Source organism: Sus scrofa, chromosome 8, assembly GCF_000003025.6.
Source record: "Sus scrofa isolate TJ Tabasco breed Duroc chromosome 8, Sscrofa11.1, whole genome shotgun sequence".
Classification (NCBI taxonomy): Eukaryota; Metazoa; Chordata; class Mammalia; order Artiodactyla; family Suidae; genus Sus; species Sus scrofa.
The window spans coordinates 4181489-4405395 of NC_010450.4; the positions used below are offsets into that span (position 1 = coordinate 4181489).

General features: G+C 55.0%; 2 protein-coding genes across 6 annotated transcripts; one reads left to right on the forward strand and one right to left on the reverse strand.

The window, feature by feature from the left end:
• Positions 36740–170555, forward strand: PPP2R2C (protein phosphatase 2 regulatory subunit Bgamma). Of its 5 annotated transcripts, XR_002346552.1 has the most exons (10): positions 37340–37527; positions 119113–119210; positions 120665–120830; positions 123545–123657; positions 127706–127883; positions 145826–145990; positions 152585–152754; positions 159435–159526; positions 167813–168545; positions 168638–170555. XR_002346552.1 is itself a non-coding variant. In XM_021100973.1 (9 exons), the coding sequence occupies exons 5-9, from the start codon at positions 127724–127726 to the stop codon at positions 168102–168104; spliced, it is 879 nt and encodes a 292-aa protein (XP_020956632.1). In that variant the 5' UTR covers positions 36740–36757; positions 119113–119210; positions 120665–120830; positions 123545–123657; positions 127706–127723; the 3' UTR covers positions 168105–170555. The 5 variants fall into 5 exon arrangements, 4 of the variants coding, with proteins under 4 accessions (XP_020956632.1, XP_020956628.1, XP_020956629.1 ...); XM_021100973.1 differs by lacking the exon at positions 37340–37527 and adding an exon at positions 36740–36757 and having other exon boundaries at positions 167813–170555; XM_021100969.1 differs by having other exon boundaries at positions 37309–37527; positions 167813–170555.
• On the reverse strand, positions 181190–223697 carry WFS1 (wolframin ER transmembrane glycoprotein). Its single transcript, XM_021100808.1, is given in 13 exon segments — positions 181190–183806; positions 188697–188842; positions 191581–191661; positions 192332–192502; positions 194290–194388; positions 194391–194433; positions 194810–194892; positions 203546–203785; positions 204684–204769; positions 210854–211137; positions 211235–211345; positions 223488–223547; positions 223614–223697. Coding segments are annotated over 13 exon segments (3297 nt in total). The 3' UTR covers positions 181190–181997.

Sequence of the window (223907 nt, forward strand, 5' to 3'; positions counted from 1 at the left end):
AGGGAGTGGCAGGGCTGGTGGTTGCATAAGGCCAAGCCGAGAGCCCACACCGGACTTCTACCCTGTCCCAGGCACACCTGCCCAGGCCATCAGAGATGAGAGCAAACCACAGAGCAGATGGAACAGAGAACATCATTTATTAGAATCCTTAATAAGAGAGGTGTAGCTTCCACTCCCAGGTATGTGCCCAAAGAATTGAAAATATTCATCAAGCAGAAACTAGTCAGTGCAAGTTAAAGGCAGCTTTAGTCACAGTCACCAAAAGTTGGACCTAACTCGAGTGTCCCAGCCATGGTACCTGGAAATACAGTACTTGCCATATACATGCAGTGTAATGTTATGCAGCCAAGAAAAGGAACAAGGGCCCTTGCAAACATTAAACTCAGCGAAGGAAGGCAAACACAAGCAATCCATACGGTGCAATTCTGCCTGTATGGTGGCCCAGACATTCTAGTACGTTTTAGGCCCTAGGGGACCCACCTCCCATTTCTTTGGGACCTCACCCCCCCACCATAGTGTAAGGTAACTACTGTACTGAATTTCGTATCAACATTGCCCTGGCTTTGCTTTATTGGCAGGGTTCCTACACAATAAAAGTTTCGTAATGATAAAGCATAACAATTCAAATTAGAATGGTCTGGAGGTTTCACCCCACCTGGAGAGAGATCCGTCAGTCAACGAAGAATATATGAATAAGTTTACCCCGGCTGCTGAAACAGAGCACCACAAACTGAGTGCCTTAAGCCACTGAAAACTGCAAAATCCAAGAGTTAACACAGCTGGTTCCCTCTGAGTCTGTGTGGGAGAATCTGCTCCTGGCCTCCACCCTAGATTCTGGGCATTTGTGTTTCTGAAAACAAAACAAAACAAAACAAAACAAAAAACCCACAAAGATGTGGCCCCAGATATTACCTACAGTCCCTGAGGAGGAAAAAAGTCCTTGATTTTGTTTTATGGTTAAACTGTTAACTATTTTTTCTTTCTTGACTGCTTTCCTTTGTTTCTGTGCTTTCTCGTTTCTCTGATTAAACGTGCTCCTTGGAACCCAGGGAAGACCTCGGAGGCCAAAGCTTTTCGGCCTACACGAGGAGAGGCACACGGAGGGTGGAAGGTCTCTTCCTGAGGAGTCTCCATCCACAGTTCCACGCGAGGCTTCAATTCCCCGTTTTCTTTGACACGCCTCCGTCCTGAGAGGAACAGGGACGATGCTACTCTGACTACTTCTTGCTGAAGTGGGACGAACCCAATTGTTTTCAGGATGAAAGGACTTTCCTGTTAAGGAATTCTCGAGTCCCAGGCTTACCGCCAATATTTTATATTATAAAACGTTTGCCTCTCTCTTTGCTTGTCACAGGGCATGGACAACGGTTTCAAAGTTAGTAGGCATGCTGTAATGAGGATAATGAGTGCAATGCACCCCTACGGTACTCTCTGGAAGAGGCCTTTTTATTCCAGATGGCAGCCAGGAGAATAAGTTTTGGAGGGGTTCTCTTTATGTACAATCTGTAACCAAGGAGCCTTTTGAATTAATCCATTCACATAAGCTTCACGTTCTCCAGGGGTATTAATATACATATAACAGGGCCTATTAGCCACTACACATGTGTCTCCATTTTTTTAGACAAAAAATACAATTTAAAGCCATTTTGGGGACTTGGCTTGTGGCGCAGTGATTAAGGATCCGGCGCTGTCATTACAGTGGCTTGGGCCCCTGCTTAACGTGGGTCTGATCCCTGGTCTGGGAACTTCTGCAGGCTATGCACGGCCCTTCCTCCCCGCAAAAGCAATTTTGTTGCCTAGTTGAAGAATTGAGTGCCTTCTTCTGGGAGGCTAAGGCTGGAGCTGTTTCTTTTGTCACTACTATTCCTAAAAAGGCAGTTTACAAAAGGACACATTGTGACCGTGAGGCTGCAGTTGGCAGCTGTTAGCAGATGTTGTTTTGAGAACGGTTAATGGTGTCTTTGAGTCTGATGCAGTTCAGAAAATTCAAGTTTTCAGTAACACGGGAACGTGGCTGAAACCACCTTCGTATTGGATCCCCAGCTCCATTTTGGATGCTGGAACCACAGTTACTCCATTTTGATTTTTTTAACACAGTCTTTTCTTTAACGATTAAAGCAGGTGTACAGTGCATGTTTAATAGGCCTTATATAGACTGTTTTGGTTAACCTAAAATTCAGGTTAAATGGTGGATAAGTTGGCATGGCTTTGCTACACCACGAGACCTGATTGTTTCCTCCATCATTTCCCCCTTTTGTTTACAAATCTGTCAAAAGTAAGCGTTAATGATCAAAATATTTTTCCTTGATGCGAGGGTGCTTGCTACCTGCCCTGGGCCTTTCGTGTTCCTCAGTGATAGACCTATTTTTGTTTATATGTACAGTGTCCTAGTTATTCACATGGGGAGCAACGTGAATCAGACGTTGTGTGTAAGCCTGTTTCTCTTTCACACACCCCCTATCATCAGAAACAGACACACAGACAGAACCACAACCCAGTGCTCGGTGATTGCTTGGGATCACAGTTCCCTGGGGTGAGAACGGTTTTCTACAAGCTGTTCATGACGGTCACACACTGACGTCCTGGGTCAAAGAGCGAATGTTGCAATTACTGCTCAGGTGGTTCTGGAGGGCTGGGATTTCGTGACCCAGAGGGGAGAACTCAATTAAATTCGTGCTGCTCTCAAAACCAAATGACCAAGTCCTATGCCTTCCCAACGCCCCTAAAAGGAAAAATTCCAATCAAGGAGAACCCAGTAAGAAAGAATACCCTGGTGTCATCACGTGTAAGCTTACACCGCTTACCAGAGATGTCTTACAGCTGAGGACCAGAACCTCACTTCCTTCACCACAGAATCAAAAGTGCTATGGCTACTGGGAACACCCATTAGCAGCAAGGGTTCAAGCCCGTTCTTGGGACACATGCCCTCAGGCAGGTGGGTTCCATGATCTGCCACTAGCCCAGAGCCAGTGTGTTGTGGGCAAGATGCCACTTGCTGTAGGAGCCCCATCTGTGTCAATATCTACTATAGGGTTTTTTGTTTGTTTGTTTGTTTTTGCTTTTTTAGGGCAGCACCCACGGCATATGGACGTTCCCAGATTAGGGGTCAAATCGCAGCTACAGCTCCCGGCCTCCACCACAGCCACAGCAATGCAGGATCCGAGCCATGTCTTTGACCTATACCACAGCTCACAGCAAAGCCGGATCCTTAACCCAGTGATCAAGGCCAGGGATCAAACCCACGTCCTCATGGATACTAGTTGGGTTCGTTAATCACGGAGCCATGAAGGGAACTCCTGTGATGGGTTTTGGGATTGTGGTTGTCACAAGGCTCATGTATGGGACCTGTATTTCACTATGTTTCATGTTTTCGATGTCATGTTTTACATCTGTTTTATTTCGTGTGTTCCTTAATTACTTTTGCAGGTATAGTTGATTGTATTCCTTTTGTCTGTTGACTTTCATACTCGCTTTTTATGTGCTGATCCACTGTCTTTACCAGTGGGATTTTTTTTCTTTCATGTATTTTCTTATTTCTAGTTTTGTTTTTTCTTTTCTGCTTAAAGAAGACTCTTCAATATCTCCTATAAAGTCAGTCTAGTTGTGATAAACTCTTAGGTTTTCCTTGTCTGGGAAATTTTTTTCTCTCCTTCAGGTCTGAATAACCTTGCTGGGTAGAGTATTCCAGTTTGTAAGTTTTTCCTTTCAGCATCTTAATGATATCTTTCTACTCCCTTCTGGCCTATGAAGTATCTGCCGAAAACTTAGTGGTCATGTGGGGTTTCCTTTACCCATCATGAGCTCTTTTCTCTTGCTGCATTTAAAACTCTTTCTTTATCATTGACATTCATCATCTTACGTATAATATGTCTTGGCGTGACTCTTTCAGTTTCACTTGGATTTCCTATACTTCCTGAACCTGTATGTCTGTTTCCATTCACAGCTTAGGAAAGTTTTCAACCATTATTTATTCACATAAATTTTCTGTCCCTTTCTCTCTCTCCTCCTGTATCCCTGAAATGGAAATGTTGAGATTCTTGGTGCTATCCCGGAGGTTCCTTAAAATACCCTCATTAAATTTTTTTCCTCCTTCGTCTGTTCTGATGGGGGAATTCCCACAATTCTATTTACCCAAATGATTGCCTGTTCTTTGGAGAGCTTAACTTCATCTGCTAGTGACCCCTCGAGTAGTCTTCATTGAAGTATTGTATTATTCCACGCTGATGGTTTCTTTCTTATATTTTAAAGTATTTGCTGAAATTCCCACTGAGTTCACCTCTTCTTCTCCCAAGTTGGGTAGCATCTTCCTGACCACTGATGTAAGTCTTTTTTTTAAATCAGGCATATTACTTATGTCCATTTCATTAGCGTTTTTCTCCTGGGGTATGACCCTATTCTTTCATTTGGAACCTATTCCTCTGTCACCTCAATTTGTTTGACTTTCCATTGTTTCTATGAATTAGATGAAGCCATTCTCTCTCCCATTCTTGAAGGAATGGACCTGGGTGGGAGAATTCCCCTCTGCAGACCATGCACGCCCGTGGTTTAGGCAGGCCAGCTGGAGCTGGAGTGGGCACGATCCAGGGAGAGTCCCAGGGCACTTCCTAGCAGTGCGGTTTTCGAGGATGACTGGAGCTGTGGCTAGAGCCGGCTCAGGCCACAGGCAGTACCTGAGTAATTCAAACAATGGTGCCCACTGGTGTCTCTGATGTGAAGAGAGTTCTGGCCACCCCCTGCCCATGGAGCAGATGCTCTTTGGTTAAGTACTTGAATTTCCTTCCCATGTAGTCTAGGTGTCCTCCAAAGTACCACCTTTTTGCTGTGTCCAGCTTACACAAGTCTGCACCTAAGCGCCTCAGTGGTACCCCTTTCTACTGGGGGCACCATGTCAGGGGGGGTTCCTGGGGATACTCTCTCTCCACCTTTCCTACCCTTGCTATGTGCTCCCTGTGCGTGCAGACATGGCTAAATCAGCCTGCCAGCCTCCTCCAGGAGGAACTGCTCTACATGCAGGTATCGATTATATGTGTCCCCCGGAGGCAGTAGGTTCAGGACCTTCCTAGGGCACAACCTGGGATTCCTGTACAAATTTTTACCATCTTGATGGCACAGTGGGTCCTGTTAAGAAAGGAAATCAGGGGAGTTACTGTCGTGGCTCAGCAGTAACGAACCCAGCTAGGATCCATGAGGGTGTGGGTTCAATCCCCGGCCTTATTCAGTGGCTTAAGGATCCGGCATTGCTGTGAGCTGCAGTATAGGTCACAGACATGGCTCAGATCCTGCGTTGCTGTGGCTGTGGTGTAGGTCGGCAACTACAGCTCCTGTTGGACCCCTAGCCTGGGAACCTCCATATACCACAAGTGTGGCCCTAAAAATAAATAAATAAATAAATTAATTAAGGAAGCAGGATACAGGGAGCCTGGGGCCGGATGGAAAAAAGCCTTGGGAAAGAGACTAATGATTTCAGGCGTGTGATCTTAGGCAAGGACATCACGTCCCAGCCCTCAGACCCAAGAGCACAGGCAGTGCCCCCAGCCGTCTCTTTTCCAGACCGCATTCCCCTGGCTCCTCATGCAGCCACTCAACAAATGATTCCTAAGCACCTTCCATGTGCCAGCCCTGTGCTTGGCCCCCAGGCCAAAAAGACAAAGAAGCCCCAGTCGCACACTTTCCAGAACTGGCCACAGGGAGAGCCGGGAGCATATGCCCCACGTCCACTCCGAGGGCCAGTGTCCAAGGTATTGGGACCGACCCAGGGGCCAACGGGGCAGGGTGGGGGCAATTCTGCGGCTCCCTGCATCCCCAAGCCTCAGTTTCCTCATCGGTGAAATGAGCCAACAGCCTCACAAAGGCCAGGACGGTGTATTTTATGCCCCCATGGATTATGTCACTACCAGCAAGCCCAGTGCCATGGGGGACCCAGCTACGGAATGAATGAATCACGACACAGGGGACGCGGTGATAACACAGGCGAGGCCGTGTAGTGCTCTCAGTTCTCACATGATCCTCCGTGGGGGGTGTGAGGAGGACAGTCGCACCCCAGCACACTCCCTGGCCAGTCCTGGGAGTTGGTCTTGTTGACCTGCGGGGCCAGGATTCTTCTGGACAGGCGGGGCCCAGACCCCAGCCCCAGGCTTGCAGGTCAAGGCCCAGTGGGGACGGCTTCCTCTCTTCCCAGACCCAGCCAATTCTATTTATAGTTGCAGCCGGCTGATTGTGTGGGGCTCAGAGAATTGCATCCTGGGCTCGGAGCGAGGGACAGCAGCGTCTGGGCTGAGATCTGTCAGAAAAAGCATCCCAAATCACGAAATGATTTGTAGTTAATTATTATTAATTTTTATTAATTATATTATTAATAATTATTTAATGACTTTTAATTATTATTCAGCTTATTGGGTCAGGCCAATCGCATCCCCAGAGGTGTAGAGGCCCCAGTGCTCCATGCTGGCGTCTCAGTCCCGCTTCGCCGTGGCGGGCAGGCAGGCGGTGTTGGATGGCTTGGTGGCAGGCGCGGCTAATGTGACCCTTGTTCTCGTGTCAGCTTTTATTTCCCTTCAAAGGGACTCCTGCATCCCTGCAGGATTCCAGATGATCCTTGAATGACAGCAATTTGTCACCACAGGGCTGCTGGGCCCGGGGATGCCCTGAGGGTGTGCATCGAGGGACCTGCATCTAGTAGTCCCTGGGGGTGGGGCCCCTGCACCCCAGATTCAGTTCCCCCTCCCTCCTAGTCACACAGAAACTTGAGACCAGGCTCTGGGGTCCTTCTGGGGACAACCGGGGCCAGGGTGAGGGGCCGAGTGGCAGAGGCTCCCCTGGGTGCACAGGCAGCCTTCCAAGTGACAGCTGGTCCCAGGCCCCAGACCTGGGTGGGCGGGGTCGGCTGGGGCCGGGCATCCCCCCTCTTCCTAGCATCCCTCCTCTGCTGAAGGAAGTCATAGCGTCTCTTCCCCACGGCACCTGAGAGTCACTCACTGAATGCAGATCTACGCCACAGCTCACGGCAACACTGGATCCTTAACCCACTGAGCAAGGCCAGGGATCGAACCCGCAACCTCATGGTTCCTAGTCGGAGTCGCCAACCACTGAGCCACGATGGGAACTCCGGTCTTCCCTTTTTTTTTTTTTTTTGTCTTTTTTTGCTATTTCTTTGGGCAGCTCTGGCGGCATATGAAGGTCCCCAGGCTAGGGGTCCAATCGGAGCTGTAGCCACCGGCCTACGCCAGAGCCACAGCAACGCGGGATCCGAGCCACGTCTGTAACCTACACCACAGCTCACGGCAACGCCGGATCGTTAACCCACTGAGCAAGGGCAGGGACCGAACCCGGCAACCTCATGGTTCCTAGTCGGATTCGTTAACCACTGCGCCACGACGGGAACTCCTGGTCTTCCCTTTTTAAGCAGCTGCTTTTTGTTAGCTATTGAGTTGTATGAGTTGTTTATATTGTTTGGTATTAACCCTTTATCAGATACATATTTTGCAAATATTTTCTCCCGTTTGGAAGTTTTCCTTTTATTTGGTTGAGGTGTCCCTTGTTGTGAGAAAACTCTAGTTTGATGTAGTCTCACCTGTGTCTTACTGCTTCTGCTGACCTTATGTGGGGTGCAAAATCCAAAAAATCCTCAGCAAGATGCAACCCAGACTCCCACACCCTCCTTGTCTCTCGCCTCTTGTTTATAGAAAAGCTTTAGCATCCTAGATCTGCCTCAAGTTCCAAAGAGCAAATTTAATCTGAATAAATGAGAAAATGAAGCAGCAAAGGAAAGCAGTATGCAAGCTAAAATAATAAGAGTTTGGCCATAAAACAAAGTCAAGGGCCCTTACTTGGATATTGGATAAATATCAAGAGCTGTACACTTAAGTTATTTTACAGATACAAAAAAAAAAGAAAGAAAGAAACTCATCAAGTGGCAGTCGTTGTCTGCATGCCCACCCAGTACATAGACCCCTAATCAATGGGAGCCAGGAAATTGATTGTTGAGATTCTTAGAATACCGCCAACCAGTCGAAAGGAATCTATGAGCCGATCAGGGCACCCTGCAACTTCACCCATAATGTTGCCTTTCAGAAGTCTTTCCTGAAAGCCATGTGGGAGTTTGAGTCTATTGAGCATGAACTGCCCACTCTCCTTGCTCAGGGCACTGCAAATAAACACTGCTTTCTCTTCCACCACAACTTGGTGTCCGTAGATCAGCTTTGCTGAGCGTAGCACGAGAGGATCCCAACTTGGCTCAGTAACGAGGACTCACGACAAGGTGTCTTCAGGTGCTTTGGTACAGGTGGGGAAAGATGTGTTCCTTGCTGGGCTCCCGCAGCTCCCAAGGGGGAAAACCATACCTTTCAGAGAGGGGAGGCTGTTGGAAGTGAGAGAGGGCGGCTTTGAGGAGGCTTGGGGGGGCCGAGGCAGCTGGAGCCAGGCCTGAGGCCTTGAAGGGCAGCAGGGAATGAGTGGGTCAGACGAGGGGCAGTTGCTCCCTGGGAGCCCACTTGTGCAGAGGCCTGAGGTGGGACGCCTCGGGGTGCACAGACCACCCCGGGGCAGGTGTGCTAGAGGGGGGCCTTTTTTCTTTCACACATGACAAATGTGTGGATGAAATTCATGCTAGATGCTCGTTTCCACTGGCGATTTGCTTTGCGGTTACCTCGAGGTTTTGATAGAGGGTCTCTATGTGGGGTTGTTTTAAACTGCTGGTCTCCTAATTGCAAATGCGCCTCCAGCATCCTGCACCTGTACCTCCTTTTCTCGCGATTGCTGGTTTCCGTGTCATCTTTGGGGTTGATTTCCTATGTTTGCCTGTACCGGGGAGCCTTCTCCTCTGTAATCTCCTTGCTTCTGCTTTCGGGGCCTTTTCTTTTCCACCTGGAGAATGTCCTTTAGTATTTGTCGTAAAGCTGGTTCAGCAGTCCCGAATTCTCTTAGCTTTCGCGGCTCTTGGCTGAGCCACTGCCTGGCCGCCCAGTGAAGAGTGAGCACAGACTGGTTCTGAAATCAGTTCAGCTCAGAGCCGCCTTGCCTCCCGCTGTGTGACGAAGGGCAAGTCGCTTGTCTTCCCTGGGCCTCAGAGCTCTCCCGGGAGAGGAGCCACCTCCCCCGGAGCTGTGCATGTCCCCTGGGGCCATGCAGCCAGAGCCGGGCTGGGCCCCCCGTCAGCCTCAATCTATTAGCTCTTTCTCCTTCCACAGGGGCCCGCGTGGGGGTGTGTCCCCTCCCTGCTTGGCCTTCCTTGAGTTTCTGTAACCTTTCATCCCTGTTGTCTGATTCTTGGTGTTCCCACTGTGGTTCAGGGGGTTAAGAACTCAACTAGTATCCATGAGGATGTGGGTTCTATCCCTGGCCTCACTCAGTGAGTTAAGGACATGGAAGTGCCTTGAGCTGTGGTGTAGTCACGGATGCAGCTCAGATCTGGCGTTGCTGTGGTGTAGGCAGGCAGCTGCAGCTCCGATTCTATCCCTGGCCTTGGAACTTCCATATGCTGTGGGTGTGGCCCTAGAAAGAAAAAGTAGATACCTGTTGGCTGATTCTCATTGACTTTGTCTGGAGCTCCTGAAAGTCCAAGCCCGTGGGCCCAGGACATCGGGCTGCAGCAGAGCAAAGGGCATGGGCCGTGTGGCCACGTGCCAGCCCAGAGACTGGCTTTTTCTATCCGGCAGCCACCGGCGAGGACCCTACCTCAGGCTGGACTTGCACACATACCTTTTCACTCCCTGCAGCAGTTGTGCAGGGGTGTCTTGTGGGTTCCTTTACAGATGAGGAAACGGAGTCCCCAGCTCATAGGGTCAGGGAGCGGTGGATTCGGATTTGAATCCCTGTTCACTAGTCACAAAAGTCAGAGCCCCTCCCCCTTGTTACCAGTGCTGCCCTGAGCTGTGGCTGTGTCCGTGTGGAAGGCTGGCTAGGGTGACCCCAGACCAGGTGGCCTACCCAGGCCACTGCTCCCACTGCCAGCCTGCCAATGTTTGTGGCCGCAGAATTACTACCCATGGCTCAGTCAGCCTTCATCCAGGACAGAGGAAGCAGGCTTGTGCTGCTATCAGAGCAGGAGCACAGCATCTCCAGCCAAAGGAGGTGGAGGTAGGTGGAGGCCCAGTCTGGTCACCCACCGGCATCCCAGGGGCCAGGCAGGGCTGTCAGACAGGTCTTCCCTCCAGGTCACGCTCCATCACAGGCTGAGATCCACCAACAATAGGCCCTAGAGCACAACCTCACACGCAACACAACCCAGTTGTCCACCTGGTGCTCTGGCTCCTGCTGGGGTCCCAGACCTCAGCCCTGGGATCCCGTAGTCCTGATCAGAGAGCTGAGAGGTCAGAGGGCATCCTGCAGTGCATGTGTCATCACTGCCCCAGAGTGAGCTGACCAGCAGAGATGGAGATGGGCCTGTGCCCTGGGCCACTTTGGGGCAGGAAAGGTATCTGTCTGCACAGCCTGGTCACCAAAGCGCCTCCCTCTAAGTTCCCTTCCAGCCCCGCATTTCCCAGAAAGCCTTTCTTTTGCTCACTCCTCACCCTCCTGCCCATCTGGGCGGGCCTCTCTGGGCTCACCCGGCCTCTGTGTCGCCCCTACCCTGGCCCAGCTCTGCTCCCCAACTCCTGGAAAGCAAAAACATCCCATCCCATCCCAGAGCCTGTCTGTCCCACTGAATTGAAAAACAAGGCCTCCAGTAACACAGCTTATTCATCCATGTCTGAGGTCCTCAAACGGAACATGTTTTTGAGTGGACGTTTAGTGAATGCTTGTGACTGAATGAATGAGTTAGTGGGCAAGTGAGTGAATGAGTCGGGTGTTTCCTTTGGAAGACTTTCTAGCCCTAAGATGTAATTAAAGTATATTAACTGCAGCAAGTCTTTAAAACCCTCTTATTGAGAGTAAATTTAATTATATTACTTTAAAAATTCCCCAAGATGCAGTAAAGTGCAGTGAAGTCCTCTCTACAATCCTCACACGATGAGTTACCGCTGTTCAGAGTTTTATAAGCGTGGTTTTATTGGATCTGATTTCACTGGATTTTATCATAAAATGATAATTTGTTTTGAACTGAAAGGAATGAAACTGAAACCTATTGTTCGTAGGCATTTACCACTCGCCGCCGAACACCAGGCTGAGCACCTCTACGTACATTCAGTAGTTGTACGAAACGCTGGGCCCAGGTGGTGCTTCCTTCTCAGCGTTTTTCTCATCAAACTTCGCCATCCCCATCAACACCGTCCTCCTCCTCAGCAGCATCCCCATCGTCACTCCCATCACCATCATCCCCTCCCGTCATCCCCATCCCCTCCGCCTCCACTCCCGTCATCCCCTCCACCCCCACTCCCGTCATCCCTCCGCCACCATTCCCGTCATCCCCTCCGCCCCCACTCCCGTCATCCCCACCGCCCCACTCCCGTCATCCCCATCCCCTCCGCCTCCACTCCCGTCATCCCCTCCGCCCCCGCTCCCGTCATCCCCTCCGCCCCCACTCCCGTCATCCCCTCCACCACCATTCCCGTCATCCCCTCCGCCCCCACTCCCGTCATCCCCTCCGCCCCCACTCCCGTCATCCCCTCCACCACCATTCCCGTCATCCCCTCCGCCCCACTCCCGTCATCCCCTCCGCCCCCACTCCCGTCATCCCCTCCGCCACCATTCCCGTCATCCCCTCCGCCCCCACTCCCGTCATCCCCTCCGCCACCACTCCCGTCATCCCCACCCCCTCCGCCACTATCTCCACATCATCACCATCCCCTCCGCCATCACCACCACCACCACCACTGCCATCACTGCCATCACTGCCATCATCACTATTGCCATCATCAACCGAACAACTAACATTTTTGAGCATGTACTCCACGTCAGGCACGTGTCTGAAAATTTAATATGCTTTTTTTCAGGGACCTCTCACATAAACCACAGAAAACAAGACACAATTTTTTTTTTTTTTTTTTTTTTTTTTTTGTCTTTTGTTGTTGTTGTTGTTATTTCTTGGGCCGCTCCCGCGGCATATGGAGATTCCCAGGCTAGGGGTCGAATCGGAGCTGTAGCCGCCGGCCTACGCCAGAGGCACAGCAACGCAGGATCCGAGCCTCGTCTGCGACCTACATCACAGCTCACGGCAACGCCGGATCATTAACCCACTGAGCAAGGGCAGGGACCGAACCCGCAACCTCATGGTTCCTAGTCGGATTCGTTAACCACTGCGCCACGACGGGAACTCCAAGACACAATTTTTATCGCAATTTTTATAGATGAGGCAACTAAGATTAGGATAACCTCAGATTTTCTCACATACAAACTAATGAGTGTAAAAGCTGAAAATTAAATCAGACGCTTAGTTTTATTCATTCATTCAGCAAATATTTTCCGCAAGGGTCTCCTAGTATCAGGCACTAATCCAGGGGCTGAGGGTACAGAACTGACAAGACACAGGCAGGAGATGTATATCCCACGGTGGGTGTGCAGATGCATACAGGTGCAGGTGCACACCTGCAAAACCAGCATGTGTATATATGTGTCGGTGGGGCAGAGACCTAGACAATGAAAAAGTACAGTAGGAGTTCCTGTCGTGGCTCAGCACAAATGAATCCAACTAGGAACCTTGAGGTTGTGGGTTTGATCCCTGGCCTCACTCAGTGGGTTAAGGATCTGGCGTTGCCGTGAGCCGTGGTGTAGGTCGCAGAGGGGGCTCGGATCTGCTGTGGCTATGGCTGTGCTGTAGGCTGGCAGCTGAAGCTCTGATTCAACCCCTAGCCTGGGAACCTCCATATGCTGTGGGTGTGGCCCTAAAAAGACCTCCCCCCAAAAAAAAGGAAAAAGGAAGAGTTAACAAGTAAATGAACAGAGACAATTTCAGAGAGATACAAATGCTGCGATGATAGCAGAGCAGAGTGAGGGGACAGAGATGATGGGGCAGGGCTACTTGAGATTGGCCATTCAGGGTATATCTAAGTTGGTGATATTTGAAAGGAGACTGAAAGAGCAAGAAGGGGTTAACCTGTTGGGGGAGTTCCAGGGAGAGGGGACTCATGCCAAAGGCCCATACCAGCCACCATCCAGCTATGTTAGCAGCAAAAAGAGGCTGGTGAGTCCCCAGAGTCCTGAGCAGGAGAAAGAGTTGGGGGAGGGTGAAGTCTGAAGGAGGGGCAGGGCCAGGCCTTGTGCGTGTGGACTGGAGTTTGGGTTTATTCTCTGTGCAATGGGAAGGGTTTGAAGTCACGATCTTTTTTTTTTTTTTTTTTTTTTTGCTTTATTTTAGGACCATACCTGCGGCATATGGAGGGTCCCAGACTAGAGGTCCAATGGGAACTGTAGCCGTGGGCCTACACCAGAGCCACAGGAATGCCAGATCCAAGCCGTGTCTGTGACCTACACCACAGCTCATGGCAACGCCGGATCCATAACCCACCGATTGAGACCAGGGATCGAACCTGTGACCTCATGGTTCCTAGTCGGATTCGTTTCCACTGCGCCATGATGGGAACTCCTGTCACGCTCTTTCTTGGGTGTGAAAAGGCCGTTCAGGCTGCTGCATAGACTGGATTGAAGGGGAGCAGGGATGGAGACGAGAAGACCAGGCTGAGGGTGCCTGTGGTCCCCCAGGTGAGATGGCCGTGGAAGTGAGGGCAGTTAGAAGCACTCGGGATCCACTGGGGAAACGGACTCAGCAAGAACTGGTCAGTTAGACATATGGTGTGCAGGAAAGGGAAGCTAAGGACCCTGAGGACAGCAAGCCCTTATCCCTTCCAGGCATGGTGTTGGCATAGAAGAGAAGGGAAGGAAGGCCCTGCTGTTGGCACCAAGGAAACCACAGGAGGAAGTGATGTGCAGAGAGCTAAGGCCGTACAGATGGAAGGCAGTGGAGCCAGATTCAAGAGCAGGTGGGAAAGCGAGTCCAGGGTGGCATTGCTCGCACCTGTGCAGGTGTGAGCTCCCTGCAAGGGTGGCTTCATCAGATCAGAGGTGGTCAGGTCCCTTGAAGGTCATCGGAGTGAGAGTGGATTTGTGTGGTTGGATTTCTGGGCAGATGTATTGACAGCACTGTTTCCTCCGGGGTAAATGTTTACTCCTCCTTCACCTCCTTATTTGCGCAGAGTCTGAACTGATTTTTTTCCATCGCCCTTACTGATTCCGAAATGACATTGCGACTTTCCCTCTTGAGTGTTTCTTGTGTTTTCAGGTTACAAACCTAGTGCAGGGTACTATCTGTGTTGTTAGGAGACACACTGAAACACAGACCAAATCGGCACCTCTCGAGAAGGGCACCTCTTTTCAAAGTTTGAGTGTTTGTAGCTCTCAGCTGTCCTTTCTCAACTACGGGAAACAGCTAGAGGAAGAGCCTGGAGCAGAGACCCCAAAGTCCACCCCAGAGGCCAGTGTCCAGTGTTCAGGGGGCGATGGCGGCAGAGCAACGGGCAGGGTAGGGGGGACTGCAGACCCCCTGCCACCCTCAGCCTCAGCTTCCTCATCTGTGAAATGAGGCAGCGAGGTCCAGGGCCATGTACTTTTCTCTCTCCGCCATGCAGTCTTTCTCTCAGGCAAACCCAGGGCCAGTGGGCCAGGGGAGAGCTATCTTTTTTTTTTTTTTTTTTTTTTTTTAGGGCTGTGAGTGCGGCATAAGGAGGTTCCCAGGCTAGGGCTTGAATCGGAGCTACGGCTGCCAGCCTACACCACAGCCACAGCAATGCAGGATCCTAGCCACATCTTCAACCTACACCACAGCTCAAGGCAACGCCGGATCCATAACCCACTGAGTGAGGCCAGGGATCGAACCTGCAACCTCACAGTTCCTAGTCAAGTTTGTTTCTGCTGCGCCAGGATGGGAACTCTGAGGACTACCTAATGGATGATTGACTGAGAGTGTCACAGGGTCAGTGGACGCAGCAAACGGAACCTATGTTTTCCTGTAGGCGCTCACGTGATTCTTCTCAGGGAGCCTTGGGGAAGACCGTCAGACCCCATCACACTCCCCAGCCAATCCCAAGAGCCAGTCTTATTGACCTGCGACGGTCAGGATGTGGGGGACGGGAGGGGCCCAGACTCCAGTCTCAGGCCAGTGGTTCAAGGCCCAGTGGGGACGGCTTCCTCTCTTCCCAGACCCAGCCAATTCTATTTATAGTTGCAGCCGGCTGATTGTGTGGGGCTCAGAGAATTGCATCCTGGGCTCGGAGCGAGGGACAGCAGCGTCTGGGCTGAGATCTGTCAGAAAAAGCATCCCAAATCGCAAAATGATTTGTAGTTAATTATTCAGCCTAATATTATTAATTATTATTAATTTGTAATTATTATTCAGCCTATTGGGTCGGGCGATCACGTGTCCCCAGGGGCGTACAGGCCCCAGTGCTCCATGCTGGCGTCTCAGTCCCGCTTCGCTGTGGCGGGCAGGCAGGCGGTGTTGGATGGCTTGGTGGCAGGCGCGGCTAATGTGACCCTTGTTCTCGTGTCAGCTTTTATTTCCCTTCAAAGGGACTCCTGCATCCCTGCAGGATTCCAGATGATCCTTGAATGACAGCAATTTGTCACCACAGGGCTGCTGGGCCCTTCGCCCGGGGATGTCCAGAGGGTGTGCATCCGAGGGACCTGCATCTAGTAGTCCCTGGGGGTGGGGCCCCAGCTCCCCAGATTCAGTTCCCCTCCCTCCTGGTCACACAGAAACTTGAGACCAGGCTCTGGGGTCTGTTGGATTTACCCTCTGTCCTCCCACGGCTCCTGGCGCAGCCCGGGAGCCCCTTGGGCTCAACAGGTGTCTGCGGCACAAGAGGGCGTATCCTTCCGCTCCGACGGCGAGGCTGCTGCCCTGCTTTCTGGGCTGGCACAGTCCTCGGCTTCTCCCCCTGGGAACGCACCCTGGGGCATCACCTCTCCCAGTCCCCTGTGCCAACTTCCACCCCTCTCCATATCCCACAGCACCTCCAGCGAATCATCTTCGCCTCTCTTCTTTTTTAAATCTTTGGTACTCTTAAGTTTCTGTGCTTACATTTTTTAAAGTTATGAATTATTTGATGCATACAAAAAGATATCCCCGGTGTGTGTGTGAAAATTATAGGGCCGAGTAAATAAATAAAAACGGCCGTGAACTCTACACGAAGCCTAGAACAAACTACTTTACCCGCTCCTGTCTGCCCAAACCCTCCCTCTCGCCTTCCCCCGAAGTAACCACTGTCCTGAGCGGTGTCTCTGTCGTCACTTGGTTTCTTTATAGTTCCCCACACAGCTGAGCCCTAAACCACCATATGCTGAACTGAACATGGCTTTAGAACTTTCTATAACGAGAACGTTCTCTGTGTGTCCTCCAAGGAGTTTCCCTTTTCACTCAAGGTTCTGTAACGGGGCGCAGAGCGTTCTGCCTTCCCTTTTACAGCTGGGCACCATGCCCGCATATGAACGTGCCAGGACTTATCCATCCCCTTGTGAGTGGACATTTGGGGTGTTGCCCACCCTTTGTACTTAAGATGATGCCCTGTGGCTCTTACTGTACGCATTTCCCAGGATGTGGGTGGTAGGAGTTTCTCTAGGGAGTTTGCTACAGAGAGATTTGCGGGGTCTGGGGTGTTACGTCATCAGCTTTACTGATGGGGCGCCAATAGTGTTCTGAATCCACCATTCCAACAGCGGAAGCCCTCACCCAACTCTCCACGGCCTCAGACTTTCTAGATTTTGCCAGTACGGTGGGTGTTAATGGTCTTGCACATGAATTTAGATTTCCCTGGAAATCTTTTCCTCTGTGTTCAGACTTCTTACGAGCTCTTTCAGGACATGCCTGCTCCCGGTTTGGGCAAACTTTTTTTTTTTTTTTTAGGGCCACACCTGAAGCATATGGAGGTTCCCAGACTAGGGGTCGAATTGGAGCTACAGCTGCCAGTCTACACCACAGCCACAGCAATGCATGATCTGAGCCACATCTCTGATCTACACCACAGCTCACGGCAATGGCAGATCCTCAACCCACTGATCGAGGCCAGGGATTGAACCCGCAACCTCATGGTTCCTAGTTGGATTTATTTCTGCTGTGCCATGATGGGGACTCCTGGGCAAAGTTTTTATTGAGTTCTTTGCCTTCTTGTTGATGTTTAGAAGTTCTTTGTGTATTTTCTGTATTTAATCACTTGTTAATCCCATAGGTGGCAGATTCATTCTCCCTCCCTGCATGTAGCTTATCTTTCTTTATGATGTCTTCTGTTCTTTTTCTTTTTCTTCTTTTTTTTTTTTTTTTTTTTTTTTTTTTTTTTTTTTGGTCTTTTTGCTATTTCTTGGGCCGCTCCCACGGCATATGGAGATTCCCATAGGGGTCCAATCGGAGCTGTAGCCACCGGCCTACGCCAGAGCCACAGCAACGCGGGATCCGAGCCACGTCTGCAACCTACACCACAGCTCACAGCAACGCCGGATCGTTAACCCACTGAGCAAGGGCAGGGACCGAACCCGGCAACCTCATGGTTCCTGGTTGGATTCGTTAACCACTGTGCCACGATGGGAACTCCAGTCTTCTGTTCTTGATTTAGCAAAATGGCTTGTCTTCCTCTTCTGACTTAAGAAATCCCATCCTACCCTGGGGTCATAAGATACTCTCCTATCACGTATTATACAAGTTTCAAGTGCGAAATTCTTTTTGCCTTTAAACTAGGAATTCCTGTCGTGGCTCAGTGGAAACGAATCTAACTAGCACCCATGAGGATGCAGTTTCCATCCTTGGCCCCACTCAGTGGGTTAAGGATCTGGCCATGAGCTGTGGTGTAGGTTGCAGACGCGGCTGGGATCTGGTGTTGCTATGGCTGTGTTACAGCTGGCGGTTATAGCTCTGATTCGAGCGCTAGCCTGGGACCCTCCAGATGTTGCAGGTGCAGCCCTAAAAAGACCAAAAAAAAAAAAAATCATTTAAATTAACATGCAGATAATTGATTTCTGTGTGGGATGTGAGGTAGGGATCTAGATGAATTTTTTTTCCAAAGGGAGAACAACTCTTCCAGCACCAGCCGGTATCCGTAAGGCTTCTCCATAATCATCTAATCCCCTTACCTGTGTTTTCTGGGTTCTATTCTGTTCCGTTTTGTCTGCCCCTACTCCAATATCACACTGCCTGACGGACTGTAGCTTCATAGTGAGTTTTGCTACCTGATAGGGCAGGTTCTCCTCCTCCGGAGTCCATTCCTCTTCTACAGTTAAGTACCTCGCTACCCGACGCCTGTCCCTGTGCTCGTGAACACACCCCGGTGTCTGTGCCGTTTCTCCGAGGCTTCCCGCTCCCTTTCCTCCCGAGATCAGGCATTGCTGCCTTCGGGGCTTCTGGAACCATCCCGCAAGAAGAGCTAGGGAGCTGTGCTTTTTGTCTAACTCTCCTCCCGCACAGTGTGGTACTAGCTTGCTTCTCTCTACCGCCTCACCCCCTCCCCTCGCCCCGATGGACTTCATCTTCAGACGCCTGGCGGGAGAGAGCTAGGAAAGCGGGCCTAGAACCTTCCGTCCCTCCTGGACAGCAGCGCTGTTTCAAAACCCTCTGACACCCTCGCCTGGAGCAGTGGTTCACGGGGGCCCTGGGAGAAAGGCTCAGGGACCCAGCACCTCCCCTTTCCCGTCTCCCCTGACACCCACCTCCCCTTCCAAATCATAGCTGGAGCCTTCGATGAGCCCCCATGGGACCTTGAGCCTGTCCTCTTGCTGGGACTTCACTCAGCCCCCGAAGGTTCAGTTACCTCTCAGCACCTGGCCCTCTGTCCCCACAGCGTGCCAGCATCAAACCAAGCTTTTCTTTTGGGTCCCGGCAAATGGTTCTCCCATGCAGCCTGTCCACTGTCTGGGCCATCCCTGCCACAGTGTCCCGGGGCCCAGCTGGCACCCAGGCTCCTCCCTGGCTGGCGTGGCATTCCCTGCCCTGACACAGACTTGCTGTCACTTGGGTGGGCTCCGAGGTGGCAGACGTGCCAAATGTAGAGGGGTCAGGCCGTGTGGTGGCCCATCCGTAGCCTCCAGAGAGCTGCTGGCTCACCAACACTGTGGCCCCAACTTGAGGGCTTTCTTCCTGGCTGTGGAGGCCACTCTGCAGGTGGTGGAACAGCTGGAGGGTTAGGGTCCTCGGCCAGTGGGGAGTTGCTGGGTCCACCTGGCGCCTCTGTCCCTTTTCGCACTCCCCTCCGTGTACAGCGTCCCATCCTCCCTCCCTCTCCTCAGCCCCTGCACCTGTCCAGTCCCCCTTCTGGGACTCTCAGTGTCTCCCCTCCTCCCCCCTGCAGTGTGTCCCCAGGCCAGGCCACCCCCACCCTGGCCCCTGCCGTTGCAACAGCCCCAGTAGCAACCTGCCCCCTTCGTCACCCCCATGGCAGGGGCAGCTCACAGCAGCCAGAGAGGCCTCTCAATCACACATTTGTGCCCCATCTCCTCCCTCCACCGGCTGGAGTCCGAATTGCAAGATGGGCCCCTGATTCTCCAGCCACCCTGGATGGTGGGCGGCTAGGAGGGGCCAGCTGCGACGTGCTCCCCTTTGCCCGTGACTGGAGCCCCGGATGACACCTTTCCACTCCCTCAAGTTCAGTGCAGTCAGCTCCGCCTCCGGCAAGTCCTCCCTGGCCTGGCCTGCGCTGTCACGTGGCTGTCTCCAACTTGCCCTGGGCACCCATGAACTTCTTTGCACCGTGCTGCTCACCGTGCTGCACGCTCCGTGGGTGCAAAAGCATCTGAAGTTCAGGACTGGGTTCGTCTTGTCTCCTCTTATAGCCCGAGGGTCTGCACCAAGCCTGGCCTGAGCCTGGGGGATGGTGTTTCTCCTGCATGGTTGGATTTTGGTCAGCTCCTCCCAAGTGCAATGTGATATACTTGAAGGCAAGGCCCAGGTCTTATTCTTCTCTGCCTGTAGGGACCTAGCATGAAGGAACTGCAGTGGAACTGTTTGTTGAATGACTGAATGATTGAACAAGTGAATGCAAGATGGGCTCCAATGTGAGGGCATCCAGGGGAAAAGCTTCACATCCATATTGACACACCTGTGCTAATACATGAAAGGGCTATTTGGGGACCTGCAATGAAGACTGAGGTCCCGTGTGTCCAGACACTCTGCAGGACTAATCCAAGCCCCTCGCTGCAGGGCTGACATGGAGGCATGCAGGCTGGATGGACAGGCTTGGTGCTGTTCCTGGGCACCGGCCAGAGTTTGCTGAAAGCACAGAAGATTCCTCCTGCAAAATCAGACCAGCCATGAGATGGTATGAAAATGTAGAAACTCAGGTGCTCTAGGAAGCCAGTGCTGGAAAGATGGGTGCGGAAGGGGCATGGGGGCAAATGAACATGTTGTGTTTAAAAAAAAAGAAAAAAACCTGAAGTATCTAACAGCCAGAGAGGTTTGCTCCAACATTCCAGCATGTTCTGTTGATGTATGGCTGTTGCTAGGTAACAGAGTACACTGAAGCTCCGTGTGATTTTAAAGCCTCGGCTCCTGACCAAAGAGAAAACCATTAATGGGGCTGGGGGGCAGGAGGAGGGTATAAGTGCAGCCCAGAGGGTGGGGAACCGTTAGCAGCAATTAGAGCAGAGCCAAGGGGACCCACCCTCCGTGTCTGCAGTCCTTCCCGGGCGCGTCCAGCTGCCAGGGTGGAGAGCCAGCTGCTCACAGGGCTGCTTCTTCAGAAAGCCACCAGCGTGCATTTATCTTTTATTTTGCTGTCAATCGATTTAGCACGTGTCCGATTTCTAACACCACTCGGCTGGGGTATGAAACGTCCGAAGGGGGTCATTCTGACGGTCAGGATTAATTGTCTTCATTTGCGTTGCGAGTGGCGCCAGCTTCTTGACAGCACCGCTCCCTTGCTGAGCTGCATGCCGTGTGCCCTGCTGGGGTTCAGGGGCAAAGGGGCCAGAAGTGCCCCCTTCATGAAACTGACCTTTGGAGTGGGGGGAGAGGGGCCGATGCTGAATAACAGTCATGCTGAACCAGGAAAGGATATTTATGTTACAAAGAAAAGAGAACAAGGCCAGCTCCAGGAGTAAGGCTGAGTGTTGGGGGGCCGGTTGCAATTGTAACTAGGGGGCCCTGGTTGGACCTGTTGAGAAAATGACATTTGAGCAAAGTCTTGAAGGAAGTTAAGGGCTAAGCCTTGGAGATAAGGGACCAACAATCCAGACGGAAGGATGAGCCAGCAGGTACAAAGGCCCTGAGGCTGGTTGGAGAAACGAGAGGCCAGGGTGGCTAGGATGGAGTGGGGGTGGGGAGGACAGGGGAGAGGGAGGCAGATCGTGTGGGGTGCTCAGGCCACTGGAAGGACATCGTGGCAGGAAGAGGGGAAATCGAAGTTCACTGGGTCCTTCTGGGCCAGGCCCTGCGCTGGGGGTTTGCGCCCCAGAAAGGATAACAGTCACTTCTCTCGTTCATGGACAAGCCGGCTGAGAGCCCTGGGGAAGGGCTAGCCGGAGCTCCCACTGCTGCTGAGTGGCCGAGCCTGGATTCAGGCTTTTACCTGCCACAGCCGTATCTGCCTTTTGCTCCCATAAACTCTGACTCACTCTTCATTCTTCTTCAAGGCCCAGCTCTGATGCTCTCTCCCGAAGCTTTTGCTGACCCATCTGTACTCCCTGGGTCTCGTGCCCCACACCCCCTGAAGCACCCCCGCTTGTGTTAGGGCTTCAGGTCCTGCTTCTGGACCACGTGCCCTTCGGGGCCTGTGCCCAGGCTGATTTACACCGAGGTCCTAGAACTCTCTTGGCTACTGAACAAATGAATGGGAAAGGGAGAGGGAGTGAGTTGGCGGTGGGGCGGGGCGGGCGTGTGCAGAGCAGCCTGAGTGCGTGCGTGTGTGTGTGTGTGTGTGTGTGTGTGTGTGACAGAGAGAGAGAGGGAGGTGATGTGGGGGTCAGAGGGCGATGAGCCGGGACCAACGGCCCACTGCAGGTTGCAGGTCTTCTCAAGCTCTTTGCAAACCCATGTGTGTCCTGGGAGTTCCCACTGCAGCTCTGTGGGTTATGAACCCGATTGGTATCCATGAGGATGCGTGTTTGATCCCTGGCTCCACTCCGTGGGTTAAGGATCCGGCACTGCCGCAAGCTGCACAGTATTCGGATTCCAAGTTGCTGTGGCTGCGGCTGTGGCTGTGGGGTAGGCTGGCAGCTGCAGCTCCGATTCGACCCCCAGCCTGGGAACCTCCGTATCTTCCACACGTGGGAGAATGAGGCCACCGCTTGGGAGGAACAGAGAAGGGTGAGACAGGATCTGATGAAGTTCACGCCCCGGGACCCACCTGCACCCTAGGCTGGGTCCACTTTCTCTTATTTATTTATTTTTATTTTTTGAAGTTTATAGTGATTTTTATTTTTTCCATTATAGCTGATTTACAGCATTCTGTCAATTTTCTACTGCACAGCAAGGTGACCCAGTCACACATACCTGTATACACTCTCTTTTCTCCCATTATCAGGCTCCGTCACAAGTGACCAGACATAGTTCCCAGTGCTACACAGCAGGATCCCATTGCTAATCCATTCCAAATACAATAGTTTGCATCTATTAACCCCAAATTCCCCAAATTCCCACTCCCTCCCCCTCCCCCTTGGCAACCACAAGTCTATTCTCCAAGTCCATGATTTTCTTTTCTGTGGAAAGGTTCATTTGTACCATATATTAGATTCTAGATATAAGAGATATCATATGGTATTTGTCTTTCTCTTTCTGACTCACTTCACTTAGTACAAGAGTCTCTAGTTCCATCCATGTTGCTGCAAATGGCACTATTTTGTTGTTTTTTTATGGCTGAGTAGTATTCCATCGTGTATAGATGCCACATCTTCTTAATCCGTTCATCTGTCAATGGACATTTAGGTTGTTTCCATGTCTTGGCTGTTGTGAATAGTGCTGCAGTGTGGGTCCACTTTCTGAGACTTGGCTTTGTGTCACTTTTTGCTAAGCCAGTTTGGACTGGCTTTCTGGCCCTTGCGACCTAAGGGTGCTGATCAACACTCGCCATCATCCTTGGCACCAGTGAGGCCTCAAGGACCCCAGTTCTCCAGCCCTGCGACAAGGCCAGCAGGTCGAGCTCGGCCAGAGCGGTGGCTCCCCCACTTCCCCACTCCAACTCTGCCCTGTGATGGGCCCAGCAGCCTTCCTGTAGGAACCAGTCGTCTGTTCCTTGGCTGACCAAGGCCTTCTGGGTTCCAGCAGCCCCGTTGAACTTGGGTCTCTGGCTCCCTGAGGGGTGATTGGGGTGGGAGGTCCTGCTGCTCAGCATGGCCCCTGGCTTAACCCCAAGACACTCACCTGAGCCAACCCTGCACCACCTCCCCCTGGCAGAAACTCTGAGGGCAGCCTGCCCTGCTCCCTGGGAGTCACTGTGGTGTGAGGGAAGGAGAGGGGCTGCCCACCTGGGGTGCTGGTAGGCTTCCCCAGTCATGCATCCCTGCATTAATTCATCCAACTAGTCCTAAATGAACTTCTTTTTTTTTTTTTTTAATTTTTTTTTGGTCTTTTTGCCTTTTCTAGGGCCGCTTCCCACAGCATATGGAGGTTCCCAGGCTAGGGGTCTAATCGGAGCTGTAGCCACCGGCCTAGGCCAGAGCCACAGCAACGCAGGATCTGAGCCGCGTCTGTGACCCACACCACAGCTCACAGTAACGTCAGATCCTTAACCCACTGAGCAAGCCAGGGATCGAACCCACAACCTCATGGTTCCTAGTCGGATTCGTTAACCATTGCGCCACAACGGGAACTCATAAATGAGCTTCTAATGCCTGCCAGGCACTGGGGGACGGGCATACAGCAGTGAACACACAAGCAGAAGTCCCTGCTCTTGTGGCGCTGATGCCCTAGTGGGGTACACTCATCACCAAGATAAGTTGGAAACACATGTGCTATCTTCATGATAGTTACTAAAGGGAAAGAAGTGAAGCAGGCCAGTGGGTATGAAATAATAGGACGAAGGCTGTGACTGTGGGCGGGGTGGTGCCCCCTTCTCAACGCGGGGAGAGGTTTGGAACCCAGTGCTAGAGCCAGGCTGCTTGGCTCAACATCCATTACTCCTTACGATCCAACAGAGATGGCTTCACAGCGTTAAGCTTCGGTTTTCCGTTGGTGAAATGGAGACGCTCACCATGCCTACCCGCTGGGGTTTTGGCGGTGGACTGAGGTGATGCATTTGGAGCATTTGCAGCTCGTGGTGTGGGTGGGGTCCCCCAACCTTAGCTTCTTTCTGTGCCTGATGCTCCTTGCCGGTCCTGAGCTGTGTGGAGTCCATCTCACTCTGCGCCCTGACGTGTCCTCTCTCCCGGGAGTGCCACTTGCGGGAGCGAGGAGAGCAGTCCTCATTTTTGAGGTTCAGGTGGTCTATGATGGCCTGGAAGGCTCCCCATCCATCGGTGCCTCAGGTGTCCTTGAGACCTGGAAGGCGGGAATGTGTGTTATTCATTGGTTTCTATTCTGATGTCCATTGCGGGCCTGGTCCTTAAGGGGGATGGATAATTTCTAATTGAAATTAAGGGCTGGGGAATGAATGCACTGAGGACTCCGTGATGACTTCAAGCGCTGAAGTAATCCAGGAAGACTTCATGGAAGAAGCGTCATGGGAAGATGGCTTGAATCTTCCACTGGAAAAGCAGACTGCCCTTTTGTTGCCAAAGGCTGGGGAAATTCCACTCGCTGCTGTCTCTCCTTTAAAGATGAGGGTGCGTCCCCAGAGAAGGGTGTGGCTCTGCGCTGCTGCACCTGAGCTCCCTCTGGAAGCCTGCCCTGGGGAGACCTGGAGTCTTCTTTCCCTGACGCCACCAGGCCCAGGTGGGACACGGGGATGAGCATGGGGTCTTCAGGGCTTTCTTGCAAGGGCTGGGCCCGCTGGTTGGAGAGGGGGCCGTGTGGGGGCTGCACACTCGGCCAGCAGGGCTGGGAGTTACTGCTCACCAGAGAGTAACTAGGCAAGGTCATTCCCTCCCAGGCCTTGCTGCTCCATCACGCTTCACTGCCTGCTTTCCACATTTCCCTGGGGCTGGCCCGGGGTTGGGGATTAGCTCTGTGCCCAGATGTGTTGCTTGAATCCAGTCCATGGGGTAGAATGGGATCTGTTCATTTCTCTTTGGTATTAAGTTTGAAAACCATGGGTGGGATTAATTCAAGGGCTAAGGGCTGGGGGGGGGCTCGGGGGGGGCCCTTGTCTTACCTGGTACTGCAAAGAGGTGCCGCTCTGAGCACTTGCCTCCCCTCAAGGCTTGACTTACTTGTTTTGAGTGGTGGTCGGGCAGAATCTGAGAAATGAGGAGTGATCCGTAGGCTCTGTGTGTCATCTCCTCAATTCTCACCGAGACATCCAAATAAAAGAAAGATACTGCGCCAACGTAGGGAACCAGATGAAGAAACAGATTTTCAAAGAAAATTGTCAAGAGCTGGTTGCAAGGATCCTTCCACTCTTTCCTGACAGCACAGGGTGGTGGGTGATAAGGGAGGTTGCAGGGAGGACTGGTTGCTCTGGAAGGGCTGGTGCTGGGGCTCCGATTCCTGCCAAGTGGGAAGAAGAGGAGGTACCTGCCCCCTCTCTGCAGCCACGTGTGGATGGATGACTCAAAGCTTAAAATGGAGCTGATGGGCTTCCAGCCAAGATAGACTATCAGGGACCAGATTTACCTTCCCATCTGAGACAACTGAAAGACAAGACAAAACACACGAAACATTGGTTTTCAAGAGATGGGACAATAGGCAGCGATCACGGAGAAGTGAAATCACCCGAGGAGAGCCCGCAGTTGCCCCAGCTTTGGCCTTGAGAGTTTCCTGGCCATGTTGCAGGAAGAAGTGGTCCAAGCGGAGTCTGGTGGAATCCTTAAGATGAGGAAACAGAGCGGAGCCTGGGAAAACCAAGGAAGCTGGGGTTCGGGGGCAGAACATAGAGAGGAGAGAGCTGCAAAGACAGAATGATCCCCAGAGCTGTGGAGAGGTTCCGCCTGAGCACTCAGCTCGGAACTGATCAGCCCACACGTGGCAGGAAATTGCCCATCAGGAAAGGAAGCAGCCAAAGGAACCAAGGGAGCCGTGCCTTGTGCCCACACAGAGTTGAGAACAGTTCCTGCTGGGAAAACTCACATTTCCTGCGGCATTGGGCAGCCTGCTCAGGGAAGCCTTGCCTCAGCAGTGGAGAATAATTCATCCTAGATTGAAAACTGGTCCAAGCATGCTTAGCAAGTCACCAAAGTAAAAGTTGAGAGGCTCAGACTGTTTCTGAGTCAGCAATGACCCGGAACAAAGTTCAAGAATAGTTATAGAATTACAAACACACTGAGCACCACACTAAGTAAAAGCCACAAAGTCTGATCTATCTCTCTCCATTGCTATGTTAACATTATTCTTTGTTATGCTAATATATATAACGATTTGTTATGCTAATGTATAATGGATATATTCTAATATTATTGTTATGCTAATATTTTATTTGAGTTTTTACATCTATGTATAGAAGTTAGATTTGCTAATATATAATAGATGCATGCTAATATTATTACTATGCTAATATTTTTATTTGAGCTTTTGCATCTATGTTTAGAAGTTAGATTGGCTAATAGTTTTCTTGTAGTCTTCTAATGAGTTTATGCCAGCATCATAAAATGAATTGAAGAACTTTCCCTGTTCTTGTGTTTTTCCAAATGGTTTATGTATGATATGGATCGTGTTCTAAACCGTTTCCTACGGGACTGTACCATTTTACATTCTCGTCGACGGGGTGTGAGAGTTCCAGTTCCTCCACAGCTTCACCAAAATTTGCTGTAATCGAATTTTATAATGTTAGCTGCTGTAATAGGTGTGTAGTGGTCTCTCGTTTTGTTTTTTTGTTTTTTTTTTTTTTTAAATTTTCACTGCTTCAGTGGCCAGTGATGTTGATCATTTTTTCATGTGCTTATTTGCCATCAGTACCTCGTATCTGGTGATGTGTCTTTTCAGACATGTTCCCCATTTATTATTTAGGTTTTTTGCTTATTATTGAATTTTGAGAAGTCTTTGTGTATTCTAGATGGCAGCTATTTATCAGAAATATGTTCTACAAAGATTTTCTCCCAGTCTAGGGCTTGTCATTTATTCTTTTCTTAGTGTCCGAAAAGAAGAAGCTAATAAAGAAGAGACATTTTTAATTTTGATGAAAAAATTTATCAGTTTTTTCTTCTATGGCGTCTGCTTTGGTGTCATATCTAAGAAACCTTTGATTAACACAAGGTCAATTATATATAATATCTTTATATTTATGAGATATATAAATATCTTATGACCATGTCAGGTTCACCCTGGGAATGCAAGAATGGTTTAAAGATAAACTACTAATTTAACTCACTCGATTATAACTGAGACACCTTGCTGTACGGCAGCAATTAACACAACATTGTAAGTCACTATACGTCAAAAAACAGATTTTTAAAAAAAGAATGAATATCAAAACTTGTCTAATTGCTCTGTTTTGCTATATCTATCGATATGATCATTTGGCCTTTTGCTTTTAATCTTTTAATAGTATTGTTAGGAAGAAAATTACAACACTTGATTGAAAAGCATAAAGGAATATCTGAATAAATACAGACCACGCCTATTAGATGGAATAATTTAGCATTAGAAAAATATCATTTTCCCCTCCCCTGGTTAAATTTATAAAATCTTTCCAGTTGACAACAGAATTTTTAAGGCCAGTCCTGTTTTCTTTTTTCTTTTTTTGGCTGTGACCTTGGCAGGGACAACAGAATTTTTAATGGGATCTAATCAACTAAAAATTTATATAGAAAAGCAAAAGTTTAAGAACAGTCAAGAAATCAAGATGATTTTGAAGAAAAGAATGTACCATTTGAGCTTCTTGAGATTGACTTATAAAATTATAATATCTAAGGCACACGGGCCAGATAAAAAGACCAGCAGAACAGAAGAGGGTCCAGATAGACTCACACATGAGCGGGAACTTGGTGTAGAAGAGAGTAGATCAGTGGCAGGATGAATTAGTCAATAAATGAGTAGGGTACTAGTTTCTTCACGTGGAAAACATATGTAATTAACTCGTTACCTCACCCCAAACAGAATATTATGCTTTAGATGGGCTAAATATTAACATAAACAAAAGACAATTTATAGCTCACCCTCATAACTCAGGATGTAGAGAAGCATTTACTGAACAGGAAGGCAAAATACTTGAAAGAAAATATTGATAAATTTCACTATATTAAAATTAGCAACTTCTGAAGGAAAAGCATGCCATAAACAAAGGAGAAAACAACACATTAGAAAAGAATGTTTGCAACACACATGAACAGACAGAGGATAGATCGTAAAACTGTGTAAGAAGCTCTGGGAAATCGGTGAGGAAAAAAAAAAAAAGCCAAATGGGGCAAAGGAAGGAACAAGCCGCTCTTGGAAGAGGAAATAGAGAGAGAGCTTCTCAGCTTCACAGGTAATCAGGAAATGCAAATTAAACCGTCGTCATCCATCAGCTCACCCACCAATTTGAGGTGCATTTAAGTGAGTTCAAGCACTACACAGAATTGGATACACTGCTGTAAGGAATACAAATTGTTTCTTGATGTGGCAACATGTAAGAAGTTAAACAGGTACATACAACACAACCCTGCCTCCAGGTGAACCCTTATACTCAGTTTAAAATGATGTCACTGCATTATGGTTTGAAATTCCAAGTGGGTGGAGAGGATGAGAGAAATAATACATTAACTGTAGTCACTGGTATGCTTGTAAATGTTTAATAACCTATTATGTAGGGAAAAGCCTGACTCTGTAGCATTTGCTGATTTCTGGGCTATAAATACCCCCACTATGGTTGATTTCTAGCTGCCACGGTGACATCACTCAAGAGTCCAGAAGAGAAGCATACAATCAGCTCCTGAGACAAGGTTCTTGTGGCAGGTGCGGGCACAGCATTGATTGTTTTCTTCCAGCCTTTGAGATCAATGAGGAAACTAGGTAGAGCTGAAAAAAATGAGGCTTAGGAAAAAAGCAATTTGCCATATGGTGCAATCAATATGATAATGTTTGTGTAAATTCTGAAATTACATGAAATGATATGATGCATGTACATGTATTAAAGAATAGAACATTGGAGTTCCCGTCATGGCGCAGTGGTTAACGAGTCTGACTAGGAACCTTGAGGTTGCGAGTTTGATTCCTGGCCTTGCTCAGTGGGTTAAGGATCTGGCGTTGCTGCGAGCTGTGGTGTAGGTTGCAGACGCGGATCAGATCCTGTGTTGCTGTGGCTGTGGTGTAGGCCAGCGGCTACAGCTCCGATTAGACCCCTAGCCTGGGAACCTCCATATGCCACAGGAGCGGCCCTAGAAAAGGGCAAAGAAAACATAAATTTGGGGCTAGTGTTTGCCTTTGGAAAGAGAAGAGGAGGATTAGGAGTTGGAAGAACCGCTGCACCTGCAGCATATGGAGGTTCCCAGGCTATGGGGTTGAAGCAGAGCTGCCGCTGCCAGCCTACACCACAGCCACAGCCACTCCAGATCCAAGCTGCATCTGTGACCTACACCACACAGCTTGTAGCAGCAACCAGATCCTTAACCCACTGAGCAAGGCCAGGGATCGAACCTGCATCTTCACGGATACTAGTCTGGGCTCTTAACCCACTGAGCTACAATGGGAATTCCTATCTCTGTATTTCTTGAAAGATCTGAAGCTACTATCGCAGAATCCCTTTTTTTTTTTTTTTTTTTTTGGTCTTTTTGCCATTGCTTGGACTGCTCCCGTGGCATATGGAGGTTCCCAGGCTAAGGGTCCAATTGGAGCTGTAGCCATTGGCCTATGCCACAGCCACAGCAATGCTGGATCCAAGCCGCGTCTGCGACCTACACTACAGCTCACGGCAACGCTGGATCCTTAACCCACTGAGCGAGGCCAGGGATCAAACCTGCAACCTCATGGTTCCTAGTCGGATTCGTTAACCACTGAGCCACAACGGGAACTCCTACCTCAGAATCTTAACATCAATTCCTTCGGAATCAATATTCAAAATGTGGGGGCTTAACACAGTCAATGGTAGACCCACTCTAGTCTCTTTTATATGAAACACCTCGTTAAAATAAATACAATGCCCCAAAATACATCATGACTGTGTCACATAAAACTCTACCTTGAAAAACCTTGGAAGGAGAAACTCCAAAAGTTTTTGGGGAATTATGTCTGGATTCAGGACTACAGCTTTTTTACTTCTTTATTTCCGCATTTTCTCTCATGAATAAGTGTTACTTTTGCAGTAGCTGAAAATCACCGAACTTGTGTGCATGGGACAGGTGACATCCCTGGTCCTTCTCCACTGACGCTGCTATTTGACGGATCTTAGCACATCAGCCTTCTTAGACATCCTCCATCCAGAGGCACTGTGACCTTGACTGGGAGTGGGCGGGTGCGTGGGTTTGTGTCTAGCGTTTCACTGGAGAAATCTCCATCCGGGCACTGCTTCCGGCATCTCTCCAGGTAAAACAGATGGTTCACCTTGAAGCTCCCTGGGGGACCTGGGTGATCACAGAGGGGAAAGGTGGCAGGGAGAGGGTTGTGTTAGCACCAGCTGCTATGGGTGGACTGTACAAACTCTGGGTTCACACGGACCTGGGTCAGTTACTAGTTTACTAACTGGTTATTAGCTGGGTGACTTGGGAAGTGACTTAGTGCCTGTTTCCATTTACAGAATGAATAGTAGATTGTGTGGCAGTGCGAAACACTTGTGGCCCCTCCCGGGGGAAGATTGTACGTATATTGTGCCATTGAGGTCATGTGGTTGTGTGACCTCTCGTGTCCCTCCCTGCCCTTTTGCCACATCCAGCGCTACAGGGAAGTGGGGGATCCTGGAAGAGGGACAGCGCGGTATAACAGAACACACAAGACTCCTACATTTAGAAACTGGGGCACCAGGAGGCACTCTTCCGTGGAACAAAGGCGCCTAGGCTTTAGCCCACCTGATTTTTATTAAGGAAGGTGATGAGATTATTTTTGAGGGCATTAAGGGAGGTGACAAGATTAGCGGGCAGGGACAGGCACAGGCAATAATCATTATCATTTGAGTGATACCAAAGGGGGTCTCCTTAGGACAAAGTGCAGCTGTTTACAGAATAACATAGTTAATGCATGAGTCCTTTATCTTGTCTTTGAAGGAGACTCTGTACTTTAGAGCCCTGAGTCCTTAGAGATTTGCCTTCTGCAGAGTTCTGCTGTTCTGTGGTCTCCAACACCCTTTCAACTCATGAGAGGTACTCCTGTGACTTTCTTGGGCCAAGGAAGCTGTAAGGGTGAGCTCATGGCTCCTCTCTCTTTCGCCTCTGCTGTGAGCCCAGCAACACTAAATGTAGGACAGCTCTGCCAGCCTGGCTCCCAGAGGAAAGATGAGATGGATCAGAGATGCTGCCAACTTGTGACGGGCATGTGGCATGAGTGAGACAGACCCTCTGAGCCACTGCATTTTGAAGGGTCATCCACAGCCTAGTCCATCCTGACTGAGTCCTCACATTTGAGGGCAGAACGAGATAACACCTGTGAAGTGTTTGGCCACCACCGCTGGCATATAGGGATGTAGCAGTCAGGATAGGTGAAGTTATGCTGCAGTAACAAACAACCCACAAATCTCAGTGACCAAACACAGCACATGTTTATTTCTTGTTCTCAATACATATTTAATGGGGTCCTTGTTCTTTGTAATTATTCAGGGACCCTGGCTAATAGAGGCTTTATTATTATTATTATTATTTAATTTTGTCTTTTTAGGGCTGCACCCATGGCACATGGAGGTTCCCAGGCTAAGGGTCGAATCAGAGCTATAGCTGCTGGCTACACCACAGCCATGGCAACACCAGATCCTTAACCCACTGAGTGAGGCCAGGGATCAAACCTGCAGCCTCATGGTTCCTAGTCAGATTTGTTTCCCCTGTGCCGTGATGGGAACTCCAATAGAGGCTTTATCTTGACAGGTGTGTTTTCAAGACTGAAGTCAGAGGGAAAAGAAAAAGAATCTGGCAAACCACACTCAGGCTCTTAAAGACCTAAATCAGACACGGGTCACTTCCTTCACATTTTACTGCCCCAAGCAAGTCTCATGACTATGACTAATTTTTAAAAGGACAGGAAGTGCAAATCTATTCCGTGCACAGAAGGAGAGAGCAGGATGTGTAAGGTCGTGACTTCGATGTCCCTGCGGCCATTCAGTGAACGGTAGCTGCTGCCAGTGCTACTGTCCCTCATGGCGTTTAGACTGCCTCCAGCTGGAGACCACTGGATGCGGGGATGGCATGATCAGCAAGGGACAAGCACATGCAAATGCACAGTCTTGAAGGGGCCTGCCTTGCTCAGAGAATTGCAGAGGTCCAGGGAAGAACCGGTGGGAGATACAGGGAATTGGCTAAAGATGCAATTTGTGGCCATATTGCAAAGACTTTAGATTACAGCGTGTGAAGGCTGGGAACGTTGAAACAATTTAAGCAGGAAAGGAAATGGTCAGCTTTCAGTTCACATGAGGGAGGGGTGAGCCCCTGGCACCCCTGGCACGAAGAGGGGGAGAGGTTGAGGGCTCTGAGAGGAAGTCAGCAGGATTGGAAGATGGACAGGCTGCCAAGGCTTGAGGGTGCATGGGTGAGGACGACGCCTGCTCATCCAGAGCGGGAAGGAGGACGGGGACCAATCTCGGTTTCGGGAGAGGATGCCCAGTGCAGTGTTGGAGGTGGTGAGTGGCTAAAATCACAAAAGACAGCAATACCTTGTTTGATGAGATGGCGGAGCAACAGGAGCTCTCTTGTATTCTCTCTTTGGTAAACTCTTTGATAGCAGTTACTAAAGCTCCTGTACACAGACCCCAACACCTGGTAATTCCCTGGCGAGTACATCTGCCCAGATCAGTACAGCTGAGACAGACCTTTATTCATAATAACCTCCAACTGAAAACAGGCTAAGTGCCCATTACCAGGAGGATACACTGCAGTGTATTTTACACTGGAGTACTATACAGCAGTGAAAAATGAATAAACCACAGCTGCATGTATATAATAATAAGTGAATCTCAGAACCATAATGTTTATTAAAAGAAATGAGAAATTAAAAAACATTCATACACTATGATTCTGTTTACATAAACCACCTGCAAGAAAAATCAGTGTTAGAAATCAAGCAGGCATTCTCTTTGGGACGGATAGAGTGGGTCATAAGGAGGCCTAGAGAGATGGTAGTGGCCTCTTAATGTGCCTGGTTGTTATACAAGGGTTCATTCCGTGAGAGTTCATTGAGCTGAACATCCAACTTTGGTGTACTTTTTTTGGTTTTGCTTTGTTTTGTTTTGCTTTTTAGGGCTGCACCCGTGGCATGTGGAAGTTCCCAGGCTAGGTGCTGAATCAGAGCTATAGCTGCTGGCTTATGCCACAGCCACAGCAACTCGGGATCCGAGCTGCGTCTGTAGCACATAACTCACGGCAATGCGGGATCCCCGACCCAATAACAGAGGCCAGGGATTGAAACTGAGTCCTCACGGACACTAGTCAGATTCATTTCCGATGTGCCACAAGGGGAACTCCTAACTTTAGTGCACTTTAATGTACACGTACCATACATCAATGGAAACACATTGTGGGGAAACAGAAGCCGACAAACATACCATTTCAGGGACCGCAACTTGTAAAGCGGCTGAGAAGCAGCAGCAAAAAGTGGAAGGAACAGTGCGAGAAGGTGGGGTCACTGACATGGAGGGAAGGAGGATGGGGTGACCCAGAGGGAGGGGGCTGTCCAGAGGCCAGCCAGGGGAGGGGGCCAGTGACTCAGCCCCTAGGAACAGGCACAGGAGAGTCACTATCAAGCCCCGTGAGACCACCAGACCAGAGTGTCTTTGGGGAGGAAAGAGAGGCTGGTGGTAAGAAGCCCGGTTGGTGGAGGGCTCTAGCAGTGAGTGGGGGATGGGGAAGAGGAGATGGCCCGTGTGGACATGTTTCCTGGCACCCCAGTTGTGATGGGGAGATAAGCAATAGGCTTGTAGCTGGAAGGGGACGGGAAGGGGACAGAGTCAGGACTGTTTTTAACATGGCAAAGACGCAAGGATGCTGACCAATCCCACCTTCTCAGGGAGCTCCTCTCCCTTACCCTTTATGAAATAGACCCCTCTTGGCACGCATCGAGGCCTCCACGTTAAATGTTCATGTTGTCTTGTTGACCTCGCCCCACTAAGAGGTCAACCCCATGGAAGCGGAGAGTTCAGTCTGTTCTCTTCTCGTTACTCTCATGCTGGAAAGGTCAGGAGTGAAAGAATGGGGAGGGGGGGGATTGTACAGAGAGAGAGGGTGGGGTCAGGAGGACAGAGGGGCGGGGTCGCAATGCAGATACAGAAGAGGAAGCCGCGAATGGCACCAGGTTGAATGGGGTGGGGGTGGGAGCAAGCTGGGGGTTGAGAGAGGAGCTTGTTTCCCATGGGGGGGTGCTTCAGGAGATGGAGGAGACAGTGTGAAGGAGCCCCCAGGGAGTCAGAGGAGACCACGTGGGCCTGGAGCCAAGCCTCGGGCCCCAGCGAGGTTGAAGACCCACCAGCTCCTGGGTCCCCAGCCTGGCTTAGAGGCCGACAAAGGGGCTGGCTCCTTTACCCTGGGGTCTGAGGCACCCTGGAGGATGGGGGGCGGGTGTTTCAGCAGGACTGACCGATGGGGAGGCTGGAGGGAGGACGTCTCCCCAAGATCAGAGAGGTAAGAAACAGCTGAAAAAAAATGCACATCGCGAGAGCTGTGAGTTGAACGTTATTTGCGGCAAAACGAGGACCACAGCCCGGGAGGCTGCGTATCAGGGCGCTGGGAGCAGTCACTGCGGCGCGGCAGCAGGGAGGTCGGCGTGGGCGCGGTTTGGGTGAAGGGGCGGCCCGGGCGACCAAGGGCACGTTTTGCAGGAGGCTACTGCCAGTCAGGAGGAGCAGATGCCACCAGGAAGGATTTTAGGGCTTGTCTAGACATAAGGAGAGCCAAGAATTGGGCTCATAGAATCCTCTCCTGAAAATACCTGACTCTCTGAAGACCTGCTCTGCCAGTTTCCAAGAGCGCAGAGCCCTCACCCCGATCTGCACCCTGAATTCTTTCGGGGGGTATTGGGGGTTGGCAGCTGCAGTGGCTCATGGTCAGTCCGTGTGGGGGCAGATGGCAGTGCCTGGCTCTGGCTCCCACGAGGCTCAGCATGCTGCCAGTAATGTCTAAGAGGCCAGGGCACCGATGAGGCCAGGCCCCTGCTAAGCGTGAATTGGGCATATTGGTCCTATGATCGTGTCCATTTAACGGATGAGGTTGTCTTTGCTTGGGGCTCCTTTGCTGTTAGGACTTGAACCCAGCCAGCCCATCTTCCAGTGTCTGAAGCTGCAGCCACCTGGCTATGCCGAGCTGGGGAGGTGAGGGGGGAATGGCCAGAGAGTGGGGTGCTGGGGTCTGGGGTGAGGTGCAGGGCTGGGGGGTGAGAGAGGATGCGGATGTCAGCTGTCTTCATCCCAAGGGTCTTCCCATTTACCTGTCTCTGCGCTGGATCTGCACACCTGTGCTGCGAGGTGGATGCTGGGAGGAAGCTGGGCCAAGCCCAGGTGAAGGAATGGTCTGGGCTCACTCAGCAGCTGGGGGGTGGGGGTGGGGGTGGGGTGCAGGCAGAGCCCAGGGCCCCTCCTGGGTCCCGCCCTTTCCATTACACCTGCAGGGTCCTGGGGGGGGGCTTTCACCTCCTTATAGATTCATTCCAGGTATTTCTATGGAATAAAGGCCCAGCTCTACCTTCAGGAATCTCCTCCCACCCCAAAATCCCCTGCAAGAAACCCCAGGTGGTTTCTGCCTTCCCCAGTCTTTCCCAGGACCCCATCCTTCTGCCCCAGCCCCTTCTCGACTCTCCTGCCCCCCTGCTGCAGTTTGGGGAGCTACTTGGAGTTCCCAAAATAAACGGATGATTGAAGAGCATTGCAGAACTGCAGGAGCGGGAGAGACTAGCTCCACCTCCCACCCGGGGCATGAAGCCACCCCCTCTGTCTCAAGCCAAGGGCCCCTTCAGCCTTGGTGACCCCTCCTGAGGCAGTCTAAATCTTTCCTACTCTCCCTTTCCAAACAGGTTTGGGAGAGCACCTAGGAAAGTCTGCTGGTGTGTGTGTGTGTGTGTGTGTGTGTGTGTGTGTGTGTGTGTTCATCCATACTCACTCCCAACACCTCTGAAGCCTCCCCCCCCCCCCAGGCAGGGTGCTCCACTCTTCAGGCCAGGGGTCCACTTGGAGGAGGTGGGGGCTTGGCAAAAGAGGGGATGAATAGTTTTTGAAGGCCGGCTCTGTGTGAAGCGCTCTGTAGGTTTGTGGGGGGTGGGGGGAGTCCCCTAACGACTAAGATAAAGGAGGCGCTAGGGTCCTGCCTGGCAGGGGTGGGGGTGAGACCCGCGATTTCCAGCCTGTGTTTGGAGGGTGCCCAGCACTGTTTCTACACTTTATCTGGCCAGTGAGTAGAGAGGTGAGCGTGACGAGAGATCACGGTGCTCTGCCTGGAGGAGGCCAACTACCTCTGGCCATCTTCTCCCAAGCTTTGCCTTGTTCCTAGAGTGCTGATTCTCCCTGCCCCCCACACCGCCCCCCAGCTTCTTCCCACGGGTCCGGTTTGCGCTCCAGAGGGTCCTGGGAACGCATCTGACCCACCCTTTTCTACCAACGAAGGGTGCTTGTGTCCTCCCCCCTCCACTCCCCCACCAAACGCAGGGCGAAATCTCCCATCCTCCAGATGCCTCACCTTCAGCTGCCGCGCCCGCCCTCCCCCCGCTGTTCTTCTGGTCGCTGCCCTCTGCCTGGTGAGGCCGCCTGCCTGTCCTCCCACTTCTAAGGTTCCTACCTTTGAGCGTATTCAGGTAATCGGAGTACCTGGGCACGCAAGGTGCCTCCCCAAAGCTCAGCTGACCAGTGTCCCCCCTCAAGCCGGCCATCTCCTTCCTCCCTCCCTCGCTGGCGCATCCAGGGACCTAGGGTGCCCACCCGCGAGTCTTGGAGCTCCGAGGTCCCGCCTGTGCCCGGGCGCGGCTCCACCTGCAGGGTGCTGGGCGGCAGGCGAGCGGCGGGCGGTGCCGGCCGCGGGGGCGGAGGAGCGGGCGGCGCGAGGGAGGGGCCTGCGACCGCGGCGGCGGCGGCGGCCCCAGCCCGCGCAGCCCGGCTCGGCCCCGGCTAGGTCGGCGCAGCGCCGCGCGCGTCCCCTCCCGCCGCCGCTGCCGCCGCAACCAGGCGCACCGGCACCAGGCCGCCGCCGCCGCCGCCGCCGCCGCCGGGCGCACGGACGCAGCGCGCACCGCCGGCAGGGATGCGCGCCCGGGCCCCGGCCCGCCCCCACCCGCGGCCGCCGCCCGCCAGCCGCGCGCTCGTCTGACCGCGGCGCCCGCCCCGGCCGCCCCTGCCCGTCCCCGGCCGCCCCCGGCCGCGATGCCCGCCCCCCGGGGCCCCGGCGGCCCGCGCCCCTGCTAGGCTGCGGCGGCATGGCCCGCGCGCCCGGCGCGACCTCTGCGGATTGCATCGGTGTGCGGCGGCGGGGCATGCCCAGGGCACCGGGCACGGCCTTCAATGGGCGAGGACACGGACACGCGGAAAATTAACCACAGCTTCCTGCGGGACCACAGCTATGTGACTGAAGGTAACGTACGTGTTGTCTGAGGCCCCCTCCGGCCGGCCGCGGCGTGGGGATGCCGTCGCACCGAATGCCCTCCGAAGGTTTGGACCGCGCGTTGTGTGTCGTGTCCCCCCGCCCCACCCTACCCCACCCCGCCCCGGGCCCCGGAGGGAGGGACCCCGAGGGCGCCGGCCTCTGCTGCCCGGCAGCGCAGCGGGAGAGGGTAGCGCCCTCCTCCGCGCCGCCCTCCGGCCGGCAGCTTTCCACCCCTAGGCCTGGTGGCATCCTGAATCGTCCTTGGCCCTCATTTTTAAAAAGGCCACCTCTGAGGCGAATCCGGTGAAGACATCTCCGGGCAAGGCAGCGGCTTGGAAGCCTGGCTTTGCCGTTTCAGCCCTGCCCAAAGCCCGCAGAATTTTCTAGGCTGCCCACTCCCCGGGAGGCGAAGAGGGACCCAGGGGGGAGAAAAAATTCCACTGCCAGCTTCCCCCAGAGGCTGGCTGTCTTCGGTCCTTCCCTGTGCCTCCAGAGGCAGGGTCCCCGTGTGGGTGGGAGAAGGCAACTGGCTTGGGGTTCCTCTTTTTTATTTCGGGGGAGTTAAACTGGGACAAGAGCAGCTGGCCCCAAACTGTCAGAATTGTCCCCAAACCGGGACCTTCCACCCCCAAAAGGCCCTGTATTTGACATCCCCTAAATCGGCCCTACAGCCCAAGCCCACCCCCCACCCGGAGCCTGGTGGGCTCTAAGAGGGTCAGCGGCCCTCTCTTATAAGCCAGTAACTTCCAAGGTGTCCCTCTGCTTGCCCAAGGAACGGTGGGGACAGCTCCCGGGCCGCAGCCAGGGGCCCGCGGAGTGGAGCCTCTGCTGAGGATGGGGAGAGCTAGCCGCGGGGTGTCCGCATGCAGCGGTGGGGGCGCTTGCGCTGGAGACCTTCCCGGGTTAAGGGGCTGTCTGCATCTTCCCTGGGGGCTGCTGAACTGGCGGCAGGAGCGATTGTGGGGCTTTAGCAAGAGGTCCCCTGGTGGGTGCCTCGGTGGGAGGGGCCCTGGGCACTGCGTGCCGCGGGGCTGGTGCGCGTGGGTGCCGGTGTCAGGGAACCTGTGCGGGCTCGGCGGCAGTGACTCAACTCGCGGGTGCTGTCCGCCGAGCTGATGCCTGGCTCCGCCGGAAATGAGGCCGAGCCGGTGGCCGAGGCCTCGCGGAGGCCCGAGGGGGCTCTGGGCCGGCGGCGGGGTGGGCTCCCAGGTGTCCTGACCGGGAAGAGCAGAGGCTGGGTGTGTAACCCGGGCGGACGGATGCCGAGGAGGGGCGCTCCCCGCTCCCGGGAGGAGAACCGCTGAGTCATGCTTTGCTGATGGGCGCGTGTGGGAGAGGGGGCAGGGCTGCCCGGGCTGGGGTGAGGGCTCTGCCCCGAGCTAGGGGTTTCTGGGTGCCCAGGGAGCTGAAAGCGGCCCATTGTCGCCTGCCTTGGAGAGGCTGAGGAAGGATCAGCGTGTGTCCTGGGTGTTCTTTCTGCTGGCAGCCTGCTGAGAGGCAGAGGTGAAAGGCTGCCGGGTGGCTGGCAGGTGCCCCAGCGGTCTGGCTGTAGCCAGGAGAGGGAAGGGATCTTGGCAGGTCTTTCTGGAGGACGCCTCTCTTTTCCCATCTCCACATGCAGGGTAATGGGACAGGGCGCTGGGCTCTCTGCGATTAGGAGTGAAAAAGCACCATGCCAGACCCATAGCGCACATCTGCAAACCCTAATTCCTTCTTTATCTTATCTCCCTGCATGTCTTTTATAAATTCACCTGCTCTTCGAAGGGGAAAACAAGGGAGAGGTGCAGAGTTATCCGAGTAAAAAGGGATGACTTTTAATTCTTCATGAACGCAACACATATTTCCGAAGCACCTACTATGTGCCAGGCATTGTTTCAGCCCTGGGGACTGGACCCAGGCCCTGCCCCTGTGTTCTAGCAGCCTGTATTCTGGAAGGGAGCCCATGATGTGGACGGATGTCTCTTTCCCATCTGTGAAATGGGAGCGCATAATACCATCCTGCCAAGGGGTCAGGGGGTTGGGGGAGGGTCAGGTGAGATGGTGGAGGAAGGACCCCCCCCACCCCAGAACGACAAGCTGCAGCGCCTTGAGAACCCATTATGTGCTGGGGCCTCTCACGAGTTCCATGTACCCTGCACCCCCATTTTGTAGATGAAGAAACTGAGGCTTGGCCTTTGTCCATGGCCCAGACTGATGCCAGTGTGTGCAGGGCCTAAAACTCAGGTCCTAGGGACACAGAGAGGAACAGGTTCCGAAGTTGCCGCCCTCAGGGAGGTCAGGGTCTAGTCGAGCAGTAATAACAATAATTAATAGGGTCGTGGGAGATTTGGGGCCTCTCTGCATGAAACAGATTTTCACTGTTACATCTTGCGATTTTGTGCCCAGAGCACGGAGTAGTCATAGATGAAGATGTCAGACAAACTTGTGTTTAAATCCTCCTTCTGACTCTTCATGTGCTGTGCAACCTTGGACAAGTGACTAAACCTCTCTGAGCGTTATTTTCTCCCTTTACAGGGAGAGTGAGTAGGGACTTATCTCACAGGGTTGTTGGGATGATGGGCGGTTATGCTCATTGAGAAAGCACCTGGCAGGGTGTTTGGCCTGTTGGAAGCATTTAATAAATGTCTCTGTTATCGTTTAAAAGCCTTGTTCCTGGAAGAGCTTCACAAGCAAATAGTGGATGCTGGGGGTTTGCAAAAGAGCCAGGTGTACAGATTCCTGTTCCACCTGATCATGTGGCCACAAACACTTGCAGTCCCCCAGTGGCTCTGATCTAGTTCCTGTTCCTTAAGCCAGTGGGGGTCTTGCTTGAGTTCCTGAGTTTCTCCTTGTAAAATCCCACAGAGCTTAGAATTTAGGTTTTGTTAGTTATTCACACCTTGATGTGAATTAGTTCCAGAACAGCTTTTTCCCCTCTAACTCGAGCTCAGCTTAGCTGGTTGACGGCTGTTGTGATCATAGCCATGGGTGCTGCTCACCAGGGGACACAGAGGACTTTGCAGGGATGGGTGGGTGGGTGGGGGGAGCGCAGTACATTTGAAGTTCTTAGGACAGTGGAAGATCTGGGACCTAGAGAAAGGGGGCCCAGGGGTAGGAGAATGGCAGGGGGTCTCTGCTTAGACTTTCCTTAAGAGCCAGATATGGCTCCGGGGAGGAATCTTCCTGGCTGTGTTCGCTTGCTGTAGCCCCAGGACTCAGCTTTAGGGTGTGTTAAACAGACATTTCCGGGCTAGGTTGGATCTAAAAAATACATTGATCCTCCTTTGTGCCGTAGTAGCATTTACCAAGCGCACCCTCTTGTGGGTCTAGCCCTGGGCAGGCAGCGCTGGACCGGGTACACCCCCTCCCCTGCAGTGACTGGTTCCAGAATAGACGTGGGCGTCCTTTCTGAAGTTGGGTGGAGAGGAGAGAGAGCGCTGCAGGAAACGGGTCCCTGTCCTGTGATGGAGCATGGAAGCACCCATTGCTGCCAGCAGCCACCTTGAGGGCCTGGAGGGAGCAAGTCTCAAGCCAGCAACACTGTTGCTCATTGAGCAGACAGTGAGGGAGAGCTAGGGATGCTGGTGACAGCTGTGACTCCTGGGCTATCCAGGCCTTATGTTCACCTTCCCCTCTGCACTTCCCGTTCCCTGAGCTGCTACATTTACTTCTGTCTTTAAGCCAAGTCTCTGTTCCTTTTCCCAGCAGCGCCCCCACTCACACAGCCTCTACTGATTGTCCGGAAAACAAGAAGGCTGCCTTGTCCCCTACAACCACGATTCCAGATGCATAAACCCCAGAGGGATGCTGACCTGTTTGCTGTCTGATTTAGATCTCTCTTTGGTCACTTTTACGCACTCGAGTCAAAGTTGCAGGGTTCTGGTTTCCCCTCCGAGGCCTTCCTGAGGAGGTGTTTCCAGCCAGAGGAGGTATCCCAAGGTCTGCTGTCAGGAGACTTGCATTCCTCGTGGGGGCTTGAGACCTGCCTTCCTGGTGGGGCTGGAAACCTGCCTTCCTGGTGGGGTTTGGAGACCTGCCTTCCTGGTGGGGGGCTGGAGACTTGTGTTCCTGGTGGGGTCTGCTCTGGGTCTGTCATTTTGGGCGGGTCTTTCTGAGACTTAGTTTCTTCTCCGGGTTGTTGCTTCGATCACGTGAAACGGGGGACGTGCAGTGGTTTGATGCTGTAGCGTCTGCTCTGCGGACTCCCCACCACACTTGGTGAATGGGACGCGCTTAGTGAACTCTTGGCACTAACTGGTTCTGTGTGTGTGATCATGGCCAGCCCAGGGCCTGGGGCGCAGTCAGTACTTAGTAGCCGTTGTCCATAAATAACAGTGTCCATTCGTTGGGTGCTAGAGTTAGACTAGTCCTTAGAAGTGTCATCAGACGGGATACTCTCACTCCATCTCCACCCCAGGGGCACTGGGCTGAGACGGGTGGTTAGGTATGGCAGTGACCCGAGCCAGCCCAGAGGGAGCGCAGGAGAGCCAGCCTCTGATTTTTGAAATCTTTGTTCCTTTTGCGTCCACCAAGGACTGTCCTTTCCAGAAGCTTTCCTGGCGTTTCATGAGCTCGTTCTGTCTCCATTCCAGGCATGGGGGCAGGGAAGGAGGCTGCAGTGGGACACATGGGTTTCCTCTGTTAAGTCACATCACCTCTCTGAGCTTCACTTTCCCTGGGTTGCTTCCTGCCCCGGGTGGTCCCAGGGCTCTAGGAGCAAAGGCCCATCCCTGAGCAGCGGTTTTTGCTGTTAACAGTTTCCCCAAACTGTCACGGAGGCCAGCCCTGCATGCCGCTGGGCTCGGTCCCCTGGTAAAGGTTGGTGCAGTCGTGAGAGAGGGTTTTCCCAATTTCCTTCTGCAAGATGGGAATCCAATGCTGATAAAAAGTTTCCGTGTCATCTCCTCCTTGTTTTCACATGCTACAGCTTTTGGGTTTTATCCTCAAGCCAGCGGAGCTAAGGGCTGTTTCCGTCAGAGGTGGTTTAGGTCTGGAGACCTGGACGCGTGCACGCGTGAAGTGCTGGGGCTTCATGGGGAGGATTACAAGGTAACAGTGCAGGTGAAGAGGAAAAAGAACAGTCTCTAGATTCCCTTGGTGGCTTAGCGATTAATGAACCCAACTAATATCCATGAGGATGCGGGTTCAATCCCTGGCCTCGCTCAATAGATGAAGAATCCGGTGGTGCCGTGAGCTGTGGTGTAGGTTGCAGATGTGGCTCAGATCCCACGTTGCTGTGGCTCTGGTATAGGCCAGTGGCTGCAGCTCTGATTAGACCCCTAGCCTGGGAATCTCCATATGCCGAGGGAGAGGCCCTAGAAAAGCCCAAATAAATAACTAAATAAATGCTCATGTCTGTTTCTGATAAAAGCTTTAATCTCTCTATTTAAACCATTTTGAAGGTTACTTTTCTCCTTAACGTGAGGTTATAGGGGAGTTCCCTGGTGGCTCAGTAGTTAGAGATCTGCCATTGTCACTGCCATGGTGTGGGTTCGATCCCTGGTCTGGGAATTTCTGCATGCCATGGTGCAGCCAAAACAAAAAACAAACCAACCAAACAAAAAACAAACGCATGAGGTTATAGGAATTTTCCAGTGCTTCACCATAGGGCTGGTTTCCTGGGTGGGCAACCCTTGCTTGGCAGGACCCCTTGCTGGTATAATGCTCTGCTTCTCCCATTTTGATATTTTTTAATAATTTTATCTTTGAACCTGTGTTTTGTAAGTGACATCTGGTGGGACCGTGGGGCATACGCGTGAACAGAAGTGACACATGCAACAAGCGATGCCGCTGTTCCTCGTGTGGCTTCCGTACCACGCTTCCCTTGCGTCACTTTGAGTGTCACCAAGCGCCCACACTGTGCCCTCGGGCCCCCAGAGTTTGGTGCATAGGCATCCATCAGCATGTCTGTGGTTGCGTGAGCAGAGGCACTGACAGCCCAGAGAGGCCCACCCTTTCCATTTGAGCCAGATCTTGTTTTGAAGGCAGAAAGGAAGGCGGTGACATCCTGAGACACACAAGGGCCGCGGAACCCTATCATAGCCTTTCCTAGTTACGTGACATCCCTGAGCTAGCTCATCGCTGACTCTGAAAATGATGGCCTCAAAGGAAAGGGACGGATGGACAGACCCAGTTCCTGTTCCCTCCAGCCCTTCTCCATTCCTGAGGGCGGAGGCATGTGCCTAGAGTGTGTGAGCATCGAAAGGTGAGTCTAAAAGTATTTCAAAATAAAATATTTACTTAAAAAAAGCAACCTGCAACAGATGGGTTGGTTTCAGGCATTGTTCCCACTGCTCTGGTCAGTCAGGGTACAGAGATGCATGTAGGAGCCACCAGATATGAGTTGCATAATTCAGTGATTCTATATTCCAGTTCAGTGCTCTTCTATTTGCATTTAAAGCTGGAATTGCACGATAGAATGAGCGAGAAAATACATGCTAATAATTTTAACTTCTTATCCTTTTTTTTTTAGTTCAGATTAAATAGCACATAAATAAGCCAGGTCATGGGAAAAAATGAGAAAGCTTTATTTATATTTTTGCTCCTTTAATGACGTTTCCGGCTTTTTTCCTCTGCATTTTCACTTGGCACTGGGCCACACAAGTGCTATCTATAGAAGGCCCTATTTTTCTGTGGGGGGAAGGCTGGGAATTCCTGGGATGGTGGAATCCTTGGCCCCGCCTCCCACCCCCTTGGCTTTTGTGATTGGTGGAACTGGTGAGAACCTGTCACCCATTGGACAATTTTCCCTGTTGGGCGGGGCTACGGTATTATAGGTCCTTGCTCCACTCCGGAGCCATGAGTTCCTCACCCACCAGCTGTTCCAAGAAGAGGCCCAGGGTTCCCTCATTTTGAAGTCCAGCCTTTAGGCCTATCTCTCCACACAGGCCAAGAGGAGGGACAGTGGAGTAGGGGTCCCTAGCTCATTTCCCTCCATGCCTTTACCATTAAGAAAGAAGGTTTTGGAGTTCCCACTGTGGCTAATGGGTTAAGAACCTGACTAGTCTCCATCACGATGCAGGTTCAATCCCTGGCCCCACTCAGTGGGTTAAGAATTTGGTGTTGCCGTGAGCTATGGTGTAGGTCACGGTCTCGGCTGGGATCCAGGGTTGCTGTGGCTGTAGCATAGGGCATCAACCCCTAGCCTGGGAACTTCCATATGCCATGGGTGTGGCCCTAGAAAAAAAAAAGATTTTTTTTTTTTTTTTATTTCTCTCTTGTTCAGTCCTGCCAGGGAGGAGGAGTGTGAAACTGGTTACGTCGGTGCCACCCCCAGATCCCATCATTTTATTGGCTGCACACTTCCCGTGAGAGACGTCATAGTTCAACTCGTCACCCCACTTGTTGGATAATTGGGTCGCTTTTTTTCTTTTGCACCCGGCACTTAAGGAACGCTCTGCGTGTAGGAAGAAAGCTACTCCATCCCTCCCCCAACCCTGGCATCATTTGGTTCAGAGAGTCCTCCGCATATGCAATTTTATGGGAAAACTATCAACGTGTTTAATGTTCTTGACACACACAGTGCCAAATAGTTCTCCAGAAAGTTTCTCTCTTACCTCATGCTGATCAACATTAAGTATTCTAATTTGTTTGACCTTTGCAAATATCATAGATGAAGAAAATATTTGCTTTAATTCATGTCTGAATACCAGTGAGGTTGAACATTTTTCAACAGACATTTATGGATTCGCCTTATATGCCCAGGGGGATGCTAGATGCTGACGTCCCACATTGAAGAACAAGGTCTTTCGCTCTGTCATTCATTCAACAAACGTTTCTGGAGTGTCCGCTGTGTGCCAGGCACAGATGATGCCCGTGTGTCTGGGTGGGGAGAGTGAGGTGGGGGAGTGGGAGGAAGGCAGCTGGGGCCAGATCCCCGAGGTTCACCAACACCTAAGGGACAGAGAAAGGGAATTCTCGGAGCCCACCCAGGTAGGAGGAAAAACAGGGGGCTCTGGAATCACAGACCCAAGAGCATCCTGGGAAGGAAGTGGGGGCAGAAAGAAGGGTGGGTCACCCAGCCTTAAATGCCACCACGCAATCAGGACAACCTTGGGAAGCAGCATGCAGGCTCTTCCTCTTGGGGCACCCACACCCGCTGGGCACCTGGTCCCTTTGGGGTCTTTGGGATGCAGTCTTTCCGTGAGCCTTCACCGTCAACGCCCTGGTTTCCCTGTTGCCGTGTGGAATAGGTGCTCTCTGTTGCTCCCGGATGTCTAGGATGCTTTTCCCCCGCCTGACACCATCCCCACCCCGCCCCCAGTCTTACCGCTCAGAGACCCAGAAGGCGTCGTATCTAGAGCGCCACACTCCTAGTTGTGTGTTGTGGACACAGGCCAGGCTGTGTCCTTCTTGAACTCTGGGCCTGTCTCTCCCAGGATCTTGCATGCCAGCGTGAGAGTGGGCTGCCGCGGGACTGAGTCTGGAGCTGCTGGAGGAATCTGCAAGCCCCCCAGTGCCCCGGAGAGTCCTCTGAGTTAAACCAGGTCACCTTGCCAGCCAGCCCTCATGCCAAATGACCACTTGGTCTTTAGCATCAGATAATTAGAGTCAGCGTTATTATGATGAGCCACTGATTGAGCACGTACTGTGTGCCAGATGTGACGCTAAGTGGATCATTTTAACGGATCCTCACAAAACCCCAGTGTGTGTTATCCCCATTTTACGAAGGGGAAAACTGAGGCTTGGACACTTACCCAGCATCACATGGGGCAGAGCTGGGGTTTTGAAGGGGCATCTGCTTCGGAAACCCACCATCCTGCTCTCCACGTTGCCTGGTCTGACCCACAGGGCAGGGACAGGTGGCCCATTCAGTTCTGGTTCTGCTCCCAACTTCTGAGGGTCTCAGGATATGAGTCCAGGACTGCCTGGCCTGGTGCTCACGCTGGTCGCGCCTCCCTGCATCTGTCACAGCCACGTGTGGGTGAAGAAGGCCCCCCTCCCGACTCCCCCTGCTTCCCTGGGTGAGGGGGATGGTCAGATGTCTACAGCAGACAGGAGCTTTGGCACCAAAAGGAGCGGCATTCCCCTGCTCAGGGGTAAGGGCGCGTTCTAGTGCCTTCCGGCCAGGAGGAACAGCGCGTGCAAAGTGACCTGAGCTTGTCCCCTGACAGCATCTGGGGTCCTCTGCCAGAGCCTAGGATGCAGTTGCCAGCCTGCCCCGGGGACCAGGACCCACCTGGGACTGCTGTACTGCCCAGGACGGGCACTGCCTTCTTGCACAGTGGCTCTCATTGTCCCCCAGAACCCTGGGCTGAATGACGCATTGAGGCAGAACAAAGGCCACTCAGAGGCTCTGGCTGCCCCAAGCAGGGATCAGATCTCCAACTGCAGCCCCAGGGCCTCCTCTGGGCCCGCCTGGCCTCCGGCCTCCTCCCGCGCACCCCCACCCCTGCCCTGCAGAGGTTGGAGCCCTGACCCCTGACCCCTGGGGCTGCCAGGCCTGAGCTCTGGCCCTGGCACAGCTGTGAAGCTTTGGCAGGTACTTCAGCCTCTGAACCAGTTTTCCCAGTTTCCCCATCTGTAAAGCTGAGAGAGGACCACTCACCAACCAGGCTTTTTGTATTAAGCGAAATAAAGTGCAGGCTATGCTTACATCCCAATAAAAGGGAGCCACTTGTATTGTCATCGTCAGCTTTTGATTGTTTTTATCGTTTCAGTAAAGTTTTAGCAAAAACTTCCAAATGTGTGCAAAAGTAGAGAAAGTAGTCTATTGAATTTCTCCTCATCCACCCCCTTGCTTTTCAGCTGCCCTCAAGGTTTTGCTGTATTTTCTTAATTTACTTTCCCATCCTTTTGGCTTAAGAATTTTTAAGCAAATTCGGGGCGCCTGTCACGTCACCCCTACATCAGCAGGTGTCTCTGAAAGGCGAGGGCATTTCTTATATAACCACATACCACTATCCCACCTAACAGAATGAGCATGAAATTCTTCCCAAGCTAGGGAGTTCCCATCATGGTTCAGCAGAAATGAATCTGAGTAGCATCCATGAAGACGCAGGTTCGATCCCTGGCCTTGCTCAGTGGGTTAAGGATCTGGCATTGCTATGAGGTGTGGCGTAGGTTGCCGATGTGGCTCAGATCCCAAGTCACTGTGGCTCCAATTAGACCCCTAGCCTGGTAATCTCCATTTGCCATGGGTGGGGCCCTAAAAAGCAAAAAATATAAAAAAATAAAAATAAGTACTTCCAAGCTAAATTCTGGTCCATCTTAGTAGATCAGCTATGCTTCCACAAAACAAAAAACAAAAACCCCCCAAACAGCATATTGATTGATTTTGGTTCATCTTAGCACTATCTCCACTTGTCTCAAAAATGTCTTTTTATAATTGGTTGGTTTGACCTAGGATTCGAAGTTCTGCCTCTGTGTGTGGTTCGTCTCTTAAGTCTTGTCTGGTCAAGACCAGTCCTCCATCCGTTCTCAGACCACTGACTTGCTGAAGATGTTTTTCGCTGTTGCATGTACATCTTCACCCCCACTCTCCCTCATCCCTGTCTGGATCCCAGGTGCCCGATGGGACTGGAGGCTGACCGGTGGCTGTCCTCTTTTAAGACCCCTGCTCACTACCCGTCAGCCCAGAGATCCTGGGTTGTTGTCCAGCAGTGCACACCATCTCTGTCAAGAGCTCCTCAGATTGCATGAGCAATTTCATGCAATTTGACTCATGAGCAAAATCAAGCGTTTCTCTTTGAAGGCTTGAGTATTGAGGTGACGTGTCACACAGCAATAGGTCACTGGAATAGTCCTAGATCCTTGGAATGCAATTCTGGTCCTGCCCGGCTCCCGTTTCAGCCGAGGCACTGACCAGCTGCTGTGTTCCTTCCTAGATTCTGTGGCTCCCTTAGGACATTCCGGTAACTTTCTTCTTGCCTGTGTCAGCCTGTGTCAATTTCTGTTCCTTTTAACTAAAGAGCCCTCATTCCGAGTCCCAGCCAGCAGGGGTGACTCTGCTCAGATCCCAAGACAGGACTGGAACCTGGCCTTTCTGAAACATAGGACCTGAGTCCTGTCCCAGGCATCATCAGCAGATAAACACCTCAGAGATGCCTGCATCCTCTGTACATGGCTCAGCCCCTGGTAACCCACTTGCTGCCCACTGGGTGCTGGATAAATGTCTATTTGAGTGTCTACACAAATGGCATATCTTCCAAGCTGACCCCAAGCAGTCCATCCCCCCCCCCAAATTGCATACCCTCCCCTGACCAAGTTCCCCGAGTATAGGCAGCCTTCACTTTGTTCAGGCCCAGTAGGCACGGATTTCTGTCACCGCAGTTTGGTTCAGTAATGTCCGCCCTCCAGGGGCACAGTCCAGACATCAGCTACCAGGAGAAGATAACTGTGAGTAATTTGCATGAACTACAAGCTTTGCGACTCCCTCTTCAGTCCACAGTTCACGACGTGAAAAACACAGAAGAGCATCGTGATCCGTGACCAAGGTTCTGCCTTCAGTCTCTGTCGCTGTTTGGTCCCCGTGCACCAGTTAATTCACACCTAGACAGCAAAGCGTGGAGTGATGTTGCCTCCTTGTTTCCTGGTGATAAACCCACAAGCTATTTTACAAAAATGGATATAGCCCAAAGAGGGAATTGGCCCGCAAAGATGATGTTCAGAACAGCAACGACGACAAGGACGATGGTGACAAAATAGAAGCAGCAGCAATGAAGCTGGAAGAGGAATTTGGATTGACTGTAAATGGAGGTAGAGACGAAATCACAGATCGGGGGAGAATTGAAGCTGCAGCCCTTCAAGACTCTGATATGCAGGCAGGGAAGCTAAGCGAAGGTGAAATTTTTGACATAAATGAGGAAAGCGCCTGTGACGAAAAGGATGACGCTGTCCCAGGGGAGGTGACGCCGGCAACACACTTCATGATAAAGGAACTCTTGAAGCTATTTCACTGTTGAAAGAACAGAGGATGGCATCTTGGAAGCTGATCTAAACTTAGAAAGGCGGTTCTCCAAGGCGCAGAAAAAATGCTTGCCCAGCGTTGTAAGTTACGCAACAAGCAGAAGGCAGCGCTGGTGAAACTAATCTTGCTGCATTTTTTTTTTTTTCTCCAAAGAAATCAAACGCTTGAATCCTTGTGTCTAGTCTTTTACATGACTCTGCACTAAATAAAATATTAGTCTCACTATTTTATTTCCCCCTGCATTCATAGCCATCCAAAAGAGATTTGTTAATATCTTTCTGAAGTTTTTTTTCCCAAGGTCATGGAACTATCGTTATGGCCACATGGATTATTAAGATCGCTTTGAGGGGTTTCAGCTTGCATGGTTGTTTTTAGGGTTCCACGCACCTGGGCCAAGTGGGAACTCCCTGAACTCGTGCCTCATGGGCAGCATCTATCCCATGTGGTCCTTCCGCGTGTCATGGGCGTGACGATGCTAAGCCATGGCTGGAGGACTGGCGTCAGCAGCCTCCTTATTGAAAGCGGCAACTTAGTATTAAATAACTCACATTCCTCACTGCAGAAATGGCCAGGCAGCCGATGGATCCCTGGGAGAGGGGCACTGGCCTTCCCTGCGCTGTGTTCACCAGGCAGACCTCCAGGCAGCCTGGCTGCTTCGGGAACAATCCATCATGGAGTGAACTGGCGGAAGGAGTCAGGGGCTGAACGATAGTGGTTCCTACACCGGCTCTTAATGTGCAAGGTGATAAAAAACAACCCTGACTATTTTCCCCAAGGGGAGGCAAGGCTCTTTATTGAAGCTGTGAAAATATAATCCATCACCATAATGTGTCCCATTTTTGTCATACGCTGGGACTAAGGTGCATGCATGTTAAGATGCTCCTTGCAAGATTTTCATTTTATTTCTCCCTTTTATCTCATTGCAGAAACATTGGAAAATGCAGAAAGGAGAATAAAGAGGGGAAACATAACATCCTTAATTCCATTGCCCCAGAAACGTTGTTCCAGTTTTATTCTATTTCCTTCTTATGGCCCTCCCAAAGATTGTAATATAAATACAGATTTGGTTCTTTTTTTTTTTTTTTAGGGCCACCCCTGAGGCATATGGAGGGTCCCAGGCCAGGGGTCTAATAGGAGCTTTATCTGCTGGCCTACACCACAGCCACAGCAAGGCCAGATCCTTAACCCACTGAGCGAGGCCAGGGATCAAACCCGCAACCTCATGGTTCCTAGTTGGATTCATTTCTGCTGCGCCATAATGGGAACTCCCAGATTTGTTTCTCTAAAAATATTTAACACACTGAAACATTCCCCTGTATTATCACATACGCCGAGTAAACAATTTTTAATGGCTGTGTAATAGTCCACCAGGGAGATATAATTACTTATTCAGTAACTACATATGGATTCATGCATCAGATGGGGTTGATGGGCTGAAGAGGGTGTATGGGTAGAAAAAGGGAAGGCAAGAAACAGGCACAAGAGGGACTAGTCTGTCCCTTGAGAACCTCTGGCACCAAGGAGACGCAAACAGTGATCATGAAACCGTGTGATGGGCCCTGGGATGAGGTGGGATCCTATAGCAGCCTGGGAGCAGATGGGCGGAGAGGCAGAGTCTGGAGCAAAGGAGCAGCCAGTCCAGCAGGGCAGTAGAGGAGGAGGCGGTAGGAAAGCATGGACAGAAGCCTGGGGGTGAGAAACAGCATGGCCCGAGGGGTGCTGGAGGGTTAACCAGTGGGTCTCGGAGCCCCTGGGTAGCTGTGGTGGATTAACAGACAGAGCAGGCTGCTGGGCGTAAGGGGCCTTGGTGACCTGTCCAGGCAGAGAAGGAAGAGGGAACCGAGAGTGACCAGCCGTCTCTGGGAGTTTGGAGAAGTGAGTGGGGGGTTACGTTCAGAGGAGGATGTGAGCACTTCCCGGAGAGGAGAAAGCCCCAGTGAGGCTCCCAGAGCCAGGAGTGGAGGGGGCCAAGGGGAAGGAGAGGGAAGGAGAGGTTGTCCAGGCAGGCTTGGGTGGCATGCAGGTGACAGTGAGCAGAGGGCGGAGAGACCTTCCACGCTTGGACCCCCGTATCCCCACTTTGCGAGCTGTAGATGAAGGTGTTCAACCTTGGGGTTGAACACTTTCCTGTGCTTCGCGTCATTCCTCTGACCTGTCTGGGGCTCTGGCTACCTGGGAACGCAGTTTCTTGGGGGCAAAGGTAGGAGTGTTTTTAAAGGGCTTGAATACAGATTTGTGCGTCATGGCTACTGTAAATATAAAAAATAACGTTTAGCAAAATTTCTCATTCAGGTGACCTTTAGAAGAGTAAGTCCACATATATAAGGCTGGACTTATCTATGTGTAATCTGTAGATTACAGCAAACGCATCAGTCTCTCTTGCTCTAAAAAAAAAATGACCACTTTCAGCTCCAGCATCTGATGACTTAGGGTTGAGTTCATTGTCTCATGACGTGTCTGATGGGTGAGGGGGCCTTGGCCCTGCAGGAGAGGGATCAGAATCGTGCTGTGAACATTTTCCCACGCGCATGGGTGTCTTGTCTTCGTGGTAAGATGATAAGGGCAATGGTGACGAAGAGGGAAACTGCTTATTTCTTGACTTCTACAGTGTCACCAGACGTAGATTTATGACCTCATTGGAACTCCGTACCCATCTGGGAGGTGATAGGAAGGACCTCATTTTATGTACTGGGAAACCGAGCCCAGAGAGGTCAGGCCGCATACCCAAAGTCACACAGCAGTGTCAGCAGTGTCATGGTTACTATTCCTACGTAACATACCACTCTAAATCATAGTGGCTTAAGACAGCGGCTGTTTTGTGACGTCCCTGGATTCCGTGGGGTCAGGAATTTGGGCAGATCTGTCCCACATGGCCACTGCTGCATCTCCCTTCTGAGCTGGTGGGTGGGGTGGGCTGGTCTGGAGGGCCCAAGAGGGTTTTGCTCACGTGTGTTGTGCGTGGTGGGGCTGGCTGGGGGGCCGGGCTCCCCTGGAACCATCAACGTGGCCTCTCCAGCATAGCGGTCTCAGGACGCTGGGTTGCTGTGTGCAGCAGCTGGCTTTCCCAAACCAAGTGTCCCAGGAACGAGGGAGGAGACCTGATGGCTGACCTCGTCGGAGTCTCACATCGCCCGTTGTGTGACTTTGGTTTGTCAGGTCACAGGCTGGCCCCGGTTGAAGGGGGGTGAGATTCTACCTTTGGATTTGGGCAGGGCCAGGTCACCCCGTGGAGAGCCGATGGGATGGGAGGCAGTGCCGTGACCCCCTTCGAGAAGCATAGTTGGCTGCAGACGGCCGGCTGAGCCACGAGCCACACTTGGCTTTGTCTGACCTCGGAGCTGCTGCACTTCCCGTGTCACCCTGAGCAGGCAGAGGAAGCAGAGGCCTTGTCTTCTGTGCCATTTCTCTGTTCAAAAATATGAAAAAGCATCCTCTCTTTTGCCTGTTAAAATACAGAGTTTGCAGCAATGTGACCCTGGCGGGCATTATGTCAAGTGGAGCCAGACCTTAAGATCTTGTTCTATGTGGCGTCTAAAATGGCCAAACTGGGAGTTCCCGTCGTGGCGCAGTGGTTAATGAATCCGACTAGGAACCACGAGGTTGCAGGTTGGATCTCTGGCCTCGCTCAGTGGGTTAAGGATCCGGCGTTGCCGTGAGCTGTGGTGTAGATCGCAGCCACGGCTTGGATCTGGTGTTGCTGTGGCTGTGGTGTAGGCCAGCAGCTACAGCTCTGATTGGACCCCTAGCCTGGGAACCTCCATATGCCGCGGGTGTGGCCCTAAAAAGACAAAAAGGCAAAATAAAATAAAATGGCCAAACTCTTTAAAAAATGAATAAAACAGCCAAACTCGGAGATACAGGGGCTAGGATGGTTGCGAGGGGCTGGCAGTGGAGGAACCAGGGAGATGTTGGCCAAAGGGTCCAGTTATAAGATGAAGTTCTGGGGATCTAATGGGTGATCTGTATCCATTCTATGTTATCATATAGTCTATAATATAGAGTATCATCTATAGCATGGTGACTACAGTTGAAAGTTGCTAAGAAAAAAGATCTTAAATATTCTCAGCACAAAAAAGCAAGGGTAGGAGTTCCCATCATGGCGCAGTGGTTAATGAATCCGACTAGAAGCCATGAGGTTGCAGGTTTGATCCCTGGCCCTGCTCGGTGGGTTAAGGATCCAATGTTGCCGTGAGCTGTGGTGTAGGTTGCAGACGCTTTGGGATCCCGTGTTGCTGTGGCTCTGGTGTAGGCCGGCGGCTGCAGCTCCAATTGGACCCCTAGCCTGGGAACCTCCATATGCCGTGGGAGTGGCCCTAGAAAAGGCAAAAAGGCAAAAAGACAAAAAAAAAAAAAAAAAAAAAAAAAAAAAAAAAAGCGAGGGTAATAGTGTGATGGGATGGAGGTGGCGGTCACCAAGGCCCTGGTGTTAATTACCTTGCAACATACGAATGTATCAAATCGATACATTGTATACCTTACACATGTGCATGGCTATATGTCTATTATGTCTCAGTAAAGCTGGAACAAATAAAAATCAGAAAACAAGAGCCGAGGAAAAGCTTCTTTCAGGAAGTAGACTAGATTTCCCGCAGACCTGCCTCCCTGTGCGTGCACCAGATAGAAGTTATTAATATAAACGGGGTTCAGGTCGGGGTATAGCCCATCAGTGCTCCCCTGCTGGCCTTCCTATGCTGCAGGTGTGCTGTGCAGTGCCCACATCTGGGATGATGGCCTTGGATGGAGCTGTGCTTGCTTTTTGGCAGCCCCCTGCTGTTGGGGGAGGGCTGCAGTCGGGAACAGGTGAGCTGCCTGGTTTTTCTGCTCAGCTGGACTCTAAGGACATGGCGACCTCCCGGATCATCTGATTTGCTCAGCCTCAAGGGAGCAGTTTTATTGGAAACCATTACAGCCTGGTGGCCTGGCCCCAGACACAGCCCACCTGGCATCCACCCACTGGGTGGTCCCTGTCATCTGGGCGCATGGGATGGAAGGGACGGAAGTCGCCCTGCCACTTGGTGAGAGTGCACGTGTGCCTGTCCTGGGCTGGGCAGGCAGCGTCCGGGCATTGTCCCTGGGGCAGACACTGTCATGGTCCCCATCAACAGATGGGGAGCCAGGAGCTTAGGGAGAAGGGACATACTGAGTCCAAGGCTCTCTTCTGGTCTTGTTCTGAGTGACAGGTGGGCTGGCACCATCTGAAAATCATTGTTGTGAGTCCCGGGCAATGCCCTCTCCCCTCCAGGCTGTTCTGCTCTGGGATGGGGGACACTGGGCCACATTAGCCGTCCCCCCCCAGGCTCCCAGCCTCAGAGTAAGTATGTGTGCGGGGGTCCCTTTCCCCTGGGCATCAGCAAAGCTATTGAAAAGAGCCTCTGTCAACCAGGGTGCAGGTCACAGGACAGGCGGGCACCTTGGCTTGGCTACCATGGATGGGCTCAGCCTGCCCCCTTGGACCCTGGCCAACCAGGGGCCCCAGCAGCCAGAATTCACACCTTTATTTTTTTAATGGCTTTATTAAGATATAATTCACATACCCTGCAGTCCATCCATGTAAAGTGTACAGCTCAGTGGGTTTTTTGTATCTTATTCATTTTTTTAAATTGTGGTAAAATATACATATGTAGAATTTGCCATTCTAATCATTTTCAGTATACAGCTCCGTGGCATTAGTTCCATCCATAATGTCACACAACCATCGCCCCTGTCTCCAAAATGCTTTTATTATTCAAACAGAAGCTCTGTCCCCATTAAACTGTAAACCCCTCCCTCCACCCCTGGTGACCTCTAAGCCGTCCTCTGTTTTTATGAATTGGCCTCTTCTAGGACCCGTATGACCGCATCCCTACACCGTTTATCCCTTGTGTCTAGCTTGTTTCACGGAGCAGAATGTCTTCCAGATTCGTCCATGCTGTGCAGTTGGCAAGAAAGGTAGATCTTTGAGAGCCTGAGGTTCCTGGGGCGGAAACTCAGTCACAAAGAGGGTTTGTTCTGTAGGAGGGGGAAGTGGGGAGGGGCCCCGCCCTGCACGCTGCCCTGCGCAGCCTCCTCACACACAGCATCCTCCTAAGTGGGCCCTTCTCTGCCGCAGCCAGAGGCACAGGGCAGATTCACCACCCACCCCTGCCAGCCATCGCCTCATCTGTTTTGCACCTCGTCTCACTGAGTCGCGAACAGCCCTAGAGGTGGGGTGGTTGTCTCCCCTTTATAGAAGAGGAAACAGGAGGTGGCAGAGCTGGGGTGCCCTGGGGGGGGTTCCTGATGCTCGGGCATTACCTGTGACTTCTAACTCCATTCCTTCTCTCTGGGGGCCCCTCCCCCATGCTGGGTCCCTGGTGCTTTTACAGCTGCAGAGGGGAAGGGCATTGGGAGGGGCTCAGGTCAGCCTGGGCCAGCCTTTCTCTGCATCCACTGCCCGTGTGCAGTGGACCTGCCTCAGCCCCTCTCATGCCTCCTTACCTTCAGGTCTAGATCAGGCCAGAAGATTCTTGCGATCTCTTCAAGGGCAGACTGAGATAACACCTTAGGTGCACTGAATACTCAGAAAGGTCCCATCAGATGTTGGTCTCTGCTGAGCAGTGGGATGCTGGACGGAGGGAGCCACACCCAACAGGTCCATGCCTGTCAGCATCCCAGGGAAGGATGCTCCAGGGCCACACTCGTCGGCATCCTGGGAAAAGATGCTCCAGGGCTCAGATCTGACAGACACCCACCCCAATCCCTGCCCCACACCTTTAACCAGCCGAGGGCGTCCTGCAGTGCAGCCACGAGGACCTGGAGCTGGGCATGGGGGGGCGGCAAGCTTGCCGGGATGGCAGTGTGGCCAGCTCTGCACCATGGTCTCCTGCAGTCCCGTGGTGTTCCAGGAGGGTCCTGATCTGTGCTGGGCCAGAGGGGGAATTGTATTTCCAGGAAAGGGTTGGGCCATGACATCCAGCAGAATAGCAGGTCCCCAGGGACCCACAGGGCCTTGTGCCAAGGACTCAGTTGATAATTTTGCTTCCAGGTGACTCCCGAGCCCCAGGCTTGGGTGAGTTTGTTGGAGCTGGGAGCCCCCATGGTCAACCCTGTGAACCCCAGGCATGCCTTGTTCTGGCACCTTCCCTATGAGTGACCCAGTTTTCATAACTCCAAACTGGGACACTTTTCTGGCTACATACGCATGTCCATATGGGGACAGTGGGGCGGCAGGTGATAAATTGGGGCAGTGGCTGTATCCTTGGGAGGGGCTGTGAGGCTTGGTGACAGGTGACGATGCTGGGCCTGGAGACCCCTGCAGGCTGTGCTGGTGAGCAGCCATGTGACCCTGGGGAAGCCGCACGGCATCCCCGGGCCTCACTTTCCTTCTTTGTGGAATGACTCCTGCTTTGAGGGCACAGATACCAGTGTGTTCTCGGAAGCAGAGGCATGTGCAGAAGGAAGTGGCACGTGGGTCTGAGGCCCTCACCTGGGAGCAGGGGCCCACAAAGACCCCGGGAAACAGTCCAGGGAGACTTGGATGGGACGAGGGTGAAACGGGCTGCACTGCAGGAACTGGGCAGTGAGGCAAGCCGGCTGCACCTGAGAGTTCAGCTCCCATGGTCACACATCGGGGATCTGATCCAAGGACATGCAAGTCATATTGAAGGGACAGATGGCCCCAGGCCAGCGGGAGGTGGCTGGATCCAATCATACATCTAAGGAAGGCACGGGTGTGTTTTTTCAACCATGCCGGGCAAGCGCAGTAGGACGCGGTCCCTCCCATCTCCTATCCAGGCTGTTTGGGGCCCGACCCCCCAGCCCTCATTCTGGGGGAGGGCTCCTCCTGACCTTCTGACCTTCTCTACCCTCACTCCGCTACTGCGGGGAGCGGGGGACACAGGTGTACCCTGATTTGTGGGTTTGGGACAGATTGTGACATCGAGGACCGGGTTGGGTCAGTGCGCCTGCGCCATGCGGAGGGGGTGGGCGGGGCCACTTCCAGGTTCTGGGGGAGCAGGTCCCCTGGTGTCAGAAGCACAGTCCACCCTCCCCCGGGCCTTGCTCTGGAGCGGGGCTTCCGCTGAGCCTGACTGCATACCTGACGCTCCTCTCCCTTTGGGGGGCTTCAGGCTTTTACATGAACAGGGGTGCCGTTCGCTGAGTCCCCAAAGCAACTCAACCAAGTCCCTCAAAGGACTGGGGCCAGAGCGGGAGGTGGGGGGTGAAGGGACTTAGTACAAAGCGGGGGTGCAAAGGAGAGAACTTTCTTTCTTCTCCCTCCGCCCGGCCACCCCAAATGTGGCTGCATGGGACAGCTGGCACTGCGGGGAGGTGGCCGAGAATTAATTATGCTCGGGCTTTGTAAACAGGCAGCTATAAAAACCTATCGGCAGTTCAGCACCTTCTCCATAAAACAGGCTCGGCTGGATTTATAACCCGGGGCCCCTTCTCCAAGGCTGCTCACCGAGAAGGACAAAGAGGCCCCCCCTCCCCCTGCACCCCAGCTGGCCTGCCCCCTCCCAGCCTCCCCCCCACTCCCCGTTCAGCGATCCAATGCCGTCCACTGCAGACCACACGGAAAATCCAGGAAGTGGAAGAGGACACATGCGGAATTAATGTGTTAGATGAAATTTGTCAAAATAAGCAGTTGGATTTAGCTGGAGAGCGTGGGATGTTTAGGAGAGGAACCATCCGGCAGAGGACAACGTAGCCTTGCTGAGAAGCCTGGTCAGAGAGGAAGGCGTCTCTAGACGGCTTCTAGAGAATTCGCACAAGCTGTGCAGCAATCTTTGTGCATTGGTTCATCCAGACAGCCCAGTTTATTGAGCAAATACTTTGTGTCAGGTGCTTTGCTGGGAGTGGGATGTATGGCCGTGGATAAGAGCTGGGAAGGTGGCAGGGAGGAGCCAAAGGGCTGGGCTGCCCAGAGTGGGGCTGGGATGGCGGGCAGTCAGGGAAGGCTTCCTGGAAGAAGTAGATTCATTCATTGCGAATTTATCAGTGCCTGCTTTGTGCCAGCATTGAGATTGGTGTGGGGGATATGGGAGAGACAGAGCCCCCTGCAAGTTCTAGGATCTAAGGGGGTTGAGGGAGCAGGGAAGAGGGGTCCTGACGGCGGGCAGGGATCCGTCCGTGTGAGGCAGGAGGCAGCAGCGGCCCCTTTCAAGACCCCCATGGGGTGTGGAATTCTTGTCTCGAATTCAAGGACAAGGAAGTGGAGGTGGCGGTTTCTCAGCTCCTAAGTGAGTGGCTGAGATTTAAACCCAGACCTGCAGATGCCAGATCAGCCCTCGCCCAGGTCTGCACGGACTTCCTCACACCTGGGCTCCGGGATGGGTGCCACGTGCAGGAGTGGCAAGGCTTGGCTGGCCAGCTCTGCTGTCAGCCTTCCATCATGATTGGCTGGGCTGCTGCAGGGCCGGAATCCCCCATGCTGGCCCACTGTGCGCATCATCTGGCATTTTCCTTTAGCACTGGCAGGCTTTGGGAGTGCAGTGGAACCATCGCTCGGCCTTTCTCTGACCCAGATGAAGGGCTGGGTAGCCATTGGCCTGTGCTTTGTTCGGGTTGAAAATGAGGGGGTTGGCACAGGGGAGGGAGAAGCCGGTGTGTGTGAAATAGATTCTGGATACCGGCCAGAGGCACTCCCGTGCCTATCTCGACAGCCATGTGTAGTCAGTGCTGGTACCGCCCACCCCCATCCTGTAGATAAGAAAACTGAGGCTCAGAGAGGTCAGGCGCCTTGCCCAGGGTTGCACAGCTAGCAGGGTGGTAGAATTAGGATTCCACCCCAGCCTTGCCTCACTCCAAAGCGAATGCTATTTCCGTCACACTCTGCATCTCCAAGGGCTAATTTTGATGCTGCAGGAACCACCCCCCCACCCCCCCCCCCCGCCCCCGGGACCGCCCCGCCCCAGAGTGATCTAGGATAGGCAACACGATGAAAGAAAATCAAGGGGGCTCCCTCAGAAACGTGGCTCGGAAGCTCCCGTGGCCGCCTCTGTGGGCAGCTTGGCATCAGCCTCTTTCCAGTCCTTAGTGGCTCTGGGAGCGCCCTTCCCATGCCCAGGACTGGCCGTTTCTCTGGAAATCACAGCCCATCAGCATTTGGCATTTGGTGAAAGAAGAGAAGATTCTGGCTTCTCAGACTGGGGCCTGTGTGGAATGTCACCCGTTTTCCAGAGCTCGAAGGCGAGGGCTCCATGGAGGCAGCCCACGCGTGCTGCCCAGTGACCTGGCGTCCAGAGTATTTGCTTCCCGGCTGAACATATTGCTCCCCTGCCTCTTCTGTGCACCTCATCTGCCATGCGTGGGGGAGGGATGGGGGGAGGGTGGGTCCTGACACTGGAGCCCCTGCCCACTTGGTCCTGGGGGAGCCAGCTGAGAGGCAGGGGGCCTTGTGAGCGCGGGGGGGGGGCTTCAAGGTCCTGGGGCCTCCCCTCTGCATTTCATTTCTCGCAAACACATATTAAGTGGAATTTTATTAACAATTGCTTTTGCAGTTCCCGTCATGGCTCAGCAGTTCCCGTCATGGCTCAGCAGTAATGAACCCAACTAGTATCCATGAGGACCCAGGTTCGATCCCTGGCTGCACTCAGTGGGTTAAGGATCTGGCATTGCCGTGAGCTGTGGTGTAGGGTGGCAGCTGTAGCTCCAATTCTACCCCTAGCCTGGGAACCTCCATATGCTGCAGGTGCGGCCCTAAAATCAAACAAAAAATAAACCTCATTTTGTTCTTAAAAATCAAAGTCATCTATTCATATGCTAAGAGACAGGACAGCAGTGTCATGAGGCGATACACTTCTTTCTGAATTGGCACATGGAACCCTGCCCCGTTCTCTTTCACAGCCGCAGAGGTTTCATTGTGGGCATGGGGCACAATGGACCCAACAGTCACCTATAGAGAGGCTTTAGGGTGTGTCAGTCTTTCCCCCCCATTTCTCATGCTGCTGCAACCTAACACCTGTGCTATTTATCTTAGGATTAATTCCCGCAGTGGATATTGGAGGGCCAACGCGCCGGTGTGTTTTAATTCGGATTCATGTAGCCCTGTTTGTGGTGCTGTCTGCCAGTCCCCACCTGCACCGGGCTGTCTGGCTTTCTACCCTGCACAACGCCTTTCTTTCTGAAGCAGCCGGGGGGCCTCTGTGCTCCTGGCTGGCCACGTGGAAGATGCTGAGCAGAGCGTGGTGCCCTGTCCGTGCCCTGTCCCTGCCCTCGGGTGCCCTGTCTCTGCCCCTGGGTGCCCTGTCCCTGCCACCAGGTGCCCTGGGTCATGAGAGCTGGCCAGGGTTTTGCGGGGACACCACTTCGGGATGGAGCTTGGCTGGATGGTTCCTGAGGCCAAGTCTGGGGAGACGGGTTGAGGGGCTCTCTGCTGGAAGGGGCCTCACTGGGGACATTTCTGCTGTCTGCCGGGATCAGCACCCCCTGCTCCCACTGCCCCAGATTAGCTAGAACCTTCCAGGTTAACCAGTGAAGGGTCTTTCTTTGTTTCACGCAGGCACTTGATACTACAGTCCTTTGGGGTCTCAGATGCCATTGCCTGTGGCTCCTTTGCTTGTCTGGAGGCGGGGCCCACCAGGCGCAGATGCTAGTTCTGGGCCTTGGCCCTGCACCAGGAGTTCTGCCCGAAGGCCCTGGGAAGGGTCCCTTGGCTTCCAGGCCCCAGCTTGCCCTTGCAGAGAGGAGTGGGCCCTGGGACAAGGAGGAGCAATGGGGTGATTCAGACTCCAGAGGCCAAGGCCACGGAGGAGCAGGCTGAGTGTCCTCTGGGGACCTGAGCCTGAGCATTCAGCTCCATGGCCTGGAGCTTGGTGGGGTGTGCCGACCTGGGCAGGGCAGGGAGGCCCTGGAGCAGCTATTGAGATGGCTGCCTGCAAGGTCGGAGACCTGGGCCTGCGTGGGTCCTGGCCGGCCACCCCTCTCCCGGTGGCCTTGGGGCCTCGGCGTTTCCGTCAGCAAAGCAGGGATAGCAGGTGTCAGGTCAGAGGGTGGCTGAGACAACTACGTGGGAAATGGGTGGAAAGGGCTTTGAATGCGTCCTGCGCTGAATGGCCAACAAGTGTCTGCAGGCGTGGCTCTGCTCAGAAGCCTTGGGTTTTGGAGACCTGTTGAGCTACACTTGCCTGTCTCCTCTGACAGTACGTGATGGACTGCCGAGTCCCGGCGGGGAGCCCGCCACTCTTCTGCCCCTGGGGTGGGGGCGCAACAGATACTTGCTGCCTGAACTGGAGAACTTTGCCATGAGGGTTTAGAAGTACCAGGCAGATGCCACCCATCCCACTGGGGCAGGGGGCCAGTGGTGCCCGAGCTTCGGGGTGTGCAGTGCTGGGGTACCCTCTGCTCTGACCCAAGGCATTTGAGAAAAGAGGCTTCAAAGTTCAGGAGTTTGTCCAGCTGCTGGATTTTTTTTTTTTTTTTTTGGCTTCCCTGAGGCCTATGGAGTTCCCAGGCTAGGGATCAGATCCGAGCAGCAGTCATGACCTGAGCCGCAGCTGCGCAGTTGCAGCAATGCCAGAACCTTAACCCACTGTGTGGGGCCGGGGATTGAACCTGCGTCGCAGCACTCCCAAGATGCTGCTGATCCTGATGCACCACAGCGGGAACTCCCACACTGCTGGATTTGACCCCAGGCCGAGTCCCTGCAAACCTGGGCCTTCCCGGGCTGATCTAGGGCCTTCTCAAAGGGAGACAGAGGGGTATTGTTTTAGGTGCGATTGTCAATGTCCTCCTGGTCCTCCAATTGCCAAGGAAATGGCCTTGGTGCCCCCCAGAGAGGGGGGAGTGAAGGTCAAGCCCAGCGCTGAGCCCTGGTCACCTCCAATGCTGGTGAGGGCGGGTGGGGGGTGCCGGGCTGGGCCTTGAAATGTGAATGGTACCCTGGGTGCCTGTGAGTGCCTGCCCCTCTCCAGCACATTTATCCCGAGCTCTTCCTCTGCAGAGATGAACAACAGCCGTTAAGGGGTTATTTCAAGGGGGTTCCCATGGAAACGGAGAGTGGGAGGTTCCTCTGAGCACTTGGGCAGTAGGAGTTGCCGGGGCCGCCTTGTCCCCCCACCGGAGGGGTTGGGGGCCTCTGCCAGGACCTGTTCTGCACCTCCTGGGTCTCGGGCAGGGGGGCACCTCCCCACCCGCTGCCAGCCAGGGTAACCCCGGTACTGCCCACCCAGGCCCCCAGGGCTCCCTCATATGAGACCCAGCTGTCTCTGGGGAGCGGTCCTTGCGTGCAGCCCCCTTTTCTCCAGCAGGACCCGAGTGGCAGCCAGAGTGCTCTTGGCAGCGCCTCTGTGCCTTGAGCCCGTTAACCAGCCATTGCCTGGATGAGTCTGTGCACCCTTAGTTTCCTCCTGCAGCCCTCAGGCTTTCATCAAGCCACTCCTTTATCTGGCAGGTGTTTTTTCACCCACAGAGCCCATTGCTCAATGAAAGAGTGTGGACGTGGATTCCATCACCTCTCGGAGCCTCACTTTTCTCATCTGATTAATGGGAACACGGGCACTTGCCCTGCTTGCTTGATGGCTGGTGAGGGGTGGTGGGAAGGCGGGGAGGGCTGTGCAGGTGCCATCAATATTTTGGTGGCCACAGGGCTCATGGCTGACGGATAAGCTCCTGAAGGCGGGGAGACCCCTGGAACTGCCTCCTCTGAGGCTCAGACACCTGCCTAAGAGTCCTCAGGATGCTGAGACTCACCCCTCCCACAAGCCCCTGCATGGGCACCGTGGTTTTCTGTAACCCTTCCTCCAGTCCCGTGGCGGTGGGGAGGGGGGCGGCGCTAATTTCCCTTTTACCGATGAGAAAACTGAGGCTCAGCAAGGCAGCACTATCTCTGCTCACGCCTGAGAAGAGACGGAGCTGAGACTCAAGCCCAGGTTGAAGTCCAACTCTGGTGCCCTTTGCAAGGGTCCAGCTGCCCCCTCGTGGCCTGGTGGCCAGGCTGGCAGCTAGGGGTGGGGATGGGTTAAAACCCACGCTGGGGAGGAAATGAGTCTCAAAGCAAGGTGGGGGGGGTGATCCAGGGAGGTGGAAGGTGCGGTGACGACGCCTTGGGGTCGTAGCTGACATTTTCTGCACACTTCCTAGGGGTCAAGTACTGTTCTAAGCACTTTAACCTGCCCTGGTGGTGCAGGTATGATGACGTCTCAGCCTCAGGTTCCAGGACACGTGGGGCGGGGGTGGGGTGGGGGTGGGGGTCGGGGGCGAGAGCGAGGGTCCCAGTGGCCCTGGGAGCATCATGTCAGCGTGAGAACGTCCGGATCAAGCAGGGCCCTGCTCCTCAGAAAAGCCCCTTAAGCTACTGGGACGAGTGACAGGCGTACGTTTAGAACCCTGCTTTTCTGAGACCTTACCACCTCCCCAGCCTGTATATGAAGCTCTGCTTTTGGGGGAGACGAAGGCAGTCGCTTGGCTTGTTCTTTGCCCCTTTGCTTAACAGGTGAACAGGCTGAACTTCTTCTGACCGTCTGTCCTTTTGCAAAACTGAATTAAATCCCCTTAAATGGGTTCCAATCAGATGCATAAAGTGCACGATTGGCGGGGCAGAGGCACATGACCGCAGCGTGCCCCGTCTTCCCTGGGCAGCAAACCCAAGATTCTGGACTCTTCTTAGGGGTTGCGGAGAAGAGTCAGGAGTCGCCCCACCCCCAGCCCCGGGGGAGGTTTTCTGACGCTGCTGGGCAATGGGCGGGAAGGCGCCGCGCAGAAATGGTCGTGGCAGCCTGCTCACCGGCCCAGTGGACGTCCTCTGACCTGTGCCGCATCCTCCTCTGGATCACAGTAGGAACTGCTGAGTGCAAAGCCACCTGCCCAGCTGGTCGCTCGGGAACATGGAGACTTTTTGCCCCGTGATTCGCCTTCCACGTGCAGCCTCCCTGTACCCAGAGAAATTAAGAAACTAACCCCCCTGGTGCATCCCTCCTCCCCTGTTAGTAGCCTCCGAATTGCTGATCATTTTCTTTCCTGATCAGGTGTTTGGGTCCCCTAGGCTGTCATTGGCCAAGGGCTGCAAGCAGTTCAGATTTGTGACGGGGGCTGGTAGCTTGCGCTGCTGTTGGGTTGGGCGACTCGGTACCCAGCATGGCCTCATCCCGCTGCCTCCAAGCCTGCGTGGGCCGAGCCGGGCTGCCGGGTAGGACGCACCCGGGAGCCATCTGTTTGCAGCCCTGGGACCAGATGGTCTGCAAGGACTCCTGGGGGGCGGAGTGGGGAGGGAATACATTTATGAGCACCCAGCATTCTCCGGAGCCTCTTTATAGCCCTACAAGCTGGGCATTGCCATGCTGTTTACACAGACCAGCGTGGCTGAGTCACTGGTGAAGGTCACGCAGCCAGCAAGGGGCAGGGTGGGGTTTGAACTCACGGTTCCTGACCCCTTAGCTTGTGTTCCTTCCACTAGGCTGCTGAGGTTCTCAATCACTGCTCCAGCTAAGTGCGTGGCGGTGGCCCGTGAGAAGTATCCATAAATAGGGGGTGACTGGCGCAGGAACGAGGTTGCTCCTCTCACGACGATGCCTGATGAGCCCCAGGTCCCGGGGTGTCTTTGGGCTTTTGCATGGCAGTTCGGACTGCCTCCTGCAGCAGTATTGGTCCACCAGAAAGGAAGGTTGGATCCGGAGGGCCCCCTGTGTGTGTCATCAGATTTTTGCATGTAAAAACCTCGTAATAAAATCAGTGGAAGATGGAGATGCCATCTCCCATCTTTGAGAGATGGCACTGGTCCTGTTCAGGCTGATCAGGCTGGAGCATGTGCGGAATTAGTCCTGCAGGTGGCTTCCCGGGGCGGTGGGGGGGGTCCTCAGGAGAGCAGGGCCCAGGAGGGGAGAGGGAGGGGCCTCATCTGTCCTGGAGGTTTAAAAAGTCGGGGCTATCGCAGGGCATTGTTCTCCAGGATGCCTGGTGGGGAGCAAGGATTCCCATGATAGGCGGAAACAGATGGTGGTTGGTGGTAACCAGGCGGGGAGGCTGTCAAGCACAGGGATTCTGGACATGGCCTCAGAGCACTCGGACTCAAGGCCAAGTCCTCCTCTGCCCTGGGCGATTTGTGCATATTCTCTGAGCCATGGTCTTCTTGCCGTGATAGAATCAATGCAGGTGCTTCCCTTAGGCGAATTCTGGGAACTCAGCATGTATTATGGAGAGCACCGCGCCCAGCCACATAACCAGCAGGTGCTCCATGCTAGGGCAGCAGATTGGAGCCAGGCAGACTGCCTGGCATTTAAAGTCCCACCCTCATATTATAGCTGTGTGACCTGGGGTGAGTTGCTTGATCTCTCTGTGCTTTGTTTACTCATCTGTAAAATGGAGATTATAAAACTACTCAAACTCTAGGGTTTTGGGAAGCTTAAATCAGTTAATTCGTGTAATTGCTTAGTGAGGGCTTGGGACCCAGCACGCGCTCAGTGTAGCTTGGCGGCTCTGATGGTTGCCATGCTCATTGTCAGCCTCACCTTGACTGCCCCCCAAGCCCACCAGGGCCGTGCTGTTTGTGGTGCATAGTGGGGCCTGATCCACCTGAAGTAAACTAAAGCGAATGGTCAGCAGAGCGTCATGGTCATGGATTGGTGGCCGCAGGGGCTGAAGCAGGTGGCCAAGGGCAGTCTTGGCTTCCTGGTGTGGGCGCCAGAGGGTCCAAGTGGGTTGGTCCTGAGCTCGAGCCTCCCCACTCGCCCGCCTTCCTGCCAAGAGCAGGCGGGAGACTCATCTGCAGTGCGAGGCTCAGAGGGAGACATGGGCCTTCTGCTGGCGGGGGCGGACGGCCAGGTGCCGGGAACCAGCGAGGAAGACGGCGTGGTAGACAGTCTGGTGGCCTCCTTGCCCTGGGTCCGCCCAAGCCGCTGGCAGTTTCACTGCTTGCCAAGGCGCCGCACATCCCAGCCTTCTGAGTCAAATCAGAATGTGACAGCCTTAGCTCAGCAGCTCAAGGAACCGGATGAATCTGAGAGCGAGATGGGCATCTTGGCCAGCTGGCTTCTCCCACCCACGGTCCATGTTTGGCTCGGTTGGGCCATGTGCTGGCTTGGACCAGGTGGTCAGGTGGCCTATGCCACAGCCTGTGAGATGTGTAGGGGTGGTGGCGGGGGGCGGGGAGGAACCGCATTTGGCTGAGAGCTGCAGCAAGCATTTCTTTCTGACCAGGGAGAGGGTCCGTGGCCTGAGCTGTAGATGAAGATGCTGAGATGAAGCAGCTGGGTCCCTGCGCAAAGACACCTGGCGCCAGGAGGAGGTGGGGGACCCCTTTATTATGTGTCCAGTTCACCTCTGGGCTCCCCTTCCTCCTCTCCGGGACAGGAACGAGGGGAGCTGAGGCCTGGGCTGAGGAATGGAGCTCTAGGTGTGGGCGAGGGGCAGGGCCCCAGGTCGCTGAGGGGGTCACACCGCTGCAGAGGGGAAGGTGAGCGCGAGCCAGGTGGGCGGGCCTGGGCGTGCTCTCCAGGAAGAGGTGACAGCCTGAAGAAAGGTGGAGCAGTGAGGAAGGGTGTGTGCAGGGACTGTGGACCACGCAGCATAAGCAGGATTATACAGTGCGAGGCAGGAGTCAGGTGCAGACCCTGGAGGCCTGGAAGGGCAGGCCGAGGAGACTGGGTTTTTCCCCTGCGGCCGGCGGGCCCTGGCAGGGCTTCGCTGAGTGGGAGTCCAGAGTTAGGGTGTGAAGCCTCAGCACCGGGGTGGAGGGGGCAGGAACGTGAGATGGGAGGTGGGGGCTGTGGCCAAGGTCATCCAGCCTCTGCCCGTGACCCCTGTGTTGTTTTCATGCAAAGGACCCCTGAAGTACTTTCTCTTCCAGAGCCCACCTGGGTCTCCCTCAGGCTGCCAGAGCCCCCTTTGCCTGTGTGCTGGGGACCTCAAAGGCCCTGGGGACCTGTGTCCCCTGAGGGGCAGCCCTCACTCAATGCCTGGCAGCTCTGGTGGCCCACATGCCCCAGCCCCTTCCCGCCCCTAATTGGGACACCCTGACGGGGGACCTGTATTTTCCCCAGAGCTCCAAGGTCGAGCCGAAGTCGCCTCCCTTGGGACTTTTCTTGGTCTCACTCCCCTCTTGGCCCTCATTCTGTCCTGGTCCCACTCCCGACACTTCCTCGGTTTTCCTGGAAACACGTCCTCATCACTTCCTGTCCAATCCTTGCCTCAGCACCCACCCGCTTCTGGACGCAGCCTCATCTGCAGGGAAGCAAAGAGGTCAAGACACTCAGGGGGAAGTTCAGGGAAATACATGAGATAGGACCCAGGCCGTGGCTGCCAGCCGTGCCAGGAGGCTCTGAAGCAATGCCAGGTGGGGAGGCAAATGTGAGACCAGGGGCTGAACTGGAGGCTGGGAGTCAGCACCACGGATAGCGCCAGGGACAGGCGGGGATGCTGCCTCGTGTCTCCCCATTGGCTGGGCCCCAGGGACCACATGGGGTTTCAAGAATTGGCCCTATTACATCCAGCCTGTTTTCCCGTCCCTGTAAGCCACCCTCTGGTCAGTGCTGTGGTGCCTGGGGGCTTGGACCTCCCTTAAGAAGTTGCTGCTCTGTCCCTCCCACACCCATCCTGTGGATCCCTGGCCCAGGGGGACAGGATGTGGCAGGACTCTGGTTTTCCCTGTTTTTGCTTTCCCATTTATGGGATTGGGATTCTGGCTGAGCTCTCCAGGACGTGGGGCGGATGGTTTAGCCATGAAGCTGTAAGTGTAGATAGACTTTTCTGAGCTCTTCCCCCCAAAGGAATCTGTGGGACATTTGCTCGCCAGTCCATCTGTCTACGCATCCAGCGTGGACTGCTTTGCAGTTGTTGGCTGACCCCCTGCTAGGCACTGGGGACTAGCGATGGCTAGGCCCTCCTGGCCTGGCCCGGGGAAGTAGCTTCGGAGGGAAGGGCCACTGGACAAAGAGACAACTACAGGGTCCTCCTGACAGAGTTCTAGGAAGGACGGGACCACAAGGCTGAGACCTCTGTGCAATGTCGGAGGGAGGGAGCAGTGGTCCTTGAGCTGGTTCTGAGAGATAAGCAAGTTTTCCAGGCAGTGAAGTGAAAAGAGAGGGCCGGCTGGGTGGAGGTGATGGCCCCTGGGTGAGATAGGAGTTCCCGTTGTGGCTCAGTGGTAACAAATCCGATGAGTATCCATGAGGACTTGGGTTTGATCCCTGGCCTCGCTCAGTGGGTTGAATGATCTGGCGTTGCTGCGGCTGTGGCGTAAGCTGGCAGCTGAGGCTCCGACTGGACCCCCAGCCTGGAAACTTCCATGTGCCGTGGGTGCGGCCCTGGAGGAACAGCCCGCTGTCTGTCAGAGGTATTAAAGCGGGAGTGTGAGTGTCAGATTCCCAATTTAGGAAGATCTCTCTGGACCGGGGGAAGACGTGGACCAGCTGGGGGAGCCTGGAGGCAGGAGGGCGGGAGGGACATTTCCAGACTTTCCAGGGAATGGGAGTGGACCCAGGGCCCCGCTGTGACCAGAGGCACCATCAGCCCAGATCATGTCTCCCTAATTTAGAAAAAAATGAAAAGAAAGATACTTTTCTTTTCTCTTCCTTTTTTTTTTTTTTTTTTTTTTTTGCTTTTTGTACAGCCATATCTGTGGCATATGGATGTTCCCAGGCTAGGGGTCGAACCAGAGCTACAGCTGCCTACACCACAGCCACAGCCACGAGGGATCCAAGCCATGTCTGTGACCTACACCACAGCTCATGGGAACACTGGATCCTTAACCCACTGAGTGAGGCCAGGGATCGAATCCAGAACCTCATGGATCCTAGTCGGATTCGTTTCCACTGAGCCACGACAGGCACTCCATTTTTTTTTATTTAATACTTTTCATCTGTGCTCTTCTGGGTTGGAAATGAGCTATTTTGACTCATGCTAAAGTTAGATTTCTAATTTTCCTTTTAAACCATGTCTCATTTAGAGCATTAGAAACTGAAAAGCAGCCCCGTGTGAACGCGGCAGCATAAATCAGGGCACGTCACAAACTGCAGAACAAGTCATCTCTGTAAGAGTGCACATCCTTGCATTTATAATAAATCTAATTCTTTATCTTTTTAGGCTTCAGGCTAGAGTAATCAGTCATTTCTGCTGATGCCGGCAAACCACTGCTTATGCAGGGTTAATGCAAAGCAGATTTGTTTGAACTGCCTTTGCTGTTGCTCGTGAATCTCACCACGGGCCCTTCTGCCTGTTTCAAGAGGGAAACATCCTCTATATTTCACTCTTGCCCTTTCTAGAAACGTGTGTGGCGGTCGTAGTGGCAGACACCATTTATTCAGCTCTCGCCACGTCCCTGGCGCTGTTGAGGGACTCAGCGGGGAAGGCCCCGTGTGATCTGCCCTCAGGTGCTCTGATTGCCCTCGTGACCTGCTGCGTTCGCTCTGTGCCCACATGACACGATGTCAGGTTTCTACCCCCTGAACTGTAGCGGGCCAGGGACCGCCTGTGTGCCACTCGTCTTGATTCACTTAATCGTCTTCTTTAGAAATGGACCCGTGGTCATAAACGGAAAACCAACAAATCTGGCCCAAACCAAAAAATTAACTATGAAGCTAAGCACAGAGGTTTCTGCTTGAGCCGGATATATGCATTTCCAGAAAACCTCTTCATCTCGGAATGGTGTGCTACCAGCACCCGGGCTGATGGGCAGAATAAGGCCGGGTGGGGTGGACCACTGGAGTACCACGAAGCATCTAACCAAACACTAACAAAACAGTAACACGCCGATAAACATCTAGCGCAGCTCTTTTAAACACACACACACACTCTACATTCCTAATAAATAAATATTCCAGCGATTCTATAATTTTACTTTGAAGATAAAAGCCAAAGATCTTTGGCATGGAAGCAATCTGAATATCCATGGACAGATGAACGGCTGAAGAAGATGCGGTATGTGTACACAGTGAAATACTACTCAGCCATCAAAAAGAACAAAAGAATGCCATTTGCAGCAGCATGGGTGGAACTAGAGACTCTCATTCTAAGTGAAGTGAGTCAGGAAGAAAAAGACAATTACCATATGATATCACTTATATCTGGAATTTAATATACAGCACAAATGAACCTTTCCACAGAAAAGAAACTCATGGACTTGGAGAACAGGCTTGTGGTTGCCAAGGGGGAGGGGGAGGGAGTGAGATGGACTGGAAATTTGGGGTTAATAGATGCAAACTACGGCCCTTGGAATGGACAAGCAGTGAGACCCTGCTGTGTAGCCCTGGGAACTGTATCTGGGGAGCAGGATAATGTGAGAAAAAAGAATGTACACGTGTATGTGTGACTGGGTCACCTTGCTGTGCAGTGGAACATTGACAGAATGCTGTAAACCAGCTATAATGGCAAAAATAAAAGTCATTAATAAAAAAAAAAAGCAAAGGTCTTTTGATGGAAAGGGTTGTAGAGGAGGGAGCTGACGTGCAGGTGGAAGCAAGTCCCAAGTACAGAACAGCGCATCGGCCGCCAACGCTTCCAGACGGAGCCGTGAGGCAGACGGGAGGGCCGTGGCCCGGTGTCCTGCGCCGTGTTCTTCTGAAGCTGCCGTGTGCAGCCTGCAGTCTCTTTTGCGGGCAGCCGCTTCCACGGGCTGGCACAAAACCTTAACTCGCCAAGACAAATCATGTTTGAGCCACTCCGACTTTCGCATTATACCAACATCCTTCTTCTGTTTGCGAATCGTGCATGACCTGATTTGCTTTGCACAAGCCGCGGGAGTAGCAGGACAACGGCAAGCGGCAGGATTAAATGCAGGCTCGAGGTGGCTGTGACAGGGCTGTGCCTCAGGACTGTTAACCCACTTGCTTGGGACGGGAAAAGGTGGAGGAGCGAGGTTTTATGAGAATTCGGGCAGAGTCCTGTGAAATGCAGACCCTTTGCCTTCCAGAAAACCTGCTAAAACGTCAGCTAAGCCAACAGCAGAGCTATTGAGTCCCGAAGGTTGAAAGAAGAAAAACAAACCAAAATATTACACCCCCCCCTTCCCAGGGTGCGTGGTTCTGTCACGATGAGAAAAGCTCCTGGTAGAGGCAGGAGACTGCAATTGACTTACACCAAAGGGAAGGCAGTTTGTCTGTTCAGGTTTGTCATGAAGGGTCGATGAGCAAGATACGAAAGAGCAGACAGCAGAGGTGGGGAAGCCACGAGGTGCTCGAAGGGCTGCTCCCGCAGGGCTTGAGTGACAGCACCTGTCATTGTCCCAGGAGGGCGGGGAGGTTGAGACCCACCTTGGGCTGCTGCGCCTTTCTCTGTGCGCTACGTTCCAGGCATATTCCTGAGTTTTTACAAGTATGTTTCAGTAAACAGGGGAGACAGATGGCAAGAGGCAGGACGCCTTCTGCTTCTCCTCTTTGCCTTGATTGAGTTTCGTTGTGAAGAAAGGGGCCCAGCGGATTTATAAATGACAGAGTCCCAGAGGAGGAGACACTTGACCAGCGCTCTGATCGATCCCAGTTTCCTCCGACTCCGGCCACGTCCTACTCCTCTCTGAGCCCCAGTTCCCCATCTTTCAAAGGAAGAGGGTTGGCTAAGCAGTGAGATCCTGCTGTAGAGCCTGGGAACTAGATCTAGACACTTGTGATGGAGCCTGAGGGAGGATAATGTGAGAAAAAGAACGTATATATGTACAGTTTGCTGTACGGTAGAAAATTGACAGAACACTGTAAACCAACTATAATGGAAAAAATAAGAAGCATGTTTTAAAAAAAAAGAAGGAAGGGGTTGTGCTCGATGAACTCCAGAGGTTTTGTTCAGCCCTTATGTCTCAGCTCTCCTGTTACCAGCAGGCTAGCGGGATGGTCTAAGCCAGAGGTGTCATTTACTTCTGAGCAATTCCAGTTGTGTTTCTTGACAGCCAGGCGTGGCGCTTGACCAACTGTTTGGAGGAGATGGAGCAGGATGCCTGACCTTCACCTTGGTGGCCGTTAAACTGGGATGCCCAAAGAAGCCAGGCAGGCCGTGTCAATGAGCAGAGTACAAAGTGTGTAAGAAAGACTGCAGTGTGATGCCGGGACTGGCAGGGTGACATCCAGGTGTGCTAGGGAGACAGTGGCGGGGACTGTGGCCTGCTGGTGAGCATAGCCTTGTAGGACCCCAGAGTGGCCAGTTCTTATAATTTCTGAAAAGAAATAGGAAGTTGGGGTTTGTATATCAGATCTTTCCATTTTTAAAAAATTTTTAAAGTGAGAATTGCAACGATTTTTCATTTTTATTTATTTTGCTTTTTAGGGCCGCACCCGTGGCATATGGAGGTTCCCAGGCTAGGGGTTGAATTGAAGCTACAGCCCCCAGCCTACACCACAGCCACAGCAACACAGGATCGAAGCTGTGCCTGCGATCTACACCACAGCTCACGGCAGCACCAGATCCTTAACCCACTGAGCGAGGCCAGGGATCAAACCCGCAGCCTCTTGGTTCCTAGTCAGATTCGTTTCCGCTGCGCCACGATGGGAACTCCAGGCCTTTCCATTTTCAAATGTTCCCTAAGAAGTCTTAAAACATTTGGGCTTAAAGCCCAGCTTGGGCATTTGCAACCCCCATTGCGGCCTCTGCTTTGTAGTCTGTACAGAGGTTGGTGAACCACCGTCCCCTGGACTTCCTCCTATTTCTATAAATGAAGTTTGAATGGAACGCAGCCATAGCGATTGGTTCAGGGACGGTCTGGTACTTTCCTGCTATCGCAGCAGAGCGAGGAGCTGTGACAGAGACAGTGAGGCCTGCAAAGCCGAGAATGTTTTACCCTCTGGTCCTTTATGCTGTGGTCTCTGGAATGATTGGCCACTGGGGACCTGCTGTCTAGCACCCAGGACTCTCCCCAATAGTCTGTGGTGTCCATGTGGGAAAAGACTCTGACAAAGAATGGATGTGTGTATACGGGGAGCAGAATCACTTTGTTGCACAGCAGCAATAATCACGACGTTACACATCAATTATGCTTCAATAAAACTTTACAAAATGAAAAAAAAAAAAAAAAAGAAAGAAAGAAAGAAGACATGCCCCAGATCTATATGATAGAGTCCTTGTGGGGCAAAGGAAACAGTCTGGGTTGGCGCCCAGATGACCCATGTTCAAAGCCTGGCTCAGGGAATTCTAGTCAAAAGACCGAGGAAAGACAGCGTCTCCCTTTTCTCCTCGTGGAAGTTATCCCGAAGTCACGGGTGCAAATGCAGATGCCATCAATGCGGAAAGCAGAGCCCCTGGAGCCTCCTGCATGGGGAGGTTCAGTCGGTCCAAAATGGGTACAGAAAGAGCCCAGAGGCAGAGCATAGGCCTGGCTACAGGGGAGCACGGACAGAGCGAGAGCCAGACTCTCCGCATCCTGTGTGGTGCCCACAGGGGGCACACCCTGCAGCCCCTTTAATGGAGCAGGACCGTGTGCCCCCGCAGGCACGGGAGCCCCCACCCGCAGAGTTTGGTTTTTAATTGAGAGGTAAGCAACATGCAGGATATTCGTTTCAGGCGTACAACACGGTGATTCCATATTTGTGTACACTGGGAAATCACCACCACACTAAGTCTGGCTAATGTCCATCACCACACAGAGTTACAATTTTTTTTTTTATGATGCAACTTTTAAAAGCTGCTCTCTGAGCGACTTTCAGGTTTATCCTGTGGCTGTTAGCCATGGTCACCCTGCTGTCCCCGTGACTTGTTGATTTTACAACTGAAGGTGTGCACCTTGGAACCACTTCATCCACCTTGCCCGCCCTCGACCCCCTGTTTCTGGCAACCACCAGTATGTTCTCTGTATCGCTGAGTTCGTTTGGTTTTTTTTAAGACTCCACATATAAGCGAGATCATAAAGTATTTGTCTTTCTCTGTCTGATTTATTTCACTTAGCATAATGCCCTCTAAGTCCATCCATGCTGTCAAAAAATGGTCAGATTTCCTCCTTTTTAAAGGCTGAATAATATTCCATTATATTATTAATATATTACATTATATTGTATAATAGTCCATTATATATATACCCACACACACGTATATGTATCACGTCACATTTTCTATAAACATTCATCTGTCACATCCAGTTTTAAACTAAGTAAAAGCAGACAGGTCTGGGCTGACCATGGTCTGACATGGACAAACCATAGTTTCTCGAAGCATCTCCTGGGGAGACAGGGCAGGGAAAAGAGGCTGTATGGGGTGCAGGCCTGCAGCCTCTGTTTTTTGCCCAGAAAAGTTTGGGCTGAGAGAACTGACCTTTACTCCCACCCCACGTCATAAGAGCTGTCCCACTTTTTGGACTCTCTCGCACAGGAGCCTCTTGTAGGTTGATGGCTAAGGAAGAGCTTACCTCATGCAAAGGTGAGTCACGTCGGTGGGAACCAGCACAGGCTCTATACTGAGTTTCCCTGAAAAACCAAGAACATAATGGGTGAAGAATACGTATGAGAAAAATATTGCCACAACGCAGACGAACATTCTAGCTGTACATCATGTCTCGAATTAAGAAGTACTGGAGGCAGGCCCACCCATCAAGCAAAAACATGGCGTTGAGACTCGAGAACGCAGAAGAGGATGAAAACCTGATACAGCCGACCTCGGTGAGCTAGAAGGGCTGGAACGCAAACCCTACAACAGGGGGAGCCCCAGTGGAGCTACCACGACAGGAAATGCAGGAGACACAGAGAGAGAGCTGGAAGCAGGGTGGGGAAAAGCAGGGCAAATTCATACAAGGAAAGAAAGGATACAGGAGGAGAACAATGGTGACACAGAAGGCAGAAGGGGATCCAACCTACACTTAATTGGTGGCTCTGAAGATGAGAATGGACATAATTAAAAATTTTACATGTCAATATCATTCAAGAAAACTTTCCAAATATAAGATTTTTGTATCGAGGTATAATTGATTTACAATATGTGGTGTTAGTTTCAGGTGTACAACAAAGAGATCAAATATATATATATTCTTTTTCAGATTTTTTTCCATTATAAGTTATTACACTGAGTATAGTTCCCTGTGCTATACAGCAGGACCATGCTGTTTGTCTGTTTTATACTGTAGTGTGTATTTGTTAATCCCAAATTCCGGATTTATCCCTTAGCTCTCTCTTTCCCCTTTGGTTGCCATAAAGTTTTTTCTTCTATGTCTCTGAGTCTGTTTCGTAAGTAAGTTCATTTGTCTTTTTTAGATTCCACATATAAATGACATAATATTTGTCTTTCTTTTCTGGCCTATTTCATACTTCAGTACGATAATTTCTAGGTCCATCCATGTTGCTGCAAGTGGCAATATTTCATTCTTTTTTATGGCCAAGTAGCATTCCTCAAATATGATTTGAGTTTATGGACTGAAGAAGAATACAGTGAGTGACTGAGGAAATATTGATAGGATAAGGTCAACACAAAGACGTTACAGAGAAAGGACTCATTTCCTTATAAATCAAAATGAATACCCCCCCCAAGGGGAGTTCTCATTGTGGTGCAAAGGAAATGAATCCAACTAGTATCCATGAATGGGTTTGATCCCTGGCCTCACTCAGTGGGTTAAGGATCTGGAGTTGCTGTGAGCTGTGGTGGAGGCTGGCAGCTGTAGCTCCGATTCGACCCCTAGCCTGGGAACCTCTATATGCCTTGGGTGTGGCCCTAAAAAGCAAAAAAAAAAAAAAAAAAAAAAGAATACCTTCCAAGAATTCAATAGGAAAATAAAGGAGATGAAAACACAGTTCAAACAAAAGGAAATAGAGATACTTTTACAAATACGTAAAAAGATGTACTCACCCTCACACATCATAAGAAAATTGCAAAAAGACAAAAAAAAAAAAAAGAAAATTGCAAGTTGAAATGAGACACCATTTTCGTCTATTAAATAGATAAAGTACAAGATATCTTTTTTTTTTTTGCTTTTTTGGGGGGGGCATGAGGAGGTTCCCGGGCTAGGGGTCAAATCTGAGCTGTAGGTGCCGGCCTACACCACAGCCACAGCCACCCTGTATCCAGCCACATCTGTGACCTGGCAATGCCAGTTCCTTAACCCACCGAGCGAGGCCAGGGATCAAAGCCGCATCCTCATGAATACTAGTTGGTTTGTGCCCTGCTGAGCCACCAGGGGACCTCCCCAAGCTATTTGAGAATACACTGCAGTGATGAGCATGTAGAGGAAGCAGGAACTCACGACTCAAAGTTTCCCTTTGAACCATTATCGAATCAGGCACTCACACAAGTGAGAGGGGGCGTCTGTCCATGAGATCCGTCTTAGCATTTGGGTGGTCATGCGAGGAGATGGCAAAGGCTGTGATGACTGCCAAGAGAACAGGTAAATAAATCATTCCAGAATATGATAATGCACAGCAGTGAAAGGAACGAGACAGCCGATGTACGTCCATAGGGAACCATGTCTGAGACTCTTCAGGGGAAATGGGAAGGGCGCAGAGGCCTGGGTGATCTGTGACACTTTATGATCAAGATATGGTACCTTATGGCGTTCCCGCTGGGGCGCAGTGGGTGAAGACTCTGACTGCAGTGGCTCAGGTTGCCGTGGAGGCACAGGTTCGATGCCCAGTCTGGTGCAGTGGGTTCGAAGGATCTGGCGTTGCTGCAACCGTGGCTGTGGCTTGGATTCAGTCCCTGGCCTGGGAACGACCGTGTGCTGCGGGTGTGGCCATGAAACTTAAGAAAAAGTTTGAAAAGGTGGTATCTTCTGATCGCTGGTGCGTGGAATATCTCTAACAGGATAATACACCTGAAACTGTTAACCGTGCGAACCACCAGGCAGGAAGCCCTGGCGGAAGAGGGAGAAGGGTGTTAGGGAGACTCGCTTTCACTGTTAGTTCTGTAACACCCCTCGTGTAACCAAAGGCCGCACAGCTTAGAGAGAGAGGTTAGACCCTAAGCTCTGGAGTCAGCTGGTCGGATTGGTCCACGTGCTCGATGGGACCTTGGGCCAGTTTCTTCACCTCTGAGGATCTCAGACGTGAATAATGGAGTTAATGATAATGCTCTTGGTGCATAATGATTGGTTAATTAAAAGATTAATTACAAGATTAATTAATTAAATGATTAATGCTAACGTAATGGAGTTAATGGAGTGTTTGTCTTCTCCCCAAAGAGGTATGTTGAATCCTAACTCCCGAGGTGATGCTGTCAGGAGCTGGGGCGTTTGGGAGCTAATGAGGTCCTGAGGGCGGAACCCTGATGATGGGACAGTGTCTTGTCCAGGAGACTCTGGAGCTGGCTTGTCCCTTCCACCACGTGCAGTTATAGGGAAAAGCCAGCTGTCTCTGCAGATGTGGGCCTCACCACGCTTGAATTAGACGTCCTGGCCCACAGACTCACTAGAAATAAATGTTTGTGTTTTTAAGCCACCCAGCCTATGGTATTTTTGTAATAGCATCCCCAATGGGCTAAGACACTACCTCCGCGGGTGGTAGTGTCAATTACATGAATTGATTTAAGCGAAATAATTGGGACAGAACCTGGCACATGATGAGCACCGTCAAGTTAGCTGTTGTCAGTACCGTGTCCGTGGTTGAACTCAAGAGTCTGCAATTGGCGCCTATATTCCGCTCAGCCCAAGGATGCGTCAGCCTGTGAGCAGACCAGCCATGGCCAGGCAGGTCTGGAGAGGGGACACCCAGCTCACCCTGGGAGTCAGGAGGCAGCCCGCGGAGGCTGCTTTGCTGGGTTTTAATGCATGAATAGGACACCCCTCGGATCTGCAGAGATCTAGAAGTCTCATGATATCGGTGTAGCGAGGTGGGTGGAGACATGGGGAGGCACATACACCGCCATCCGAGGCAAAAAACAAGAGCAAAATTCATTGGAAGGGGAGTTCCCGTCGTGGCGCAGTGGTTAACGAATCCGACAAGGAACCATGAGGTTGCGGGTTCGATCCCTGCCCTTGCTCAGTGGGTTAACGATCCGGCGTTGCCGTGAGCTGTGGTGTAGGTTGCAGACACGGCTCGGATCCCGCATTGCTGTGGCTCTGGCGTAGGCCGGTGGCTACAGCTCCGATTCAACCCCTAGCCTGGGAACCTCCATATGCCGCGGGAGCGGCCCAAGAAATAGCAACAACAACAACAAAAAAGACAAAAGACAAAAAAAAAAAAAAAAAAAAAAAAAAAAAATTCATTGGAAGGGAATTTGCCACCGTGTAGACATGTGAAAGCTGTCGCAGGCCTGCTGCCCGGCCAGTCCCTTTCTGGGTAAATAGGATAGAAAAACTCCCGCAGCTGCACATATAGGCACCCATTCAACAGTATTTTAGATCAGAAAGCTCCAAAAGCCACACGATATTTTGTAACTTGTTTGGCAGTGAAACCCTTCCTCAGTTGATGTCTTAAATTGATTTACAGTGTTTATTTATCCCTTTTGTGTGGCTGTTTTTTTTTTTCCCCAGATGTTTTGCTACAGAGATAGAAGTGCGTTTGGGTGTGGGGGGGCTGCCTGCAGATCCTCCCGGGGCCGATCTGTGGTTTGTGGAAGGCAGGGCTGGGGACCTGGCCAGGCCTGAGCTCGGCCAGGTCCCTGGAGGATGTGGCTCAGAGCAGGCAAAGGAGGAAGGGACCTAGCAGCCTGGAAGTGCCAGTTAAACGCCAGCCCATCTTACACCCTAAGATCGCACAGCTGGACAGTGTCAGTGGCAGGCTTGAGATCTTGGGGCTCCAGGCTCTCTCAGAGGGTCCCCAGAAGCTGACCCAGAGAGGAAGATGGGAGTGAAAGTGGTTCGTTGAGGAGGTGTCAGCAGGGGTTCCAGGCGGGGCGATCGTGGCTGCAGGTGTGGGGCTGCACCGCTGTGAGCCTGCGATGTGGAGGCCTTTGGACGCCCCTGTGGCCCTGGCTTATTTCATCCGGGAGGTGGGCCTCCGCCAGCGGTGAGTGGGGCTCGTACTCGTGGGGGAGCGCCAGCTGCCAAAGCTTCAGTTGTGTGCCCGCTCCCGAGCTTGCTGGTAGTTTGAAATCGGCCCCGCTAGGAGTAGTCACCCCATGGGATGTGGGCAGATGCACGATTCAGGGCCCGGCCGGTTGTTAAATGTTTGCCAGCACAGTCCTGGCTGCCTTTCAGACCCTCCCTTCCTTCAGAATTCCTCTCCCCCCGACGAGGTCGCGCTGGTTCCCGGCCTTGAAAACGGAACAGAATCTGTCATCTAGAATCTCAGGCACCCTCCCTCCATGCCTGGGTTCCTTAAGCCATGCTTCTCAAAGGGGGACAAGTGGCCCAGTGGCCAGCTGTAACAGCACCTCTAATATTTTACATTAAAAAACAAACAAAAAAAACCAACAAAAAAAGCGATAAGTATCTGCAAAGTTGGAATTTGGCAAAGAAATGACAGATTGCAAAATTGGCCTGAATTTTCTAAGTGAACCTATCAGAGACATTTTACGCTGGCCAGTGGCCACTATTGTTCTACCCCTGTCTGCAGGAGGGTCACTGGGAGGTCGGGGTGTTCAGTATAGTGGGGACCCTCTGGCTTTGGGCCTCACACCGAGACCCTGCAAACCAGTTCTCGCCAGGACTTGCGGAGGAGGGAGTGTCACACAAGGGAGTCCCCTCTCTCTTCCTGGACCTGCAGCCCCCTTCGGCACTGCGCTGAAACGAGGCAGTAGAGGTGGTGCAGAAGGAGCGTGGCCTTAGGGGACATGTGGGTGCAGGCTGTGTGGCCCCAGGGAACTTGCTTCACCTCTCTGGGCCTTGGCTTCTTTCTGGGACATCTGGATGATGGCAGGGCCCTTCTCCCTATAGAGTTTTCTTTCTTTTTTTTTGGCTTTTGTCTATTTAGGGCTGCACCCGTGGCATATGGAGGTTCCCAGCCTAGGGGTGGAATTGGAGCTTTAGCTGCCGGCCTACACCACAGCCACAGCAATGCAGGATCCAAGCCGAAATCTGTGACCTACACCACAGCTCACGGCAATGCTGGACTCTTAACCCACTGAACAAGGCCAGGGATCGAACCCGTGTCCTCATGGATGGTAGCCAGGTTCCTTAACCACTGAGCCGCGACAGGAACTCCCCCATAGAGTTTTCCAGTAAGACAGTGCAGGTGGCAGCCATGAAGCACCATCAAGGCCATAGCCCTGGCAACTTTCCTGCCTGTTGGTGCTGGGGAAAACACAGCTCGTGGTGGCAAAGGAAATGATTCAAGGGTCCCTTCCTAAATGTCCCCGTCCCCAAGTTTGCTCTTGTCCCAGACACGAGGCCCTGGGTAGCCTCCTAAGATCATGAAACTGGAACATGCCAGCTGGGGGCCAGGCCCCTGTGGATGTGATGTGTGACCCCGGCAGGGCATTTGGCCTCTCCGGGCCTCCGGGTGGAGCAGGCCTTCTCCAGAGCGGGCCCCGGGCCGTCTCGGACGCTGTGGGGGCTCAGCTGGCCCTCACTCCACACCCCTGGGGGCCAGCCTGCGCTCTCAGACCCTCTCTTCTTGGACACGACTGGATGCTTGTTTCTCCTCCGACAGCGAACTCTGTTCGATCAGGAATTGGTGTCCATGGCGTCAGCCCACAATAAAGCTCCAAGGAGCTGGCTAAACAGTATGAGGCGGGTCATAAATTTGGCTTTTCATCCCTGTCAGAGCTTTCTTATTACAGAAAGCGAGAAGCAAGACGGAGCAAGGCGGTGTGTTCTGCCCTGTGTTTGATTTAGGGCAGCCGTAAGGCCTGCCGGGTACCTTGTGCTGTTGGTAACCGAGGACTCTCGGCTGTAATTCTGATCGATGGTGCTGGAATTTATCATCAGACTCAACTGCTTACCTATAAGTCTCCTCTGAAAATGCGTTGCTGATGCTTCCAGTGGTTTTCCTCTTTGCCAGCCTCCACGAAAACCCATCTTGGAAGTTCCCATCGTGGCTCAGTGGTTAATGAAGCCGACTAGCATCCATCAGGACGCAGGTTCGTTCCCTGGCCTTGCTCAGTGGGTTAAGGATCCGGCGTTGCCATGAGCTGTGGTGTAGGTCACAGACATGGCTCGGATCCCGAGTGGCTGTGGCTGTGGCTGCGGTGTAGGCCGGCAGCTGTCTCTCCAATTCTACCCCTAGCCTGAGAACCTCCATATGCTGTGGGTGTGGCCCTAAAAAACAAAAGACAAAAAACAAGAAACGAAAACCCATCTGAGTGAGGCTTTTGATCTGCATTATTATCTTCCTTCCGGGTACGAGGGCCTGGGATTTGCTGTTGATTGATTATTGATTATCTGATTTGAGCCAGACAGTAATTTAAGGAATGTGAAGCATTAGCTTAGAATTGAAAATTGACTTCCCTGGTGGCTCAGCAGGTTAAGGATCCAGCACTGTCCCTGCTGTGGCTCAGGTCACTGCTGTGGTGGGGGTCCCAGGTTAGTTCCTAGCCCAGGAACTTCTACATGCCGTTATATCAGTATCTTGTATGTTTGTCCAGATGAGTCAGCCCTTTAGGCCTGCTGATCAGCTCCACCTGCTCTAAGACGTGGTTTCTGAAACAGAAAAATGGTGGCCCTGACCTTGATGGTGGAGTCGCAGGTAGCTTTGTGACATTGGTCTCTTCCCTGTCCCCCAACCCCCTCCAACAGAACCAAATAAGCCCCTGGACTATGGGGTCACCCAGGCCCAGTGGGAACCCCTGGCAAATGGCAGCACCAAAGATCCGGTTGTTGAGTTAGTTGGGAGCAATTGCCCTGCTAGTATTTCTCAGGCTTCATTGAGCACCAAGGTGCTGAACTTTTTGAGCCTTTGTTCTCCAGCTCCGTTCTTTTATTCATTCAACAAACATTTATTAAGTATTTGTCTGTTCTAGCCACCAGGCATACAGCAGGGGCCCACGAAACTCATCCTGATCCTCCGAGCCCCTTGAGTACAGAGCGAAAGTGACAGGGCTTCCAGCTTCACCCTCACCTCCTTGGGCATCCACTGGCACAGGCTGTGTCCAGGTCAGATTTTCTTTTCTTGGACCTCTGCTCTGTTCTGTTCTACCCCAAGAGTCATCTCCCTGTGTTAGCAGCTTAGTGCAGGACCACCAGCACCCCCCCAGGTGCATTCTCTGTGGTATGTGCCAGGTTTCAGCTTGGTTTCAGGCCCATGGAAAAGATTTTTTTTTTTTTTTTAGGGCCACACTTGCAGCATATAGAGGCTTCCAGGCTAGGGGTTGAATTGGAGCTGCAGCTGCCAGCCTACAGCACAGCCACAGCAACATGGGATCCAAGCCCTGTCTGCAACTTATACCTACAACCTATACAGCTCATGGCAACACTGAATCCTTAACCAGTGAGGCCAGGGATCGAACCCACATCCTCATGGATACTAGCCATAACAGGAACTCCTGGAAAGATTCTTAAAATTGGCTTTTGAAATGAGCTTTTCCCCATGTGGGCCCTTAAGGACAGTGAAGCCTACAAGGCTGGGTGAGCAGGACTTGCTCAAGTGTTTAGTCTGGTGGATGCTGTTGCACCAGCAGAGACCTGCCCTTGGCCGGGCTTCAGGGCTTGGGTGACCAAAACCAGGCCCAGCCCAGCTGCATGGGTCTCATTAGCACAGACCAGGGCTCTGGGCCAAAGAGGGAAGTGGGAGTGACCTGCAGTGAGATGGGCAAAATGCAGGCTGGCGGTCAGAGATGGGCATGAATCCCACTCTGCCAGGTGCCAGCTCGGGGGCAACCCCCCGAGCTCTTTGGGTTGGCCCCTCTCTATATGAAATGAGAAGGCTGAACACAATTTCTCAATGGTACCATCGGGCACCTACTCCCAGGGTGCCGATCCAGCCCTGCTCCGTGGTAGTCCATTCTGCTGTCCTCAAACCCTGACACGGAGGGTTTTAGAATGCTGCCAGGGGGCATGGAACAAAGGGGGCACACTGCAGGCTCTGCTGGCATGGGATATACTGTCCTCATGTCGGAAACAGAAGGACGGCTCTTGCCGTGCAGGGTATCAATGGCTGCAGCAAACACCTGCACGGGCCCTGAGCAGACTGAGCTGGCCACCCCCAGTCTGGGTCCCAGACCCTTTGAGGACTCTCTCTGGCCTGAGGCCATGAACACTAGGACGCTCAGCCTGGAGCCCAGCGTGCAGTAGGCATACAGGAAGTACTTGCAGAGCAGAAAAAAAAAAAAAACCTCAGGCCTGCAAATGGAAGGATTCCCGTGGTTGGGATTTTTTTTTTTAGCAGCTGACCATGACCATGGAAGTAAGCTGGACCCAAGGCCACCTCCCCACTCCTCCTCCTCCCACTGCGGTGCTGCCAGGTGAATAGTATGCATTGCAAGGGCCGTAGGCCACTGGCCACTGTCTGATCCACGTAGCTGCTTCCTGATACTCCCAGGCTGGGCAGAGAGGCTCAGTTGGTTCCCAGGACTAAGCCAGCCAGGCGGCGAGGCAAGTGCTGGCTGGGAAACAGCAAGCCCGCCCCATCCCTGACCTGGTTCTGATGGGCTCTAGAGCTCCCCCAGCCCCCAGGCAGGCTCAAGTATTGATTCCGGGGCCCTGCCCTCTGGGCACACTGATTTGCTAAAGCAGATGCCCTGCCTCACTGTCTCAGTCCGCTTGGCCGCTGTCACAAAGTACCGTAGCCTGGGCAGCTTGAACAACACATATTTCTCTCTCACAGTGCCAGAGGCTGGAAGGCCAAGATCGAGATGCCGGCCCATTCAGTTCCTGGTAAGAACCAGTGTTTGTGGTCCATCAGCCTGTGAGCCACGCTAGCCAGGTCTGCGGCAGCCAGTGGGGATCTGGTGCAAAGCAGGTGACAGTACCTGGTGCTGTAGGCCTTGGTGATCCACAAACACTAAGCCTCTCGGTGCCAACTGGGGGTGCTCTGAACTGCCAGTAATGGGGCAGGGCCCTGGCTCCCCCTGGGGCTTGCAGACTAGTAGAGCTGGAAAGCAAGAATTTTAAATGGCAGCCTGGAAGCATTTGATTGCCTTTCAGCATCCAGACCAGCCCCCTGACCCCATGGTTGCCTCCAAGGCTCCTGTAACCACCACTGAATTTAAGACTGATTCCCTTTTGGCAGCATACCTGCCTGGAAACCACAGGAGCACCCGACTGGCTCGGTTGGTCACGGGCTAGCCAGGAAGCAGGCGATTGGCAGATCCCAGGTCATGTGTCCTACATGGGCGTGGGAGGCAGCGAGCCCGTCTGAGCCCTCCACCCGTGCGGACGGTTTGCAGAGGTCACCCCAGGTAGGAAGGAGGCACACACAGACCAATCCACAGGACAGGAGAAGCCCGCTCCCACCGGGTGCCTACCCTCCCCACCTCCCCGCTTGGTGCGCGATTGGGGTGAAGGGAGACAGGGGGAGGCCGGCTTTAGAGCTGTGCTCTGTCACGTGGTGCAGACGTGGCGTTGCGTGTCCAGTGTTTGATCCCAGTGATCCCGCTGCCAGGAAGGCTCCTTATCTTATTCAGAGCCTCGGCCCTGCACCTCTCCTCTACGAAGCCCCCTCAAGACCACTAAGGAGAATCAACTGCCCCCGCCCAGCCCACGTGGACAGCAGCAACCTCCCTCCCAAAGCTGGTTGGTGGGCTGGGGAAAGCAGGGGTTTGGTAAACATGGTGGCGCATTGACCTAAATGATCCCATCCGTAATTCAGCACGTGTTTCGTGAGGCCCTAAGCATTCGGGCGCAGTCCTGGCACCAGGAGTGTCGTGACCATCTTTCCGTGTCAGGTTCTCAGCCGTGCCATCATTGTCAGGGTTTGCACTGTGTGGCCATGCCATCTCTCCTTTACCAGCTCTTTTTGGGGCAGTAGGCTTCTGTCTTCACTCTGTTCGTTCCCACCCACAGGGCCCCGGAACCGCTCCCTTCATCAGCCTGCCCTCCATAGAACCAAGAGCATGGGATGCCATCAAGGGTGACGGTGTCCCCAGCAGATCACCAACCACCCGCAGTTCCCTTGCCAGACCTGAGCGGGTGGGAGTGAGAAGTGGGCGACCAGAGGCAGCGAGGGCCCTGCCCCTGGGGCTCGCAGGAGGGGGTGTGGCTGATGCGTTGTAGAAAAAGTTCATCAGTCCCTGGGACCAGAAGCCACACTGCAGCTCGGAGCCCAGCTGGGCCTTGTGAGACCTTGCTGCCTGCTGGGCGGATGGGAGGCAGGGGATGCGCTTGATTCATGCCCATGAATGATCTTAGGCTCACTTTTATTGCCCGTGGTTAGTTCTTAGGGAAGGAGACTTTGGCGGTGGGGCTTGGCAAGAAACAAGCGATTTGTCGTGGCTGTGTGCCAGCCTGCATGTCCTTGGGAAGTCTTGCCCGCCTGTCCTGTGGAGCAGAACATCTGTGTGCGTGTGTGTGTGTGTAAGAGAAAAACATCCACACCTCTGATGTGGGTGGCTGATGATACAGTTCCCCAGAGGAGGCGGTGTTAATGGGTTGAAAAAAATCAAGACGCTAGACTCTAGTGGGTTGAATGTTGTGTCCACCCAGAACCTCAGGATGTGACCTTATTGGGAAAGGGCCTTTACAGACGTGACTATTTAAGATGAGGTCATGCTGGAGGAGGGAGGCCCTGACTCCAATGACGAGTGTCCCCGCGTGAAGAGGAGCGACGCACAGAGACACACAGGAAGACAGAGGGACAGTCTGGAGTGATGTATCTACAGGCCAAGGAACACCAAGGGTTGCTGACAAGCACCAGAATCTAGGAGATGCAAGGCAGCTCCAGGACGCAGGTTCGATCCCCAGCCTGGCACAGTGGGTTAAAGGATCTGGCGTTGCCGCAGCTGTGGGGTAGGACACAACTGTGGCTCGGATCCGATCCCTGGCCTTGGAACTCCATATGCCACAGGGCAGCCAAAAAACGAGATAGACAGATAGATAGGTGCTAGTTGGATGGGTGGATGGATGCAGCACGAGCTGGTGTTGGGAGCCTGGAGTTTGGAGTCAGACAGACCTGAATTTAAATCCTGACTTTGCTGCTTGGCAGCTGTGTGACCCTGAGTGAGTGTCTCGACCTTGCTGGCCTTCAGCCTCCTCCCCAGGAGAGCATAGCAAGCCCTCCCCGCCAGGTCCATCCTGAAGGAGGAGGTGTGCCCAGCATAAAATGGCCTGGTGCGCAAGGGTGCCTGCTGTCAGCAACAGCTCTGGTGTCAGGTAGCTCTGAGCGACGCAGCCTCATGTTTTTGTCAAGCCCCTTCTCCCTCCAGAGTTGGCTTCTGTCCCCCTCCCCTCCCCCTTGGATCTGTCTCATCCTTCCTCTGTCCAAGGGTTGTCATGGCCACCTCACTGTACAGATGAAAACACAGAGGCTCAGCAAGGGAGCTGCCTTCCCCAAGGCAGCAAGTGGCAGAAGGGGGACCCCAGCCCAGTCTTCCTCCTGCCCCCACCTCCCCCACCCAAGTTAGTGCCTGCTCAAGGCATCGTCCCAGCCCTGGATGGTCTGGGTCAGAGACAAGGGAAGCCTCCTGCATCTCAGATCATTGGATTGAACGGCCGAAATCTGCCAGAAATGCTGCCGTTTGAGGTGTGGTGGCGCCGCCGAGCACCCCCGCAGTGGCTGCTCCAGGCACCCGCCCTCCCCTCCCGCACATGGACGCACAGCCTGGATCCCACCCTTAGTTAGAGTGTGCCCTGGCCTTCATCAGACTGTCCTGAGAAGGTCTGTTTGCTTGCCCTTGACTGGGAGGCATCTTAGAACTACGCCCGCAAGGCTGAGGGCGTAGACTGCGGCCCCCGGGGCCCCCACCCGAGAGCCTCTGCGGGAGAATGTGTTTATTACCCAGAAGCTGGAGCAGCTTCCAGAGGGAGCCCGGCGGGCAGGGCCTGGTGTTGCCCTTGGCATTCTAAGAGCCTGGGGCTCTTTTCAGCCTTGCGGGGAGGGGGATGGGCCTGCTTGCAGCACCAAACCCAGGCCCCAGAAAGGGTGGGGCTTCTCATCAGAAGGTTCTAGGAAGCCTGAAGCCTGGGTCAACAGGTAGTGGAACTGCGGGGAAGGACCACGGCCTCCCCGCACGTAACCAGGGGAAAAGCTGGTCCGTGGAGCGCAAGGATCTATACAGTATTTTTGTTTCTTTCAAAAGCAGCAGCACCAGCACCCTGCCTCCCGACCCTTTCCACTTATTCCCCCCTCATCCTCAAGATGTCCCTGCAAGGTCCCTGGAGCTCTGTCCACAGGGACAGAGCCAAAGGAGGCAGCATGGAGAAGCAGACTGGCTCTCCTGGCACCTTGTCACCAGCCTGCAGTGCAGGTCAGAGTCTGCTTCCACGGCCATCATTTCAGGAAACCAGCACACGCTTGTGTACGCAGAGAGGGTAGCCAGGGTCTTCCCACCCAGCAGGGGTCAGGCCTGGGCTCCGATGACCTCACTGAGACAAGTACCTGCCACCTCCTGGATGGGCACCCAGCAAAGTTAATTATGGGTTGCAAAGGGTCATGCTGGGGTCACCAGTGATGCTTCATCATCGATAAAATTGGGCCAAGGATGAAGGCTCTGGCTTTGACCCCAGGTAACTGAAATACTACCTGAGGGTTCGGCGTCAGCTGGTTGTGTGTGTGAATGAGTGTGTGTACACCCGGGGGAAAAAGAGCAGGACGTCTTTAAGAAACGCTCCCAGGAGTAGGGGGTCTGTGACTCAGAATCATCTTGGCACTTGACCGAGCTCGCTTGCTTTTTTTTTTTTTTTTTTTCTTTTCAGGGCTGTGCCCGTGATATGTGGAGGTTCCCAGGCTAGGGGTCTAATTGGAGCTGTAGCCGCCAGCCTACGCCAGAGCCCCAGCAACGCCAGATCCGAGCTGCGTCTGCGACCTACACCGCAGCTCACGGCAACACCAGATCCTTAACCCACTGAGCGAGGCCAGGGATCAAACCCACAACCTCATGGTTCCTAGTCGGATTCATTTCCACTGCGCCACGACAGGAGCTCCTTGACCGAGCTTTCTAATGCAGGGCTTTCAATGAGGATGCGGTTGGATTTGGAGAGAAGACAAAATTAAGCTCCAAGGGCACAAGAGCACTAGACGGGGGAGGCCCCCAGGTCTGGGTTCAAGTCCTGACTCTGCCCGCACAAGCTGTGCTGCTTGCGTGTTTCTTCAGTGTTTGTTCAAGTGCACAGCCAGCATCTAAGGAGCACCTACTGTGTGCCTCGGGGCATGAAAGGGGCAAGCCACCGTAGTATTTGGCTTGGAAAAAGCCTCCCCGAGCCTCATCTTTCTCACCTGTACAATGGGGCGGTACCAGCTACCGTGCGGGTTCTTTTGAGGGGACAGTAAGATGGGATAACGGCAATGCCCAGCATGACGCTGGCATGTGGTTTCTAAATAACCATCGGGTCCCGCCTCTCCACCTGCTCCTTGCTGCTTTTGATGGCAAATAGCAATCAACTTCTGATGTCATTAAGAGAACATCTTTTTCTTATGATGACGTCATCAAGCCTGACCTCTTGTTCAGGGAGCCTTTGAAAATCATCCCTTGAGGATTTTCCCAGGCGCCCTCTGCGTGCTCGTCTCAAGGCACAGGCCCTGAGCAGCCGTGGCAACTTCCCTGAGGAGCTCACGTCCAGGAGGGCCTCAGGCTTCTCGCATCTCAGGGCCAGAGCAAACCCAGAGCCCAAAGGATGCTTCAGTTTCCCTTCACAGCATTTTCTGCAAGAGAACCTGCCCCTGCCGTTGTCACAGCTCGGGTGACAGGGAGCTCACCACTACTCTACGATTCCGTCTCCAGCTTTGACTAGGAGGTTCCTCCATCAATCCGGGGGATTTATCTCCCTGAGTTTCCACCACTGGACTGGTTTGAACCCTGGAGCCACACGCACAGACCAAGGCAGCCTGCTCTTAACCGTGAGAGCCTCCTGGAGACCTCACAGCGAGTCCCGACTTCCCTAGGTTTTGCTTCTCTTGGTTAAACCTCCCCATTTCGGATGAGGATGCGGGTTCGATCTCTGGCCTCGCTCAGTGGGTTAAGGATCCCGCGTTGCCGTGAGCTGTGGTGTAGGTCGCAGAGGTGGGTTGGATCTGGCGTTGCTGTGGCTCTGGTGTAGGCCAGTGGCTACAGCTCCAATTAGACCCCTAGTCTGGGAACCTCCATATGCCACAAATGTGGCCCTAAAAAGAAAAAAAATAAATCCTTATTTCTTCAAGGGAACCTTTTGGCATGGGGTTTGGGATCCCCTTGTGCCCGAGTCCTCAGCTCGGAATGCACTTGGGTTTGTCTCTGTTTCCCCAAAGTAGCGTGGCTGTGATTGAACCCAGGTCCCCAGCGCACGGCAGCACAGACCATTTTCTGCCCCGGTCCTCTTGGCACCATCCAAAGTAGCATTGAGGAAGTCCTTGGAATGTCCTGCACCTCAGTTTCTTCCATCTATAAAATGAGGATTCAAAGAACACGTCCTGCGGTTGCTATGCTGATTGCCGGGGCAACAGCAGGTGCCTAGTGCACAGAGATGCCTGGTCAGGGTGGCTGCTGTGATCATCACTCGTGGATGATTGGCCTGGACCCCGGAGAGCGCCTTTACTGAGCTGGTCTGGCGGATGTGACCCCAAGTCCGCTCTTGCCCGTCTGTCACCCCCACACCCGCCAGCAGGAAGGGCTTATTTTCCATAAGGGAAGCCCTGCCTGACATTCTTTATATCTAAGGAACACTAAATAGCCCTTACTGTTTGCCGGGCACTGCTCTAAGTCACTTTCAATGGCTAACTTATTTAATCCTCAGAATAATCCCTTGAGGTGTTATTATCCCCACTGCCCAGATAAAGAAACTGAGGCACCATGAACATTGAGTAACAGGTAAACGGCAGGAGTTCCCATTGTGGCTTAGTGCCAATGAACCCAACTAGGATCCGTGAGGATGCGGGTTCAATCCCTGGCCTCACTCAGTGGGTTAAGGATCCGGTGTTGCCGTGAGCTGTGGTGTAGGTCGAAGACGCCGCTTGGATCTGGCCTTGCTGTGGCTGTGCTGTAGGCCGGCAGCTGCAGCTCTGATTCGTCCCCTAGCCTGGGGACCTCCATATGCTGCAGGTGTGGCCCTAAAATGCAAAAAAAAAAAAGAGATTACATGGTGGAGCCATCAAGATAGAGGGCTGTTCGAAAGGTGGAAGAGAGTCACGAACTTGAAAACTTACAGGCATGGGTTGGTTTGGGGAGAAGCGTTTGCGTGGATCCGGAGCGGGTAAGAAGAAACGCTAGGAGGGAGGTGGGAAGGGGCCGGGAGAAGGTCCCCTCCTTTGTGCTCCTCCTTGCTGAGGGTGCCAGGCCCTGTGCCAGGAGCATCGTGCCATCAGGGCCCTGGGGGTTGGCACAGACAGCCAGGCTGGAATCCTGATCCCACCCCTGCCTGGCCATGTGTCCGTGGGCACTTTCCTTTCCTCCTCTGACCCTCAGTCTCCTCATCATTAAAATGGGCGAGATAATTGTCCCAGCTCCACGGGGCAGTTGTGAGGATGGAATAATCAGTGTATGTCAAGGCCTTCAGTCCTGCCTAAGGGTTTCTGAAGATGAGCGACTTGTCCAGACTCACTCGGGTGGTTAAGGGGCCGGCTGGCCGGGCTGCTCACCCTTCCACAACCAGCCAGGATGGGCCCTCCCTCCCCGACCCCTCCCTTCCCATGTCAGACACTTTGCCGCCACTGCACCACGTGGTACCTGTCACCTGGCGTGCCCCTCATTATTTTTGTGGGGTTTATTTTTTGTCTTTTTTTTTTTTTTAGGGCTGCACCTGCGGCATACGGAGGTTCCCAGGCCAGGGGTTGAATCAGAGCTACAGCTGCCGGCCTACGCCACAGCCACAGCAAGGCCAGATCTGAGCCACATCTGTGACCTACACCACAGCTCACAGCAATGCCGGATCCTTTACTCACTGAGCAAGGCCAGGGATGGAACCCACATCCTCACGGATGCTAGTCAGATTCATTTCCACTGAGCCACGACAGAAACTCCTCTTTTTGATATTTATCTTCCATCTAAATCTGATCTCAGATCCCAGACCCCAGACCCCACCAGTAGGGGCATGAGGTCTCTCCTCCTCCCCCACCGGATCTCCCTCTGGTGAACACCCCAAGTTGTTCAGTTGCTGCCACTGCTCCCCGAATTGGAGTGGGGTCTCCTCCTTCGCAGCAGGTGGCTGGGGCACACCCGGAGTGGAGGGTTAATTAAATCCTGTAGTGAGGTTTGTAGAACATGGGATGCTTCATTAGGCCCTGCGTGAACAAGCACGCCCAGCCCGCTCCGGGCTCCGAGCAGGCTCAGGAGCAGCTGTAATTACAGCTTACATGCGGCTTCATTAGCTCCGCGAGACCGCCAGGCAGGCTTCTGCCTTTGGGCTCCATGGAAAGTGGCCCTCAGGCTCAGAAGCCCAATTCTGAGCATGTGTATCCCTCCCTTTGGCCAGTTTGCTACGGTGCAGAGCTGGGGCCCTCTGTTTAAGGGTGTCTGGGTGACACAGGTCACGTTGAAGTGGGGACACAAGGCTGGTTGCTCACTATAAACTCTGCCACCTGAGAGCAGATTACCCCAAACTCTGAAACCAGAGAGGGTGCCGGGTGGAGGTGAAAGTGGCGCTTTCGTCCCACAGCTGCCAAATGAAAGGCAGGAGAGGCATTCCTGGTCTGTCTCTTTCAAGTTAGTGGACTGGGGCCTGGCACCCACTGGCCAGGCATCTGGGAAGCTCACTGAGGCCGAGTTGGGTGGGGGCTTCGTGGTGAGGTGCCCTGGGATCCTCCGTGGGAGCTCTGAGACAGGGAGGCCCCTAGCTGGCCCTGGCTCCCTGAACCGGACCCAAGGCAGCCGCCCTGATCTGCCTCTCACGTCCCATCCTCCCCTCTCTGCTCACTGGCCTCTGCAGCATTTGCTCTCGGGTTTGTCACAGTGACCTGCAGACCTTTGAGCAGACACACTCACTCAAGGGCTTGTTTAAAACACAGATTCCCCGGTCCCACAGGGAGCCTGAATTCCTCCCAAGCACTGCTATAGCTGCCATGCCCTGCTCCGGACCGCAGTTGTCCCTTAATATCCGCAGGGGATTGGTTCTAGAACCCCTCAAGTCCAAACTCCACTGATGCAGACGCTTAGGGTAAAATGGCATAGTATTTGTTTATAATCCATATACCTCCTCCTGTATGCTTTAAACATGTCTAGATTACTTATAATACCTAATATAATGTAAATGCTATGTAAATATTTGTAAATGCTATGTAAATAGTTGCCCAGGCTTGGGGGAAATACAAGTCTTGCTTTGGGAACATTCTGGAATACTGTCTTCAAGTGTTTTTGATCCAAGAATGCAGAACCAACTGATACACAGCGCCAGCTGTATTTGTGTTTCTAGTGGCCTCAGCCTGTGGTTCTGCAAAGCCTTGGAGATCCTTACACTTCCTGAACTCACCACTCTTGGCTGGTCTGAGTCCCACTGGGGAGAGAAATGTGATTGGCTCAGCTCCCTGGGCAGCCTGGTGATTGGCTGCCTCTAAAGGATGGTGTCTACCTCTTGATCCAATCAGATGAGGGCATCATGGGGGTGTGGTCATATGGTAAAGAACTCCTGCTGCTGTTGATTCCTTCTGGGTTCTGGATTCCAGGCTGTCTTTAGGGACAAGGAAAAGTCAGTTCTGCTTTTCACTTATGAATTTATCAAACATTTAATTTTTTTTTGGGTTCCTAGTCTTTTCTGCCATTTAAGGTTTTTTGATTTTTTAAACCAACCTAATGGCACACACAATTTTTAAGTTCCCAATAATTACTAAATTGTCAGCATACTCAAAACCAACACAGAACAATAGAAATGAAACAGGAGCCACATGTGTGATTTTTTAATTTTTGCGTAACCACATCGCACAAGTAAAAAGAAATGGGTGCCGTCATTTACCTGCATATCCAAAGTGTGACCAACGTGTAGTCAATATAGGCATTATTAATAAGCTGCTTCGCATTCTGTTTTCCATACTAAATTTTGGAAATCTCATGTGACTTTACACTTGCACCACATGGCAGTTCAGGCTGCCACATTTCAAGGGCTCTGTGGCTGTGTGCTGCTGGTGGTCACTGTACAGGGCAGTGCAGCTCTGACCGTTTGTATTTTTACCCAATTTGAATGGTTTAAAATAACTTAGGGACATCACAGCGCATTGTTTTAGAGTGTTTGGCTTTTTTTTTTTTTTTGCTTTTTAGGGCCACACCCGAGGCATATGAAGGTTCCCAGGCTAGGGATCAAATCGGAAAGACAGCTGCTGGCCTACACCACAGCCATAGCAACTGGGGATCTGAGCTGCATCTGTGACCTACACCACAGCTCCCAGCAATGCCAGATCCTTAACCCGCTGAGGGAGGCCAGGGATCAAACCTCATCGCCCGTCGGGTTTGTTACCACTGAGCCCCAACGGGAACTCCTAGAGTGTTTGACTTTAACATGCTGGGTTTCCGACAATTAGTGCTCAAAAAAGCTACTGGGGTTTTGGAGGATTAAGTTTATTCATCCTAACTCTCTGTGTCCTCTTCCTGCTGGGTCCTTGCTGACCAGGCCAGGTAGCCCAGCATCAGTGTTCGTTTCTGAGAGTGAGTGTATGTGTTTTCTGTGGCTGCCATAAGGTATCACCACAAACTCAGGGGCTTAAAACACCGGAAGTTTATTTCTCAGGGTTCTGCAACCAGACGTCTGAGATCAGGGTGTTGGGAGGGCTGTGTTCTCTTTGCGCCTCGAGGGAAGATGCCTTCCTTGCTTCTTCCAGCTTCTAGAAGCTGCCGAATTACTTGGCCTATGGCCACATGGCTCCAGTTTCTGCCTTTCTCCATCCCATGGCCCTCTCCTCTCCTCTGTGCGTCTCTCCTCTGTTTCTCTTGTAACGACACTTGTCACCAGTGTAGGGTCCCTGTGGTTAGTCTCAGACGATCTCATTTTGAATCCCTACCTTTATTACATCTGCAAAGACCTTTGCAAATAAGGTCACATTTACAGGCTCTGGGGGTTAGATGTGGATACATCTTTGGCGGGGCCACCTTTCAACGCACCACTAATGTGTAACAGTAAGAATGAAGAAGCAAGGAGAACGAGACAACGCTGTCTTTTGCTAAAGCTTTGAAATGTGTGCAGTAATAATGGGTTAGGAAAGGCCAGCTATACTGGGCGTCATTTTCCATGTCACGGGAAGTGCTGATCCACAGCAGCAGGGGTTTAGATCCTTTGGTCAGGACAGGGTGGGGCTCATTTGATGAACGGGTTTGTCGGATGCCGGCCATCTAGGAAGGCAAATCGAAAGACAGCCGAAAGGGAAGGATGCCTTAAACTGTTCAAAAGCAGGTGCTCTGAATAGGGCTGGGCTCAGCCCCAGCATGGAATAAATGCTCCATTTCATCGTCCTGATTGTAATTGTCATGATTAAGTATTTATATCCCTATCATATACCTCTGTGTTATTAATGAGGCTGACAATAGGTAAACTAAGGGGAAAAGAGACCCCCACCAGGATACCAAACAAAGCACTGAGCTGAGTCCAGAAGTCACCAAGCGGGCTTTGATGACAAAAACCTTTGTTTCCGAGCTCTGCCAGCTCCTCTCGGGCGCCGTTGCCCACGGTCATGCTTGTTCATGGCTCGCTTTATGTGCCCATCCTTCTTTTATATGATCATCGGCATGGCACTAATTTGGGTTTGCAAATGAGGTTTCCTTGATGTTGTCATGTCAGCATCTGGATTCAAGACGGGCTGCTTCCCAGACCCAGACCCTCCGGTGTGGTCCAGGAGCAAGCCCCGCCCCGCCCCCTTTCTAATCACCCGCAGGAGCCTGGGGGATTTGGTAATGGGCCCAGAAAACCATAAACAGTAATGAAAGTGCTTGGATTACTGCTGACACGGGGTGGCCCTGGGGGGGGGGTCCCTTCCCCATCATTAAATGGGGGATCCTCCTGCCTTTGAGCTCAAAGAGATGGTTTGTCCTCCCCGTGGCATCCATTTACCCTTTCATCCCCCAGCCCCTTCATTTGTTCGTTCATGTGTCCATTCATTTGTTCAACAAGCCACCCGCCGCCTGTTTAGAGCCGGTTCGGAGCGCTGTGCTTCCCGTTCCCCCGGGAAGGGAGGCAGGAAGGGCTGCGGGATGCCCTGACCCCACTCTTCTGCTCAGGAGCCCCCGTGGGAAATCCCTTTAACCCCTCTCTCGGGGCTCCTCATCTGTAAAATAGAGACCACCTTAGCACTTGCTACCTTCCAGAGTGGCTGCGAGAATGAGAGGACTCATGGACGCGAGGTGCTGCCCAGCGCAGGGCAGTGACGGCCAGAGGAGCCCCTGACACTTATTTTGGGCCAGACACTCTTCCGAGCCCTTTCTGTGGATTAGGGCATCTCATTCCCCCAGGGGCGCTCCTCTGCTCACCCCTTGCCTCGCAGGGAACCCCCCTGGGCTGGGCTGCCCAGTCCACGGCACACTCTCCCCTGTCCTTGGTCCTGAATCAGCCTCACTTTCCCGTACTCCCTGCCCTTGTGCCCCCTGCAAGCCCCTGCTCCCCGTGGGTGCTCCTGCCTCCCCCAGGGAGCCTGTTAAATCCTGATTCCTGGGCCCCACCCCAGGCCTCCCCTAACTCAGACAGGTCATGCCTCCGGGTCTCAGCCCCTTCGTCTCTAGGGTGACAAGCCTTCCACATGGGCGTTTCATGGTGGATGCTCCAGGCGTTCGACCAGATGCAGAAAGTGACCTTTGCACCTTCCATCTGCAAAGTGCCATGTGGAGGGGCAGGTCAGGGCCAGCGATCTGCATGTGGCTGCTTTCGTGTCTGCGGAAGCGCCGTCCCCTGTGCATTTATTGGGTGCCTTCTGTGTGCCAGCTCCTCGCGGCACTGGGGAGCCTTGGTCACTGGAGGAACTTGGGCTTCAGGGAGCTCAAGGCACCTTCAGCCAGGCCTTGGAGGGCACCACCCCCAGACCCACAGGAGTTTCCCAGAGGCCCCTTGCAGTGCCCAGCACTGTCCCACTAGCAACTTGACCTCTCAGTTAAGGAAGGAAACCCCGACAAGTCCCCTCCCAGGGACACCGATTCCTGAGTGGACAAACTCTGACAACCTCTGGGAGGTGGTCCCTAGGCCCAGCTCTGCCACGTACGAGTTACTTCAGCACGCTGAGCCCGGCTTCCCCATCTGAGAAGTGGGTATAATAATCATTCACCTTAGAGGCGGCGTGAGAGGGTCAGAGAGGCGACAACTGACCTTCAGTGAGAGCTGTTGAGCCTTGGTAACCATGGTAACCAGAGAGCCTGAGACTGACTTCCGGGAAGGGTTCCGGTGTGTACAGTGGCAGGTAAGGGTCAGGTGACCGGACTGAGCAGAAAGGGACGAGGAAGGGCAGGTTGGAAAGGAGGCCCCATGAGAACTGAGTGGAGGTGGCTGCGGCGGCCCAAGCTCAGAGCAGGGGCTGCGTGTAGCACGTGATCTGAGGGTCCTGGGGGGTGTGGGGGCCTGGCTCCCAGGAGGGCTCCGGCCTTGGACCAGCTGTGTGAACCTGGACAGGTCCCTCGACGCTCTGAGGCGCCTTCCCTCATCTTTACAGTAGGAACAGTAGGAATCGCAGCGCAGGTGCCTCCAGTGAGAAGCATGTGGGGGAGGGGTGAGCATACCTGAGTATCGGGGGCCAGGTGTGCCCCCAGGAGCTGTAGCTTCCACTCGAAAATCCTCGGCTCTGCTTTTCCTGGCTCTGTGCTTCTCAGCAACGCAACGGGGACCATCCAGAGAGATTCTGATGGAAGGCCACTCCCCTCCCTGCCCTCCTCTGGCCCCATTGGAATCACTCCTATTCCCTTGTTAGGGTTGCCAGATCCAGCAAATAAAAAGACAGGCAGAGGAGTTCCCGTTGTGGCTCCAGTGGTAAGGAATCTGACTAGTATCCATTAGGACGTGGGTTTGATCCCTGGCCTCGCTCCGTGGGTTAAGGATCCAGCGTTGCTGTGAGCTGTGGTGTAGGTTGCAGACATGGCTCGAATATGGCATTGCTGTGCCTGTGTAGTTCCCTAGCCTGGGAACTTCCATATGCCACATGTGTGGTCCTAAAAGACAAAAAAAAAAAAGAAAGAAAGAAAGAAAGACGGGATGCCCAGTTAAATTTGATTTCAAGAAACAATTTTTTTAAGGATAACTATGTCTCATCCAATATTTGGGATATGCTTATACTGAAAAAATGATTACCTACAATTCAAATGTGCCTGGGTGTCAGCAGAGTTGCAATTTAAGGGCAATCGTGTTTCTGCCGTTTTTCTTTTAATCAAATAAAACGTTGGGGAGAGCGGAGGAGGAGGAAGGACAGGCGTTCTTTTTCTTGTCTCTAAACCATTTCCTGCCATGGGACCTGCTCCCACGTTCGTCTCGGAGGCTCTGACCCCTCGGATGAGCCGCCTGCCCATTTTAGGGAGACAGGCTTGCTCTGGGACCCCGCCTCTTCTTAATACCTTGCACTGCGAGCAGCATCCCGGTGGATTTAATCACCCCGCAGATGTGGGGCCGCGCCTTCCTGCCGAGAGCGATAATTGAAGTCCTCCAACTGCCCCGTGGTTCTAATTAGCCCAACGTGGCTCCTTCTGGTCGCGGGAGAATCGACCGCGCCTCTGCCGCCTGAGTTACCAGCTGGCCCTGGAAGGTGGATGTTAGTCAGGAAAGATGGGTTTCCTTGCCAGGCTCGTCTTCCTCCGGGGGGGGTCATTCAGGGCCTCGCAGAAGAGTGTCACACGTCGGTGGCCCTGGCTGCCTCCAGCCACGCACATCCCTCCAAACCAGGAGTGCTCTCCTCATGCTGACCTTTCAGGATTCAGCTGCGGGGCCTCCTCCTCCAGGAAGCCCTCCCTGATCCCCTGGCTGGGCCCTCACAGACCTCATGTCTCCCTCCGTGGACGCATTGGCCACACCGCGTGGTGCTTGTTTGCAGCTCTGACTTCCCTCACAAGGCTGGGAGCTTCGGCAGGCAGGGGCGTCCGTGTCTGATGCACCCTCGGCCTGATGGTGGCACAGCACGTGTCTGCTGACGTGGAAGGAGGGAGGACACGAGGAAATAGGAGGGAAAGAAGGAAGGGAGGGAGGGAGGCAGCACTGTGCCCATTCTGCAGGGAAGATTGAGGATGTGTGTGACCAGGAAGGAGCAGAGGTAAGCATACCACCTGCTCGCTCATCCCTCTTTCCATCTTGGGTCTAAAGTAGCAAAGACGAGTTTCTTTGTGATTTGATGAGACAGAAACAGCTTTTGGGAGGAGCCACAGGCAATGCAGAAAAGTGTGGGGGCTTGGAGGGAGGCAAGAGTGGGTACAAAGCCCAGCTGCACCTGCTGCAGGACCTTAGGTGGCACTTCTGCCTTCCAGCCTGGGTCTCGTCATCGGGAAAGCGGAGACCGGAAGCCTCTCCTCCCTGGCTGTGGGGTGGATCAGAGGGGATGATAACAGCAGCAAAATCTGCTTGCCCCTGGGTTGTGTTACCATTTCTCTTCCAACAACCCCATGAGTTACTTGAACCCTCCATATCATTAACCCCACTGTGTAGAGGCGGGCGTCAAGGCCCAGAGAGATTAAGTAACTAGCCCAGAGTCACACAGCTAGTGGGTGTCAGAGCCAGGATTCGAACCTGGGTCCCCAGGCTCTGATATTGGTGCCTTTCCCTGTTCTGCTCCACTGCCTGAGGCAGGAAAGCATCCAGTACCATGTCGGGCATCCAGTAGGTACCTAAGTGGCAGCCGTTATTGTCCTCCTCCCCAGCACCCTCTCCAGCCCCATCACCCTCCACCGTGGCGTCCGGGTGAGAGAGGCCTCTCCGTAGATTCTGCTGTTTGAGCTCGTGACTTTCCGCTGTGAGTTGACTCCCAAGGCACTTGGGGTTGGTCCTCGGTCCCTGCTCCCTGGTGGTGACCCCGGAGCCAGCTGGTTAATGTCCTGATGATGGAGAGCTGTCGGGCTCTGCTCCTGCAGAGCACGGACTCCTCAAGCCCAGCTCCACGGAGCTCTCGGGCTGGGACGCGCTGGAACGTCGGGCTGCGCGCGTGTTGAGCCCCGCGCTGCTGTCCTGCACTTTGGCCTTGCCCTTGGTCTCTGGGAGGCGGGATAGCTGCATCTTTTCATCCGTGACCGTCTGAGATCAGAGGTTCCAGGTTTATGAAGAACCTCATAGGCAATGCCTGGAACAACTTACAGGGTAAGCACGTGTGCAAATATTTCCAACAAACACAGAGGCCGGGAGGATCTGAGACTTCTCCTGGAAACCCCCCTTTTAAGCATTGCTAGGGTCCGCTTGTGGGGTTGCTTCATAAAACTGCATCCTCACCATCGCCCGAGTCCAGGAGACGGAGAGAAAACTCTTCACCCTGGTCAGATTTTTCCAGCGGGTCAGGCACACTCATTTCTTTTTCTTTCTTTTTTTTTTTTTTAAGCTTTGTTAGGGCCACACCCTTGGCATATGGAGGTTCCCAGGTGAGGGGTCCAATTGGAGCTGTAGCTGCTGACCTACACCACAGCTACAGCAACTCGGGATCCAAGCCGCGTCTGCAACCTACACCACAGCTCACGGCAACGGTGGATCCTTAACCCACTGAGCGAGGCCAGGGATCGAACCTGCAACCTCATGGTTCCTAGTCGGATTTGTTTCCCCTGCGCCACCACGGGAACTCCGAGCTGAGTCATTTCTAACAACGTTAGTGATTCAAATGCTGAATACAATTTCAGACATATCCCCCCTCACAGAAGTTGTCTTTGTAGGGTGGATATTCACCTTTGGCTACATACCAATTTCACTACCAACCGAGCACCATTTGGCCCAAAGGTGCATTGGACGCGCCTCTACCCTTGGCAGTGTCTTTGTGAGTTCAGACCCTTCCTTCCCTGGAGACATCCTCTTGACCCCTCCCTCCCACACCCCCTCGACCACAACCCCTTGAGCAGAGGCGGCACGTTACCCAAGACGAGAGCCTCAAGCTGCCAGTGGGGCGTTTACTCATCCTCACCTATAGTCTCATCGACTCACCTTCACGTCTCCTTCAGGCTCTGGGCATCTTGTGACAAATGGCACCACCCCAGGAGCACGGGAGAGTCCTCCACGGGCCGGGAGCTCAAACCTTGAGGAATGTTGCTTGCATCAGTAGATACATACATTAATAGCGCCGACACCTGCATTGCCCAGCTACTTTTAGGGCGGTGGTTGTCAAGCGTTTTACCCTCTTCCAAAGTAGCTTCTGTGTATGTGGGCTGGACCCGTCAATATTTACCGTATTAGGAATGAACACGGGAAGATTTCGAAATACTGATATAAATTCGTTTAAAAATAGAAATAACAAAGCCAGTACAGGTTAACATAAATTATATTTTTTCTGGAAAATAACTCTGTTTTCCAAGACAAAAAAAAAAAAAATAGAAGAATGGCATTTTTGTAAATCTCTTTAATGTCTGACTTGTAGAGGACACAGCTGAAGTCTCACCTCGGCTTCTGCCTTCAGTCTGCTGTGTTTTTTTGTTTGTTTGTTTATTTGTTTTCGGTCTTTTCTAGGGCCACACTCGTGGCATATGGAGGTTCCCAGGCTAGGGGTCCAATCGGAGCTGTAGCCGCCAGCCTCCACCACAGCCACAGCGATGCCAGATCTGAGCCACGTCTGTGACCTACACCACAGCTCATGGCAACGCTGGTTCCTTAACGCACTGAGCGAGGCCAGGGATCAAATCTGCAACCTCGTGGTTCCTAGTCGGATTCGTTAACCACTGAGCCACGACAGGAACTCCTGCTGTGATATTTTGTTTGGCTAGATTGCAGTAGAACATCCAGCCTCACACAGGTCTGGAGTTGGAAAAGGAAGGACCAGGAGTCCAACAGTCTAAGAACTGTTGATTTAGGTAATTGGTGAAGCTTGTGATGAAAGCAGAAGAGAAAACATGTGATCCCCAGGTGACTTCCTGCAACGACAAGGAAACCAGGGTCTTAGAGCTCTGACAGTGTCTAGCCTGGAGCTGGACGAAGAGAGAAATACTGGCAGCAGCTGGCTTGACGTCAAGCCCCCAGCCAAGACCTTTTGGCTCAACTGTTTCCAGCAGTTTTCTCTACCTACAGGCTTCTGTCATCAGCTGGACTGGACATTTCTAGAAGAAGACTGCATTTGATGTCAGATCAGTTTCCAAGCTCCTCTGCTCTGTTGCCCACCCCAAGCCCTGATGCCACCAGAATGGTCCTGACTCTGCCTCTGTGAGCCTCGGCATCTGAGGGTGTCCTGGAAATAGCTCTGTCTCTGGAGGCCTTGGGCTTCTCCCCGTCAACTCAGGCTTCCTGTTGGCCGCTGATGAGCTGGGTGCACCCGAGAAGCCAGGACCATGATTAATTCATTCCACATGCAATTAATGAGCTCCTACCATGTGCCTGGCACAACCCATTTCTCATGTCCAGGCCAGGGCGGGTCAGACCTCCTTGGACAAATCTAGATGAATTAGCAGCTTAATAAATATGAATGATCTCAGTTGATGAAAAATGCACCAAATGATTGTTTCCCTTAATGTAATTACTCGGGTGGTCGGCTCGCCCGTGGAGCTCTCAGTGCGTTAAATCAGCAGTTTGCAGGAGGCTTCGGCAAAAGAGGGCAGGTGGCCGCTGGTGCTGCTTTTCCCCTTTACCGCAAACATAGACTTTTAAAAGATGCTGTTAGGTACAATAAAGCACCTCTGCATAAGCGTAGAGTCCCATGGTTTTGACAGCGGTGTATGCTTGTGAGACACCCCCAGAATTAAGAATCGGTGCGTTTCCATCACCCCCAGATTTCCTTGCTCTGTTGTGTGGTCCACCCCGACTTTGCTCTCCAGTCTGGTAGCCACTGATTTACCTACTAGTAGCATATATTAGTTGGTAGTTTCTAGAATTTCATATACGTGGAATGATACCTGTATTCGTCTGCCTGGCTTTTCCCTCTGCATCATCGTTTTGACCTTCATCCCTTTGTTCATATCAGCACTTTGTTCTTTTTTATTCCTGAGTAGTATTCCATTGTGCGGATCTATCCCATGTGTCCACTCGCCTGCTGATGGATATTTGGATGGTTTCCGGTTTTGAGCTACTGTGGGTGAAGCTGCTGTAAATGCTTGTGTACAAGTCTTTGTGTGTTGTGGGCTTTTGTGACACTTGGTGAGGACAAGTGTCTGGGACAGGCGATAGGCATCTGCTTAACTCTGTGAGAAGCTGACAAGCTACTTCCCGTGGGGTTGTGTGTTCCCACTGGTTGTGCCACATCTTCACCAGCTTGGTGTTGTTATCAGTCTTTCAAATGTTAGCCATTCGGTTGGGTGTGTGCTGGTGTCTCACGGAGATTTTAATTTGCGTTTCCCGGGTGACTAAAGATGCTGATCATCTTTCATGTGCTTCTTGGTCACTCACGTATTTTGCTTTGAGAGGCGTATGGCCCAGTGTCTTGCCCACTTTTAATGAGGTGGTTTGTGTTCTTGTTGTTGAGTTATTTGAGGTCTCTGTACATTTCAGATACACGTGATTTGTCAAGCTCTATGGCTCGCGAATACTTTTATTCTTTGCCTTCTTGCTTTCACAATGTTTCTTTCAGTGAGCAAAATTTTAAATGTTGAAAGTTGTAAGGTCCAATTTATCCATTTCTTTTGCTGTTCTTGCGTTTCAGGTCTTGTCTAAGAAGTCAAAATTGCAAAGATTTTCTTTGGTATTTTCTTCCAGGATTTTTTTTTTTTAACTTTAGCTTTTATATTTAAGTCTCAGTTCAACATTTATATTTTGACCCACTAAAGCATAATTTTGTGTGTGGTATAATAAGGGAGGATGTTAATTTTTTTCCCATCTGTTTATTGATTTACTAGAAAGACTGTCCTTTCGTCATTGAATTGCCTGGGTGCTTTTTTAACAAAAACCAATAGACCATGGATTTGGGGTCTAGTTCTGGATTCTCGGTCCTGTTGATCTATATCTTTCTGTCTTTTTTCCAATACCGCACTGGCTTGATTCCTGTCGCTTTATAGTAAGTCTTTCAATCGGCTGAGTCCTCCAACTTTGTTCTTTTCTTTTCTTTTTTTTTTTGTAAAATTGTTTGGGCTCTTCTATGTCCTGTTCTAATCCGAACGCATATTCACGCCTTGTATTAAACCCATTTTACAGGCGAGGAAACTGGGGTGCAGAAGGGATGAGTAACTTTCCCAGGCAACCGAGCGGTCGACGGGAGGTTTGAACCTGGGCTGTTAGGCTGCCGTGTCCCTCTCTGACCCGTTAGGCAGGACTGCCTTCTCTTTGGGGTTCTGCCCATTCCCTGTACTGACCGGCACCCCAGCACCTGTGGGGCTGAAGAGTTTACCAGTTTCCTTGTCCATCTCCCTCTAAGCCGTGGACTCCACTGTGGCAGAGACCCTCTGGACACCGAGCAGTGTGGCCCAGCCCCGGGGACCTGGTGTGGAGTGGATATTTGGTAAACACTGGGTGCTGCTCAGCTCTGGCTGGAGGGCCAGGTCCCTGCCAGCCCAGAACCTCAGCTGGGAGCCGTGATGAAGAAGTGGAGGCAGAATCCCATGGCCTGGGCTGGCAGGGACCTGGCCCTCCAGCCAGAGCTGAGCAGCACCCAGTGTTTACCAAGCGGAAGCTCTCCTAGGGACTCAAGGATCATCAGGTGTAGGGCTGAACCTCACTTCCAGCACCTGTCATTGAGACAGAGCTGGGAGAAGAAGGGGAGATGGAGGGGAGGAGGCTTGCAGGTGCTTCCTCCCGGCTGGTGGCCAGTGCAGAGCAGGCTGGGGCCGATGGGGCCTCTGTGAAGCTACGGGAACAGGTGTCCCTGCAAGAGGGGCAGCTCGAGGGGAGGGGTGGCTGGACCTGGACGTGGCTGCGCCCGCGGTGCTCCACGCCCGTCTCCTTGGGCTCTGTTCTTCCTCCCCCACCTCCTCCTCTTGTCCAAACCAGGGAGGCTGTTGAGAGGGGAGACTTGGCCCCGATCCGGGGTTCCTGCCGGCGTGACTCAGAGACTCACGGGGCCCAGACTGTGTCAGAGCTCCTTGCGTCAGGATCGTAGGAGCTGGTTGTTCAATTTTTAGGCATTTTGTGAGCTGGTCGTTAAACCGTGGGTAGCTTGAAGCCCACAGCATCAGCAAACACCACGAGCAAGGGTGTTTTCTCTCCCACCCCACCCGGCGGGGAGCCTCAGTCTTCCCATCTGGGAGTGGGGGTGGGTAATGCCACCCCTTAAGGTCATCGCGGTCTGTAACCAAGGTCCTGGGTGGGAAGAGCTGGCGTCACAGAGTGTGAGGCTAAGTATAGGGGTGGCCGTGTGCTGGCCCGACCGTTGTCATCCCTTGGCGGGTGCTGAATAACACGCTGGGGCTGGAAGTTTGTGTTTCCATGAAAAGCCCAGGAAAGGTGCCTGAGAACCCAGAGCAGAAGAGGCAGAAGAGGGCTGCACGCCTGCCTGGCCCCGCACATCGTGCCTGAGGGTGCCTCGGTTTGCTCATCTTTATAGTGGGCGTGGGGGGTCCCTGGGTGGGAAAGGCTGTTGGCGTGGTTGGGAGCGGGGCAAGCATCGCAGAGCGTGGCCTGGGAGACTATAGCACTGTCACCCCTCCCCGCCCGCCCCCGCACCCCCTCCCCCGTGGAGGTGCGTGGCCGATGCATCCTGAAGGGCCCCCAGGGTGGCCTGACCCATCTCTTCATATCAGGAGCATAGGCCCTGGGTCCAGCCGGTGCAGAGAAGCTGCCTGCTCCCAACTCAAGGGCAAGTTCAATCCTCGGAGTGTTTCCCCCATGGAAATGGTAGAACGGCACAGACTCCTCGAGCTGCGGGGTTCATGCACACAGTGGGGAGGCCCCCAGCCCGGGCCCAACCCTGGTGGCCCCCAGCAGTGTGAGCCCCTGGGGACCCAGTTCCCACCAGGGCAGTGTGTAACCAGGGTGGGGACACCTCCAGGGCTGCTCCCTGTCCACTGCCTGGAAGTCCAAGCAGCACAGCTGAACCAGCAGCCTTGAGGCTGGAGAGGGAAGCCGCAGGGGAGCCAGGACCTGTCCTGCCAGGGCCAAGGCAGCCAGCCCAGGGCCCGTGGAGCTCCTGCCAGCACACTGGTCCCCTTGGAGGCAGCAGTACCAAAGTCACGTGGGCCTGCTGCGTGCCAGGCCCCATGCTCAGCCTTCGAATCCCGTCTCGTAGGTGCCATCACGCCCATTTTACAGGTGGGGAGACTGAGCCTCCAGAGGTTGAGCTGACAGTTGCCGCAGCAAAGCAGAGCTGGGGCAGCCCCGCCCACCTGCCTGCCACGCCCATCCCAGGCTGGTTTTTTGGTTTTTTGGTTTTTTTCCTGCCCCTCTCAGGGGGGTGGCCTGAGCCCTGCTGGCACCCCAGGTCACACCCTAACAGGATGGATTGTCATCCTCTCCCAGACTGTCACCCAGAGGCTGGGACACAGGGCCTTTCGAGAGGAAGGGAGAGGGAGAGCAGACTGTCCTTCCCCATGGGACTCAGGACATGGGACAGACTGGTTGGGGGTGGGAGGGGTCGCAAGATGCCCATTTGGCCCACCTTTCAATTTCCATTGCCTCGCATCAGGTCTGGCACTTAGGGCTCCGCAAATACTTGCTGAATCAATAAATGGCCCCATTGGGGTGGCCAAAGGGTGAAGGATATGTGGGGAGTGCAGAATCAGAGGGCAGTAGGGAGCCACAGAAGGCTTCTGGGGTGGGGGGCGGCATGAGTTTCCAGTTTCAGCCATGCCCCTCTGTCCCCTGGGTGGCCCAGGATGGATGGGACAGAGGCAGGAAACCCAAAGAGGAGGCAGCCACAGTTGTTCAGGAGAGAAGTGACAGTAGCCTAGGCCAGGACAGAGGCAGGAGAGACAGACAGAGGGCTGGGCCAGTCCTGCCAAGCATGACCTCAGCACCCAGCTCTGTGCCTGAGCGCCGTCCCCCTTCCTGGAGCAGACACAGGCCTGGCAGGGGGTCTGATGGCCACGCTGATGTGATGGGGCCTGAAGGGTGCTCTTGTCACAGGCCTCTCGGCCCCACTTGCCCACCTGCCAGCTGGGGTCCGAGAAACTGATACGGAGAGGACGGGGAACACAGGAGCCAGGCGCTGGGAGGACAGACGCCGGACAGATGCCGCCCCCGGGCAGCTGGCCCGGCCCAGACACGAGCAGTCAGTCTGGATCAGCATCAGGCCTCCGTCCTCCTCCTCATGGTGGGTCACCGCTCTGGCGTGGACAGCGCATTACAGTTTGCATTTCCAACAGGGGCGGCCCTTATCATCGCCTTTGCACAGACGGGGAAACCAGGGGTCACATGACAGCCAGGACAGGGTGGGATTCAGAGCCAGGTCCCCCCAGCAGCACATTCCCCATGTCTTATTTTTTTATTTTTTTGTTTATTTATTTATTTATTTTTTTTGTCTTTTGCCTTTTCTTGGGCTGCTCCTGCGGCATATGGAGGCTCCCAGGCTAGGGGTCGAATTGGAGTTGTAGCTGCCGGCCTACGCCAGAGCCACAGCAACACCAGATCTGCACTGCGTCTGCAACCTACGCCACAGCTCAGGGCAACGCCGGATCCTTAACCCACTGAGCGAGGCCAGGGATCGAACCTGCAATCTCATGGTTCCCAGTCGGATTCGTCAACCACTGAGCCACGACGGGAACTCCATATTCCCCATCTCTTAAACCCTCTCTTTCTCTCTCATCTCTTCATCTTTCCCCTCCCCTCTTTCTTCCACCATCCAGGCAGTTCTCCGATTTGGTTTGCATGTGTAATAATAACACACAACTGGAGTTCCCACTGTGGCTCAATGGTAACAAACTTGACTGGTATCCATGAGGACTCGGGTTCGATCCCTGGCCTTGCTCAGTGGGTTAAGGATCCGGTGTTGCTGTGAGCTGTGGTGTACATCACAGACTTGGCTCAGATTTGGCGTTGTTGTGGCTGTGATGTAGGCCGGCAGCTATAGCTCCAATGGGACCCCTAGCCTAGAACTTTCTTATCTCACAGGTGCGGCCCTAAAAATACAAAACAAAACAAAAAGCAGAATCTAGGTGTTGAAAATTCTGATCCAGTGGCTCTGGGCAGGGCATTGGGAATCTTCTCTAGGAGAGAATCCTAGGTGGTTGTGCCGTGAGGCTTCCAGGAGCTCTTGCTGCCGGCAGCTGGCCCAGAGCAGGTGGTCTTCTCTTGGCTCTCTTCCCTTTGACTCTGTCCTGAGGCCAGCTGCTGGCCTCAGGCTGCCTGGCCACTTTGAGGGCCCAACGGGGTCTAATTGAGGGAGGGTGCCTGGAGGGCTGGGCTGCGGTCAGATCTGCGGAGTTATCCCTGCTGTGGGCACAATCCAACTTGGCCTGGCATCAGACCCAGCAGGTGGCCGGGTCCTGCAGACCACAGACAAATCCACAGTTGCCCCGCCCCCCTTCCCCAAGCCCATCTGCCTCTGTGCCACCCAGGCCAACCGCCACTCAGCAGGGGCCCGTCTGGGCTGGTGGGAGGGCCTGGCAGCCACAGCTGTGGTCCCCCTCACCCCCTGCCCCTTGTGGAGCACCCGCTGTGGGGGCAACACTATCCTACCGTTGCCCTGGTCCCCACAGCAACCCCTCAGCTCACAGAGCTGGGAACAACCATGAGTCAGGGGTCCAGGGACACAGGGCCATTTATAGGCTCCCAACCCCTTCAAGCCCTCTTCTGGGGCCTGGGTTTCTGCTTAAAGAGAGTGGGACCTGCCTTTGAAACCATCGTGATCAAATGGAATATTATTCAGCCATGAAAAGGACTGGAGTCCTGATTGATGTTGCAACACAGGACCTTGAAAACATGTTTCTGAGTGAAGGAAACCAGACATTCGCTGTATGATGCCAGGCATGTGAATGGTCCAGCAGAGCAAGTCCTTAGAGACAGAAAGCAGACAAGTGGTTGCTAGGGGCTGGGGAGGAGAGGATGGGGAGGGCTGCTAACAGGTGTGCGCCTTCTGTTTGGAGCACTGGGAATGTTCTGGAAGAGATAGTGGTGATGGTTGGATAACACAGTGAAAATACTAAAACCCCCTGAAATATATACATTTTGAAGTGGCGAATTTCATGTTATCTCAATTACGTCTCAGTGTTTTAAATGCTAAAATAAAAGCAACGAGAACAAAATCGCTGTGATGCCAACGCCTTTTCTCACAGAGGGGGAACCAGAGTGAGGTCCAGCGAGAGGAACTGTGTCGGGCAAGTGAGGGGTGGGGATGGGACGGAGGCACCCCTCTCCCGACAGCCACCCACCTGCCAGGAGGCCCTAGACAGGGCACAGAAGGGACGATGCCAACCCCCAAAAGAGCTCATCTGTGTTATTAGCCAGAGACACACCTCAGGATAGGAATGTGTTAAACTGGTCCGATCGTGGCTCCTCAGCTCAAAATGCTCTGGGGGGTCTTTCTTTCACTGAAAGAAAATCCCAAGTTCTTTGCAAAGACCAGCATCCCGGCCCTGCCTGCCTCTCTGAGCTCCTGCCCTACCCTGTCACCTCCACACACACCCTGCCTTCCTTGCTGACCTGCAGCAGACCAAGCTCTCCTCTACCTCAGGGCCTTTGCACGTGCTGTCATACATCTGTGTGGCCCCCTCTCTTCCTTCCTTCAGGGCTCTGCTCAAATGTCCCTCCCGCAGGAAGTCTCCCCTCACCTCCCTAGCTGAAGCAGCATCTCCGCCCTTCCCATCCCTTATCATGCATTAGCTTTTATCTCAGCCCCCAGAAAATAATAATACCTGACAAGTTGTTTATTCTCCTCCACTAGAGAGCATGCTTCTTATGAGGAGTGTGCCTGCCGAGTTCCCAGTGTTTGCAACAGTGCTTGGGGTACAGTAGCTCCTCAGTTTTTTTTTTAAATTAAATTTCTTACTGTGATGAACTGTACATAAGATAAAATGTACTACTTTATTTTTTTCTTTTTTTTTTTTTTTTTGTCTCTTTGCCATTTCTTGGGCTACTCCCACGGCATATGGAGGTTCCCAGGCTAGGGGTCCAATTGGAGCTGTAGCCACCAGCCTACGCCAGAGCCACAGCAACGCGGGATCCGAGCCGAGTCTGTGACCTACACCACAGCTCATGGCAACACCGGATCCTTAACCCACTGAGCAAGGCCAGGGATCAAACCCGCAACCTCATGGTTCCTAGTTGGATTCGGTAACCACTGCGCCACGATGGGAACCCTAAAATGTACAACTTTAAAGTGTACAATTCAGTGGCATTAACTACATTCGAGGTACTGGGCAGTCATCACCACTATCCATTTATTCCAGAATTTTTTTTTTTAATCATCCCAAACAGAAACTCTGTACTTCTTTCTGAGTCTCTTATCCAATAAATCACTTTCCTTTTGGCCGCATATGTGGAAGTTCCCAGGACAGGGATCAAACCCGAGCCACAGCAGTGATAATGCCGGATCCTCAACTTGATGCGGCTCATAGAGAACTCCCAGGAAATCCCATTAAAAACATCAAACTCTAGCCAACATTTCCCTTTGAATAACAATTTAAACCGCAGCTCCCAAAGTTCCCATCGTGGCTCAGCAGTTGCGAACCCGACTCGTATCCACGAGGTTGCGGGTTCAATCCCTGGCTTCGCTCAGTGGGTTAAGGATCCAGCGTTGCTGTGAGCTGTGCTGTAGGTTACAGACATGGCTCAGATCCCAAGTTGCTGTGGCTGTGGTGTTGTAGGCCAGCAACTGTAGCTCTGATTCAACCTCTAGCCTGGAAATTTCCACGTGCCGTGGGCACAGCCCTAAAAAGCAAAAAAAAAAAAAAAAAAAAAGAAGCCGAGACTAGGAGAGCGATTAGGGTTTTGGGACGAGCTGGCTCTTGGCACAGCGTAGACAAGGCGCCTGGGTGGGGTGGGCTGGGATGAGCTACGGTTAAGAGCTTTATCTGATCAAGAAAGTCTTTCCTGGAGTTCCCGTTGTGGCGCAGTGGTTAACGAATCCGACTAGGAACCATGAAGTTGCCGGTTCCATCCCTGGCCCTGCTCAGTGGGTTAAGGATCAGGCGTTGCCGTGAGCTGTGGTGCAGGTTGCAGGCGCGGCTCAGATCTGGCATTGCTGTGGCTCTGGCGTAGGCCGGGGGCTGCAGCTCCGATTAGACCCCTAGCCTGGGAACCTCCATATGCTGCGGGAAGTGGCCCTAGAAAAGGCAAAAAGACGAAGAAAAAAAAAAAGAAAAAGAAAGTCTTTCCTTCGGAGTAATTTTTCTGCCTCCAAGAAAAAAGGGTGATCTACAAAGCAGGTTCGGGGGTGGCCACGCTCTGCCCAGTGGCCCTTCTGCCTCTGTCCGCCGCTGCCACGTATCAGGCCCCAGAGTTTGGTGGCTTCAAATAACAAGCATGCACTTTGGCCCCTGAGTCTGAGGGCCGCCCGGGGGTCTCCTTACAAATTGGCCATGCTCACTGCCATGTGCACTGTCGCTGTGGGTCAGGAAGGTGTCTCCACTGGGCCCGGAGCCGTGTTCCGGATGGCTGGCTCTGGACCGGCCTTGTCGTCGTCCAGCAGGCTGGCCTGGGGTGCTCGGGTTCCAGAGAGAGTAGAAGCCAAGGCCTCCTGAGGCCCAGGTTTGGACCAGAACCTGCTAACTTCCTGTGCATCCTTTTTTTTTTTTTTTTAGGGCCACACCCATGGCATATGGAGGGTCCCAGGCTAGGGGTCAAATCAGAGCTACAGCTGCTGGCCTACACCACAGCCATGGCACCGCCAGATCTGTAACCTACTGAGCGAGGCCAGGGCTCGAACCTGCAACCTAATGGTTCCTAGTCAGATTCGTTTCTGCTGCGCCACGAGGGAACTCCCTTCCTGTGCATCTGTTGGCCAAAGCAAGTCACGGGCCAGAGCGGAATCGAGGATGGGTAAACGAATTCCACTTCTGGGTGGCTGCAGTGTCAGGTTGGAGAGGATGGGGACACAGGAAGCCACTCAAGCCATCGGCACCCTAAATCCGCCACCCTTCCCAGCTCCCCAGACTCTGCTCCTGTGCTCCTGTTTCCAGGAGGCCCTCTTGGAACCCCCAGCCCACCATCCTGAGGTCACGTCCCCCCGTGTCTCTTCGCCTCCTGCGAGTCTCTCTGGACCCGGGGCAGCCCTCGAGGGCCGGCTCGGCTTCTCTAGACTCCTCATCCCCCAGCCTGGCCCCTCCTCCCGTGTGAGCCCCGAGAAGATGCTGGCTAAGCCTGCGCACGGCCGCATCCAGGCTGACGCCTGGCACACCAAGCCTCCGACCTCCCGGCGAGCTCCTACGTTCAGCGGCAGGAAGAACCCATTTCCTCTCCCACTGCCCCCTCGTCTGCCCTGCCGCCGCCTCCGACAACACTAATTAAATGCAGCAATCCCATCAGAAGGATCAAGCTGGGCTTTCCGAGGGCCCCTGTCTGCCGTGAGCTCCATCGCTGATGGATCATTAGCGGTGTTGACAGCACTTAGGGTGATGGATGGTGAAGGACGAGCCGGGGAGGGGCCCCCTGACCAGCCGCTTAATCTCCTTGTCCGTCGAGTTGGAGGGCCTCTGCCGGAGTTTGCAGGAGCTTTCCGGTCCCTGGAATCATTTGCCTTTCACATAAACCCTAAGGGAACTGTGACCAGGCAGGGAGGAGAGGCCATCTCTGTTTTATGGGTGGGACCGTCGGAGCTCAGAGAGGGTGTGATTCGGGTGAGGTTGCACAGCTAGTCTGTATCGGGCTGGGACTGGAATACTTCCCCTGGATGAAAAAGCCACTGCAGGCATCTTTTCGATCCCAGGGCCCATCTCCCCCGGGGGGCACCAGGAGGGGCCGCTGCCTGGGTGTGTCTCCCAGGATGTCGTCTACACAGCCTTCTGCTCCTGCTCTGTTCTCACTGCGTGGGCAGCTGTGACAAACCACCACACTCTTAAAACAGCAGAGGCTTGTTCCCTCACCATTCTGGAGGCTGCGAGAACGAAGTCAAGGTTATAGCAGGGCTGTGCTCTCTCTGAGGTCCCCGGGGATGGAACTGTCCCCAGCCTCTTATAGCTTCTGCTGGTGCCAGCAGTCCCTGACCGGCCTCAGCTGGTAGCTGCATCACTGCAGCCTCTGCCTACATGGTTACACAGCCACACACACCCCCGCCCATGGTGGCTGTGCCCCTGTGTCGCTACATGGCCTTCTCAGGACACCAGTCGTTGGTCTGGGGCTCATGTAATCCAGTTTGACCAAGTCTAATCATTTGTAAAGACCCGATTTTCAAATGAGGTCATAGTCTCGAGCCCCAGGGGTTAGAACAGGCACCTGTGTGTGGGGGGTGGGGGCCCCGTTCAACCCATAGCAGAGTCTTTGGCTGCCCATCCCTGGCTCTGGCTGTGGACCTCTCACTGGGCTGGTCACCCTGGCCATCCCCCCTGACTTCTCCCTGAGCCCATGCTGGGCCACAGGGCGGCCTCCTGGGCTTCTAGCCGGGCGGCCCTGGGCCTTCCCTAACAGGGCTGCACTGTACCAGCCCCGGGGGTTGACGGAGGCCTCTTTGTCCACTGGTCCAAGCTGCTTCGTGCAACTCTGTCTCGCCGTGTGGGGGACTCCCAGAGCTTCAGCGGAAAGAAAAGGGGTTTTTCACAGGTAGAAGGGCACCGTGGTTTTCGTAGGATTGATCCTTACCCATGACAGGGGGACCTGGAGCACCCATCAGGCATGGGTGGGGTGGGCTTGGCGGGCCTCTCCTCGTGGCTGAGTTGGGACCCTGAGCCCGAGGCATCCGCCAGTGACGCCCGGGCCCTGCAGTGTGGGGATGGGGGCTGGCCTCCGGGGTAGGGCACTGCCAAGCTCTGCCCTATGTGGGACTTCAGGTCAGTGCCTCCTTCATGACCAGGTTTCTTATCTGTAAAGAGTTGAGGACAGGGCACCGGGCTTATCCTGAGACATGTGGACTTAAACAAATGCACAACCTGGAGTTCCCGTCGTGGTGCAGTGGTTAACGAGTCTGGCTAGGAACCATGAGGTTGCGGGTTCAATCCCTGGCCTTGCTCAGTGGGTTAAGGATCCGGCATTGCCATGAGCTGTGGTGTAGGTTGCAGACGCGGCTTGGATCCCACGTTGCTGTGGCTCTGGCGTAGGCTGGCAGCTTCAGCTCTGACTAGACCCCTACTGGGAACCTCCATATGCTGCCAATGCAGCCCTAGAAAAAGATGAAAAAAAAAAAAAAAAAAAAAAAAAGCACAACTGAAAGTTAAGAGTTAAGTTTGGGGCAAAATTTGGACTTAAGCCCAGGAGACAGCATCTCAGGTAACCCTGAGAGTCTGCTCCCAGGAGGGGAGGAGGCGCTTGGATCTATAGGAGCTTTTGCAGCAAAGGGCAGGTGGCAGGAACAAAAGAGTTCTGGGCTCAGGGAACTCATTCCTTTGAGATGCACCTCCGCTATCAGGAACCAGTATCCTGAGTTTTCAGACTGCAGGACTCACTGGCTCTCACCCTTGGAGGTGACTGCATGTGCAAATAACCCTGACATCCTGTGTATTATCCTTAACTACAGCCCAGTGGCTCTGAAAGAGGAGAGGGGGAATATTAGGATATGATAAAGCTGAGGGGGCGGTGCTTGCAGCATACACACAGTTTACAAAAGTTTGTTGCTGGTCTCCTGAGGGTCACTGCCAGTCAGAAGGAGCAGACATCACCATGAAGGATTTTAGTCTTCTTCTAGACATGAGGAGATACAAGAATTGAGCACATAAAATTGTCTCCTAAAAATAATCCATCCAAAGACCGATTCTTCCATTTTTCCCAGAGCACAGAGGGCCCCCCTCCTGGTCTCCACCCTGAGCTGCGGCTCGGCAGCTGCAGGGGCTCCTGATCTAATCCATGTAGCTGCTGACGGCGAGTGCCCGACTCCAGTTCACAGACTAAATCATGGAGAGTTTTCTCCATGGTCCATGGAGAGCTTTCACCAAAATGTCTGTCTTTGCCCTTTACTCTTAAAGAATATTTCCACTGGATGCAGAATTCCAGCTTACAGGTTTTAACATTTTCCTTCAGCATTTTCAAAGCCTTCTGGGCTCTGCCATTTCTGGTGAGAAATCAGCAGTTATTTGAGTCATGGGACCTCTGAATATAATACATGGTGTCTGTTCTCCCCGTGTACATCTTTGCTCTGGTTTCAGCACTTTGATGGGTAGGTGTGATGTCTTGGTATTTATCCTCTTTGGAGTTAGCTGAGCTTCCTGGATTTGTAAATACTAGTCTTTTACCATCCTGGGGCATCTGCCAATCATTAGTTCAAGTCTTTCTTCTACTCTATTCTCTCTTCTGCTGGAGCTCCTATCACATCTGTTAGACTTTTTGATGTTTTCCTACAGATCCCTGACGATCTGTTCTTTTTCTTTTTAAATTTATTTTCTCTCTGTTCTTCAGGCTGGATAATTTCTATTGCTGTATCATCAAGTTCACTAGTGCTTTCTTCTGTCCTTTTTCTTTTTTTTAAAGGGCCACGCCCGTGGTATGTGGAGGTTCCCAGGCCAGGGGTCCAATGGTAGCTGCAGCTGCCAGCCTACACTTCGACCTACGCCACAGCTCATGGCAACACCAGATCCTTAAACCACTGAGTGAGGCCAGGGATCCAACCCGAAACCTCATGGTTCCTAGTTGGACTTGGTTCCACTGCACTACAGTGGGAACTCCCTTTCTTCTGTTCTCTTAAATTTTCTGTTAAGCAATTCAGTGATTTTCATATACTGTATTTTTCAGTTATAGATTATCTGTTTAATTGTTTTTTAATAGTTTCTATTTCTCTGTTGATGTTTCCTTTCATGCAGTGAGAGTAAATATTCCTTTATAACCTTGGACATAGTTATAACAGCTACTTTTAAAAATCTTCATTTGCTGGAGTTCCCATTGTGGCTCAGCGGTTAACAAACCCAACTGGTATCCATGAGGATGTGGGTTTGATCCCTGGTGCCATTCAGTGGGTTAAGAATCTGGCGTTGCTGTGAACTGTGGTGTAGGTCGCAGATGTGGCTCAGATCCTGCATTACTGTGGTTGTGCTGTAGGCTGGCAGCTGGGGCTCTGAATCGGCCCCTAGCCTGGGAACCTCCATGTGTGGCAGTGCAGCCCCAAAAGAAAAAAAAAAAACTTCATTTGCTAATTCCAATATCCAGGTCACTGTAGGGTCTATTTCCTTGATTGTCAAGTATAAATGATGTTTTCCTATATCTCTGTGTATCTTCCTATAATTTGAGATAATATCCTCAGTGTTGTGATGATAACATTGTAGAAACTCTAGATGTTTAGTGTGTCCTTCCAAAGAGCTTTTTTGTTTTGTTTTGTTTTGTATTTGCAAGCAGTTCACTTGGTTGAATTCAACTGCGAACTCTGTCCCAGCACAAATCTCATTTCCCCTTTAAGTCTTGACAGTTCTGCGTGGAGTCTGCCATTTGTATGTGGGCAGTTTGCAGCCAGCCAGAGTTTGGGGCAGAGTTCAAGTGCTGCATTTGGGGACCCCCCCCCTCGTAGACCCATTCCCAGGATTAATGACCTTATTTTCCAGCTGTAGGGTTTCCAGGTTCTGCCTTCAGGTTTATCAAGCCTACGAGTATGACTCTCTGAGTGTCCGCAGCCTCATGGCACAGACTAGGACCAATCCTCAGGCAACAAGCCATTAAAACAAGACACTCACCCAGTGTTGCCTTGTCTTCCCATTGCTATCTGATCCCTGCAGGGTCTGCCACTGAATGAGGGGTACATTGTGGGCATGAGACCCTGATTGTAGGAGAGACCACTGTGGGAGGGCAGGTGCATTTTCCAGGAAGGCTTCCTGGGGGAGGTGGTATTGGGGCTGGAGATGTGTCCAACACTCCTAAAGGAGAGGATGGACTTTCTAATTTCATGGTTTTACTGATGAGAACTGCCAGCCTCAAGGGAGGTAACTTTTCCCAGGTAAGCTCTGGAAGACACTTCTCACGGCCGTGATAGATGGTAAACATCCACCGGGCCCTCCTGGGTCCAAAGAAGCTGCGCCCTGGCCGGAGGTCCGGTGGTTGCTCTGTAAATGTTCACGGAAGGGGACTGGAGGGGCTGGTGGTGAAGACTCGCCCAAATCTGCACGGTGAGCTGGAATCACAGGCTTATCTGGCGCCTGTCTGCGCTGGCAGCTGCCGTTTCTGTGGAGGCCAGAAGCAAAGACGACAAGGAGCTTTAGCTTTTCTGTCCCGTCGGCTTTGGTCATTCATCTCTCCTTGGGGGCACGGTCCCCCCTCCCTCCCAAACCCCACACATCTCTCTGGAGTGTCTGATCCCAGGAAGACTTTTGCCATGGCCACGCTGCAGGTGACAAAACTGCATCTCAGCCAAGACCAAGGTGCCGAGGCGTTGGAGCCCGACTCCAACCCAGGGGCTTGTGACGGGTGCAGGAACGGCTCAAGGGGTTGTCACTGTGGTTGGGCTTCCATCCATCTCCTCAGCTGCCAATAGAAATAACAGTCATATCTCCCTCGGGACTGGCGTGAGGTTCAAGGGAGGCAGCGGATGTAAAACTGACATATAAATTGTCAATTGCGTCACAGACATTAGTGTCTGTTACTGTGGTAACTGCCCAGCATTTATGGACCACATTTGCTCTGGGTACCAGTGGTGACCTTGGCGTTTTAATTTAACAGCGTTGTTATTTTTCCCTCGTAAAAATCAGATGTATTATGCATATGTCCAAACTCATTACTAAATTGAATACATTAAATATGTGCGTTTTGTGTCTCTCAATTACACCTCCATCAACTATTTAAAAATAAAGATCCATTACAGAAAATCTAGAAAACATAGAAACATAGAAAGAGGAGGAAAAAATATTTTCTTTCAACCAGCCTCACGCAAGCTCTGTTTAACCTGGTGGAAATTCTCTCCCAGCTTGTTTTCCATCCGCCCAGTTTGTTTGCTGTTTAACGTGGGTGTGATCACTGGTCTATATAATTAAAAGCATTTTATCACAGTTTTATATCCTGCTCTTCCCCCCTAAGGGGGTGCTGATGAGAAACAGCAAGAGCTAGTGCACGCGCGGGAACCCGGCCCTGCTGGGCTGTGGCTCCGGCTGTGGCCCTTCGGTGGCCCTGGGCCAGGCAGGCTGCCCCTTCAGGGCTAGTGCTGGGCAGCGGGCCTGAGGCCCTTCCTGCTTCTACACTCAGAAGATCCCAAGGAGCTGCTTTCCTTATTTTTCATCCCCTTTATTTTTTTATTTATTAATTTTTCAATAGTGATTTTTATGCCCTCTACTTTAAAGTTTAAGGAAATGTGGCATTCCCGTTGTGGCTCAGCAGGTCAAGAACCCGACTAGCATCCATGAGGATGCGGGTTCAATCCCTGGCCTCGCTCAGTGGGTTAAGGATCCAGCATCGCTGTGGCTGTGGCGTAGGGTGGCAGCTGCAGCTCCGATTCAACACCTAGCCTGGGAACTTCCATATGCTGAGGGTATAGCCCCCCGAAAAAAGCAAAATAATAATAATAATAATGAAGTTTAAGGAAACGTGCTTTTATTGTGATCACTGAGTATGCCCAGTGCATCATCCTGCCTCTGGACCACCCGCCCTCTGCCCTCATTCCTTTCACCATCAGAGCTGGCATTTACCTGCGGCTCTGAGGGCCAGTGCCACTGCGTCTGGGGCGGCCTCTGAAGGCACTTGATTGGAAAAGGAAAAGGCATGAATCGAAATAGGAGATGGGACTGGGAAAACCACTTGAGGCTGAGAGAACAGGTCTTGAGACAAAAGGGAGCTGGCAGTTTGAGAAACAGTAAGGAGCCCAGAGTCGGGTGAAGGAGCAGAGCCTGAAAGTAGTGGAAGAGGAGGCTTTCGCGAGTCAAACACGGGCGTTTGACCATCGTGTCATCATAAGCACTTGTCAGCCTGCATCCGCGGGGCCCGCTCTTCCAGGCTTGGCTGGTCTCCGTGAGCCGTCGGTCAGCCGGGGCGGCTCAGCTGGGCGGCTGTGCTGCGTGTGGTCTTCCTCCTCCCTGGGCCGGTGTCTGGCCTGGGCAGGTCCTCCCCCGGGCAGTGGCAGAGGTGCAGGACAGCAGCTTGTCCTCAGGCATCCCGCGGGCCAAAGCCGATCACGAGGTGCAGTGGTACCCAACCCAGGGTGGGAGGCGATGCCAGAGGCGGGGGGCAGGTGCAGGATGGGGTGAAGGTTAGTGGCCTGCCTCTGGGGGCTGCAGGGCACTCAAGGCTTTAGCCACTCTGAGACTTTGCTTTTACTCTGTCCGTGGGGAGCCTCCGGAGGCCTCTGAGGGGTCTCCGTCCACTGCTCTGTCCAGGCCAGCTTGTGTCCCCACCGGGAGAAGTGGAGGGGATGCGATAGCAGGCGGGAGGAGTGATTGGAATCTGAACGGATCTGGAAGGCTGAGCCGGTGGGATTGGATGCGGAGAGTGAGACAGAGAGGGCAGTCAGGGTGAGCCCAAGGCCGGGCCCGAGCCAGCGGGAGGAGGGAGCAGAGGATGCAAAGGATGGGGTTGGAGCAGAAGCAGCCCAGGAATCGGGAGGGGATCCACCACCCGGACGGCTGTGAGGCAAACGCCTACGGGGCAGGTGTCAGCTCTGGGGCCACCTGAGTACCTGGTGGGGGGGGGTCCGATCCGCCGTTCGTTTGAAGGTAGATCCACTGTGCCGGAGCCTGACCAGAGCTTTGGGGGCCTGCAGGGTCTAGGCCAGGAATGTGACGATTGGGGGGTCCTGTCCCTGGGAGGCTCAGTGGGGGGTAGGGAAGGGGACAGGTGGTCTCTGCGGCCCTGAGAGGTGGACTTGTCCCCTGGTCAGCACACAAGGAACCCCCTGAACTGCTTCTGGAAGGAAGGGGAGGAGGAAAGAATGAAAGGCACCTGTGAGAGTCCCCATCCCACTGCCAGCGGGTGGAGGGGGGACCTCATCAGTGCTCCCAGCCCCTCAGGCTCCTGCTGCCCTCGGCGGCCCAGCCCAGGGCTTGGGGGCCCTGGGGGCGGGTGGGCTTTGTGCTGCTCCGTTGCGCCGTGCGGGGTCCTGATGAGCTGCCTTTCTGTCTCTGTCCCTCCACAGCCGATATCATCTCTACCGTTGAGTTCAACCACACTGGGGAGCTGCTGGCCACAGGCGACAAGGGTGGCCGGGTCGTCATCTTCCAGCGGGAGCCAGAGGTGTGTTGGGGCCCGGTCGGGGTGGGGCTGCCCTTGAGCCGCACAGCGCCTCTCAGCATCCCACCAGGATGCCCGGGCTAGACAGAAGGGGCTCGCGGGCATGCAGGGATGGGGCCCCAGCATCAGGGAAGGGGTCCACCAGGTCGGCTCACAGACCATCTGCTGAGCAGAAGTTTGTTGATGGCACCTGTGTCCTAGACCCTGGAGAACAGAACAGAACAGGCGGAGCCTGGGTTCAGCCTGTGATTAAAGTGCCCTCTGCCTGGGTGAGCTGGTGCTGTCCCGGCCAGAGCTGGGTGGAGGGGCCGGGGGAGGCTGGACCTTCCGCACCTGCGGGCTGCTCTCTGTCTGGGGTTGGCAGTTTTGCTCAGCCCCCGGCCTTGGCCGGGTGAGGTCTGTTGTCCCGCAGAATTCCTGGTAATAGGGGAGCGGCCTGGAATAGCCTGCCTGGAGGTGGTGTTTCTGAACCCCTGGAAGAACCTGGGGATTAAAGGCCCTATTATTGAGCATCTCCATGCAGACACCTCACTATTCATCACGGGCTTTTCCCATTTCCTCCTCGCTGCTCACCTTGGCCTTGATGCCGGGCAGACTCAGTGGAATGAATGACGCCACTTTGGGGACACGTGGCCTTGTGGGTCAATTCCCCTCTGAGCCTCCACTTGCTCATCTGTAAAATGGGGAGAGTCGTGGTGCCCATTAGAGAGGGGCATTGAAGATAGGACAAGCCGAGGTGCGAGAAACACTTAGCTAGTGTCCTGCACACAGTAGGTGCTCAGTAAACACATTCCTACTTATGGGACCGAGGAGGTGATGGGGTTTGGCCAGGGCTGCACCACGAGGTCTTGGCCATTTAAAAAACAGAGAGGGGAGTTCCCGTCGTGACACAGCAGAAAGGAATCCAACTAGTAACCATGAGGATGCAGGTTCAATCCCTGGCCTCGCTCAGTGGGTTAGGGATCTGGCATTGCCGTGAGCTGTGGTGCAGGTTGCAGATGTGGATCTGATCCTGCATGGCTGTGGCTGTGGTGTAGGCCGGCAGCTGTAGCTCTCATTCAACCCCTAGCCTGGGAACTTTCATATGCCGTGGGTGTGGCCCTAAAAAAGCAAAATAAATAAATAAATAATAATAATAATAATTAAAAAGCAGAGAATTTGGAGTTCCCACTGTGGTGCAGTGGGTTGAGAATCCGACTGCCCTGGCTCTGGTTGCTGAGGAGGCTCAGGTTTGATCCCTGGCCCGGGTACTTCCATATGCCACGGGTGGGGCCATGAAAAAAGAAAAAAAGGAAAAAAAAAAAGCAAAAAGCAGAGCGTTTCCTCGGACCTTCGAATAGATGCCCAGTCACCAGGGCTGTGTCAGTCCCCGTGCAGGTTTAACCAGTCCGGTCCCCAGCCCCAGGCCACTCCCGCTCCGCCTACGGTCCCGGAGCTCAGGGTCGGTTTCCTTGCAGAGTAAAAACACGCCGCACAGCCAGGGCGAGTATGACGTCTACAGCACGTTCCAGAGCCACGAGCCGGAGTTCGACTATCTCAAGAGCCTGGAGATAGAGGAGAAAATCAACAAGATCAAGTGGCTCCCGCAGCAGAATGCCGCCCACTCCCTGCTGTCCACCAACGGTGAGGGCCGGGCTGTGCGCGGGTGTGCGAGCGCGCTCTTGTGCACGCGGGTTGGAGCAGTTTGGTATCAAATCCCTTTTCCACCTCACTTACACTGTGCACATTTGTCTAAGTCTTTAGAGCACCTAAAAAATAATGTTTTGAGCAGCATGTATGTTCCATGCCGTGACTACACTGGCTCAGCCTTCCCCTGCCACCGCCCCGTCGGGGGGCCACAGGCTTGTTCCCACTGCTGAAAAACAGCAGCGCCTTGAATTTCGCTGTGGATACGTGCACTGGGGGGTGGACAGAGGAGGCCAGACGGGAATGCAGGGAGCCCTTGATGCCAACTTATCCCCTGGTCCACACCCCCCAGAATCCCAGACCACCCGCAGTGGAGGGGCCCTCCCTGGATGGTGCCAGGGGAGCACTCCTGGAGGAGCCCGCCTCGGGCAGAGGTTGTGCGTCCCCAGCCGGCCCCCAAGGAGGCTCCTGGCCAGGCCCCTGCTTCGCTCTGGTCCCCTGGGAGCCTGTGGCTCTAGAGGCCGTCTTACCTCTGCCAGTCGTAGGCCTGGGGCCGGGGGCCCGGCTTCCCACATTCACGTCCTCCTGCTCAACCTCTGTCACCTCTCACCCCCATCATCAAAGGTGCCTGGGGTGGGAGTTAGGACAGGCCTGGAGTCTGTCCCCATCTGGGGACCTTGGGGAGTGGTCTTGGTCCTCTGAATTTCCTCACCTGTGCTCTCTCTGGGCTGACGATGATGGTGGAGGGAGATGGCCCCACCCGGCCCCCTGAGACCAGCTGGCACTGCCCCAGGTGGGTGAGGCCACCTGCCCTGCTGAGGGACTCAGACTCCTTAGGGTGGCCTTAACAGTGTCCCTGAAAGTGGTCAGATCAGAGCCCACCAACCCAGCTCTGTGCCCGAAGGCCGGCCCTTTCCGCGCCCACCTGGCCAACCCCCTCCTCATCCCTCAGGCCTCTGCTGGGTGTTGCCGCCTCCCGCTGAGCCTCCGCTGACCCCTCGGCTGAGCCAGGGGTCTCGCCCCTGGGCCTCCCCCTGCTGCTGACCCAGGCTTGCTCCCCCGGGCTCCTGCCATTCCAGTTGCTGCTTCTGCTCCAAGAGCCTGGCACAGGGTCGGGCTCAGCAAACCCCTTTCGAGGCCCAAGGGGCGCTTCTTGGCCTGACGCACAGGCAGTGAGAGGTCCCCGCAAGGACAGGGCACCTGGGGCCGGAGCGCCCCGTGCTTTCCCACCCTGGTCCTGCCACTTCCTCTTCTGCGCTTAACGGCGCTCTTGCCTCGCGGGTCACTGGGAGGATGAAAGGAAATGACATCATAACGAGCCTAGAACAGGGCTGCCAGCTGAGCCTCGTTCACGTGCCCTGTATAATGCGTATTTAAATCATTTAACAGGGAGTGTCATTCTCTTCCTGCTTCTTTGGAGGAAAGGCAGTCTTCAGGGATTCCCTAACAGATCGCCCTCAAAGCTTCCCACCCCTGGTTTTGAATCCCAGCTCCACCCTTTCCTAGTGGCCGCCTGTCCCTGGACACCTGCTTAATCGACACTAGTTTTCTCCCCTTCCTTTTCATGAACTTGGCGTGTTGGTTTTGGCTGCTGTGCTAGTCAGGGTTCTCTGGAGAAACAGAACTGATAGGGTGTGTGTGTGTGTGTGTGTCTGTGTGTGTGTGTGTGTGTGTGTGTGTACAGAGATACGGACATACGTGTAGACATAGATTTAGATATATAGAGAGAGGCTTATTTTAAGGAGTTGGCACACATGATGGGGCTGGCAAGACCACAATCTAGCGCAGGCTGAAAGAGCTGGTGCTGCAGCTCCAGACTGAAGGCTGTCTGCTGGCAGAGCTGCCTATGCCTTGGGGACTTCAGTCTCCCCCCCGCCCCCGCCCCCGCCCCTGAAGCCTTCAACTGATTGGGCGAGGCCCACCCACATTATGGAGGCTAATCTGCTTGACTCTATGGATTTAAATGCTAATCTCATCTACAAAATACCTTCAGAGAAACAGCCACATGTTTGACCAGATATCTGGGTAGCATGGCTTAGCCAAGTTGACGCCTAAAATTAACCGTCCCAGCTAGTTAGGATTAGGTGTTTGATGTTCTTGGCAGGATTCCAGAGAAGTCAGGCTGCAGGAGAGCAGAGTTTCTGGATGGGTGGGATGTGTCTCAGAAATAGGAAATGAATTTCCCTCTTGTGTCCACCAATGCCGGGTAAAAAGCAGGAAGCATCATCGTACAGTCTTTGTGGAAATCAGTTGAGATTGACACCTGCCCTTGAAAGGGTCATGCCCTTTGACCCAGCAATTTCACCTTTGAAAGCAATTGTGCTGAGCTAGCACATGAGGACAGATGCTCCATTTGCAAAGATATTCGTTGCTTCAATTAACAGGAGTCAAAATAGAAAGAACCAGAGTTCTCATTGTGGCTGTGGGTTCGATCCCTGGCCTCATTCAGTGGGTTAAGGATCCGGCATTGCCGTGAGCTGTGGTGTAAGCTGCAGATGCGGCTCGGATCCCGCATTGCTGTGGCTGTGGCTGTGGCAGCCTGCTACAGCTCCGATTTGACCCCTAGCCTGGGAAAGAAAAGAAGAGAAAGAACCCGCCCGTCGAAGGACAGGACAGCGGTAGACCGAGGCACCCTTGTCTAGGGGACCCACGGGGCTGCTCCATTCTCCACGCTGATGTCATCACGTATCCTGTTTGTTCTGTTTTTAAAGATAAAACTATCAAACTATGGAAGATTACCGAACGTGATAAGAGGCCTGAGGGTTATAACCTGAAAGATGAGGAGGGGAAGCTTAAGGACCTGTCCACGGTGACGTCACTGCAGGTACGATGCTGAACGCGGGGATTCCGGGGACGCCCCCAGTTGGGGGAGCAGCTTGTGCTGCGTCTCTCGGACAGTGAGACTCCTAGGGCTGGAAGGGCCTTTGAGATCTGAACCCCAGTCGGCTCCGATCCTGAGCTAAGCCCGGCTGCTTACTCGCTGGGTGGCCGCCGTCCCTTCCCTGCTCGGCGCCTCGATTTCCTCCCCAGCAAAGCAGAGGCCGTCGTCATAGTCGTCTTTCCCCCGGAAGCCTCGGGCGGGGGAGGCGAGATTCGTGTCCAGGAGGCACTTTTCTGCTGCACCCCAGGTTGGAAAGCAGTCCTACAATCCCTTGTTACACAAAGAGGGAAACTGAGGCTCAGAGAGAGGTGTCGGCTCACCCAGGGTGGCTCAGCAGAAGGAGCGGCAGAGCCAGGGGAGAGCCGTGGGCGGAGGCTGGTGGGTTCCAAGCCCTTTGCCGAGGGGCACAGGGACGCCTGGAATTTGTGATTCTTGCAGCCTTTATGAAGGCCCAACTGCAAAGATGGCTGTTGATTAGGAGTTCCCCTTGTGGCTCAGCGGTAACAAACCCGACTGGTATCCATGAGGATGCGGGTTCCATCCCTGGCCTCGCTCAGTGGGTTAAGGATCCTGCATTGCCGTGAGCCGCAGCGTAGGTCACGGACGAGGCTCGGATCCCACATTGCTGTGGCTGTGGTGTAGGCCGGCGGCTGTAGCTCCGATTTGACCTCTAGCCTGGGAATGTCCATGTGCCACAGGTGTGGTGCTAAAAAGCAAAAAAAGCAAAAACAAAACAAAACAAAAAACCCAAACCAACCAAATAAAAAACCATTGATTTAAGAGCTGCGGGGAAGGTCAGGCTGCAGAGCCTTCGGAGGGCAGACTTTTGCCCCCAGCATGACTAAAAGCCAAAGGGCTCATCTTTCTTCCAGGGGAGAGGCTGTGAGACATGAAGTCATAGGGCTCCAGGTTCGAATCCTGCCTCTGCCGCTTCGTGGTGGTTTGGCCCTGGGCAGGGCTCTTGGCCTCCATGAGCCCCCGGTTTCTCATCTGGAACAAGAACAAACATTGCCAGGCAGTCTGGCTGTAAAACTCCTTCAGTCCTAAGAAGTGGGCACAGGCCCTGCTCGGGAGGGGCCTCAGGGTCCCAAGACTGAGTTAGAATAAGCGTCTGAAAGTGCTTGCTCCCAGCCAATTTGAAAGGGTTCGTGTCATGCCAATCCCGCTCCCTGGGCTCCCGCCTTGACCGTGCGTGCGTTGCTCCCGGCGGCCCATGCTGCTCACCCAGAGCAGGGTGGTGCCAGCCCCTCGCCAGGCTCCCACACTGCTCCCAGACCACCCACTGCTGGTCAGGTGGCCCTGGGCGTTTCCTGCCTCCTCACCGGCAAACTGGAAACGATGACTGGCTTTTTCTGCAATGACTTAGCAGGTGCCTGTGTGAAGCGTCCACCGAGTTGTCATAAATACGAAACGGTAATCAATGTTGTTCCCAGAAGGGGGAATAAATGTTTAAACACGTCGGTCTCTAAATGACTGGCAAATTGCATGAATAAATCCTGAGAAAGCGGGGAAGCCAATTCGCTTTGACGTTGAGTAATGGAGGTGACGGTCGTTCCCCCCCCCGCCCCCGCTGCGCCCCGTGAGCCCCGAGAAAGTTTATGAGGTTTCATCTGGTGGGAGGGATGCAATTATCACCTCCTGATTGGCGCGGCATTTGCCGCAGACCCAGTGGCCCGTGGGAACCCTGATTGTTTCCTTCCCAGCATCTGAGATTTGTCTCTGTACGTCACACGCATCCTTAGAGGGCACCTACTGAGACCGAGGCTGGAGGAAGAGAAACGGGGAAGAATGCGGTCGCCTGGGTCTTCCCTCATCCAGCCTCTCACCTTGCCTCCTCCCCATTTCACCCAAGCCTCCCCAACCCTGCACAGCTCCCTGCCTAATCTGTACTCTTCATGCTGGAGGCAGCTAGGCCCTGTGCTAAGTCTGTGGGGTCCCAGAGCTAAGTAAGATGAGACTGAGTGCCAGAGTGTACCCAACCCCTCAAGGAAATAGACACAGAGTCAACCCCATTCTGGCAGTCATCACTGTGACAGAGGGGCACACAGGGAGGCCTTTCTCTATCTTGTCTGTGTGGTGAACTCCTATTCATCCTTCAAAACCCTATTAGTCTCCATCTCCATAAAGCCCTTTCTATACAAGCCAGATGAATCCTTATTCTTTTTTGTCACACTAGCCTTTCGTGTCTATGCTCCTGCCCCTTGCTTTGACTAGACTGTGCCTTCCAGAAGAGTGGGGGTGGGGGAAAGTTTTATTCACAAAACCCCCAAATCTTCAGGACAGGTTTCTCTTTCCTCTTCCTCTCCTTTCTTTGTGTAATGGTTTTGAAACAGGGTCTGGGGATAGCAGTGCACGGCGGGGGCACTAGGTGAACTGCCGCAAGGCTGCCAGGAGGAAATCATGTAGCCAGAAGGAGGGGGAGGCAGACTTTGCTAGGCCAGTGGTGCTCTGACCTTCTCCAGAAGCAGCTGTGGCTCCCAAGAGTCCAGGAATCTTTGGGGCAGACAGTGACTGTGCCCTGAGGAAGGAAAGGGGAGGCTTGGAGCTGAAGTTGAATGTCTGATAAACGGGGACCTGCAGCAGCGCCCTCCCAGTGCCCACTCTGGAAGCTCTGTGGCTGTGTGAGCCCCGGCTCGGCCACTCCTGGTCCCCTCCTGGAGAGGAGGGGGAGGAGGCCCCGTGTACTGAGTACTAATCCAGGTGCACTTGATCTGTATTAACTCATGGAATCGCACAGTAGCCCTGAGCAGGCAGCAGTGTTGCCCCACTTACAGATAAGGAAACTGAGGCCCGGAGACCTGATGTCCCCAGTGGAGACAACAGTAGTTAAGTGGCAGGAGAGGGTCTAAGTGGCCGTCAGGTTTCAGGTCCACACCTTTGCACTGTGGTACCCTCAGGGCCATCACCCCTGGCTTCTGGTCCTGGCTCTGTCGCTTCCTGACTCCGTGACTTAGGGGTTCAGGTTCATCTGGGCACCCGGGTCTCACTGGTGAGCCCCATTTCCTGAGCATCAGATCTGGGTCAGGCCTGGGAGATCATTGAGGCCATGTCTGTGTGTCTGTCTCTACCTTTGAAGCACTCAGAGTTTGCTGGAATGGGGAGTCGTGCCTAGCATAACATGCAGTGCATGCCGGGAGCCCTGACAGAGTGTGTGCAGCATGCTGGGTGAGCAGGCTCCAGGCAGGCTGCATATCCAAAGGGCTTTAACTCCAGACCTTGCAGGAGGAGTTGGCATTCACTAGGTGTCCAAAGCGGGCAGAGGGCACAGAGGGAAGCAAAGGTGGGCATCCTCATGCCAGCCTTCTGAGGTGGGAGTTTGCCCAACACGGTGGCTGTAACAAATAACCCCAGCATTCCGGGGCAAGCACACAGAAATGTATTTCTCAGTCGAGAAAGCTCCGGCATGCGCATCCTGGATGGCACACGGTTCTCCTGCAGGAATACAGGCTCCTTGCATCCCACGTGCCTCCATCCTAAATGACTGGTCCTCACCTTCCGGCTGAGGATGGGGAAAGGCGTGGAGAAGTCACACCTGCCTCTTAACCACCCAAGTGCCAGACATCACAGGGCTCACACCCCATTGGTCAGAACAGTCATGTGGCCACACCTGGTGCAAGGACAGCTGGGAAATGTAGTCCCTGCCCCAGCAGCCACTTCCCCTAGACAAGGGACACAAATGTTTGATAACATCTGACTCTGCCATTGTATCTCCTCCTTCCACTTTAGAGTGAGGAAATTGGGGTGCAGAGGGGTTCCGCCATTTATTCAGCAGGCTCAGAACCAATCCCAGGAGGCAGGATTTTGTACAGGGCTGGCACTGATGGACGCCGGCCACGTAGTACTGCTTGCTCCTGACGCCTGTAGAATAGCCCTCACCAGCCGCTGGCGCACTCCTGGCCTCTCGTTTGGATCAGTGGCTCTGGACGTTTCCTGCCAGCACCCCTCCCCCATCACCTCTCACCTGGCCCTGACCGCCCCTCCTCCTCTGCAGGTGCCTGTGCTGAAGCCCATGGACCTGATGGTGGAGGTGAGCCCTCGGAGAGTCTTCGCCAATGGCCACACCTACCACATCAACTCCATCTCTGTCAACAGCGACTGCGAGACATACATGTCGGCCGACGACCTGCGCATTAACCTCTGGCACCTGGCCATCACCGACCGCAGCTTCAGTATCCTTTCCGGCTGCGCCCCCACCCCAGCCCATGGACTCCACAGGCGGCTGGGGAGCTTCTGCTTGGTCCGACCTCTTCAGCGAGGTACCACCTGGCTCTCACAGTGTGTGAAGAAGGGCCAGATTTGGAATCATGATGAGTTTATCTATGAAAAGTTTAAAATCCCAGACACTGAGGGTTACTTTGACCCCTCCCCCCTCCAGGGTGGCCATGACCTTGTCACTCCAGGGCGTCCCCTGAGGGCCTTATGGGGTTCCGTGGAGGAGGTGGAGCCCTGGGTCAGGCCTCCTGGGCAAGGGGCAGCCGGCCACCTGAGACTGTTGACTGCAGGTGTCTCTGGACCATCCTCCCTGGGCCCCAGGCAGGTGCATCTGTGTTTGATGAACAGCCTTGGGGACCTGCCCAGGGCTTAGAATGACAACAGGTGTTAGAAGCTCAGCTGGAAGGGGTCAAGGTAAGGGGCCTTGCCTGGGGATCCCCTGTGTCTGGGCAAGCTGGGCCAATAGGATTGACTCCAGCTCCCTCCAACGGGTGAGGAAGGAGCAGCGGCCAGAAGAGGCCCAGACGGAGGCTTGGCCCAGCGGGGGAGCTGCGGTGGACAGAACAGGCAGGTCACTAAGGTGTCACCACCCTACAGACCAGTAATCACAATGACGCACAGTGAGGCTCTGTGCCGGTATTGACACATGTTCAAATGAGCCCACTTCTTCCTCACAGCTGCCCAGGGAGGTAGGTACTGTCCGACCCTCCTTGGCCGGGACCAAGCTCATGGCAGCCAGGGTCAAGGCTGGGTTCAAAGCCGGGCCCTCCAGCCCCAAGCCCCCGTTTCGTACCTTTTTCCACCAAACTGCCCTTTGGGAAGATGCCACCCAGACGTGTGGCAGAAGGAAGTTGGAGGCCCCAAGAGCTGTCTCCAACGGTCCACTGGGTGCTGGGTGTCGGGCAGCAGCTGTGGGCACCCGTAGCTGAGACCACACACCTCCTGCTTCGAGAAGCTCCCAACACGGGGTCATGCGTGCTCTTCTGCCATCTCGCTGGTCAGGAGTGGGCTGTGTCTCTTGGCGCAGGAGTCAGAACTGGGGCGCAGGGGATGGGAAGCAGGAGGGAGCAGTCTGGGGGATTTGGAGGAGAAGAAGTGACAGACAGCTTCTGGAGGCTGGGAGCCAGGAGCTGGCCAGAGACCAGGGGGCTGGGAGAGCTTCAAACTGGGAGGATGGGAGGTGGGAAGGCTGAGCGAGCATCCCTGTTCCCTGAGCCCAGCAAGAGGCCGTGGGGCAAATGCCTGGGCTTCTGGGTCACTGTGGCTCTGGATGTCTGCCTCTGGCTGTAAGCTCTGTGACCTTGGCGAGTCACTGCACCCCTCCGAGCCTTGGGCTCCTCACTAACCCCTCCCCCATAGGCCTGCATGCTCCTAAAGAGTGTCAGAAAACACTAGAATCTCTCTCCTTCCTCCCCCTCCAGCGTTCAGGGCTGGAGGGTAGGAGTAGATTGGGGTGGTCTGGAAGGTTCCAGGAGGAGCTGGGGCTGAAGCTCGGTTTGGCTGGATGGAGAGGGCTGGGCTAGGCATCTGCCTGACCCTCCATTCAGGCTGAAGCGCTAGCAGGTCCTGCCCTGTCCCCAGTGCTTAGACACCAGCTGGTCAAGGGTTAGAACACCCGCCTCCAGCTGGATCATGCAAAACACAGACATTTACTGACTTGGGGAACCAAGAGAGCTGCAGGTGCAGGTGGATCCAGGGGCTCAGACAACATCGTGGGATGGCTCTCTCTGCTTCTTGCGTTTGCTCTCTGCTCTAGCCTCCGTGTGCTTCAGCCTCCGTATAGTGGCAAGTTGATGCCAGCAATGCAGGGTCCACCCTCCCAGAATAAACTCCAACAGAAGAGTCCAGCTCTCTCTGAACTGTCCCACCAAGCCCCCGGGTGGCACCCCATGGGCTCTGATGGGGCCTCAGGGGCACCCCGAATCCATTACTGTTGGGAGGGTGCAATGCGCTGGTTGGCCAGGCTCCAACCCCAGCAGAGTGTCCGAGTGCGGGAAGGGGCCGTCTCCTCAAGAGAAGCAGGCACAGGAGTGGGGGGCACAGACATGGTAGGCGTTCTGCTGCCAGGTCTGGGGTGCTGACAGGCTTCCCAGCAGAAGAAAATGAGGAGTCACATGGGAGCTCCAGGTCTGTGAAGAGGGCAGGCGTGGGACTCAGGACTGTGGCTGGCCATCCTCAGCTTTGTGCACAGCACTCTACAGTTTACAGAGCGGCTTGCCATCCACAATCTCACTTGATGTTCCCAGTGCCATGCAAGCTGCCGAGCAGTAGCAATGGTGTCTTGACCCCCCGCCTGATGGATGAGGAAATGCAGGCCTGGGGAGACCTGGGCAGGCCCACAGTCCCTCTGGCAGGGACAGAGTGCCCTCGCCTGGCCCAGTGTTCTTTGCCCATCCTTGGGCTGCAGCCTTGGGACAGTGGCCGTCACCCTCCTGGAACCCGGGGGTCTCCTTAAGATAGAGGACCAGGTGGGGACGTTAACCCCGCCTGATTCATCTCCTGAGATGTTGTAAGGACCCCATGACGCCCTGACTGCTGAGGCTCTTTAAAAACCGCAGAGCCCAGCAGCTGCATCAGGGCTTATGTTTCATTGCCTTCATTCAGCCATCAATTCCTGGTGCCTCGTCTGTCCCTGAGCCCGGGGGGGGGGGGGGGACACAGGGACAAGTGGAAGAAATTCAGCTTCTTCCTCAAGGGCCTCTTGGGCCTCTGGAGGGCACAGCCTAACCTGGGTGGTGTCAGGGGTGCCATCTCTGCTGTAACCCAGGTCTGCACGTGCTGCCCGGTTCCCCAGGAGGACAGAGAAGGAAGCAGGCTTAGAATGGTCCCAGTGGCTTGAGGCTGCAGCAGGGCCCGGGGTGTGCAGGGGTGGGACGCGATGAAGCAAGGGGTGGGGGAGGCCGGGGCAGCCACGGTGGGCCTGGCTGATGGAGAGAGTGGACTTCCTCCTGGGAACTGTGTTCTCCAAACATGGGTTGTGCGCAAACCACCCTTCGCAACTATGACTATGTCTGTACACCCTGCGTTCTTTCATTCAGTTTTCTAATTTTTTCTCATTTTTATTAATTTTCTTTGAATTAAGTGGCTTTACTTTTGCCCACATAGATGCATTTTGAAAGGGACTTTAATTTTACTACTATAAATGAAACTAAATCATACGGCGTGTGTCCTAAAGAGGAGGTAGCCATAGAGATAAACGCCATGAAAACAAAACAATGGGGGGGGATACGCCCTCAGCCCCGTCCAAGACAGAAAAGTCCTCCCTTTGGCCCCTGCAGTGTGGTGGCTGCTGCTCACGTGTGCCAGTGGGGCACCTAAAATGGGGCTGGGGTGCATTTTTTATGTAAATGCATCAGGGGGTGTGTGTCATCGCCTTCGTTCAGCCAGCATTCTTAATTTAATGTAGTTCGAGTGAATTCACATTTTGAATTAGCCACATGTGCAGACTCTATAATTGCTGTGTGTGCACGCTGAGACGGGCTCTTTCTGTCGGAGGGGGGATAAGCAGGTACCTGGGGGTTAGAGACAGGATAACACGATTTCTCCATGTTCAGAAAAAGGGCTGGAAAGTCATTGGAAGCCTTGCTTGGTGATTGACTCTGGGTTCTGCAGGGTGTGTCTGCCTTCCTGCTAACTGGTGTCCCCAGGGGCTAAGAAGCCATCAATGCATCGTCAGTTGGGGACAGCCCTGGCCAGCTTGCAGGGAGCCCCCTGGGGCTGTGGCTTTGTGTTGTGGGTGAACCGGATTCCAGCCATTGAGTCTGGAAGCGAGTAGATCCAGGAAGACATGGAGATGGGTAGGGTGGACCCTGGCCATGAGCAAGAGGCCGTGAGGTAGATCAATAGTTAAAACATAGACTGCATGGCTATGGAGCTATATCACAACTGTCTTTTGGAACAAGGTGGCCACAGGACATTGGAAGAGGTTAGTTGTGAATAAGAAAAACAGACTGATCTATCCCAGGACTGTAGGCAGACCTGCCCAGTCATTGGAGAGCCTGCTGGGAAAGCCTGTCCAGTTACTGGCTTCACCTCCTAATACAGATTATGCGCTGCCCACACATTGGAGAGCCTGCTGTTCACCAGTAAACTTATTGAGCACCTACTGTGTACCAGGCTCTGTACCCAGTGCTTGAATTCAAGAGACAAAGATCCATGCCCTCCTGAGTGGACATATACTTTAAAGATGATAAACTGTTACTATAATAAACAAAATATCCAGTTTGTGAGCAGGTGTTAAGAGCTGTGGGGAATGAGTGGGACCAGCGAGCAAGTGCAGGTTCTTCTCCCGCCACGTTTTGCTGTGTGGCTGCAGGTGCACAGTGGGCGGAGAGGGAGCCAGAGCGATGGGTTTGCAAAGTGGAGGTGCAGCCGTGGGGGCTGATGAGATACGCAAGGGAGTGAAAATAATGGTGGGTCCCAGAATCGAAGCCCGATGAGGAGGTGAGGGCTAGTGACGACGAGAGGCGCATCGGTGGACTGGGGTGGGGGGGTCCCCCTGGGAATGCAGAGGCACCTCCCTGAATGCAGATCCTGCCTAAGTATGAAGCCTGTGTGTAGCCTCTCATTTTGTGAAAGTGAATTGTTGATCCGAATGTTCTAGCGTTCTGGCCTCAGAGAGAGGGGAGTGGGTACATTCCAGAAAGCTAGAGATGCTGGGGCCGGGCTCAGAGCAGCCCTTGCCTGTGGATCCGAGTCCCAATCAGGCCGACGGGAGAAGCTGAGTGGAGTCTCCAGGACATATGCTGTGGCTGTGGAAACGTCCCGATTAGATCAGTTCCCCGGGGTACCATGTCGCATGAGACACTCCCCCTGGCCTGCTGCTGCTCGGCCAGCAGAGTGACAAAGACACCAGGACCCAGAGCAGAGAGACCTGGCACTGTCCTGTGGCGTCCAGCCTCTCCTGGCAGGAAAGGTGTCAGGACTGCGGGCTGCAGGTGCCACGGTGGGTCTGATAGCAGCCGCGTGATTAGAAAAGGTGTTTCATTTCCAACGTGGGAGGATGCAGCAAGGTGGCTGTGACTCCACTCGGAGCTGGGGGATTGCTCTGAATTTCGAAACACCTTTTGAGCAAGTACCTCCTGGAGGACGCCGGCCCTGGGGCTTCACGTTCCTTTAACTCTGACTCTGCAGGGCTTGATTTCTCCTGAAGCTGCTGTTCTGTCCGCAGGGCCACTGGGAGTTTTCTGCTGTGGTCCCATCTCCTGGGTCCCAATTGCAATACTTTCTACTTAGGCGAAAATGATCTTTAGCAGACGTTTTAAGAGGAAGGAAAAGCTTTTTTATAAAAGAGAAAGGGGGAGGATGTGGTTTTGACCAGTAAGGACGGTCGTGCCACTGACGTCAGAGGACCTTTTCTGTCCTGATTCCAGAACTGGCTGCTCCGACCAGAGGAGGGGAGCCTGGTACTTCCTGAGCCTCTGCTGGTGCCTTGTCTGTTGCCAAGTTCACACACCAGTTCCTCCCAGCCTCCTCGCTCTGTCTCAGCCACAAAACGGACCGAATGCCAAGCCCTCTCCATCCTCCCCGGAGGCTCTGGAGCCACGCCCTCCTCCCCACACCCACCAGCCGCCCAGCTCGGGGGGCACCTTTCCTGCCTGGACTATTGCCCGAACCCCACCTTACCCAGCTCGCTGGCCCTCCACAGAGCTGTGAGAATGCTCATCGGGCATTGCCCACTGGGGCTCAGCGGTAACGAACCTAACTAGGATCCATGAGGACACGGGTTCGAACCCTGGCCTTGCTCCGTGGGTTAAGGATCCGGCATTACCCTGAGCAGTGGTGTGGGTCTCAGAGGCGGCTTGGATCCAGCGTTGCTGTGGCTCTGGTGGAGGCCGGCAGCTGCAGCTCCAATTCGACCCCTAGCCTCTGGGAACCTCCCTATGCTGTGGGTGTGGCCCTAAAAAGCCCCCCCCCCCAAAAAAAAATGCTCATCAGAACCTCTGATCTGACCACATGAGTCCCTGGGTCAAGCCCTCGGCAGCTCCCCATCGGCTCCTGGATAAGGTCTAGCTCCCTCAGCACTGCCCTGCAGCTCTGGGTCCTGTTCATCAGGCTTTCTCAGACCTTCCGGCCACTGGGTTTCCTTCCCGCCTGGGGGTGGGGTGGTGCTCTGTCTGCCGCACCCCCTTCTCTGCATCAGCCTTTGTGGCTCCTGTTCGCCCCAGGCATCACTCGCAGCCTCCGTCCGCTCTCCTAGGCTGGTGGAGCCCCTCTGGGCCCCCTCTCCCTGGTGACACTGGACTTCTGCCGTTTGTTGCTACGACCACCTCACTCACCTTCTGATGAAACCTTTGGGATTAGGAACCCCGCCTGAGCCCTCTCTGCGTCCCCACACAGCGCGGGTATTTCTGAGCGGCTACAGATGGTGACTTCAGAGGGAGAAAGTTCCCAGTTGTCATCTGGTCTTAGGATATGGAGGCGTCCTTGTGGCTCCAGCCTGGGGGCGTCAAGGCCCCAGACAGTGAAGGGGAGCAGTCTGGGCTCCAGGCCGGCAGATTTAGGCTCAGATTTGTTGCTTTACCACTTTTACCATCAATTTTCACGAGTCGGCCAGATTCCTTATCCTATGGCTGTTGGGCGGGAAGGAAGAAATTCACACCCGGGGCCCGGCAGTTGGCCAGGATCATTTTCCATCCTAGACGGTGGCCCTCAGACACTTGAGGCTGGTTCTCAGAAAATCTCCGCTTCTCCTCTGATGGTTGAAGCCCCTTGTCTTCACAGCCGTCGCCACATCTATTTAAACAACCTCTCCGGCCCTTTAAAACCAACATTTTGAGACCGTCAGGCAGGTCTGGGAGATTTTTCTTGAATGTGAAGCCTCTTAAAGGTAACAGATTGCACAGGAGGCCTCAGCTGATGGACCTCTCTGCTTTATTTTTAGCACCCGGAGAATCGTGAAGATGGTTCAATTGATTTTCCTCCCTCTGAGCGATGTCTCATGGTGGAAGCTGGCATCATGCCAAACCTCGGTCTGGAACAAATTTCTAATTCCCATGTACGGAGCAGGTGCCAAAACGAGGCTAGAAGGCGAAGCAGCTCCAAGCCCCCGTCAGCCCTCGGGCCACCTGTGGGCTGGCTTTGTTCTCTGTACAGGGAGCCAAGGAGGGGCCCGACCAAGGTCCCTTCATAGGCCAGGCTCTGTGCTGGCAAAACCCTAGAGCCTGGGGTTCAGCCCTGCCTCTAACCCTCACTGTGTGGCACTTGTGTAACAGGCTCCTGATGAAACCCCTCTTGATCCCAAGCCACAGCCCCATCATCCCCCCCACTCCTTCCCTCTTGGGGCTCCATCAGCCTGTCCTATCAAAACCCTTCAGCCTCAGGCTTCCTCCCCAGCAGGAGCAGTTCCCCCAGCCTGACCCTCGGCCTGCATGACTCCTACTCACTGTCCAGCCTCGGCTTAATGCCTCTGCCTCGGCTTAATGCCTCTGCCTCAGAGGGCCCTTCGCTGCTTTTCCAAGCCAGCTCAGGGCGTTGCAATAAATCTCGCCACATGCGCCTGTGTGTCTCTCTCCTGGAGCACCCGTCCTGGGGCTGCTACCGGGTTTCACTGCTGGGCTAGGAGCCCTGAGAGGGCAGGACAGGGTCTGGTTTGCTTCTTCTCAGGTCCACGAGAAGGGATCCACCTGGGGGTGCATCGCAGCTCTGTCGCACCTTGGGCTTCACCTCTGGGTAGGATGCACACACAGGCATGTAACCAGCACAAAGCCTCACTGTCCTTCCAGGGTCAGACAGACATGACACCTTTTGCAACCAGCCTCATCTCCTGTGTGTTTCAGAGGAGGAGGAAGCCTCTGATTCTGATTTAACCAACTTTGTGGCTCAAGTACCAGCCATGAGGGAATTCCCGTCTTGGCGCAGCGGAAACGAATCCAACTAGGAACCATGAGGTTGCGGGTTCGATCCCTGGCCTTGCTCAGCAGGTTCAGGATCCCGCGTTGCAGATGCGGCTCGGATCTGGTGTTGCTGTGGCTCTGGCGTAGGCTGGCAGCAACAGTTCCCATTTGACCTCTAGCCTGGGAGCCTCCATATGCCACGAGTGCGGCCCTAAAAATACAAAAAAAAGTACCGGCCATGTGCCAGGGCATTTGATTTCTGTAATCTCATTACATCTTCATTGCAGCCCTGCAAAGCAGGTGGCATTCCCCCTATTCTACAGAGGAGAAAAGCAGGGCACAGAGAGGTTGAGACATTTTCCAGAGGTCACACAGCTGTTATTTGGTGAAGCTGGACTGTCCAGGCCTGGTTTTTGTGAAGGTACTGCTTTCTCGTCTAAGCGTTTGGGAATCCCGTAAGCTGGCTTGTGGTGGAGCTGTGCAGACTGGCTCGTCACACAGACAAAACCCTCCAGGGCTTCAGTGGGCTTGTTGCAGGGATGGCCCCTCTCCCACGGTCCCACACGTCCCCCGGGATCTGGTTCTTCTCTCCTGGTGGGATTTCTCCATCACAGTTAATAAGGTTCTGAGCAGAGACAGGAAAGAGGCTGTTATAGGCTCACTTTGCTTCCCCCCAAATTTGTGTGTTGCAGCCCTAACCCCAGTGCCTCAGAATGTGACTGGGTTTGGAGTTAGGGTCTTTGAAGAAGTGACTAACGAAAAAGAAGGGCGACAGGGTGGGTCCCCATCCAGCATGACTGGCGTCCTGATAAGAAGAGGGTTAGGACACAGACACACAGAAGGATGACCCGTGGGGACATGGGGAGAAGACGGCCACGTGCAAGCCAAGGAGAGAGGCCTCAGAAGGAACCAGCCCTGCTGACACGTGATCTTAGACTTCCCGCCTCCACAACTGTGAGGAAATATTTTCTATTGTTTAAGCCACTGAATGGTGGCATTTCACTGTGGCTACTGAAGCAAACTAATAGAAGCAAGGTTTTTGTTTTTGTTTTTGTTTTTTTTAAGCTTTTTAGGGCCACACTTGCAGCATATGGAGGCGCCCAGGCTAGGGGTCTAAATGGAGCTACACCTGCCGGCCTACACCACAGCCCCAGCAACACCCGATCCAAGCTGCGTCTGTGACCTACACCACAGCTCACGGCAACGCTGGATCCTTGGCTCACTGAGTGAGGCCAGTGATCGAACCTACAACCTCATGGTTCCTCGTCGGATTCGTTTCTGCTGTGCCACAATGGGAACTCCTAGAGAGGCACCTTCTGTAGGATCTGGTTAGGCTGGAGTGCTCACAGCTCATGTTTGCAGCCAGGTCATCTTTTGGAGAAAATTTGCTGGAAAAAAGCAGCTTTGCTGGCCATGCCCCAGAGCAGGAGATCTGGGCACCTCCAGCCCAGCATCCTTGGGGAGCCTGTGTGGGAGGCCCCTTGTGGTGTGGCCATTGGTAGAGCCACCTCCATCCTTACTCTGAGCCTGCTTGGTCACCATGGCAACAGCTTTCCCCTCCTGAGAGTGTGCTCTTGCCAAGACATCTGGTTCAGTCAGTGGAGCCCAAAGCCACCTCCTTCTCTTCACGGACCCCCCGCCCACTCTCAGCATCCAGCTTGCCCAGGACATAGCCAGTCCAGGGAGCCCCAGCAGCAGGGCCCTTTGGGGGCGCTGACCCCATGGGAGAGGAATGTTGTGTGGAGATGCAGTCACTCCAGATCAGAGCGGGCGTGGCAGGAGGGACACCGGCTGGATTCCATCCTCGCTCCGCCTCCACCCCTGGGCCTGGGCCAGTCACCTCCCGCCCTCGCCTCCTTCTCCTCCTTTGTGGGATTGGAGGGTGGATGGTCCGGTCCTGCAGGGCGGTGCCTGGCCTGCAGGGGCTGCCCCGTCAGCTCTCCAAGGGTTTGATCCCATCTCCAAGCTGCGTCTTTACAGTGGTTTGTCATAGCATCGCCACCGAAGCCCGGCGCGACATTAGTTGGTATTTGCATACGTCTTTGGCATTGATGGGGTGCTTGCCAGACCCATTTCTCACTGGAGCCCCTCGCTGGAACGAGCCAATGACGTTTATTCATTGCATGTACCTCCCATTATATGGTCAGTGGAGATTTGCCCAGAGGATGCCAACCCCTTGGACCCGTGTCCCCAGCACAGCTAAGGAGGACTGAGGCTCAGAGATGTGCACCTCAGAGGAGTGAGGGCCACCGAGGCACAGCCGCCTTCTCTCTGACCTTCCCGGGGCCCTGCGAGCGGGATCCCACACGGCTTTGCAGCTTTAGACCCGGAGCTGGCGGTGGTGCCTTGTGCTTCTGTGACCCCGCTGGTTTCAGGACATCAGGAGATGCCCTTGGCAGCAGGAGATGAAGGAGTTTCTATAAAAAATCTCCGCAAACCTGATGACTCTGCAGAAGGCCCTGCTGGATTGTGCTCAGTCCTTGGCAGGAAGAACCACAGACTCCGTTCCTTCCCGGGTGGGACAGAGCCCTGTTTCTGTGCTTCGCTTTACACACGGGCAGTGAAGAGAGGCTTCTGTTACAACAGCACGTCTGCAATCCGCCCTAAACCTGGGGTCAGCAAAGAGGAGCCCAGTGGGGAGAGATGGGGCAGGAATCCACCAGTTTATAAAGCTCCCTGGGAACACGGCCACGCCCATGCATTTACATATCGTCTGAGGCTGTTTTTGCACCACCAAAGCAGGGTTGGATAGCCCAGGAGAGCTTGTGACCTGCTAAGCCTAAAACGTTAACTCCCTGGCCATTTATAGAGATGGTCTGCTGACCCCTGCATTACACTTGCACTTGTTCCCGGTCAGCTGAAGGATGAGGGGGCGGAGCCAGACAGCGGCCAGAACCAGCACCATCTTCCCAGGCCATGGTGCGCCAGGGAGGCTGCAGCCCCTCCTGCCCTCTCACCCACGCTCCTGCGGTTGTGCCTTTTCTGTTGAGCTCCTGGAGCCGCAGGGCATCCACCGGCCCAGAGAAGCTGAGTGACTGGCTCGAGGGTGGCACCATGAGGCAGCCAGTCTGCCCTTGCCCTGGATGTTAGGCCACATGCTGTCCTAGTAGTTCACTTACAAAGCACCTACTCTGTGCCAGGCCCTGTCCTCAGCACATCATATGCACACTTTAATCCTACCACGACCCTAGGAGGTACAGTGTATCACTGCCGTTTTGAACTGGGGGAAACTGAGGCACAGAGAAGTTTAGAAACTTGCACAAGGACACACAGCTAGTGCAGCAGAACCTGGATGCAGTCCCCGGCTCTCAGGGGTCAGGGGTCTCACCTCTGCTCTGCTTTGCCTCCTGAGTCACAGCGGGCATATTGCAGACTGGGAGTCAGCTTGGTTCCGGTCCCAGGCTGGCCCCCCCCTCTGCCTGGCTGTGTACGAGGGGCTCCTCCTTGCTGAGCCGGTTTCCTCATCCACAGACGGCGGGAGAGGGGGGGACCTCACTCACAGGTGGAGAGGATTGAACAGACACGATGTGAAGCCATCCACCAGAGTCAGCCCGTGGGCATCTCAGGTGGCGTGGGTACCAGTCTGGGTATAAACTGGAGTTTGGGGTGTAAATGATTTTGCCTGCAGTCAGATGAGTGAAACCGATCAGACAGCATTTGCAGCCTGAAAGGATGAGCACGAAGGGGTCTGTGAGCAGAGTGCAGCTGAGACCCCAGGAAGTTAAGAGGGGACGTTGGCCCTTCCTGATGAGCCTGGCAGAAATCCATGAGCAGCGTGCTTCGCGGTGGCCCAGGTGCTCCTGCACGTGGGAGGCTGCAGCGCGCTTCAGGGTCCCTGGCTCCTTTTAATGGCCCTTGTCAGTGACAGTCTGCTCCTAGAAGGAGCTCCCCCTCCCTGTGGCCAGGGTCACCTTGAGCCTGCTGCTCATCGCCGCATTAAGGGCTTCTTCCCCTTGAGATGGGCCTGAAACTCCCTGCACTGCCCCGGCGATGGGCTGATTCATTCATGCACTCCAGCAGCTGTTTACAAAGCACCTACTATGTGCCAGGCTTTCCTCCAGGCCCTGAAGTTGCAGCACACAGACGGGTCCCTATCCTCACTGGAGAGGGGGACAGTCAACAAATAAGCTGAGGATAATAAACAGTGATGGATGCTTTGCAAAAATATAAGGTGTATATACACACACACATGAAGCAAAGTGGAAGAAACAGGCTTATCTGGGGGAGAGGAGGAGGGCCGAGGGAGCAGGGACAGAGATCTGAAGTCCATAAAGGAGGGAGCCTTGCAGTTACTTGGCAGAATTGCTCTCCATGCAGAGAGAACAGGAAGTGCAAAGGCCCTGTGGTAGGATTGTTTTCATCACACCCTGGAAGGGACACTAAGCAGGGACCGACCACAGAAGGCCGTGAAAGAACCTCAGTCGATTTAGAGGTCGGGCTCAGAGGTTGGCTCTGCTGCTCTCTGGCCTTGAGACCCTCTGAGGAGCCTTCTAGATAAACCTAAAGCGGCGTCACCTACCTCCCACACCTTAGGTGGGGATAGGGGGCAAATGTCTGGTTTCTAAAGTGAAGAGCTTTTCATGAGGAGGGATTAGGAATTGCCTCCTCATCCAGTGTTGGTTCATGCATCAGTCCTGCAGTGTTCGTGTCGCAGTCCAGACCCTCTGGGGGGCCATGCGCGGGGGCAGGGCAGGGGGACACGGGGGTCCATCAGACGGGGTCCCTTCCCTGGGGATGACGGTGGAGGCGGGGAGACAGGCACAGTTACAGCGTGGTGACCAGAGGAGGTGAGGTCTGTAAGGATGAGCAGATGGCAGGGCTGCTGTGGTGTTCAAGCAGAGACTATGACCTCCGTGGAATATTCCAGAAACTTCCAACTGTTGGGTACAGCTGAAGGGAGAAAGGGCCCAAGCTGAGACTGGGGAAAGGAAGGCAGGACCGGGCGCTCATGATGGGCCTGTCAAGTCCTTCTCTTGGGCAGAGTAGGGGGGCCGCCGAGCAGGGCGAGGGGTGGGAACCCAACCCTAGTGTAGGGAGTTCGCTCTGGCTGAGGTTGGGGGGCACGATGGGAGGCAGGGAGCCCCACGGAGGCAGGGGCAGCCTGGGCTGAGGGACCTCCAGGTGGAGGAGCCCAGGAAGCAGAGGGGCTCTGCATTTCAAGGCCGTGGCTGCTAAAGCAGGGAAGGCAGGAAGAAGTGGCATGGAATGGAAGTAGAGGAAGATGCCCGTGGTACCAGCCTTCCACCCATGGATAGCTGTTCCCCAGCAGCCAGGAAGCAGCCCGGGTGTCTAGTTTCCTATAGATGCCAAGACACCCTTCCAGAATCCGCGTGATTAGACCAACAGAAAGCTATTCTCTCACGGTTCCGGAGGCTGAAGTTTGCACTTGTGGTGCCATTAGGGTTGCATTCCTCTGGAGGCTTCTGGAACGCCCTTGCCCCTGGCAGCTCCTGCAGCCCCAGGCATCTTCCTGGCCTCTGCCTCTGATGCCACATGGCCTTCTCCTCTCGGTGTCTCTGTTCCTCCTTCTTTGTCACCTCCAAGGACACTAGTCCACAGATTTAGGGCCCACTCCGGTAACCCAGCGTGACCGCATCCTGAGATTCTTAACTTGATGGTATCTACAGAGACCCTTTATCCAAATAAGGCCACATTCGCAGTCTCTGGGGGTTCGGATGTGGACATGTATTGGGGCGGAAGGGAAACCATTTACCCCCCACTCCCCAACCCCCTGCACTGCAGAAAAATAGCTCATGCTCAGCCAGGGCGTGGGGACAGGCGCTCACCGGCCTGCCTGCTCCACCCTCTGCAGGACAGGCCCCCTCTCTCCACCTACCTGCGTCTGACAAACTTTCCTTGCAGGGAAGATCATTCTTAGCTGCCAAAGTGTGATTGAAAGTTAAACAAAAGCCCTCAGACGCTTGGCGTACAATTAGATGGAAAAATAGAACATGAATAATTCAACCAGCTTTGCCAGGGGGAGGGGGGCTCGTAAATGAGTCTAATTATGCCTGTTCCCAGGGGAGGGTGGGCCTGCCGTGACCTTTGGAAAGTGCCGCCTGCAAGTGGGATTCATGATCCTGATTCTGAAATGGGGATGGGAGAGGGCCCCGAGGGGGGGGTTAATTCTCGAAATGAAGGGGCGCTCCAGGGTCCTTCTCGACCCCTTGTTTTGGAAATGGAGGTTTACAGATGGATTTTTTTTTTTTTTTTTTTTAGCTTCTCTGAGCCACACTCATGGCATACGGAAGTTCCCAGGCGAGGGGTTGAATTGGAGCTGCAGCTGCTCGGCCTACCCCAGAGCCATAGCAACGCCAGATCCGAGCCGCGTCTGTGACCTATACCACTGCTCACCGCAACACCAGATCCTTAACCCACTGAGTGAGGCCAGGGATCAAACCCGCAACCTCATGGATACCAGTCAAATTTGTTTCCGCCGCACCACAATGGGAACTCCCTTTTTTGGGGGGGGGTGGATGATGTTTGCATGTGAAACTGGACGTCCCAGAGAGAAGTAAGGCCAAACACCAGTCTCAAGGCCCCTGACTTCCAACCCAGCTCTTGTTCTGCCAAAGTCGAGGCCATCACATGTGGTCACTCTGGACCAAGTGTCTCAAAGTCCACAAGCACGTGGCCACGTGGTGTGGGAGTCCCGGAGGAGTGTTTGTGGTGTCTCTTTAGGACGTAATTACTGCTCCACGGAGGCTTCTCCCCACCTGCTTCCCTTGTCACGAGTCCGTCTCCAGGCCCCTGCTCTGTGATGTGACCACAGAGATTCAGCAGGGACAGCCTCGCTGCATCATTTGCCCCTCACATGCCCAAGGGGCATCCGCCAAGAGACCTTGTCCTGTGACGAGCAGAGTGGGAGGTCCGGGGACCAGGTCACCGTAGACCCAGCTGGATGGCTACGCCCTGAAAGACGTGTGCTGCCCTGAGGTGCGGGCTGTGGCTGTGGGTCCAGGGACTCAGGCGCACACACGGGCCATCACTGTGGACCAGCCTTCCTGCGCCAGCACCTCGTGGAGATGAAGCTGTGTCACATCCGCTTTCCCCATCCCCCCTTGTATCCAGTCTTTTGATGGAAACAGCAAGAGAGACTCCCGGAGGGACACGTGGGCTGTGGTTGGGACCCAGGCATTGGAGACTCTGTCTCCTCGGCCCACAAACAGGGTCCCCGGTCCACACGGGTCCCCCCTTGGCTGGCTCTGAGGGGCCCTGGTCTGGGCGGGCTCGCAGCAGAGCCTGCAGACATGATTGAGCTGTGTGGCCTCAGGCCATCACGGCCTCGCTCAGAGTTCCGACCCGTGCTTGCAGAAGGCCGGCCGGGGCTGAATGTGGTTGTCATGAGGCCGCCAGGAGCGGTAGCATGATGTGCTTCACAGGAAGCAGGAAGCACGTGCTTTGTGATCAGGCAAAACGCCACACCCATGTGCTTGGCCTTGGCCTGTGTGAGGCCGGGACCAGGGTCTGGGGGCCTGGGAGAGGAGGCTTCTGGCTGCCACACGGCCCTCTCTCTGCCACCGGCACCCACAGTCTCCCAGGTTAGAAAGCCGGTTCATAAACCTCCATGAACCCCAGAACTCAGATTTCCTACCTCTGACCCTTCTCCAGTGAGCCGGGTTCTAGAACATTCTGAAGCCGGAAAGGAAAGAGAATTTGGATCCTGACTCAGTCAGGAGGGTCAGGTGGTCTTGAAGTAACGATCAGGTCTCCGAGGCCGACCACAGCCCACTTGTGCTGTGTCACCTGAGGCTCACGGCACAGCCCATGCTGGCTCCCAAGCTGCAGCCTCCAAGTGGCACGTGTCACTTGTCACTTCTGCCATCCATTCATTGGCAAAAACTATGTACGAGTCGTGACGGCCTGAGTCCCCTCGGGTGGGGACAAGTCTCCCTGGGAGGCTCAGAGAACTACAAGGCATCTTCTCTCCACCCTTCAGTCCTGCCCCCTGGGAGGGTATAACCCTCTGACACAGGGTGAAAACACGTGTCCCTGACAAGTGCCACAGTCGAGACTTGAAGCCGACCTGCGTGTCCTGAGGCCTGTCCCCCAGGGCCTCTTTGGCTTTTGTGCCCTGGGTCCTGTGGGAGAATCTCGTCCTTGTTTGCAGAACATCTGACAGATGCTGTCCTGAGCGTGTGACATTCCATAAGCGATGGCACTTTTCCTCCAGATGCCATCTTAAGTTTCAGTAGGAAACTAAAGCCGTTCCCAGCAGGCAGAGCCCCCATGGAAGGCTGTCGTCGGGAACTCAGACCAGGGTTGGGGGCAGATGGGCTGCAGGCTGATTTTGATGGAATCCGCCTCCCAGAAGTCTGGGCTCTGTCTCTCTCTCAAACTTTAGTCTCATTTTCCCACGATGTAATCTCTGCTTCTTACGGCATCAGAAAACCACAGTTTCCTGGGAACCCAATTCAGGTGCTGACGGCCTAGCTCCTCTTTTCCCTCTTTCTATTTTGATGGGATTCTAAGTTTCTGGTTAGCGACGTGCTTCTTGCAAGCAGGATTTGAGCATTTGCACAGACCCCCTCCTCGGTGCCTCTGATGGCACAGATTCAACCATCGTTTCTGAGGTTTTATAAACTCTCGTGTTGATAAAGGTCAGCAAAGGCTGCTTTCTTCTCGAGAGAGGAAGCAGCCTGGGGCAGGTGGAGGCAGGAGGGCGGTCAGCAAGGGTATTTTCCAGAAAATAAAAAATCATGAGAGCAGCTGACATTCTTGAGCTTGGCCACGTGTCAGGCAGTTGCGAGGGCTTTGCCTCGTCTCATCTTCACAGCGAACCGATGAGATTAGAACCTCCAGCCCATTTCCCAGGGGAGGAGACTGAGGCAGGGAAACTGATGGAGGGGGACATTCACCCAGATCACACAGCCCGAGGTGACAGGCTGTGCAGAGTCCCCAGGAGGCTGGGGAGACAGAGATCGAGAGGTAAGTGCCTTTAGGGCAGAGCGACTAGCAGGATCCGAAGCCAGAAAGGGAGAAAGAGGCCCGGGTATGTCAGACCTTGGATGTCACACCAAGGGGTTCTGATCTGCTCTTGCGGGCGACAGGGACTGGACGGGAATCCAGCCATGTCCCTTGCTACAGAGTCCCCCTGGAAAAGTTTACCCTCTCTGGGCTCCGTCGGATCTTGGATTCCTTTCCAAGCAATGGAATTCTTGAGCCCAAAGAGAAGAAAATGGATTTATTGCTTCCCATACTGAACCGTCCAGGGCTCGTGGCTCCGGGTCCATCCTGATCCAGGATTCTAAAGGTATTTCCCCATCTTTCCATCCACTCTGTCTTTGGGGCTGTCTGGCCCACCCCAGGCTCCGGGTTTCCCTTGTCATGGCAGCAGATACAATCCCCCGCTCTCCCTGGGCACCACCCAGCCCTGCAGAGGTCCCAGCATCCCCAGTCTTCCAAGTCTGCCCACCCCCGCCACTGGCACACCTGATGCCATATCCTCATCCGTCGTGGAGACTGTGAGTGGGAGCAGGAGGCACAGGTCAGAGCTGAAAACTCAGAAGTCAGCCAACCTTTTCCCCAAGGCAGCGTCTTGACATTGCCAGCATTAGTAAGGAGCAGGTGCGGGGGGTGCGGGGGTGCGGAGCTCAGACACAGTTCCCAGGGGTGGGGGGACCTGCAGCTGTTCACCAAGCGTGTCCACAGCCCAGCACGTAGTAGACACTCAGCAAATGCTCCTGACCTTCTGTTTGGCAACGGGGAGGGAAGGGGCCGAGGGGAGAAGCCTCATGAGTTGCTCTGTGTGGGGGCTGGGCAGCGGATGGGCTCCGGCTGAACAGAGGGTTCAGGTCAGGAGGGAGGCAGTGGGTTCAGCCTTATGGGGACAGTGGACAGGCACCCAGATGGGGAGGCCGGCGGGCTGTTGGACATGCCAGTTTGCACTAGGGGACGCTGGCCCAGGATGTTCCTCAGGAGTCCCGGGGACAGAAGGGCAGATCAGACGCAGAGTGCGTGGGCGGGCCGTCCGCGGGGAGAGGTGTCGGGATCCCCAAGGACCTGCGAGCTGGGGAGGTGGAGGGCACCCTCCCTTCGTGTCCCTTCCTTGACCGGCCGCCCAGACATCGTGGACATCAAGCCGGCCAACATGGAAGACCTCACGGAGGTGATCACGGCGTCCGAGTTCCACCCGCACCACTGCAACCTCTTCGTCTACAGCAGCAGCAAGGGCTCCCTGCGCCTCTGCGACATGCGTGCGGCCGCCCTGTGCGACAAGCACTCCAAGTGTAAGTGCGCATGCCCGCCAGGGCCGGTCCCGGGGTGCCCGTGGGCGGGGCTGCGTGATGCGATGCGGGAGCCTCGGATGGGGGTGTTCTGGATGGGCTGGAGGGTGGGCCCTGGGGAACCTGGACCTGCCGCCCCCCCCACTGTCCCCCCCATCCCAAGTGCCTGCACTGATAGGAGCTGCCTGCTTCCAGGGGTCAGGTGGCTGGGACCAGGGCCAGGGGGTGAGCTGGGTACCAGAAGCCAAGGAGGGACTACATGCAGCTGTCACCTCTGCCAGGAAACCTTCCCTGACCCCCACATCGGGCCAGGATCCTCCTCTGTGCCCCCACAGCCCCCAGAGCTTCCCTGTCACAGCCAAGCAGCACCTTCTGTGGCTGCTCTGTCTCCCTCAGCAGCCCGTGAGCTCCTTGGGGTCACCTCACGCTGGAACCCACCACGGGGCCAGCCGTGGGTTGCCACAGAGGTGCCAAGGAGATTCGGGCCTGAACAAGGTCCAAAGGAAGCTGATATGGCAAGAATCACCACAAACAGCTCACACTGAACCCTCTTAGCCAGATGCTCAGCCACATTCTCTACCCTATTATCTCGTCTCATCGTCACACCAGCTCCCAGGGCGTCCTGCACGAGATCAGCCACACTGAAAAGTGCAGAGGCAGGACTTGAACCCAGGACTCCGGGATGCCGTAGCCAGTGCTCCTCTTTCCAGGGCTGGCCTGCCCAGTGCTGGGTTGTGCTGGCAGATGACCACTGACGCGGGGCTCCCTAGGGGCACCTGGAGGCAGGGGATCAGGCCATGGCGTCTTCCCTGGATGGTTTTGCAGGAGTAGCTGGGGGTGGGGACAGGCGTGGCCCCAGCCGGGAGGGTGGGGACTTTGGTTCCTCTCCGTATCTACCCAGGGCCTGCAGCAGTGTCTAGAAATACGCACGTGTTGAATGAATGAGTGAGCAAATGAGTAGTGACCAGTCGGCCCCTGGGGGGCTTTATCAGAATCTCAGAGAAGGAGGGCGGGGGCTATTGGGAGGAACGGGGTCCCTCTCTTCCCCTGGGAGCCTGGTTTCCCTGGACAGAGAGGACAGTGCTGCACCAGCCCCCAGGGACTCAGGCTCAGGACCCTCTGCAGCCACCACACCAGCTCCTTCTCCCTCCTTGGCCAAGTTCTGTCCCCGTTCTCACCCTGCTGCCCTTCTCCCGGTTTGACCACACTCTGCAGACCCTCCCCAGGCCTTCTGCACCTCCAGCTGAGCAGGAGGTCTGCTGTCTGGGTTTGCACTTGCTGGGCCCTCTGTCACCCATCACCCATCCATGCGCCCCAGGGCTCCTCCAGCAGAGCCCCAATGCACAGGCCTGGGAACTCCCCCTCCCTGTGCACTGATGGCCAAGCTCCCTCTCTGGGCAGAGCCAGGGTCACCAGGGGACGCTCTGTGTCACACACAACTACCCAGGCAGGCTCTCTGCACTTGCTGTGCTCCGGGCGCTGTCCCTGGCACAGAGATGTAGCAGGAACAGACAATAAACAAACTCCTACCTAAGCGACGTGATGGCAAGAGGTGGTGGGTGATATAAACAGCCACCTAAAAGGGCAGAGTACAGGGAGGGTCATGTCACTGAGGAGGTCACAGCGGAACAGTCTCTGATGTGCTGAGGGGCGCACCAGGCAGATCTCTGGGGGAAGATTGTTCTAGAGGGGGGACTGCAGGGGCAAAGGCTCCGAGATGGGAGGGCACCAGTGTGGCTGGACCATGACATCTGTAGAATGGGATATTGTCAGGTGTTTAAAATACTGACTTAGGAGGTTTTTAATGACATGCGGAAATGGTTAGGTTAGAAGATTCCGGGGAGAAAAAGCCAGGTAATGACCGGAAACAGAAAAGCACGGAAAGAAATACACCCAGAAATTATCCCTGAGGGTGTGTGCAGGAAGGATGCAATTTAGGGAGAACAGAGATGCTTTTGGGTCCCCTCACACTGTTGGAATGACATCCTTTGTGGGCTGGAGGTGAGCGTTCCAGCCCGTCTTGGCTTCTGTAACTGAGTCTGCTGGTTCCCAGGGGTCTGAACAAGCAGCCACCCATCAGGGCAGCCATTGCCTGTACATTGCCTGAGCCCAGAGACACTAGCGTAGCTTCCAGGCGCGTCACTGTCACACCCCTGGTGGCGTAGAGCTGCATGTGCATCAGCCCACAATCTCAGGGGCAAGAGCTGTGAGAGCTGTAACTTTGTTTCCATGACTCAACTCCGCTGATTTCTCGCCCCCTCTCCTGGAGCTGCAGGAGCATTAGCTTGAGGGCTGCGGAGGATGTCGCCTCTCCCCAGCCAGAATGAAGGTTCCAGAAGGCTGTGGCAGGACCAAGGAATGAAGAGAGGGACATCTCACCTCCTGACCTCCCTGGGCCTTTTTGATGCCTGGTGACACTGGGGGCAGGAAATTTCCTTGCTAAGGACATGTTTGCATAAATGCAAAAGTTAGGCTTTCGGCATAAATATTCATAGATGAAGCTAGCCTTTAATTTTCTTTGCCTACACTCTCCTTGCCCGATTTTCTTAAGATGATTGTTCTTTTGTAAAATGAGCTGGGCCGCTTTCTCTTGCTTTTCCTGGAACTGTTAGTATATCTGCTCCTTGAAGTCTTAGTGTAAATCTTTTTTTGAGTATTGGTTTATACAGGTTTTCTATGGGAGTTAATTTTGTATTAATTTTTTTTTTTTTGCCTTTTAGGGCCGTACCTGCAGCACATGGAAGTTCCCAGGCTAGGGGTCGAATTGGAGCCTCGGCTGCTGACCTACACCACAGCCATGCCAGATTTGAGCCACATCTGTGACCTACGCCACAGTTTACCGCAATGTCAGATCCTGAATCCTCTGAGCAAGGCTTGGGATCGAACCTGCCTCCTCATGGATACTAGGATTTCTAACCCGCTGAGCCACAGCGGGAACTCCCCCTAAACCATATTTTAAATTCTCTACAATTTTGTTGCATTCACAAACTCAGTAGCCTGCACCAAAACTTTCTCATTTAATGCCAGTGGCAAGATTGTTCACTAGCCTTTGCACAATACTTTGCACTTCTGTTTTCCTTTCCTCGTTTAATTTGCCCTGAGTCGTGAGTAGAGGAAGTATCTGCCTGCCGTGAGCTTTCTCCAGATTGTGTTTGCTCTTAGTTCTCAAGAGAAATGAAGCCAGCAGACAATTGCCGATGAGGTGGTGGTTGTTTTTAATCGAAACACATGGTCGTTCCTCAAGCTAGATTTTTTTAGGAGGCTTGGAGGGTAGGCCCCTTTCTCTACATCTCCCGCCTGTGCGTGGACCCAGGTACTACTCAGGACTCGGGGGGGTGGCTGCTAATGACAGCCCCGGAGGGGAGCGCTCACGGCATCCTTTTCCCAGTAGCACAGACAGTGATTTTCTGTTCGCCTAAGGCATCCCAGATGGCAGTGGACCACGTGCTGACATCTGCCGTTGGACAGACGAGGAAACCGAGGCTCCGAGAGCCGCTGTCCTCCCGCAGGGCCCTCTGCATGGGGAGCAGAGCGGGGAGCAGGCTCTGCTGCTGCCCAGCCCACCGCTTCCCGTCTTTCTCCAAAGCTGCAGAAATCCGGGTCCTTTGTCTGCCAGTCATGATGACAGGGTAACCATGGAAACGACGGGGCTTAAAGCCTCAAAATAGACAGTCATCGCTGCTTCAAACAGCTCCGAGTCTGCTGCATCCAGGACCTACGCCGCAGCTTGTAGCAACACCGAATCCTTCACCCTCAGATTGAGGCCGAAGGGAAGGGCTGTGCCAGAGCCCAGAGGTTTTGTGCCGTAGGCGGCAGTGACCATCGCTCCCCAGTGCGACCCCTTCTAGGTGCCAGCTCCGGTGCCTGCCAGGTGAAGCAGTAACCGCAGTTGGCACTGGTTGAGGGCTTGCTGCTCCAAGCTGACATCTCACTAAATCCTGGGGGCTGCCCTGTGATGGAGACACTCGAATATTCGTTTCACTGATGAGGAAACTGAGCGTGTCCGTTGTAACAAATTGCCACACTCAGCGGCTTAACACAACACAAATCTTTTCTTTCACCACTCTAGCGGTCAGAGGTCTAATGTTCAGGTGCCACCAGGGCTGTGTTCCTTCCAGAGGCTTCGGGGAAAATCTGTTTCCTCGTCTTTCCCAACTTCCAGAGGTCACCCACCGTCCTCGGCTCGTGGCCCCTTCCCGCTTCAAAACGCATCCCCCCAACCCCTGCTTCCATCATGCCGTCTCTTCTTCTGCCTTTGACCGTCCTCTTACGGTCGCAGTGGCCACCTGGAGAATCCAGGACAATCTCTGCAGCTCAAGACCCTTAACTTCCAACTGCAAGTCTTCTGTCACGTGAGGTAACACATGCACAGGTTCCAGGGATTCAGATGTGGCCGTCTTTGGGGGCCATGATTGTTTATTGCACAGAGAGGTGAAGACGTTTCCCCGGGGTCACGCAGCTCCGTAGAGCCAGGATAGAGTCTCCAGCAGCTTCACGCCCATCTGCCTGTGCTCTTTCTCACTTAAACTTCACAGAGGCGCTGAGAACAAAGAACCCTTATGGGAATTAGGGGTGAGCCAGGTTCGTTTAAAGGGACTGGGTGAAGTGGACTCCCAGGACTCAAGCTGGTAATGGGTCTGGGGTAGAAAGACCAGCCCCAGCCCCCCTCTGCCAGGGGCGAGGGCTCCATGGGTCTGTGGGCAGAGCCAGGGTAAAGCTCCCAACAGGGGGACAGCCCTGCAGCTGGATCCTGAGACTCTGGGGCAGGAGCAGAGTCGGGAAAGGTGGAGGCGAAGTCGGAGGTTCGTGGAGAGAGCGGGGTTCACGTCAAGTGGGCTTTGCAGACCATGGTGGGGGCCCTGGGTTTACTCTGAAAGGACGGGAGCCACAGGGGGCTTTGGCCTGACTTTTTTTTTTTTTGCTTTTTAGGGCCTTGCCTGTGGCATATGGAAGCTCTCAGGCTGGGGGTCAAATTGGAGCTACAGCTGCCGGCCTACACCACAGCCACAGCAATATGAGATCTGAGCCGCATCTGTGACCATCTGTGGGCAATACCGGATCCTTAACCCACTGAGCGAGGCCAGGGCTCGAACCTCATGGATACTAGTCGGGTTCGTTTCTGCTGAGGCACATCGGGAATTCCTGGCCTGTTTTTAAGGGGATCCCCCTGGCTGGAGAATTATTGGTGAGGCGGGAGTGGGAGCGGGGATCAGATGGGGGGTTGGCACTTTAAGCCAGGTGAGGGGTGGTTGAGGTGAGTGGAGACCGACAGGCCCTGCATCAGCACAGGAGGCTGGCTTAAGGGCGAGGGGTGGCCGCAGGCTTTGTGCCGAGAGGGGACGCCTGCCTTGATGCAGCCCGCGGACTGGTAAGGAAATGGGAGCCTTACAGCCTTACAGCAGGGACGTTTCTGAAGGCTTTGTGGCTGCTCTGATCAGGTCAGCTTTAATGCTTTTTCCTTTCTTTCTTTCTTGGCCACATCCTCATGGATACTAGTCCGATTCGTTTTCGCTGTGTCGCAACAGGATCTGCAGGTGGTCAGATTTTAAGTCCTTCCAGATTGGCTGTGGATGGCTACCACCCACCACCCCACCCTCTTCCCTGAGCCCCAGGCCTATCGGTGGCCCAGGTCCTAATTGGTCAGCAGGGACTAATTTCCATCCTGCCCCAGCTTCAGAGCCCCTGTAAGATCTGCTTGGCCAGTAAGGTGTTAGTGGACCAACTGTTGGGACAGCCAGCAACAGGCATGAGCTTAGAAGGGCCTGTCTTCCACATGGGAACTTCTGTGGGGCTACCGGGGACAGCAGGGAGGGGACACTCCTTGGGCAGCCACGCTGCCCACTCTGTCCCAAATGGGTCTCTGGTAGGGGCGGCAAGCTTGCCTTCAGGGGCCAGGAGAGCAACATCCCATGTGGAGCAGCTGGTCTGAAATAATAGGAGGTGGGTGGCAGGTGGCACACAGGACTCAAGCTGCATCTGTGACGACGAGATTTGATTTTGCTACAACCCCCGTGGCAGCCAAAAAGAACATACCCACGAGTAGGGCTCACGTGTGCCCGGTACACCAGGAACAGAGGCCCAGAGCCAGTTAGAGCCACAGGCAGTGTCCAGCCTAGTCCAGGACGTGAAGCACCTTCGAGGACCCACGAACACCTCGCAGTGCTGGCGTTGAGTCACCAGCAGGAGGCAGTGGAGAGCAGTACTTTGAGTGCAGCTCTGGGTTCAAACCCCTACCTGAGACCTCGGGCGTGGGCGTGGCTCTTAGCCATCCAGGCCTCAGTTATCTTGGCTATAAAATGGGAATAATGGTGGCACCGACCTGGCATTTTTATTGGGGGATTAGGCGAAGTCATGCACGGGAGAGGCTCAGCACAGAATCCGGCGCAGAGTAATTGCTTAACAAACACTGATCCAGGAGCTGCTGCTTCTCTCTTGGCAGGACCCACTTGGAGCCGGTGCCCAATCCATGTTTAGTTGTGGGTTTGATGAATGAATGAATGACCCATCCTACGAGCACAGGGTGGAAACCGACCCATCTGTCGTTGGCACCCCGTGGCGGGCGCGGCTTGGTGCCAGTGGCTCCTTGTGTCTCCGCAGTATTTGAAGAGCCCGAGGACCCCAGTAACCGCTCCTTCTTCTCCGAGATCATCTCCTCCGTGTCGGACGTGAAGTTCAGCCACAGCGGCCGGTACATGCTCACCCGAGACTACCTCACGGTCAAGGTCTGGGACCTGAACATGGAGGCGCGGCCCATAGAGACCTACCAGGTGGGTGCCGCGGCCCGGGGCATCTCGGGGCCCCTCTACGGGTGGGAGTCCCCCAGCCGCCCTTCCCTTTCCGGGAGGGACAACCTTTCCCACCTACAGGGGGGCTTCCGTTGGCCCATTTTGCCGTGAATACACGGAGGCTGGGGACGGAGGCAGCCCCCGCCTTGCAGGGAGCTGTGTGTCCTCTCTTGCTAGCGTCTGCCCCAAGGCAGGGCTGTGGGCAGGCCTGCCGTCCAGGGCCCAGGGGACAAAGATGAGCATTGCCCTGGGCTGGGTTTGAGGGTGGAGGGTGCTCTGGAGCCAGTGTCTGCAGCCCTATGGTGAAAGCAGGCTAAGCAGTGCCCTCTCCCGGGGAAGAAGCCTTAGGTTGAGAGGCAGCGGTGACACAGGAGCATGGGACGTTTCCAAATCCTGGCACAGGCATGTGGGACGAGGCACGGGGCACCGTCCTAGCAAGTTATTTATTTTTCTGTTATGATCCATCCGTCTATTAGGGAGTGGAAAACAAAATTCATGTGGTGTTAGAATATGGCAGGGACTTGGAAGAAATATGGGACTGATTTAAAGCTGCTTTAAAAATGCTCTGGGAGTTCCCTGGTGGCCCAGGGGTTAAGGACTCAGCATTATCACCTCTGTGGCTCAGGTTACTGCTGTGGCTTGGGTTCGATCCCTGGCCCAGGAACTTTGGCATGCTGCAGGCACAGCCGGGAAAACAAAAAACGAAACAAACAAACAAAAAAAAAAACCAACTGTTCCAGTTATATCTCCAGCTGGAGCAATCTGGGAAGCTTCTTGGAGGAGGTGAGATTAGTGCTAGACCTTACAGGATGAGCAGGATTTGGTTGTGTTTTAGAGGTGAGTGGGAAAGCACCCCACAAGAAGCCCCAGCCAAACCCTCACAGTGTCACCAAGTCGTAGGTGCACACAGGATGCCACATGCATTTGTCACCCCATTCCTTACTGCTTCTGCAAAGGAGGCGCCATGGGCCCCACTTGGCAGAAAGGGAAGCTGGGGTGCTGAGAGGGTTAGGACATGGGGAGCTGCCTGGCAGCGACAGATTTGGAGCCCAAGTGGGAGACCCACAGCGCCCTTCCCCACCTTCCCGCCCTGCCAAGGCAGAGGGGCCCCCAGGAAGGGGCACAGAACTGGTGGGGAGGGGCATGGGTGCTCAGAGTCTGACCTGTGGCACCTGTGCTCCTGGTGGCCACATGTCCACAAGGCTGTCATGCGCAGTTCTGGTTTCCCCACCCCCGCCAGCTCAGGACAGATGGATTTGAGAAGGGCCCCTTTGTTAGCGACCTGTATTTCCTGGAGGTCTGGCCACCCCCTCCAGTTCTGCCCCAGGTAGGCCTCCTGCTCCCACTGCACACCCCCTACCCCTGGGAGGGACTGACCCTTCCTCGGACCCTCGGGATTGGAGGGGCGAGAGACTCTGCCTGCAGTCTACCCAGGGACGTGACTTTCCAACGGCCTCAGGCCCCTCAGCCTTTCATATTCCTAGAGTCAGCAAAGGCCCATGGACCCTGAAACTAGGTGCCCTGGGTTTTTTGGTGGTTTTTTTTGTTTGTTTTTTGGTTTGGGGGCTTTGTTTGTTTGTTTTGCTTTTTAGGGCTGCATCCACACTTTGTGGAAATTCCCAGGCCCAGGGTCGAATCAGTGCTGCAGCTGCCAGCCTACACCACAACCACAGCAACGTTGAATCCTTAACCCACTGAGTGAGGCCAGGGATCAAACCCGCATCCTCGTGGTTACTAGTCGGATTTGTTACCACTGAGCCACAATGGGAACTCCTAGGTGCAGTGTTTACTGTGGGCATTTTGTGGGGAGGGGGTCCAGTCCAGACTTCACATCCCCAAAGCACTGAGGACCCAGTAACATCAGGGCATCACTGCTCTGGAAGACAGGGCCCAAGCCTGGGTGCTTGGCTTCTGGCCCAGCTGGCCTATTGATTCTAAAATAATAATAGTTACATAAAACCACTATAATAACTAACTTTTTTAAGCTGTTATGCACTAGAAGTTGTGTATAACAGGATAGTATTTAGTTGGCTTGCAATAGTGAACAGAAAGGGTCCTTTCTCCCTTTACGAGAAGCTTGAAAGAGAATCCAGGAATAGTGAGTGGCTGCAAGAACTGCTCAGGGTCCCAAGAACTACTTCTGTGATCTAGTTCACCATTATTGCATGTTGGTTTTCTACCTTCATGTGTGATACCTCATGAGGGCAAAATGGCTGCCCCACCTCCAGGAACTATGCCTACATTCCAGGCAGAAAATAAAAGGAAACGTGGGTTGGATCTGTTGCATGTCTTATCAGAAGCCCAAAAGCGTTCCCAGAATACTCAGAAGACTTCTTGAAATGTATTGGCTAGAATGGGTCCATGACCAGGCTGGGAAAATGAGTAATTGTACAGCCTCTGTGGCTGAGGACAGCACAGGAGAAAGCGGTGGGGATGGGTGTTGAGTGAGCCAGCCCTCAGCAGGAGCTGTGTTGACCCAAGTCTTTGGCTCCCCGTTCCTCTTCTAAGTCTCCCGGCTGCCCCGTGGGATGGGGCTGTGTTCACTCTATCTCATTTTATTTGGAGAAAATTGAGTTAAATGGCCTATCTGTGGCGGTAGAGTAACAAGCAGCCAACCTCGGATTGGTGCCCAGGTCCACACCCTCCCTCACCCAGCCAGCAGAGGGCAGGAGGCAGTCAGCATGCAGGAGAGAGACCAGCGGGAGTGTTCAGACCAGTGCATCAGTGAGGCTGCAAGGTGTCCACACACATGCGCCTGGAGGGGTGAACACGAGTGCCTCGCTCTCTGTGGCCGGGAACGAAGTCAGGCACCGTTCATCTTCCAGGGCGGGGGCTCCGTGCCTGGCTAGACCCTGGGCTCTGAGGGAGGGAGGCGCCACGGCCTGACCCTCAAGGGTCTCAGATGAGCGGACCACAGGGAACCTGACTCACTGGGAAGGCGGTGGGGCTGGGCTCCCCACGTGGCCACCTGTCTGAAAGAAAGAGCAGGTCCCTGTGCCAGCGCTTCCCTTTCCTCCACTCCGCTTCCTCCGCTGCCCGCAGAGCCTCTCACGCGGTGTGTGTGTTCATCAGCCCTTCGCCTGCCCAGGCTGCCTCTGCCCCTGTCACTCGGTGCCTCCTCCGAGACTCACAGGCCATCGAGGGCCCCCTCTGTGCGGCCTCATCTGTGCCGATTTCCTATGAGAAGCAGCCCAGGGCTGTGACGTGCGCAGGCACTGCTCCTTCTCCCAGCCCCCGTGCCCCCTTCCGCCCCGCAGCGCCCAGGTTCCGCCCCCACCCCGCCTCCAGGGCAGGTGGGCAGGAGCCCCTGACCCGGTGGCTCCAGTCCCAGGCTCGGACTGTTCCCAGACCCGTGCCTCCCGTCCTCCAGGTCTCGGGGATGCACAAGACCCCCTCCTGCCTCCTCCCTCGGGCCCCACCACACAGGGGACCTCCTCTCTCTGCCCACCTCTCAGCCTGATTCCAAAGCTCACCCTTCTCCTTCCAGCTGGCGGGTCTTGGACGTCTGTAGGGCTTGATTCACATCTCCGGTCTGGCTGTGGCCTCTAACCCCATGCTTGTATTTTATTTTACTTTATTTATTTATATTTTTAAAATGTATTGAGGTCCTGCGATGTGCTGGGTCCCATGCACCCCACTGGAAAATCTGGGGGGAACAAAGACGAATAGGTCTTGCCTCCAGGGGCATCCCTTCTAGCAGGGAAGATGACCAGAAATGCAGTGAATACACAGATAAAATAATCACAAGCTTCCAAGTGTGCGGCCAATAAACCAAGGGCTGCTGCAGAGAACATGGGGGTCCTGAAGCCAGGGGAGCAAGAGGATGAGCCCTCTGCTGGAAGGGTGTTTCCAGAGGAGGGAACAGCAGGTGCAAAGGCCCTGAGGCAGGAACACGGTCCGTACACTCTGGGGATGGTGAGCAGCTGGCTGGAGCAGAGCGAGCACATGGGAAGGAAGAGCCCGAGGTCAGAGAGGTGATGGGGTGGGGGGGGGCTTGCGTGCCCCGGTGGGTTTTGCGCAGAGGCATGATGTGATCCAACTTCGTTTCCAAGGGATCCCTCTGCTGCCTGTGGAGACAGACCAGGGCGGGGAGGGGGGCTCAGGAGACAGAGGGAGAGCAGGAAGCTGGGCGATGGTGTTTAGAGCAGGGTGGTGGCCGAGGATGGATGTGGTGAGAAGCTCCAGATCGCCTTGGATTCTGGCCAGGCTGCATGTGGGTGTGCAGACAACAGATGGGGAGAAAACGGTGTCATTTGTGGTCTTTGTACCAGGAAGGGTGGAGACAGTGGAGGGACCGGGGCTCGGTGGTGGATAGCCTCGAGGGGGCTCTGGCCATCCCTGGAGGCAGCTGGTGGTCCAGTGTGCACTTCAGGGAGAGAACGTTCTGGGGATGTCAGCGTGGGGACAGAATTTCAACGAGGCGTGCAGGTCGGGTGGGAAGGAAGGGCCATGGAGGGAGCTTTGAGGCGAGGCGGGCTGGAGCCCTCTGTGGGGAGGGCAGTGGCAGCCGAGGCCTGGGGAAGTCCTGTGTTCAGAAACTTCCAGGCTGTGGGGTCAACATAAATGCACAGTAAGGCCGGGCAAGAGCCTCGGATGCACCTGATGCACTGAGACAAAAGATCCAGAGACAGATGCTCGGGGTTCTCAAAGATGAATCGGAGCTTCCCAGACAGACGAGAATGAAGACCCCCTCTTTTTTTTGTCTTTTTAGGGCCGCACCTGCGGCATATGGAGGTTCCCAGGCTAGGGGTTGAATCAGAGCTGCAGCTGCCGGCCTCCACCACAGCCACAGCAATGCAGGATCCAAGCTGCGTCTGCAACCTACACCGCAGCTCACGGCAACACCAATCCTTAAGCCACTGAGCAAGGCCAGGGATCAAACCGGCGTCCTCATGGATGCTAGTTGTGTTCTTAACCTGCTGAGCCACAACGGGAGCTCAAGACCTCCTTTTTCTTCCCCTCCTCTCCCTGCCCGTGACTCTTGGTTTGTGGCGGGTGTCACTGCCAGGGGGGGAGTTGGACATGTCCTTCTCTCTGTCCCTCTGTAGTCAATCAGGGTCTCAAATGCCTACAGGGCTCTTTGCCCAGCGTTACCTCCTTGAACCCTCACCTCTTCTCCAGGGGAGGTCCCACGACCCCCTTTTCAGATGGGAACCTGAGGCTCATGGAGGCTAAGTGCCGAGACCAGCTCAGCAGGATGGGGCTGAAGAACGGGTGCCTTGAAACTTAAGGAAAGAAGTTAACATAAACAAGACACAGAGACATTTATCTTAAGTAAAGGTGGGAACCAGGGATCTCAAGGTCTCAGGGACCCAGAGCGCTGCCTCAAGGAACCGCACTGCTTTTATTGCGCTCTGGAGGATGACGTCAAGCGAGGAGGGGGTTGCAGCTGCAGGACAGAGGTTTTTTAAAAAAGTCACATGGCCGGTTCCGAGTAAGCTTTTATTCTGACCTTTGGGCATTTAACACTCATTAGCATTTGAGGAAGCTTGGCGTCAGCTCTCTCTGCAGAGCATCTAGAGACTCACCATTGTGCTTCTGCAGACAGCGTGCCTATCTGCAGCAACCCGGCGTGCCTAGGTTTGCACCTCGGTTCTCCCTGCTAATGCATCTCCTGCTAACGGCCCCTCATAAACCCCTTGGGGCCATGAGGCTCCTCTTTTATTCTTAAGAGGACGTATCACGCCGTGCAAACGGCGTCGTGCCGATCTGCACTGGCCTGGCGTGCCTAGACCAAGGCATTCCGTCCTCATTCAGCTGACCCCATGAATAACTTATGCCTTTAGGTCTTCGTGCTTAAGCTGAAGTCCTTCACCAGCACTGCGACTGTTTTCCAAGCAGGAAGATGGGGTAAAGGAAAGCAGGACAAGATGGGGTTTTCAGCAAAGAGGCTAAGAAAACATTGTAGAGACGTGCTCGCGACAGCTAAGTGACTTCCCAGGGACACGGAGTAAGGGGCAGAGCTAGGAGCCCAGATTTCCTGATGGCCATTTGTCTGCCCCTCCCCCACCCAGTGGACAGGGCCACGTCCCTGAAGAGCTGGCACCTAGGAGCCCCTGCGGGTCTAGAGCTTGTGGGATTGGGCTGCAGTCAGGTGCACGTAGGTCCTGGGGGGGTCTCCATCTCTCCTGTGGTGCCCGGGAACCCTGGGCGAGGGTCTCAGTCTTCCACTCGTAAGCTGTGTGACTTCAGGCCAGTTACTTCACCTCTCTGAGCTTCTGCCGAGATCCTGCCTGTGGGAGTGTCCTCCTTCTTTTCTCCATGATGGGCCCCAGTGTGCTCACGGTGACTCTTGTCCTCAGAAGGCACGACCCTATAACAAATAGTCACTTAACTTTTGACCCCAGAAGAGCCCATGAAGTGTGCGCTCTTTGCACTTTAAGGACAAGTCAATTGAGGCTCAGAGAGGTGAAGTCACTGTCCAGGATCACACAGCCAGGGAGGGACAGAACCAGGATTTGGTCCCTTCAGGATTTTCCCTTCGTCATTGTGACTGTCCCCTCTCTGGCCAGGCTGTGGCTCCTTCCCTGTGGACAGGGTGAGTTGGGAGTGCCACGTGGACCCTGGCGGCCCCAGCCCTGCTCCGTGAGCCCCTCCTCGTGCAGGGGGCCAGGAATGTCAGGGCGCCCCCCTCGACGCACCGCAACCCCTTCTCTCGCCAGGTCCACGATTACCTTCGGAGCAAGCTCTGTTCCCTGTATGAGAACGACTGCATTTTCGACAAGTTCGAATGTGCCTGGAATGGGAGTGACAGGTAACCTCAGACCTCGGACCCCACCCCAACTAACTAGGGATTTTCTGTCCAGCGGGGCCAGCTGGTGACCTGGGCAGGGTGGCGGGGGTGGGGAAATTCACTGTTATCAACCCTGAAGAATCAAGGTGTTCCTAGGAGGCCACCTTTTCTTTTTCTTTTTTCTTTTTCTTTTTTTTTTTTGTCTTCTGTCCTTTTAGGGCTGCACCATTGGCATATGGAGGTTCCCAGGCTAGGGGTCTAATTGGAGCGGTAGCCGCCGGCCTATGCCAGAGCCACAGCAACGCCAGATCCAAGCCAAGTCTGCGCTACCTACACCGCAGCTCATGGCAACACTGGATCCTTAACCCACTGAGCGAGGGCAGGGATCGAACTTGCAACCTCATGGTTCCTAGTCAGATTCGTTTCCACTGCGCCACGATGGGAACTCCTGCCCCCTTTTCTTATAGCAGGTATGAGCTCTCAGCTCTCAAAGTCAAGGGCAGAAATGAAACTTCACTTTCTGAAACTACAGCTAACATTCATTTGGAGCCCTGGTCTCCTGAATGATAGTGGAAAGATCTTTAGTCAATTTGGGGGTGCCTCACCACATAGCCCCTTCCCCAGACTGTCAGGGGTGAGCGAACACCAGCAGCAGGTCTCGAGCGCAGGAGGTCTATTAGAATCTCGGAAGAGGGGCTCATTGCTGCCAGATGGGGACTCCAATACTCCCCTGCGTCTCTGTGTGTCTGAGCAGCTGTGTGGCTGTGACCACTGCCCGCCCTTTCTGCACATCACCACCAGGGGGCACCTGTGAACAGGGGATGCTGGGCTTCCAGAGTCTGGAGCCACCAAGCTCTTCCTGGCTTCTGGGTGCCAGCCTGGAGCTGAGCTGTCCTGCCTCTCACCCACCACGTCCTGCCATACACTTTACATACCAGCTTTTCCAGCCCTGGTAGCCCCTGCCACCTCCCTCCACAACCGGCTCTGCTCCCACCCCTGGAACCCTGACCACACTGCACCTGGCTCATTCCTGCTGTTACTTGGTGTTACTGGCTCAAGCCACCTCCCCCAGGAAGCCCTCCAGCTTGATGCCCCCAGCTTCCTGGGTTGTCCTTCTGTGCCTTCGCATTTATTACATTTTCATCTTGCCTCTGGTTGCCTTCCCCACCGGTGGGGGTGCCCCGAGGCGTGGGACTGTAATGCAGCCCATCCTGAGCCCCTCACTTGGGACCTCAGCAGTGTCCAACCCATGGCTGTTGACCTTCTGGAAGGCATAGGGTGTGCCACCTCCTTCCATGTCATCTCAAGCGTCCTATGAGCCCAGCACATCCCACAGAGGAGGATCCCAGCAGAAATAAAGTCCAGTCCCTGCCTTCCAGGAGTTCAAAGGTGAAGGGGAGAAGCAAGCACTGCTGTCCAAGGCCCCCACCTTTGCAGACTGAAGCAAACCTTCTGAATCCCTCAGCTCAGGTTTCCTGTTCTCATGTTAATGAGAAACTTCCAGAATCCTGGTTGTGTCAATAGCAGCGCAGAGCTGGATATCTGATAACCCTCAACAGTGCCCCCAACCCACATCCAGCAAGACTTAGATGGGGGAGAGGAAAGGGCGGTGGCTTTGGGGTCAGACACCCTCGATTTCTGGTCCCACTCCACCACTCTCCAGCTGCTTGCTTGAAAAAGCCACCTGCCCTCTCTGAGTCTGCTCACCTGGAAAGTGGGTCTAACAAACCATGACTTTCAAGGGCTGCTTTGAGGATGAGACCCTGTGTACGAAGCTTCTGGCAAGGCCATGGCTCCGTATTGGCGGCGTATGGTCCAGTGATTTATACACACATCTGTCATCTGTCTTGTCTGAAAGGCCCACCTAAAAGGCCACCTCCTCTAGGAAGCCCTCCTCGATCTCTTCCACCTGGGAAGAAGGGATTTGTGTCAACCAAATGTCTTCCAGTTTCAGGAATCAGACAAAAGCCTAACCTTGTTCTGAGACATTCCAGCAGGGCTACCCCAGGGCTCCTGCTCTACCTTTGGGGCCATCTTGTCTCTGTCCTCTCCCGTCTCTGTGCCTCCCAGCTTCTCCACACTAGCCTCAACCTCTCCCACTGCAGATGGCTCCCCCTTGCTGTTGGGGAGGGAGAACCCAAATAGCCCCCCTTCCAGTGTCCTCACAGCCTGCAGTCCTCCAACTTGGTATATGGAAAATTCTCACGGAAGGACCCGATTGGCTTTGCTTGGGTCACATGCTCATGCTGGGGCCAATCAGCATGGACGTGATTAATACATGCCACAGTCGGCCAGCAGGGGGCGGTAGAGGGCCTTGAGGGATAGCTGGTCCAGAACCACAAGGATTGGACGGGAGCCTTTCCCCAGGGGAAAGAGGAAAGAGGGGGACGAGAGCAGCCAGGATGGGATCCCCACGTGCAGATGAGGATGAGGCTGGCAGAGGTGAAACAACTCGCCTCGGTGTCAGCCAGGGCAAGGACGCCTTTTTCCCTCTTAAAGGAACCCTGGGCCCTTCTGTCCTGGGGTGGCTGGCAGGGGGCTGGGACCTGGTGTTCCGAGGTGAAAGTGACACCTCTCCCAGTCGATGACGGGGGCGGTGGGGGGGCTCTCTTCTCCCTGGAGGTGTCGCAGGATCCTGAATGGAAGGAGGACCAGTGTGGGTTGCAAGTGATTTTAATGATTTCACGCTCCCTTCCCTTGATGGCTCAGAAGCCTGGGTGTTGTGTGAAAGCGCCCACTGGATTCTGTGAACTGCTCCCCAGAGAATGGGCGAGGCTGCCTTTCCCTTTTCTCTCGCCCCTGCGGGTGCAGAAGGGGCGGGAGGCCCTGAGTAGGCAGGGCCCTTCCCTGGGCATCCATCACCCACTCTCTCCTCCCGCCTTCCTCCCTGGTCTTGGGCTCCTGGTCAGACAGGCAGGCGGGGCTTCAGGCCACAGGAATGGTTAGAATCCAGAAATACCTGCTGGCTTTTAGCAAATAGCAGGAGGTGGGAATTACTGAGCCCAGCGCTGTTCTAGTGTTTTATTGAGTTATCTAGTCCTACTCACCAGGGGCGGGAGTCCCCCATTACCATGTTTTATAGACGGGAAAATGGCACGGAGAGTCAGGAAGCGTGTTGGGCAGAGCTGGGATCTGAACTCAGGGAGCCCAAACTGAGAACTGTCTACACTGCATGCGCTTGGTCTGTGCCTTTGCCTTTTAGGCCCAAGTAAAGCAGGTGGAGAGAGAAAGGCCCATCTTGACAGCGAGGCCCATTGGCCCCCCACCCCCTGACCCCGGTCACCCAGCATCAAGGCCACCCACCTGGATCCTGACCTGTCTGAGCTTGTGGGCTCCTCTCTCTCTGCTCCGCAGCAGGTGCTCTGGGTCCAGGAAAGGGAGGCCTTGGCCCCTGGGGCTCGGATTCCCCAACCGGACCAAAGCTGCATCCCGCCCCCCAGGCTGCTGAGCCCATAAGGCTGCTGGTATGGGTTTTATGAGCTCCCGGGTGGGTCTCTTTGCAGGCTCTGAGAGTGACCACCTCTGGGGCAGTGTTAGAGCCACCCGCCCCCAAGACAGCCCAGCCAGGAGGTGGACATCACAGAGAGAGGGGAGATGAGGGGGGCACCCCGGCTCCCCCGGGGGAAGGAGAAAATGCCACCTTCTCTTGCTGTTGCCTCGGAGTGTCACCTAGTGCCCCTTAGTGTCCCAGAGCCGGGCACAGGGGTGAAAGAAAAGGGCCACAGAAGGGGGAAGGGTAGGAGTCCCCTTCTAAGGAAGCTCAGCCCACCTGGCCCATTGCATAGGTCCCTGTCCCTGTGACCCAGCCTGACGTCGGGCCTGACCCCAGTGGTCGCCAGCTGCAGGAGTGACAGTGGGTGTCTGTTGGGATCTCAGGCAGGCCGCCTCTGTTGTCCACTGAACCAGACAGGCCTGATGGGGTTGCCGTCCCGGGTGGAGAGCTCAGACTTCATCCTGGGGGGTGACCCTGAGGCCTGAGCATCGCCTCTGCAGGGCGCGTGCGTGCGTGCACACACACGCTCACACACACACACACACACACACACACACACACACACACTCCCACCTCGCCTGCCTCACCCTCCCTCCTGTGCCCTTTGCAACTACTCTCCCCGCTCCCCAGCCCACCCCCCAGTCCTCCCCGCCTCTACCTCCTCGCTCACCTGGGAGAGGGCACTGCCTGGGTGGGGGCTCCCGCCTTTCCCGCGCCCCCGCAGGCTCCCTTGCACACGGAAACTCCAGTGCGGGCCCCTCATGCCCTGGGTCACTGCCACACTCCGCCCCCACCACCCCGTGCTCACAGCCCTTCTGCCTCCGGAGACAGCACCGAGGCATGCCGACCCAGGAGAGCCGGTCCCCTGTGTCACCTCCTTAGCATCCATCCATTACAGCCAAGGTGCCTGCAGCCCCCTGCACCACCCACCCCAACCCCTGGCCTTGGGATACTTCGGCGCTGGGTGGCAGGGTGGCCCCTCTCTCCCCCACCCCCAGCCTCTCCGAGGCGCCGACTTCACCCAGCCCTCCTCCCTGTCCTCCGGCCTGAACATGGGCTGCACACCGCTGGCTGAGCCGCTGGGTCAGGTGTAGCTGCTGCCGGTGCGGACCTGGCCGAGGGTCTTGTGCCTGGACCCCTGAGAGGCAGCTGCTGGCACACATGGCAGCCTAGGGCATTGGGCGTCAGTGACTTTTAGACGCCAGATCTGCTCTGCTTCTGGGCATCTTCAGGCTCCACCACTCCCTGCTCCCATGCTGGGGGCTCACGGGGTCCAAAAGCCTCAGGGGTCACAATTTAGGGGACATCAGAGCCAACCTAGCTGTCCCCAGAATGCGCTGATGTCTGAGGAGAGAAGAGGGGCTTCTCTGGGAAGAGGGGGGAGCGGAAGGCACTTGCCCCCCCACTGGCTGCGCAGGCGGGCTCCTCTCGCCCGGTGGGCGGATGCATCATTTCATTGTCTCAGCAACACGCAGGTCTCTTCACACCAATTAAGATTTTAGAACAGAAAAGAATAGAAGCAGAAAGCACACTCGAATTCTCCACCCACCCTCCCTTCATCTCCAGGGATTAGACAAATCTTTTAAAAGGCAGAACCATTTACTCCCCCCCTACCCCACCCTGGGCCACCCCCACTGCTCCCCCAGCTAGCTTCAGAGACCCCTCCCCTCCCCTCTGGTCTGTCCCCTGTCCCTGTTTAAGGGGCTGCTGGGCAGGTCATCTCATGTCCTTCTAAGACTTCCGACAGTGGCTGGGCTCTGGGCGACCCTTCCCCGCCATTTGTCCTTTCATTCATTCAGAGTTCTCGTCATGGTGCCGCAAAAACAAATCCAACTAGGAACCATGAGGTTGCGAGTTCGATCCCAGGCCTTGCTCAGTGGGTTAAGGATCCGGCGTTGCCATGAGCTGTGGTGTAGGCCGGCAGCTGCAGCTCCAACTTGACCCCTAGCCTGGGCACCTCCATAGGCTGCAGGTGTGGTCCTAAAAAAGAAAAAAAAAAATTCGTCTGTAGGAACCATTCATTCAGTCAGCAGGCACTCAGTGAGCACCTCCCGGGGGCAGCACCTTCTGAACCTGCAGGTCTGACGGTGAACGAGAGAAGCTTCTGGTCCTTCAGCCCATTTGATTTACAAAACTTTGATGGGGGGACGGGGGTTGGGGTGTGGGCATGGGGGGCCCTGCTTGGTCTGCTCTGTTTAGCGGCTGCCGAGGGCTGTCTTTCCATTCCCGGAGGCTTCACCCCCTAGGAGGCCGAGCCAGGCCCTGGGGACTCAGATCAGACACACCTGCCCTGGGAGCCCCCACCTGGCGAGGAGCCTGAGGCACAGGTGGACCCTGGCCTGCGGGTGCTTAGCGCTGGGAAGTGTCCCCACGTGTCCCTCCAGCTCCCGCCTCCACCCTCCTCAGCACAGACTGTGCCGGGGGCTGACTCCCTGGACTGCATCACAGGCCTCCATGCCCGCTGGCTTCTGGCCGGGTTTGAGGGGGGCACTAGAAGGCTATCCGAGGGCAGGAGCGGGGGGGCACTTATTCCTCTGTTCCCTGTGGTCTTTGGGGCAGGTCCCTTCAGCCAGCCCCTCTGCTCTGTTCTCTCTCTCTACCTCTCTGTCTTTCTGTCTCCATCTCCCTCTCTCTCTCTCTCTCTCTCTCTCTCTGTCTCCTGTGACCCCTCCCACCACCCCTCAGGCCTGGGAGATGGTATCAGAAATCTCCAAATGGGAGTTCCCTTTGTGGCTCAGCAGTAACAAACCTGACTAGGATCCATGAGCATGTGGGTTCGATCCCTGGCCTCACTCCATGGGTTAAGGATCCGGCATTGCTGTGAGCTGTGGTGTAGGCCTGCAGCTGTAGCTCTGATTCCACCTCTAGCCTGGGAACCTCCATATGTCACGGGCGTGTCCCTAAAAAGACCAAAAAAAAAAAAAAAAAAAAAAAAAAAACCTCCAAATGTACCGGCCCCAGGGCACAGCACTTCCTGTGTTCCCTTATAACCTTCCAGAACCTTGGCCAACCGCCTTTCTCTGGAGCTCTTCTCCAGTTGCCCAGTTGGCCTATGCCCTCTGCCCCCTGCTGGGGCCCAGGTGAGCCTGGCGCCCTTCTGCCTGGAGGACCCCGAACACTGATGGAAGAGCCACTTCAAGCAGGGGGTGTGCCATCCTCATTACCCCCAACCCCCCACCCACTGATCTCTGACGACAAGGCAGAGAAAGTCTGGGTGTCAAGGACAGGTGGCACCAGGCACTGACACTGCAGACCGTGGCTCTGGCGGAAGGCTGGCCTCATGGGCACTCAGCTGTCTCTAGAAACCGCACAGCCTGGGCAGGGAGCTGCTCGCGGGCTGGAACCCAAAGGGAGTTCCTGACCCAGACTTGCCAGACCCCGAGCTGATAAAAGGTCCTTTCTGTGGAGGACCAGAACTTGGAGCAGCAGACTTTTCCATGAGAAAGGAGCCAGTGTGCTCTGCTGTCACCGTGGGAGACAGACGTCACTCCGTCGCTGCCCTCTGCCGGGGAGACGCCCCGCCTTGAGCAGTTTCAGGGGCCAGGCAGCCGACAGGCCTCCCCAGCCCACATCTGGGCCGTCACCGTCGAGAAGGGACCAACAGTAAGAGAGGGTCCATAGGCGAGGTGACAGGTGGCTTGTAATCACGAGTTGTCATTCTCAGGTGGCCCTGGGAGGCGGGCTTCCCCTGGTCTCCCATAGATATGTTACTGCCCGGCCTCAGGTACCAGCCGATACACTCCTGGTGTCAGTTGATCAGCCCCCGTTCTCCCACGAGAAGGAAACGTGTTTACGAGGACAGGTGTCACTTTGGCTTGTGACTCAGCATCATCGGGGGACCCTGGGCATCAGACCCTGCAGAGCCCAGTGCCCAATAGGACAGCCAGCCTGCCCTGGCGCATCTCCCACTCCTCCGCACGGGATTAGCCCTGCAACCTGGGTGACCCTGGAGACCTGGCTCGTGTGTGTACCCCTTATAAACCCAGGCGTCCTCGTGGCTTATCTTGGAGCCGTGATAGCAGCAGGAAGCACAGCTGATCTCCGAAAGGGAGGAGGGACTCCAATCTGCCTGTACTTCTCCCGGACAACATTGAAGGGGACCACTTCCTTACCCCTCCTGGAATCCATGCCCCCTCCCCCGTGATTTTGTGCGCCCTGCCCACCCCCCCACGCCGGCTCCCAAACCCCAGACCCCTTCCCTGCGCCCAGGCCTGTGTAGCTGCCATTCTTTCTCTCCCAGCTCTTACTATGCAGAATGACATCCTTTCTCTGGTCCAACGGGAATCCCTTCTCCTTTGGGGAGGTGGGAAGGGGAGAGACACATGTAAAAGGCTCTTTGGCAGGACGTCTATAAACACTTGCCCATCGATGGTGTGCGAAGTTTTCATTAAGTCACTCAACAACTCAGACAACAGAGAAGGTCCTGGGTCCCTGCCAGAGGGTGCCTCTGGTTGATTCAGGGGCCCACCCTTTGTCAGCACAACGTTTATAGCCCAGTGTCACCTGTTGCCTAGTCTCAGTCAAAGTCGAGGCTGTCACCCCTGGACTACAGGGCAAAGTACAAGAGAACGTTTTTATGGTGTTTGGGGCAGAGGAGTAAAAGGGTCTCGGCTCCCGGCCCTAAGTCTGTGACCGGCGAGGTGAGGGAGGACAAAGGACCCCCAGGGAAAGGTGAGTGGGGTGGGGGGCAGGTGTGTCCCCACCTGCTCCCGCGGGCTCCGTCCTGGGGCGATGGCCCTGCAGGTCGCCGGCGGAGGAGGGGCGGGCGTCTTTCTTCCCCGGCCCCACCTTCATGCCTCTCCTCCTCCCGCCAGCGTCATCATGACCGGGGCCTACAACAACTTCTTCCGCATGTTTGACCGCAACACCAAGCGGGACGTGACCCTGGAGGCGTCCCGGGAGAGCAGCAAACCCCGGGCGGTGCTCAAGCCGCGGCGCGTGTGCGTGGGCGGCAAGCGGCGCCGGGACGACATCAGCGTGGACAGCCTGGACTTCACCAAGAAGATCCTGCACACGGCCTGGCACCCGGCCGAGAACATCATCGCCATCGCGGCCACCAACAACCTGTACATCTTCCAGGACAAGGTGAACTCCGACATGCACTAGGCGCCCCGCGCGGCGGTCCCCGCCCGACGGTCCAACGGCCACTCGCGGAGCGGCCACCAGGGGGCGCTGGGCCGTCCCTGCAGCATCCCCAGGCCCGACCGCTTTGGCGGGGGCGCTGATCTCTTCGAAAACAGGAAAAAGAATGTTCGCGGCTCGGAGTCATCGTGACCGACGTGACGGTCGGCCTTGAAGTTCAGTTCTTTCATCCTGTACTTTAACCGCGTGCAGTCTCCCCCACCTTATTCGGATTGTGGCGTCTGCGCGTTCCTTTTTCCCTCCAGCGGTTGCTTTCTGGGGATGCAGGAGCCGCCGGAGCCGTTTCTCGCGCGCGCCTCGCTGGCCCCAGATCAGGGCTCCGGGGACAGGTAATGAAGCTCAAACAAGCCAGCCAGGGATTCTTTTGATGAAAAATGGAGCCATTGCCACTGTCTCAGAGCTGAGGTTCGTGCCGTTTTGCTTTTTGGATCGTGGATTCATGCTAAGAATTCGCAAGCTCCTCTTTTAGGTTATTTTAATGTCTTTCAATATCCCAGGTCCCTTACAGTTTCCTGAGAGGAAGGGGGTGGCATCGAACCATGTGTGTGCCTGTTATCTTCACCATCTGACCACTCTTCTGCCGCGTGCCAGGCGTGCTGCCCTCCCTCCGGCTGCTCTGCCGGCTCTCCTGTCATCCTGCAGCCCTCATCATGGGCACCTCGGGGGAATGTGCACTGCTCCCTTCGTGATCTTTCTGAATCTTCATCATGACCTTAAGAAGTGGGTGCCATTCATTTCCTCCATAAGCGCCAACTGCTCACCAGGCGCCAGGCTCTGTGCCAGGTGCTAGGGATTAAAGGTGGATGACTCGTCTTCCCACTGTACACGTAGGGAAACTGAGGCCCAAGGTGTGCACCAGCCGAGGTGGGGGAGTCAGGAATCTCATTCAGCCCCCTCCCCCCACAAGGCGCTTCCCAACACACCGCGTTGGTGGCTCATGTTAAAGCAGCATGCTGGCCTGGAAGGTTCTAGAACCATCTCTTCATCTTACAGCAGGTGAGCCATGACGCGGGTCCGGGGAGAACGGAGATGCAGAATGGAGAAGACCCCGGTTGCTCCTCGCCTGTTGGCTAAGGAACTCCACCCCACGACTGTCCCCCAGCGCCTTTCCCACGAGCACTGAACTGCCTCCAAAAGAAATTTGCATGTTACGAGCATTTTAGGATACATTTTCTTTAAGGACCCACGGTCTCCAAGGACACTTCCCCGAGGGCCACAGAGAACGCGGTCTTTCCAGGACAGTTCCTCTGGCTCTGTCGGGACCAGATCCGCCCATGTGCCAGCCACGCCCACATGTCTTTGCCCTTGGAAGGCAGCAGAACCCATGGGGCTTGCATTTTGATTCAGAAAGCAGAGTGCAGAGGCCCAACCGAATCCAACATTTTTTTTTTTTCACAAGATGTGACCTAACCCAGGAAATAGACCCAACCCGAGATTTTTCTCAACGGATAACAGTGTCCTTTTTTGTGTGTGAAAGCACAAAACACATGTGCACTCACTTCCGGCCATACCATAATTACGCAAGGAAATGGGTCCATTGTTGTTTTTTTTTAAAATCAACATGAATGAAGAATGTTTGTTTATATATCACTGTAAAATCCAGGTGACCTGGACAGTATTATATGTACATATCTATTCTAATTGCAATTAATCACAGGATCAGAATCCTTTTTCTCCCCTTTGTAAAGAGTTTCAAGGATGTGGTACATTGTATAGAAATCTTCTCGAAGCCAAAATCCAGCTCTGAGGGCCTTACACAATTACTCGGATATTTGGCGAGACCCGCTTCCCTTTGTGGTTCACATGCAGTGGGGAAATTTGCATTTGCTCTTCGAGGTTGCTGTCCGATCAGAGATTTAAAGAGCGCACTATCTCTACAAAGTGCGAATCTTACACTGTCTTCAAAAGGAGGTCTTACCCCAGGTCCTGATTCCTTACTCTGTTTTAAACTTTGGATACCAAACCAAAAAAGAAAAAAAAAAGGATCTTAGAAGAAGCAAGGAAACACGTCTTTGAATCCCTGGAAAAGAAGACTGTCCAGAGCAAATTGTGAATAAAATACGCGTTGAAAAAAAAGGCGTTGAGGGGGGAGGGGCTAGCCAAGGCAGAAGGGCCAGTAAAATCGTCACAAACTTTGCTTCCTTACTGTTTCAATTTTCTGCTCTTTTTGAATGGACGGGCATCCACCTCGTCAGTGGGTTGTTTTTGTTTTTATTTCCATACGCGCTGAGGTTCGGGCGCTTGGTGGCTTTGGAGACCTTGTGGAATAGACTGGCCTGACCGGCTTGGACTCTGTAATTCATAGGTGCGTTCTTGTTTTCTTTGGTGTCTCACAAACTATCCAACTGTTGAATAAGATTATAAATATGTTAATACCAGCTTTTTCCAATAAAATAACAAACGTTACATCGGAAAGGAGGCTTGGCAGGCGGCTGGTTTTTAATGAGCCCCCCCCCCCGCCCCCATGGCCAAGGGTCCCCTCAGGAAGGGGGTGGATGTATCCGTGGGCAACGGGGGTCACCTCCAGGCTTTCCTGCCCCTGGCTCGTAACCTTTCCCAGGTCTGATTTTATCACCGAGGAGGTGCAGCTAATGATGAGTGAGAGCCCCCTCTCGGGAGTGGGGGGGGGGCGAGATTAAACTGGTGAAGGCCTGCAAAGCACGGCGCCTGGCCCATAAGCTCGCAGTAAATGGCAGTGGTTTGGTTTGGTTTCGCAGCACCGGAGCAGAGCCCGCTGTCATTTCCAAATGTTCAGGTGTGCAGCAAAGCGAGTCCGTTATATATCCGTCCATTCCTTTCAGACGCCTTTCCCACGTAGCTGAGCGGGAAGCATCAAGCAGATCTCCCTCTGCTCCGCAGCAGGTCCTTCTTACTTCCGCAGGTTCCGTACAGTAGTGTGTTTATGTCAATCCCAAGCTCCCACTTCAGCCCCCAACACTTCCCCTTTGGTAAGCGTCAGTGTGCTTACTCAAATCTTTTTTTTTTTTTTTTTTTTTTTTTTTTTTGTCTTTTTCCCTGGGGATATGGAGGTTCCCAGGCTAGGGGTCTAATCAGAGCTGTAGCCACCGGCCTATATCAGAGCCACAGCAACGCAGGATCCGAGCCGCATCTGCAACCTACACCACTGCTCACGGCAACGCTGGATCCTTAACCCACTGAGCAAGGCCAGGGATCGAACCCTCAGTCTCAGGGTTCCTAGTCAGATTCGTTAACCACTGCGCCACGACAGGAACTCCCTGGTTACTCAAATCTTTGAGTCTGTTTCCATTTCGTAAATAAGGCTTTTGTATCATTCTTTATCAGCTGCCACATATTAGTGATCTCGTGTGGTATGTGTCCTTCTCTGACTCAGTTCACTTAGTGCGATCCTCTCTAGGTCCACCCATTTGCTGTAAAGGGCATCACTTCCTTCTTTTTACGGCTGAGTAGTATTCCCTCGTATAGATGTACCACAGCTTCTTTATCCATTCTTCCGTTGATGGACATTTAGGTTGCTTCCATGTCTTGCACGTTGCCTTTCTTGAGGGTGGCCAGGGTGGGGCCCTGCTGGGAGCTTTGGGCAATGCCCAGGGGCTGGCAGCCAGATGATGGCAGAGGGGTCAGTGGGGCTCCTAGAGGGCCAGGGACCTGTGGGCAGCTGCCCTTCATGCCAGGCCCTGGGTTGAGCTATGAGCAGGCCACAGGGCGACCCCTCCAGGAGCAGCAGGAAATAGGTTCATACTCTGCTCCCCTCCCCAGACCTCTCCCAGCTACTGACCATCCTCTACTCAGATGAAGGCACAGCGGTCACCCCGTCTTCCCTGAGCCCTGAGGCTCTGAGGCTCCTGACCCCCATGGGGCAATGTCCTTGAGCCTGGGCTTGGGGTTCGGGCCATTTGCTGATGTGCCCAGCTGCCCTGTCAGCATTCCTACCCTGCACACGCTGTGTCATTAACGCATGAACAGCTGATACCTCGGCGCCCCGCGAAGAGTTTGCGTGCATCGGCTCGTTTCACCAGTCCCCGTAAAGGCGGATGCTGTGCTTTCCTCATTTTATAAAGATGGACACCCAGTCACAAAGACGGGGGTGCCTTACCCAAGGCCACAACTGTCGAGTGCTGGAGGCAGGATCGCCCCCCAGGCAGCATGTCCCCAAACCGGGTCCTGGGCTCTCCGCCTCTGGAGGGCTGTTTCCAGGCCCCCAGTCCTGCTCCTTCTCTGCCGGGAATGAACGTTGGAGCTGGGTCAGGGCCTGCAGAAGTTCAGCCATTTGATGAGAACTTTCACAAAGGCGCACCAGTTTCCAGGGGTGGTTTCCTAGCAACCGAGAAGCTTTGTGAGCTCAAAATAATTGCCCGAGTCTCCAGTGATTCATTTCAAGCAGCCCTGTCCTTTTTGAAAAAAAACAAAGCCCCATTGTCTCTACCTGAAAGCTGTCAGAGTTCTGCCTGGGCCCACACAGTCAAATGACAGGATGAATTTCAGAGAGGGGCTGCAAATCCACCCGAGGCGGGACTGTTAGGGGGACCAAAGTTAAAAATAAACATGGAAAGGAATCCGTTATTAAAATGCTGCAAAAAAGATGTCCACACACGCCAAACAGAGCTGTTTGGGGCCGTGACATTCGTTTTGCACACGTGTGATGCCTGGGAGAGCGTGTGCCTGACTGCATTATTTATAGACGTGTCAAAGGAAAGCTAACTTCACCATTTGCCTTTGCAAATGTGCTTCATCACTCACTGCTCTGTTCAACAAGTGTTTTCGGAGCGCCCACGGTGTAAGTAGCACAGAGGCTAAGTGGCTCAGGGCAGAGTCGAAGCCTGGCTTCGATAGCAGCTATGGATCTTGGGGCCGTGACCCACCCTGGCTGAGCCTCAGTTTTCTCATCTGCAAAGTGTGCGGAGTGATGGTACCTCCCTTGTGGGGTGGTGGTGATTAAACAAGAAAGTCTGGGTGTTCCCTTTGTGTCTCAGCGAGTCACAGACCCAGCTAGGGTTTGATCCCTGGCCTCGTTCAATGGGTTAAGGATCCGGCGTTGCTGTGAGCTGGGATGTAGATTCCAGACACAGCTTGGATCCTGTGTGGCTGTGGCAGTGGCGGAGGCCAGCAGCTGTAGCTTCCATTCCACCCCTGGCCTGGGAACCTCCATATGCCGCAGGTGCGGCCCTAAATAAACAAAACAAAAACAAAAACACAAGAAAATCATTGCCTAAGTGGTCAGCACAGAGCCTGGAAGCCGGTTTGATGCCCTCATTGCTTTTCCCGCCTCCGGTGACCCACTTTCAGTGAAGTCTTGGAGTCTTGACCAACCCTGGGGCCTGTCCCTGGGGGGAACAGAGGCAGCCCGTGTCCACGCTGAGAGGGAAGAGGGCTTGAGGAGGAGTGGGGGATGGAGGGGGAGGGCGGGAGGGGGAGGGTTTGCTGCAGGCTCACTGGGACCCCTGCCACCACCACCGAGGATGGTCTGGGGTCTGCGTGCCTCCCCGGGCCCCCTGACACCCTGGGCCAGAACCAGATTTGCTGCAGCCACACAGGCTGGGAGGGCAGGACCCCATTCATCACCAGCAGCCACTTTCCTGCTACTGGTAACTGGGTCCTGAACGGGTTTGAGAGATATCTCCGCTCCCTCTCGCGTGCAGACCGGGTGCCGTGTCAGTCCAAGTGTCATGAGGTCGGTGTGTGACCCGAGCGAGGCCACCCCCACCTCTCCCTGGCTCTCAGGCCGGGAGAAGAATGTTGTATCCCCTCCAGTTACTCCCAGCAGCTGGGAATCAGGCACATGGCAGAGGAGGCTGGGAACCAGGGCTGTTCTTGGGGAGCCAGAGGTCCAGCCCAAGGTCAGGGCCGGAGAAGGACGCCTGCGGGGGATGAAGACAGAAAAAAGAGCAGCGCTGGTTCTTTCCCATGCTGTGCCTAAGCACCCTCCAGAGAAGCCCTGGCTTCTGCCTTCCAAAAAGACTTTTTCTTTTCTTTTCTTTTTTTTAGGGCCGCACTCTTGGCACGTGGAACTTCCTGGGCTAGAGGTCGAATCAGAGCTGCAGCTGCCAGCCTACACCACAGCCACAGCAACGCAGGATCTGGGCCATGTCTGTGACCTGCACCACAGCTCATGGCCACGCCAGCTTCTTAACCCACTGAGGGAGGCGAGAGATCGAACCTACGTCCTCACGGATATCAGTTGGGTTCATTTCCCTGAGCCATGACGGGAACTCCCCAGAAAGACTTTTCTGTCGGAGCAGCCAGAGTCCACTCCGTGGGCTGCCAGTGGGCTGTGCTGAGGATGACTGGATCTGTGCCCCCCAGCGTGCCCCTTACATTTGGGTTGTGAAATGATGACCCAGTGACAGCGAAGGCGGCGGGGAGGCAGGTTCTAGAGAGGAGTGGACACTCGGGAGGAGGGGCAGCCAGGGCCGAGGTCCTGGGTGTGCAGGTGCAGCCTGAGGGCAGGAGCAGGGGAGGCTGCAGGGGAGGTGAGGACACAGGTGGGGGGAGGGAGCTCCCACACAGACCCAGCTTTAGCCTGAGAGCGGCAAGCCTCCGAGTGGTGCTCGGTCCTGTGGGTGTCAAGTGCTCTGCTTGGGTGGGGACTCCGGACCCCCTACTGAGGGCAGGGACCCTTAAGGAGACTGAGTGGGGAGCGGGGGACTTTTGGCAAAACCAAACACAACAAAACCCCCCACTTCTAAGGATAACAGGCAGAGACGAGGGAGTTGAAATAGGTAAAGACTGCGGGGTAGTTTTGTCCTGATATTTTATTATAAAAACATTGCCTTTTAAGGCAATCCTATTGTTTTTGCTCTTTTCTAAGAGCAACAGCTGTAGTTCCCATCTTGGCTTAGTTCCCATCCATCATGGGTTAAAAACCCGACTAGTATCCATGAGGATGCAGGTTCAATCCCTGGCCTTGCTCAGTGGGTTAAGGATGTGGCATTGCCATGAGCTGTGGTGTAGGTCAGCAGGACGCGGCTCGGATCCTGTGTTGCTGTGGCTGTGGTGTAGCCTGGCAGCTGTAGCTCTGATTCGACCCCTAGCCTGAAACTTCCATATGCCACAGATGCAGCCCTAAAAAGACTAATAATAATAATAATAATAAATGAAAAAATAAAGTAACAACTGTCTATGTTTCATTTTTTCGTCCTTTCATTTCATATGTAATCTATACCCTACTTCTTTTTTTTTTTTTTTTTTTTTTTTTGTCTTTTTGTTGTTGTTGTTGTTGTTGCTATTTCTTGGGCCACTCCCGCGGCATGTGGAGGTTCCCAGGCTAGGGGTTGAATCGGAGCTGTAGCCACCGGCCTACGCCAGAGCCACAGCAACGCGGGATCCGAGCCGCGTCTGCAACCTACACCACAGCTCACGGCAACGCCGGATCGTCAACCCACTGAGCAAGGGCAGGGACCGAACCCGCAACCTCATGGTTCCTAGTCGGATTCGTTAACCACTGCACCACGACGGGAACTCCCTATACCCTACTTCTGCCCCCATTTGCAGAAAGGGTTTGAGGCCTGTGGGAATTTCCACCTGTCAAGGGCACTTGTCACAACGCTGATCTCTCCGAGCCCGTGTCCCAGGAGGGCCCCTCTCCTCCTTGCTCAGCACTGCCATAAATGTGTCCTTCGGTTTCGGCTACGGAGAAAGGACTTCAAATTATTACAGAGCTGGGAGGAACCGGCCAGGCAGGGGGTCATCAGGGTGGCTTGAGTCCCAGCTCTGTCAAGCCTAGGCTGTATAGGAGTTCCTGCCGTGGCACAGTGGGTTAAGGATCTGGTGTTGCTGCAGCTGCAGCCCAGATCCGATCCCTGGCCTGGGAACTTTCATATGACGCAGATGAGGCAAAAACAAAAGCAAAAACAAAAACTAGGCCATGGGAGCTGGTCAAGAACCCTATCTGGCCCCATTTCATCTCTGTATGAGTTTCCTGTGGCTGCTGTAACACATTACCACAAACTTAGTGACCCAAAGCAGTACAATGGATCATCTTGCTGTTCTGGAGGTCAGGCTCTGAGACGGGTCTCACTGAGCCAAGGTCAAGGTGAAAACGCCCAGGCAGGGCTTTAAGGGAGAATCCATCCCTGGCCTTTTCCAGTTTCTAGAGGTGCCTGAATTCCCTGGCTTCTTCCTCCATCCTCACTCTCTCTGACCCTACCCTCCTGCCTCTCTTCTAAGGATCCTTGTTTGTTTCGTTTGTTTGTCTTTGTCTTTTGGGGGCTGCACCTGCGGCCTATGGAGGTTCCCAGGCTAGGGGTCTAACATCAGAGCTACAGCCGCTGGCCTACGCCAGAGCCACAGCCACGCCAGATCTGAGCCTCGTCTGTGACCTACACCACAGCTCACAGCAACGCCAGATCCTTAACCCACTGAGCGAGGCCAGGGACCGAACCCGCAACCTCATGGTTCCTAGTCGGATTCGTTTCCGCTGCGCCAATGGGAACTCCTAAGGACCCTTGTGATTACATTGGGCCTATGGGATAATCCAAAATATCTCTCCCTGCAAAACCCTTAACCCACCGGCAAAGTCCCCGTTGCCTTGTCTAGGGGATCAGCACATGGGCACCTCTGGGGCCATTGTTCTGCCTCCCGCAGCTTCAAAATGGAAATGATTCCGCCTTGCCGTGGCTGCCGTGAGGATTAAAGGAGAAAACACACGTACAAGTCGTCCAGTAGGCACTTTCCACAGAAGCATCGAAAGCACTCGTGACAGGGGATCGTGGCTCCTCTCGCTACCACTTTATTGGCTGATGTCCCATCTCCCCCAGGAAACACCACCCCCGCCAGCGTGGGGGCTGTTCCGTTCACGGCTGCAGCCCCCAGACCCGAGAAGAGCACAGCACGAGGACGAAGCAGCACTGGTCCCCGTGGAGACCCGCCGTTGGCGGTGCGCCCAGGGCTTCGTCCGGAGGTTTGCACGTGCGCAGGGAGCTGCTGTGGATTTAACCCTGACGCCCGGACGTGCAGGTTGCGAGTGGGATGGTTAAAGGATTCGGTTCAAGAAAGACACGCTCGTGCTTGGTGGGCAACTTTGAAATAGGCCCCTGCAGAAGTCTGAGCTTTGAAGGTACATGACGTATGATCTGAATATAGGAATGGAATTGGGTAAAAAAAGCCAAAAAGCAAAAAACAAACAAAAAAAAACACAGAAAAGAGCATTTGAATTGTTGAGCATTGAAGAACTGGTCCTTAGCAGCCTGCCCACAAGGCGAGGGCAGGCTTTCTGAGTCTGCTCTCTGTCCGCCCAGAAGAGGGACAATGCAGGGTCCATGACAGAATCCCCCTGGGGGGAGCTCAGAAGCGGGTCTCACTGCCCTGCATGGGAAAACTCTGGTGCCAACCCCTCTCCAGCCTCCGGGTCTTCCAGGAGCAGCACAAATGCTATGATGGCTTCAGGAAGCATGGAGAGAGCTCCTGCTCCCCCCTCCCCGCCCCAGAGGATGAAGGCCGGGTGTGGACAGCTGGCTGCCTCTGCAGGGCAGGTCCGGGGGCGGCCCCGCTGGGCAGTGTCCCAAAAAGGGATTTTAGGCCCCAGGAGAAGGGTGGTTTCTTCGAGGCTCTGCAAAAGGGACAGACTCGGTTTCACCCCAGTTTGGCCTCCCAGCTTGGCCTCCTCCGGGTCCTGTGACGTGGGGCAAGTCCGCACTAAATAAACGTGACCTTTGAACGATTCTCACATGTGAAATGTCGGGGGGCGGGGTCATGGCCCCTGGTTCCGAGCACCCAAGGGCCTCGTGCCAACGGGGCGCCAGTCCTGCTGTGGTGCTCAGGGACCTTGGCCCTTCCCGCCTTGCAGAGGGCCGGGGTCGGCTCCCCGAAGCAGGAGTATTTTCCCCGCTGTGGTCTGACCTCGGCACATCCCTCCCTGCGCCTACCACCTGCTCCTGGGCCGGGCAGGCTGTGGCCTGTTCATCAACAGGAAAGGAGGTGCAGGCAGGCCAGGGATCCTCGGACCCCAGGGGCCAAGGGCATTCTATTGTTTACGGCTCCATGGAAGCTGTGCAAAGAAGCAGTCTCTAGCACCAAAGGGCTGCAGCGGCCAGGTCAGCAGGGCAGGGGGACGGCCTTTCCGCTGTCTCTTCTCTCGCCCACACTGTGCCTTAAGGGACCCCCAGACCCACTGGCCAGAGCTCAGCCCTGACTTTACCAGGCGACTGGCTTCTAAGCCAAAGGGGCTCCAGCTGCCTGCAGGACAGAGGCTCAGTTCCAGCCTTTGGACCCCAGGCTCTTAGCCTCTGGAAGCCCCCGGCGAAGCTGGAGGTGGAAGTCTCCCTCCCAGCGCTCCAGACCCAATCCCTCCCCTTGCTGTCAACACGGACCACCCCCACCCTCCCAGAAGCCTTCCGGACCCCGCCCCCCCCCCAGGCTGACGTTCCTCCCTCTCTGGGCCCCCATGGCACTTCCTGTGTCCCAGGGCAGGAGGGCGCATCTGACTCTGACTCCTGGAATTTTCCTGACGGTGAGACAGGCGTTTGACTCAAACTGCGGAATTGCAGCATCTGCACAGCATCACTGGGCGATAAATATTTGTCTGGACGCAATCAAAGCTCATCAGTTAAGTTAAACAAGGAGTGTTTTGGATGCGAAATCATAGGTATTAGCCAGCCTTTTCTGGACACGTAGTCATGAGGAACTGAACCGGTGACATAGGGCTGTGTGTCCTGGGGGCCTGGTTGGGGGGCGGTCAGACAGAGCATCACCCAACACCGTGCCCCCTGTTTGGATTAAGTCACTCCCAGCAGTTTCAATCAGCTAAACCTGGTTATATTCGCAAAGGTTTAAGTTTTTAAAAGCGAGAAGGGCCACTTGTCGAGTAAGGGCCTGTTAAGGATCTGAATTTGCTCTGAGGTTCCATGAATGTTTACCTCAGGCTACAAGAGTCACAAATGGGAGTTCCCGTCGTGGCGCAGTGGTTAACGAACCTGACTAGGAACCATGAGGTTGCGGGTTCGAGCCCTGGCCTCGCTCAGCGGGTTGAGGATCCCGAGCTGTCGTGAGCTGTGGTGTAGGTTGCAACGTGGCTCAGATCCCAGCGTTGCTGTGGCTCTGGTGCAGGCCGGCAGCTGCCACTCCGATTCAACCCCTAGCCTGGGAACCTCCATATGCCGCGGGAGCGGCCCTAGAAAAGGCAAAGTGACCAAAAAAAAAAAAAAAAAAAAAGTCGCAAATGTTTACTGAGTGTTTACTAGTGCCTGATACTCTTGTGCCCTCCCCCCCCCCACAATAAAATTAGTTTAATTCAAAAAACAACCAACAGGCAGGTCCTGTTACAGCCCCAATTTACAGAAGAGGCACCTGAGGCCTGGAAAGCATGGACCTGCTCAAGGTCACACAGCTGGGAGAGCAGCTGGCTGGCCTCCTGTTCTCATCGGCTGTGTCTGTTGCACCTGAACTCACTGAGACCAGTTTGACAGTGGAGTTCTGCACTACATTCGGTTTTTGTTTTTTGGGTTTTTTTCATCTTTTGTCTTTCTAGGGCCGCATATGGAGGTTCCCAGGCTAGAGGTCTAATCAGAGCTGTAGCTGCTGCCCTACACCACAGCTCACGGCAACACTGGATCCTTAACCCACTGAGCGAGGCCAGGGATCAAACCTGTGTCCTCATGGTTCCTAGTCGGATTTGTTTCCACTGCGCCACGGCGAGACCTCCACATTCGGTTTTTTAAAAAAGGGTTTCATTGGTAAGTAATTTGGAAAACCACTGACCCAGCCCGGAACTTCCCATTTTACAGATGGGACCCTGGGACCTGTGAGGCCACACCACCCCCGAGAAGGCGTGGCTCTGCTGCCGAGTCACAGCGGGGTGGCCCAGGGGACAGGGCATGGGCAGCTCTGGGTCTAATCCTGGCTCTGTCACTCCCATTCAGTGTGTGACCACCTCCCCAACCCCGTTCCCTCTTCTGTGGTCAGGGTGGTCCCAGTACCGCCCCCCGCAGGGTCAGGGGTCACCACATTCACTCAGGGAGCCAGGACGCTTCCCTGCCCCCTGGACAACCGGGGGTGGCATCTGGGAGGCAGAGCTGAACTGTGAAGGCATTTCATGGCTTCACAAATCTCCAGATCAGAGGGAGGTGGGTGGGAGCTGACTTTAACCTCATCTCATTACCCGGGCAGCAACCGGGAAGCACACTTCCAGTAGCGAGGGGCCCTGCCCTTCCGAGCTCCTCCCCCAGGCGGCCTGCAGGCAGCCGCACCAAGCAGGAGGGCAAAACGGAAAGAGTTAACGGTGCGGAAACACAGCTGCCACCTGCTGAGGTGAGACGTCTTCCAAACACCCTGAACCATCTCCAAACCACAAAAGAACGTGTGAGTGAGTCCAGGTTTCCTGCCTACAGTGAAGAGGTGGACGGGCTGCTCACCAGGTGGGTGCCAGGCTGTCTTCCACCTCAAGAAGGAAACCAAGACCAGAGGGCTCCAGACAGACAGGCACCCTCACCCGGGGCGGGTGCCAAGGTTGCTGGGGGTGCCCCCAATCCCGGATATGAGTTCAAGTTCTGAAGCTAATTCTATGGAATTATCACTGTCCATCGCTGATACAGGACACGGCTTTACAAACACGTTGAAGGAGCTGGCACCTTGTGGACCACGAATGGCCACGTGCCTTCTCAGTAGTGATCTGAGTCTCACAATGTCACGACCACTGGGACCCTGGACTAATGGTGTTGGGTGGCTCGCTAGGAATCAGTTCTGCTCTTTGTGGGGTTTTTGGTGGTTTTTTTTGCTTTTTTTTCTTTTCAGGGCTGCACCTGCGACCTATGGAGGTTCCCAGGCTTGGGTTTGAACGGGAGCTTCCGCTGCCGGCCCATGCCACAGCCAAAGCAACCCCAGATCTGAGCTGCACCTGTGACCTGTGCTGCAGCTCACGGCAACACCAGATCCTTAACCCAGCGAGTGAGGTCAGGGATCAGATCTGCATCCTCATGGATGCATGTCATGTTCTTAACCCACTGAGCCACAACGGGAGCTCCCAGTTCTGCTCTGTGACTCAAACTGCACTTGTAGATAATGCAAGTATATACCCCCACTGATTCTCACGCATGTACAAGAGAAGACACCTAAATAAAGAGAAGGACAGCAGAGAGTGGACTTCAAAGGTTTTTATTTCAGCTGCTTCAGGGCCTTGACTTTCTGCTTTCTGGCATTGAACGTGGCCAAACTTTTCTGAGCACTGGGCAGGGATGCCCAGGTTCCTGCTAATTCCTAATCCCAGTGGATTCAGGTGAGACCCTCACAAAGTCACACCACCCACCAGGTGGGAGAGCCTTGAGGTGGGCAGGCTGTGGGATACAGGGTTCAGGGCTTCTGCGGGCATGGCCTTTGATCTTAGAATCGGGGGGCGGGGGGCACGCGGGGGTGCTGGTCACGGGACAGAGCCACTCTGCAGGCCCCCAGGATCAGCAAACAGCTGTCAAGGCTTAGCAGCAACCAAATAAATAAGAAATGCTATGGTTGAGTTTACACAGCAGCACTACTGGTTCTTGAAAAAAACAAACCCAAAAGAAGTAAATGAGGGGCCAGGGGGTGCGTGGAGGCAGTGGGGGAGGGAGGACAGCTTCGGTAAAGTGCTTTTTGGGCACAGGAACCCTCTGGCCTGGCGCTCCAGCTGCACGTGGAGAGGTGGGACTGCGGGTGGAGGCTGCGCATGCAATTTCTAACCTCGCTAGGCATTCAGGGAGGACAGAGCTAAAGCAGCCAGCCCTCCATGGAGGTGTGCGCAGACTCAGGTGACGAAGGGTCTCCGAAGCCCTGCGTTTGCACACATGTGCAGGCACACACACACACACACACACACACACACGCACGCACAGGGGTTAGTGTTGCATTGCCTGGCTGGGGCCACATGGGGGACGTCCTGGCAGCCACGTGCACCGGCGGTGGCCGGACGCATCCTCAGGCTGCGGACAGGAAGGGGAAGAAGAAGAAGTCGAAGGCGAACTTGACGGCGGCGTGCGCGGTGCTGCGCCAGTCCCGCTCCAGCTTGACGTGCCGCCGGGCCGGCGAGAGCTGCGCCATGCAGTTGAGGCAGCTGATGGCCTTGAGCTCGAAGACGGGCCACTTGCTGCCCAGGCGGCCCTCGAGGATGGTGCTGAACTCGATGACGCTGCCCTGGCGCAGGTGCAGCAGCACGTCCTTGAACTCGCTGCTGGCCCGCAGCACGATGTCCTTGGTGACGTCGTCCTCCTCGGGGCTGCGGGAGCCGTTGGCGCCGCTGTAGGGCATGCCCACGGTGATCTCGAACTTGTACCGGTCGAACTTCTTGATGTGGCAGGGGTGCTTGGCCAGGAGCTTGAGGCGGCAGAGCTCCTCCTCGGCCGTGGACGCGTTGCCGGGGCTGCACGACGGGTAGGGCTCGCCGTAGAGGCAGCGCATCCAGTCGCCCACGAAGAACGGGAGCATGTTGATGGCCGCCTCGGCGCTGTTGTCAATCTCGGTCACGCGGACGTACTTGAAGCGGCCGGTCCACGTGACCCTGTGGCCCTCCAGGTGGCTGCACAGGATCTGGGTGCGGGCCATGTTGGTGGCCTTCCAGGCCCGCGGGCCGCACAGGAAGCCGTACTGCGGCCAGGTCAGCGTGGAGTTGTACACCTTCATGCCCTCCGAGCGGTACACGTAGAACCAGCAGAAGAGCACGATGGCCGAGAGCCACACCAGGATGAGCTTGACCACGGAGCTGCGCGTCAGCGAGCGGACCGTGCCCAGCACGGAGAAGCGGGCCCGGGTCCACCAGCGCAGCAGCAGCGGGATGCTGCAGACGGCCGTGGTGACCGCGATCTTGGTGAGCTCCAGCGACACGAACCAGCGGGCGAACTGCACCGCGCCCATCAGCGCCAGGCCGGCCGCCAGCACGGGCAGGGCGAAGAGGAAGAGCACGTAGCCGACGGACGCGCGCACCAGCCCCAGGCCGCTGGACTCGAGCAGGAGCACCACGGAGAGCTCGCACCACATGAAGCAGACCAGGTAAGGGACCAGGTAGCAGTAGGTGCCCTTGAAGTCCCGCAGCCGGGCCAGGCGGAAGAAGACGTAGAGCAGGTGGACGTAGAGCAGGCAGGGGAGGCTGACGTTGAGGACGACGAGGGGGCCGAGGGGCACCGCCAGGAAGGTCTGGCCCAGGAGCTTCAGGAGCGGCCAGTCCACGGGCAGCGTGGGCAGGAGGGAGAGCAGGCCGGCCGCCACCTCGGTCACCAGGGCCCTCCGGGTGTAGGGCTCGGCCGAGGCGCTGAGGCTCACGTAGCTGGTGACGGTGAAGAAGACGGACACCACGGCCAGCTCCGAGCAGGGGATGCAGTCCTTGCTGGCGACGGGGAAGGAGAAGATGAGGAAGACGACGGACAGCAGGAAGTGGACGTAGGGCTCCAGGTGGTTCCAGCTGAAGTTGCCCTCGGCCTGCTCCACGTCCAGGTTGGGCTCGAAGCGCAGGAGCAGGCTGGTGAGCGCGCGGAAGCTCTCCCAGGCCTTGCTGTCCTGGAAGACCTTGAGGGTGCAGATCACCATGGAGACGAAGGCCAGGTAGAAGACCACCAGGGGCACGACGACGGCGAAGAAGTCGATGGTGAGGTTGCTGATGATGAAGAAGAAGACCAGGGCGTTGATGTGGTGGGTGGGCACCAGGGTGGACAGCCAGTGCAGGCCCGCCCGGGACGCCACGTCGATCAGGTACTCCTTCAGCTCTATGATCACGTGCAGGGGGTACTTGACCACCTGGGAGGAGGGGGAGACAAAGACGGGGGGCGTTGGAGGCCGGCCAGGGCGGGACCCCCGACCCCTGCTGTGTCACTGCTCCCGGTCAGCGCCCGCCTCGGCCCGGGGTCTGGGCAAAGCGAACAATTCACCTGCTGTTTCCCACGGCCGGGCCCTTGGTCTGCGAGGTCCGCCCCACCCGTGACGCCTTCTCCAGGTGGTGACGCTCCATGAGGTCCCCACGAACCTTTCCCGGATGCCACCCAATCCCGCCCACCTTCCACCAGGGTTTCCAGACTCACGGGTGCTGGCCTCCCCTGTGAGACCCCGGGCGCCTGGAGGAGCCACCCAGCCCCCTTCCCTCCCACAGGGTCTCGTACTTGCAGAGATGTCAGCCCTGGGCGGCTTGGTCTCAGCCACCCCTGTGGTGAGGACATCACCCTCCCAGCCTCTGCCACCCCCGACCCCCACCCACCCATGGGGAGAGGAACGGCTGCTTTACAAGCCTGCCCTGGGCTCTGACCATCCCAGGAGCGGAAGGGACACCAGAGAGCTCGGTGCCCACATGAATGGAGGACAGTTCAGCTACAATGGGGCCAATGCGATGTTTTCAGGGTGGCAGGAGGCCCGACACCAGCCACACCGGCCACCTGCACCCCCACCCCTGCACACCTGGCTGCTCAGGACACACAACCTCCATGGCCATGTTCGAAGGCAGCCTCCCACCCCCCCAAGTCTGTATGGGGTACAAAGGGCGGCACAACGGAAGACAGATGAGGGGCTGTGAGGGAGGCAAGTTGGGGAGTAGCCTCGGAGCGGGGGGGTCCTGCCATCCAGGCTGGCCTGGACCTCTGTGCAGACTCCCCAAGGTATCAGCCCCTCCAGGGCTCAGGGCAGACGAGAGAGAAGCTGGAGAGGGTGAAGAGGGACAGTAGCCATGGACAGTGGCTGTCCCCACACATGTGGTCTGGAGGAGGGCAGGGGTCTGGGCCAGACCACCCCAGGGAGCCGTCCCCATGGGGGTCACTCGCACAAGGGGGCAGGGAAGCCTGGCTGCGCCCAGAGCCCATCTGAGGGGCCAGGTGATGGAAGCCCCGTCAGCTCCCAGGCCTCCGTCTATGCTCTGGGGACAGGATCCGTCTGCCCAGCCCACAGGGGGACTGGGGAGGAGCAGGGGTCCTGGCAGGGTACAACCAAGTGACAACACGGGAGTGTAGCCGTCATTTGCCCGAGAGCCTCAGCTGTCAATCAAGATGACAGGGACACCGGGGAGCAACCGGGAGCCTGACGTCTCAGATGAGAGGGGCTGGGTCCCCAGAGAAAACGGGAGTGTTTAAGAACGTGTGTGCGCACAGTTACAGACACTCGTGCCCTTGTACCAAGAGCCGCGTCCCTTCTCAGGGGTTTGACAGTTCACTTGCTCTGATTTAGAATCAGCAAGAAAGCGAACAAATGAATACACCAGCGAAGGGCTCCCCCAGCTCCCTGGGGCCACTTCTCCGGGGGGGGGGGACACAGTGCCCACCCCGTCCGGACACGGTCCTGGGGAACATCGGACGCCGTGACGTTACCCTCGTGGGGATTTCTGACGCTTGCTGGGCAGCAAACCAGCGTCGGCGAAAAGGACTGTTCCAGCTTCTCTGCGAGGGGCCCCTTTGCCCCATAGTCAGACCCGCCAGCTCAAATTCAACAGCGATGGAAGAGCCAGCCTGTCAGCTGCGGCCTCTCGGCTAATCCCTGTGGACGGGGCCTCGCCAACAGCCAGACAGACGAGAGGCGCCCCAGAGCTGCTGTTCCCATCACTGAGCCCTCTGAGCACGGCTGGCGCCCACTGGTTTTGGAGGGGCTGGCCTGGAGGTACCCAAGTAGCTGGCACCTTGGCATGAATCTGAAGTCCTGTTTTAAAGCTCAAAAGCATTCAATTTTTTTTTTTTTTTTTTTTTTTTAGCCCATGGGGGTCACACAATTACATGGCTGAGAGGACCTTTAAAAGACAACAAAGCTTCTAGAATCTGCAGTCCGAAGGGTTCGGCTTCTGCCTGCACAATGAGGTGCCTGGGCCACTGTGACCAGGGAGTTCCCTCCTCTTCAGGCCTCAACTCTGCCCCCTGTGGCTTCTACCCAAGCCCTCCTTCTTGGGGCCCCACCAACTGTGAGATGAGAAACTTTTTCTATAGCGAAAGTCTGAACAAATTAAAATGAGCTGTTCTTTGAGCAGGAAGGAAATTTTTTTAAATGAGTAGAGGAGTTCCCGTCGTGGCACAGTGGTTAACGAATCCGACTAGGAACCATGAGGTTGCGGGTTCGGTCCCTGCCCTTGCTCAGTGGGTTAACGATCCGGGGTTGCCGTGAGCTGTGGTGTAGGTTGCAGACGCGGCTTGGATCCCACGTTGCTATGGCTCTGGCGTAGGCTGGCAGCTCCAGCTCCAATTCAACCCCTAGCCTGGGAACCTCCATATGCCGCAGGAGTGGCCCAAGAAATGGCAAAAAGACAAAAAATAAAAAAATAAATAAAAATAAATAAATAAATAAAAATAAATAAAAATGAGTAGAGAGTCAGTTCCTGAAAGGCCAGGGCTGAGGAGGTCACCTGCACTCGGCTGACGTGAGAAGCAGAAGACAGCTAGTTACCCCCTGGGCAGTGGACCAGAGAGCCCACCGCCCACTTGGCCGGCTGAAACAAGTTAACCTCAGCTGACTCTGCCCAATGGAGTGAATTTCGGTGCACTAGGTCTTCAGTAACTTCATGTAAGAACTGTTATGACTTAAAAATATTCCTGACTTTGGAGTTCCCGTTGTGGCGCAGTGGAAACGAATCCGACTAGGAACCATGAGGTGGCGGGTTCGATCCCTGGCCTTGCTCAGTGGGTTAAGGATCCGGCGTTGCTGTGAGCTGTGGTGTAGGTCACGGCTTGGATCTGGCGTTGCTGTGGCTGTGGTGTAGGCCAGCAGATAAAACTCTGGTTCGACTCCTAGCCTGGGAACCTCCATATGCCGTGGGTGTGGCCCTAAAAAGACGAAAGACAAAAAAAAAAAAAAAAAAAAAAAAATCCTGACTATCTTTCAGATGGTTCCTCTGTTGAGAAAGGCTGGAGAAGAGGCGGCCTGGAGGCTGGAGCGTCCCTGGGGTCACGTCAGCTCAGAGCTCGGGCACGTCCCACTTGGGGCAGGGGCTTCCCCAGGAAGCATCCGTTCTCGGGTCTCCAGAGGCTCACGGAGGCTGTGAAAGCTTTTAGCGCCAGGAGACACCTGCCATGAGTCCCGCCCTGGCTTTTGTGCAAGGCTTTGAACGAGGCAAACTATAAAGGAACCAAAGGGCGCTGACAGCTTCAAAACCTGAGAAGGAAGCGCCTTGCTTCCTTGTTGTTGGAACACTCGAAGCTCCTTTCTCCCAACAAGGACTTTCAGATCTCTTGGCGCATGGAGCCCGTCAGGCACCCACAAGGAGGGTGACAAAACTTGCTGTCCAAACCGAGCCGCTTCTGAAAGCAGCCGTTATGCGTAATCACACCAGGATGCAAACCAGGACGCCCAGGCCGGGCCACCGGGCTTCTTACCTGGTTGCCCTCGCACCTTTGACCCTCCCTGGCACTTGGGGAGCGCCTTCTCTTTGCCAAAGCCCACAGCAAATGCTTCACCTGCCTTCTTTCACGTTAATAAGGAAACGCATGGCTTCTGGGAACACTGAGCCCAGGCCTGCCTCTGTGGGGACCTTTAGTCTCAGCCGTGACCTCCCCAGTCAAGCTCCTCAGCCATCCTGACCCCAGGTCTCAGAACTTTCACTCTGGACGCGCTACCTGCCCTCGGAGACGCGCCCTCAGCTCACTGGTCCTGAGAGTGGCCTGCACATCCTGCCCCCTCTGGACTGCAGCATCTTGGGAACTCGTTTTCAAGCCAGCTCCCCACCCACCAAGGGCAGCCGGTCTGAGCTCCACGTCCAGCCCCCAGCCTGGCACGCACACCGAGCTGTGTCTGACGCGGGGACACATCAGCACACCTCCCGCCACGGACTCACACCCCCCAGCCCGTGTACCACGCGGACGGCAGTTCACACGCATCCCCTGACAGCTGGGAGCACGCAGAAGCGGCCCCTTCCGGGTGACTCCCGCCAGGGGCTCTGTGACGCTTCATCGGCCCAGAGGCCCCTGTGCTGCCCGGGCACTCCCGGCCCCTCGTGGTGATGGACCTGCCTGGTAGCCAGACGTCTGTAAATCCTGGCGTTCCTGCCAGCTAAGCTGCAGACACGACGAACTCAACCCCAGGAGTTCCACTGGGGGATATGGTGAGAGGACAGCGGCCTCGGCCAGTCACCCCACGTGACCAGGAACATAAAAGCTGTTGCACCAGGGGCACCAGCCGCCACTCCTGGCTGTCGGCAGGTGTCTGCACGCCGTCCTTGCTGCTGGCTGGCTGACGGCGGTGGCAAGCACTGCTCCTGCCCTTAGGTGGGTCCTCAGTCGCCCCTGCCACCCCCTCCACACCACACCTGCTTGCTCCCCAAGCTCCCCGGCCCCTTGAGCACAAACGCTTTGCTTTGGGGGGAAGGCACCTTCGAAAGACTGACTGCCACTCTGCCAGAAATGGATAATTTTTTGAAATGACAAAGGCTAAGTGAAAGGCGGCCTCGAGCACATAGCGTCCTGCTCCCCACGCAGCAATTTGCAGCAAAAGACAAAAGACGAGCAGGGGCCCGGCTCGTCCATCGCCCACAAAGCCCGCCCGACAGCACCCTTGGTGTCAGAGGCTTCCGTTCCTTATGCGATTATGGGGACACCTGCTGGACGGGCCTCCCCAGGGACAAGCTCCACGGTTCCCGAGGCGCCCAAGCTGGGCAAGGTGCCCCCACCTCCAGCTTCCCAGAGGGGCGGGGAGGGGAAGGGTGGGGGTGGGTGCAGCCCCAGCCCCGCTCACCTTCAGGCGCAGGGGCAGGTCCTCGGGGCTCTTGCCGGCCAGCTCGTCGTCGTCATCGTCCTGCAGGAACAGGTCGGTGGGGATGATGCCCTTGGCGTACTTCTTGGTGACCTCCACGAAGTCATCCAGGGCGATGTGGCTCTTGGCTGAAGCGCAGGAGAGAACGCACGGGGTCTGCAAAGCTGCCAGCGCGCTGCCACCCCGTGTGGGCGGGTGGGGGCCAGGGTCAGCGAGGAGGGAGCTCCGCCCGCGCTCAGGGGAGCGAACCCCTCTCTGGGGCTGGACGGGGGCGGGGGGGCAGACAGTCCTCACCTTGATGACCCGCCCCGCCCCCGAGGGTCCCCCCAGCTCCAGCCTAGTGGCTGCCTCAGTCCAGCTCCCATCAGCCCGTCCGCCACCTTCGCCACCAGTGCACCAGGACCCCTTCTCTCCCTCGGCCCCGGCTCCTCAGCACGCCGACACCGCATCCCAGCCCCCCACTGACCCTCTGGTCAACACGCACGCTCCGAGGGCCTACCACGCGCCCGAGCACCGAGAAACACTTGGAACGGGTGACGCAATCCAGAGGGTGCCCACGTTTGGCTCCCCGTCTTGGCAGGAGGGGAGAGGGGCTCACACCCCACAAAGCCAGACGATCCCCCGGAGCTGCGGCCACACAGGCCGGCAGAGGGCTGCCTGGCGGGAGCAGGGAGTGGACCGCCCACGATCGCAGGCGTGAGCACGGCGACCAGAGGCAGGGCTGGCCCTGCCACACCTGCTGTTCACCAGGTATTTCCCGAGCCCTCCTGGGTGGGGTGGGGCTGTGTTCCCAGCGCTGCGGACACCACAACCTGTTGGTCCCAGAAGACAGCAGACAAACCACGGCACTAACACAGGGAATAGTCTGGAATGCGGCGAGCACCGCGGGAGGGGCGGGGCATGGAGAAGGGGGTTCATCAACCCCAAGGATCGGAAAAGGAGCCAGGGACTCGCGTGGGATGCAGTGACCACTATGGGGTGGGGCCTGCCTGGGTGGCAGTGCAGGGCTGGACACACGAGGTTTGAACGGACCGTGAGACCACCGGGGGCAAGGCGGGGAGCAGGGGCTGGACACGCGGGTGTGAGGGGCTGTGAGTGTGGGGTCGTGACGGCACGCGACACTGTGAGATGGGCCACCAAGGCAGTGATTGTGGACACAGAGTCAGGTCCCCGGGGCAGTGCTGACGTCCAGAGTCACGGGGGCAGGAGACCCGAGTCAGGCAGCAGCAAGGACAGGAGCAGGAGGAGGCCGGGAGGGAGGCAGGAGGGAGAGGACCCTCCGCCCACACTGCTGATGGGCTCCCTGGGACCAACAGAGGACGGACCTAGCCGTGGGTCACTGGTGACCTGGACAGAGCCACTATGGTGGATCGGCACCTGTCCTCCCTGGGGAAGAGCCTGGGGTGGGGGGAGAACTCGAGACGGTGCCCACAGACACCTCTTTCTAGAAGCTTCGCTGGAAAAGGGACAGAGAAACAGGGTGGTGGCCATGGGCAGGTGGGGTTCAGAGAGGGTTCCGTCCTTTTTCTCTGAGGTGGGAGAAACAAACACGTCTTCACAGACTGCTAGGCAGGAATGTTCCGCGGATGGGCGATGGTGATGGGGGAGCCGTGAGCACGGGGGCCGTGTCCTTGAGGGGTCGGGGGCCAGGAGCCCGCACTCGAGGGGAGGGTGACCCCGCCGTCAGCCCCGGGGCACTGGGCCAGGGGACAGGACTGTCCACACCCGCCACCGAGGCTCAGCGAGTCCAAGGCTCTCACAGCTAGTGGGCGGCAGGGCCAGCCTCGGACCCCGTCTGCCTGAGCCCAGGACACTGATTTCTCATTCGACCCCACGGCCTTCTAGCAATTACTACCTCCTCAGCAAAGGTCTGACGTGCTTTATCCTAAAACCCCTGGGGTGGAGCAGGCCGGGGCGGCCCATGGGTCTGAGCTCCTGGCTGCAGTGTAACTTCAGGAGGAATTCCGAGGTCACCTGCTCTGGCTCAGAGGCCCTTCTCATCCCCGCCAGACGCCCGGCCCTCTGGGGCCTGAGGGCCACATAGAAGCCTTTCCACTCCTCTGGCTTCTGTTAGTCATTAATCTCCCTCTGTTTCAGCACCACACCAGGCTCTGCCTTCCCCACGCGGAGCAAGAATGCCAGTTCCTGTGTCCCCATCTGCCCAAGGCCTCAGCAAAGACAGCCAGACCCAGAATTCCACCTGTCACCAGAGATCCAAAGACACTTTCTGGACAGACTCCTCACCAGCCCAGAGGGAAGGGGGGTCCTGGGCTCTAATCCGACTGTCCCTGTGCAGGAAGGGACGCCGAGGCCCAGGGAAGATACCACACCTGCCCGAGGCCCGGGATGAGTGTGTGGCAGAGGCACGAGGACCAGGCCTCCTGCTGGTGCTGGGTCCCAGGTCCTCCCACCTGTGTCTCCTCTGGGACGGGCGCCCGGAGCATCAAGACCGAGAGTCCACACCACGGACCCAGAGGCCTAATTGCATCCTCTCCTCCCCTGCTGAGCTCTGCCCTGCAGGCCCCCACCTCCCCACAGCCGTGCTGGGTGCCCCAGGGCCTTTGCCTGTGCCGTTCTCCACCCACCCAGCCCCCGGCCCAGAGCGCCCGCCCCTTGCCCTCCATGGGGCTGCCTCAGCCCCAGGATGCCCAGAGCCCCGGGATGCTCACAGCCCAGGCATCTCTGTCCTGCCAGGATCGACATGCCGTCCTCCCTGCAGAATGTACACTCCTGCTGGGCAGGGTCCGGAGCTCAGGGCCCAGACAGTCCCCAAGCTTCTGAGACCCTGAGGAGGGAGCGTCACGGTTCCCCGGATGGTGGGCACAGCCGAAGGTGTCGCGGGCGCAGGACTGGCGCCCATACTTACACTCGCTGCTGACCAAGCGCTCCAGCACCCGCCTCTGCTTCTGCAGGGACTTGGGGACGGGGCCAGGCTGCACCCCTCCATCTGCAGGGGCACAGTAGACTGAGAATCAGGGCAGGCTGACGTTCCTGTTCCCTGCAGCCCCCCAGAAACCTGCCTGAGTGCTCCTAAGGCGCCCCCAGCCCTGGACACTGCAGGGCCCGGGGCCTCCACACAGCCCCGGGGGGCAGGGTGGGGACGCCCCCAGGACAGCCAGCTCTCAGCCTCCACCTGGAGGGCAGGGCCCGTCCCCGCTGTGGACACACCCTTAGCCCTGGACACACCACGCTGTCTGCTCAGCATAACCTGTCCCCACACACCTTTGCTGGCGTGTCCCTTGCTCTGAGTTTCCCCTGCGAGGGACTGAGCTCCCCAGGGCAGAGGGGGATGCTACTACAGAGGGCGGCGATGAGGCCCGCCCTGGAGAGGCCCTGCTGGCACTCTCACCCTCCCCTAGTCCCTGTCCCCTAGGAGGAGCAGGAAACCCTAAGGGGCCGAGCAAATCAAGGTAGAACCCGAGTCGAGGGGGCTGCTGGGCGCCCAGACCGAGGACTGAACTGGAGCTCAGGGCACGGCTGAATCAGGGCGAGGACCCCAGGGACAGGAGGACGCCCAGGAAGGACCCTCCCGGGTCTTATGGGACACTGGTGAGGTCCCCACCAGAAGGTCCCTGGAGCCCCATGGGCAGGCCCAGGCGTGAGGCGAGGCCGCGTACCGTGCTCGTTGACCTGCCCGACGTTCTCCAGCAGCTCCGACACGGCCACCTGCTTCTTCTTCTTGGGGTTGAGCTTCCAGTACATGACGAGGGCCGCCTTGCGCACGGCCCGCTCCAGGTCAGTCTCGGAGGACAGCTGCTTCACCTCCTGCTCGTTCTCGGAGGTGATGCCTGGGGGACAGGAGGCAGCAGAGCCCTCGTCCCAGATATCAGCTCTGCCTGGGTGCTTGGGAAGGGACTCCCAGGAGCAGCTTTGCAGGCACTTAGTCACCAGGCAGAAGCAAACATCTGACCCAAAGGGCGTGTGGCCAGAGTCCTGGCCGGCGCCCACTCTTGGGTGGGAGGCTCAGCCGGGCCCTTCTGCAGATGCTCACTGAGGGGCCACGGTGGGCTGGTGCTGGGCAAGGCCTCCCCAGCTTCCCAGCTTGCACCTGCCCCATCCCACCCTCACAAGGACACTCTGGAGAAGGTCCTGCTGTCCCCGACTTACAGATGGATAAGCTGAGGCACACATAGGTGTCCTGGCCTGCCGAGACCACAGAGCCAGGGGCAGAGCTGGTCTCGAACCCTGGTGGGTTTCACTGCGACCTCTCGGGGTACCCCCTGCATCCGCAGCGCCGGCAGGGGGTCCCCACACAGACACCCCTTCCCCCTTTCCGACTGCCGGGGACAGGGGTGTGGTGCTCCCGGAGGGCAGAGAGACTGGGGCTGGAGGGCTGGGCTTTTTTTCATTTGAAACATTCCCCACGTTTTCCACCAGGCCCACACTGCAGTTCTAATGGGGCAACACCCACTGTGAGACGGGGGAAGGTGCAGGCCGGGTGAGGCCTGCTGGCACCCCCTCTAGTCCTTGGTCCTGCCCTGGCTCCCTCACGGCCTCTGGGATCCGCTGGCTCCAACTACGAGCCATGTGGGTCCCACCAACTCAATGGGCCGGTGCCAGGCTGCCCTGGAATGAGGGGGCTGGCTTGGTGAGGAACTCCGGCCAGCAGGATACCATCACTCTGAGTGGTCAAAGCCACCAGCCTAAGGTGCAGAGAAAGTGGCTTCTACATGATAAACCTAACTTTAAAGCTACTGTGATACAGGGAGTTCCCGCTGCGGCTCAGCAGGTTAAGAATCCAACTAGTATCCGTGAGGATGCGGGTTTGATCCCTGGCCTTGCTCAGTGGGTTAAAAGATCCCATTGCTACAAGCTGTGGTGTAGGTTGCAGACGCTGTGTTGCTGTGGCTGTGGTGTAGGCCGGCAGCTGCAGCTCCTATTCCACCCCTAGCCTGGGAACCTCCATATGCTGCAGGTGCGGCCCTAAAAAGCAAACAAAACACAACATTATGATACAAAAGCAAAGGAAATATACCAAACTACAAAGCACTTCTCTCTGGGCTTCAAGGTTATGGGAAATTCCTCCCTGTTTTCTGAGGGGAAAAAGGTCCCCATAACGCTACATACTTTCAAATTCCTTCTGAGGTTTGAACCCCAGGAAGCACCAGGAGCGAGGGAGAACTCCAGGAGTGAGCCACCGCCCTGGGGCAGGACAATGTGATATGCGTCCCCATGTGGCCAGGCTAAGTCGCTGCCCCACAAAACCTGTGCCTGTCCTGGCAGCGAGTGCCAGTCTGAGCAGGTCTTCTCTGGCCCAGTGTCCCCAGCCGTTCAGCTCGGACTGGATAGGAAGGCAGTTCAGAAAGTGCCACTCCGACTTCGGGCCACCGTCATGTTCTCCAGCTGGACCAATGTGGATCGGAACTCCCCACAGACACCCGGACAAGTTAAAGAGGACGCAAAAGGCGTCATTTGCCAAGGATCTCATCTACTCCCAAAACATCTAAGAGGCAAAGCCACAGCACAACAGAAACCATGCTCATTTCTCAACGGGGTCGCCAGCATCAGGCTGTCCCGTTATTTTAGCTGTTCATTTACCCAGCGGCACAGCATCCCTCCAAACCTCAGGACCCACCTTTTCGGTCTGCCAGGCACCGGCGCAGAAGCTTGACGGCCTCGCGCCGGCCCTGCTTGGCGGCGAGGGTCAGCCAGTCCACGGCAGTGCAATTGTTACCTCCTCGTCCCCGTCGCCGGCAAGCTGCAGGTAGTGCTTCCCCACCTGCAGGCAGGGCCCGTCACGTCACACGCTGCGCCCTCCCCTTGCGGCCCTGCCCCCCCCCCAAGTCTACCTCCTCTCACCCTCTGGCCACCCAGGCCAAGGGGGAAAGTGGAGGGAATGTGCCCCCCGCCGACCGCAGGCACCTGCACCAGGCTGGGCCCCTCCCTGACCGCTGACATGAGAGAGGAGGTAAGAGCCAAGATGGGGCATAAGCTGGACGGCAGAGACCTGCTCCCAGGGGTGTCGGAAGAGAAACCGACCATGAGCTGGAAACACAACCAACCAGCGCCCGCCCGCCGCCCGCTCGGCATCAGCTTCCCCCGGGACCGCCGGGCTGGGGCCGCAGCCTGAGCCTCCCGCGGGCACGGGTCCTCACCTCCGTCTGTGCCTTGGGGTCCCCGGCCTTGGCCTTCTCCAGGACCTCCTCAAAAGGGATTCCCACGTCTGCCCGCACAGGCCCTTTAACACAAGAAAACCAGGGAGACGGTCACCAGGTCGGTCCTTGTCGCTCGTCTGAGGAGGAGGGGACACAGGAACGGGCTTCGGACCCAGGTCAGGAGCGTGAGAGCGGATGCGGAGAGAACGAGCCAAGGAACTGCCTTCCGCCGCTGCACATGGGCTGGAGGACGGCAAACTGCCCGGGGCGGCCTCGGGGGCTGCTCCCAGCTGGCGCAGAGGCTGGGGACAGTGACAGCCACGGGCCAGTTCCCGCCTTCGGCCCCTCAGCTCACTGCAGCCAGAGCGGCTGAGCTCGGGCTTGACCTGGGGCTCGAGAAAGATCCGAGGGCTTGCGTTTGAAAGCCCCCGACCTACATCAAGAACCTGCACCCCAATGCCTAGCACCCCAAAAAACAAACCAAATCCACATTTTCCGAGACTATCGTCCATACACACGTGATCTGGGGAGTTCAAGATCACTGTACATACACCTTGATGTGTGTTTTTTTAGTAACAATGAATCACAGCCAGTTTCTCAGGTTGCTCTGCAGTGAACCGGCCCGTTTCCGTGGCTCGGAAATCCCGTCTCAGGCACACTCCGGAGTCCAGGCCGCCCCTCTCCACCGAGCCTCCAGGGGACCCCCACTCCTGCTCATTTCAGAAAATGGTGCCACAAAGCTTTCTGCGGATGGAGCTTTTCTTTGGGGAGTCATTCTCCTGACACAGGCTCTTCAGGCGAGTTACTAGGTCCAAGGGCCCAAACGTGACACAGTCCATGCTGTATTTACCTTGTAAAAAGTCATCCCAAGTTACAAAAGCATCACATAACTTCACTGATTCACAACGACCTCACAGGCAGTGGGTAATGTAACAAAAAGTTGTGTTAAAATCACTACTTGGAGTTGCTGTCGTGGCACAGTGGTTAACGAATATAACGAATATGACTAGGAACCATGAGGTTGCGGGTTCGATCCCTGGCCTTGCTCAGTGGGATAAGGATCTTAAGTTGCCGTGACTGTGGTGTAGGCCGGTGGCTACAGCTCTGATGGGACCCCTAGCCTGGGAACCTCCATATGCTGCAAGCGCGGCCCCAAAAAAATGGACAAAAAGACAAAAAACAACCAAAAAAACCCAACAACCCCCCCCCCACTTCTTAGAAGTTCCTTTCTTTGATGTAAGCAGCCAATACCCAGGGCCTTGCCTCCACCCACTGCCACACCCCACCTCCGCAGGTGGCAGGACGTCACAATAACACGGAATGAGGCTGGAGTGTTCCCACCACCTAACAGGTGCTGGTTAGGACTTAACGGAGTCTCACTTTCTAGACGTTATGGGAAACGGAGGGCAAATTCAGGACAAGAACAGTCTCAGCACTGCCACCCAATGGCCAGCTCTCCCTACCCCTTCATCCGGGCCTTTCCCAGACCAGCTCTGCCAGGCTTAGGGCCGGCCCAAGTGCAAGGTGCCTGAGCCTATGGCACCCAGGGGCCCAGGGGGAGGCAATGGCGCAGGGGTCCTAGGTGACACCTCAGAGATTCAATGGCAGAGAGGTCACATCCAGTTAGGAGGCACAGGGGCAGGACGGTGGTGGCTCGGGGGGCGGGGCCTCAAAAGGGAAAATTCATCCTAAGACTCGCAGGTCAGACACCTGCACTGTGGCCCTCTTGGTGGATGGACGGCTCACAAACACGATGACAGCTCTCCCTACAGAGCTCGAGCTGGGCTTCCTCGCTGAGCTTCCGGGGACCTCACCGGGGATGGCTTCAGGGCCCAGGAGTCCGCCCCTTCCCCAGTGGCCCCGACGGGCTTCCTGAGTTCTCAAGGTCAGTTCTCCCTTCTGGCTGCTGTCACCCTCCCTCCAGCCCCTGGCATGCACTTTCTGGCCAAGGGCCCGGACTAAAAAGAGCAAAGAGAAGCGGGGGCTGGCAGGGAAGGGGATGCGTCTGGAGAGGCATCGACCTGCGCGTGATCCGCGCTTAGCATCACTTTCTACCCGTTGTCAATGTCCATCCGGTGGGAAGGTTTAGGAAGGACGAGACACTCGGTGCCCGGGGCCTGGTCCAGAGCTGGCCTGCCCGGCGGGCGCTCCTCGCCCTCCCCGGTCCCCTCTCCGCCGACCCCAGGGCTTCCCCGGCTCACTGATGCTGCACCTCCCGGCCCCTCTGGCGAGTTCACAAGTCCAAGGTCCTTTTTTAAGTCAGACCATGGAAGGCTCAAGCTTAGATGTCTCTGTCTGCGATTAATTGTCCACAGAAGTGCCTCAGAGCCTGACATCTCAGGAAGTCCCCCCCACACAGAACTTCTCTGGAAACACACTTCGCCTCCCCGTTACTCTGCTTTCCACTCGGCAGCAGCACAACCACGGAGATGCAGACCTGGCGGGCGGTTCCGGCTTTTCCCATCGAAGGAGGAGCCTCCACACAGGTCAAAGGCAAAACCCAACGGGCTTCCTGCCCAGCGCCAAGAAGGCCACCATCAGAAGCTGGCTGTGGCACATGGACACGGAGGACCACGGAACGCACGTGTTCTCTGCAGGCCTGACCCCACTCCTGGCCGCTTCCTAACCCTAACCTGAACCTGACGTCCCGTTTGGGGACCACCCTCCCCCACTCCCGGTCCTCCGTTGGCAGGGTGGGTGCAGCAAGCCCACCCCGCCCACCAGCCGGCTCCATCTCCCCGACCACATGGCCAGGTTCAGGGGTGGACACAGACCCCTCAGGACGGGGGGTTGTGCTGGCTGCTGGGTAGCAGCCTCCTCCTCCTGCTGCTGGACTTCGGATGATGTCAGGTCAGAGCCCTGGAGGCCACCCGGAGCTTGGGGGGAACTCGCCTGAGGGTGAGGGCCCGCGAAAGCAGAGGTGGGGGGAGATCCCGGTCATGTCGCCTGAGCCCCGGAGACTCTACACTGTACGGACCAACGCAACTAATGAGCACCCCGCTGCTGCGTTTCTGCTGATGTCCATTTACCTGGGTTTCTGCATCCCCTCCTGACTCCAGCCCATCTCTGCAAAGGCTTTCTGTCAGTCTCAGAGCAGCACAGTGATGCTGCAGGGCGGGCCCCGGCAGTCTCCCCACCTCCATGAGGATCCGGGGGGCCCACGCACCCCCACCTTGTCTACTCTTCATCTCCAGGGGATCCCAAGCATTGGAGAGACTTTTGCATGCCACACTGAATTGGCAAATGATGTTCATTTTGTCATCAAACTGGAGCCCCCAGGACCCGTCCCCTCCCCGGGGTGGTGTATCACTTTCTTGCTGGCGCTTGGAACAGTGTCTGGCATGGTCCCACTGGCCTTTACGAGACGATCTGTGTCCAGCAGGCCTGACGCATCTCCGTCCCCTGGCATCGGGCACGGCTCAGCAAACACTGAACAGAAGGGATGAATGGGCAGGGACCGAGGAGGGACAGGACTCGGGCTTGTGCATCTCTGTCCCCCCAGGTCCTTGGAAGGCCCTGGAACACAGCAGACGCGCGGCCTGGAGACTCAACGGCCTGGCTCTTGTCCCTGTTGAGAGCAGATCCTGCCCAGGAACAGACAAGGGGGCACGAGCGAGTCACGGCCCCACTCGGCAGGACCTCCCAGGGAGACTTGGGCGTCCCTTCCTAGCAGCCCCCCGAGGGCCTGCCAGCTCCGACCCGCACGAAGCGCTCCTGGAGACGGTTGGGAGCAGGAGAAGCTGGCTTCCACTTGCGCAGGGCGGCCGCGGTCAGATCTGCAGAAGCGCATTGTTTAAATTGCTGAATGGACGCCAAAGGCTCGGAAGAGAAGCCTGCAGTGACTGCCAGGCCGCGCTCCTGCCCCCAGGGAAGGCCGCCCCCCACTTCCTCTCTCACTGGCCTTGGCCTCCCACAGACCCTGGTCCTCCTGACGCCCCCACGTGGGGCTGCAGTGAAGGGAAGAGGGACAAGGACCCAGGGCACCCCACATGCCCTCCTGACCACCCTGGGCAGCTGGGTCACTCCCTTCACAGCGAGCCGGGGTCACCTGATGTGGGGGGGAGGTCCAGGGAGTGTCCCTTCACAGGGAGCTGGGGTCACCTGATGTGGGGGGTCCTGCACAAGGGAGCGCGTCCCTTCAGCCTCGTGATGCTGACTCAAGCTGTCCCGAGCACACAGGAAGGACAACCCTGGACCCCGTCTCTTCTGGGGACTGGCCAAGCTCCGAGCAGGGGTCTCAGCCAGGAGGTCTGAGCTTCCCAAGGCCGAGCAGGGTCATGAACCTCACCCCTCATCACTCACCCTGCCCACAGTCTCAAAGCAGCACCGGCCTGAGCACTAGGAGCTGAGAGCATTGAGCTGAATGAGGCAGGACCCCCGCCCTCCTGCCCACCCAAAGGGGCCAGATGAGGACAAAGGCATCAAAGGCATTCTGCATTCCAACAGCGCGGCTCCCAGGAGGGGGGGCGGGGGGAGTCATCAATCCTGCTGGGAGGGGCTTCCTGGAGGCGGTGCCTCCTGAGCCTTGGAATGCAGAGAGGAGGTTAAAGGGGAGGGATGGCGGCACGCTGCCAAATTCCCCATGGTTTCAGGGAGCCACCAGACCCGAGAGCAGCACTGCCCCTGCCATCTGTCCTCAAGACAGCTCATCCACGGTGAGCACGGGGACCAGAGGGGCCAGGGCTTCAAACAGGGTCAGGATAAGAGAACGTGTGCACAGAGCTTCCTAAAGCACCAACAGCTGGCGCACAAGGAGAACCTGAGTCGTTCTTGGCTGTGACTTGTCCCCAGGACAGCGGGGACGCCGCGCTGTGTCCTGACCACACACGGTCTCCCGACCTTCCTTGGCACCTGCACCCGTCGCCCAGCTCTGCACCACTGCCCACCTGGTGGCTCCAGCCAGAGGCCTGGGGTCAGCTCGGCCTCCTGAGGGCCCTCTCCACCCGCCACCCCCACCTCCGCCCGGGCACCTCCCTGTGACAGACATCACATTCCTCTGGTTTAAACCCTCCAATGCTCACGGGACACCCATTCTCCTTGCTCTGACCCTCGAGGCCCCACTCAGCTGGCACCCTCTCAGCCTCGTGTCTGACCCCTGCCCAGGGCCACCGGCTTCGGAGGCTTTGTGCCCGGTGTGCCCCGCACCCATAGGCCCCTCTTCACCGACCCCCCCTGGGGTCTCCCTCCCAGAGGTGGGCCCTTCTGCCTGGCCCCCCATCTCCTGTACCCACTGGGTGGGCCCTTGGTCAATGTGGGGTGAATGCTTCCTGGCAGGCTGCACCCCCAGCCCAGGGTTCCGGCCACCATCTCCGCCTGTGGGCCTGCCGTGCCTAAGTGAATGCCAGCCGGGCACCAGCAGCTGGAGGCCTCAGGGACTCGGCATTCCTGTGGGCCGGTCATCCCCGGGCCCATGCATGTGGCAGAAAGGGCGCCTCGTGGCCCGGGGCCCCTGCCTGGGGCTCGCCGAGGACAGCACTTGTTGACTTCGTCTCTCCCTCGCCTGAGCCTTCGCCCCCCTGTTCCACCCCGGCGACGGCCTGGGCTCCAAGCCCATCTCCGCTCTGCTCGTGCACAGGCCCCTGGCTCTGAGCCCAGGACACAGGAGAGACAGGCCCAGGGTGCAAGCTGTGGTCACCACTGCCACTGGAGGCCCCGGGTGGGTGAGCACCGACTCCAGACTGCGCTCACATCTCGACCTCCCCCCTGCCGCAGGAGGCCAGGACCATCTACCTGACCTCTGTCCTGGAAGCTGCTGGAGAAGTGGGTCGACGGGTGACACGGACAGGACCCCAAGTGGCGCCTGGCATGGAATGTGCTATGGACTATATTCCTTCTCTTGTCACCTACTGGTATTTGACTGGCGCTCACCACACCCCTGCTGGATGAAGAAGTGAGTTAATTAAATTAAAACCGCCCAAACCCCTCCCCGCGTCGATGTTCTCTGAGCCGTGCAGGGCCGGCAGGGTGGGGCCTGCAGTGTCCAATTCAGAAGCAGCGATGAGACGGAGGAAAGGGAAATAGCACCCAGACGTGGGGGGCTGGGACCCCGAGGCTGCCAAGCTGCCCAGCCTGGGCGCCATACTCCCCCCCCCACTCAGGGACAGAAGGCAAACAGGGACCACATCTGTTTCCTGACTCCTCTTATCTGAAACCTGCCGTCTTGTCTCGGTCCATCCTCCAGGGCTGTTTGCATCACCCAGATTGAAACCAAGTGCGCTCCCAGCCCCGGTCCCCGCAGCCCTGGGGCATTTGCGGCTGGACCGAGATTCCGGATCAGGCTCTGGCCTGCCCAGAGGCCTAGGAGACAAAGCAGAGACGGTGGTGATCTTTGAAGGCGGTGGGGAGGTCAGAGGAGCCCCGTGGGTGCATTTCTGGGGTCAAGTGCACACGAGTCCAGTGTGATTGAGCAGGCAGCTCAGGCCCGCCTCATCCGAGCTTAGGGGTCCCTGCAGTTCCGCTAGGGGCAGGGGGCAGCGTGGATGGGAGACTAGGATGGTCCCCGAGCCCAGCATTCAGCACCGGCCACTTCGGCAACTCTCAGCGGGGTCAATAGAGCCTCCCTCTCGGGCTGCTGTAAGGGTCACATAAAGCCCCCAGGTCTCAGGTGCACACAGCAGGTGCGCCCCGCAGGTGCTCACCACCACGGGCCTGGGGCCTCAGTGTGGGCTGGAGGGGGCACTGAGCTGGGGCGATCAAGGCGAGGTGAGCTGGAGAAGGGCAGGGCAAGCGTGACCAGGTAAGTGTGAACAGGGGGCGTGTGGCTGGGGACCTCCTCACTCACACCGACCACCTGGGGGAGAGGAAGCCCCTGTGAACAGGAGAGAGTTACGGTGTCCTGCCTGACAGTGGTGCCAGACACAAGACACACACACACACACACACACACACACACACACACACACACACACACGGTTTGCAGCACAAGCTCCACAGAGAGAGGAATTGGAGGCACACACAAATGTCACCAAGCCTCCCCCCCCCCAGACACACACGCCCTGAGCTGACGAAGCGGGACTGAGTGGGGCCAGAGTAATGGGAAGGAAGAGAGTTACGGGTGGGGGTGGGGGGAGGCATGATGACATTCATGAAGCACCTTGAGCTCTGTACTCCACACAGACCCTCCCCGCCAGCCACCACGCAGGCACCTGTGGAACGAGGGGCCTGACTCAGCATCACATCCCACGCACTGCACGGGGCTGCGGGACGCTCGTTGAGAGCACCAGGGCCCAGCACGCGCACTCCCCGTGGCTGCTGTGACCCCACCCACTCTCTAGGTGCAGAAGCAGGCTCCACGGGCCTCCTGACTCCCTCGAGGACACACGACTCAGGGCCGCCAGCCCAGCCGAGGGTCCCACCGCGGCCACCTCGGCCCTTCCTGCACCACCTCGGGGCCCCGACACTTAAAGAGATAAACAGTCCAGGGAACCAAGGTCCCTGCTTTGCAGGGTCGGTCTCTGTGAGAACCAGACAGATGTATGGGAAGCCCTGGGTGGAGTATTAGAAAAGGCAACGCCGAGAGCAGCTGTGTTTTCCCCAAACATCACGGCCAGAGCCTGGGGCGCCTCCCTTTGCCGCCTCCGTGAAAGTCACAGTGAGGCTTGAGGATTTCAACCTACCACAGCCCCCAGAGCACGAAGGAGAGGCTCATGAGAGGCTCGTGGTACTGCCCGGTGCCAGTCCTGCCATCCCCACCACTCTCTCCTGCTGCAGCCCAATCGCAGGTCAGACACAGGTGCGGCATCACCCGACCCATTCTTTCCTGTCGCCACCCCGTCACTGGCAGGTCTGGGGCCCTCTGCACCCCAGGCGGGGCCATTTCTTCCTCTGGCCCTCGCCCATGCCATGCACCCCCTCAGGCTACTTCTTGCTCGGGCATCATCTCTGCCAGAAAGGAGGGGCCCACCTCCCCAGCCCCAGTGCAGAGCCACCTCTGTGCCCCCGAGGCCTATGCCTCCCTCAGCTCCTGAGACAGGGGACAGGTCTGATTCACCTGGGCCACTGATGGCCTCTCAGGGTCAGCAAAGGGCCCTGCTCAGGAGCAGCAGGTGGACAGAAGGTGGACAGAGAACAAGCCAAGCCCTGGGGCCCCTCTGCCTATGTCAGCACCACAACCAGCTGGCCCGCCCCGCCCGGGTCCTCACGCCCTCTGGTCTCTGCCCTGGGAGGCGCCTCATGGACAAAGTGGAAACGTGAGGAGTGGCCTGGGGGGCGGGGGGAGCACTTAGCGGCCTGGCCTGGGGATGGACGATGGTGGTCCAGAGGGCGGCAGGGACCTGGGTCCGGCCCAGGCGTGTTCCAGGGTGGCAGCCGGCCCCCGAGGGGAGTAGCCGCATGAGCGCCCCAGACCAAGCAGGGCCGCCTGACCGGATGGCCCCTGAGAAGTGGTTGTGGTGGACAGGGGACAGCGTGGGCTGCCTCGAGTGCTGGGCAGGACCAGAGGTGTGGGAGGGGAAGCCTTCCTCCAGCCACACACCAGATCCCTGAGCAGAAGGGAGCTGGTGCATTTGATTATAAATAAAATAAGGAAACTCCACGTCTGCTACAGCCCGAGCCCGAGCGTGTGAACTTAGGACCAAAGCCCGCTGCGAGGTGGGAGCCCGTGGTCCTGGGTGGCGCAGGTGGCCCCCGCCACAGGGACGCCCTGCAGGAGGACCTCACAGGGGCATCTGGACCACGTGCCAGCCCTGCTCTTAGCACAGCCCCAAGTGAGGCCAGTCTGGCTTCCCAACCACGTACCTGTCCTGTCCACTCTTTCTTGGCTCCTGGCACGTGAGGCCCGGGGCGCATCTGGGGCAGCAGCATCCCTCACATCCGGTCCAGGTCCAGGTCCAGCTTGGGGTCCGGCAGCCCGGGGCGCCTCGCTCTTCTCCTGCTCCACCGAGGCGGTGGCGTTGAGCCGCGAGCGGGCCTGGGGCGGGGCTGGAGGTGGAGGGCTGAGGGCCCGAGGGGCTGGGTGGAGGGGCCGGGGAGGCCATCCTGTGGCAAGAAAAGCCGAGGGTCAGACACGCACAAGGCTGCTCAAGCCCGCTGTGCTGGCCTCTTGCTTTGGGTAAGCGGAGGGGGCTGCCAGCATTCTGTGTCATCTCATTCGCCTCCCACTTTACAGCAGGAAACCAAGGGCGGAAAGCCCTCGAGACCGGCCGGCCTGGCAGGTCCCACAGCAGTCACAGGTCACAGGGCAGTCACGAGCTGCAGCTTGAGCCCCCGCCTCCCCAGGTGCGCGCTGCGGGACCGCGGGTGTGTGTGTCTGAGGGGATGCCAACGTCCCGAGGACTCAGTGAGATGGTCCGCGTGAGCCCGGGGCACAGTGCCGGCTGTGCCAGGCAAGAAGGGGTCTCTGCGGGTGTAACTGAGGATCCTGAGATGAGACCACCCTGAATCCGGGTGGGCCCTAACCCAACGACAGGCGTCCTCATGAGGAGAGGGGGGCACGCAGAGAGGGGGCGGCACGTGAAGGAGAGAGGCAGCTGCCGGCCAGGGGTGCCAAGATGGCTGCCACGAACACCCAAGGCCGGGAGAGGCGGGGACGGGGGCTCCCCCTCAGAACCCGGCCGACATCCTCCACGAAGGACTCCTGCCCCCGCCCCTCTGAGACAATAGATTCCTATTGTTTAAAGCCACCAAGTTTCTGTGCATTTCTCTTAAGAGCCCTAGAACACGAACACACTGGCACAAAGGAAAGTTAAGTAAAGTGAGAAGTGGAGGGGGGAGGGGGAAGGAGGGGAGAGAGAGGGAGGGGGGAAGGGGGGGAAGGAGGGGGAGGGAGGGGAAACAGCCAGGGTGCAGTCAGGCCTGCCCAACTCCAAAGCCCCCCACGCTGCCAAACCACAGGACAAAAGTCAGGGCCCTTGAGAGCCACCAGGTATGAACATACCCGATGTGGCAGGATGGAGACGGGGGCTGTGGCTCAGAACTGGCGACTGGAGCAGACTGGAGAGCACAGAGATTTCAGAGAGTCCTCTGTGGGGAAAGCGCCCGATGAGTCAATAATGCCATTTAGCAACACGGCAGAACAACCGCTGACAGGATTCGGGGCAAGCACGAGCCCCGGGCAGGGGCCCTGAGCACCCCTGGAGATCCCCATCCCAGGATCCTAGAGGGGCCCCAGGTGGGCTTTGGGGACGCAGCCCCTGAAGTATCAGGACCGTGTGCAGGGTGGGGGATGCGGGCAGCTCTTCCTCAGATTCCCGAAGGACGCCATGCCCCACCCCCCCACAGCCTCAAGGTCAAGTCCATCTGCTTCGTGAGATGAGAAGATGAACGCAGGCCAGGGAAAGGCCGGCAACGAGGGATGTGGCCCGTGCCCTTGGCTGTGCCCACCAGCTCTGTGGCCTTGAGCAGGCCACGCCCCCTCTGTACCTCAGTTTCCTCCACTGTAAACGGGGACAATCGTCTCACGCTTGGGGACGCTGTGAGGACACGTGAAACTGGGGAGCACCAGGGGCCAGGTGCCCAGGCAGCCCCAGCGCCCAGGTCCAAGCTCTGGGCTGGCCAGGGTGGGTGCCTGGCACAGCTCTGGACACCACTGTCACAGGAAGAGTCAGAGGTGGCCAGGACACCATGTGTTACTTCCTTGGGGCTACACCACCACGGTTGCTCCATTCCCAGCTAGCAAGGGGCCCCAGAGATGGGATCCGTGTCCGGGAAAGGACCTAGAGATTTCAATCGGTGCATTCCTCCCTCCGAGGGACGGGCCCTTGTTTTAAAACATCTCCTTGGCTGCAAACCAAAAACGCATCAAACCCCAAGGACCTGCCTGGAAACCAACACAGCGCTCGGCGCGGTTTCCAAACTCCAGGCTTCCGGGAACCAGACAAAGGAGCAACTTCTGCAAAAGCCCTCATCTGGCGGCACGTGCAGACACAGTGGCACATGGCCAGCGGTGGGTGGGGAAAGTCAGCGGGTGACTCAGCAGACAGAACCCCGTGGTGTGTGCAGGGCACTGGCCCACGGAGACCAACCACGCAGGGCCCCCCCCGGCCTAGCTCAGCACCCCCGTGGCTCCCACTGCCCCGGAATCAAATGCCACCTTCTGGGAGGGGCAGAGGGCAGCTGGCCTCCTGGGAGCTGACCTACGTCAGGGATCCTCCGTCAGTCATAAGAGGGCAGCGAGCGAGTCGGGAAGGTGCTGTCCTCAGCACCTCCTACCGAGGGTTTCAGGTCCTCCCGTGGCCCGACCCGCAAAGAGGGACGTGCTGCCACCCTGGTGTGCTGGATGGAGACATGGCCCCTCCTTCAACCCACAACCCCTTTCGGATAAGGAAGCTCAGGTCCAGAAAGATGAGACCCCTGCCCAAGGCCCCGTGGCTCAGTGTGTCGGAGCTGCAATTCAGATCCACAGAGCCTCTGGCTCAGAAACAGCTGATTTCTGAAAGAGCGGCCTCTCTTACTCTGCCCACTGCGTCTGCCATCCCACCTCCATTATGCCTCCTCTCCCCAACCTGCTGTCCTTTGACCTCAGGCCTTAGCTCTTGCAGAGTCCCGTCCTGCCCCTCGCCCCTCCCCCAGGCCCAATCCTAGACATTGAGCAGGTCGAGGGCCCAACGTGCCTCCACCTGCGAGCTTCCCCGCTGCCTCTGCCCTGAGTCCTGTCTGCATCACCTGCTCTCAGGTAACCACACGGCACTCAGGCTGTGTCTCCCTCAGCGCCCTCCCTTTGCCACAGGTGGTCTAGGAGGACTCGTCTGTCTCCTCCTGTGTGAGAAGCCCCAGGTCAGAAGGGACAGCACGGTCCCCAGCCAGCAGGACACAATTTTCCCACCAGAGGCAACACAGGGAAGGAATCCCATTTACTAGAAGCTACATAATCTCCCGGGCTCTCAAGTTTCCCCAGCTGTAAAGTGGGATGAAATGCCTGCCATCTAGGGGTGCTGTGAAGAGTAAGGATGGGAAGGAAGAGAAAGCAAATCTGTAAACTATAAACATTAAAAAAAAACCAAACCCACAAAAACCACGCCATTTCTCCCAGATGCTAAATAAAAGCAGATTCAGTTGAGAGACATTTTAGGGTGGGAATTTCAGGAAACCACAGGTTCTGGTTGGCCTGCTGGGCTAAGTATTATGCATGCGACATTACAATCAAAATAAAAATAAAGGGGGATTCGTTTTCAGGTTCCCTAAGAGTCAGCCAAACCCTTTTTGGGTCAAAGGGCTTGTTAGTTATTTGAAAACAAATGAAATGCTCCATTGCCCTGGCCCGGGGAACAGCAAGGCTCCCAGGTGACCTCTCGGTGGAGGGACCACGTGGTGTCCAGTCCTTCCTTCTCTGACCTGCGTCTTTCCTGTGATGCTGGGGCCCCTGAAGGCGGGGTCTGTATCGCATTCCCTCTGAGCACCTGCTGCCTTGCCACGTGGTACCTTAGGCAGCCCGGCCTGGGGTGGGGAAGAGCCAGAGCCGCCCCTCTCACTGTCCCTCCCTCTGGCCCCCCGAATTCCAACTGCAGAAGAGACCAGCTGCATCCTGCCCCACCCCAGCCCCCACCCCAAGACTCTTCCGATGCCTACGAGCAGGGCAAGTCCACCCCGACTGTGGCCCCACGGCCGGAGCGGTAGCTCGGAACCTGTGGCTGTTAGATCCAGAAAACCAGAGTGGCCGGCATTCTTTCCACATGAGCCCTCAGGCATATTTTTATCCCATCAAAACACAGAATGCCAGCACCATGAAGCTCGGCTGAGGGGCTGCCACCCCCAGAGAGGGCTGCTGGGACCATGGATTTACTGCCACGTGGCAATGACCGCATGTGGCCTTCAGCTCCCTAACCCTCGCTCAGGCCGGCCCCACTCTGCTTCCCTGGTGTGTGTGTGGGGGGGGGGGATCCACCTCTGAAACTAGCCCCCACGGGAAGCCTTAAAGATGTTCGCCCACCCGCCGATCCCAGCCCAGGGGAACGACCAGGGACACCCAGGGTTTCAGGGCCACCCCACCCCTCTTGCTCCGTGACGTCAATGCGCTTCGACCTCCGTGCCTTCGCTCTTACGGAGCACCGCCCGGGCGTCCATCAGGCCTGTACTTCCCAGCACCGTCCGGGGGCAGGTGTGAAAGCACAGCCCAGATGGTGCCCACTGTACGGCGGTTAACGGCAACCTTGTGTGAGAAGGTTTGAAGACAGAGAAGTGTCTGCATATCGCTGTTAAGTAGGAGTTAAAGCAGCAGGAGCTATTACCCCAAGCCTATTTAGGATGAAAGCAAAATTTATCTGCAGAAAAAGATGGAAGAAAATGCCCCCTCAGTGGTAACACTAGCTATCTCTGGGTAGAGAGATTACTTAAGGTTTAAATTTATTCCCTTTCTAAATGTATTTCCCTAATTTTCTCTAACGGATAGGCAAAGTTTTGGAATTACAACAAAACGTTATTCTAAAATCTGTCTGTGACTGAGCCGAGGGGAGAGGCCCAGGGGTCCGTGGGCTCTGGGATGTCCGCTCCGGCTTGGATGGCCCAGCAGGACCCAGCCACCTGGCAGAGCTGCTCCTCAAGACAAGGGCACGAAGCCCTTGGAGGTTCCCGGATACCTATTTTTGCCCCAGAGTATTAAGGGCCACACCAAGGAACATTCCGGCTCTCCCTAACGTGCCAAGCTTGCTGGACCAAGGGGGAGTCGAGCTGGGCTGTGGGTCAGCGGGCTTGGGCCCTTGCTGGGCCTCCCTGTTCCCGAGAGGACCTGGCACGGCGGGCCTTCGAGAAATTAGTCGCGATGGGAAGCCTGACACCTAAACAGACAGCCGCAAGGATGGAATACTTGGGGGCCGCAAGCACAGAAGGGGGCCACACTCAGCCTGGACTTGACCAAGCCCTGGGGACAAGCAGGAGAAGCCGGGCAAGGGTGAAGGGAGGGGGAAACAGAGCAGGGACTGCGCAGGAGGAAAGGTGGCAGGCAGACAGGGAAGGAGGCGGCAGTGTGGCCAGGAAGGTGCAGGCAGCTGGGAGGGCCTCTGAGGAGCGGACACAGGAAGGAGACCAGAGGCTGCGTGGGCAGGTCCCCAGGGCCTGAACAAGTGCCAGGCTTAGGGCTGGGGTTGAGCCTGGAGCAGAAGGAAATGCAGGGCGGTGGTAGTGAAAGAACCATCAGGGTGTGTGGGGACACGACAGGGGAGACCAGGGAGGGGGCCTGGTCCAGGGCGGGCATCTGAGCGCAGCTCCTGGGCCAGGAGAGACAGAAGCATTAGCTACTGAATGGGAGGGCGGGGAAGCAGAATGTGGCCTGACGTGCAGCCCGGGGCCCTGGTGGTGGTGCCGCTTTCTGAGGAGGGGCCTGGGAGGGAGGATGAAGCACAGAGCCCTCCCCCTTCTCTACCCCGATTCTCATCCCCCTGCCCCATCTTGGACCAGGGCTTGGCCTCTGCCCCACAGCACAGGGAGGCCTGAGTGGGAACCCCTTCCATGCTGGGAAAGATGAGAAGTGGTCTCCCAGCAACCTTTCCTGTGTCCAGTCAAAGGGCCCTCTGCTGGGGGAGCAGGTACATAAGCAAATCTTCCTCGGAGTTCCCGTCATGGCGCAGTGGTTAACGAGTCCGACTAGGAACCTTGAGGTTGTGGGTTCGATCCCTGGCCTTGCTCAGTGGGTTAAGGATCCGGCGTTGCTGTGAGCTATGGTGTAGGTCACAGAGAGGCTCGGATCTGGCGTTGCCATGGCTGTGGCATAGGCCAGCGGCTACAGCTCCGATTGGACCCCTAGCCTGGGAACCTCCATATGTTGCGGGAGCAGCCCTAGAAAAAGCAAAAACAAAACAAAACAAAGCTTCCTCTGAATCCCCGTTCAGATGCCAAGGGGCTCCTGTGAGCATCACAGCCCCCTGGAGACAGAGGGACAGGCTGTGCAGTGGAAAGTGTGGCCTCTGGGTTTCTGCTGGCCTGGCTTCTTCCCTGGGGCTGCAGCGAGGGCGGGCAGCCAGCACGCCAGGTAGCTGGGACATCGCTCCCTGAGCCATGGATCCTGGCGGAAGGGAAAGCCCTTTACAAATAGGCCAAATGCCAGGGGTCACTGTCCAAGGTGAGGACAGGCTAGCCCTTGTTCTCAGCTCAGCCCCTGGGGCAGAGGTCTCCCACCCTGCTCTGCCCAATCATCTGTGTGGTCTCAGGCAGGTCACCAAACCTCACTAGTCTCAGCTTCCTCATATGAGGCTATAATTCCCAGCCCCGAGACCACTGGCAGCATTAAATACCATCCACATGTTAGTTTCTGGGAATTTCTTAACAACAGCCAGGACAACTGGTGTGGCAGAGCCCAGCTCCATCACACTCTGGGTGTGGGACTGGTCAGATCCCCCCAGGAAGCTTCCATCTATCAGAACAGAAATTAAGGTTCCTCCGGGCTGGGTTCGCACCAGCCAGGGTGGAGCTGCTAGTGTCCCCCGCACGCCTTACTGGGGAGGAGCCCCAGGAGGACAGTAACTGCTACACAGATTGTAAGTGGGCAAGGGAGGCTTCAGCCTGACCCAGAAGCTGCCCCTTCAAGTGGTCAGGTCCCCACTTGGGAAATGAACGCCCCAGGACCCCCGCGCAGCCTCCACCTAGGAGCCCAGGCGCCTTCCAGTGGTCCCACCGGCTCCGATGGCGTCCCAGGGTCCCGCTGAATCTGCCGACAGCCGAGGGGGCAGGGCCATGACCGGGCAACTTGAGACCCGCGCTGCGGGGCGCGGGGCGGGGGCTCCCCCCTGGCACCTGCTGGGGCCCCAGCGCCACCAGCCCCCAGCCTCCAGGGCCAGTTTTCCCGCCGGCAATGGGGCTTCGAAGCCAGGCTCGCGGACGTGTCGGTGCTCCAAGGGCGCCGTTCCCCAGGATGCCTGGGACACCGTGGTTGGGTGGGAGGGAGCGCGCACCCCCGAAAGAAGACGCGATCCGGGCCCGGGCAGGGGTAGCCGTAAGCGTCACGGAGAGGGCTTTACCCCTGCTCTCCAACTTCTGGGGGAGCTGCAGAGAACACTAGTACCAGACGCCCCACCGCTCAGATGGGGAAACTGAGGCCGGAGGCGGGCGGCAACTCCCGGCGTTCCCGCGTCTCTTTCCAGAGCCCTGTGTGACCGCCCCTTACCCCACAGTACTCACCGGCCCGCGAGTGGGCCGCACGCGGCGCCGCGACGCCCTTGGGCCTCGGGGCTCCCCGCAAAGTTGCTCCGGAGGAGCTGGACGGACCGGGACCGAAGAGAGGATGCCGAAACCGAGCCGGCGGCGCTGGTTACAGTGGAAACTGGCGAGCGCGGCCCACAGAGCCGAGAGGGGCAGGGCTGGAGGCGGGGCCACAGGCCGCGCTCCACTCCCTGCGTGGCCCAGAGGACGCGGCGCCGACTCGGCCCACTAAGCGGCCGGCGCGCCTGCCAATCACTGCGCACCTTCGCCAATCACAGAGCGCCTCGCCTGGCTGCCGCCGACTCGCCCAGGGCGCCGCCAAGTCCGAGGTCGCCGGGAGGGCGGGCCCGACCCGCCCACAGCGAAAGGTTCCGAGCCGACTCGGGCCCTGGCCCCGCCCCGCCCCGCCCTGCCGCCACGCCCACAGCGCTTAAGCTCGCCGGGCAAGCTGCTGCTCTCCTTGCTCCCTAACTGGTGGTTGGACCCTGGGAGGAGACTGAGACCGCCTTTCACCCGCGACTCTGACCCCAGGGGCCTCACCTCAGATTCATTATCATTGCTGTTGCAATATTAACATAACACGTTAACTTAACTACTGTGCACCAGACGCCTTAATTTCGGCCCCACCAAAGATGGAGAGGGCTCCCCTAACAAGAGCAGCAGGCATAGGAACATTTGGCTCATTTAAATGTGTACATGTAACCAAGGGCTGTTTTAAATGCACGAAATCACATGCAGCATAGCATAATTTCACGAGGTAATTGTGAGATTCGTTTAAGAATATGTATTGTTAGCCCAAGAGTTCCTGCTGTGGCTCAGCGGGTTATGAACCTGGCTAGTATCCCTGAGGATTCGGTTTGATCCCTGGCCCCAGTCAGGGAGTTAAGGATTCCCACCTTGCTGCAAGCTGGGGAGCAGATCCAAGATGCAGCTGGGATCTGGCCTTACCCTGGCTGTGGGGTAGGCCAGCAGCGGCAGCTCTGATTCGACCCCTAACCTGGGAATTGCACGTACTATATGCCACAGGTGCGGCCCTAAAAATAATAATAATAATATATATATATATATGTATGTGTATATATATATATGTGTATATATATATAGGCCCAGGGAGTGGTGCAAGGCTCGGGCAGCTTGGAAACTCTTCTTTTGGTCTCTCCCTGGGGTCTGAGAGGTGTGGTTTGGAGGTGAGGACAAAAGTCTACACGTGAGACAGGCCTTGGGAATGTGGGCCCCAGCTAGTGGCACCAGGCACCTCCGGCACTGTGTCTGCTCTGTGGCTGGTCCTCCCAGCCATTCTGAGTTGCCTGTCCCGGGTTATCCTTACAGAAACTGCCCCTCAGAGTGGCTGCTGGAAATCTGTTACCAGCATATTGAGAGCAAGATTCCAGATGGTTTGGGAGGTGAGGTCTATCCACTGAACACACTACCTCGGGGACTTCAGTTAAAGCCTCGAGGTTCACACCAGAGGCCTCACTTTCTCCTCCAGCTGCCCCCTCCTTCCCATCCCAGCTTCTCATCTGACCCTGAGAAGCTCCCAGAGGCAGGAAACAGGGCAAAGGAACGAAAATATCTGACATGGTAAGACACAGAGCGGGCCCCTCTCACCCCAGAAGTTTCCCTCTCACCGACACAGCTTATTCACAGTGGAGATCTCACGATAGAACATAGAAAATAGTGGTGAGCCGTGACCTGGCAAAATATGTGGTTTAATCAAAATATACCTGGAATGATCATTGCTAAGTAGGGATTCTTAAAACATAAGCCACATACTATAAGGGAAACCTGTATTAGCCTGGAAGTAAAAAAAAAAAAAAAATAGAATTGATCTTAGCGAAACCCAGGAGCTGAGGGGGCAAAGGATGGAGCGGAGAAGTGCCGGGCACACAGTGGTGGGGGGGAGATCTCACTGGGGGTCGGGGAGCATCCTTACCACTTATTTTTCAAATGTCTACAGGGAAATTATTTACTTATTTTATTTATTTATTGTCTTTTGCCATTTCTAGGGCTGCACCTGCGGCATATGGAGGTTCCTAGACTAGGGGTCCAATCGGAGCTGTAGCCGCCGGCCTACGCCACGGCCGCAGTAACACAGGATCCTTAACCCACTGAGCGAGGCCAGGGATCGAACCTGCAACCTCATGGTTCCTAGTCGGACTCCTTAACCACTGCGCCACGACGGGAACTCCGGAAACAGTTGAATGACAACTGTCAGGAGCTGGAAAGCACCAACCAGCGGGAAAGTAGCTGCGTAGAACTTCTGAATGAACCGGTGGGGCTGGGAGGGTGGAAAGAAGGAGTACAGAGACAAAAAAAATTAAGAAAGGAGGAGGAAAGGGGACCTAACAGCAATCATGACAAAGTTTAATAAAAGGTGAAAGAGTCTAAAACCCTGGATAACAACTTTGAGAAGAAATGCGAATGGGCCACAGTTCTTATCAAAAGACTGTACAGCTGGGATAAAAATCGAAGTCCAGGAGTTCCCGTCGTGGCGCAGTGGTTAACGAATCCAACTGGGAACCATGGGGTTGCAGGTTCGATCCCTGGCCTTGCTCAGTGGTTAAGGATCCAGCGTTGCCGTGAGCTGTGGTGTATGTTGCAGACGTGGCTCGGATCCCGCGTTGCTGTGGCCCTAGCGTAGGCTTGGCAGCTACAGCTCCGATTCGACCCCTAGCCTGGGAACCTCCATTTGCCATGGGAGCAGCTCAAGAAAAGCCGGAAAAAAAAAAAACAGAGTCCAGTTTAAGTGCTTTTTACAAGGCAGGCACCAAACATGCTGACGAATAAGACGTCCAAAGTGGGCAATATTTGAAGGCTGAAATTACAAAACTAACAAGAATGGCAAATTAATGTTGTGTAAAGAACGCGAGGCAGAAAACCCTCCCAGGAGCAAAGAAGGATCTTAGGCAATGGCGCAAAGTACGATCCACGGAGATTCAATGGTCATAAATCTTAATGCACCAGAAAATATAGCTGCTGTGGTGGTTACTTTTATCAGCCAACTTGACAGCGCCAAGATTTGGTCAAACACCAGTCTAGATGTGTGCTTTTTTTTTTTTTTTTTTTTTTAAGATGAGAATGACATTTTGGAGTTCCCATCGTGGCACAGCAGAAATGAATCCAACTAGGAATCATGAGGTTGTGGGATCGATCCCTGGCCTTGCTCAGTGGGTCTGGCATTGCCTTGAGCTGTGGTGTAGGTCGCAGACGCAGCTCAGATCTGATGTTGCTGTGGCTCTGGCGTCGGCTGGTGGTGACAGCTCCGATTAGACCCCTAGCCTGGGAACCTCCATATGCTGTGGGTGCGGCCCTAAAAGGACAAAAAAGACAAAAAAAAAAAAAGATGAGCGTGACACTTAAATCAGCAGACTCTGAGTAAAGCAGATGACCGGCTCCAATGTAGGTGGGCCTCACCCAATCAGTTGAAGACTTTAAGGGAAAAGGAGGTCCCCGCCCCCCAGAAAGGGGGCACTCTGCAGAAGGCAGCCTTCTGAATTGAGCTGTGCTATCAACTCTCCCCTGGGTATCCAGCCTGCTCTGTAGATTTTGGGCTTGTCAGCCCCTGCAATCACAAGGTCAATTCCTTAAAGTAAATCTCTCTCTAGATATAGATGCAGGTACGGATATAGATATAGATACATATGTGCATAGATGGATGGATGGATAGCTAGAGAATCTCCTATTGGCTCTGCTTCTCTGGAGACCCCTGACGAAGGCAGCACCCGAACTCATAGAGCAGTAACGTAGAAATACTAAGAGAACTTATCAAAACACAGCTCCTATTTTATTGTATTTATTTTATTTTTTATTTTTTGTCTTTTTGCCTTTTCCAGGGCCGCTTCCCATGGCATATGGAGGTACCCAGGCTAGGGGTCTAATTGGAGCTGTAGCTGCCAGCCTACACCACAGCCACAGCCACGCCAGATCCGGGCTGCGTCTGCGACCTACACCACAGCTCACGGCAATGCCGGATCCCCAACCCACTGAGCGAGGCCAGGGATCGAACCCGCAACCTCATGGTTCCTAGTCGGATATGTTAACCACTGTGCTACAACGGGAACTCCGCAGCTCCTATTTTAATTCAGTGCCGTTGCCCTAGGAGGCCTGTCTGCATCCCCCACAAAGCCGAACCCTGTGCTTTGCTGTCGAGTATTGAATGATTGGATGGATGACGGCGCGAAGGCTTTAGGACAGTGTCGGGACTCTTTAAGGTGACATCTAAAAACGCCTCCCCATACTTCAGTCCTATTGTCCCATCCGCAGTCCTCTGATTTGCCCCCATTTTTAGATTCTGCGTCCCAGGGCGGGCCCACATCCTTCCTGTTTAAGGCCCACTTCAACTTACTCAGCAAACATGTATTGAGGTCCTACCAGTTCCAGGCCTTGGGCTACATGCTAAGCATACAAAGAACAATGAGGAAGGAGGTTGGTGAGTTATAGCTGAAGGACAGCAGAATTGGGGCATTTTTCAGACCTTCAATGTATCAGGCCAAAGGGGTCCCCTAGAGATCAGGCCCCACTTCCTGGCATCTGTGAATGTGACCTTATTTGGAAAAAAAAGTCTCTGGAGATGTGACGCAATTAAATGAGATGCAATTAAATGAGATGCAATTAAATGAGATGGGGCGAAGATCCTGGATTGGCCCAAGGGGACCTTAAAGGCAGGGATCACAGGCATCCTGAAGGACGGAGGCAGAGGGAGAGTCAACAAAAACACAGAGAAGGTGATGCGAAGATGGAGCAGAGAGAGATTTGAAGAGGCTGGCCTTGAAGATCAGAGATGCAGCCACAAGCCAAGGAATGCCAGCAGCCGCTATTATTGGAACAGGCAAGAAATAGATTCTCGGAGTTCCCACTATGGCTCAGCAGGTTAAGGACTCAGTGTAGCCTCTGTGAAGATGCGGGTTCGATCCCTGACCTCGTTCAGTGGGTTAAAGATCCAGCGTTGCCACATGCTGCGGCAAAGGTCACAGATGGGGCTCGAATCCGGCGTTGCTGCGGCTGCGGCGTAGACTGGCAGCTGCAGCTCTGATTCGACCCCTACCCTGGGAACTTCCATATGCCACAGGTGCAGCCACAAAAATAAAGGAGAAAAACAAAAGAAGTGGATTCTCCCTGATATCAGCCCAGTGATACTGATTTCAGACTTCTGGCTCCAGAACGGTTGTTTGAAGCCACTGAGTTAATGGCTATTTGGTACAGCAGCCACAGGGAACCGGTATATGCTTCAGGTTGTTTCGGCGCTCTGGTCTTGCTGTTGTCGCCTGTCTATCCAGCTCCTGCCGATGAGCTTGGGCGAGGCGTGGAAATTCCAACCCTCACAAGGGCAGCCTTGGGAATAGACATATAACCTGAGTACTGAACAGACCCCTTGGTGTTCAAACCAACGTTCACCAGAGTCAAGGAAGCAGGAAGCCAAATCACTCTCTTGTGGGCCCCGGGAAGACAAACGAGCCCTACTGTGAGTTGGGAAAGTGCTTTCGAAGGCCCAGGCTTTTTGTCCTGCAGGCTCAGTGGCCTGGGTCCTAAGCGTGTAACCCCCAGGGCTGGTGAGCTCAGCTCAGCTCAGCTAAGCACGTGGGCATGTTGGCCGCACCTTGGACCACAAGGACAGTGAGACGCCAGGACCCCCCATGTATCCGCCTGTTAACAGGTTCCGGGGAGAAGCACAGGGACGCTTGAGACCCTTGTGACTGCAAAGGGGAACCACTCACAGTAGGATCTTCATCCATCACCGAGGCACCTGTTAGAGATGCAGAAACCTGCCCCACCTCCGACCTCCTGGGTCAGAGTCTTTATTTTAGAGACACCCCTGTGATTTGGGGACAGCAAAGTGGAAGGCCCTGCTCTGGGCTGCAGGTTCCCAGCCCAGGCTGCGTGAACATTAGAACCCCCTGGAGAGCCTGTCCCCTGCCCAGGCCAGCGGAATCAGAAGCTTGGCTTTATGGGGCGACTTGGAGAGCGTGCAGAGGAGCCGTGTACAGCATTTAGCAAAGTCTGGGGCGCGCTCCTGGCCATGCTCCCACCGACCCCTCCCCAGCCTTCCTGCTGGAGGCTGTCCCACCTGCCCTTGACCATAGCTAAGACAGGCAGCGCTCTTTGGTGTTATATCTCGATGGATCTTCCTTCTCCAAGGAGGCGGAGGCTCCCCGCCCCCACCCAATCCCACATCACAGAGCTGGTTTGTGGCAGACCCTCTGGACTCCCAAGCCCTGCTCTCTCAACTCCCTGTTTCCCAGACCATCTCCCGCTCCCCTCGGGGCCATCTCTCCCCCTCCCTCCTTTCCTGGGTTCCTTTAAAACCCCGAGTTCACAGTCTGCTCTGCAGCATCCTTAAAATTGCAAAAGTGGTCAGAGTTGCGACAGAGGGCTTGCTGCCGGTCACATGGCTCTGTCACCAGGGCTGGGTGCTACATCAGGGCCCCCGCCTGCCCCCCCACACTGCCCACACCTGCCGCACCTGCACCCACCGCACACGCACCCCCCCACACACATTGCATTGTTGCCAGGCAGCTCTGAGGCCCCATGAGTCTGAGTCATGATTCACGCATCCCTGGAGGCAGAGTGACTGCCACTTAAGGGCCTTTTGATGAGTCATCAAGCACTTGGGGATGTTTCACACCAGAAAAAAGAGCTTGGGGCTGAAGGCACCATTCTCCCCCCCCCTCCCCCGCACAGGGGAGAAGCCTGTCCCAGACCCCCACACACACACCCCATGTCCCCGTCACCCCACTAGGTCACTAGTCACTAGGCAGAGTTCTCCAGGGGAACAGAACCAATAGGACATATACGGATATATAGAAAGAAATGTATATTTTTAATAGTTTAATTCAATGACTTTTACTACATTTATAGTTGGACAACAATCATCACAACCCAATTTTACAGCATTTCCATCCCAAACCCCCAGCCCACCCCCACACCCCCAACCCCAACCTGTCTCCTTCGGAAACCTACGTTTTAGAAAGAACTGAGTTACAATTACAGAGGCTGAGAAGTTCTGCCCTCAGCCGTCTGTGGAGCTGGGGCCCAGGAAGGGGTGGAAAGAAACTTTGTGTCCTGCTACAAAGTAATCACGAGATGGAGGTTGCCTATCCATCCGCTCAACTTCTGCGCGGTGGAACTTCTCCGGGAACCTGCCTCCCAGCCAATGAGCGTTCAGCTAGGATACCTTTGCTTCGCTGGCAGGAAACATCCTGAGCAGGCCCACCTGTGAGTGTCGGCCGGAAGGAAGAAGTTAACCCATCCCTCCGAGGCTGATGGGAACCAGGAGATGTTTGACTTTGCCCCCTCCCCGCCAAGTCGAAAAGGAGCCCCAGCGCTAAGCCAGGCCGGGTGGTTCTTTGGGCTGTGAGTCCACCGACCTCTCTGCCAACTTTCCCGACAAAGCTGCTCTTCCTTGTCTCAACAATTCATGGCTCCATTTCCGGGCCTGTCCTGCAGCGAGCAGTACAAGCTTGGACTCAGTAGCGGTCCTTCCAACCCAGGTCTGAAGGCTCAAACCCATGTCCAAGGGCAGGAGAAGATGACGCCCCAGCTGAGGCGGCGTGGACTTGCCCCTCCTCCACCCTTTTGTCCTCTTCAGGCCCTGGACAGATTGAGGACCCCCGCCCACGCTGCAGAGGGTGGTCTGCCTCACTGAGTCCTAACCCCAATGCTACACACACACACACACACACTCAGAAATAAGGCTTTCCCAGCTCTCTGGACCCCCCTTAGTCCAGTCCAGTTGGCACTAAAACTTAACCATCGCACTCACTGAGCATCCCCAGAGAAGGGCAATCCCTCCCCCAGCCATGGATCCTTCACCTGAGACATGTGCTCAGCCTGCTGCCTGGGGATGGGGGGGTTGGTCCATGAAAGCCACCAATGTGTGGCCTGGCCATGGCTTCAATGAGGGCATCTAAGAGTCACTGATGGTTTGGTCAACAGGCCCCAGAGCTCTGTGTCCATGTGGACCCAGCAGCAGTGGTAACATTTGCCAGAAACCTACTATGTGTTCCTTCCCTGGGTACCTTGGCAAGAGATGCAAGGGGCTAAGCCACATCCCTGAGCCTGCCCTGGAGGGGTTTATGAGCTGGTTTGGTTTGGAAGCTGGAAGCACCCGCCACCTGTTACAGAACAGGAATGGGTTAACTAGGGAGAAGTCATGCTGGCCTGCAGATCCCCAGCGTGGGGAGAAATTCCCACCAGCTACAGTAGTCAGGGAAGCCTCCCTGGAGGAGGTGCTGTCTTGACTTTTTTGTTGCTGTTGTTCTTCTTCTTTCCAAAATGCAGACTTTATTTCTTAAAGCAGTTTTAGGTTCACAGTAAAATTGAGCAGCAAATACGCAGATTTCTAATATACCCCCCCCCACCGAACCTCCTCTGCTATCAGTACCTCCTACGCAATGGGACACAAGTTGTCATCAATGAATCTGCATTATCACATCGTTGCCATTTAAGGTCCATCGTTGACATGAGGCTTCACTCTTGGTGTTGCACCTTCTAAGGGGACGGACCAATGAAGAGTGACCCATACCCACCACTAAAGCACGGTGCGAAGTAGCTTCAGCGCCCTGCAAATCCTCTCCGTCCCTCCCCCAACCAGCCCTGGCGACCCCTGACCTCTTCATGGTCTCCCTGGTTCTGCCTTTTCCAGAATGTCATGTAATTGGAATCATATAGTGCCTTTCTAAGATTGGCTTCTTTCAGGAGTTCCTCTTGTGGCTCGGCGGGTTAAGAATCTGACTGGTATCCACAAGGATGTGGGTTCGATCCCTGGCCTTGCTCAGTAAGGATCTGGCATTGCCACAAGCTGTGGCATGGGCTGCAGATGAGGCTCAGGTCTAGCAATGCTGTGGCTGTGGTGTAGGTTGGCGGCTGCAGCTCTGATTTGACCCCCTAGCCTGGAAACTTCCATAGGCCACAGATGTGGCCCCAAAAAGAAAAAGGAAAAAAAGAAAAGATTGACTTCTTTCACTTAGTAATAATCATTTAAGGTCCCGCCATGTCTTTTCTTGCCTAGACAGTGCTTTTTTTTTTAAGCACTGAAGAATATTCCATGGCTGTACCAGTTTCTCTCTCCACCACCTACTGAAGGACATTTTGGCAGCTCCCATGTGATGCTGATCTTAGACCAGAACTGAGCATGGAGGGCCATCTCCATCAGCACCACCAGCACCACCACCATCAGTGGCACAGGTGACTCCGGGACTTCCCTGCATTAGCTCAGCACACCCCTGACCGCAGGGAAGCTCCATGAACTACCCTGTGGGAAGCAGCCAGCGCAGGGCCAGTGCATACCGGGACCAGTGATGCTGGATCTGTCCACATCACCCCAGAAGTCATCAGCACTCTTACAAAGGGTCACCACGCCTGGTCACCCATTAATCCCCACAATGAGCCTGGCCGGTGGGGAGTGGGGGGTCTTCGCCCCAGGTTACAGACAGGGAGTCAGAAGCTCTGGGAGGTTGAGGGACCCACCCAAGGTCACAAGTGACCCCTTTGCTCTGATCGTCCCCATCCCTGCTGTGATGCCATGCCACCCACAGACCCCATGTCTGAAACCCAACAAGCTCACCTGGGCAGAGGTTCCGGTGGCTCTAAGAAGGCAAAACTTGGGTCACTAAAGAGCCCTTTTAAATGCCCACCGCCCCCCCAGGGCTGTGGGCTCCCAGTTTCCTCCTGGGCCTTCATGTGGGGCTGCAGCTTCCCCGCCCCCCTTTCTGAAGTGACTGCTTTCAGTCCAAACCCCTGCTGTCACCTTGACAGCTTGTCCCAGAATTGATGGGAGAAGGAACGCGTTGCTGGCTTTAGCAGGGAACAGTAGAAGAAAACTTACAGACGGCACTTAGGCAGAGCTCAACATTCCCCAACTCAAAATCCTCCCTAAACTCTCCAGACACCCACTTAGCAGCAGCGATCAGAACACCATAGACAGGCATCGGCGCGGAGACTGGCAGAGAAAGCTGGGGGCATAAAAGCACTTTTGATATTTGTGGGAGCAATTTGGACAGTTTAGCAAAAGAGATATTGTTTTTGACAATCGTTAGAAATATAAATTACCCAGAGAGCTTACTGCGATCACAGATAATTGTTTCCCCGAGTTTTGGATACAATGGAAGCTGTCAGATTCTGGTTGCAACCTGCTCTGTGACGTGCCTAAGAACTTCGGGAACAAGAACGGAGAAGGAGCCTGGGTACAGGAGTTTTCTCGGCGCTTCCTTGGAGGCTGTTACTGTGTGGTGCGTGAAATGCTGCACCAATTCGTGGCTTGAAAAAGTTCCCTGGACAAGTGGAATATTGGTGGTTATGTGTGACTCAGGCTGCCTTTGCGCTGCCCGGAAGCAGGGGCCTCGAGCTGCCACCCCAGAGGACATGTGCCCTTGGTCCCTGAGCCAATGGGAGGTCCGACTGATGTGATGTCAGCGCAGAGGACATTCTGCCTGGAGAGATGCTGGGGCCCCGGACGTGCCCTGCTAAGGGCAGCAAAGGTATTTTCAGAACAACGTCCAGACATCTTCACGAGGGCCTGGGGAGTCCTGCGGTGGCCCGGGGGCAGCTGGAGAACGGGTGACACTTGCGTCAGGTCCTCTGGAAGGAACAGTTTTGCTCCTTCCCCAGGACGAAGGTGGGATGGATGCAAAGGCATGGAGACGTGACCGAGCAGGATGGGTCCAGGCAGAGGTTGGGACTGATGAGAGCACAGCTGGGGGGAGCAGCCACCCATGAGGCTGGAGGAGGCTGGATGGTGAAGGGCCTCGGAAGAGTTTGAAGGGTACCCAACAGGCAAAGGAATCGCAACTCCTCCCCCACACTCCATGTCCCAAAGTGGTCCCCGGCGAGGAAGAAGGCATATTTCAAGAGAATCAGTTATCTGTTGCTGGGTGAGAAACTATGCCCGAACTCGGTGGCTGCAAACAACAATTTGCTGGTGATTGTGGGTCAGGAATCTGGGCGGGAGTCAGCTAGATGGTGCTTTGGCTGCCAGTGGCATCAGCTGGGGTCCTTCACTGGGTGGGGTGTTCTGCTGGTGGCTGAGCAGCGCTGGAAGGTCCACGAGGCTTCCCTCACCCAAAGTGGACACTGGGCCGCTCCATGTGGCCTCTGTCTCTCCACGTGGCTGCTTGGGCTTCCTCCTGGCATGGTGGCCGAGGGCGGTCAGGTGTCTTACACAGCAGCTGGCTTACATGAGGGAGTTTCCAAGGAGGGGGATGGTAAAAGCAGAGGCTGCACATCCCTTAAGACCCAGCCTCAGGGAGTTCCTGTCATGGTTCAGCAGAAACGAATCTGACTATTATCCATGAGGATGCAGTTTCAATCCCTGGCCTCGCTCCGTGGGTTAACAATCTGGCATTGCCATGAGCTGTGGTGTAGGTCACAGACATGGCTTAGATCTGGTGTTGCTGTGGCTGTGGTGTAGGCTAGCAGCTGCAGCTCCGATTTGACCCCTAGCCTGGGAAGCTCCATATGCCACAGGTGCAGCCCTAAAAAGACCAAAAAAAAAAAAAAAAAAAAAAAAAAAGCCCCAAACTGAGCCTCAGAAATTAGCATTTATTTCCACCATAAGTTCACAAGCTATTGCTCAAAATAAGTCAGGGGGGGGGGGCCAGCTCACATTTAACATGAGTGATGAAGAGTTTGCAGCCATTTTTAATCTATTGCAGCACGGGAGCTCCTAGGAAGTCAGGTAACAGCCAAACGTCATAGGATGAAAGAGTGACAGAATCAGAACTCAGGCTCAGGCCCTTGGCTCCTGGACAGGGCTCTTTGCTCATCACACAGTCCTCAAAAACACTTGTCAAAGTGGGAAAATGTTTCATCTAAAAAGACAAGTTGTTCAGAGTTCCCATCATGGTGCAGTGGAAATGAATCTGACTAGGAAACATGAGGTTGCAGGTTCGATCCCTGGCCTTGCTCAGTGGGTTAAGGATCCGGCGTTGCTGTGAGCTGTGGTGTGGGTTGCAGACTCGGCTTGAATCTGTCATTGCTGGGGCTGTGGTGTAGGCCAGCAGCTATAGCCGTGATTAGACCCCTAGCCTGGGAACCTCCACATGCCGCAGGTGCGGCCCTAAAAAGACAAAAGACAAAAAATTAAAAAATTAAAAATTAAATAAATAAAAAGGCAAGTTGTTGGAATCGGGGCTCTGATTTTCTCCTTCACCAAGTGTCCGGGGACTTTTTAAAGAGTCTGTTGAACTGAATGAAAAGGGCAAGTGGGAAGACTCTGTCTCTAGAGGAAAAAAAAAAAGAATAAGAAGCTCTTTAGAGAAAAAAGAAGCAGGAGTCAGTGTTACCAAGCAACAAATAGAAGGCAGAATGATATGAACAGCCTCAAATTAAACAGAGCTTCCAGCCTTTGTCAAGTCGAAGCTCACAGAGAAAAAGGTACTATTCAGATTGGAGTCAAGGGAGGAGGCTACTCCTATGGGTGCTCGCTGGTCCCCAGAGGCCCCGGGTACCCCAGGCAGCGGTGGATCCTAGTGTGGGGAAATCCCTTCCAGCACATAATAACCCATTTGCTCTCACCTTCATCACCAGCATCACCACCACCGTCACCACCACTCCATCAGCATCACCACCACCTCTATCACTACCTTCATCCCCACTATCTCCATCACACTATCATCACCTTCACCAGCTCCATCATCAGCACCACCATCATCACCATCAGCATCATCAGCACCAGCATCTCCATCACCACCATCAGCATCACCATCAGCATCACCACCACCTTCATCACCACCATCAGCATCACCATCAGCATCATCAGCACCAGCATCTCCATCACCACCATCAGCATCACCATCAGCACCACCACCACCTTCACTGCCATCACCATCATTGCCACCACCCTTTCATCGCCATCATCCTCAACAAGGAAAGAGAATGGAATAATACCCGAGTAATACTTAGGGAATTTGCCTTTCTTTCTCCTCTCTCAGCTAGGATAGTTCTGGTGAGCATTTACTGAGCACCTGCGATGCTCCATCTTGCCAGGGACTTTGTTGGGGGCTTCACACATCAGATGGATGACTGTGTTGAGAGATTC

Bases quoted from the DNA above. Each gene is read 5' to 3' on its own strand.
- PPP2R2C (XM_021100969.1), top strand. From the start codon at position 37,458: ATGGGCGAGGACACGGACACGCGGAAAATTAACCACAGCTTCCTGCGG. The intron at 127,884-145,825 runs GTATCCTTTCCG...CCGGCCGCCCAG, and splicing joins CATCACCGACCGCAGCTTCA to ACATCGTGGACATCAAGCCG. The intron at 145,991-152,584 runs GTAAGTGCGCAT...GTGTCTCCGCAG, and splicing joins GTGCGACAAGCACTCCAAGT to TATTTGAAGAGCCCGAGGAC.